The 206,467-nt window shown below is 49.0% G+C and overlaps 14 protein-coding genes and 3 long non-coding RNA genes across 159 annotated transcripts; 10 read left to right on the top strand and 7 right to left on the bottom strand.

Moving 5' to 3' along the window:
* Positions 1 to 11,083: 11,083 nt before the first annotated feature.
* On the bottom strand, positions 11,084 to 14,210 carry LOC145543263 (uncharacterized). The gene is made up of 3 exons (XR_014080601.1): positions 14,105 to 14,210; positions 13,239 to 13,483; positions 11,084 to 12,557 (listed from the first exon to the last, which is right to left on the bottom strand). It is a non-coding gene; the product is annotated as an uncharacterized LOC145543263 (long non-coding RNA).
* Positions 14,211 to 14,284: 74 nt separating this feature from the next.
* DNPEP (aspartyl aminopeptidase) lies at positions 14,285 to 34,427 on the top strand. Of its 6 annotated transcripts, none has more exons than XM_081584254.1 (16): positions 14,285 to 14,433; positions 24,164 to 24,211; positions 25,057 to 25,150; positions 25,237 to 25,325; positions 25,421 to 25,534; positions 25,711 to 25,836; positions 26,060 to 26,190; positions 26,499 to 26,574; positions 26,686 to 26,793; positions 27,784 to 27,861; positions 28,806 to 28,889; positions 29,577 to 29,737; positions 30,129 to 30,168; positions 30,293 to 30,394; positions 33,755 to 33,922; positions 34,289 to 34,427. In XM_081584254.1, exons 1-16 carry the CDS (start codon positions 14,374 to 14,376, stop codon positions 34,337 to 34,339), a joined length of 1,530 nt encoding a protein of 509 aa, XP_081440380.1. In that variant the 5' UTR covers positions 14,285 to 14,373; the 3' UTR covers positions 34,340 to 34,427. The 6 variants fall into 6 exon arrangements, with proteins under 6 accessions (XP_081440380.1, XP_081440384.1, XP_081440383.1 ...); XM_081584258.1 differs by having other exon boundaries at positions 24,005 to 24,211; XM_081584257.1 differs by lacking the exon at positions 26,686 to 26,793.
* A 28,300-nt stretch (positions 34,428 to 62,727) lies between these two features.
* RESP18 (regulated endocrine specific protein 18) lies at positions 62,728 to 68,222 on the top strand. The gene is made up of 6 exons (XM_081584252.1): positions 62,728 to 62,843; positions 64,783 to 64,887; positions 65,895 to 66,027; positions 66,257 to 66,296; positions 66,418 to 66,507; positions 68,067 to 68,222. Exons 1-6 carry the CDS (start codon positions 62,738 to 62,740, stop codon positions 68,115 to 68,117), a joined length of 525 nt encoding a protein of 174 aa, XP_081440378.1. The 5' UTR covers positions 62,728 to 62,737; the 3' UTR covers positions 68,118 to 68,222.
* A 12,962-nt stretch (positions 68,223 to 81,184) lies between these two features.
* PTPRN (protein tyrosine phosphatase receptor type N) lies at positions 81,185 to 100,145 on the top strand. Of its 2 annotated transcripts, XM_081584250.1 has the most exons (23): positions 81,185 to 81,362; positions 82,793 to 82,843; positions 83,104 to 83,217; positions 85,892 to 85,988; positions 86,918 to 87,179; positions 87,262 to 87,616; positions 88,040 to 88,171; positions 88,921 to 88,955; positions 89,635 to 89,909; positions 90,123 to 90,209; positions 90,518 to 90,597; positions 90,792 to 90,856; positions 91,508 to 91,726; positions 92,151 to 92,351; positions 92,452 to 92,599; positions 92,751 to 92,824; positions 93,034 to 93,111; positions 93,234 to 93,353; positions 94,600 to 94,766; positions 98,193 to 98,246; positions 98,915 to 98,979; positions 99,201 to 99,274; positions 99,497 to 100,145. In XM_081584250.1, exons 1-23 carry the CDS (start codon positions 81,248 to 81,250, stop codon positions 99,566 to 99,568), a joined length of 2,940 nt encoding a protein of 979 aa, XP_081440376.1. In that variant the 5' UTR covers positions 81,185 to 81,247; the 3' UTR covers positions 99,569 to 100,145. The 2 variants fall into 2 exon arrangements, with proteins under 2 accessions (XP_081440376.1, XP_081440377.1); XM_081584251.1 differs by lacking the exon at positions 90,123 to 90,209.
* Positions 100,146 to 102,047: 1,902 nt separating this feature from the next.
* On the bottom strand, positions 102,048 to 109,502 carry DNAJB2 (DnaJ heat shock protein family (Hsp40) member B2). Of its 21 annotated transcripts, none has more exons than XR_014080596.1 (11): positions 109,461 to 109,502; positions 108,933 to 109,034; positions 108,146 to 108,255; positions 107,028 to 107,081; positions 106,716 to 106,838; positions 105,736 to 105,828; positions 105,427 to 105,529; positions 105,164 to 105,234; positions 104,104 to 104,310; positions 103,213 to 103,387; positions 102,048 to 103,004 (listed from the first exon to the last, which is right to left on the bottom strand). XR_014080596.1 is itself a non-coding variant. In XM_081584239.1 (11 exons), exons 2-10 carry the CDS (start codon positions 108,995 to 108,997, stop codon positions 103,219 to 103,221), a joined length of 849 nt encoding a protein of 282 aa, XP_081440365.1. In that variant the 5' UTR covers positions 108,998 to 109,034; positions 109,461 to 109,502; the 3' UTR covers positions 102,048 to 103,004; positions 103,213 to 103,218. The 21 variants fall into 21 exon arrangements, 16 of the variants coding, with proteins under 16 accessions (XP_081440365.1, XP_081440364.1, XP_081440366.1 ...); XR_014080595.1 differs by lacking the exon at positions 109,461 to 109,502 and adding an exon at positions 109,274 to 109,396; XR_014080597.1 differs by lacking the exon at positions 109,461 to 109,502 and adding an exon at positions 109,344 to 109,396.
* Positions 109,030 to 114,044, top strand: LOC145543258 (uncharacterized). Its single transcript, XR_014080600.1, has 4 exons — positions 109,030 to 109,788; positions 110,244 to 110,472; positions 112,985 to 113,158; positions 113,882 to 114,044. It is a non-coding gene; the product is annotated as an uncharacterized LOC145543258 (long non-coding RNA).
* Positions 114,045 to 116,458: 2,414 nt separating this feature from the next.
* LOC145543255 (tubulin alpha-1D chain) lies at positions 116,459 to 131,981 on the bottom strand. Of its 3 annotated transcripts, XM_081584218.1 has the most exons (5): positions 131,701 to 131,981; positions 131,143 to 131,231; positions 118,685 to 118,907; positions 118,229 to 118,377; positions 116,459 to 117,485 (listed from the first exon to the last, which is right to left on the bottom strand). In XM_081584218.1, exons 1-5 carry the CDS (start codon positions 131,804 to 131,806, stop codon positions 116,502 to 116,504), a joined length of 1,551 nt encoding a protein of 516 aa, XP_081440344.1. In that variant the 5' UTR covers positions 131,807 to 131,981; the 3' UTR covers positions 116,459 to 116,501. The 3 variants fall into 3 exon arrangements, with proteins under 3 accessions (XP_081440344.1, XP_081440345.1, XP_081440346.1); XM_081584219.1 differs by lacking the exons at positions 131,143 to 131,231; positions 131,701 to 131,981 and adding an exon at positions 122,373 to 122,471; XM_081584220.1 differs by lacking the exons at positions 131,143 to 131,231; positions 131,701 to 131,981 and having other exon boundaries at positions 118,685 to 119,024.
* LOC145543256 (tubulin alpha-4A chain) lies at positions 131,924 to 136,512 on the top strand. Of its 10 annotated transcripts, none has more exons than XM_081584226.1 (6): positions 131,924 to 132,070; positions 132,469 to 132,554; positions 134,209 to 134,459; positions 134,546 to 134,768; positions 135,074 to 135,222; positions 135,468 to 136,512. In XM_081584226.1, the coding sequence occupies exons 4-6, from the start codon at positions 134,588 to 134,590 to the stop codon at positions 136,437 to 136,439; spliced, it is 1,302 nt and encodes a 433-aa protein (XP_081440352.1). In that variant the 5' UTR covers positions 131,924 to 132,070; positions 132,469 to 132,554; positions 134,209 to 134,459; positions 134,546 to 134,587; the 3' UTR covers positions 136,440 to 136,512. The 10 variants fall into 10 exon arrangements, with proteins under 10 accessions (XP_081440352.1, XP_081440351.1, XP_081440357.1 ...); XM_081584225.1 differs by having other exon boundaries at positions 132,424 to 132,554; XM_081584231.1 differs by lacking the exon at positions 134,209 to 134,459.
* A 1,431-nt stretch (positions 136,513 to 137,943) lies between these two features.
* Positions 137,944 to 141,303, bottom strand: STK16 (serine/threonine kinase 16). Of its 9 annotated transcripts, none has more exons than XM_081584203.1 (8): positions 141,263 to 141,303; positions 140,716 to 140,905; positions 139,953 to 140,240; positions 139,570 to 139,703; positions 139,279 to 139,399; positions 139,058 to 139,153; positions 138,539 to 138,660; positions 137,944 to 138,431 (listed from the first exon to the last, which is right to left on the bottom strand). In XM_081584203.1, the coding sequence occupies exons 3-8, from the start codon at positions 140,214 to 140,216 to the stop codon at positions 138,293 to 138,295; spliced, it is 876 nt and encodes a 291-aa protein (XP_081440329.1). In that variant the 5' UTR covers positions 140,217 to 140,240; positions 140,716 to 140,905; positions 141,263 to 141,303; the 3' UTR covers positions 137,944 to 138,292. The 9 variants fall into 9 exon arrangements, with proteins under 9 accessions (XP_081440329.1, XP_081440327.1, XP_081440328.1 ...); XM_081584201.1 differs by having other exon boundaries at positions 139,953 to 140,172; XM_081584202.1 differs by having other exon boundaries at positions 141,113 to 141,284.
* A 63-nt stretch (positions 141,304 to 141,366) lies between these two features.
* GLB1L (galactosidase beta 1 like) lies at positions 141,367 to 149,638 on the top strand. 6 transcript variants are annotated; one of them, XM_081584197.1, is made up of 18 exons: positions 141,367 to 141,556; positions 142,433 to 142,736; positions 142,936 to 143,062; positions 143,242 to 143,408; positions 143,659 to 143,809; positions 143,969 to 144,029; positions 146,184 to 146,278; positions 146,377 to 146,551; positions 146,633 to 146,691; positions 146,795 to 146,916; positions 147,027 to 147,067; positions 147,267 to 147,385; positions 147,700 to 147,774; positions 147,874 to 147,963; positions 148,078 to 148,191; positions 148,472 to 148,603; positions 148,828 to 149,043; positions 149,212 to 149,638. In XM_081584197.1, the coding sequence occupies exons 3-18, from the start codon at positions 142,994 to 142,996 to the stop codon at positions 149,467 to 149,469; spliced, it is 1,944 nt and encodes a 647-aa protein (XP_081440323.1). In that variant the 5' UTR covers positions 141,367 to 141,556; positions 142,433 to 142,736; positions 142,936 to 142,993; the 3' UTR covers positions 149,470 to 149,638. The 6 variants fall into 6 exon arrangements, with proteins under 6 accessions (XP_081440323.1, XP_081440320.1, XP_081440324.1 ...); XM_081584194.1 differs by having other exon boundaries at positions 147,685 to 147,774; XM_081584198.1 differs by having other exon boundaries at positions 141,367 to 141,693; positions 142,359 to 142,736.
* On the bottom strand, positions 149,579 to 156,139 carry ANKZF1 (ankyrin repeat and zinc finger peptidyl tRNA hydrolase 1). Of its 14 annotated transcripts, none has more exons than XR_014080592.1 (14): positions 155,834 to 156,139; positions 155,521 to 155,699; positions 154,341 to 154,453; positions 154,023 to 154,125; positions 153,707 to 153,900; positions 153,199 to 153,311; positions 152,958 to 153,105; positions 152,453 to 152,681; positions 152,126 to 152,272; positions 150,959 to 151,411; positions 150,668 to 150,779; positions 150,368 to 150,535; positions 150,141 to 150,232; positions 149,579 to 149,917 (listed from the first exon to the last, which is right to left on the bottom strand). XR_014080592.1 is itself a non-coding variant. In XM_081584192.1 (14 exons), the coding sequence occupies exons 2-14, from the start codon at positions 155,666 to 155,668 to the stop codon at positions 149,794 to 149,796; spliced, it is 2,163 nt and encodes a 720-aa protein (XP_081440318.1). In that variant the 5' UTR covers positions 155,669 to 155,699; positions 155,813 to 156,139; the 3' UTR covers positions 149,579 to 149,793. The 14 variants fall into 14 exon arrangements, 11 of the variants coding, with proteins under 11 accessions (XP_081440318.1, XP_081440310.1, XP_081440315.1 ...); XR_014080591.1 differs by having other exon boundaries at positions 155,521 to 155,696; XM_081584192.1 differs by having other exon boundaries at positions 150,940 to 151,411; positions 155,813 to 156,139.
* Positions 156,140 to 156,307: 168 nt separating this feature from the next.
* Positions 156,308 to 165,798, top strand: ATG9A (autophagy related 9A). Of its 46 annotated transcripts, none has more exons than XR_014080584.1 (17): positions 156,308 to 156,436; positions 157,479 to 157,533; positions 157,940 to 158,071; positions 158,197 to 158,240; positions 158,764 to 158,828; positions 159,587 to 159,748; positions 159,931 to 160,072; positions 160,298 to 161,046; positions 161,127 to 161,280; positions 161,390 to 161,569; positions 161,964 to 162,212; positions 162,416 to 162,594; positions 162,701 to 162,818; positions 163,804 to 164,026; positions 164,229 to 164,374; positions 164,659 to 164,856; positions 165,427 to 165,798. XR_014080584.1 is itself a non-coding variant. In XM_081584172.1 (16 exons), the coding sequence occupies exons 6-16, from the start codon at positions 159,663 to 159,665 to the stop codon at positions 164,662 to 164,664; spliced, it is 2,232 nt and encodes a 743-aa protein (XP_081440298.1). In that variant the 5' UTR covers positions 156,308 to 156,436; positions 157,479 to 157,533; positions 157,940 to 158,071; positions 158,197 to 158,240; positions 158,764 to 158,828; positions 159,591 to 159,662; the 3' UTR covers positions 164,665 to 165,798. The 46 variants fall into 46 exon arrangements, 32 of the variants coding, with proteins under 32 accessions (XP_081440298.1, XP_081440283.1, XP_081440306.1 ...); XR_014080577.1 differs by having other exon boundaries at positions 157,476 to 157,533; XR_014080587.1 differs by having other exon boundaries at positions 157,476 to 157,533; positions 158,197 to 158,249; positions 158,782 to 158,828.
* Positions 165,799 to 166,128: 330 nt separating this feature from the next.
* Positions 166,129 to 173,903, top strand: ABCB6 (ATP binding cassette subfamily B member 6 (LAN blood group)). 2 transcript variants are annotated; one of them, XM_081584145.1, is made up of 19 exons: positions 166,129 to 167,002; positions 167,300 to 167,437; positions 167,684 to 167,870; positions 168,066 to 168,167; positions 168,334 to 168,517; positions 169,348 to 169,469; positions 169,979 to 170,088; positions 170,273 to 170,338; positions 170,510 to 170,635; positions 170,777 to 170,853; positions 170,942 to 171,005; positions 171,116 to 171,201; positions 171,415 to 171,472; positions 172,043 to 172,147; positions 172,573 to 172,747; positions 172,890 to 173,002; positions 173,212 to 173,306; positions 173,378 to 173,446; positions 173,627 to 173,903. In XM_081584145.1, exons 1-19 carry the CDS (start codon positions 166,454 to 166,456, stop codon positions 173,733 to 173,735), a joined length of 2,535 nt encoding a protein of 844 aa, XP_081440271.1. In that variant the 5' UTR covers positions 166,129 to 166,453; the 3' UTR covers positions 173,736 to 173,903. The 2 variants fall into 2 exon arrangements, with proteins under 2 accessions (XP_081440271.1, XP_081440272.1); XM_081584146.1 differs by lacking the exon at positions 167,300 to 167,437 and having other exon boundaries at positions 166,129 to 167,031; positions 167,710 to 167,870.
* Positions 173,904 to 174,012: 109 nt separating this feature from the next.
* ZFAND2B (zinc finger AN1-type containing 2B) lies at positions 174,013 to 176,875 on the bottom strand. Of its 8 annotated transcripts, none has more exons than XM_081584211.1 (10): positions 176,836 to 176,875; positions 176,637 to 176,713; positions 176,293 to 176,387; positions 175,921 to 176,052; positions 175,640 to 175,791; positions 175,318 to 175,413; positions 175,182 to 175,242; positions 175,029 to 175,096; positions 174,641 to 174,713; positions 174,013 to 174,410 (listed from the first exon to the last, which is right to left on the bottom strand). In XM_081584211.1, exons 2-10 carry the CDS (start codon positions 176,689 to 176,691, stop codon positions 174,366 to 174,368), a joined length of 777 nt encoding a protein of 258 aa, XP_081440337.1. In that variant the 5' UTR covers positions 176,692 to 176,713; positions 176,836 to 176,875; the 3' UTR covers positions 174,013 to 174,365. The 8 variants fall into 8 exon arrangements, with proteins under 8 accessions (XP_081440337.1, XP_081440335.1, XP_081440342.1 ...); XM_081584209.1 differs by having other exon boundaries at positions 174,013 to 174,306; XM_081584216.1 differs by having other exon boundaries at positions 176,649 to 176,713.
* Positions 176,876 to 176,897: 22 nt separating this feature from the next.
* Positions 176,898 to 186,698, top strand: LOC145543254 (uncharacterized). The gene is made up of 2 exons (XR_014080594.1): positions 176,898 to 177,037; positions 186,339 to 186,698. It is a non-coding gene; the product is annotated as an uncharacterized LOC145543254 (long non-coding RNA).
* A 7,926-nt stretch (positions 186,699 to 194,624) lies between these two features.
* RETREG2 (reticulophagy regulator family member 2) lies at positions 194,625 to 200,233 on the bottom strand. 7 transcript variants are annotated; one of them, XM_081584118.1, is made up of 9 exons: positions 199,858 to 200,233; positions 199,461 to 199,567; positions 198,357 to 198,387; positions 197,860 to 197,995; positions 197,369 to 197,453; positions 196,937 to 197,080; positions 196,687 to 196,781; positions 196,379 to 196,514; positions 194,625 to 196,123 (listed from the first exon to the last, which is right to left on the bottom strand). In XM_081584118.1, exons 1-9 carry the CDS (start codon positions 200,130 to 200,132, stop codon positions 195,501 to 195,503), a joined length of 1,632 nt encoding a protein of 543 aa, XP_081440244.1. In that variant the 5' UTR covers positions 200,133 to 200,233; the 3' UTR covers positions 194,625 to 195,500. The 7 variants fall into 7 exon arrangements, with proteins under 7 accessions (XP_081440244.1, XP_081440246.1, XP_081440249.1 ...); XM_081584120.1 differs by having other exon boundaries at positions 196,690 to 196,781; XM_081584123.1 differs by having other exon boundaries at positions 197,860 to 197,907.
* Positions 200,234 to 200,306: 73 nt separating this feature from the next.
* Positions 200,307 to 205,959, top strand: CNPPD1 (cyclin Pas1/PHO80 domain containing 1). Of its 21 annotated transcripts, none has more exons than XM_081584135.1 (10): positions 200,307 to 200,365; positions 201,176 to 201,391; positions 201,638 to 201,725; positions 202,187 to 202,295; positions 202,841 to 202,922; positions 203,085 to 203,205; positions 203,291 to 203,419; positions 203,992 to 204,053; positions 204,417 to 204,534; positions 204,754 to 205,959. In XM_081584135.1, the coding sequence occupies exons 3-10, from the start codon at positions 201,657 to 201,659 to the stop codon at positions 205,297 to 205,299; spliced, it is 1,236 nt and encodes a 411-aa protein (XP_081440261.1). In that variant the 5' UTR covers positions 200,307 to 200,365; positions 201,176 to 201,391; positions 201,638 to 201,656; the 3' UTR covers positions 205,300 to 205,959. The 21 variants fall into 21 exon arrangements, with proteins under 21 accessions (XP_081440261.1, XP_081440255.1, XP_081440262.1 ...); XM_081584129.1 differs by having other exon boundaries at positions 201,176 to 201,396; XM_081584136.1 differs by having other exon boundaries at positions 201,176 to 201,399.
* The last annotated feature ends 508 nt before the right edge of the window (positions 205,960 to 206,467 follow it).

The raw sequence follows: 206,467 nt of genomic DNA, 5'->3' as shown, positions 1-206,467 counted from the left end.
GGAAGGAATGTCCAGAGGCAATTGTTTCTTCCTGATATCACCAAGGGGGAGGTTGAGTTGGGGGGCCCAGCTGGAACGGTGGCGTCAGGATTATCCCTGAGACTCATCCCCCGCCACCCCGGCCTCCCCCCTGCACTGGCCCCCCTGGCCCCGGCTCAGCCAGCAATTGACCCCTCTCATCTGCCACCCTCCGCATCTCACCGGTTTAAGACCTCCAGGTCTCCCTCTCCCACCTCTCTCCACCTTTCACCCCTAGACCCTCTCTTGGGACCCCTCCTTCATGGCACCCCCACCCCAGCTCTTATAAATTCCTCCCACACCTCCTCCTCGTTACCCCCACACCCCTGACCTAGCTCCTTCTCTGGGGAGGCCCCACAGGCTGGCTCCAACCCCCTCCTGCCCCACGCTCCTTTTACAGACATGGATCGCTGTGGGTTTTCTGCCAAAGTAGGAGAAGTCTGAGGCTGATCTCACCTCCTCCCGGCTCTCGGCTCTCTCGACTTCCACAAAATAGGCTGCCTTGCAGGCTGGGGAGGAGGCAGCGGTGGGGACAGGGAGGCTGAGCCGCAAGGGGAGGAGCTAGTAGATTGGAGGTGAAAGTGTTTTGTAGACTCTGAGCATCCGGTAGATTTCAGGTGTTATTTGAATCAGTAAGAGGTTTGAGGCGAGGAGGATGGAGACTGAAGTCAGGTTGAAAGAAGAGGATGGGGCTTTGCTAGCATGAAGGGAAGGTCCCCAGGAAGGCATCCTGGTGCCCTGGCTGCAGCATATGGCTGGGAGTTTAGGAGGCCAGAGTCCTGACCAGCCCCAGATAAGCTGTGTGACCTTGGACTGGTTGCATCTCCTCTCTGGGTTGCAGTTTCTCCTTGCTTAAAATGAAATACCCTGGACGTCCCTCCTTATTCTGACCCCCAAAAGAGGACGGAGAGAGGCCCTTTCTTATGAAAAGGTGCTTCCCTGGGCTGCCTCCTCTGAAGCCTTTTTGCTCAGACAGACTCCTATCAAGCCAAATCCAGACATTGGCGCCTGCCTAGAATAGACCCAACCCCACCATGTGTTGATGAGAGGTGGCTACACCTGCCAGCAGAAATGGAATCAGCCTCCTCCATACACACATGTTCTCCCTCCCCACAGGTTCCTCCTGCCTGCCAGGCCTCCCCTCCTCTGTCTCTGCTGGCTCCATCTTCACTGAGTGAGCGCCTGGTCCTGCCCAACAAAACAGACACAGCCCCCACCTCCTCATGGATTCCTGGCATCTCAGTTGTCCTGGTACATTGCTCCCACCACCACATCCAGCCACCTCCCCACAGATCCCAGCCATCTGGGGAGATACCCCTAAATTCTCCAAGTCCCCTCAGTCCTGAGCCATTTCCCAAAGAGGCAGGGGAGCCCTCTCTTCCCAACACAAATATGCACCGTCCCCTCAGCTGAAACCCAAGAAGAATGAGAGAAAACTCTCCTTGATCAGACTAGGCTTTATCAGGGTGGAGGAGGGGCAGGGGTGTGAGAACTGAGGTGGGAAAGTGTCAGGGTGAGTTGGGAGCAGCTGAGCTGGTGTAGGGTGGCACCCAGCCCTGCTCCAACCTCCGTGAAAGGAGATTTCATGGGTTTCTCTACCTACCTACCGACTCACACCCTAGAGAGTCGCTCAAGGCCTAACTCTAACCTGTCTGCTGAAATATAAGTTCCTTCTTTCTTAGACCTTAACCCAGATAGAGAACTAGAGCTTCCTTTCTTCCCTGGGATTCTCTGCCATTCTTAGTGCCATCACTCAGCCCTCTCTTCTGCCTGATTTATCCCCATTCCTTTTATCTTTCTTCATAGGCTTTTTTTGGTTTCAACCCCTCCAGTTTGGTCATATCCCTGCCGTTCTGGGCGCTTTCCAGGTTTCCTACATCCCTCTGAGGCGGTGGAGTGCTTTAAACAGAGCCTGAGCAGGCTGGCAATGACCTCACGGGGCCACTATGCACAGTTGCTATCTATAGCCTTATAGGATCATCCTCCTCTTCCTCCAGCCAGCTGAGTCACAGTCAGCTTGGGTTCTACTCAGACCCCAGGGTCTTCTCTGCCACTCCAGACCACAGCCCATTACAGCACCCTGAGATGTTCTCACTGCTGGGTCAGATGCTTAGTCTCCAAATTTTCCAAATACACAATGAAAGTGAGTCTTGGGTTCCAGAAAAGGGCCATTTAAAAAAATCAACTAGTTAATTGGGGGAGGGGTGCATTGCACGAGGCATGCAGGATTAGTTCCCTGACTGGGCATCGAACCTGAGCCCCTTGACTGGAAATGCAGAGTCTTAACCACTGGACCACCAGAGAAGTCCCAGAAGATACCCATTCTTGAAACTTCAGTGTTTTTATAGCCCCAGATAGAAATCTTCTCACACCTGTCCAGACAGCCAGCCAATGGCCTAAGTTCCATTCAACTTTGCAGGGGTATGGGACAAAGGGAGGAATTTGGGGAGCAGCTCCTGGGCCACTGCCTGGGTTCAAATTGGATCTACAACTCTTGGGTGAGTTGCTTCACCCCTCTGAGCCTGTTTCCTCATCTGTAAAATGATTATAATAGCATAGGGTTTGGGAAAAACTGAAAGAGAAATGCTCAAACTACCACACAATTCCACTCATCTCACATGCTAGTAAAGTAATGCTCAAAATTCTCCAAGCCAGGCTTCAGCAATACGTGAACCATGAACTTCCACATGTTCAAGCTGTTTTAGAAAAGGCAGAGGAACCAGAGATCAAATTGCCAATATCCGCTGGATCATCGAAAAAGCAAGAGAGTTCCAGAAAAACATCTATTTCTGCTTTATTGACTATGCCAAAGCCTTTGACTGTGTGGATCACAATAAACTGTGGAAAATTCTGAAAGAGATGGGAATACCAGACCATCTGACCTGTCTCTTGAGAAACCTGTATGCAGGTCAGGAAGCAACAGTTAGAACTGGACATGGAACAACAGACTGGTTCCAAATAGGAAAAGGAGTACATCAAGGCTGTATATTGTCACCCTGCTCATTTAACTTATATGCAGAGTACATCATGAGAAACACTGGGCTGGAGGAAACACAAGCTGGAATCAAGATTGCCAGGAGAAATATCAATAACCTCAGATATGCGGATGACACCACCCTTATGGCAGAAAGTGAAGAAGAACTAAAGATCCTCTTGATGAAGGTAAAAGAGGAGAGTGAAAAAGTTGGCTTAAAGCTCAACGTTCAGAAAACTAAGATCATGGCATCTGGTCCCATCACTTCATGGGAAATAGATGGGGCAACAGTGGAAACAGTGTCAGACTTTATTTTTTGGGGCTCCAAAATCACTGCTGATGGTGATTGCAGCCATGAAATTAAAAGACGCTTACTCCTTGGAAGGAAGGTTATGGCCAACCTAGATAGCATATTTAAAAGCAGAGACATTACTTTGCCAACAAAAGTCCGTCTAGTCAAGGCTATGGTTTTTCCAGTGGTCGTGTATGGATGTGAGAGTTGGACGGTGAAGAAAGCTGAGCGCCGCAGAATTGATGCTTTTGAACTGTGGTGTTGGAGAAGACTCTTAAGAGTCCCTTGGACTGCAAGGAGATCCAATCAATCCATCCTAAAAGAGATCAATCCTGGGTGTTCATTGGAAGATCTGATGTTGAAGCTGAAACTCCAATACTTTGGCCACCTCATGAGAAGGGTTGACTCATTGGAAAAGACCCTAATGCTGGGTAGGATTGGGGGCGGGAGGAGAAGGGGACGACAGAGGATGAGATGGTTGGATGGCATCACCGACTCGATGGACATGGGTTTGGGTAGACTCCGGGAGTTGGTGATAGACAGAGAGGCCTGGCGTGCTGCAATTCATGGGGTCGCAAAGAGTCAGACACGACTGAGTGACTGAACTGAACTGAAAGAGAAATGGACTGTAAAGCACTTAGCACTTAGCCTAGCACACAGTGAGTGTTCAGTAAGTGCCAGCCATTACTAATATTTTATCCCGTTTGGACCGATAGGAAATTGATTTCTGGAGGTCCAGGTCTAGCTTGAGTTCTTGCTTCAGGACAGCAGGTAGAGGCCAAGATTCATAGCCAAGACTGCCTAACTCCAAAGCTCTCTATCACAGGCTATGCTGCCTCTGATAATAGCATAGCTACCACTTGCTGAGGGCTTCCCATGTGGTTCAGTGGTAAAGAATCTACCTGTCAATGCAGGAGACTCAGGTTTGATCCCTGACTCAAGAAGATTTCCTAGAGGAGAAAAGGGTAACTTGCTCCAATATTCTTCCCTGGAAAATTCCACGGACAGAGGAGCCTAGTGGGCTACAGTCCATAGGGTTCCAAAGAGTCAAAACAGGACTGAACAACTGCGCACACACCACTTATTGAGCACCTACTGTATACTTCAGAGGAATATGATGGAGTAGAAGGACGTGCACGCATCTTCTCCTGTGAGAACTCCAAAATTACAACTCGCTGCTGAACAACCATCGACAGGAGAATGTTGGATCCCACCAAACAAAGATACCCCATGCCCAAGGGCAAAGGAGACCCCACGGAGACTGAGCCAGAACTGTGTTTGAGTGTCTCCTGCGGAGGTTTGGGTCAGCAGTGGCCTGTCACAGGGACAGGGGCTCTGGGTGCAACAGATCTGGGTATGGCATAAGCTCTCTTGGAGGAGGTCACCATTAACTCTGCTATAGAGCCACCAGAGCTTACACAGGACTGGGGAAACAGACTCTCTGAGGGCACGAACAAAACCTTGTGTGCACCAGGACCCAGGAGAAAGGAGCAGTGACCCCAAAAGAGACTGATCCAGACTTGCCTGTGAGTGTCCAGGAGTCTCCGGCAGATGCGTGGGTGGGCAGTGGCCTGCTGTGGGGTCGGGGGCACGCAGTGCAGCAGCGCATGCATGGGACATTTTGAAGGAGGTCGCCATTATCTTCATTACCTCCACCATAGTTTGGCCTCAGGTCAAACAACATGGAGGGAACACAGCCCCGTCCATCAACAGAAAATTGGATTAAAGATTTACTGAACTGTGGTGTTGGAGAAGACTCTTGAGAGTCCCTTGGACTGCAAAGAGATTCAACCAATCAATCCTATAGGAAATCAGTCCTGACTATTCATTGGAAGGACTGATGCTGAAGCTGAAGTTTCAATATCTTGGCCACCTGATGTGAAGAACTGACTCATTGGAAAAGACCTTGATGCTGGGAAAGATTGAAGGCAGGAGAAGAACGGGAAGACAGAGGATGAGATGGTTGAATGGCATCACTGATTCAATGGACATGAGTTTGAGTAAGTTCCAGGAGTTGGTGATGGACAGGGAAGCCTGGCATGCTGCAGTCCATGGGGTTGCAAAGAGTTAGACACGACTGAGCGACTGAACTGAACTGAACTGATCATTGCCCCAACCATCAGAACAAGGTCCAGTTTACCCCTCAGTCAGTCTCTCCCATCAGGAATTTTCCATAAGCTTCTTATCCTTACCCATCACAGGGCCAACAGAATGAAAACCACAATCACAGAAAGCTAATCAAACTGATCACATGGACCACAGCCTTGTCTAACTCAATGAAACTATGAGCCATGCCACGTAGGCCCACCCAAGACAGACGGGTCAGGTGGAGAGTTCCGACAAAATGTGGTCCACTGGAGAAGGGAATGGCAGACCACTTCAGTATTCTTGCCTTGAGAACCCCATGAACAGTATGAAAAGGCAAAAAGATAGGACACTGAAAGATGAACTCCCCAGGTCGGTAGGTGCCCAATATGCTACAGGAGATCAGTGGAGAACTAACTCCAGAAAGAATGAAGAGATAGAACCAAAGCAAAAACAACACCCAGTTGTGGATGTGACTGGTGATGGAAGTAAAATCGACGCTGTAAAGAACAATATTGCATAGGAACCTGGAACGTTAGGTCCATGAATCAAAGCAAATTGGAAGTGGTCAAACAGGAGATGGCAAGAGTGAACATCGACATTTTAGAAATCAGTGAGCTAAAATGGACTGGAATGTGTGAATTTAACTCAGATGACCCTTATATCTACTACTGTGGGCAAGACTCCCTTAGAAGAAATGGAGTAGCCATCATAGTCAACAAAAGAGTCTGAAATGCAGTACTTGGATGCAATGTCAAAAACGACAGAATGATCTCTGTTCATTTCCAAAGCAAACCTTTCAATATCACAGTAATCCAAGTCTATGCCCTGACCTGTAATGCTGAAGAAGCTGAAGTTGAATGATTCTATGAAGACCTACAAGATCTTCTAGAACTAACACCCAAAAAAGTTGTCCTTTTTATTATAGGGGACCGGAACGCAAAAGTAGGAAGTCAAGAGATACCTGGAGTAACAGGCAAATTTGGCCTTGGAGTACAAAACGAAGGAGGTCAAAAGCTAACACAGTTTTGCCAAGAGAACAGACTGGTCATAGCAAACACCCTCTTCCAACAACACAAGAGAAAAATCTACACATGGACATCACCAGATGGTTAATAACAAAATCAGATTGATTACATTATTTGCAGCCAAAGATGGAGAAGCTCTATCTATACAGTCAGCAAAAACAAGACCAGGAGCTGACTGTGGCTCAGATCGTGAACTCCTTATTGCCAAAGTCAGACTTAAATTGAAGAAAGTAGGGAAAACCACTAGACCATTCAGGTATGACCTAAATCAAATCCCTTACAACTGTACGGTGGAAGTGACGAATAGATTCAAGGGATTAGATCTGATAGATAGAGTGCCTGAAGAACTATGGACGGAGGTTCGTGACACTGTACAGGAGATAGTGATCAAGACCATTCCCAAGAAAAAGAAACGCAAAAAGGCAAAATGGTTGTCTGAGGAGACTTTACAAATAGCCGTGAAAAGAAGAGAAGCTAAAGGCAAAGGAGGAAAGGAAAGATACACCCATTTGAATGCAGAGTTCCAAAGAATAGCATGGAGAGATAAGAAAGCCTTCCTCAGCGATCAATGCAAAGAAATAGAGGAAAACAATAGAATGGGAAAGACTAGAGATCTCTTCAAGAAAATCAGAGATACCAAGGGAACTTTCATGCAAAGATGGGCACAATAAAGGACAGAAATGGTATGGACTTAACAGAAGCAGAAGATATTAAGAAGAGGTGGCAAGAATACACAGAAGAACTATACAAAAAAGATCTTCATGACCTAGATAACCACGATGGTGTGATCACTCACCTAGAGCCAGACATCCTGAAATGCAAAGTCAAGTGGGCCTTAGGAAGCATCACTGTGAACAAAGTTAGTGGAGGTGATGGAATTCCAGTTGAGCTATTTCAAATCCTGAAAGATGATGCTGTGAAAATGCTGCACTCAATATGCCAGCAAATTTGGAAAACTCAGCAGTGGCCACAGGACTGGCAAAGGTCAGTTTTCATCCCAATCCCAAAGAAATGCAATGCTAAAAAAAATGCTCAATGCTAAAAAAAATGCTCAAACTACTGCACAATTGCACTCATCTCACACACTAGCCAAATAACGCTCAAAATTCTCCAAGCCAGGCTTCAACAGTATGTGAACCATGAACTTCCAGATATTCAAGCTGAATTTAGAAAAGGCAGAGGAACCACAGATCAAAGTGCCAACATCCATTGGATCATTGAAAAAACACGAGAGTTTCAGAAAAACATCTACTTCTGCTTTATTGACTATGCCAAAGTCTTTGATTGTGTGGATCATAACAAACTGTGGAAAATTCTTAAAGAGATGGGAATACCAGACCACCTGACCTGCCTCTTGAGATATCTGCATGCAGGTCAAGAAGCAACAGTTAGAACTGGACATGAAACAACAGACTGGTTCCAGATCAGGAAAGGAGTACGTCAAGGCTGTATATTGTCACCCTGCTTATTTAACTTATATGCAAAGTACATCATGCGAAATTCCAGGCTGAATGAAGCACAAGCTGGAATCAATATTGCCGGGAGAAATATCAATAACCTCAGATATGCAGATGACACCACCCTTATGGCAGAAAGTGAAGAAGAACTAAAGAGCCTCTTGATGAAAGTGAAAGAGGAGAGTGAAAAAGTTGGCTTAAAACTCAACATTCAGAACACTAAGATCATGGCATCCGGTCCTATCACTTCACGGCAAATCGATGGGGAAATAATGGAAACAGTGAGAGACTTTATTTTTGGGGGCTCCAAAATCACCACAGATGGTGACTGCAGCCATGAAATTAAAAGACGCTTGTTCCTCAGAAGAAAAGCTATGACCAACCTAGACAGCATATTAAAAAGCAGAGACATTACTTTACCAACTAGTCAAAGGTATGGTTTTTCCAGTAGTCATGTATGGATATGAGAGTTGGACTATAAAGCAAGCTGAGCACCGAAGAATTGATGCTTTTGAACTGTGGTGTTGGAGAAGACTCTTGAGAGTCCCTTGGACTGCAAGGAGATCCAACCAGTCAATCTTAAAGGAAATCAGTCCTGAATATTCACTGGAAGGACTGATGCTGAAGCTGAAACTCCAATACTTTGGCCACCTGAGGCAAAGACCTGAATCACTGGAAAAGACCCTGATGCTGGGAAAGATTGAAGGTGGGAGGAGAAGGGGATGACAGAGGATGAGATGGTTGAATGGCGTCACCAACTTGATGGACATGAGTTTGAGTAAGCTCCGGGAGTTGGTGATGGACAGGGAAGCCTGGTGTGTTGCAGTCCATGAGGTCACAAAGAGCTGGACATGAATGAGCAACTGAACTGAACTGAACTGTATACTTGGCTTGGTATTCTGGATACCAGCTATGTAAAATCACTATCTCTAATCTTCATGACACTGGGAAGTAACTATTAACCTCATTTTGCAGTTATAGACATTATGCTCAGAGAGGTTGGGTTAGTTCTCTAAGGTTGCACAGGAAGTAAAAACAAAGTCTGGATTTGAACTAAGGTTCAAATCTTAGCCCATGGTTCCTAGAAACCCAGCTCATTTCTCTGTGTGGTCACTAAGGCCTTGCCATAAACCGAGTTGGCAGGCTCAGCTCTAGGTCCTTCCCCTTTTAACTTGGCCCTAGCTAGGGATCTCCACTGAAAAGTCCCTTGTCAAGTGGACAAGTCTCTCTCGACATTCTGCCCTGCTCCTCTCCCCAACCCCACTGCCCTCAGACAGGGGGCTGGGCTTGGAAAGAGCAGCAGAGGACTCTGGCCTTCATCCCACAGGAGTGGGGGGGGGGGTGGCACTAAAGATTTCCTATCTGGGAAATATAGGGGCCACTCTGCCCTGTGCCACCCTGAGGCCGATCAGGCACTGGGGCTCCCCCACAGGCTGGAGAGGCTCCCCTGAGTGCACCCTGGCCCCAGACTGCCCCCCACTGGCCTGGGAGGAGGTTTGGCACAACAGCACCCACAATTCTCTCCGACAGGCTGCCTGGAAGACTGGGACTGGGGGCTGGGCTTGGTCTTGTGTCCTCAAAGTTCTAAAGAAAGTCTGGGGTCCACTGTCAGCTGCTGGGGATTCCCACTGCCCGGGCTCTCAGGGCACGCATTCACTCTGCTTCCCAATTTTAAAGGTCCTGAGAGATACAATTTGTTGAAAACAGAGCACTACAATTTTTTTTCTCCCCAACCAGCAGTGGTCAGAAATCTACCTCCCTTACTGTCCCAAAGAGCCCTCCCCGTTGCCCCCTCCCCATCTACCCTGGAAAAGAAGGGCCATCACCCCCTCCCCCACTCCCCACCTCACCCCCTCCGCCCTTCTCCAGGCTCCGCAGCCACCCTGGGTACCAGAATAGACCACTGACCACCTGCCCTGGGGGCTAGGAGGGGCCACAGGCGGTGCTGCCACTCAGGCAGGAGCAGGGGATGGAAAAGGTGGGGGCGAGGACGGCAGGAGGGCGCTCCGGGGGCCCCAGGCCATTTCCAGCTGCTTCTCTGTGGAGTGCAACGGGTTCCCCACCAACTCCGGACAGGCAACCTATGCCCGCTACTTGCCAGCCAGACAAGCTGGAATCGCTAGAAGCCCTCTTAGCTCAGGCTGTTTCCGCCCCCGACCCCCTCCCCCACCCCATCCCCCAGACCCTCCGCCCTCCCTCCCCTTCTCAGCTCGTCCTCCCTCCCCTCCAGATCACTCCTCTTTCTCGCCCCGCCTCCTCGACCTCTAGGTCTGCGTCCACATCCCCCAGGGGCTCAGCCGGCCAACTCGCTCCCGGGTTCTCGGGTCTCTGCCCCTCCCCTCCCCCAGCTCCATCAAAGTGAGAAGGCCCTGGCTCGGTGATCCCACATTCCAGCCTTACTGGGGTCAAGAGGGCTTCCGGCCCGATGTGGGATCCCTGCCCCCACCCCGAGCTCCCGGCAGCCTCTCCCGGTTGTCCAGCCGCTGGCCCTTCTCAGCTCCCTTCTCCGACACCTCCCCCAGCCCCAAGCCCAATTTAGCTTCTTTAATCTTCCCTGTAATCCAATCCGACCGTTTCCTGAGCACACGCCGGACTTCCCAAACTGTTAGTCCCTGGAGACGGGTGGGGTGGGGGCAGGGCGGCTCAGCTCGTCCCTGCAAGGGGGCATCCCCGTCCTGGCCCCATCCCAGGCACTCCTGCTGTACCCCTCTTCTTTTCCCCACCCTTAGGAGGCCCCAGGGAGCTCTGGCTGTTCAAGCCTCGCCATCTGGCCTCCGTAGCCCAGGCCTGAGACGATCCTGACTGCTGACCGCCTGTTTTCCCCAGCTAGTCGGAGCTTTCGCTTGGTGCTAATTCCCTCGGCCTGAAACACGCTCCCCTCTACAGGGCACTTCCTGGGAAACTCTTACTCTCTCCTCTCTCAAGGGCCAGCTCCAGCCTGGTTTCCCAAATTCATTCCGGAGACTGCCTGGGCCGCTGATTCAAGGTCTGTCTGGAACCAGCCATATGGCCCTGGGCAGGTTGCTTCCCTCTCCAGATCTCCATTTCCTCATCTGTAAATGGGGATCATAATAGTGCATCCCTCACAGAGTGGCTATGAGTTACTTGACACAAGGTGGTTAGAACAGTTCCCAGTGAATGGTAAGTGCTGTTTAAGTGTTTGACGAAAATATCTTTAACTGCCTTGTATTACAATGACTTCATTTCCTCCAAGTTAAGACATCATAAATTGTGAAACACTTCATTTAATAACATCATTTCCAGCGGAAAAAAGGAACAATACCATGTAAAATGTACAAAGTATCTGTAAGCCAACTTCCAACTTCATGTATGTGTAAATTGTTCAGTGACAATATTTGTGTAGCAGACTCTCTGCTTCTGTCCAGTCTCCTTTTCAGCTTCATGTATATTCATTGTTTATGATGGGTGTCCAAGGGCTTGGGTTCAAGTTCGTATTCCCAAATTGCGTTTAGCTAGGGGGTTTTAGGTAACTTCTTTGGCTCCTTTAAGCCTCGATTTTTACTAAATAGCTAATTAACAATAATCGTAGTGAATATTAAACGAGATAATATATGTTTAAGGCGTTGAGGCCCTCATTGGATATTCAACCAGGAGAGCTAGCATTATTGTGATGATTTTAAAACGTTTGTTGAATCTGGGCTCCCCAAAGACTCGAGGCGGACAACTGCTATTTCAAGGTCGTAGTGCCCTCCGGTGGCCGTGTGGAAAAACTGCAGGCTTCGGGTGTGCTTGAGGAGTCCTTCCTTTGCTGGTTCAGGAACTAACTCAAGCCAGCCTTACCTCTAGATCAGGCTTATTCAGCCCTCCCTGATTTCTTCTCATTATCTTTCCTTTTACAGAGGCCTTAAGAGACTAGGAGCAGAGCTTTATCCCAGGAATGTTACAGCCTGGACAGACACTGTCTCTCAAAGCTTGGGGGCCCAAGGCCTGTGGCAGGGAGGTAGGGTGGTGGAGAGCATCCGTTCTTCTCTGACCTGGACACGTGGGATCTGGCTGCCCACATCCAAAACTCTAACAGAGAACAAGTGTGCCCCTTCCAACTATCTACTTCTGTTCTGTGACAGATGAGTGTTTTATCTTTCCTTCCTCCCTCACCCTCTCCCCACTCCCCGCCTTGTTTTCTTCCTTCCTTCCTTCCTTCATCCATCGATATTTATTGAACACTGGCTGTGTAGCAAGCCCCACATCCTAGGTGCTGGGGGTTAAAAAGATCAATCTTAACAGAGACACAAACACAGCCACCAAGAGTTGTTCACAATGTCCCAGACACCACACGCAGAGTTAATCCTTGCATTTGAGTGTTTATGGCTTCTCTGTGTGGCTGAGTGGGAGGGGAAACACAGGAACATCAGGTCCAGGCTGCCTGATTTCCTCTGATGAAATGTGTCCACAGTGGAAGTTTTGTGTGGCCAGATTTGAGGGCTGACTTCCTCCTCCCAGGCCACACTGCTTCCCATAGCAAACACTGACCACACTCCCAGCTCCACCAGCATGGGGATACCCGAGCTCCCTTACCTTCCCCCATCACTGCCCTTTTCCCCAGGGCTGGGAGTCAGCCAATACTTAGCATCTAAGCCCAGCTCACAGGCCAGCTCCCCATTGTCCAGGATGGAGAGGAAGGACCCTTCTGGAGTCACTGTGTCGGAGGGTGGCTGGAGGTACCGCCATGTTCTTGGAAGATGCTAGGAACGGAAGGAAGAGAGGGGTCAGTGATGTGTGCGTTGTTCGTGGGCCTCTGTTGCCTCCTTGAGCTGCCATCCTTCCTCCTTCATGATTAAACTGCTCAAATGTCTTCCCACACCCACCCTCAGTGTCCTGTTGCTTGCTCCTTATTGTTGCATTTCCTTATTGTTGCATTTCCTCAGAATTCTTCTCAATTCTAGTAGCACAGGGCGCTGGTCTCTAGCTGGGTCCCCTGAACTCCTAGACCAGTGCCGTCCACAGAAATGTAACGGGAGCCACATGTGTCATTTCAAATGTTCTAGCACATCTTAAAATGGTAAAAGAAACCAGTGAGGTTAATTTTGATAATATATTTAACCCAGTGTATCCAAAACATTGGGCTTCCCAGATGGTGCAGTGGTAAAGAATCTACCTGCCAATGCAGGAGATGCGGGTTGGATCCCTGGGTCAGGAAGATCCCCTGGAGGAGGAAATAGCAACCCATCCCAATATTCTTGCCTAGAAAATTCCATAGACAGAGGAGTCTGGCGGGCTACAGTCCACGGGGTCATAAAGAGTCGGACACAACTAAGCATGCACATACATCCAAAACATTATTTCAAACATGTAAGCAGTGGTCAAAAATTGAGATATATATTTTGTCATAATACAATGTATACATTATTTTACAGGTATAGCACCTCTCAATTCGGACTGGCCACATTTCAAGGTGCTCAGGTGGCTGGTGGCTAGTGTCTTGCAGTTGGTTCTAGAACCTTCATCCACTTCTTGGCATACACTCTTTTCACTCGGTGTGGCTCATCATCTCATTTCCATGTGTCATGTCTCCCGAGCGAGATTCGAAGCCTCCTGGGTCAGAATCCTCACTTTTTCATCCCTATATCTCCCGTGGCTCCTTAAAGCTATGCACCACACTTGCGAGGCCCTGCAAGCATGTTTGTTGATGGGAGTGAGCGCTGGGAATTGATTTTTGTGGTTTCGTTATGGCTGTAAATGGTGTATTATAGATTGCCTCTATAGATGCACCCTGCTGCAATATTAGCAGAAACAAGCAGCCTGGTTGTCAGCACAGATGGGGGCCTGGGGCAGATGGGGCTCGCTGACTCAGGCAGGGGAAATCCTGCCAGACCACATACCATTTTTCTGTCTTCAGGGCCTGTCATTGCTTGCCACCGTGTGTGCTCCTCCCAACAACCCCATCTCCTTTAGATCTCAGATAGAGCCCTTGTCAGGGAACATTACACAAAGGATGTGTCTCCGGCATCCTCCTATGGGGCTGGGAGCTCCTCTGGGCAGGAAAAGAGTTTTATTCAAATGGACAAGAGCCTGACCTGCAACAGATGCCACAAAACATGCTTGTCGAGTGAATAAATGAATGGATGGCTGGAGCCAGCCAAACCTCTCATTCACATACTCTTGTACCCAGAAAAATCTTTGAGTGCTTACTATGTGTCAGTAGACACTAAGGACTCAGCCTGAACAAAGTGGATGTGGGCTGTGCCCTCCTGGAGCTCACATTCTGCAGGTAGCGGGATTGGATACAGACCTATGGAGCCCCCTGGAATACAGGACAGCCTCCCCAGGTCAAGGGTTATCCTTTAGACCCTGGGCCACAGTAGGCTACCCCCTGAAGCCCAGGTGCTGTGAGGCCCTTCCTATTTCAGATTGCATTGATGATGTCATAATGGGCCCTGTGGGATGGACTGAGGACCCTGCAGGTTGGAGCAGAGCCGCCAAGGCTGGGGAAGGAGCTAGTGTTGTCTATTCGACCTCTGACAGACCTGGCTTCAGCTCTGGAGGAGGCAGCAGACGACCATGGCACTCAGCCTCTCTGCCACATCCATTCCCAACAACTGGCTCCCAGGCTACCCTGAGGTAACCAGGCCTGTGTTCTAGGGCTGTCTTGGTGGGAACGCCCCAGCCAGTGCAGAGCGCCAAGCTGTGAGCCATGAACTGCCCCGGGGGATAAAAAGATAACCAGGACTTCGGGCAGGGACCCTCAAGTTGCTGACACACTAGACCTTGAGCAGCGGCTTACTGGAACATAATCACTGTCCTCTTGGCTAACTTGGGCACAGCAGTGTGCTAAGTGGTGATGGAAATACTCCAGTCCAGTGGTTAGGACTCCGCACTTTCACTGCTGAGGGTGTGGGTTCAATCCCTGGTTGGGAAACTAAGGTCCCAAAAGCTTCATAGCATGGCCAAAAAAAATGGCAATAACTCCATACAGCCCGATATGGTTCCCTGGCTTCTCCCATGTCATCCCTGAGCATTGCACTGTGCTCAAGGGCTGCCCTTGACACTCTTGGCTTGGAGAATCTAGTGTTTCTCAGAATGGTCTAAAGATAGAATTATTTGCAGCATAGTTAAAAATGCACATCACCAGGCCTTTGTGTAAATCTTCCAAAGCAGAATTTTCAAGGGTAGGGCTCAAGAATCTGCATTTTAAAAAACTCAGTAATTCTTATCTTAAGCACTGTCCTAGGATGGAAATACCTACCAGAGTCCCCTAGTCCCACATCTGACTGACCAGGATTGGCTAGTTTCTCTGTCCAGAGATGGATGTCGGCTTTTCATATCGTATTACTGATGAAAAGCCATGATTCAGAGGCTACTGGCGGCCAGCCGTCGCTTGGAAGGAATCAGCGGCCACTGAGAACAGAATTCTCTGTCTTTTCAACTCATCTATAAAATGCTTACCTGAGCAGACACTGTTTAAAGGCCATTAAAATACCAGACACAGAATAAGCCAGTCCCTGGGACTTTATAGACATATTTACTCAAACCCAAGTGCTTGCAAAGAGTAAATAATAGGGAACCAAAATGAGCAGCACCCCTAGAAATACGAACTGAAAGTAAACAGCCCTGTTCACTAAAATAAACAGGACAAATCCAGCAAGGATTAAATGACCTCTAGTCAGAGAGTCTCAGAGCCAGCAACGCTTGCTCCATCTTGGCTCCTAGAAGAAGGGGAGCTAAGGGCCTGTCCCCGCCACCTGGGGGCATCAGCTGGGGCAGCGGGGGGGGGGGGGGGGCAGGGTGGGACATTAGGAGGTCAGGGCCAGGTCTCCAAGGGCAGACAGTAGTCTTGGGGATGTGAGTGCTTTCCAGAACTCCCTGGCAGCCTGCCACAGGGCCTGAAACCTCCAAGATTAAAGGCCTCTGGTAAAATGTACATTTTCTGGAGGTATAGCACCTTAAGTCACTACTATTTGTAGTTTATTCAGTAATTTCCCAAACATTTGTTTAGCACTTACTGTGTTTCAGGCCCTGTACCAGTCACTAAAGATATCAAGGTGAGTAAGGCATAAACCTGTTCTCAAGTTGCTCACAGTTTAATATGAGAGATAAGACTGAGGAAATAATAATAGCTAACTTTTTCTTGGGCTTCCTAGTTGGTGCTAGTGTTAAAGAACTTGCCTGCTAATGCAGGAGACATAAAAGATGAGAGTTCGATCCCCAGGTCGGGAAGATTCCCAGAGGAGGGCATGGTGACCCACTCCAGTATTCTACAGTCCATAGGGTCACAAAGAGTCGGACACAACTGAAGCGACTTAGCATTTACGCAACTTTTTCTTAATTTAATCTTTTTTTTAATTGAAGTATAATTAATTTACAATCCTATGTTAGTTTCAGGTTAGTTTCAGGGTCACAAAGAGTGGGACAGGATGAGCGACTTTCACTTTCACTTTCCCCCATTTTACAGATGAGGAAATTGAGGTTCAACATCTGTTGATGTTGGTATGATGATAAATGTTTAACAGCTTGCTTTCTGGAGGAAAAAACAAAGCGCTGATTTGTAGGATGTGCCAATCACCATAGTGTGGATACTCCCAGGCCAGTCTCAAGCCACCAGCCTGCTGTCACTGAATGTGGGGTTGGAAGGGGTGGGAGCGTGAGCTGCCTCCAGCTGCTGCTGCTGCTAAGTCGCTTGAGTCATGTCCGCCATAGACGGAACAGCACTGCAAATGGCCAACCGACAGAGGAGCCAGAACTTGAACCTAGGGGTGTCTGATCCTGAGCCCTCACACATAACCACTTTGTTATACTGTCACTAACTACACAAGGTCACTGACATTTGAGAGGGAAACACCTCAAGACCGTTGTGAAGTTCTGGTTTTACAGTGCCCCATAAAACTCCCAAGGTTAATAAGCAGCACTTCCCTGTATCTCTTTGTTTTAATCACCAACAGAAACAGTTGGTTTTCGTTGGAGGGTCATGAAAAAAAAACTATTTATCTTGAAATAATTACACATTCACAGAAATAGTCAGAGAGGCCTCATGTACCCTTCACCAGATATCCCCCAGTGGTTCCACGTTACACGACTACAATACAATACCACAACCGGCCCAATGACGTTGGTGAAGTGTGTGTGTATAGTTCTATGTCATGTTATCAAAGATTACCAGATATACCAAATACAAATACAGGACACTCAGTTAAAAATTTGTTTTTGGTGTACGTATGAAAATGCAAGTGTTAGTTGCTCGATTGTGTCCACATGGACTGTAGCCCATCAGGCTCCTCTGTCCATGGAATTCTCCAGGCAAGAATACTGGAGTGGGTTGCCATGCCCCTCTCCAGCGGATCTTCCCAGGGATGAACCCAGCTCTCCTAAATTACAAGCAGATTCTTTACCGTCTGAGCCACCAGGGAATCCCATGCACTATTTGGGACACACTTAGATTAAGAAGTTATCCTTTGTTTATCTGAAATTCAAACTTCACTGGGTGTCCTGTATTACAACAGGTATCTCTCTAACTTTATCACATGTGTAATCATGCAACCACTATCTTAATCAAGGTGTGGAACCATTCCACCACCATCAAGTTGTTCCCTCTGGTGCTCTTTGAGAGTCACGCCCATCCCTTTCTCTACCTTCCCTGGCCCTTGGCAACCACTTCTCTGTTCTCCAAGTCTATAATTTTGTCATTTTCTTTGCTTAGCGTAATGCCTGTGAGAGCCATCCAAGTAGCTGTGGTTAGCGGTAGTTTGTTCCTTTTTATTGCTGGGGATTATTCTATGAGGACCATTTCTTGTTATTACTTTTTGGCTGCACTGGGTCTTAGTTGCGGGCTGTGGGTGCTTCATTGGGGTGCGCAGGCTTACTCTAGCTGTGGCTCAAGGACTTCTCCTTGTGGTGGGATGAGAGGCACTTCTCACAAATAACAAAAACTTTATTCTCCAACAGTCCAGTGGTTAAGGGGCTTTCCAGGTGGTGCAGTTAGTAAAGAATCCACCGGCCATTGCAGGAGATGCAAAAGACGAGGGTTTGATCCCTGGGTCAGGAAGATTCCCTGGAGAAGGGAATGGCTACCCACTCCAGTATCTTTGCCTGGGAAATGCCATGGACATAGGAGCCTGGCGGGCTATAGTTCATGTGGTTGCAAAAGTGTTGGACGCAACTGAGCGACTAAATAACAATAATTAGAAGACTGCAGAATATTTTCTCACATGGCTATGTAAGAATTTTGCCAGTCATTTGTAGTTGGACACTTAAGTTATTTCAGATGTTCACTATTCTGAATGACACTATACTGAAAAAGCAGTTTACCTCTGAATTTGTGTACCTCCATTTCAATCCTGAAATGTTAAGAATTGAGTTGCTGTATCACAGGATAGAGTCCCTGGTGGCTTAGACAGTAAAGAATCTGCCCGAGAAGGAAAAAAAGAAAAAAACAAACAAACAAAACAAACAAACAAAAAAAACCACAAAACAAAAACAAAAAAACAAACAAAAAAAGAATCTGCCCAAAATGCAGGAGGCCTGAGTTAGATCCCCAGGTCAGGACAATCCCCTGGAGAAGGGCATGGCAACCCACACCAGTATTCTTGCCTGGAGAATTCCATGGACAGAGGAGCCTGGCAGGCTACAGTCCATGGGGTTGAAGAGAGTCCGACGTGACTGACCATGCACACGGTTAACAATATCCAGTGGTTAAGACTTCACACTTTCACTCCTGGCACCCAGGTTCAATCCCTGGTCAGGGAACTAATCCCACAAGCCACACAGTGCAGAGAAAAAAAATTAATTCACCTAATATTCATTACTCATCTACTATGTGCCAGGTACAGACATGAGGCATGGGGAGCTGGCTGAGTCAGTCAGGGTTTTCGCTAGACAAGTAAGCAAACCTAGAGTGAGCCAAGAACTGGAGGCGTGTGCAAGGGAGTGATTACAATGATGGAGCAGATGAGTAATACTGAGTTGGAGGGGAGTGAAGAGGAGGGGAATGAGGAACAGAGAAGAGGTAGGATCAATAGTTTTTAGCTCTTGTGCGGGTGAGAAATTAATAGAGTTGAGTACATTTTTCTGAAGGTTTTCCTGTCTCAGTCCCAATTTATTTTTTGTATAAAATATCAGTATCAAAAGACAGCAATTTCCATATCAGAGTGTAATACAGCTTTAGGGGGGCATTTTTTTATTTTTAAAAATATTTATTTATTTATTACACTGTGCCAGGTCTTAGTCGCACCGTGTGGAACCTTCAGTCTTTGTTGTGGCATGCAGGATCTTTAGTTGGGACCTGGGAACTCTTAATTGGGACATGTGAGATCTAGTTCCCTGATCAGGGATCGAATCCAGGCCCCTTGCATTGAGAGTGCAGAGTCTTGACCACTGGCTCACCAGGGAAGCCCCAAGTGGGGCTTTTTTAAACTGAAAGCTGTAGGGTTAAACCCTAACCAACAAATGCTTACCAACTCAATCAGGGTGCAGAAGATAACAAAAATTTAGTCACAAGAGTACTCAAAGATTATTTTGCCACCTGTTACTTTTTAGTTTCAGTTTTAGTTTTTTTTTTTTAACTTTTTCTTATTTACTTTTTAAAAGCTTTACTATGTACATACATAGAAAAAAATTCAAAAAGTGCAAAAGGATTTATAGGAATCCTTTTTATAGGATAAAGGAAGTGTCCCTCTACCCTCAACTCTCAGCTATCACTTTTCTCCTTCCCAAAGTCAGTTACCATTTTTTGTGTTTCCTGACATGTATTAAACACATAAGAATATGTAGTCGTATATTTATACACGTGAATGACAGCATACCATAACTGCTATTCTGCACCACTTGTTTTTTCACTTAATAATATATTTTGGAAATTGTACCTGTACAGGCACTTCATTCTTTTTAACTAAATAAAATGCTTTTTCAAACCTCCCTCCTGAAACCTTGGTTGAAAATTATAATCTTGCCTGAACAACTCTCCTCCAGGCACTCTGGGATTTGTAGTTCTTATACAGCTGGATCTTGCTCGGAAAATAGGACTTGAGCAGAAAACACGTGTTGGAAACTTAAGTGCCCGTCCAACAACAACGTAAGAGAACAAATTGTACCGTGTTATGCAAGACCCAGAAGTGAATTATTTACTTAGTTAAAACAACCGAGATATCTACCAGCTATGAGATACCCAGGGATGTCTTAGCATCAGGAAATCCAGATCTTCTGATTCAGCTTCTCACTGCATCCATTTTAGCAGACAGGGCAGGACACACACACACACACACACACTCACTCTAAATGCCTTCTTCTCCCTACAGCATTGCTTTGGTCTTCTCTATCCCAAATGCATTCTGTGACAAATTACTACTTAGGAACCATCTTTAATAAACTGATCAGAAAGGACACATGTATCAAATCAACTCACACTGAAATGTGTAACAGATTGCTGTGTTAACACACAGGCATTTGCACTTTAATAGTTGTTCAACCCAAAAGATAAATAATAAATGGTAGCATTGTAAACACCAGATAAGGGCTGATAGGGAAGATTTTCTTGAGGAGGCTGAAGGCAAGAATGATTCTCAGAGACATTTTTTGGATAGATGAGGTCCCTTCTTGACTCTTCACTTCACACTCAATGCTATTTCCTTATCCAGAGATGGCCACTCTCCTTCCAAACACATTGCCATGAATTTACATACATATTTATATAAAATCTAGAAATTTAGTTCATTGGGTGAGTTTTACCAAAATATTCTTGTCCTGTAAACATTATTCTGGAAATTGCTCTTTTCCTCCCTCAACCGTATATTTGGCACTTTTTTTCCTATCACGATACATACAGACTGACCTCACATTATTTCTTAGTGCCACATGGTACTCTGAAACATTGTGTCTCAAACTTTAATGTGAATACAAATCATCTAGGGGTCTCGTTAACATGCAGCTCTGATTTGGTAAGCCCTGAGATTCTGAATTTCTGAAAAGTTCCCAGGTCAACCAATCACACCTTGCAGAACAGAGGTGTAGAGTATGGGTGAAGTGGTGTGTTAGAATCAGCTTGGCCCAGCTCATAAGAACTGACCGTCAAATTTCTAGGAATTTTGTGATCCTATTGTTAAACACAGCAATCATTAAAAATGAAATTATATAAACTTACAACCAAATAAATTATATTAAAACAGAGGTTATAAATACTCAAAAATCATCACTTTCTTAATTATTTTATTACAAATCTATGTTCCTGAGGTTATTTGTGTCTATTTGCATCCATTTGGTAGAAATCTACACAATGGTTTGCTTTTCCGAATTCCTTCTCAACTCCACTTTCAGTTTATGTTGGCAGTCCAGAATCAGCCATAGGAAGTGTTTATACCACAGAAATTGGGTAGAAAGACATACATGACCCCAGGCTTTCTCCTGCATTTGATATTACCAACCTTTTTCATTTTGGCTAATCTGACAAATCAAAAATGCTATCTCACTTTTAACGTGCATTTCCCTGGCTACTTGAGATTGGGTCACACAGATACTCGTTCCTAGTAATTTAACAGTTTCTCTTGTGCTGGTAAATAGGACCTTTTTATGATTCTATTTTCTGGTTGATTATTGTACAAGAAAGCCGATGATTTTTCAAATCAGGCCACCCCTTCTTCCAGTTCTAACAGTTTATTGTCTTGGTAATTATGAAAGTGAAAATGGAAGTTGCTCAGTCCTGTCTGACTTTTGCAACCCCATACAGTCCATGGAATTCTCCAGGCCAGAACACTGGAGTGGGTAGCCATTTCCTTCTCCAGGGGATCTTCCCAACCCAGGGATCAAACCAAGATCCTCCCGTGTTGCAGACGGATTCTTTACCAGCTGAGTCACGAGGGAAGCCCTTGGTAATTATATAACCTACAAATAGGGACAGATTGTGCTTTTACATATAAAATTGTTTTCTGGCACTGTCTCTGACTATGGATCCACATTGATTACCAGTGATAACAGCTCATCAGCTTCTGATTTGAACAGGGATACTTCTATATTTCCCCACTAATGTCTGCTATAGATTTCTGGAAAACAGCCTTTATCCTTTCTCTTTTCATTTCTTAAGAGGATTTTGGTTTTGTTTTTTGGTGGTTCTTTTTTTTTTTTTTGGCAGTGCTTGAACCTTCACTCTTGGTGGTGAAAGTGTGGAGTCCTAACCACTGGACCGCTAGGGAATTCCCAGGTCTTGTTTTTATTAAGACTGGATGTTCAATTTTTCACTTTTTAAGTTTTGCATTTTATTGATATGTGAATTGCTCACATTAATTTTTTAAAAAACAAATGATACATTTTGTTTGAATTGTTTCATTTATTTATTTTTATTCAAGTATAGTTGATTTGCAATTGTCGTGAACAAGCACTCTTTTTTGTGATCAGAACATTAAAGAGTTTTGAGCTAAGTCTCTCTCCCTTACCCTGTTTGTATCCCTGTTTTTGGTCTTGTCTGTCCTTGAATGTGTTCCTTCACCAGTAGCCAGCCTCTGGCTCCTCAGAGAGCAAGAATGTTCTCTTCATGTCCCACTCAGCAGTGAATCTTTTCCAGGGAATGATGGGGGAATACCATGTATTTAACCCATCAGCTAGTGTGTATATTCCTGAATGGGCTTAGTCGCTCTGTTGGGTCTGACTCTTTGCAACCCCATGGACTGTAGCCCGCCAGGCTCCTCTGTCCATGGGGATTCTCCAGGCAAGAATACTGGAGTGGGTTGCCATGCCCTGCTCCAGGGGAATCTTCCCAACCCAGGAATTGAACCACGGTCTCCTGCATTGCTAGTGGATTCTTTACCCGCTGAGCTACCAGGGAAGCCCATATTCCTGAAAACGACATTGCAATATCTATTCCTTTGAATTGAGGGTCGCAGGATCTTTCCAACTACTCCTCACTCCCTTGACATTCCTACTCCAGTACATAAACAGCAGATTGCTCCATCAACCTGTAATCCCTGGAATGTTTATAACACCCCTGGTAATTGGCCCCTGTGTTGAACTTAGGGGCCACCAAGAGTCCTGATCAGAATCAATGGCTAGGCAAGCACCTGGGTTTTTTTTTTTTTAATATTAACTATACTCAATAAAAATTGGAGTATAGTTTACAATGTTGTGTTACTTTCTGCTGTACAGAAAAGTGAATCAGTTATACATAGACATATATACACTCCTTTTTAAGATTTTCCCATATAGATCATTACAGAGTACTGAGTAGAGTTCCTTGTGCTATACAGTAGGTTCTTATTATCTATTTTATACACAGTAGTGTTTATATGTCAGTCCCAGTCTCCAAACTTATCCCTCCCCTCCTTCCCCCTTGGGAACCATAAGTTTGTTTTCTACATTTGTGACTCTAGTTCTGTTTTGTAAGTAAGGTGACTTGTAGCATATTTTTAGATTCCACATATAAGGGATATCATATATTTGTCTTTCTCTGTCTTACCTCACTCAGTATGACAATCTCTGGGTCCATCCTTTTCATTGCAAATGGCATTATATTATTGGTTTTTTTATGACTGGGTAATATTCCATTGTATATATGTACCACATCTTCTTTATCCATTTTGTTTATCCATCGATGGACATTTAGGTAGCATCCATGTCCCAGCTATTGGAAATAGGGCTGCAGTGAACATTGGGATGCATGTAATCTTTTTCCTCTCTCTCTCTTTTAAAATACTGATTTGGCTGTGCCGGGTCTTAGTTGTGGCACATGGAATCTTTTTGTTGCTGAGCAGTGGCCCAGGCTTAGTTGTCTGCAACATGTGGTATCTTAGTTCTGGACCAGGGATCAAACCCACATCCACTGCATTGGAAGGCGGAGTCTTAACCACTGAAGCACCAGAGAAGTCTCACGTATCTTTTGAAATATGATTTTCTCCAGATATATGCCCAGGAGTGGGATTGCTGGGCATACACCATGGATCATACGTTAGCTGTACTTTTAGTTTTCTAAGGAACCTCCATACTGTTCTCTCTAGTGGATAGACCAATTTACATTCCCACCAACAGTGTAAGAGGATTCCCTTTTATCCACACCCTCTCCAGCATTGATTGTAGATTTTAAAATGATGGCCATTATGACCAAATGTGTTCCTGGGTTTTAAAAATTGTACTTACCACTCCTGACATAGGAATATTGGAATTGCCTCCAAGAATATATGGAGTTTGTCTTTTTCTGTCCTTTTTTTTTTTTTCTTCACAGCTGCTTTCGAGATCTAGTTCCCTGACCAGGGACAGTAAAGATATAAAGTTGAAAGGGCAATGAAGATTAAACTACCTAGCGCATTAAGCTTTATTATAAAGCTAAAACTTATCATCAACGCTCCATGAACATTAACCATGTTGCTTTTATTATCACCAGAGTGCCTGTGGAGAAAGAGAGCACTCTGTACTACACCCAGGTGACCAGGTGAGCTGGCGGAGGCGTTTTCTCCTGGACTCCCTAACTTGGGGGTGGGGGGAAAGAACCGGGGCAGGCGGCTCCAGGCTGTCCTAGCACCTCCGGGTCGGCAGAGGGCGTCCGCCACCCCCGTGGAAGGGGCGGAGGACGGGGCGGGGCGAACCGCAGGGCCGGGGCGGGGCTATAGCGGCGGGAGTCGGGGCGGGCTGTGAGCAGGGGCCGGGCACCGGGACGCAGGCCCACGCGTAATGCCATGCAGGTAAGGCGGCCTCTGTTTGTCCCGGACGAACTTCGATCCTAGACCAGGCCAGGTGCCCGCTCGGGTCCAAGCTCAGCAGCGCGCTTGCTGACGTGGGGGGGCTCCCCCCGACCCTAAACGAAACCGAAAGTCTGATCCCAAGTGACTTTACCTTCCCGGGTTGTTCAGGGGTGAGACCCAGGTGGGGTGTTTCCTAGGGGACAGGGCTTTGGTTCCGGGGTAGGGTCGCGCACGTGGTGTACGGGCTGGCTCAGAGTTCGGGGCCTCTGATTGCGAGCTCCGAGTTTGGGAATTGACTGGGATATCCAGCTGGTCGGTCACGTGGGGATGGACTTGGTGGGGCCGGACTGAAACTCGGATTAGGGGGCGGGCCGTCTGGGACCAGCTGGGCCAGGAGCGCAGCAGGAGGGTTGTGATACTTGCCGGTGGGTTGGAGCCCGGCCTTCTGCGTCTCTTGGTGTGGGGAAAGGGGCGGAAGCCGAGGTCTGAGCCTGCGAGCCCTCACTTGGTGGGGATTGGCTGGGGGAGTTCCCGACGCCGAGATGGGTCAGGGGTCCTAGACCTCGTAGGCGTCTGAGCGCCCCCCGTCCCCTAGGTGGCCATGAGCAGCAGGGCCCGCAAAGAGGCGGTGCAGGCCGCAGCCCGGGAACTGCTCAAGTTCGTCAACCGGAGCCCTTCTCCTTTCCACGGTGAGTGACCCGGGCAGGGGGCGAGTAGGGAGCCGGTGTGCCTCCTCCCGGCTTCCATCAACCGTGAGAGGATTCTTTCCCTACAGCGGTGGCCGAGTGCCGCAGCCGCCTCCTCCAGGCCGGCTTCCATGAACTCAAGGAGACCGAGAGCTGGGATATCAAGCCGGAGAGCAAGGTACTGGGGGGGGGGGGGGCGCGGAGAGGTAGGAACCTGGACTGGGGCTCGAAGTCCTGTGCTCTGGCTAATCCAGCTCTAACCCCCCACCCCAGTACTTCCTGACCAGGAACTCCTCCACCATCATCGCATTTGCTGTGGGGGGCCAGTACGTTCCTGGCAATGGTTTCAGCCTCATTGGGGCCCACACGGACAGCCCCTGCCTCCGGGTAAGGAAGTGGGGCTGCCTGGGAGAGGGGAGGCATCAGGGGGTGTGCAGAGAAGACGACTTGTCAGCTCCTTCCTCCACACTTGGGGCCCTTCTGTGTCACATTACTCATCCTCTCAGCGCCAAATCATGCCGCCTGGCCTTTTCTGAATTCTTGTTCCCCACTGTCCCACTCAGGTGAAACGGCGCTCTCGCCGCAGCCAGGTGGGCTTCCAGCAGGTTGGTGTGGAAACCTATGGTGGTGGGATCTGGAGCACCTGGTTTGACCGTGACCTGACCTTGGCTGGACGTGTCATTGTCAAGGTGGGGCCTAGGGTTGGATCTGGGAGGCCCTGAGCTTCAGCTGCCTGAAGGCTGACTGTCACCTCCCTTCAGGGAACCTGCGGAGAGCCCTTCAGGGAAGGGGGGAAGGGGCAGCCTGGGTCAGAGGACCACCTTGGTTAGTCTGGGCGAAGTGGGGGATTTAACCAGCTGCGGATGCAGGGCCCCCCCCCCCCCTGGGCTGACTCTGCCTGTTTGGCCACAGTGCCCTACCTCAGGCCGGCTGGAGCAGCGGCTGGTGCACGTGGACAGACCCATTCTTCGCATCCCACACCTCGCCATCCATCTGCAAAGAAATATAAATGAGAACTTTGGGCCCAACATGGAGATGCACTTGTGAGACGGGGGTGAAGGCAGTGGTGACCTGGAGCTGGGGAGGGTGTGGCAAGGGTGATTGAGGGGGGCCCTGCTGGGATCTGGGAGTCCACTCCCTAACGGTGGCCACGGTCAGGTTCTACCCCAGGGACCCAGCGGATGTCCAGGGGCCCTGAGAGCTCTGCCTTGCGGAGAGGGAGCTGGGAATTGAGGGACCAGAGCAGTTCCCCATCAGGGGATGCCTGAGCGCAGGGTCCTGATGCAGGGTATCCCACCTGGCTGTGGCCTCCAGCTCTCCCCCCATGCCCCCTTTATGTATCTCCCTGCAGGGTCCCCATTCTTGCAACATCCATCCAGGAGGAGCTGGAGAAGGGGACTCCTGAGCCAGGCCCCCTCAATGCTGCAGTAAGAGCCACCTGCTCGTGGGGAGGGGTGCGCAGGGGGGAAGAGACTGGTTCCTGGAGAAGGGAGAGAGCGGGGAGTGGACCCTCCTCTCAGCAGCCCCCCGCCCTGCAGGATGAGCGGCACCACTCGGTCCTCATGTCCCTTCTCTGCGCCCATCTGGGGCTGAGCCCCGAGGACATCTTGGAGATGGAGCTGTGTCTCGCCGACACTCAGCCCGCGGTGAGGAACTCATGGCTGGGGACCCTGGGATCCCAGTCTCCCCCTGAAGCCCTCATCACCTCTGCCAGTCCTCCAATTATGCTCATCCCTGTTTTCCCTCATAGCTCAGTTGGTAAAGAATCTGCCTGCAATGCAGGAGACCCCGGTTCGATTCCTGGGTCGGAAAAATGTGCTGGAGGAAGGGATCAGCTACCCACTCCAGTATTCTTGGGCTTCCCTTGTGGCTCAGCTGGTAAAGAATCTGCCTGAAATGCTGGAGACCTGGGTTGGGAGGATCCCCAGGAAAAGGGAATGGCTACCCACTCCAGTATTCTCGCCTGGAGACTTGCAAAGAGTCGGACACGACTGAGCAGCTTTCATTTTCACTTCACTGTTTTCCCAGTAGATACCACCCCACTCTGCTTCCAGGGCAGTGGTTCTCAAAAACGGCAGGTTTCCCACGCCAGGTCTGCCTACTCGGGCTGTCTGCGGTGGGGGCGTAAGCTTTCCACAACTTCCCGAGGAGTTTCCACTACTGGGGTCTCTGTCCACTTTAACCTGTGCTGGCTCCAAACCTCTGAGGACAGGAGGCCTGGACATGCCCCTCCCTCCTTTCCTGGAGCCTGTCCCAGTTGCTGACCGTAGGAAATGGCCGTGTCTTTGGATGCTCGCCCATGTCTGAACATGTGCTAAGTTTCTATTTCTTGCCTAGTCTTCTCTGTTTAGTTCCTTGGCTTTCTTCTTTCCTTGTTTGGTCTCTCCCTTGTCCTGTCCCATAGGAACTGGTCAGGAACCGCAGGCCTGCACCCTCCTGTCCCTCAGCTCTAGCCTGGCCCTCCTCTGTCCTCCACTCAGCTTTGCACAGTGGGCTGAGTGCTCTAGGCCAGAGGCTGGGAGAGGTTGGGCAAGGAACCAAGGAGACGTGTTCAAGCGCAGCCCCTAGGGAGTAAGGAGAAGAGGCTGAGTCCCGGGGAGGGGATGAAGATCAGGATGACTGTCCTGTCTTTCTAGGTCCTGGGTGGTGCCTACGAGGAATTCATCTTTGCCCCTCGGCTGGACAACCTGCACAGCTGCTTCTGTGCCCTGCAGGTGAGGAGCTGGGGTACTCCCAGAAGCACGGGGCGGGAGGACCGCCTCGAGTCCTGTGGGTCATGAGAAGACCCCTGATGTGGGTGGACCATGGGGAGAGACCTAAATGCTGCAGCCTCAGTGTTGTTCCTTTGGGCCCCATCTCTGCACTGGCTGGGCCGGGGAGGATGAGGTTGGCAGAAGGCCGAGAGGTTGTTCAGAGCCTTACAGAGTCATGTCCTGCTTCTCCTTTAAGTTAAGTTCTGCTTTAAAGGAAAGACCCTAGCATCCTGTATAGCAGTATCATCCTCCTCCTCTAGCCTTCCCCCTGCAAGCCCTGGCTTAAGCCCACCCAGCTGCCTTTGAGCCTTGGCATCTCATTGCATGGTTGCATTGATATTCCCCACCTTCTTTCTACCCTGGTCACTTCCCCCTCTTCCTCACCTCTCACCCCTGCTCCTCCATCTGTCCTTTCTGTACTCTTTTTTGCGCCCTGTCCTGTTCTCAGAGAGGCTTTGAGCTGTAACTGAGACCAGAGCCAGACCTGGGACTCACAGCCACTTGCGCCGCCAGCCAGCCAGTCACATCACCTCAATGGAGTCACAGTCACCTCTTTGGACCTCAGTGTCATTGCCGAGACCAACTAGTTGACGTGACCTGTGCGGTCCTTTTGACTTGCCAGGATTCTCAGCTTTTCCCCTCCGTCTTACGCACCCTCCTGCCTTTTGTGTGGGAAGGCATGTGCGGGAGGAGGGGGCTTTTCCCCCATCTCATCGAAAAGACCCCCCACATGTCCTCCCACCCGGCAGCGCCCTGAGAGATGCAGGCCGGTGACCGCTGGAGCCCCCTTCACTCCAGCCGTGATGGTGGGAGGCGGGCGAGCAAGTGAGCCTCCCAGGTGTTGGTGGGCTGAGTTACAGAGGGAGGAGTGGGGAGGGTGATGCTTTTGTCCCCTCCCCAAACAGGCCTTGATCGATTCCTGCTCAGCCCCTGCCTCCCTGGCCACGGATCCCCACGTGCGCATGATCGCCCTCTACGACAATGAAGAGGTGCGTGGGAAGCTCTGGGGAGGGTCTCCTCTGGGGAGTCTTGTGCTGCCAGTGGCGTCCAGCAGCTGCCACGGGCCAGGGCTCTTCTGGAGGCTCCAGGGATGAGCCAGACAACTGCCTGTGCTTCCTCAGCTCTCGGTGTCCCCTCTGGCTCAGCTTGTACCTGCTTCTAGTGTGACGACACCTCCCACATCTCTGGGTGCCACGTGGTGAGCTCCTGGAGGACAGGGACTCTGCCCCTTCACACTAGCAGCTCCAGGGCCCGGCACAGGCTGAGTCCTCACCCTGCGTGCTTGGGTTAGGGTACCAACCGAGATGCCTGCACAACTACACAGCTTCCTGTAACCACAGAGGTCAGGGTTAGCAGCTCCTGTCACATGCACCAAAGGAGACTGACCAGGGAGATGGGGCACCTGGGCTCAACCCTAGATGGTCAGGGGAGAAGGAAGGCCAGCCAGGAATGGAAGTGGGCTGGACAGTTCTCTTTCTGCCCCGGAGATGGCCAAGCATTAGATGGTGGCCCCAGCTTACCATCAGCTTTTCGGTGGTATAGCGTTGGGGAAGTGGCTGATAACAGTCCGCATTCCCACTGACTGATTCAGTGAGGGCAGTGGACCCCCCTCTTCCTGGCCTCCAGCTCCAGCCCCCCAGACCAGACTCCCAGAGCCGGGTCTCTGTCGTCACCAGGTGGGGTCAGAGAGCGCGCAGGGCGCACAGTCACTGCTGACGGAGCTGGTGCTGCGGCGGATCTCGGCTTCGCCCCAGCACCTGACGGCCTTCGAGGAAGCCATCCCCAAGTCCTACATGATCAGCGCAGACATGGCCCATGCCGTGCACCCCAACTACCTGTGAGTCTCCTGCACCGGGCACACAGGCCTCATATAGCCAGAGACTGGAGCGTGACCTGCCTTCAGGCTCAGCTCTGGGCTTGGAGCTCCGCCTCTCCCCTTCCCCGTCCTCCTCATTCTGCCAGGAGGTTCCGTGGGGACTTCCTTTTGACTGCTCTGTAGCCTGACTTGGTCAAAGTCACGTCATGCCTAACCTATCCAAATAGGCTCTGTCTACAGACTTATTTCCACCCCCGTTGCAAGAGGCTGCCTGGAGCCCAGTGTTTAGCTTGACTCTGAGGTCCTGTAGGCTGGGTGGGAAAGAATGCTATATTAGTGATGTCTGCTGTGAGCAAGTGTGGGTATTGACAGCTGCTGTTGGCCTTCCCCGGCCCTTCTCTGTCTCTTACAGGGACAAGCATGAGGAGAACCACAGGCCCTTATTCCACAAGGTGAGGCGCTCCTGCTTCTCCTCCGGTATCTGGAGGCCTGGCTGGTTCCAGGCCCCGTCCTGTTCCCTCTGAACCTGTCAGGCATCTCTGCCTCCCTCTTGACTCCTGGTTTCCCTCTCCCCAGGGCCCTGTGATCAAGGTGAACAGCAAGCAACGCTACGCCTCGAATGCGGTTTCAGAGGCCCTGATCCGAGAGGTGGCCAACAATGTCGGGGTGCCCCTGCAGGTGAGGGTGGACCCTGCCTGGGAAGGTGGGGTGGGGGGCACAGACAGATGGTCCCCCAGTAAGGGGGGCCTGGTAGACAGTCTTTAGTGGAGGAGGGTCCTAGTCGAATGAGGAGAGGTGGGGTTGGATATAGGCAGAGCCAGGAACAGTTCTGGTTCTGACAGGACACTAGCCCGGTGACCCTGAACTCGTCTCCTAATTTCCCTTGATTTTGTTTCCACTCCTGGAAAATGGGATTAAAGGTGCAGTGTCCTCGTGGCACATAGAGAGTTAGTCCTACCGCTTTCCCACCGGGCACCTCCAGCTCCCCTGTGTCTCTCTTACATGCCCAGGGGGCTTCCGTGAGAGAAGTTCAGGGCCAGGAAACCTGGAACTCATTGTTATTCTTGCCTTGGCAACGACCCATCTAGTCAGAGAGAGAGGGAGGGAGGGAGAAATATGCAATGATTAAGATCTATGTTAGGATAATGTATGTTTCATGGGCTGGAGCCCAGGGTGGTCCGGTGATAGACATAGCAGGGAGGTCCTGATAAGTCAGGACCTGGCATCCTGAACTCCAGCCTAGGGCTCTCTCTGCCCCTATAGCTTCCCCCACCTCACATTGTAGAACTGAGTTGTTCCATTCTCAGTAAGGCCTCTCTGAGGAGGTGACATTTGAGCTGAGACCTGAGCGTTGAGAATGAGGCAGCTATGAGCAAATAGCATCCCTGCCCAAAGGTGAGCATTAGTCACTCAGTCGTGTCCGAGTCTTTGTGACCCCATGGACTATAGCCCGCCAGGCTCCGCTGTCCATGGAATTCTCCAGGCAAGAATACTGGAGTGGCTTGCCATTTCCTTCTCCAGGGGATCTCCCTGACCCAGGGATTGAACCAGAGTCTCCTGCATTGCAGGCAAATTCTTTACTGTCTGAGCCACCAGGGAAGCCCCAAGGCAAAAGCCCCCAGTGGGCAGGAGTGATCTTGGTCCACTAGGAACAGCCAGAGCCGCAGAGGCAGAGCCAGGCTGAGAGCAGGAGGGGGAGGAGACAGTCTTGCTGGGCCTCCTAGGCAGGAAGGGTGTTTAGATCTTCTTCTAAGGCAGTAGGAGGACATTGGGGGATTTCTCTTTAACAACTTACAGCAGAAGCAGGGCATGTGTGCTTTAGAAAATATAAATGGAAATGAGAAAATAAAACATTAATCCTGAGAGATTTGTATGTACTCTTCCTGATTTTTTTCTGTGTATATAGTTAATACACGTTTTGTTAAAAAAAAAATGAAATCATCTTGGATATATCTTTTGTTTCCTCTTTTCACTCAGTATTCTCCATCTTTCTATTTCAGAAAATTTTAGTTTCAGTAAATTTATGTCTCATTTCATACACAGATCGTTTTCAGTTATCCCCAAAACATTCTTTACAGTTTGTCCCACTTTGGTTTCCAGTTCAGGACCATGTGTTATATCTGGTTGTTTATCTAGCACAGCTGCCCCACCTACTTTTGTTGTTGTTATGGTTCTCTTTTAAGTAACATTGACTTATTGAAGAAACCGGGCTCATCATCCCATGTGATGTCTTCTTCCTTTTTGGATTTTCCTGATTGCTTCCTCATGGTGTCGTTGAGTTTAAGCCTCTAGCCTGTGTATATCCTGTAATCTAGAATTCATATCTAAAGGCTTGATGGATTCAGGTTAAACCTTTTTGGCCAGAAGACATCGTGACAGGTGTGTCCTTCATGTTGCATCATCCACATACTATGTGGGTGATTCACCCTTAGTGATGATAAGATTGATCAGCAGACTGGGAGGACATGGAGGTATTTCTCCTTTGACTGGACAGTAACCTGTACAAGTGATGAGCTTCCCATCAATCAGACAAGTGCTGAGTTTTAACACCAATTGATAATCCTTGCCTAAATCCATAATTTCATTAGTGTTTACTGAAAAAATGCCCTCCTCCATTTTTTCTTATTCCTTTTACATTTATTTTAGCTATCATTCTTCTGTGAAGTAGAACTTTCTCCCATCCAGTAGGGCCATGTGATTATTGTGAAGTATGGTTGCTCCTGGAAAGTCAAGACAAATACTTACTGTTCCCTTAATTTTATTTTATTATTTTTTTATTTTTTTACTTTACAATATTGTATTGGTTTTGCCATACGTTGACATGAATCCGCCATGGGTGTACATGTGTTCCCCAACTGTTCCCTTTAATAACCAGTTTTCAAGGTGAAGTGTTTTAATGGCTGCCTCAAATGCTAACAAATAAGAGATTCTCTTTTTGATGATCATTATATATTTAGAATCATAGATTTTTGTTGGTTCAGTGTGGATCTGGTCCACATAGTCGTGTCATTTCATGTTCAAATTGTCATGACTTTGACCAGCGGGAGTCCTTTCCACATAACTCCTGTGTTCTTTGTCATGACTCTGGGAAGTTGTCTTGCTTTTTGGCCCAACAGGAAATTGCAGGCTCATCTTGTTCATTTCTCTCCCCAGACTTGGTGGCTTTTGATGGATATTGATGTTAGAGGCTAGTCTAGCATCATGAGTGTTGATTGTTATTGTGGGGGTCGGGGGAGGAATGCTTTGGGGTCATTTCTTAGGACATATCTGGAGAAGGAAATGGCAACCCACTCCAGTACTCTTGCCTGGAAAATTCCATGGACAGAGGAGCCTGGTAGGCTATACAGTCCATGGGGTCACAAAGAGTCGGACACGACTGAGCAACTTCACTTTCACTTTCGCTTAGGACATAGCTAGGAAAAAGTATACATATTTAAAAAATCGTGAGTTAATACTGTGATTCTCATTTTTTAAAAAAGAGCAGTTACTACTTACTTTATTTGGTTTTGTAATTCTCTTTTATGTGGAAAATCTTGATGTATTATGATCTTCATAATTATGATCTTCGTATTATGATCTTATTTCCTTTTGTTTACCAGAATACAAATCAAATAGTTTAAAACTGCCCATAGCCATATTTTTAAAACCACTAAGATTATTGAGTGATTCTTCTTTGTGTGTGGGTGGGGAGGCATGCATGTTACGAAGCAAGGTGACATAAAGGATTCATATATATTTTCTAGTCCCCCTGCCCGCTGTGTGGGGAATGGATTGTGTGAAAGGGAGTATGAGGTTAGCTGGAACTGAGATGGTTGTAGTGCAGATGGGAAGAATGGGACCAGTTCAGAATATCCTGTCCTTTGGGCCTGCCTTAGTGTCAGCCTTGTGATTTTCCAACGGTCACATCCACTCTTTGGGGAGGTCGGAGTGGACGATGTACCAGACCCCTGTCAGCCCCGCAGTTCTAAGGTGACTTCCTCCTGGGTCTTAAGAAACAGGGGTTACATGTTGCTCATGAACAGCTCTTCCTCTCCGCAGGATCTCATGGTCCGGAATGACTCTCCCTGTGGCACCACCATTGGACCTATCTTGGCTTCTCGGCTAGGGCTGCGGGTGCTGGATTTAGGCAGCCCCCAGCTGGCCATGCACTCCATCCGGGAGACAGCCTGCACCACAGGAGTGCTACAGACCCTCACTCTCTTTAAGGTGATTCCAAACCCCCTCCCCCATCACTGTGGGAGCCAGGCTCCCTCCCCATCTGGTACCCGGATCAGTCCTGGGGCCCCATCACCAAGTGACCTGCCCGTGCGTGGGGCTGGTGGTCTTAGTGCTACCATGTAGGAAAAGAAGGGTCCCCCTTCTTCTCAAGGCTCAGGGGCCCTCATCAGCCCCCAGAGGATAGTAAAAGGTTGGAGAGGAGATTGGGGATGAGAAGACTTTGACAGCTGTCAAGTGTGGGTGAAGCAACTATGCCTTCCTCTCTTGCTGGGCCATGTTGGTGGACGGTGAGCGGTGGGGCACCCCCCACCTGGTCTCCACTAACCCCAAATCCCATGTTGCCTTCTCTTTTAGGGCTTCTTTGAGCTGTTCCCTTCTCTGAGCCGTAACCTCCTGGTAGACTGAGCCCTCTTGGAGAGACTTCTCTCTCACGTGAGAGGGGAAGTTCTCAGCTGAGCTGAAGCTGGATTATTAAAGTGGATTTTTCACTCAAGCTCATTCCATTATACTTATTTGGAAGTTGGAGGGGTGGGGGGTTCAGGCCTGGCTTAAACCTCTGAAAGCAGAACAGACGGGGAAGTTGGGGTACAAGTAGAGGAGGCAGCAGATCCTGGGAGAGCTCATGAAGACTGGATTTCAAGTCTCTTCTTTTTTCTTAAGCTCATGCCTGAGTGGATGGAGGTGGGTGAGTTCACAATGGAAAGGTCACGTCTTCTCCCATCCCCAGTCCTTCCATTCCCAGAATAGTTTGGGAGCCTGGCCTGACCCTCAGGTCTTAGTGCTCAGCATTAGATGCCCCCAGAGCCTCCCTGGGCGGCTGAGGCTATTCCCCTTTGCACCCATCCCTTTCCCACCTCTCCCAGGCACTGCCAGGAGAGGGACAGAGTCTGCGCTTCAGCATCGCCCTTCATCATCCACTTCACTTAGCAGCCACTGCTGTTACTTGATTGTTAACATGTGACCAAGAAACAATTATCACTGAAAAAAATCAAAATCGGAAAAGTCCACAAATCTGCTTGTAAACTCTTCTATCAAAATAACTGTGCTAACTGGTGTCTTTCCAACTTTTTGGTTACCAATGCAAAAGTTAATTTTTATATAAATACGACCATTTAGGTTTTAAAAAACAGTATGATGCATAAAACAATAATGATGCCTGTAGGATTTAAAATACGTATGATTAAACTGTATGACCACAATAGCATAAAACTCAGGAGAGAGAAACATGTTAAAGCATGCTTAAACTTAAGGTTAAGTGTCTTGCTATGTTCAGGAGGAGAGTGAAGGAATCAATTTAATACTATCCTTTGAAGTCAAGGATCAATATTGTAGTTTTTAGGAAAGACGCAAAGAGTTTGTAGCTTCTAGTAGGAGTTGGATTGCGTCCCCGAAAGATGCTGAAATGCTAAGCCCCAGGATCTGTCGATGTGATGTTATTTGGGAAAAGGATCCTGCTGATGATCAAGTTAAGATGAGATCATTATAGAGGTCCCTCATCCAACAGGACTGTGTCCTTATAAAAAGGGGAAATTGGACACACAGAAATGCATAGAGTGAAAGGGATGCAGAGACAGCGAGAGTGCCATGTGAAAATGGAGGGTCAGAGTGTTGCATGTACAAGCCAAGGCATGTCAGAGATGACCAGCAAACCACAGGAAACTAGGAAGAGGCACGAAAGGATTCCCCTACAGATTTCAGAGGGAACATGGCCCTGCCAAGACCTGGATTTCAGACTCCCAAGCCTCCAGACTGTAAGAGAACAGATTTCCATTGTGTTAAGCCAACCAGTTCATGGTACTTTGTTACAGCAGCCTGAGGAAACAAATGCAACTTCAAACTAATTGAGTGAGGAAAATAGGATAATAAAAAATAATCAGTCTATTCTGCAACTTCGCTTCAAATGGTTCAGCAAAACCATATTATGTATGTGTGTGTGTGTGCTATCAAATAGTAAAATAGGTTGGCTCTAAGTTAAAAAGCATTGACTCTTAAGTGGAGAGACTTGAGTGTTCATTGTACTATTTTTTTTTTCAAATTTTGTATGTTTGAACATTTTTATACTAAAAGTGTGGGGAAAATTTTTTAAAATTCAAAAGGAGAAATGAAAAAAGCAGTAGAAAGCATTTAAGATGGTAGACTGAAACCCAGTATCTCTACTTAAAACATTAATAAATTGACTAATTGTATCATATCTCAAAGTTCTTATTTAAAAAGACAAGTAGACTATTTTAGTCAAAATACAAAGATTGTCAGACTCAAAAAATTATAGCTGTTTACAAGAGACACAGCTAAAACAAAAGGATACAGAAGGTTGACAAAACCCTATGGGTTTGTCGGTTTTTGAATTCCACAATTTTCATACATGAAACCATACTCTTTTGTCCAAATTCTCAGATTTCTTTTTTAACTTGTTGCTTTTGATTAACAATTTGGGCTTTTGATTAATAAGATTTTTATTAACATAATATTCTTGAGATTTATCTATGTGATTGCATGTAGAAGTAGTCCTTTTTTTGCTGAATATTTTATATATACCATATTTTGCTGAATAATAAAATAATACACAACATTCAGCAAAATATACCATATACCATGGTTTCTTTCTTCATTTTCCTATTGATGGTATTTGAGTTGCTTCCAGTGTTTGGCTATGATGAAGAAAGCTCTTGCAAACATTCTTATGCAAGTATGTTTGTGGACAAATACTCATTACTCTTGGATATATACCTAGGAATAGAATTACAGGTTATAGGATAAGTGTATGCTTGTTTTATAAGAAACTTCTGAACTGTCTTACAAAGCGGCTATGCCATTTTACACACCCGCCAGGAAAGTTCGTTGCTGTACACCCTCACCAGCACTTGATAATGTCAGTCTCTTTAATTTTAGCCATTCTGTTAAGTGTGTAGTGGTAACTGATTGGATTTTAGTTTGCATTTTCCTGGTAAGTAATATTGAGCACGTTTTCACTGGCCATTTGGATAACCTCATGTGAAGTTGCTGTTCAAATATTTTGGCCATTTACATTGACTTGTTTGTCCTATTCTTATTGATTCATATATTGAATATACAGATGTACACTCAGAACTTAAATTTTGAATGTTTGTATGTTCCTATATAGAATCCAAGTCCTTTGTTGGGTTTGTGCATCAAAGATATTGTCACCCAGTGTGTAGCTAGTAGAAGCTATTGATTTTTAAAATATTTTTCAACTTTATTGTGGTATAATTTACACACAAGAAACTACCCATTTAAAGTATACAATTTTTTTGAAAACTATACAATTCAATGAATTTTCACAGATATATACACCTAGGAAAACATCTCCACAGTCAAGATACAGAACATTTCCATCACTCCCCCAAAAAGTTTCTTCTACCCATTGTGCAATCATTTACTCTTCATCGCTGGGCCCCAAGTGACCAGTGATCTGCTTTCTGTCACTATAGGTTGGTTTGCATTTTTTGGAATTTTTCATAAAAGGAATCATGCAGTACATGCTTTTTATGTCTGGTGTATAATCATCTGATAGTTTCTTCTTAGAACAATGTAGAGAATTATGCTGATGGATTTTCCTGATATCAAGCCATACTTATATTCCCAGAACAAGTCCCACTTGGTCATGTCATATTCTTTTTTAAGGGATCATTAATTATATTTGACAACACTTTATTTGGGATTTCAGCATGTATATTCATAAATAAGGTTGATTTGCAGGGTTTGTTGGTGTGTTAGGTTTAGCTATTAATGTTACTCTTGCTTGATAAAAATTTTTGTGATGTTTTTTTGGTCTTATTTATTTATGCACTAGTTTTTGTAAATTTTATGTTTTTAGAAGTTAGTCATGTTATCTAAGTGTTCACATTTATTTGCCCAGTTTAAAGCAATCTCATTACTATTTCCCCCCACCCTCTGGTTAATCATTTCCCCTTTAATTGCTCTCTTCTCTCTCCCCCCTCTCCTTTTTTTCTCCCTTTCTTCTTCCTCTTCCTTCTTTTTCTTGTGTTTGTTCATTCTCCTTTTTTTCTCTTAAGTTAGCCAGTAGTTTCCCAATAGAGTGGATTTTTTTCTAAGTACCAGCAGTTGTTTATATTTGTTAGTGCTTAAGTGTTGGTGATAAGCCCTGCCTGCTGTTGTATCACAATTACCAAGCCTCTCCCTGGATGAGACAGGCAGTGGTAGGCTGTCCTTTGCAGGCAGTGTTGATGAGAGGGATCACTCCCTAGTGTTGATGTGATAATGGGATTTCAGAACAGCAGAGACCAGGTGGCAGCACTTTACCACCCAAGTTTGTAGTACTTTCTGTCTCCTAATTAGGCTGTAAGCCAGAGTAATGACTTGTTTTTTGGTATTTTTGTTTTTTCCCTTTGGCTGCTTGGCCTGTGGACTCTTAGTTCCCTAACCAGAGATTGAACCTGTGTCCTCTGCATTGGAAGGTGGATCCTTAACCACTGGGCCACCAGGGAATTCCCCAGTAATGAGTATTTTTATTTTCTTCTTTCTGTTTAACTGCATGATTTTTGAGGGATGCACAGAGACATTTGGACTTAGGCAGCTGCTGATATCCTATGGGGACTGCCACTGTTACTTGTGATAATAAAATGTTGAATTAAATAGAGGACATTTGGAACCCTAGATCATTTTTTTAAAAATGAAATAAAAAATTGAAGGTCTTTGTAGAAGACACTGTGGGTAACCCACTTCTGTGTCTCACTTTTCCCATTTCAATGCATTTGGCCCCGCTTCCAACCACCAATATCTGTACTTCTTTACCTGCAGGCTTTCCTTTGCTGCTTAACTAGTTTTCCACTCACATGGCAGTTGGAAATGCCAGGGAACTAATACAGTCTACCCCAGAGCAGTTTAACCAGGAACTGGCAAGATTTTGTGTGTGGATACCCAGCTCCACATGTCCTGGGTAAAGTAACTCTGATGTGTGTGGTTTATACTGGCTCCCACAGTCTCTCCAGCAAAATTAAGCTCCAGAATGAAGCCTGATAACAAACCCCTTCATCAGCCAGCCTCCCTTCCTTGTTTCCCACCCCTCCCAATGTTCTCCTTCACCTCCCAAGTATACTTCTTGCCCTCAGATTCTTGTCTAGGGTCTGCTTCTGGGGAAACCCAAACTCAATTAGAATTCCTTTGAGATTGAGAATAAGACAATCTCCTATTCTGGGTTTTCCAGGTGCAGGTGGCGCTAGTGGTAAAGAATCTGCTGCCAATGCAGGAGACATAAGAGATGCAGATTAGATCCCTGCGTCTGGAAGATCCCCTGGAGGAGGAAATGGCAACCCATTCCAGTATTCTTGCCTGGAGAATCCCATGGACAGAGGAGCCTGGTGGGCTATGATTCATAGGGTCACAAAGAGTCAGACATGACTGAGGTGACTTAGCAGCAGCAGCCTACTATTCTATTTCTATTCCACACTGTACTGTAGATCCCTAGTGAGGTAATAAAGTGAGGAAAGTAATAAAAGATAGAAGGGCTGGAAAAGGAGGAGTAAACTTCCTTTCGATTTGATTTGTTATATAGAAAAATCCAAAAGCTCTATTATTTGAATTAGTAAGGGTTTATCAAGATAGCTGGCTGAACACTCAATATACAAAATCAATTCTATTTCTATGTAACAGTCATGAATGGTTAGAAAATGAAATTTTCAAAGGATTCCTTCTACAAAGCATACAAATCAAGAACCTATGAATAAACACAAAAATATGTGAGATCTCTACAGAGAAAATTAAATGAAAGTAGGTCCAAACAATTTGGAAGATATGTGTTATTTGTGGATGTGGAACTCAATTTTGTAAAAATATCAGTTATCTTCCAAATTGATACACAGATTCAAGGCAACCCTAATAAAACTGTCATGGGTTCTCCTCCTCCTCCTTGCTTTCCTTGTTCTTTTGTGTGAGTTGACAAGCTGATTCTATAGTATATATAATATACTATATGGAAACAGCAAGGGCTTTCCCAACAGCTCAGCCGGTAAAGAATCTGCCTGCAATGCAGGAGACGCAGGTTCAATGCCTGGGTTGGGAAGATCCCCTGGAGAAGGAAATGGCAATCCAATCTGGTATTCTTGCCTGAAAAATCCTATGGACAGAGGAGCCTGGCGGGCTACAGTCCAAACAGTCACAACGAGTTGGACACAACTGAGCAACTAAGCACACTATGGAAACAGCTAAGACATCTTTGAAGAAGATGGCTGCCTTACCAGTTATTGAAGCTTGTTGCAAAGCTGTAGTAATTAAGACAGTGTATTGTTGGTTCAATGACAGACTGACCAATAAAACTAAGAGAGATAATTGAATATCTTATATTTGATTTGTGATAAAAGTGACAATTCACATGAGTCTTTTCAATAAATTGTGCTGTGAAAATTGGATGTCCATGTGGAAAAATTAAATTGTAACCCTATCTCCCACAATACACAAAATCAATTGCAAGTAGGCATTACATCTAAATATAGATGGCAAAATAATAGAACTTTTAGAAAACATTCAGTTCAGTTCAGTTCAGTCAGTCAGTCACGTCTGACTCATTGTGACCCCATGGACTGCAGCATGCCAGGCTTCCCGGTCCATCACCAACTCCTGGAGCTTGCTCAAACTCACGGCCATTGATTCAGTGATGCCATCCAACCATCTCATCCTCTGTCATCCCCTTCTCCTGCCTTCAATATTTCCCAGCATCAGGGTCTTTTCTAATGAGTCAGTTCTTTACATCAGGTGGCCAAAGTATTGGAGTTTCAGCCTCAACATCAACCCTTCCAATGAATATTCAGGACTGATTTCCTTTAGGATGGACTGGTTGGATCTCCTTGTAGTCCAAGGGACTATCAAGAGGCTTCTCCAACACCACAGTTCAAAAGCATCAATTCTGCAGTGCTCAGCTTTCTTCATAGTCCAACTCTCACATCCATACATGACTACTGGAAAAACCATAGCCTTGACTAGACGGACCTATGTTGGCAGAGTAACATCTCTGCTTTTTAATGTGCTGTATAGTTTGGTCATAGCTTTTCTTCCAAGGAGCAAGTGTCTTTTAATTTCATGGCTGCAGTCACTATCTGCAGTGATTTTGGAGCCCAAGAAAACAGTCTCTCACTGTTTCCATTATTTCCCATCTATTTGCCATGAAGTGATGGGACGGATGCCATGATCTTAGTTTTCTGAATGTTGAGTTTTAAACCAGCTTTTTCACTCTCCTCTTTCAGGAGAATATCTTTACCACCTTGGTTAGGGGAAGGTTTAAACAGGATACAAAGAACACTAAGCAAAAAGAAAACATTGGCAACTTTTGCCTCGTTAAAATGAAGACATCATTAAGAGAGTTAGAAGACAAGTCGTGAAGTGAGACAGATATTTGAAACACATATAATTGACATAGAGCTCATATTCGGAGTATATAAAGACCTACAAGTAGGTAGGAAACATCAGACATCCAAAAGAAAAATGAGCAAACTACTTGAACAGGCATTTCATAAAAGAAGAGGAAATCCATTAATCGGCATTAAATACATGAAAACATGCTCTACTTCATAAGTCATCAGAGAAATATTAGATTAAGTAATGTGAAATGAACTGTGCTTGACCATTTTGACCTACAAAATGGCAATGTCGTTTGATTTAACCTAACACAAACTGAAACCAAGGTTAGACACCACTACACTCATTATAATACACTGAAATTGTTAAATCTGGCAATTCCAAGTGTTGGTGAGGCTGTGGAGCAATAGAAACTCTTGTCCAAGGTTAGTGGGAATGTAACTTCCCAACAGCTTAGGACACCAGCATTGTCCTCTCTGACCCAGCTATTCTACTCTAGGTGTACACCCTCAGTAAATGTATTTGCATGGGCACCAGGAGACATGTGCAAGAATGTTCATAGCAGCACTGTTCATGAGAGTCCCAAGCTGGGAATAACTCAAGGGCCCATAAACAGTACAACAGATTATAGGAGAGGTGTTAGTTTTGTAGGAGTTCAAACATATAAAATTTGAGGACCTTCTTTAAGTAGCATAACACAAAATTACAAATAAAATTTTAGTATGAAAGAAAATGTTTAATTAGAACAAGGATGAGCATTTAAGAAAGAGTTAACACCAATTCTCACAAACTCTCATAAAAAGTGAAAGAGAAGACACTGCCAGTGTAATCCTAACACCAAAGTCAGACAAAGATACCACATGAAAAGGGAAGAAAGTCATCCCCTATGAATGAGATGCTAAAATTCTTAACGAAACAGCAAACTGAATTCAGCAACAAGTAAAAGTACTATACACCATAACAAAGTGAGATTCATCCCAGGAATGCAAGCGTGGTTCAACTTATGAAAAGCAATCTAAGTAACACTATGTTAATAGAATTAAGGACAAAAACCACATGATCATCTCAACAGATGCAGAAAAAGAATTTCCTAAAAATCCAACATTCTTTCATGATAAAAACATTCAGCACCCAGAAGCAGAAGGGAACTTCCTCAACCTGATAAAGGGTGTCTTGAGAAATCCACAGATAACTTTATATTCAATGATGAAAGGCTGAAATCTTCCTTCCTAAGATCAGGCACAAGACAGGGGTGTCTTTTCTCCCCACTTTTAGTCAACATTGTTTTGGAGCTTCTATCCTGGGCAATTAGGCAAGAAAAAGATGTAAATGGAATGAGAAAATGTAATGTATTACTTTTGCAAATCACACATAAAGGTCTGATCATGTGAACACATAGCTGGGGCTTCTTCCAGAGCCTTGGAAAGGGTCGGTGAAGGTGAAGACTCCCAAAGCTGAAGCTTTGTTAGCCTCACAGTACATCCTACTCTGAATTGCAATGTAATGATATCACATAGTGGAAGGCAATGAAAATGAATACAATGTATATTTATTATACTCAATATAGTTATAGTCAACAATGTGGATGATTCTTTATAACATAATGTTGAAAAAAAGTCAGCACAAGATAATACATATTGTATTTAGTCAGTTGCATAGTGTCTCCACCCAAATTCATGCCTACCTGGAACCTTAGAATATGCCCTCTTTTGGAAATAGGGTCTTGCAGATATAATTAGTTAAGAATCTTGAGATAAAATTATCCTAGATTTAGGGTGGGCCTTCAATCCAATGCGTAGTGTCTTTATAAGAAAAGAGAGAGGTTTGAACACAGGAAGACACAGAGAAAAGGTCCAGGTGAAGACAGAGGCAGACATTGGAGTTATGCTTCTACAAGCCAAGGAATGCCAGGGGGGTCCCCAGAAGGTATAAAAGGAAAAAAAGGTTACTCCAGAGAGCCTTTGGAGGAAGCTCAGTCCTCCCAACACCTTGATTTCCTACTTGTGGCCTCTAGAACTGTGAGAGAATAAATTTCTGTTGTTTTAAGCCATCAAGATTGTGGTAATTTGTTTCAGTCACCACAGGAAGCTAATACACCTTAAAATTGTGTTTGCAAACACTACTCTTGAGAAATGTGTACTTATTTATGTTACATTACAGCAAAGATAAGGAAGGACGTTGTGCCCATAAAGTCAAGAGAGTGATTAACTTTGGGAGGAAGGAAAGAAGACACAGTTGTAATCTGGAAGGGACAAGATGTTTCTGGGGTTTTTGACAATGTTCTATTGCCTGGAGACTTTGACATGGTTATTCACACTCTAATAATCTATTGAGCTTCGCGTTTATATTTTACCCATTTTTCTTTATATGTACTTCCACAATCATAAAGTAAAATTTACTTAGAAGAGGGGGAAAAGCATAAAGTCCTCTAAACACAAAAGTTAGCATCAGAAACATTCTAAATTGAAAGAGGAGAGGAGCTGCTTCTAAGAAGAAGTGACGTGAAGTGAAAGTCACTCAGTCGTGTCCGACTCTTTGTGATCCCATGGATTCCATGGAATTCTCTAGGCCAGAACACTGGAATGGGTAGCCTTTCCCTTCTCCAGGGGATCTTCCCAACCCAGGGATCTCGAACCCAGGTCTCCTGCATTGCAGGCGGCTTCTTTACCAACTGAGCTATCAGGGAAGCCTGGATTATTAGAAGTAATGAAACGCCCTCTTTTTGCCTAATAAACCCGCGAAGCTCAAGATCAGCCCTGGACAGAGAAGAGAGGAGCTGGGCAATTAGGGTCAGGAAAACCTCCTTCCCCGGCTCTTCTCTCCTGGCTTCCCCCAGGGGGCGCTGCTCTCCACTGAACTCAGCTTGCAGGGACGGGAGCCAGCCCTTCCTTTGCTTCCCTAGGGCACCGCTTAGGGAAGACTGAAATGTTCAAACAAAATGAATCAGAAAGTAAGCCTTGGCAGAGGGATCCAAAGGCAGAGAGGACAGTGAATCTGCACACTCTGGAAGCGAGCGAGAGCCTGTTCTCCAGGCTCTGGATGCCTTCGGTCCATGTACTGTCTTAGGAGTAAAAGGCACGCCTCCCCTAGTGCCCCTCCTCCTGGCTCCTGCTTTCCTCCACACAGGTGATATTTCTCAGTTTGCACGTGTGTGCCAGCACACCTTTATACACACAAGTGCAACACATACATGTTCATACACACCTTCATATACCTACACGTGTGCATATGTCACACACATACATGAACATAACACATGCACAAGTATACACAAACACGGACATACGTATATGCATACAAATGCACATACACAAACATATGCACACATAGGCACAACGAATACTCATAGGCACACAATACACATACACAAATAAATACACATACCATTGTTGTTGTTCAGTCCCTAAGTCTTGTCCGACTCTTTGCAACTCCATGAACCGCAGCATGCCAAGCTCCTCTGTCCTTCACTGTCTCCTGGAGTTTGCTCAGACTCATGTCCATTGAGTTGGTGATGCCATCCAACCATCTCATCCTCTGTTGCCTCCTTATCCTCTTGCCCTCAATCTTTCCCAGCATCAGGGTCTTTTAAAATGAGTCAACTCTTTTCATCAGGTGGCCAAATTATTGGAGCTTCAGCATTAACATCAGTCCTTCCAACGAATATTCAGGGTTTATTTCCTTTAGGATTGACAGATTTGATCTCCTTGCTGTCTAAGGGACTCTCAAGAGTCTTCTCCAGCACCACAGTTTGAAAACATCAGTTCTTCAGGGCTCAGTCTTCTTTATGATCCAACTCTCACATATATACATGACTACTGGAAAAACTATAGCTTTGACTATATGGACCTTTGTCAGCAAAGTAATGTCTCTGCCTTTTAATATGCTGTCTAGGTTTGTCATAGCTTTTCTTCCAAGGAGCAAATAAGTGTCTTTTAAATTGTGGCTGCAGTCACTGTTCACAGTGATTTTGGAGTCAAAGAAAATAAAATCTGTCACTGTTTCCACTTTTCCCCCATCTATTTGCCATAAAACATGTCTAAATATACTCATCCATCCCCATACACACAAAACTTATATACGTATATATACACAAACCCACATATACACACAAACACACACAACCCCACACACAATCCTGCATGCACACATTGCACTTGGTACCCATCTTCCAAGGATCCTACTTCCTATTATTTGGGCCATTGTGCCCTCTTCTTCCACAATGTATTGGGGTTGGTCTGTGTGGCCAATAGAATGTGACAGAATGATAGTATGTGACTTCTGAGGCTAGGTTATAAAAACATAGTGGCTTCTGCCTGTTCCCTCTTTCTCAAGTCACTCCTAGAGGAAGGCAACTGCTGTGTTGTAAAGACACTCAAGCAGCCATATGGAGAGGCTGACATGGCTAGGAACTGAGGCCTCCTGCCAAAAGCCAGCACCAAGTTGCCTGCGGGTGAGTGAGCCCCATTGAGAGGGGAGCAGGCCCAGTCAGGCCTTCAGGTGAATATAGCCCTGGCTGACATCTTGACTATACTTTCATGAGAGACTCTGAGCCAGAAATACTCAGTTAATCTTCTCTCAGATTCTCAGTTCACAGAAACTGTGTGAGATAGGTGTTTATTGTCATAAGCTACTAAACTTTGAGGTGATTTTGTTACACAGTAATAGAGCAATAAATAGTGAATGCAAATAAATACACTGCACATATATTGGCATATCGTTGTTGTTCTTGTTCAGTTGCCCAGTTGTGTCCAACTCTTTGCGACTCCATGGACGGCAGCATGCCAGACTTCCCTGTCCCTCACCACCTCCTGAAGTTTGCTCACGTTCATGTTCATTGCATCAGTGAGGCCATCCAGCCGTCTCATCCTCTGATGCCCTCTTCTCTTTCTGCCTTCAATCTTTCCCAGCATTAGTGACTTTTCCAATGAATCATCTGTTTGCATCAGGTGACCAAAATACTGGAGCTTCAGCTTCAGTTCTTCCAGTGAATATTCAGAGTTGATCTCCCTTAAGATTGACTGGTTTGATCTCCTTGCTGTCCAAGGGACTCTCAGGAGTCTTCTCCAGCATCACAATTCGAAGGCATCAATTCTTTGGCGTTCTGCCTTCTTTATGGTCCAGCTCTCACAACCATACATGACCACTGGGAAGACCATAGCCTTGACTATATGGACCTTTGTCAGCAGAGTAATGTCTCTGCTTTTCAACTGTCTAGGTTTGTCATCGCTTTCCTGCCAAGAAGCAATCGTCTTTGATTTTATGGCTGCAGTCACCATGTGCAGTGATTTTAGAGCCCAAGAAGAAGAAATCTGTCACTACTTCCACCTTTTCTCCTTCTATTTGCCATGCAGCAAGGGGGTGGATGCCATGATCTTAGTTTTTTTAATATTTAGTTTTAAGCTGGCTCTTTTGCTCTCCTTCAGCCTCATCAAGAGGCTCTTTAGTTCCTCTTTGCTTTCTGCCACTGGAGTGGTATCATCTGCATGTCTGAGATTGTTGATGTTTCTCCCGCCTATCTTGACTCCAGCTTGGAACTCATCCAGGCTGGCATTTCTCATAATGTGCTCAGAGTGTAGGTTAAACAAACAGGATGACGGCAGACAGCCCTGATGTACTCCTTTCTCGATCTTGAACCAATCAGTTGTTCCATACAAAGTTCTAACTCTTGCTCCTTGACCGCATACAGGTTTCTCAGAAGACAGGTAAGATGGTCTTTCTTAGAGAGACGGGAATATCAGACCATGTTGGCACATACACATATACACAAATATCTTCTCCCACATACACACGAGTCTCCATAAACATAAAAACAGATAAACACACATGTGTATGGTACACACTGATACATATATACACACACACATGCTCCTCTGCTTTTTTTTTGGCTGCACTGGGTCTTCCTTGCTTTCCAGGGGCTCTTCTGTGTTATAGTGCTCAGGCTTCTCATCTCAGTGACTTCTCTTGTTGCAGAGCATGGGCTCTAGACTTGCAGGCTTCAGTAGTTGTGACTCGTGGGCTCTAGAGCACGGGCTCAGTAGTTGTGATGCATGGGCTTAATTGCTCCGTGGTATGTGGGATCTTCCTCGACCAGAGATCGAACCAGTGTCCCCTACATTGGCAGGCAGATTCTAAACCACTGGACCGCTAGGGAAGTCTCTGAGAAATCCCTCTTAAAGAGTCTTCGGGCTGTTCATCATCCAGATACCCTCCTAATTCTGATCCAACTCTGAGAAGCTGCCTCTTTTACAGGAGATCCCCATCAGACACGATCATGTCCTTGAAGGAAAACCCTGTTCCCTGACAAAGGGCGTGGTTTGGGTCTTGCAGACCTCAACACAATGGTAGTATCTCCTGCTGGAATATCCAAGAGGATACCAGTGGCCCATGTGTCACTCACTGCCTCTCAGCCAAACTGACCCACAGACAGGAAGCTCCTAGAAGCCTCCAAAGCTGAGGCCAGCCTCAGTCCAGCTTTGGTGCAGCTCATTCAGGGGCTCCTCTTCTCATCAGGGTGAAAGTGAAAATGTTAGTCACTTAGTTGTGTGTGACTCTTTGTGAGTCCTATGGACTGTGGCCCACCAGGCTCCTCTGTTCATGGAATTCTCCAAGCAAGAGGACTGAGTGGGTAGCCATTCCCTTCTCCAGGGGATCTTCCCCATCCAGGGATTGAACCTGAGTCTCCTGTGTTGCAGGCAGATACTTTACCATCTGACCTACCAGGGAAGGAGGCAGCCTCTGTTCTCCTGGATGAGCTTGGGTCTCTCACTGCTTCTCCCTGATGAGCTGTGAAGCTGAACTCCTGAGTTCTGCTCCTGATTCTCCACCACACCAGACCTGCCCTTCTTGGTTTCCAGTTTGTTCACCCACTAATGGGGCTTGGGCTGAGGTCTGAGAATCCCAGGGAGGGTGAAGCTGAAATGAAGCAGAAATCAATTCACCATGTATTCATGCAACAAAAGGCTGTTTTCACAGGGTCATTTCAATTCCTGTTCACAGTCACCTCCATGAGGTACCCAATGAACAGATGAGAACACTGAGGCAGAGAAGTTTCATAGGGGTCTCTGGACCCAAAGTATCTTTTCATTTATTCAACAAATATTACTGAACATTCATTCACTCAGGTAGGTAGACACTGAGGATGTACCAATGAAACAAACATGTCCTCTGCCCTCTTGGGATTTACCCTCTAGTGGAGACATAGAAAAAAACAAGGAAACAAAGGAATTAGTCATTATAAATAGTGATTAGTGTCTAAGGAAATGAAATAATGGATTATAGGGAGAAGCAATATTCAAGGGCTTCTCTGAGAAGGTGGGCTTTATATGGAAACAAAGAGGATGGAGGATGGGGAGGTCACTTGTGAGAAGAGCTCAGGTGTTCAAAGAATGGAGAGGAGGCTGATGAGGCTGGAACACAGAGAAGGAGAGGAGAGAAGAAGGCAAGGCTAGATCCTGCCAGTCTTGCAGGGGTTAGTGTTTATTGGAAAGTGTAGTGGAGGGCCATGGAGGAATATTAAACCTGGGAGTGACGAGCTTCAAGTCGAAGTTTAGAAAGCTCCCTTGGGGCTTATTAAGAGATTATAAGGAGGTAAGAGTATACTCACTGAGAACCTACAGTATATCAGACACTATTCTAGGCTCCTGCAACACACCGCAAGTTGTCAGTTACTCCAAGCAACCAGCTAGGATGCAAGTTCAGTAACAGGTTTTTAAAATTTAATTTAATTAATTAATTTGCTCGTTTACTTCTTTGCTCCGGCTCTTAGCTGTGGCACCTGGGATCTTCCTCCTTCACTGCCGACTGTGGGATCCTTACTTGCTGCACAGAAACTGTTTCCCGCAGGTGGGATCTAGTTCCCAACTCGGAGCCACCTCCAGATCAACCCCTCCCACACCTGGCCCAGGGTTTCAGTACTGGTGACAGCAGGGACTGTGCCCCGGGATGCCTCCTTTACCTGTAAGCCCTAGGACCTCCACCTCAGAGGCCCAACTCCCCTCCCCAAGCCCCTTCTGTTGCCACTTTACGGTTCCCTCTCTTTCATTTTTAATTTTTTTTTTTTTTGGTAATTACCTTCAATCTATGTCAATGGGTACAAGCTTAGTTTACAGTGGCAAAGTTTCTTTTTAAAATCATTTTACTTAGATAAAAAAACATGATCAACTTAGAAAGCCAATAAGACAAGTTTGGGAAAAGTTGTTTTAAGCTATAATGCTTCCATTTTTTTAAACTAAATTTAAGGATGACTTGTAAATAATAACTTTATGGAGATATAATCTACCCATTTAAACAGTTTTAATATATTCATGGAGTTGTGCAACTGTCACTACAATCAATTTTGTAACATTTTCATCATCCCTTTCTTGAAGAAACCTGTAACTTTTAGCAGTTACTATCCATTCTCTTCTCTCAGCCCCCATTCTCCAGCCCTAGGCAACTACCAACTGACTTTCTATCTCTTTGGATTTGCTTATGCTGGATGTTTCATGTAAATGGAATCCTGCAATATGCAATCTGATGTGATTGGCTTTTTTTTTAAACTTAGCATAATGTTTTCAAGGTTCATCCATGTTGTAGCATGTGTCAGAACTTCACTTCTTTTTATTAATGAATAATATTCCATTATGGGATATACCCCATTTTATTTGTCCATTCATCAGTTAATGGACATTTGGGTTTCCATTTTTGGGTTATAATATGAATAATGCTGCTGTGAACATTCATGTAGAGGTTTCTGTGTGGACATAATGCTCTCATTTCTCTTGTCGGTGTACTTAGGAGCAGAATTGCTGGATTATATGGTAACTCTGTGTTTAACCTTTTGATGAAGTTCCGGACTGTTTTCCACAGCAGCTGCACGCCTTTACATTCCCATCAGTAGTGTATAAAGCTTCCAATTTCTCCATATCCTCACTGACACTTGTTTTATCTGTCTTTTTGCTTCTTGCCACCTGTTTGGGTGTGAAGTGGTATGTCATCATGGGTGTGATTTGCAGTTCCCTGATGCACACCTTTTCATGTGCATACAGCCATTTGAATATTTTCTTTGGAAAGATGGCTGTTCAGATTCTTTCCCTGTTTTAAAACTGGGTTGTCTTTTTATTGAGGTCTTCACCTTTCTGTATCAGTGTTAGGATCTGCTTGTGAACTGGAGAAGGAGAGAGAGTCAGGATAAAAAGGAAAAAAAATGCTTCTCCTCCACCCCACCTCATCTACCTGGACTGAAGAGGGTCTGTGTAGTAGAAAGCCCATGCCACACATTGTGTAGCTGGATGTACTGTGGCTTTGAGGAAAAGAACCTGGACTCACCAGTGCTACCTGTATGAAACCAGGTTCTATGTTTTTATTCTTCCAAGGATTCCAGAACTCTTTCCAGCTCTCCTCCCAGGAAGCAGCTTAATTTCTCCCCCTATCCCTACCCTGTTTTGTTTTTTTGTCTGTCTATTCAGTTTTTGTAGCCATCTGGGGCTCTGCTCATCTGTCCATCCACAGGTCCACAGGCAGTTTGTCCAAAGACTGCTCTTACCTGCAAGTCTGTGCCAAGGGTGAATGAGACCCAGAGGATGAAGAGGCAAAGGATGGATGTGAAGGGCAAGTGCAGATGGGGGGAGGGGGAGGCGATCTGGGAGTGACAGTGGAGAATGTGCTTCTCCTGTGCAACCGGGACTTTTGGAAGGCTTTTGACCAAGGTCCCTGCTGATACCATTCTTGTGCCCTTAGAGGGACAGAGCCAGGTGAATGCAGCTGGCCAGACCCCAACAAGAGGTCATCAACCTGACCGTCTAATACTGGCAAGGTGTGCCCCAGCAGCTGATGCCTCAAGGAGAGACTGGAAGAGCTGGAGGAGGGAGGCTGGGCTTGTTAGCTATAGGGGTAGGGAGGGAACTACCAGCTTGAGATTAAAAGCTCCTCTCCCAGGTTTCTCATCACACCCATCTCTGCAGCCTCACCTGCCCAGACCCTGGGCGAGACGGGGGTAGTGTTCTCCCAGCCTTCACAGGGCAGCTGTTCTTACTTCGACTTTACAGAAGCATGGTAGAGGCAACTAGAAGTCCCTGGAAGAGGCCTGCATCCATCTCCTTGGGACTAGCCCAGTCCTCAGTGCTGTCCAAGTGCTCCAGAGCCAGAAACCATGGGGCCTCCAGCTGGAACCTCTCCCCCCAACTATGCACATATCCTGGACTCAGAATTGGGGACTGGGCAGCTCTGAGTGTATAGCGAATAGAAAACATGAAAGATGGGCGTGGAGTTGGGGATGACCCTTCCTGGAAGCAGAGTTTCATGTTGCAGTGTTCAGAAGGGAGCTCTGCTTTGAGTCCGAATTACTACTACTGATAACCATCGTGTCTAGTGTGTAAGTAATGCTTAGTGTTTTCAAAGCACTGTTTACATCCTCAGCCTCATTTGCTTCTCACAGCATCACTATTCATTTGCCATGTGGTCACTTACTATGTGTCAAGCACTGTGCTAAGAAACTTAAATGCACTGCTTCCTGTCACTCTCTCAACAACCCTATGAGGTTAGTCATTTCATGGATGAGAAAACTGAAGCTGGGAAAGTTTAAGTTTGCCAGAATCACAGAACTATTCAATACTAAGAACAGAGACTCAAACACTGATGTGGACAGAAGGCAAACTCCTGTACCACAGCCAGTCTCCAGTGCCCTAAGGTCCCAATGCATTTTGGGGAAGATGGAAATTCTAATCACACTCTGGCTTCGGGGCTGGGCCCATCAGGACTATCCTAAGGGTCAACTCATTCCATCCTTCCACCATGATGTCACTCAAGATGTGAAGACTCAGAAGGTGGAGTGCCTGCCCAGCTCCTTGCCCCAGAGTCCGGCTCAAAGGATGAGCCGGCAGCCTTTCCCACCAAAACCACCAGGCTAAGGTGTGGGAAGGGCTGTGCTCTGTCTACACTGTACATGTCTGGTAGACAGAGCACTGGGAAGGGGATGAGGGTTAGGGCTGCAGGTAGGAGCTGTCAGAAATCCAGTGAATAGAATGAAGAGAAGGCTTGTCTGATTTCAGTCAGAGGCAACTCTGTGAGCCATTAGTGATGTTTGCACAGGGAGAGGTTGGGGAAACCTGGCACCCATTTGCTGTTGTTCCCTATGGTGAGGTTCACTCAGGAATTTTGAAATTCTTCATTTGAGCCTCCTGTCTTTTCCTCTGAGCTCTTTGACCATTTTATCTTCACCCTCGACTCCAGGTTTCCCTCCCCTCAGACCCCAGGGACCAGGGTGAACTGGGAGCAATATGAACTCGGAAGTGGTTTCAGATGGAGGTCCTGAACCAAGAGATGACCAACCCCACCCAAGGCCTCACTGCAGGTGAGGGCCTAACCTTGTCAGGAAGGTTGAGCCCACCAAGAGCCCATTTAAAGAGGGAGGCAGGGGGCAGGAGGGGGTGAATGTTGGTTGATTAGGAAAGACAGGACTCCACTGAGCCTGATGGAGAGCCTTCTGAAAGAGAGGGCCCGGAGGATGGGAAAGAATAGCACTTTCAATACAGACAGAGCCAACCCAGTCCTGGTTTTGCCGCTGCCAGCTGTGACCTGGGACCCATTGTCTAAGCTCTTCAAGTCCCTTCTTCAACAGCTGTGAAATGGGGATGATAGTAATGGCAACCCTCACAGAGGTGGCTGTGAGGATTAAAGACAATGTGTGAAAAATGCATAGATGGTGAAGGACAGGGAAGCCTGGCGTGCTGCAGTCCATACGGTCGCAAGGAGCCGGACATGACTAAGCAACTGAACCACAATGAAAAATGCCTGCCGGGTGGCCAGATTCTAAGGGAGATTCTTCCCCTCCCCACTAGAGGGCGCCCCGTGTTCTCTGTCTCTCACACACCTTCACACAGATTTCATCAACCGTGGGATGCTAGGGCTTTGGGCCCTCGTACAGCCCGGGGCTCTGTAAGATCAAGCAAAGGAACAGAGCTTAAAGCGCCTGCAGAAATCTACTTCAGAGCTTTCCTAAATTAAAAAATATATATACATACAGGTTCTGCATTTCTAAGAAAATCTTGAGTATGACGTGACCTTAATCCTCCTCTCATCCCTCCATCCATAAACGCTGAGTGAATATACCGGAAGTTTTGGTCCTTAAATGGGAGAGAAGTACCCAGAGCCCCTTGCATTCAGCCTCCCCGTTGCTCTCCTCTGTGGTGTGGAGAAAGTCCACTGAGCAAGGCTTTCCGACATCGCCCTGGGACCCTTGAGTTCTCTGGAGCCCAGATACCTGCCCATCTAGCAGGTACCCATCCATCTTCAGAGCTGAGAAACTGAGGGGGCAAGCATGGGGCAGGACCAGCCCAAGGCCCAGCCTTCCCCCGCACTGCCGCACCCTTCCTCGAAAAGACGTCTCAGTAGAGGTTGGGCTGCTTCACACCTCGGATATCTCCACACCAAGGACAGCCTGAGAAGGTTGACTTTGACTTAAATGACACACTTAAACAACTTAAATGACACAAGGAAACAGCCCTTGTGTGTATTGAAGGAATAGCACTTTCAGTAGAGGGTGGAGATTTGGAGGAAGAGTCCCTAAGCCAGGGAGAACTTCAAGTACAGTTGCCCTTAGGTTTGTGATGATGGTAGGGCACTTAGGGCAACAGCTTGACATGAGGCCCAGGACTACTCAGGGTTTATAACCTACAGTCAGCATTTGAGTTTTATTCACAATGCATGGGAAATCATCAGGGGATTCAAAGGAAAGGCATAGGAAAATACAAGCATTTTCTAAAGATACATTGATGCTGATGGAAAATAGATTATGAAACAGATAAGCGTAGGAACAAGTAGACCTGTTTGCGGCTAGTGAATTATCCAGGTGAAATCTATTGGTACCTTGGCAGCATTACTGGGCATCTCCTAGCTGGGCTCCATCTGGAGGCAGCCAGCACCTCAGAGGGGCTCTAGCCCCTCACCCTTTCCAAAGACACTGATCTCCATTGCTCTCACCATGGCAGCCGGGCCTCTTTAGCTTGGATTAGCTGTTGCACCTCATCAGTGGGACTGTGACTGACCCCATGGTGGATACTGGTCACCATGGTTCTATCAAGCTGGTAAACAAGGAGCTGCCAATCTCCTCTGGGCTCAGGGGATTGACCAGCCCTGTGTCTAATGGAAAATCCCCAAAAGGAAATGGGATTAGATATGAGGACAAGGGAAGGGCCTGCAGTCTGACAGACAGTTCCTGAGTCACTAGTCCTAGAGCTTATTCAGATCAAGACTACTATTGAGACTTGTTCTGAATTTGGTTGGGGGTAAGGTGGGCGAGGGAGGAAGTGGCAACACCTGCCTCATGGCATTCATTGAAAATCCCTAGTTTCTTCCCATTTTAGGATGTCTTTGAGCTGTTCCCTACTCTGAGTCACAACGTTGCAGCTGATTAAAGCCTCAGGGGAAGACTCCCACCCCCACACTTTCCCTGGTGCTTTCAACAAGCAGTCTCAGGCTGACCCAAATTTGAATTATTCGTGCTGATTTTCAAGCAAACTCTTTCTACAGGCTTCTCTGGAGGCAGGAGGTGGGGTTTAGAATTGACCAGAGTCTATGAGGTGAGAGAAGTGGGATCCGAACACAGAGGGCGTGGGGTATGGACAGCACAGCCCCTGTTTGCACTGAAGGCCTAGTTTCAGGTTGCTCCCTTCTCCCACAGACCATTTCTGAGGTGGGTAAAAGGCGAGGTAGAATAGTAGCTAGAATAGCCACCATCCCCACCCATGGCCCTCCTTTTGTGGAAGGAAACTCTTCCCTCTAGACCCCAAGAAACCACACAGAGAATAACACGGCCAAGCCTTTGCACATTCAACAGGTTGATACCTATGGCCAGTTTGCCCCTGGGAGCAGGGAGATCAGCCCAACCAAACTCCAGCTGTCCCATGCCTCGGGCTTTATAATTTCTCAAAGCACTTTCATACTCAGTTCATTCATTCGATCCTCACAAACGGGAGCACGCTGGAAAATATCAAGCCCATTGTTATACTCTGTTCAGGTCTATGCCAAAACACCATAAACTTGGTGGCTTACAAACAACAGAAATGTATTTCTCACAGTTCTAGAGGCTGTGAAGACTAAGCTTAAGGCACTGGCAGATCAGGTGACTGGTGAGGGCCTGCTTCCTGGTTCATAGATGGCTCCATCTTGCTATAACCTCACATAGTAGAAGGGCAAGGGCTCTCTCTAGGGTCTCTTTTATAAGGGCACTAATTCCATTCATGAGATCTCAACCCTCAGGACCTAATCACCTCCCAAAGGCCCCACTTCCAAATACTATCACCTTTGGGATTAGGATTTCAGACCATAGAACTCACCCACTTAAACAGCCCAGAGAAATTAAGAGACACTCCTCTGGTTGTTGTTGCTGTTGTTCAGTCACTTGGTCATGTCCAACTCTTTGTGACTCCATGTACTCCAGCACTCCAGGCTTCCTTGTCTTTCACTATCTCTCAGAGTTTGCTCCGGAGAAGGCAATGGCACCCCACTCCAGTACTCTTGCCTGGAAAATCCCATGGACGGAGGAGCCTGGTAGGCTACAGTCCATGGGGTCGCTAAGAGTCGGACACGACTGAGCGACTTCACTTTCACTTTTCCCTTTCATGCATTGGAGAAGGAAATGGCAACCCACTCCAGTATTCTTGCCTGAAGAATCCTAGGGACGGCGGAGCCTGGTGAGCTGCCATCTATGGGGTCACACAGAGTCAGACACGACTGAAGCGACTTAGCAGCAGCAGCAGCAGCAGCAGCAGCAGCAGAGTTTGCTCAAACTCATGTCCATTGAGTCGATGATGCCATCCAACCATCTCATCCTCTGTTGCCCCCTTCTCCTCTTGACCTCAATCTTTCCCAGCATCAGGGTCTTTTCCACTGAGTCGGCTTTGCATCATCAGGTGATCAAAGTATTGGAGGTTCAGCTTCAGCATCAGTCCTTCCAGTGAATATTCAGGGTTGATTTCCTTTAGGATTGATTGGTTTGATCTCCTTACAGTCCAAGGGACTCTCTGTAATACAGTCTTAAACATGCTGCCAACCATATCCTCTCCCCTTATCCTCACATTGAAGGACATGGCTAAACATAACCCTCAGCCTATTTCTCTATACCTAGTTCTTATTAACTAGGTTTACCCCAGTCACCCACCTGGCTTTTTCCCATCATATATTCATTGTGCCTGGCCACTGCAATGCATGGTTCCTGCCTCAAGGCAATTGAAGGCTAGTCAGGGAAGGGAGTTGTAGATACAACATATTCATACAATAGTTGTGTAGCTGACCCCATAGAAGCCCTATTTCCTGTCCCCTGGCCTATCTCTGTGCTCACATGTAGCTGCAGGTGGAGGGTGTCTGCATGTGTTGACAGCCTCCCACCTCAAGTCATGGGAGTCTTCTCATCTAGTGGATTTTCTGGAATGCCTGGGGAAGTTGCCTACCTATGCTCAAGACAGGCTTGAACTATTTGGGGATTAACACCCTCTGAGGCTGCCCTCAGCCAACTAAGGACTTAATTTAGTGGATAAATGTTCCAGTATATCCTTCCCTTGGTGGGAGTCGATCTGAAATAAGTTCTACACAGACCCTCAGGGGTCCCCAGCAAGGTTCACTCCAGTTGCTCACTGTGATGATTAATTTTCTGTGTCAATTTGACTGGGCTAAGGGATGCCCAGACAGCTAGGAAAACGTTATTTCTAAGTGTGCCTGTGAAAGGGTCTCTGGAAGAGATTAGAATTTGAAATCAGTAGATTGAGTAAAGAATACCAATGCAGGGGATTCAAGTTTGATTCCTGGTCAGGGAACTAAGATCCCACATGCCTTGAGACAACTAAGCCTGTGCCTGGCAACTAGAGAGTCCTAGTGTTGCAACTCCTCAGCCTGCACGCTCTAGAGCCCATGCCCTGCAACAAGAGAAGCCTGAGCACTGCAATGAAGACCCTGTACAGCCATAAAAAAGAGAAAAAGTAAGGAAGACCACCCATGCAGGTAGGCATCATCCAATTCATAGAGGATCTTAATAGAATAAAAAGATGGAGGAAGGGCACATTTTCTCTCTCTGCTTGAGCTACGATGTCCATTCTCTCCTGTCCCTGTATGTCATAGTAAAGAATACTAGTTCTTACACAAAGGGCAGAAGAAAACCACCAGAGGTTTTAAGGAAGTGGATAGAATGATGATGCAAAAAATTTAAAGACTATCCTAGCACTGTTGGAGAATGTACTGAGAGAGGGCAAGAGTAGAACAGATAGATCTGCTAGGAAGTATTGTTTCAGCTCAAGGGATACTCTGGAGGCTTGGACTGGGCAACTGCACAAGGCTGAGCACCTCCAGCTGGCCGTGAACTCTACCCAGAGGAGCTTGAGCCTCAGAGGGAATCCAGACCCACATACTCAGCAAGGGAACAGCTTCTGACTCCTGTCACCATGGCAACTGTGCTTCCTTCGCCCAGATCGGTTGCTAGGGTAACACATCAGCACTGAGTGACTGAGCCCCACGATAAGAACTGGTTACCATGGTGTAAAGTCTGCAAACAAGAATCTTCTGTTCCCCAGGTGAGGGTCCTTGACTGGCTCTAAAACAAAGGGAAAATCAAGGGGCTGGAGAGAAGATCAAACACAGGAGCCAAGGTGAGGCCAGTCTGTGGGGCAGGTGCTGACTCGCTGTGCCCCAGGACTTGAGCAAATCAGGACTGTTATTAGAGCCTGTTCTTTATTGAGGAAGAATTTACGTTTTAGAGGGGGAGTGATATAGCATATCACATCAATTTGTGTGATATACACACAAATTGAGAATCCCATGTTTCCTACCATTTTAGGGTTTCTTTGAACTATTTCCTTTTCTGAGCAAAACTCTGCAGCTAATTGAAGCATTTCTGTCCATCCCCCCCCTTGCCATCTACAGGGGCAGTTCTAGGACAGCCTGTTTTTAAAATTTTTAAGTCATATGAAGCATGTTCTCAGGCCACATTGAAATTAAAAAGTAAATAAATAGCCAAAAAGCCTTTAAAAATCCCCAACAGCAGCATCTTTTGAAATAATCCATGGGTCTAAGAAGTCACAAGAAAAATTAGAAAACATTAATCATTGATAGTCAAAACATGAAAAACTAATGCTTAGAGGGAAATGTATAGATTTACATGCCTTTATTGCAAAGAAGAAAACATTTAAATCAATGATCTAAGCTACCAACTCAAGAAGTTAGGAAACAAAAAGTGAAATAAAAAGATAGAAGGAAATAATAATAAAGAATGAGTATCAATAAAATGGGCAAACCACAGAGAAAAAGCAATAAGACCAAGAGTCAATTCTTTAAAATGATCAATAATATCTATCTCCAGCTACACTGATGAAGAAAAAGAAAAATACAAAGTATCAAAATCAGGAATTTAAAAAGTAAAATCACTTCAAATTTCTAGTTATTTAAAGGATAATAAAGACATATGAATATCTTTATGCTAACAAATATGATAGATTAAATGTTGTGAATAAATTTCTTGAAAAATTCAAGTTTCCAAAAGAGACATGAAAAGAAATAGAATATCTGAATAGCTAAAGAAATTGAAATTGTAATAAAACTTACAAAGAAATTACAAGTCCATACACTCAGAAAAATAATATCAATCGTACAGAAACTCCGCTGGAGAGGGTGTGGAGAAGCCTCCTACACTGTTGGTGGGAATGTAAATTGGAACAGCCACTGTGGAGAACAGTATGGAGGTTCCTTAAAAAATTAAAAATAGAGTTACCATGCATGCATGCATGTTAAGTTGCTTTATTCATGTCTGACTCTGCAACCTTATGGGCTGTAGCCTGCCAGGCTCTTCTGTCCATGGGATTCTCCAGGCAAGAACACTGGAGTGAGTTGCTGTGTCCTCCTACAGGGGATCTTCCCGACCCAGGGATTGAACCTGCATCTCTTAAATCTACTGCATTAGCAGGCAGATTTTTTACCATTAGCACCACCTGGGAAGCTCAGAGCTATTATATGACCCTGCAGTTCCATTCCTGGGCATATATCCAGAAGAAAACATGATCCAAAATGATACACGCATCCCAGTGTTCATTGCAGCACTGTTTCCAATAACCAAGACATGGAAGCAACCTAAATGTCTATTGGCAGAGGAATGGATAAAGAAGAGGTGGTACATATATACAATAGACTATTAGTCATAAAAAACGAATGAAATAATGCCATTTGCAGCAACATGGATAGACTTAGAGATTGTCATACTGAGTGAAGTAAGTCAGACAGAGAAGGAGAAATATTGTATGACATCTCTTATATGTGGAATCTAAAAAGAAATGATACAAATGTACTTACTTAAAAAACAGACTCACAAACTTGGAAAACAAACATGGTTGCCAGGGGGAAGAGTTGTGGGGGAGGGATAGTTAGGGAGTTTGGGGTGGACATATACACACTGCTATATTTAAAATGAATAACCAGCAAGGACCTACTGTATAATACATGGAATTCTGCTTAATGTTACATGGCAGCCTGAACAGGAGGGGAGTTTAGGGGAGAATGGATACATGTATATGTACGGCTGAGTCCTTTCTCTGTTCACCTGAAACTGTCACAACATTGTTAATCGGCTATACCCCAATACAAAATTCAAAGAATAAAATAAATTGTATCCAGATCATGTCATCTGTCAATAAAGATAGTTTAAATTTTTTCTTTCAAAAAAGTCATACCAAAACTCTTTCAGAGCATAACAAAAGAGAGAATGCTTTCTGATTGATTTTACGTGGTCTGCCAAACACTTGGAAGAAAATATAGAAGAAAATCTTTGTGAGTTTGGGGTAGGCAAACATTTCCAAGAACAAAAAAAGCTTTAGCCATAAAAGATAAACTTAATAAATTGGATTTCCTCAAAATTAAAACATTTTGCTCTTCAAAAAAAAAAAGCACTATTAAAAAAATTAAAATGAAATGCTCAGAGTTGGAGAAAATATTCACAAACCATTCATCTGTTAAAGGAGTTGTATCTGGAAGTATTAGGGCTTCCCAGTTGTCTCTGTGATAAAGAATCTGCCTGCCAGTGCAGGATGATGCAGGAGACATGGGTTCGATCCCTGGGTTAGGAAGATGTCTCTGGAGAAAGAAATGGCAACACACTCCAATATTCTTGCCTGGAAAATTCCATGGGCAGAGGAGCCTTGTGGGCTACACAGTCCATGGGATTGCAGAGTCAGATGCGACTGAGCACACATGCATCTGAAAGTATTAGAGAATTGTGTTAATTAGGGAATAGTAAATATTTTTAGACATCGTGTTGATTTCCAAATGCTCGTGTAACAAATCATAGCTAATCAAACTTAGTGCCCCAGAACAAATTTGTTATCTTATAGTTCTGGAAGTCAGAAGTCTAAAGTTAAAATGTCTGGACTTCCTGGTGGTCCAGTTGTTAAGATTCTGCCTGCCAATGCAGGGGACACCAGTTTGATCCTTGGTCTGGGAAGATTCCGCATGCCACGGGGCAATGAAGCCCATGTGCCACAACTACTGAAGTCCACGTGCCTAGAGCCAATGCTCTACAACAAGAGAAGCTACCACTATGAGAAACCTGAGGACTGCAACGAGAAAGTAACCCCCACTCTCTGCAACTAGGGAAAGTAAACAAGAAGTAATCAAGACCCAGCAGAGCCAAAAATAAATAACTAAAATATTTTTAAAGATAAAATAAATAAAATGTCAGCAGGACTCTGCTCCTTCTGGAGGTTTAAAGGGAGAAAACACATTCTTACCTTTTCAGCTTCTAGAGGCTGTTTGCATTCCTTGGCTTGTGGCCCTTTCCTTGAATCACTTCAACCTCTAGCTTCCATGTTATATCTTCCACTACTGACTCTAACCCTCCTGGTTCTCTCTGTGAAGACCTTTGTGATGATGTTGCACACACTCAGAAAATCCAGGAAATTCTCCCCATTTGAAGCAAACCACCTTCTAAGGCTAATCACACCTGCAAAGTCCCTTTTTCTACATAAAGAAACATGTTCACCATTTCAGGGATTCAGACATGGACATCTTTGGGGCTCATTATTCAGCCTACCAGAAGTATCAGAATGATATTGTGGTTATGTAGAAAAATATCATTAATTCTAAAAGATGTATATTGAATTATTTAGGAATGAAATGTCATGGTGTCTGTAAATTACTCTTAAACACTTCAGCAAGGAAAAGAAGCAATTGTGACAAAATCTTAATAACTGTTAAGTCTGGGAGATAGCATATTTAAAAGCAGAGACATTACTTTGCCAACAAAAGTCCGTCTAGTTAAGGCTATGGTTTTTCCAGTGGTCATGTATGGATGTGAGAGTTGGACGGTGAAGAAAGCTGAGCGCCGCAGAATTGATGCTTTTGAACTGTGGTGTTGGAGAAGACTCTTGAGAGTCCATTGGACTGCAAGGAGATCCAATCAATCCATCCTAAAAGAGATCAATCCTGGGTGTTCATTGGAAGGACTAATGTTGAAGCTGAAACTCCAATACTTTGGCCACCTCATGCAAAGAGTTGACTCATTGGAAAAGACCCTAATGCTGGGTAGGACTGGGGGCAGGAGGAGAAGGGGACGACAGAGGATGAGATGGTTGGATGGCATCACCAACTCGATGGACATGGGTTTGGGTAGACTCCGGGAGTTGGTGATGGACAGAGAGGCCTGGCGTGCTGCGATTCATGTGGTCACAAAGAGTCGGACACGACTGAGCGACTGAACTGAACTGAACTGGGTGATAAGAATATTCATGTTTCATGTTTATTCATTTGAGTTTTCCCATTTTTAATATTTGAAAACTTTCATAATAAAATTTTAAGCTTAATGAAAAAGATATTCAAATGTCTAGAGCTTAGGAAGCTCACACATTAGCCTGTAACTAAGAAAGTGTGGAAGTTATGGTTCAGTTAGTTACCTCAGTAGTTAGTGATTGCAATAGCTCTATTAAAATGAGTACAGTGGTTTGAACCAGGACGATGGCAGTGGATGTGGGGAAGATAGTTTTGCATATATTTAGCAGGTCAAACCCATGATGGTTGGAGATTTTGAGGTAGGTAAAGGTGAAGTAAGTATCAGGGAAATCAAAACAGACTAGATTCACTGAATGCCAGCTATCCAGTTGCTGTACATATTTAATCCTCACAACAAATCTATGAGGCAGGTGCATTTCACACCAGCATTTTACATGCAAGCCTTCTCTCCAGCCTTGGGACTGGGAATAGAGGCAGTAGTCCTTGGGATCTGTTTTATTAAGAGAGGAGTGGGCTCCTAGGAGTAGGTTTGGGTGGCTGTGGGGCCGGTAGAAGTAGGGGCTGGGTAGGCGTAGGCAGCGGCAGGGCCCGCCAGCGATTGGCCCAGCTGCCAAGGGAGGGTTGTGCAGATTCAGTCTGGCTAGCCAGCGGGTGGGAATCAACAGCCCTGCGCAGTCCCTCCGGCAGCTGTCTGCCATCTCTTCGACTTCGGTGGGGAACCAGCGCACCAAGCCCGGGAGGATGCAGCGCCCGCTGTGGCCTGGGGGCTTCCGGGGGCTCTGGCTGCTCGTCTGCTTCCTTCTGCTGAACAGCCGCCTGGGGGGCTGCAGCGACGTTAGTGGTCACGGTCAGGAGGAAACCTACGGGGGTGGGCGGGGTGCGGGCAGGGCCAGAGAGCGGTTCTGAGTGAAGTGGGTCTGGGGATCTCAAGGTTAGGAACTTCGGAGGAAAACAATGTATTGAGGAGTAAGAAAAGAAAAGTGCGCGGAAGGACACGCAGGCTTGGGATGGGGCTCGGTGTATGGGATCTGACCCTAAGAGAAGCCGACTCAGGGGAAGACTGGGGATTAGGAAGAAGGACGGAAAAACACAGGGGCACAGGAAAGTAAAACCGGCATGTGCGGCCACAGGAGAAACATGACTTGCCGAGGAGCGGGGGAAGAGATGCCTATGGCTCAGGGATAGTCAGGGGCCAGGATCTCTGGACAGTAGGAGCAGGGGCCGCGGGTATCTGGGCCCAGGGAGAAGACTGTGCCGAGGGATGAACCAAGGCTTCTTTGTAAGCCCCTGGAGCCTGGTGTTTGCGATCCAGTTTCCGGTAAGAATGGGAGGACTAAGCTGGAGTAAAAGAGGATGAGGCAGAAAAATCCATCTTCTCCCTCCCCCTTCACTGCGCCATTCGGGTAGACCATCGGTGACTCACATTTGAGCAGCCAGAGACCGACTGCGCAGACTCGAGGATTCCAGCGCCCGGAGCTTGGGGCGGACGCCGCAAACTCCTAGGCTGGCGCCAGCTCTTCTCGCCCGATTCATGAGTTTAGAGGCCAGTGAGGAGGACTCGCGAAAACCTGTAGGAGGAGGCCAGGGGGCGTGGGGGTGGAAAGATGGTAGGACCCTCAAGCTTCTTAGGGAAGCCTAGTTCTCTTTACAGCACAGAGCCTCCTCCATGCAAAGGCTTTGGCCACCGCTCAGCACCGCGGACAGCGCCAGGTGCCCCTGAAGGTCTGACTGAGGGTGTCCGGGTCACCACTTTTCCTGCCAGTTCTGGGAACGCTGCCCCTGAGAACGATCTCTCCTTCCAGAAGCTGTTTTTCTTCTCAATATGACGTTTTCCTCCTTCCCAAAGCCAGGGAAATGATAATAGGATCCATTTAAATGGGGAGGAGAATTTCCTTTCCATAATGACTCAGGGTAATTCCACCATCGGAAACAAACAAACAACTCCCCCCCCCCCCAAAAAAAAACCCAAAGAAACAAGCAAACAAACAAACAAAAAAAAAGACTCCAACCCTACCCCATCTACTTGGAATGAGAAAAGTGTGTACAGCATTAGGGATTATCTTCGCTCCTTATCCTTCCTTTATGCCCAGTTGGGTAAATTTTAGCTTTCAGGAAAGGATCCAGACACTCAAAACCTATGCATACCAATACTTTCTTCCTCTAAAGATTTCAGGACTCCTCTCCAGTCCTTGTGCGTGTGTGCTCATGCGTGCTCACACACTCAGTCGTGTCCAACTCTTTGCGACCCCATGAATTATAGCCCACCAGGCTCCTCTGTCCATGGAATTGTGCAGGCAAGAATACTGGAGTGGGTTGCCATTTCCTCCTCCAGGGGGTCTTCCTGACCCAGGGATGGAGTGATTCTTTACCACTGAGCCATCCTTCAGTCCCCTTCAATCCCCTCCAGGCTTTAAAGCCTTCCCTGAATGCAATTCCCCTGCTTTCCATGCCCTACCTGTTCACCTGATTATCCATTCTATGTGTGGGGCTTTCTGAGTATCTGTTTACCTCACCCTCCATGGACTGCTCTTTGCCTGTAAGCTTGACTCTTATTTGGTACCAAAAGTAAATGAAGTGCAGAGGTTAACAAACAGGGAAGATTGTGATGGGTGGAGGGAAAAATGAAAAGGAGGAGGACTTGAGAGGAGGAGAGACTCAGGTGAGGAGGACAGGGACAATTGAACCTGAATCACAGGGGTGATAATGGAAGGAAGCTGCTTTTCTTCAACTGGAATTTGGAAGGCTTCTAGTCAAGCTCCTTTCTCACACCACGTTTTTGCCCTCAGATGGTCAGAGCCAAGTGGGAGTGGGGCAGCTCTGGCCCCTCCCAGGATTTACCACCCCGGTCTTCAAGCACTTGCAAGTTTTACTCCAGCAGATTATGCCATATGGTGAGTAAGAGCTAGATATGAAAGGCTGGGGGTTTGTCATATACAGAGGTATAGTGAGGGGCTTTTGATCTGAGAACAGACTTTCTTCCCCTAATGTCTCTACTTGACTCTTTCTTTCATGTTCACCTCATGGAGAATGGGGAGAAACCAGAATGGGAATGGACCTGGAAGGGCCCAACAGAGGCTTCTAGAAGAAGCACCTAGAAGAGGACAGCATCTAAGTCCTTGGGACTAGCCCCAACCCCAGGCACTAGCAGATTTTTTCCAGAACCAGGAATCCTTAAGTTCTCAGCCAGGAAAACACACACACACACTTCAGCCTCTGAGTAGGAAGCATAACAAATTGTATGACAAATACAAAAGAGGAAGGAAGGGAGTGGGGAGTCCTTTGAAGACAGATGGTTGACCCTGACCCTTTCTTAGAGGAGAGTTTCATGAATGAGGGAAGAGTCAGATAGGAAATTTGGCCAGAATTCATATTACTACTACCACTACTGATGTCTAATGTGTGTATAATGCCTTAGAGCAGTCATTCTCAAAGTGCATCCTCAGACCAGTAGCATCAGCATCACCAGGAAACTTGCTCAAAAAGTTAATTCATGACCTTCACCCCATACCTCCTGAATCAGGAACTCTGGAAGGGAAGAACAGCAATCTGTGCTTTAACAAGCCTTGCAGAAGATTCTGATGTACCCTGAAGTTTGGGAATCACGCACTGCCTTAGAGTTTTCACAGCACTCTTCACATCCCTAATCTCATTCAATCCTCACAATAGTGTCAAATGAGTCAGCGAAAAGAGTACAGTCCTAATCCGAATGGAATATTTATTACACGCCAGGCACTGTGCTAAGCAACTTTTATGTGCCATCTCATTTAATTCTCTCCACAAATTGTGATCCTTTGTCTTACCTTGAGGGAAAGAGGGAGTGTTTACTTTACTCTGACCCCTGGAGTGTGCCAGTCAGAGCATCCCAGGTGTTAATTCACCACATCCTTTCACCCTGCAGGTTTGTTCTGGAAGGATGACATGACCCAGGATGTGATGACCCAGAAGATGGGTCACACCAGCAAATTCCATCCTGAGGATCCATGTGTGAGGAGTGGGCCAGCAGCCTTCCCCACCAAAACCATGGGGGTGAGGTGTGTGAAGCTTATGGTCAGCCCATGCTCTCTAGTGGAGAGATGAGCAGGGAGGGAATGGGTGTTCAAACTGCAGGAAAGAGCTGCCAGGAGTACTCTGTGAGTGATTCAGAGGTCCTGTCTGGGATCTGCAGGAGAAAACTCCATGAGCCATTAGTGACACCTGCAAAGGCAGAAGAGAGGGGTTCTAGCAAGCCTAGGTCCCATTTGTCATCTTCATCTCTTCTAGGGGCAAGCAAGAGGAGAAACTTCGACTCCTGTTCCCCAAGGTGAGACTCATGTGTCTTCTTAAGACTTCTAAAGCCCTGACTTTGAGTCCTATCTCTTTTTCTCTGGGGCTCTGACACCCTTTTCTGCCTCCTTCTTGACTCCTGGCTTCCATCCTCACAGAGCCCAGTGGTCAAGGTGAACAAGGATCAATGCTTTACCTCCAAAGTGGTTTCAAAGGCTCTGAAACGTGAGGCGGCCAACCCAGTCAAGGTGAGGGGCTCTCACTTTTTCTGGGGAGGTTGGAATCACCAAGGACATGTTTAAATGAGGGAGGCGAAGTAGAGAATGGGTATTGGGCTGTGAAAAGAGAAGCTGAAGAAAATATCTCTCCCAGTTGAAGGGTACCCCCACTTTCCTGCCTTTCTCAGACTACTTGTGAGCATCCATGTAAGAGATTGGGGGCATGATGCAGGTTCTGGGCATCTCTAAGGATGCAATCATCTATACAATCATGCATCGGCATTGAGTTTACAGTAGACATAGGAAACTGCAGTTTTCAATATTGAGTAAAAGGTCCTCCTTTTCTCTACACACTCACTTGTATAAAGGAAGTGATAGCAAAGCTTCTCTGTATGAACAGGAAAGAAAGTCCAGAAGCCTTCAGCAATGTCTGACTTTGCTCTACTTTGTACCCTGGGCAAGTCACCTGGGCAAGGCTCTGGGTTACCTCCTTAGGAGGCTTGAACTCTTCAGAATCCAGGGTGAAAACACCTGTCTAGCCCTCCCACCTATCTTTACTTTTGAGACTTTGGGGCCTAGGCTGGCCCAGCAACTTACTCAGGGCTGCATAGGATGTTCTCAGCAGACCCAAGATTGGACCCAGGTCTCCTGATTCTTAATCCTTTCCATTGCACAGCTCCTGTCCTTCCTTCTGCTCAGACACTGCAGAGGGGGTGGGTCTGCCCCAGACATCAGACTTCCCCACATTGACAAAAGTCTTTTTGTTTTTTTGGACTAAGACCTAACTTACAAGAAGGTGGTAGCCAACAGAAGATATAAAGGAAGGGCCTCCCAGGAAGAGAACAACACAGTGAAAATGTCTGGAGACAAGGATACTATGGCACATCTGAGGAACAGATGGGAAAGTCAGTGGTAGAAGATTAGGTTGGAGAAATAGGTCCAGCGTTGACCACATAGTGGCTCATAGATCTTGGTGAAAGTTTGGATTTTATTCCAAGTGTAGTGGCAAGTAGACTGGGAGATTCTGAGGAGGGGGATGTCATAATGTGGTATGATATTAAAAGGCCACTCTAGTGATATCGTAGACGGATTATAAGGAGAGTGAGAATGAACACAGAGAGGCCTGTAAGGAGCCAATAAACCTGGTCTAGGGGAGACGAGGGTGCTGGCTGTGGAGCTGGCTCTCCAGAGGCAGTATGCACCTCTGGGGGTTTCTAGCCCCTCATGCTCTCCTAGGGAACTGCTTCCCACTCATAGGATGGCAGCTGGGCATCCAAAGCCTAGATTGATTGCTGGGTCCACATACCCAGAGGTGAGTGACAGATCCACCTTGAAGAACGGTTTGGAGAGCTTTTGTGAAAGCAAATAAGGCACTGCTGTTCTTCTCTAGCCCAAGCCCAAGGGAAAATCATGGGACAAGAGCTTTATGAAATCTGTGTGGGAGTAAAGGTGACAGGCCCTCAATCGATGGGCTGAGTCACTGCGCGCTGATTCAAATCAGGCTGTTATAGAGGCATCTGGGGGAGGAGTAGGTGAGAGAGGGGCCACCTCCCCATGTACTGATTCTGATCCTTTGTTTCTGGTTTCAGGGCTTCTTTGAGTCACCCCCAACTGTGGGCCACAACCTTGTTGCCGACTGAGAACCCATGTGAAGCCTCTTTGCTCCAATGCCCTCCCCATTGCCCTCCAGAGGGGCAGTTCCAGGATGATCAAAACCTGGGTCAATAAAGTGACTTTGATGTGAACACTCTGTGACTTTCCTTGAGGCAGGATGGGTCAGGTTTGGATGTGAGAGAGGTGGGACCAGAACAGTGATTGGGGTGAGGAGAGCACAGCTCCCCAGTGCTGCTGGAGAGCGCTTCAGTTTGTTTTCCTTCCAGTGACCATTCCTGAAGTGGGGATAGTAAGGGTGGGACCACAGCTGGAATGGCAGCTTTCTTTACGCATATCCAGCCATGCTGTGGGATCCAGTTGCTCATCCTTCCATGTCATTGGAAAAGACCCTGATGCTGAAAGAGATTGAAGGCAGGAGGAGAAGGGGCTGACAGAGGTTGGGATGTTTGGATGGCATCACCAACCTGAATGGGCTTGGACTCGGCTGTTTTATGAGGGTCTCTACCTCCAGTATTATAGCCCCTGCCAGGGCTGCCTCACTCTTCATGCTCCCAAAAATCAACACACAGGTGCTACAATCAAAGTGTACACACATTAGATGATATTTTGCTGACACTTTACAGTTTGCTCCTGGTAGCTTGTTGTTGTTCAGTTGCTCAGTCATGTCTGACTCTTTTCGACCCCATGGACTGCAGCACCCCAGTCTTCCCTGTCCATCACCAACTCCCAGAGCTTGCTCAAACTCATGTATATCGAGTTGGTGATACCATCCAACCGTCTCAACCTCTGTCGGTCCCTTCTCCTCCTATCTTCAATCTTTCCCAGCATCAGGGTCTTTTCCAATGAGTTGGCTCTTCACATCAGGTGGTCAAAGTTTTGGAGCTTCAGCCTCAGCATCAGTCCCTCCAAGGAATATTCATGATTGATTTTCTTTAGGATTGACTGGTTGGATCTCCTTGCAGTCCAAGGGACTCTCAAGAGTCTTCTCCAACACCACAGTTCAAAAGCATCAATTCTTTGGTGCTCAGCCTTCTTTATGGTCCAGCTCTCACATCCATACATGACCACTGGAAAAACCATAGCTTTGACTAGATGGACCTTTGTCTGCAAAGTAATGGTAGCTTAAAAATCTTACAAGGGAGAGAGTGATCTGATCGTTCATACTCAGCCCAGTCAAACACCAGAAGGTCCTATTTGCAAAGCTTTATACTTTCAAGGTACTCTCAAACTCATTTGACATTCCCTGATGTAAGCACATGGGCAGATAACAAGATTTTGTTCCTCTTAAGAACTGGGATTTGGCCACACATCTCATCCAATTAAGCAACCCAGAGAAGTTAAGTGACTAGTTCTTGATGGCACAGAGTCATGGTCATGCTGCTATTTTTTCCCTCTCGCCTCTACTTGGTGTGTTCAGGAAATGTTTCTAAACCCAACACAAGACCAATCACATTCATTTGTACCTAGTTCTCATTAAACTGGGCAACTCCCGCCACATACCCACATATCCCCCTTATTCATTCCCTTTTTCTTTCTAAGAAGGAAAATGGGGAGAAAAAGATGGGTAATTTTTAAAAGGAAGGTAAGTTTAGTTCTTATTGCAGAGGAGCAGGTTATATGATTTGGAAGATATAATTTGATAGAAAATAGGAAGCCACTGAAGGTCTGTTGAGCAAGGGAGTGACACCGTGAAAGCTGAGCTTAAGAAGAACAATCTCACATTTCTGTGTAAGGATGGACTAGAGATTGGGAAAGGAGTGGAAACATGCCAGAAAGACTGCTGAAATAGTGTGGCATGCCACACAAGGACCTGAATTTGAATCAAAGAGGACATATAAGAGAGATAGCTTGAAGGATAAATTCATAAGCCTTGGCAACTCTTATGGGTTGAATTCTGTCCCCCCTAAAACTCATATGTTGAAGTACTAATCTCTTGTACCTCAGAACATGATGTTATTTGAAAATAAGAATGTTACAGGTGTAAGTAATTTAAGATGAGATCATTAGGGTGGACCCTAGTCCAGTATGACCAGCTTCCTTACAAAAAAGGAAATTGGAGACAAACATGCATAGAGGGGAGATGACATGAAGAGATACAGGGAGAAGATGGCCACCAAAAGCCAAAGAGAGGGGCCCTGAATAGATCCTTATGGCCCAAGAAGGAACCAACTCTCATAACATGTTGATTCTAGACTTCTAGCCTCCAGAATTATGAGACAATAAATTTCTATCATTTAAGTCCCCAGTTTGTGGCACTTTGTTTCAGCAGCCATAGGAAACTAATTCAAGTGATTTTGTTTTTGTTAGAGATATTCTGTCTCAGTGAATAATGGACATCTGGTTGGTTGTTCAGGGAAGAAAAATGGATGTTCTCTTAAAGCTTAAAGCTAAAAGCCTACTCAAGGACATCAAAACAGCAATTCTCTCCTACATCATTACCTTTCCCCTGTATGCCTGATTATGTTCATTGACATATAAGTATACTACAATATCTCCTTTGTTCAGTTCAGTTCAGTTGTTCAGTTGTGACCAACTCTTTGCGACCCCATGGACTGCAGCACCCCAGGCTTCCCTGTCCTTCACAGATTTCTGGAGCTTGCTCAGACTCATGTCCATCGAGTCAGTGATGCCACCCAACCATCTCATCCTCTGCCATCCCTTTTCCTCCTGCCTTCAATCTTTCTCAGCATCAGGGTCTTTTCCAATGAGTCGGTTCTTCACATCAGGTGGCCAAAGTAGTAGAGCTTCAGCATCAGTCCTTCTAATGAATATTCAAGACTCATCTCCTTTAGAAATGATTAGTTTGATCTTCTTTCAGTCCAAGGGACTCTCAAGAGTCTTCTCCAACACCTCAGCTCAAAAGCATCAATTCTTTGGCACTCAGCTTTCTTTATAGTCCAGCTCTCACATCCATACATGACTACTGGAAAAACCATAGCTTTGACTAGATGGAAAAGCTATCGTTTGACTAGATGGAAAAGCTTTGACTTTGTCGGCAAAATAATGTCTCTGCTTTTAATATGCTGTCTAGGCTGGTCTCAGCTTTTCTTCCAAGGAGCAAGCGTCTTTTAATTTCATGGCTGCAGTCACCATCTGCAGTGATTTTGGAGATCAAGAAGATAAAGTCTGTCATTCTTTCCTTGTATCCCCATCTATTTGCCATGAAGTGATAGGACTAGATGCCATGATCTTAGTTTTTTGAATGTTGAGTTTTAAGCCAGCTTTTACACTCTCTTCTTTCACTTTTGTCAAGAGGCTCTTTAGATCCTCTTCACTTTCTGCCATAAGGGTGGTGTCATCTTCATATCTGCGGTTATTGATATTTTTCCCACAATCTTGATTCCAGCTTGTGCTTCATCCAGTCTGGCATTTCTCATGATGTACTCTGCATATAAGTTAAATAAGCAAGGTGACAATGTACAACCTTGACCAACTCTTTTCCCAATTTGGAACCAGTCTGTTGTTCCGTGTCTGGTTCTAACTGTTGCTTCTTGACCTGCATACAGATTCATCAGGAGGCAGGTAACGTAGTCTGGTATTCCTATCTCTTTAAGAATATTCCACAGTTTGTTGTGATCTACACAGTCAAAGACTCTAGCGTAGTCAGTGAAGCAGAAGTAGATATTTTTCTGGAATTCTCTTGCTTTTTTTATGATCCAACAGATGTTGGCAATATCTCCTAGATTTTTTTTTTCTCAATTTCTGCTTCTTCTGGTAATGGTTCACTAGGTAATTCACACTATCCGACCTGTTGACAACAATTTGTCTTAATCTGGTTCCTCCTCAAATCGAAGCCTGAAGTAGGGCTTAGCTGGGGATCATGTAGATCAGGATTAGATTTCGAGATGAAGAGTGAGAGAATGCTAAGGGTGAAATGTGGGGACTCTCTTAGGCATCAAGTACAGTGCACCTCAGAACTGTCATCTGAGATGCAGAAAAGGAGAGTATTTATCCAATGGGCCCATCCTCCATTAGATCAAACGTTGCACTATAAGACACTAACCTCCTCATACATTTAGGTTTTTCTTGCATGAGAATGTCTGAGCAGATTCCCATGGATACCTAAAGCTGTGGTAGCAGAGAGGACCCAGGCCAAAAACAAAAGATCTGCACTGTTTCTGGCAGTGGGTCAGGTGGTATCAGCTTACATCTGTATGTAGGTGGTGACTGCAATGATGGCTAGAGTTAAAAGGTAACCCAGGAGGATGCAAAATGGAGCAATAAATGGTGTTTGATATACCTTAAAAGCTGACTGGAAAAATATCCAAAATCTTCTTAAAAGCATTAAGAAACTAGCAAAAGACTGAAAAGTGATAAACTTGGGTCAAGATCTAGGGAAGGAACAGAATCCAGAGGTGGTAAACCCAATGTTCACAGTTGCTTTGGACTGGGGAAATTCTGCATTCTAAGAAGCAGACAAAAAGCTGATTTTGATAGCCTGTGGAGCTAGATGAGTAGGTGTCTGTGTCCAAGCCCCTGAAAGGAAGAACTCGAGTGAACTGCTCTCTGTTTTGATCTGGAACCAAGAAGCAAACTTTAGGAATAAGAAGAAAATGAAGTCAATCTACCCTTACTCAGATTGCAGCATGCATTAAGGTTAAGGCTATACCAGATTACTAGTGCTTTTAGGCACCTATAGAAGTAAATTAAACCCCCCTAAGACAAGATCTTTTAGAACTAACACCCCAAAAAATGTCTTTTTCATTATAGGGGATTGGAATGCAAAAGTAGGAAGTCAAGAAATACCTGAAGTAACAGGCAAATTCGGCCTTGGAGTACAGAATGAAGCAGGGCAAAGGCTAATAGAGTTTTGCCAAGAGAACGCACTGGTTATAGCAAACACCCTATTCCAACAACACAAGAGAAGACTCTATACATGGACATCACCAGATGGTCAACACCAAAATCAGGTTGATTATATTCTTTGCAGCCAAAGATGGAGAAGCTCTATCTATAAATTCAGCAAAAACAAGACTGGGAGCTGACTGTGGCTCAGATCATGAACTCCTTATTGCCAAATTCAGACTTAAATTGAAGAAAGTGTGGGAAATCACTAGACCATTCAGGTATGACCTAAGTCAAATTCCTTATGATTAAACAGTGGAAGTGACAAATAGATTTAAGGGACTAGATCTGATAGACAGAGTGCCTGAAGAACTATGGATGGAGGTTCATGACATTGTACAGGAGACAGGGATCAAGACCATCCCCATGGAAAAGAAATGTAAAAAAGCAAAATGGCTGTTTGAGGAGGCCTTACAAATAGCTGTGAAAAGAAGAGAAGTGAAAAGCAAAGGAGAAAAGGAAAGATACCCATTTGAGTGCAGAGTTCCAAAGAACAGCAAGGAGAGATAAGAAAGCTTTCCTCAGTGATCAGTGCAAAGAAATAGAGGAAAACAATAGAATAGGAAATACTAGAGATCTCATCAAGAAAATTAGAGATACCAAGGGAACATTTCATGCAAAGATAGGCTCAATAAAGGACAGAAATGGTATGGACCTAACAGAAGAAGATATTAAGAAGAGGTGGCAAGAATACACAGAACTATACAAAAAGATGTTCATGACCCAGATAATCACGATGGTGTGATCACTCACCTAGAGCCAGACATCCTGGGATATGAAGTCAAGTGGGCCTTAGGAAGTACTTCTATGAACAAAGCTAGTGGAGGTGATGGAATTCCAGTTGAGCTATTTCAAATCCTGAAAGATGATGCTGTGAAAGTGCTACACTCAATATTCCAGCAAATTTGGAAAACTCAGCAGTGGCCACATGACTGGAAAAGGTCAGTTTTCATTCCAATCCCAAAGAAAGGCAATGCCAAAGAATGCTCACACTACCACACAAGTGCACTCATCTCACACGCTAGTAAAGTAACGCTCAAAATTCTTCAAGCCAGGCTTCAGCAATACATGAACCATGAACTTCCAGATGTTCAAGCTGGTTTTAGAAAAGGCAGAGGAACCAGAGATCAAATTGCCAACATTCGCCGGATCATCAAAAAGAGAGTTCCAGAAAAACGTCTATTTCTGCTTTATTGACTATGCCAAAGCCTTTGACTGTGTGGATCACAATAAACTGTGGAAAATTCTGAAAGAAATGGGAATACCAGACCACCGGACCTGCCTCTTAAGAAACCTGTATGCAGATCAGGAAGCAACAGTTAGAACTAGACATGGAAAAACAGACTGGTTCCAAATAGGAAAAGGAGTATGCAAAGGCTGTATATTGTCACCGTGCTTATTTAACTTATATGCAGAGTACATCATGAGAAACACTGGGCTGGATGAAGCACAAGCTGGAATCAAGATTGCCAGGAGAAATACCAATAACCTCAGATATGCTGATGACACCACTCTTATGGCAAAAAGTGAAGAAGAACTAAAGAGATTCTTGATGAAAGTGAAAGAGGAGAGTGAAAAAGTTGGCTTAAAGCTCAACATTCAGAAAACTAAGATCATGGCATCCGGTCCCATCACTTCATGGCAGATAGATGGGGAAACAGTGGAAACAGTGGCTGACTTTATTTTTGGGGCTCCAAAATCACTGCAGATGGTGATTGCAGCAATGAAATTAAAAGATGCTTACTCCTTGGAAGGAAAGTTATGACCAACTTAGACAGCATATTAAAAAGCAGAGACATTACTTTGCCAACAAAGGCTTTATCTAGTCAAGGCTATGGTTTTTCCGGTAGTCATGTATGGATGTGAGAGTTGGACTATAAAGAAAGCTGAGCACTGAAGAATTGATGCTTTTAAACTGTGGTGTTGGAGAAGACTCTTAAGAGACCCTTGAACTTCAAGGAGATCCAACCAATCTATCCTAAAGGAAATCAGTCCTGGGTGTTCATTGGAAGGACTGATGTTGAAGCTGAAACTCCAATATTTTGGTCACCTGATACAAAGAGCTGACTCATTTGAAAAGACCCTGATATTGGAAGATTGAAGGCAGGAGGAGAAGGGGATGACAGAGGATGAGATGGTTGGATGGCATCATCGACTCAATGGACCTGAGTTTGGATAAACTCCAGGAGCTGGTGATGGACAGGGAAGCCTGGCGTGCTGCAATTCATGGGGTCGCAAAGAGTCGGACACGACTGAGCAACTGAACTGAACTGAACTGAAGACTTTAAACTATTTCTACAAATAATTTTTCAAATACCATACTCTGCATGATAGATAGGGCTTCCCTGATGGCTCAGTGCTGAAGAATCCACCTGCAATGCAGGAGATACAGGTTCAATCCCTGGGTTGGGAAGATTACCTGGAAGAGGACATGACAACCCACTCCAGTGTTCTTACCTGGAAAATCTCAAGGACAGAGGAATCTGGCGGGCTGCAGTCCATGGGGTCGCAATGAGTTGGACACAAATGAAGTGACTTAGCATGGCCCAGCACAATAGATAACAGAAACAGACCCACTGCAATCCAGTGATTCCAAAGCAAAGCAACTGCGCCTTACCATGTTTAAGCGTATAAATGTCAAATTGTAATTTTTGACAAGGATCTAGAAATCACAGAAAGTAATATGGAAGATTTTTTTTAAAGAATCAAACAAAATACATGAGGCAAAAGCTGATAGAGCTGAGAGGATAAATAGAAAAATTAACTTTCATAATTGAAGACCTCAACACTCCTCTGTCAGAAATTGATAGATCAAGCAAGCAGAAGACCAATACGGATATAGATGACCTGAACAGAACAATTATTTGATTTGATCTAATTAACATTTTGCCAAAGGAAATGGCAATCCACTCCAGTATTCTTGCCTGGGAAATTCCAAGTCCATGGGGTTTCAAAGAGTTGGACATGGCTGAGTGACTACCACTTTCACTCTAACATTTAGAATATACCATCCAACAGCAGCAGAATACACATTCTTCTCAAGCTCATGTGGACTGTTCATCAAGACAGACCACTATAAAACACACCTTAACAAATTTAAAAGACTAGAAATCATAAGATACATTCTTAGACCACAATGAAGTTAAACTAGAAATCAGTAACAGGAAGATAGCTAGAAAATCCCCAAATATCTGGAAAACACATTTCTAGACAATCCATGGGCCAAAGAAGAAATCTGAAGAAAAATTTTAAAATATTTTGAAATAAACAAAAATGAAAATGTAATTTATCACAATTTGTGGCATGAAGTGAAAGCAGTACTTAGAAGGAAATTTATAGCATTGCATGCATACAGTAGAAAATAAGAATGATCTAAAATCAATAAATTAAGTTCACACTTTAGGAAACTAGAGAAAGAAAAGCAATTTAAGTTTAAAGCAAGCAGGAGAAAACAAATAATAAAAATTAGAGCAGAAATCAAAAATAATTGAAAACAGGAACATAATAAACAGAAATCAATAAAACTCAAAATTGGTACTTTGAAAACAAAGAGAATCAAATAAAAATTCTAAAACTTAAAAATATGAGAACCAATATTTTAAGTTAATTGAATAGATATAATAACAGATTAGAGACAGCTGAAACAGAACTGGTGTACCAGAAGATAGATCACAAGAAATTTGGTCCTTCCCTCCAAAAAATACAAAGAGGCAAAGGGTGGAAAATGCAGAAAGAAAGGGTAAGAAACAAAGAGGATTCAGTGAAGAGGTCCATTATTCATTTACTTGAAATCCCAGAAAGAGAAGAGAGAGAATATTACATAAGCAATATTTTAAAAGATTATGGCTGAAAAAGTTCCAGAATTGCTGAAAGATATCAACCCACTGATTCTAGATTACTAACAAATCTCAAGCAAACTATTGAAAACTAAAACTAAAGCAAAAAATATGATGAAACTGCAGGAAGCAAAGACAAAGGAAAAAAAATTTTAAAGCAGCTGCGAATTTGGTGGAGAAGAAGATTACTTTCAACAGAGCAACATTTAGTCTGATAATTGACTCTAAGACAGCAGTGATAAAAGCCAGAAGACAGAGAAATGATATCTTAAGTGTGTTGAAACAAAATAACAGTAATCCTAGAATTCTATAACTAGCAAAACTATCCTTCAAAAGGAAAGAGTTCCACTTCTGTCTGGGTTGCAGGAAACTCAAAAGATAAAGACTCTCATTCTAACAACAAGAAGATGGCTGGTTTAACCACAGAATCATTTTTTCTTGAGCACATCACAGGAAATGTCTGGTGAACACAATAAGACTTCTAGGGTGCTGGAAACGTTCAATTTCTTGACCTGGATTACATGGGTGTTCATTTCATGATGATTTATTGAGCTGTTCATTTTTGCTTTATGCATTTTTCTGTTTTTTATGTTTCACAATTAACAAAGTTTTTAAAAAGGAAATAAATGGAGTGAAGTGAGAAAGATGGCAGGAGCAATTGTGGACGGTGTAGAGAAGACTTTCCTGAGTATATTTTATTATGTGAGTTTGATCTTTAAACAATGCAAATATTTTACATATTCAAAAAATAAAAGTATATAAAAATAAAAAGCAAATCCTAATACTGAAAACAAACAAACCAAATTATATATCAGATTGGTAAAAAATGACTAAACAAACAAAAGAATTATTTCAAATGACTTTACAACACAGTATTTTGATGGCATAACCCTAGGGGTTATAAGGACAAAATAAACTATCCAAAGTCTTTGGTATATTCACTGTCTTATTAGGAGAGTAATATTTATATTATTTGCAAATTATTGTGTGCATATTATAGGATCAAACATATAAATGATTTTGTTAGTGCTTTGGAAACCAAATTTTTTAGTATAATAAAGAGATACAGGTATAAAATTAAGAGTTCAGTAAAAATCATAGCTAAATTTTAATTGAAAACATTAGTGTGTGTGAGGTGTATGTGTATGTGTGAGTGTTCTTTATATCCCAAGTCTATGCACTGAAAGGACCTAGAAGCAACATCAATCACCCAGTAGTCATTATGACCTCTAGGGCCCAGATTGTGGTCCCTAAAATCAGTTTTTACTAAAAGCTACCAAGTCTCTGGAGGAATGGCTGCTTCCATGTCTAAGGCAAGGATTAAAAAAGATTAACACATGTTGGAATAATACAAAGCAAGGAAAGGAGTTTTAAGTGATTAATGGGATGTTTCAAAAGGAAACAAGAGCCAGTTTAAAAAGCCTTTCACGTACTTACTTCAGGACAATTTTTATATTACTGGGATTGACTGATACACATTGAATATATAAAAATCCATACTTCCATAGTAATGCTCAAACAAGAAAAGTGATAACAAATATGTTTAGAAACTTATTTGCCACTCTTGACAGTAACTATTATACCAACTCATTACTCTACAAATGAATAGTTAAAGAGAAGAAACTACCTTTCCAGTCAGAATTCTGAATTCTTCTTTATGAAATAACATCAGCTAAAGGAAATAAAATCAGTTAAAAGAATGATAGAAAATCACCATTTTAGTCAAGGATCATCAATGAATGGGAAAACCATTAAGTGAAAAGTTGATGGGGAACTAGATATTCTCACAGTGCCAAAATATCTTTCAATGGATTGCATCCATACTGGTAACAAGAGGAAAATGTATCTTTACCACAGAGATCTGGCTGTCTCTACCTTAAATCAGTGATCAATTTTAGCATCACTAATAGTGAGACAGCCAGACACTACGCACTTCCTGAAATAATGCAGTTGGAATCAAAGAGCATCATTTGTGAATTTTTTGTTTTAATACATTTTTACCTGATCCAATCAAGACTTAACTCCTATTTTTCAGGAAATACAAGGGATACACAGTATACATACAGGGAAAATATAGGGAAACATATCATGAGGAAACAGACAAATCCAGAAGGTGAGGAGTTAGAAAACCTGACCCAATCTCTTCCACAAGAAACTGTCAAAAATGGGGGGGGCGGGGTTGTGAGGAAAGCACTCTTTATGCTAATTTAAAAAGAATTAAGAAATATAACCAAATGCAGTGGTGGTCTTTGACTGCTATTTTTAACAAAATAGTGGAAAAAAGGGCATTTTTGGAAACAGTTTGAGACATTTGAATATGAACTGAGTATGAAATGCTATTCAGAAATTATTGTAAATTTTGTTAGGTCATAATGGCAACTTGGTGGTGTGGGAAAATATCCTTATTTCTTGGAGATGCATGTTGAAACATTTAGAAAGGAACTTGGGCTTCCCTGTAGCTCAGCTGGTAAAGAATCCACCTGCAATGCAGGAGACCCCGGTTTGATTCCTGGGTTAGGAAGATCCCCTGGAAGAAAAATAGGCTACCCACTCCAGTGTTGTTGGGCTTCCCCGGTGGTTCAGGTAGTAAAGAATCCACCTGCAATGTGGGAGAGACCTGGGTTCAATCCCTGGGTCAGGAAGATCCCCTGGAGGAGGGCATGACAACCCACTCCAGTGTTTTTGCCTGTAGAATCCCATGGTCAGAAAAGCCTGGCAGGCTACAGTCCATGGAGTCACAAAAGAGTCGGACACAACTGCTAGGCAATGAGTATATGAGTACTTACTATGCACCACTATCTTTTTTATCTTTTTATCTTTTTTGTATTTTGAAAAAGTTTTACTGAAAAGCAAGAGAGTAAAGTGATCAATTTTGAACTTTAGAAAGCTCACTTCCAAGCTTATTGGGTAACAAGAATGGAAGCAAAAGTCTAGTTAGATGATTACTGCAATAGTCATGAAAGAGCACAGTGGTTGGGGTTAGGACCGTGAGCATAGAGAGAAGTGGGCTGATGGGAGATATTTTTTTTCAGGCAGAAACCATAAGATTTTGATAGACCAGCCATGGAAGGGGGTGAAAGAAAGGTGAGTCGAGGCTAACAACAAAAACACCAGTACCTATCCAGTACAATGGCTGTTCTAAGTGAGCCACGTGAGTTTAATTCTCTGTCTTCACAACCACCTGGTACTACTGGCGCCTTCATTTCACAGATCAGGAAACTTGGGAGTAGAGAGGTTAAACATCTTGCCCAAACTTATACCCCTAGTAGGTGGCATTTCTAAAACTGGAATCCAAGCACATATGTGTAACCATTCCTGCTCTTAAGGATGACAGTCAGTCAGTTCAGTTGCTCAGTCGTGTCTCACTCTTTGTGGCCCCATGGACTGCAGTATGCCAGGCTTCCCTGTTCATCACCAACTCCCGGAGCACACTCAAACTCATGTCCATCACGTCGGTGGTGCCATCCAACCATCTCATCCTCTGTTGTCCCCTTCTCCTCCTGCCTTCAATCTTTCCCAGCATCAGTGTCTTTTCCAGTGAGTCAGTTCATTGCATCAGGTGGCCAAAGTACTGGAGTTTCAGCTTCAGCATCAGTCCTTCCAATGAATATTCATAACTGATTTCCTTTAAGATTGACTGGTTGGATCTCCTTGCAGTCCAAGGGACTCTCAAGAGTCTTCTCCAACACCACAGTTCAAAAGCATCAATCCTTCAGTGCTCAGCTTTTTTTATAGTCCAACTCTTACATCCATACATGACTACTGGAAAAGCCATAGCTTTGACTAGACGGACCTTTGTTGGTCAAGTAATGTCTCTGCCTTTTAATATGCTGTCTAGGGTGGTCATAGCTTTTCTTCCAAGGAGCAAACGTCTTTTAATTTCATGGCTACAGTCACCATCTGCAGTGATTTTGGAGCCCCCCAAAATAGTCTCTCACTGTTTCCATTTTTTCTGCATCCATTTGCCATGGGACCGGATGCCATGATCTTAGTGACAAAAGAATCATTAATTGAGATGCGGAAGAGGACACATTCTATTCACTTTTATGCTCCACATCTTAAGGTTTATATACCTGATTCACTTATCCTTCCTGGCCCCCACCCAACGAGAACCCTTCTCGCCAACCCTGAGACTGGGTAATAGAGGCGGTGGCCCTTGGGGAGAAGAATATGTCAAGTTGCGGCCAAGTGAGAATTCTAGAGAGGCACCTACTGTTGAGTGTAGGAGGACTGGGGTGAGTAGGAGCCCCACGAAGACTGCGCTTTTACGCCACGAATGACGCAAATCGACGCCAGAGCCGGGGGTGGGGATGTCGTCACCAGCCGCCTGGGGTTGGCAGAGTTGCGGCGAGAGGGGCGTGTAGACCCCGCCTCTGTGGGTGGGTAGTGGCAGGCCCCGCCTCGGCCCCGCTGGCAGGCTCTGGCCGGCGTAGCTGCGGCTCTGGCTGCCGGGCTGGAGAGCCGAGCCGGGAAGGATGCGGCTCCGGGGGCGGCCCGGGGGTCCCGGGGGATCGGGGGGTCTCCGGGTGCTCCTCTGTCTGCTGTTGCTGGGCAGCCGCCCGGGAGGCTGCAACGCCATTAGTGCCCACGGTCAGGAGGAAATGGGGGGTGGGGGAGGGTGCCGATAGCAGAACTCGGTGGGGTGTGCTGAGGGGTGGAGGGGAGGGAATGGGAAGTATCACGAAGGTCGGAACCTCGGCTGGAAGGTGTGTGTGGAGTGGGGTAGGGGTGAGCGGAGAGAGAAGAGGAGTCTGCGAGGAAAGGGGCGTAGGCCTGGAGGTGGGGCTGGGAACCCCGGGGCGGGACCTAAGAGAAGAGGGCTCAGGGCAAGTTTGGGATTTGGGGAGAAGGAATGGGGGTGCGTGTGGACAGAGGGACCTAGAGACGGGATACAAGAGAAGGAAGTGTCCCCGAGGCTCCAAAAAGTGGCGGCGCTGAGAGGTGGAGGAGGGGAGGGAAGGAGAGAGAACCCTGATTTCCAGACAGTAGAAGTCGGGCCCACGAGCTCCGGGGTCCCAGATTTCCGTAGAGGATCAGGCTGAGGGAGGGGCCAGGGTTTCTCTTTTAGCCTGGAGGGGCTGATCGCTGTAATCTGATCTCCGATAAGAAGCGGACGTCTGGGGAAGGGGGCCAAAGAGGGTGAAGAGGGAGGGGTCGTCTCCCGCCCCCTCCCCACAGCCAGGCCTGGTGCTGACTCACATCTGAGCGGACGGATTCAGTCAACGCTGACTCATGGGCAGGGGGAGGGTGGGGGCCGGGGGCGCGTGGGGGAAGGGGCGCAAGCTCGCAGTCTGACGCCCTCCTTCCCCATCGGGCTTGGAGGCCAGGGCAAGGTACTTCCTGTGGCGCTGCGGGTTGGTTAGGGTGGAAGATGAAGGCTGGAATGGCGGAGAGGTCAGGTCCTTCGAAGGCTCCTCACCCTGTCGCCCTTCCCTCCCTCATAACTGCTTCCAGGCAAACCCTCAGAGGCGCCGGGCTCAGAGCTTCAGCACCGCGAACAGCGCCAACAGCGCTAGGTCCACGGGCTTATAGGGACAGTGTGGGGAGCACTGCCTTAGAGCCATCCCACCCTTTCCCATGAAAAGCGGAAATGTGCTAGGGTTCCCATCTCTTCTGAGTACCAGGCCATCATAAGATACTTTTGGAGATATGGGAAGGAAAGTCCCTTTTCCCTCTGATTTTGGACATAAACCACCCCACAGTAATTCTCTCAGAGTAGAAGTTTATGATTCGCCACCATCACCACCCCCATGCACTTGAAGGGCTTCTTCTCCCCATTACTTAGTTAAACAAACTGAGGCTTTTAGGGAAAGAATCCAAAGTTGCAGATCTTTGAAATCCAAAGCCAGATCCCCCTCTTAAGAAGAGGAGGCCTCTGCCCTCCTCTCCTCCCAGCTTAAAGCCTTCCTTAGAATGAAAGACTGGATCCCATCTGCTTTCCCCTTCCCTAGCCTGTTCATCCATCTGACCACTGTATGCATGGGGGTATCTGAGCCTCTCTGCTCACCTGTTCTCTACAGGCTGTCTGTTTGACCGCAGACTCTGCTCTCACCTTGAAGTCTGTATTCAGGGTGAGTGAAACCAGACATAGGATTTACAAGTCGGGGTGGAGGGGGGAGGTTACACAATGAGAAAGTAGTGTGTGTGGGGGGGGTGGGGAGGTGCCTGGAAGTCAGAAGGGGAATTGCACTTAGAGAGAAGGGAGGATGACCTGGAGGAACAAAGCCCTCTGAAGCCAAGAGAGGAGGTAGACAGAGCTGTCTATTTGCAACCTGGACTTTGGAAGGCCTCTTGTTCAAGCCCCCTGCTGACACCACTTTTGTGTTCTTAGATGGCTTGTTTGGACAGTGCCAGGTGGGAGTGGGGCAAGCCCGGCCCCTTTTGCAAGTCACATCCCCAGTTCTTCAACGCTTACAAGGTGTGCTCCGGCAGCTCATGTCCCAAGGTGAGGTCTAGATGCACTGGAGGAGAGAGGCTGTAACTTGGTTGGATGAGATGGGGAAGGGAGGGACCATCTGACTCCAGGTTTTCTCTCATGGAACATTCCTATCACACCCACTGTGGAGCCTCACCTTCCCAGACCTAACTGGAGACAGGAGTGGGGGTGGAACTCTAGAGATAGGCTGTTCACACTTAGACTCTCTGGAGGAATCCAGAAGAGGCTTCTAGAAGAAGCCACTGGAAGAGGCCAGCATTCATCTCTTTGAGATCAACCCATTCTCTGGAACTGACTAAGTATTCCAGAGCTGTGAATCCTGGGGTCTTCAGCCAGGAGAACACCCAACTCATTCAATTCATTCAGTCAACCAATATTTATTGTGTACTTCTATGTGGCGAACACAGTTTTAGGTGCTTGGGATTTATCGAGGGGTGAAATGAAGATCTCTGCCTACTGGGGTTTATATTCAGGAGATGAAGGCAGGGACTACATTACATAAATTAGAAAACATTAGTATGTTAGAAGGGGATAAGGGCCATGGAAAGAAACAATTACAGCAGGATAAAGGGATCAGAAATGGTGAGGTAGGAGGCCATAGTATTAAAATGAGTGGTCAAGATAGATCTTATTGAGGCTATGAAATTTGAATAAATACATCAAGGAGGTGGGGATGTTTTCCAGAAGATTATCTTAGGAAAGAGTGTTTTTGTTGGCCAAGGATCTAGAACAAAAGCCCTAAGATAAGAGCATGAGTTTGAGGAACACCATGGAAAACACCTCTACAGAAGGTGTAGAAGAGTGATGGAGAGGCAGAGCAGAAGATGCAGTCAGGTAGGTAATGATGTTCTAAGATGTTATGGAGAATGTGTGGACACTGACTATACTCTGAGTAAAAGAGGAAACCATCACAAGGTTTGAGCATGGGGGTGCTTGATATCACTTCTGATTTAAAAGGCTCACTCTTGCTGCTGTGTTGAGAATAGGGTGTAGGGAATCAATGGTACAAACAGAAACAGTAAACATTAAAATATTAACTATGCAGAAGGATCAACTTAGGGAAGAGGGGGCTCAGTTTTGATTTTACTGTCCACTCAATTAGAATGGAAAGTTGAGTATATAAGATTGGGTTTTGAAAGAGAGAGAGAAGTCTGAAGTAGAGATATAAATTTGGAATTCTTTGGCATATAGATGGTAATTAAACCCATGAGGTGGATAAAATAGTCAAAGGTTTGAGTCAACATGAAGAAAAACTCCAAAAAATTCTATTAAGAGGACCAGGAGAAGGAGTGGAATCAACAAGGGAAGCTGAGAAGGGGGAGCCAGTGGGGTAAAAGGAGAAATAAGAGTGTTTGGTGTCCTAGAAGCTAAGTGAGAGTGTATCAAGCAAGGGGGAAGGAGTGATCAACAGTCAAATGAAGGTGGTAGCTTAAGTAAGACGAGATCTGAGAACTGACCCTAGATTTAGATATGCAGAAGCCACTGGTGATCTTGATGACAGCAGTTTTAGTAGAATAGTTGGGGGAAAAGTCCTGAATAAAGTGGGTAAGAGGGAATGGAAGGAAAGGAATTGGATACAGCCAGCAGAGATAACACTTTCAAAGAGTCTTGCTACAAATAAATGGGGTGACAGTTGGAGGGGAATGTGGGATCAAGCAGTATTTTTATTACAAGATGGGAGAAATTGCATTGTGTTTGTATGTGAATGGGAATAATTCAGTAGACAACAGGAGAAAATGATGATATAGGAAAAGGGGGAGGATTGTGGGGAAGATGTTCTTGAGTAGGTAACAGGGGATGAAATCTAGTGCCCAAGTGGAGAACTGGTCTTTTATAGAAACACAGATAGTTCATTTAATGTTAATAGGCAAAAAGGCAGGTATTGATCCCATGATATGAGTTAAGAGCAGTACAAGTATTAATCCAGAAGCAAGGAAAAAGGAATGGGGAGTGGTGGGACTGTAGAGTGGGAGGTTATCCTTTTAGAATAGATGACTGACTTTTCCTGCAAGCAGAGTTCATGGAGGGAAATGGTCAAACAGGAGATCTGCCTTCAGGATAAGATGATGTTGATGAAGGCTTAAAACATGTGTATAATGCTTTGGAGGTTTCCAAGCATTTTCAAGTCCCTGATTGCATTTAATCTTTACTACAGACCCATAAAGTATGTTATTCCCACTTAAACCACCACCACCACCACAAATAAAGAAAACTAAGGTTCAGGATCAATCAAAACAGGATGAATAATAATATTGATGATGATAATAATAGCATTTGTTGAAAAGTCATGATGTGTCAGGTACTATTCTAAGCATTTTATATTGTGTTTTAATTATCACAACAATTTTAGGAGGTATAAACCCCCATTTTTCAGATGAGAGCCCTAAGGCTCAGAGAGGTTCAGCTAAGGACATATAGTTAGTAAGTGGCAGAGGATTTAAACCCAGTCTCACCGGAGGCAATCTCACTTCCAGATCTGTACCTGGGTAGAAGGGAGGAAAGGACAACTCAGATCACCCACCAGGTCTCTGGACCCCCTCCACTGCTCCTCTGCTCTGTCCAGTTCAGTATGCTGCGGGGTAGAGGGTGCAGTTTTGATCTGCGCTGGTCCCTGTTACTGAGCCCTCCGGCTGTCCCAAGCCTGAGGGACAACCTCCATCTCACTCTTTTCTCTCCCTGGAAGGACTGTCCTGGCATGATGACCTCACCCAGTACGTGATCTCCCAGGAGATGGAGCGTATTCCCAGGCTTCGCCCCCAAGAGCCTCATTCAAGGGACAGGTAGGCATCATTTGTCATCAGCTCTTGCATGGCAAGGCTGGTGCATCTGTGGCCCTCCTGATGGAGAGAGAAAAGTAGGTACAGAGACCAGCAGGCTGGGGCATGGGAGAAAGAGGCTCTGGAGTGGTCGTTTGATATGCTCACATGCCCAACATGAGCTGAGCTCATCCCTGGGGATCTAGTGAAACAAGGGCATTCAAAACTAGGGGATTTTTTTTTTTTTTTTTTTGCCGGATAAAGTCTTTTCTTAAAATTTTTATCATAACGTAGTTGATTCACAATGTTAAAGACTGTTTTGAAACATTTGGACATTTGGTATTTTAAGAGAAGCATCAAAGCAGTCATCATGGAACAGATTAGAATTTTGTCAGACTGAGGCTGTTTAATGTTCAGTTTTATACTACATGGTAGGAGGTACCATCTTATTTTTGTTGTTAGGGGCTCTGAAGGCATCATTCAGGCCCTGTAAAGCAAAAGAGGGGACAATGTAAAGTAAATGAGGGCTTGGGGCTCAGAGGATGATACCAGGTGAAGAAGGCAGACTGGGGTAGGGCGGGGCACAGCATTGAATTTTTGGATGTATACTTGGGGACATGCATACAGGGGCAATGGGGCAAGTTGCAGCCACAGTTCATCTAGAGCAGTTCCCAGCTGCCTTCCCCTGCTCCCCACTCTCCCCTTTTCTGTCCTTAGCCTCATGCTTCATCAGCTCTGCTGCTGTGTTTCAGGGACCCAGGCACGCTTACCAGGGAGGCAATGACCTCTACCCAGGAGTAGCCCTCTGGCCCTTCTCCATGCTACTCTTTCCTCTCTTGAGAGATCAGGTTTAATTTAGGCTAAGCCTGCCTGGCCCCCAGCATCTCTGCCTCATAGATTCTCTACACTGTTGCCCCACACAACCAACACAGACACTTTGCTTTCCTCCTCAGATCTGGCTTGGTGCCCAGGAGACCTGGTCCCGCTGGGGAGCTGCTTTTACAGGGCATCCCCACTGGCTCCGCCCCAGCTCCGCAGCATCGGCTTCCTCGACCTTCAGTAGGCGGGGGCGGAGCTGGGGCGGGCTCCCCCCTGTCCCCTTTGCAGGCTGAGCTGCTGCCTCCTCTCTTGGAGCATCTCCTGCTGCCCCCACAGCCCCCGCATCCTGCCCTGAGTTATGAACCTGCCCTGCTGCAGCCCTACCTGTTCCATCAGGTGAGCCCTAGACACTGGCCCCCTCCCAACCCCAATCCCCATGCTGACATCTGCTCTTATCCCAATCTCTGGTTTCCCACAGTTTGGCTCCCGTGATGGCTCCCAGGGCTCAGAGAGCTCCCCAGGAATGGTCAGTGTTGACCCCCTGCCCAAGGCTGAAGCCCCTGCCTTCCTCAGCCAAACTGCCTCCAAGGGCATGTTTGGGGCTCACCCTGGCCACTCCTATGGGGACCCTCCAGGGCCTCCACCTGCTCAGCTTTTCCAGGAGTCAGAGCTGTTCTACCTGGCCCAGGAATCACAAGTGCCCAGCAGGGCCAGGGCACCAAGGCTGCCAGAGCCAGGGGGCAGCAGCCGGGCAGGGGACTCCTCGGAGGGCTATGAGGAGGAAGGACTAGAGGGTCGTGGGGAGAAGCCTCCTGCCCCAGCAGAGCAGCCAGGTAACTGCGGCCTCAGCATCCACTCCATGCCTGTGGGGCTGCTTTCTGGGGGGCAGAGTTGGTGGGGTCTGTCCTGACTATGCATGCACTTGTTAATTTGTCCTTAAAGTCATCTGTATACTCAACTAATGCCTACTGACTGCCTGCTCTCTGCCAGGCATAGGTAGGCACTGGGGATACAGTAGGGGGTGGAGCTGACATGCCTTCTCCAGCTAGGGAATCGAGGAGTCCCTACTGGGCCTGAAGTTTGGTCTTGGCACCTAAAGGGCTTTCCCCCAAAGTGTGGACACAGACGAGAAGGGGAGGGCATCAGTGTCCTTGTGTTTGAGACGTTCCTAAATATGGGGTCCCTGTCCACCCACAAAGTCATCCCATAAGTTCATCCCGGCACCAGTCCTGAGCTCCGTGTCTGGCTCCCAGCAGATGTGACTCTGAAGAGAGTGGCCGCTGTGCTGGCGGGCTATGGCGTAGAGCTGCGTCAGCTGACCCCAGAGCAGCTCTCTACTCTCTCAACCCTGCTGCAACTGCTACCCAAGGGTGCTGGACGAAATCTGGGTGAGTGTCGGGGCAGAGAGACTGCCAGCCCCAGGGAGGCCTCTTGCCCCACTTCTCAAGGCCGCAAGAAACAGTCTAGAGGGAAAGGGCCAAGCTCAGGGGAGGGGGTTGGTTTGAGACATGGAGTCATTGACAGCCATGGTCAGGAAGCAAGGGGTGAGGTGGTAAGCTGAGGAGTTAGAGCAGGAAAAGACTGGGAGATGGAAGTAATGGGAAAAGAAGCCAATTAGGATGTGAGCTGGGGATCTGGAGGCACCGGGAAGGCTAGGCAGAAGATGCTGAGGACCTAAGGCAGCCGTGGCCATTGCCAAGAAGCCAATGATTGACAGGTAAGAGAGGACTGAGCAAAGAACAGCTTTGAGGGATGTGGCCAAAAACAGGGAGGAATCCACCTGTCAATGCAGGAGAAACAAAAGAAGTGGGTTCAATCCCTGGGTCAGGAAGATACCCTGGAGAAGGGCATGGAAACCCAGTCCAGTATTCTTGCTTGGAGAATCCCATGGACAGAGGAGCCTGGTAGGCTACAGTCCCTGCGGTCACAAAGAGTTAGATACGACTGAGGGACTAACACACACAGAGGCATGAAGCCATGCTTAGGATGAACCCAACAACAGCCTTGGTTACTGACTGCAGGGAGAGCTCATAGCAGATGTCACAGACTCAGAGCTACCAGCCCTTTCTCCTACCTGCGATGTGTGGACCTTGGCCTTGGCCCTTTGCCCAGAGTCTTGTTTTTCCTGTCTCTACAGGAGGGGTTGTAAACGTTGGAGCTGACATCAAGAAAGTGAGTTTGCTTGACCTGTAAGGGACCCTGACCCGTAAGGCAGCAAATGCCCTTGGCTTGAATCCACATCTCAGGCTCAGGACCCAGAATCTGTATTCTCCGACCCATCAACAGAGGCCCAGAGGCTGCATGTCATTGTTTAAAGTCTCACCTCAGGCTGAAGGCATAGCTGGGACCAGAAGCGAGAATTCTTGATTCATTGCTTTTTTCACTACAGTAGTGTCAGACCACACTCTTGAAATGAGATATTTAGGCGAAGGCAGGGACGGGAGCAGGCAGGCTCCTGACCGCCCTACAGCTTGAGGTGCTCTGTCTGTTTCACATGTTGGATTTCTAAGATTGTGTGGCTAAACAAAAGTCGAAAAAGCACTGGCTGTCTGTTCATCTTCTCCCCTAACTCCAGCTTTCCTCACTCTGGAGTTTCTCCCCACTCCAACCCCATCCTGTCGATTATTACTTATCATGAATAGTCACTCATTCAGCCCTTTATTCATTCATTCATCCACTTGGCTCACTTTCCTGGATGCCCTCTCGGTGCCCAATGCTGACCTGAGCCTGGGGATAGAAAGAGAAACAAGTCATAAGCACCCCTATGGGAGCTCAGGGTCCAGATTGTAGACCCCCTCTCCCTAACCCCTTCACTGTTAGAGACCCTGCCTCTATCCTCTCTTCTAAACAGACAATGGAAGAGCAGGTTCAGGGCGTAGACCCAGTGGAGCCTCCGCCCCCAATGCCCTCCCTGCCTGGATCCCCCACTGGCAGTTCCACCTCCAATAAAGCCCAGAAGGAGCTGAGCGCCGGATCCTCTGAGCCCCCCAAAGCTGCCGGCCCTCCCGCCACACCGGTTCTGGTAGAGAAGAAAAGCCCGCTGGGCCAGAGCCAGCCCACCGCGGTAGGGCAGCCCTCCGCTCGGCCATCAGCAGAGGAATACGGCTACATTGTCACCGACCAGAAGTAAGGGCTCCCGCATGGGGCAGCCTCTTGGTCCCTTGGGGGTTGGGCTGTCCTGCCTGGCTGGCAGCAGAGAGCAGAAGTGCAGATGTGAAGTAGATGGGGCAAGGGGTGCTGCTCTGTACCCCTGGATGTCTCAGCACCCTTGGAGGGTGTTTCAGGAAAATGGCCAAGAGGGTCCCCACTTTCCTTCCTCTACCGGCTCCGCAACTCCAGGCCCCTGAGTCTAGCTGCAGGAGTGAGGCTGCTGGAGATCCTGGCTGAGCACGTGCACATGTCCTCGGGCAGCTTCATCAACATCAGGTGGGGCTCTATCTGGCTGGGGCGGCAGGTAGCTTGAAGGGGGTGGGGCCTGGGGGGCTCAGGGGAAGAGGGGGAGACAAACTCCTGGTAAGGGGCCGAGGTCAGGTCACAGATGTTTCCAGCTGCATTGAAGGTACAGCCACACTTTGCCCTTCTGCTGGCCTGTCCAGTATCTTCCCTCCTGAAACACCCCTGTATGGCATGTGTTTCGGCCCCATCCTCTAATAGGGAGGGGGCCAGAGCGGATCTCTCATTTTGAATATGGGATCTGTGATGGGTGAGGCAGTAACATACCTCCTATTCGGCAGTGTCGTGGGACCAGCCCTTACCTTCCGCATCCGGCACAATGAACAGAACCTGTCTTTGGCCGATGTGACCCAGCAAGCTGGTAAATACTTCTTGGTCCCAGCTCTAGTTGTATAGACCCAGACTGGTGGCTGATGCTCTCCTTGAAATAGTCCCAGACCCAGGAATATTCCCAGACCCGGGCCATGTGGGCCCGGCCTGCCACGGGGCATTGCATGGCATGGGGTGGAGACCATATGGGGGCTGGAGAGGATCTGACCTCCGTCCTCCCTGCAGGGTTGGTGAAGTCTGAACTGGAAGCACAGACAGGGCTCCAGATCTTGCAGACAGGAGTGGGACAGGTATGAGATAACTGAAGAATCAGTCAAAGTCCCCGCTGGCTGATGCTGCCCACCAGAAATGAGGGCAGTCTTGGCAGAACAGGAGCTGAAATACACCAGCTTTGCTGAAGCAGCCCTCCCCCATGCAGTTTTCTTTCTGACCAGCAGATGGCCCCAGTGGCTCCGGCTCCCTGCAGGATCAGCCTTCTATAGGCAGCCAACTCACCTGGAAGAACTACCTGAGATGGCCCTAGCCGTCCATAGATGTACTAGAGCAAAGTCTCAAATTCCAAGGGAAAACATTACGCAGAAAGGACTTTGAACTCAAAATATGCTTCTATTATGCATCCAACACTGATACCTCATGTTCTACTATTTGACTCCCTGGGTCTCTATACTTCTCTACATCCATTTTTAAATGCAAAAACACCTAGGGAGAGTCACCCACTAAGTCTCTGGCAGTACAATGTGGTTGAGTTGGTCCCATGGGAATTGAGAAAGAAAGATCTTGGGTCTATGGGAGTCCCTCTGCCTGTACCACCATGCCCCTGCCTCTCAGCTTTTCCCCAGGAGATATCCTAGCAGGGAGTGGGGTGTGGGACAGGGATGAGGAGCAGCTCCTAAGTCTCCCCACCACCATTGCCCTCCTTGATTCTAACCTTGTTCCCACAGAGGGAGGAGGCAGCCGCCGTCCTTCCCCGGCCGGTCCACAGCACTTCTCCCATGCAGTCCGTGCTCCTTACTCTGGTGGCCCTGGCAGGTGTGGCTGGGCTGCTCGTGGCCCTGGCAGTGGCTCTGTGTGTGCGGCAGCATGCACGACAGCGGGACAAGGAGCGCCTGGCCGCCCTGGGACCCGAGGGGGCCCATGGTGACACTACCTTTGAGTACCAGGTGTGCAGCCCCAGAAGCTTGTTGATGAGAGGGAATGGAAGGGGCTCAGGAGTCTGGGTCTCATGTAAGATGAGGGCAGGGAGTTGGACATCCAGGCAGGGGCTGGAGAAGCCCCAGCGGGTGTGTCGTGGGGGCATTTTGAATGGATGGGAATTGAGAACAGGTGGTTCCTGAAGTTCTCCCCAATACCACCATTCAGGGGGTTCCGGATTCTGCTCTGTAATATCTGAGGTTGTCATGGGCTGCACCCAAGCAGGACAGCCCTGGAAAGAATGAGACCCAGGGCAGAAGACCCACCCCAGAGGAGACGGGTTTCATTCAAAAGCAATCCAGGACCATTCTAAGGATTCTGTTGAATTGAGTCCAGGACTCTGTTGAAAAGGCTTCAGGAGAACTTAGACCCTGCCCTGTCCTTCTTCTGCAGGATCTATGCCGCCAGCACATGGCCACAAAGTCCCTGTTCAACCGGGCAGAGGGTCCGCCCGAGCCTTCTCGGGTGAGCAGCGTGTCCTCACAATTTAGCGATGCCGCCCAGGCCAGCCCCAGCTCCCACAGCAGCACCCCGTCCTGGTGTGAGGAGCCTGCCCAAGCCAACATGGACATCTCCACGGGACACATGATTCTGGTCAGGATGGGGTGTGGGCCCAGAGGTGGGGAGGGGACCGGATAGTGGGAGGGGCAGGGCTGGCAGTGGGGGCCAGTGCCAGGCTGTGATGTCCCTGCAGGCCTACATGGAGGACCACCTGCGGAACAGGGACCGCCTGGCCAAGGAGTGGCAGGCCCTGTGTGCCTACCAGGCAGAGCCCAACACCTGTGCCACCGCCCAGGGCGAGGGCAACATCAAAAAGAACCGCCACCCTGACTTCCTACCCTGTGAGTGAGTCCTGCTGGCCCAGCCCTCTGTCTGCTGGGAGTCCGGAGGGCTTGGTGTAGGGGCTGGGCTCCTGGTTCAGGCTGAGTGGCAGAGGTGCCAGGACCCCAATGACCAGAGGGGTTTCTGGGATGGGGTGTGGGGTCTGTGCAGATGACCATGCTCGCATCAAGCTGAAGGTGGAGAGCAGCCCTTCTCGGAGCGATTACATCAACGCCAGCCCCATTGTGAGTGGCTCCCATCTCCTCCCCCATTTTCATCCTGCCCCCATAGACTCCATTTCCCACCCCCCAAGGCCCTGGAATTGTGGGCCTGATATCCGGCATGGAAATGGGAGTTCTGAGGCTCCCCTAGACCCTAGCCTGCTCCCTTTGACCAGACCTCTCCATAATTGCATTTCCTATTCTGTTTCATGATGTATTTTCCCTGCCCCCAGATTGAGCACGACCCTCGGATGCCAGCCTACATAGCCACACAGGGCCCGCTATCGCATACCATTGCAGACTTCTGGCAGGTGGGCTTTTGGAGGGAAGGCATCTCTAGGGACCGGGAGCCCTTGTGGGCAGCCAAGGCCAACCTGGTCCCAGGGAGGTTAGAATGGAGCTTACCTGGGAGCTAGACATCATCTGTCCCTAGATGGTGTGGGAGAGTGGCTGCACCGTCATTGTCATGCTGACCCCGCTGGTGGAGGATGGTGTCAAGCAATGTGACCGCTACTGGCCGGACGAGGGTTCCTCCCTCTACCACGTATATGAGGTCAGCAGAACCCCACGGCCAGGAGACAATGGGGGTGGGGAAAGTGGAAGGTGTGCCATTCATACATGTGCAACTGTATGTGTATATAAACATCCATGTCTTACACCATATTCACACACTCTGTGCTGTGTTTACTTGCTCAGTCGTGTCCAACTCTTTGAGACCCCATGGACTGTAGCCCACCAGGTTCCTCTGTCTGTGGGGATTCTCCAAGCAAGAATACTGGAGTGGGTTGCCATGCCCTTCTCCAGGGGATCTTCCCAAACCAGGGATTAAACCCAGGTGTCCCGCATTGCAGGTGGATTCTTTACCATCTGAGCCACCAGGAAAGCATTCACATACATACATGTATGCATATACATGTGTGTATGTGTGTGTCCAGTTTAGGGCTGAAAAGCACTTGTAGGGGCCTATGATGAAAGGTACAGATATAAAACTATAAAACCACTGAAACTAAGGTAAGAAGCTAAGAGCCAGGAGTACAGTTTTGAGACAGGGAAGATAAGTATACTCAAAGACCAAGACTTGGTCCTACTTTTATTGAGTCTAGTTTAGATCTGAGTTTCCTGGAGGCCAAAGCAAAGAAAGAAATGCCGCCAATCACATATGTTGCTTATGAAAAATAGAAAAAAACTGGGGGGTCTGGGCAGAGACAAAGTAGAGGAAGGAGAAACATTCCTGACCAATGGGAAATAACTGCCCCCCCCCCATAAAACAAGAGACCTTATTTGCACAACAGAAGCTTCTTATCCCTAAATGAGCTCTGGATAACAAATTTTCAGCATTAGATGAGCACGCAATACTTTTTCTTTTTTTTTTTCAAATTTTAAAAATTGGTCCTGCTTGGGGTTAAAGAAAAAAATCAAATGAAAATACAGAATTTTATCAAAGTTTATGGTGTGTATGTAGCACAGACACTTTGCTAGTCTCTGCGCAAAAGAGGAAGGAGAAACTGATTTCAGGAAGCACACAGAACTTCCCGGAGGGTCCAATGGTTAAGAATCCGAGTTGCCACTGCAGGGGGGGCGGGTTCCATCCCTAGTCGGGGAGCTAAGATCCAGCTGTGCGGCCAAAAAGACTAGTTGTGTCTAGATGGAAAAGCCACCCGTTGTCCTGAGCAGTCCATAAGTGACACAGACGGCTAGGGTTCTTGGGGACAATTGGGTGAGCTCCCCGACTGGCCTGGGAGGCCGGGAGGATTTGGAGAGGCCCTGCCGCGCTCAGGCCTGCGCCCCCACCCTCGCAGGTGAACCTGGTGTCGGAGCACATCTGGTGCGAGGACTTCCTGGTGCGGAGCTTCTACCTGAAGAACGTGCAGACCCAGGAGACACGCACGCTCACGCAGTTCCACTTCCTCAGCTGGCCGGCAGAGGGCACCCCGGCCTCCACCCGGCCCCTCCTGGACTTCCGCAGGTGAGCGAGCACCCGGGGGCGATGGGGCGACCCGAGGAAGGCTCCCAGAAGCCCGGGAGAGAGCAGCCCAGGAGCAAGGGGGCCGGGAGCCCGGCTCTGGCGCCTCCCCGCAGCCCATCAGCTCCTCCTGGGGCTCCAGGTCAGGAGAAGCAGGCCCTCTCGCTCGACCTGGCGCTTCAGCTTCTGGTCCGCTGGTGCCCCCTTCTAGACACCCCCAAACCAGGACTGACTCTGAGCTCCTGGCGTCCCCTTCCGGACACCACCCCCCAAACCAGGACTGACGCTCTGTCTCGCTGTGCCCATCCGTCCACTGCTGTGGTCCAGTTCCTGACTGCTCGCTCTCTCTCTGCTGGCTGGCTGCCTCTTCCCTCTCTCTTGCCCTCTTTTTCTATCTCTCGCCCTTTCTCCATAACCTTCTTCTCCCTACCCCGCCCCGCCCCCCATACCAAGAAGGGCTCGCAGTATTTCTGGCTCCCTCCCTCTCTCCCCTCCCTCTCCTTGGTCCTTGCTGTCTATTTCCTCCTGTCCTGTGTTTCCTGGTGTCCAGTCTGTATGTCTGCTGTCCCCTTGCTTTCTCTCACTCCCCCCGCCTTCCCCCTTCTTTACCCTCTGTGTCTCTTTGCCTCTATTTTTATTTCTTTCCCTCTTTCCCTCCCTTCCTTCTCACTTTTCTCTCCCCCACTCTCCCTCTCCCCCTCAGCTCTCTCTCCATCATTTTGTCTCGCAGTCTGTCTCCCTCCCCCACTCCATCCACATTTCCCGCCTCTGCACCTCTCCCGGTTCCATCTCTCAGCTGTTTCCTCCACCTCCCTCCCATCTCTGTCTATTTACTCTGCCTCTCTTTGTGTCTGTCTCCCCCTCCCCCCTCTCTCTTTCTCTACTGTCTCTGTCTCTCCCTTGCTCTGTCTGTCTTCCCTCTCTGTCTCCTCCCTCTTCTCTCTCTCTCACGGCTGCCAGCGTCATTTTTGTGATCTGCAGCTAGTATTCTCACTCCAGTTGCATAGTCACAAAAGTGATCACTGGCAGGTGTGGCCGCTGCATGGATGGGACATGAGGACGTGTGGCCCAAGGACCACCCTCAAGGGCGCTGGGAGAGCTGGGGGCTGGGGAGACTCAGGGAAGGGACAAATACTATCAAAGGGAGTGGGGGAGGATCTCTGGACTCTTGGGGACTCATGGAACCAGGTGAGGGCTGGGACAGGAAACCAACAGGGGGACTTGCCCTATTCAGATGCTGAAACCATGTCCAGGCCTCCAGAGTCCCCTGCCTTCCATCCACAGATAGGTAGCTGAGAAGCCTGCTGCCATGGCAGGGACCGCACCCACACTGCAACTTCCTCCTGCTTCTCTGCCCCTTGCCAGGCCGATCTGAGGTCTCTAGGTGCTGGGCAGAAAGCAGAGGTACAGAACTGGGGTGGGAACCTGGGGGTAGTTTCTGAGCCTCAGGACAATGGTTTCTAACTGGGGTCCATGCAGCCTGAGGTACAGGCTTGAAGGTACCATCAAGGGTATCAGGGGTATTTTCTGTTTTCCATATTTAAAAATCTTTTTAAAATGAGTGCATGCACCTATTTTAAGGCTGCACAGGTAAGCGAAAGGTTATATTTCTTTGCTTCAGGCTGGAATTATGTAAACTCAATTAGCATTAGACACCCAGAACAAATTAATTGCTGCTTAATAAATACTGTTTGGTGAAGGTCCATCAGAGGGAAGGCAAAATAAATTTTTAAGTCTTAGAAAATGACTCTGATCAAGTTCCTTGACCTCCATCTGTTTTCTTACCTGTTAAATGAGATTGATGACCCATACCTTAAGGGATTGTTACAAAAGTCAATATCATGAAATTATATTATATATCAATATCAATATCTATCAATATCTATCAATATATGATATATATATTATATATCAGTATCTATAAAATCTACTTTAAGTGGCAGGCACATAGCAAAAGTAAAAGTGAAAGTCGCTCAGTCGTGTCTGATTCTTTGTGACCCCCTGGACTATACAGTTCATGGGATTCTCCAGGCCAGAATACTGGAGTGGGTAGCCTTTCCCTTCTCCAAGAGATCTTCCCAACTTAGGGATAGAATCCAGTCTCCTGCATTGCAGGTGGATTCTTTACCAACTGAGCCACCAGGGAAGCCCCAAAATACTGGCGTAGGTAGCCTATCCCTTCTCCAAGTGGCTCTTCCTGACCCAGGAATTGAACCGGGGTCTCCTGCATTGCAGGTGGATTCTTTACCAGCTGAGCTACCAGGAAAGCCCCAGCACATAGCAAAGGCTCTGTTAATTCTAAGTACTATTTGTTGTCATTATTATTAACTGATTGGGAGCCACGGTGACTTCTGTTCAACCCCAGCCCTGATCTACCAGCTGATACGCTAAGGAATCATGTGGACTCCTAGAAAACCATTCAAAGTCACCTGGCCCCAGCAAGTTTGGGGTTACCAGACTGGGGGACCACTAAGTTCCAAGCTCCTCTGAAATGCTCTAATAACCCCTCAGAAGGTTATCCCTCGCCCTTGTCCTTTGGGAGTATCAGGAGTCTGCAAGTGACTCTCAAATCAGGAATGTCATAAGGAACAAGGGCAGGTTAGACTGGGCCACAAGAGAGGGAGAACCCACCTGCTCTTTGCTGAGCTGTGGTCCAAGCAGCAGAGTCTGAGGTCCAGGTGGACCCACAGTCTGAATATGACCCAATCACAGAGCACTTGTGCTGGGGTAAGACTTATTCAGGGAGACAGTGGGCAGCAGCATGTTCAGAGTTGAGGGATTGTCATCCCCTCGCCAGAGGAACTCTGCGCCCAGGGCTACAACCAGACCCCACTGCTGGTGAGGACCACAAGGAGCCTGGGTGGGGAGGGGAACACCCAGGGGCAGAGCAATAGTGTGCTCTGACACCCTTGAAGTCACCAGAACACCTATCCTCCCTGAACTTCGGGCAGGGGAGACTGTTAATATTATGATGTATTATCTTTAATAGTGCCATCATTTAATGAGCACCTACTGTGTGCCAGATTTAGCATTTAGTCCTTTACATGGGTTATCTCATAATCCATGTAGTAAGAACCCTAAGAAGGAGGTTACTATTACTATCATCCCCATTTTACAGGTAAGAAAACTGAGGCTTGAAAGGTTTTTATTGGTTGATCTGATTTATTAGGTTTTATTTGATAAATCAGAACAACTGATTTATCAGTTGTTCCAGGTGCATAGCCTAGGCCCATAGTGACAAGGCAAGCCCAGTGCCCCCCACACCATCTCTGGTTCTTGACCTCCAGTCCCAATTCCTCCGTCCAGCCCTCTTCCCTCCTCGGCCCTGAACAGGTGGGGAGAAAAGGAAAACAGGCCCACAGGTGTGTGTCTCAGTTCCCCTTTCCCTCTGCTGGTGCCCCCTGGCCTCACGCCCATTTCTTGTTGCAGGAAGGTGAACAAGTGCTACCGGGGCCGCTCCTGCCCCATCATCGTGCACTGCAGGTACGTACGGGGTTGGAGGGGGGTGGGGGGGATGGATGGGGGCAGGCCAGGCCCAAGCCAGAGGGTCTTGAAGGGGGCACATTCCTGGTTCCCACCCCCTCTCTGGTCCTGCTGTCTGTATGCATCTCCCAAGCATGCTGCTTGCCTGTCCCCTTGATACCAGCAAACAACAGCCCATGGGCCAAATTCATCATATCATCTATTTTCTTAATGGCCCATGAGCTAAGAATGATGTTCCCATTTTTAAGTAGTTGAAGGAAAAAAAAAAGAACACACAACAGAGGCTATATGTGGCCCACAAAGTTGAAAATATTTACCATCTTGCCATTTACATAAGACGTTGGCTGAAGGAAAGCCTGGCCAGTGGCTGGAAATGGCTATTCCCATTCCCTCTCACTGCCTCCACCTCAGGGTGGAGCCAGGGCTCTCCTTTTCAGTTGGCTCACTGCCCAAGAGACACCCCATGAGTCACAGGCTCCTCACTCAAGGCCCAATTCCCAGGACCCAGGAGCTATGACCCCGTCCCTCGTCCTCAGCTCACTCATGCCCTCCAACCCCCAGCTGACCCTAACGGTTCCACCAGTGTCCCCACCCCAAGCCTCCATGTCCCCTCCCCTCCCCCTTCCTGTTGGGTCCCCAGCTCAGCCTGTCACCATCTCTTCCTGCAGTGATGGTGCAGGGAGGACGGGCACCTACATCCTCATCGACATGGTACTGAATCGCATGGCAAAAGGTGAGGCCCCTCCCCACCACGCCCCCAGCCCAGCCCCAGATTAGAGTCTCCCTAGCCCCTGGGGTCACAGGAGTTCGTGGAGGGCAGGTTGCCACACTGGATAAAGACGGCTTTATCCAGTCCTCTGAGCCTCCCATCCCAAGATGCCCTAGGCTTTCTGGGTCCTACCCTCCTCTGGACATCCTCTGAGCATCTCTCTGTCCCCACACCCCTCCCCCCAGGAGTGAAGGAGATTGACATCGCTGCCACCCTGGAGCATGTCCGTGACCAGCGGCCTGGCCTTGTTCGCTCTAAGGTGACTGTTTCTCTCTGCACCCACCCTAGCCACGATCCTTCCCCAGGAAAAGTGGCAGTGGCCTGCCTCTCCTGCCTGCCTCCAAATCTCCCCCAGGAGGGCTGCCTCCTCCTTCCCCAAGTGACTGCCTCAGACCGCCCCCCCCCAGCCCTTCCCCGCCAATCCCAGGGCAGGAGCAGAGGCCGGCCTCTCCATGACCCTCCTCCCTCTACCCTTCCCCAGGACCAGTTTGAGTTTGCCCTGACAGCTGTGGCAGAAGAGGTAAATGCCATCCTCAAGGCCTTGCCCCAGTGAGACCCCTGGGGCCCCTTGGTGGGCAGCCCAGCCTCCACTCTCTCCTTGCCTGTGTGAGCATCTATCTGTGCACTAGCTCTCACCGCCACACCCACCACCTCGGCCCCTCCTGGGCGTGTCCAGCCCTTCCAAGAGAAGCATGTAAGGAAGGGGAAGCCAGAGGGGGCATACAGGAGCCCGGGTGTCCCCTGGGGGAGCTGGCAGCCGGTCAGAAGGAGAAGAAAGTCATGGGCACCAAATTCTACCCACAATCTCCTCCTGCCCAAGTTCCCTGACCCCCATTTCCCGCCACTCTGGATGCTCCCAATATGTCTGTGTGGACACCCTCTGCCCTCCAGTGTGGCTAGAACAGGGCAGAGGGGCCACCATGCCCAGATCTTCCTGCTCCCCTAGCCCCTGCTGCCCGCCGTCCTGCCTCCATGACCCACACTGTGGCCCTTGCCCCTCCTGCCCTCTCCCCTCACCCTTCCACCCCGTGCCACTCAACTCGCTCCCCCTGGCACAAGAGAACATTTCTGGAAAAATCTACTTTTGTATCAATGTGAATAAAGTTAGTGTGTCGTGTGTGCAGCTGCAACCCAGACCTCCTACGCATTTCTCTGCTCTGCTTCCAGGCTTCAGCCCCGGCCTCAGCCTGAAGCGGGCCCTGCTGCGTTTTGCAGGAGATGCAGACAATTATGGGAGAGCCAGGCGGTAGAGTCAGGCTCTCCAAGGCTTGCATGGGAGCAGATGACAATCAGGCAGTAGTTTTTTATGCTGTACTTCCTACATGTCTGATAGTCTCCAAGGTGCTTGACAACCATTAACCAGTTTAATCTTCAGGACACACTACCAATTATTAGCCCCATTTTACAGATGGAGAGACTGCACAGAACTACTTGCCTGAGGTACCACAACTAGTTAAGTGATGGAGTTGGGATTCCAACACAGGCACGCTTGGCCTCTTTGCTGCATCTCCTCTTAGTTCTAGGGCAGCAGCTTCGCACCCTTCAGCCTCAGGAATAATATACGTCATGCGGTACGGAGGTTAGGACTAAACTCCGAGGTGATACAGGCCGAGTGCTCACCACACTTTAAGCAGAAGTAGCTAAACTCTGGTAACGACTCACAGACCAGGCCTGTGAGATGTCACAACATTTATTCACCTGGGGGCAAAGGGCACTTTTTCCCCATTCCCTCAGGATGCCCCCACCCTGTATGGCCTCAGAGGAGACTCCATCCATGTGTAATGTGATGTCCTTGGACAACAGTGGTACACATAGAAATGGGGCAAAAACAGCCTTGAGCCTGGAGCTGCTCAGGAATTAATTAGGGCCATCTCACCTTGCCAAGGCTCAGAAAGTGAAAGTGTTGGTCACTCAGTCCTTTCTAACTCTTCACGACCCCATGGACTGTAGCCCACCAGGCTTCTCTGTTCATGGAATTTTCCAGGCAAGAATACTGGAGTGGGTTGCCATTTCCTTCTCCAGGGTATCTTCCTGACCCAGGGATCAAACCCGTGTCTCCTGCATTGCAGGCAAGATTCTTCACCGTCTGAGCCTCCAGGGAAGCCCAAGGCTCAGGCCCCCACATGAAAGATGGACGAGTACCACCTGTCCTGCTCAGAGAGCGAAGGGACAGTGAGTGGACCTCTGGCCCCCCACCCCTCACCTGTGCTCTGCTGCAGCTCAACACCACTGTTGGTCATCTCAAAGGCTGGAAGTGGGCAGAAACTTCCAACAGATTCTCTCTCTCTCTTAAGACAGAGGCTTGAAATTCCTTTTAGGGCATGCTGCTTCCTTGTTTTGAGGAAAATACAATATAGGTTCTTTGGCCATCGAGGATGAAGCCCAATGCTTACCCCTGAATGGAAGAGAGAGTTGGAGGCGAACCACACTGCCCTGCATGAGGATGGAAAAGTGCTTGTCCCATGGCTGGGAGGGCATCTCTGCAGGTGTCTGGAGAGACAGGATGGGGGAGGTACCTAGTTTTCACCTCCCTGGGCCCTGGACTCTGTGTGGGGCAGACTTACGCCACTCTGTGTGAGAGAGGCAGTCTTCTGACACTGGATGCTAGTCATAAGCTAAGAGGACCTGTGGAGGGGGTGCTCAGTCTCTGGGCCTCGGGAGGAGGTTTTTAGAGGTGTTTCACCATGTGTTCCTGGCTTTCTGTTGGCCTCAGCTTTCAGTCCAGTCAGATCTGGTCCTAGCTGTGCTTGCAGACCCTGAAGTAGTTGGGTGGTGGGGTCCTGCGTTCGGAGAACAATAGCTGCCTATGAAAGCCCGCTGTGGGGCCCCCAGAGGTGAGGCATGTGAGTATGGCCTGGGATTCCACACCATATTAGGGGAGGGCCGCCTGGTCAAAGAGGGGACTTCTGCTGTTAGCTGGGAAGGCTAGCGATCTCTGGATGCCTGAGAAATAAAGGGAGGTGTGTCACCCGCTGGCCCCACAGGGTTGGCCGGTGGGACGGAAGCACACAGGACACAGCACACCATCAAGCTCTCGAAACTCAGCTTTATTGACCTCCAGTGTTTCCCTCTTGGTCTGAGCTCAGCCCAGCTGGCTTTGATAGGTCACTGAGACTCAAAGGCACAGGGGCTGGCAACACCCTGGCTCCACCACTTCCCTCCCCAGCCACCGGGCTCCCCAGGGAGGGAGGAGGAGAGGCAGCTTCTGTGGTGTTGGAGAGAAAGAATGGGCAGCGGGGTCAGAGGCCAAAGGAGCTATACAAGCAGCAGCATGCCTGGAGCACCCATCACACGCTGATTCCAGCCACACACACACACACACACACACACACACACACACACACTCACACACACCCCAGAGCGCTAGGGTGGCCTTCCACCTTCCAAGCTCTCACCAGCCCATGCCTGTCAGCCCTCTTGAGACCACGCCCTGCTCAGCCAATCCGCCCTGGCTCATTCTCAGACCCCAGGACTGCCCACAGGAAAAGAACCTCTCCCAGATGCCTCGGGGCCTTGATTTGTACACTCTAACCCCAGCACTAGCAAGAGGTATCAGGGGAAACGAGGCTCAGACCATTCCCCCTTCATCCACATTCTTGCCACCCCTGCCAGGGACAAATCAAATGACAAGATGTCCCCATCTCACGACGGGTTAACAGGGTGACCAGAGCTGGAACTACATATCCCAAGATGCACAGCTCCGTTAACTGCACACCACTTCCCCCAAGCATGATCTAACAGAAAGGAAGCGAGGTGCATTGCATTCTGGGACTTGTAGTCCCAAGGAGACAGCACCAAACACCCTGGGAAGCATTTACAGGCTAAGCCTACCTCCCACCCGGCCCCCGCCCACTGCCCAGGCCCGGCTCTATGCTCAGCACAGGTGAGGGAGAGGGATGGAGGGTCCCCTCCCAGTGCACAGGGTTGGGCGCTGTCCTGTTGGAACTGTGCAGCAACTCTGGGTCCTGGACATCCAGCTCAGAACACATCTGGGGAGAGAGCAGGGGTGGGGTGACAGGAGAGAGGATCAGCCGCAAGCTGTGGAGGGCAGAGCTAAGCATGCAGCCCTGGGCTAGCCCTGTGGCCTCTCCCTGAGCCCTGATGCATGGTGCGGGAGGACGGGCTGTGGTCCCTCCTAGGCCTCCCTCCTGGGGCACCCTGGCCCTATCCCCCCTCTCCAGGGTTAGCCGGCCTCACCTCTGGCTAGTCCGGAGGCTGGGGGCAGGCTGAGGCAGCAAGAGGAAGGGAGGAGGAGTAGGCTCCGGTTCTGAATCTGGACGGGCCGAGAGGCTCCCGCCCCACCCAGCTAGCCTCCCCGGAAGACCTTATGGCCCTGCGGGCCACAGCATCTTCCTCGCCACAAAGAGGCCTTCTGGGGAAAAGGAAGAAGGGAGACCCAGCCAGGCAGGAGGCAGTGAAAGCAAGCGATGTAGCCCGCGGGGAATTGCAGAGAGAAGAGTGTGAGGGAGGAGAAGCAGCATCAGGAGGGAAGCAACAGAGACATCAGAGCTCAACACTGCGCGCGGAAACCGGGGTGGGGGTGTCAACAGCCGACCAGGAGAGCTGTGGCTGCCCACTCTGGCTCAGAGAACCTCAGGCCAAGTCCTCCTTCCTTGACATCATTCAGCAACACAGGTGGCAGAAGGCCTGGGTGTGAAAGGCCCGACCCAAGCCACTAATGCCCCTTAGAAACTTCCCGTCTAATAAGAATTAAGTTCATTCTGGCTCCTCAGGCCCTCCCGCTGCCCTGAGGTCCCCCCACCCTGGACTTCACCAGGGACCTATCAGCCGTGGGCTGAGCACAGCAAATCCACGCTGGAGGGAGAGGTGGACCTGGGGGAGCACCGAGGTGGAGAGGGGCTCCTGCAACTCAGGCCATGCCCTTCTCTGACCAGGACTCCCGGTCCCCCTGAATCGGGTGGGCTGGGCCTGGTGATCAGAGGATGAGGCAGCGAGCGTCCTTCTCCTCCGGAGAGGGGCTGGGTTTGGTTGTATCACCCCTTGCACCCTCATGGGGCTCCCGCACGCCTGGATTGTGGTTCTGGGCCTCGGGCTGCCCCTGCCGTCGTCGCTGTGCCCCCCGCCCACCTGCCGGTTTCTTCCCAGCTGCCTCCATCTCTGACAGGCTGTAGGCCATGGCAAGCTGCAGGTCCTCGTCCTCCTCAGAGAGGCTGCCATCGGGAGGTCGTGACACAGGGGTCTGCCGGACCTGCGTGGCCCCTGACCTGGAGGTGACAAACTGCTGCTGCTCACGACGGCTCAGCTCCAAACCCAGGGCCAGGTCATCTGGGATACCTGCAGGAGTCACGGCCCCCATGAGGCCCTTTGATCCAGGCCGCAGGAAGCCTGCCAGGCGGCCTCATACACTCTGGCCACTCTCAGCCCCTCTTTTGGAAGTGGGGGTGCATGCATTTTGAAACCTAGCATGGTTATGAGTATGGCCAGTTATTCAGCTTCAGCAGGTACAAGCTGTCTCTTTGGGCAAATTACTCAACCTCCCTAAGCCTCCCTTTCCTCACTCATAAAATGGGAATGACAAGAGTGCCTACAATGTCAAATGGTTCCAGTGATTAAATAAGATAGCTTGCGAGGTGCCCTTATTAGCACACAGAGCTCCCAGAGTCAGCGGGCACCAAAGGGTAGCCATGGTGACCATCCTGTACCATGTGGCATTGTGGGAAGAAGAGGTCAGCCCCAGGAACCCTGCAACCTGTAGTTTCATTCCTGGCTTCACCCTTCACTAAGTAGGCCAAAGCCTCAGGCCTGGGGCTACCCAGGAGTTAGAACCATCTAGCTATGCTGAGGCTCTGTTTCTGCAAATGAAAAGTAGGGCGAGTGCAAACTGCCCTGCTTTCCCCTGGTTCTTGTAAGAATATTGAGGATATGGTGGTGTGTGTGCAAAGGCTTTAAAAATAGTCACGTGCTCTGCAAACTCCAGGCATCCCAACTCATGACAATGGTGACTCGTGGGCCCTCTGAGAGCCCACGATTCTGCATCCGGCGCCCCCCACCTTTCCCCAGATCACCATCTCCGATCCTGCCAGTCTGGCCTCCCTGGCCCAGGGGAGTTCAGAGAGGAGTAGGTTGGGGAGAGGGCTCTGGGGCCTCGGGCTTCCTGCCAGGGACCGGTGACTGGGCCCTTCCTCACCATTGATTGTGACGGACTTCAGCTGCCCATCCTCCTCCACTTCTACCCGCTCCTGCCCGTTCTCCATGATCCTGTGGGAGACAGACAGCACGGTTCACTGGGCAGGCAGGCCTGAATCCTGCGGGAGTCTGTCCGGGCTCCACGCTGCATTGGACAGGACGGACTGCGCTCTGCCCTCAGGGAGCTGCCTCTCGAGTCGTCTGCAGCTCCCCCACCTCCACTTCACCCTCCAGCCGCAGCATGGTCCCAGAAGAAGCCCTCACCTGCGAGTGGTGATGCGGCGTCCTTGGACAAAGGTGGTGGACGTAGAGACGGAGCGAAAAGCACCAGCCCCAGGACTGAAGGAGAAAGACGAGGAGGAGAAATCTGGCATCGGGACAAGGAGGGTGGGGGAGGAGGGGGCATTAGACAGAGGCTGCACCCGGCAGGCAGGCTGCGCTCACAAAGGGCCGGGAACCTCTGTGAGGCAGGGCTCTGGAGACGTGAGAGAGAAGGTGTGGGAGGACAACAAGCTGAGGTGAGGGGCTCCAGGACTCCAAATGCTTGCAAGCATGGGAAAGAATGGCACTTACCAGAGTGCCCAGGGAAGGAGGAAGAGAAGGTGAAGAAAGGGCCCGAGTGTCGGGAACCCCGGTTCTGAAGCTCTGAGAAGGGGCCCAGGTCATCTGCAATGAGTAAGCAGATGAACCATCATCTGGTGAAAAGATCCCCCCCCGCCCCCCAGAATGTGTAAACCCTGCTCTTTTTTTAACATTTTATTTGTTTGTCTGCACTGGGTATAAGTTATGGCATGTGGGATCTAGTTCCCTGACCAGGGATTGAACCCTAGTCCCCTGCATTGGGAGCATGTAGTCTTAGCCATTGGACTACCAAAGAAGACCCTGAACTCTGCTTAATCTTAAGTCATAAAATAGAAGCTGCTAAGAAACTGGGTACATTTCAGCTTGGACAGATTTATAAATCAAATTCCTTTTTAGTATTGTATATGAAAAAGTTCCCTGGTCAATTGTGGCCACCGTAAATAAAAGAGGGGGGGGGCGAAGGAACACCTCCTTCAGTTTTAGGCATAAGCCTGGTGTGATGCCAGGCAGACACAGCTACAAGTCTTCGCTCTGTCATCTGCTGTGTGACTCTAAGCAAGTTATTTGAATGTGCCTCAGTTCTCTCATCTCTAAGTGGGGATAAAGTTATCTATCTCCCAGGGTTCATTTAACCATTCAAATAGGTAGCGTCTGTTGTTGTTTGCAATGGCATTATCACTGTCCCATGATGTTCTGAGTCTTGCTTTCATGGCTGTCACTGTGGAGGTTTAACAATGAATTACTGTTATCATTTACGTAAGGCGAGTCTCTAAAGTGTCACTATAGGGTCACGCGGGTTCTGGCATGTGTGAGGTTCTGTCCCAGTGCTCACTTGGATCCACCCCCACAAAGTCTTCTGTCTGTGGAATTCTGTTTCCCCCTCAGCCTCCTGCCTAAGGGCCTCCTGGCTGATGGAGGGCAGGCCTGGAGGGAGAACTCCAGATCCTCAGACGCCCACCAAGTCCACTCACCAAAGAGCTCTGCAAAAGGGTCTCCGCTCCCGAAGAACTCCCGGAAGACCTCCTCTGGGCTGCGGAAGGTGAAGGTGAAGCCAGGCCCACCACTACCAGCTTCCGCGCGAGACGGGCCGGTTCCTGGAGGAAAGGCAGGATGGGGAGAGGGCTTAGGGCAGGCACCCTGCCCTGAGTGAGGGGACCTCACCCGAGGCTAGGAGACTCCAGGAGCCTGGAGAGCAGAGTGAGAGCAAGAATCCACTGCAGGAGACTGGCCTCCCTGCCCCTCCCTGACCCACTTCTGTCCCGGGGTGTCCCCGCTCCACCTACCTGCCCCAGTCAGCCCTTCCCGGCCATAGAGGTCGTAGATCTCACGCTTATGCTCTGAAAAGAGAGACTGGATCATTTCTCCCTCCCTCTGGGATGACGCCACCCCCCCTCTTCCAGGCTAGGCCCCTCTGAAGACTGTCCAGGGACTGACACTTGGGGGGCAGGAGGGTGAACAGGGGACATGAACACGGCCATGGTTTTAGTAGCAGCTCAGCCCTTCACACAGGGGATCCTTCCCGTCTGTAAAATGGACACAATAACAGCACCGACCTCATAGCTGCAAGGATTAAATGAGATAATCCACCTAAACTGCCTAGCACAGTCCCTGATACTCAGTGCTTCATAAATGTTAACTAATGATTACTGTGTTATCATTGATCAGGGCTTTAGCCTAAATGTCACAGAGAGACCTTCCGTGACTACCTAACAAAAGTTGGTGCCTGTGATTCCCTATTCCCTATCACATTACCCTATTATTCCTTTAGAATAACCTTGTCTCTGCGTTTACTTGGTTAATGTCCATCTTCCCTGACCAGACTGTGACAAACCCATCAGGACAAGGACATAGCCTGTTTGTCCTTCATTGTTCCTCTGCCCAACAAGAGCATCATACCTTAAGCACTCAGCGAATATTTTTTGAATTAATGAATGAAAGACCTAGAGTCATATTCCTTGAGCAAGTTACCTCACTTCTCTTAGCCTCAGTTTTCTTGCCTGAAAAACGGGATGATAAATCCTGTCTTGAAGAATGGTTATGAAGACTCGCGGAGATTACATCCCCTAAGGCCTGGCTCAGAGGAGGCTCAGCATACCTTGGTTCCCTGTCTTGCTTCCTTCCCCCTGTCAGGACCTATGCCTCAACTACCAGACCCTGGGGAACAGACACTGAGACGGGATCAGGGGAAGAATAAAAGGGTGCTTGGCACTCAGTAGGTGCTTCTCTGAATTGAAACAAAGACTTCCAGAGTCCCTGTGAGAGAGGAGCACTTAATTGCCAGGTTGAAAGAGGCATGGAGGCGACGAAGGTGGTGGCAGCGTGGCTTTGGGAAGCAATGTGATGGGCATGAAGTGGGAATGACAGGTGCTGGCCTGCCCTGACCCCTGACCCTGGCCCTTACTGTCAGACAGCACTTCATACGCCTCGGCCACCTCCTTGAACTTCTTCTCAGCAAACTCTTTATTATCTGGGTTCTTGTCTGGGTGCCACTGTAATGCCTTCTTCCGATACCTGCAGGAAGTGGGTTCAGAGGGGAGGGTCAGGGGACAAAGGCAGGCACTTCCCACCAGGGAACACAATGACTCATTCCCTGTTAGCCCACCATAGCCCTTCCATCACTCAGATCCGGGTCAGTCCCAGCTGCTAGGGCTGCCTCTGCAGCAGTGTTTTAATGGAGTCCCTCTCTCTCCCCTCTGCAGCCAGTGCTAGGACTACATACTTGTATCAGCAGATGATAACCTGAGGGTGAGAAAGTCCCAGCCCTAACCCCTCCCTGGGGCTAGCTTGGTTTGGGGTTGCAAAGGACGGTAGGTACATGTGTCCATGGAGGGTACGGGTGCCGCTGGTCCCTCCTGGTCTCAGTGCTTGAGCATGTCTGCACTGCATGCTCAGAAAGCCCGCACTTAAGAGGCTGGGGGATGGGTAGGAGTGAAGACTGAGGGAAAGGATGGGAGAGTGCACTGGAAAAAGAGCCCACACTGCAGCTCGTGAACAGAACTCGCTACACATTTTCCCCTACTCATCCAGGGGTTTCCTTCCTCCCTACAGGGGGTTACTCTCTGAGGAAGCCTCCCACCCCACCTCAGTCCTTTCTAAGGGCCTGGCTCTCTCCGCACTGCCTCTGAAGGGCCCCGGGGTGGTGGTGGGGTGGGGTGAGTGGCTTTCTGAGGCACGGCGGAGGCACTTACGCCTTTTTGATGTCATCAGCGGACGCACTTCGCGGTACGTCTAGGATCTCGTAGTAGGATGCCATGGCAACTCGTTAGTCGTCAGGCGGGTCTCCTTGGGGGCTGCGGGGTAGAGAAGGTAGAGTCAGACCCGAAAGAACCGAGAGCCCCTCCCTGGGGCTGGAGACCCCCGCAGGGGGAGGCGGAGCCCGCTGGCTCTCCTCGCGGCCGGTGACTAGACTCCCTTATCGGCCCTGGCAGGCGGGTGCCACCGGCTATCTCGGGACCCAGAGCCGGGGCGCCCTATCGCAGACCGCAAACGCCAAGGGCCCCCCAATCTGACCGGGGCCCCCCGCCCGCACCTCCTCCGCCTGGAGTCCCTGGCCTCCTGCAGTGCCCCGCCCCTGCCCCCCTCCGGGAACCGTCTGGCACCGGCTGCCCGGCTCGCGGCTGCTGCGTAGGACGCGGCCGGCCCAGCTGTGCGCGCAAGCGTGCGTCAGCGGCACAGAAACTACTAGAGACCCAGAGGAGGCCGGCTCAGCCTGTCACCTGGGGGGTGGACTGGGGGGGCGTGCTGCTGCAGGGGCTGCCGGGAGATGGAGGCGGAGCCGGCTATTTTGGGCTTGCACCAGGACAACGTCATCCCCAGATGGGACCTGGGAGACAGCGGCAGGTTCTATTCAAGCGTGACGCATTCGCCAACAAACAAGCCGCCCAGCCCCTGGCCCCTCTGTGGCCTTCCTACAGACAGGCTCTGTGACCCGGGGAAAATCGCCGCCTCAAGGGCTCACAGACTCCCCTCGGGGCCTAAATCCTCCCCTTTCTTCAGATCCCTTCTCCAGCCCCATCGTCACAGGAGGCCGCCTGATTTCCCTGAGTAGGTCAGACTTGCCTCTCATAGCTGTTCTTGGCCTCTTTCCTCACATTGGTCAGAAAAACAGATTAGCATTTATTTGTTTATTTGACTGACATTCACTTCCCCTACTAGGGTGTCAATTTCGGAGGGCAGAGATTATGTCTTTTTTTTTTTTTCTCAGAGTATTAAGGACAGTTAGTGGGGTTCAAAAATAATCCGTTGGATGATTAAATAATGAACAGATGGGAACATGTTGTTAACAGTTTTGACACATTGGGGGGGGGGGGGGAGAAAGAGAGGAAATTGCCCAGATTCGAGGTTTTTCTTTCCAAACTGATCCTGAGTAGACCTCTTCCACTTTAAAGTGATTTCTAGCCCATGGCCTCATGGGAAATTGAGAGAGCCTTCTAGAACTGGCTTCCACTTGCTATCCAGGCCAATCCACAAACATTAATTGAGCATCTTCTATATTGTAGATGCTGCCAGGATGTAAAAAGAAGGCTGTGGCCCAGTCCCTAACTTCACAGAGCTCCAACCTAAGATACCAGCCCAGCAGCATAGATCACTGGGAAACCCCAAGGCTTTGGAAACAGACAGACATGGGTTTGCAACTTGGTGCTACTGTGTGACAGGAAAACCTCTGAGGACTTGGTTTTTTCTCCCTAAATACAGGCAATGCCTTCGGCTCTTTGAAAGTCAAATGAGGTATAGTGAATAGGTGGTGCAAGTGGGAAAGAATCCGCCTTCAAATGAAGGAGACACAAGAGATGCAGGTTTGATCCCTGGGTTGGGAAGATCCTCTGGAGTAGGAAATGGCAACCCACTCCAGTATTCTTGCCTGGAAAATTCCATAGACAGAGGAGCTGGCAGGTTATAGTCCATGGGGTCGCAAAGAATCAGACACGACTAAGCACACAGCACAGGCTCTTAGTACAAAAACTCCGGCATCATGACAGGCTGAACAATAATGGTTATGTGAATCCAGTATTTTAGGCTGGGTGACCCAGAAATGCTTTCATCAAAGAGAAGGGCTTGAGCCAGACATGAAAGCAGATCCTAGAGTGCATTTGTCCGGTTTTCCTGGCTGCTCACAGTCTCTGAGCCTCCTACCTACCTACACCTGGTGAATTCCCACTGTGTAGGCTTTGATGGGAAGCAGGCCACTACCTGCCACAAAACCCGACACTTGCTCTCCCAGACTCCCTGGCTCCAAGGGTGCAGGCAAAGCCAGACATTCTGCCAGTCGGGAGGGCCAACTGGGACTCGTGAATCTGGAACAAGTCACAGAGAAGCAGGGGCAGTTGAGAATTCATTTCTACAGCAGTGGCAGCAGAGCCAGCAGTGGCCTCTGGTGTCTGGAGGAGGGAATGTCAACCTCAATGCCTGGGTGGGAGGAGGCCTCTCTGCAGTGAATGGAGGGGACAGGGGTCTTTTAGGCAGTCTGTCCCGTGCCTTGACCTTGACTGTGGTACGGACTGCCCAACTTCCCTTGATGCCTACCTGTTTGCAGAGTCTTGTTTGGAAGCCCTTGTATCGATTCTGTATACTACCCAGTATCTCTCAAGTTATGTGTGTGGGTGTGGAGGGGATACAGGGGTGGAACTGGGGGGACGATTTCCTTTTCTTTTTTTATTTTGCCAGAGTTTCTGCTGTTCCCAGTCTTGACTGACCTTGATAAAAGAGGAAGGGATCAATTAGGTTCAGTCAATTCAGTCACTCAGTCATGTCCGATTCTTTGCGACCCCATGGACTGCAGCATGCCAGGCTTCCCTGTCCGTCACCGACTCCCAGAGCTTGCTCAAACTCAAGTCCATTGAGTCAGTGATGCCATCCAACCATCTCATCCTCTGTCATCCCCTTCTCCTCCTGCCTTCAGTCTTTCCCAGCATCAGGGTCTTTTCCAGTGAGTCAGTTCTTCACATCAGGTGGCCCATGTATTGGAGTTTCAGCTTCAGCATCAGTCCTTCCAGTGAATGTTCAGGACTGATTTCCTTTAGAATTGACTGGTTTGATCTCCTTGCAGTCCAATGGACTCTCAAGAGTCTCCTCCACAGTTCAAAAGCATCAATTCTTCGGCGCTAAGCTTTCTTTATAATCCAGCTCTCACATCCATACATAACTACTGGAAAAACCATAGTTTTGAGTAGATGGACCTTTGTTGGCAAAGTAATGTCTCTGCTTTTTAACATGCTGTCTAGGTTTGTCATAACTTTTCTTGATTAGTTTAGGTCACTCCAGACTTTTGTCTAGCACTTACCAAGTATGTGGTATTATGTTAAGACTAGGAATATAAAGACATTTAAGTTTCAGTCCCTGTACTGAAGGAGATGAAAACCTTGTTGGGGCACAGACAAATGACAGCTGAGGGAAATTATGTGGAACACATCTAGCAAGCAAAGGGTTAATTTCCTTTGTTCACAAAGAATTCCAACAAACTTATGAGCAAAGATGAGCAATGTAATTTTTAAATGGGCAAAGGGCACAGGAAAGACAGTTCACAGAAGAGAAAGTACTGGCTTTTAAATATGAAAAACTGTTCAGTCTCATCATAGTAAGAGAATTATAAAGGAAAGCTGAAAGAAAATACTTTCACTTCTCAGATGATTGGTGCAGATCAAAAAGTGTATGTTATGTGGGCAAGGCTGTGAGCACAGGTGGTCTCATACATTGGTAGTGGGAGGGGTAATTTGGATGTAACTTTTAAAGAGAGCAATATGAGGTATATATCAAAATTAAAGGTGTGTGCCCTTTGACCCAAGAATGCCAATTATAGTAATCTGTAGTTGTACATATATGCAAAAAAGTATGTGCAAGTGTTGCAGCATTCTTTTCAATAGCAAAGAATTAAAATAACCTAAATACTACACCATTAATAGCAGACTGGTTAACTAAGCAATGATACAATGCACTATGGAATACTATATTGTCACCAAAAAGAATGAGGCATATCTATGTGTAATGCTATGTTATTAAGTGAAAAAACAAGATGTAGAGCAAAGTATATTTAAATGTGTGCACACATTAGTATACATTAGTGTGCACACTTCAGCAGTCTGGAAGAAAATACTATAATAACAAAAAACATGAACAATGATGGCCAAGAGGGGAGCAAATTTACAAACATTTGCTGTTTGTAAATCTCTTTGGTACCTTTTGAATTCTGAAGTGTGTGTACATAATAACTGGTCAAATACACATGTAATCTTTTAAAATCTAGTTGGGGAAATGGGATATCAGAAAGAAGCTTAGTGCTACGCTACAAGGCGGTCCATGCCAAGTATCAAATGAGCGGTGGAGACAGAAGAGAGAGACTCTAGAGGAAGGAGAGGTCTCAGAGCTGGACTGGTTCTGGGTGACTGTGACCTAAACTGGAAGGAATGGCAACAGTGAGGTAAGCAGGGGGAGGGAGGCTAGAAGGGAATGCAGCTTTGGAGGCAGGCATGTTCCTGACACATCAGAGGCGAGGGAGGAAATGTATTGGGTGGAATCCAAAGTTGGGGCTCTGTCTCTTGTGTCTGCCTGCAGGAAGTAATTGTACCCTGGCTTTAGAAGCCTGGGGAATGAAAGCATTCCCCTGCACTGAGGGAGTCCTCAGGAGCCTGGCTGGATGGGCGCTCCCAGCTACCGCATGGAGATCTGGGTTGCCACCTCCCACACCCACACCCACACCCAGTCCAACCTAAGCCTGCCAGGGCTTGCCCACAGAGTTACTAACTAGGAGGCCTCACCGTATCCAAGAGGTGGTGGTCCTCCAACTGCCCAGAGTGGGCTGGCTGGTACAGACATCAGGAGGGGAGCCTGGCCACCTCTGTGGATGCCCAGCCATGTTGGCAGGTGAAGACCTCACATTTCTCAGGGCCTTCCCTCACCTATTGGAGGTCAGCTGTGGGGAGCTTTTGAAGCCTGGCCCCGGAGACGCCTTGGCCCTTGTTCAGCCCCAGAAGCTGGGTCCCTCCACTGGCCCCCCCGCGCCCGCTCCCACAGTGCCTGAGCAGGGGAATGTCAAGTGTCACCCCCTCCCTGCCTTCGAGGCAACTGAGTCACCGTCTAGGCACTGGAGACCCTGCAGGTCTAAACGAGGTGACGTCTGGAGGGGTGCCCCAAACTATTGCAGGTGGGAGGAGAGAACACCACGGAAGAGGAGGCAGCAGTTTTGGCCAGACTGACCCGGGTTTCAATCCCGACTCCTCCACTTCCTCGCTGAGTAGCCTTGTGCAAGTCACGTGACTTCTCCAAGCCTCCGTCACCACATCTATAAAAGAGGCATTTCTTAAACAGACTTGAGAATCTAATATGTGTTAGGCAGCATTCTGGATCCTGAGAGAAAAATAGGCCTTGTTCCCACGGACCTTCCAGTCCAGTGGGTACAATAATTATATTTACCTCGAGATTAAAGAAGGTAGTATTGGGTATCCCCTGGTGATCCCGTGGTTAGAATTCCATGCTTCTACTGCAGGGCCACAGGTTCGATCCCTGGTCAGGGAACTAAGATCCCGTAAACTTTGAGGGACGGCCAATAAAAATTCATTAATTAAAAAAATCAAGAAGATAGTATGAATGTAGGGCCTAGAATATAGTAGGTGCTCAATAAACAACAGCAATTTTTCTGGGGTTTTAAAAGTTCTTCAAATAACCCCTCTTCCTTCCCCACGTTTGAATCCAGTTGATAGAAAGACACAGGATAGACATTTGAAATTCAGCCCTTTTAGAGGAGAAAAAAAAAAATCAATAAAAACAGGTTGGAGGATATAGCTGAGCTAGCTATTCAGCCAAAATGGGTTTCAAAATAATTAAATGATTCTCCGAAGCCCATCGCACAAGTATACACACAATTGCAGGCCTCTGTCTTCCCAGGACAGAGCTTACTTGTCAGCTGAAATCCTTAGAGAGGCATTGAGAATCCTTTCTGTCTCTGAGCAAATCATTGCAAAATAGAGAGAGGAAACTGTTGGGCTGGGTGTGCCTGTTTTCTCCTCTAAACTCACCACTGTGGTGCCGCCACTCCATTCGCTAATTACAAAATAATTATTGAGACAAGAGACAAGAGTGACAGGGACAGGTGAGGGGGACCATATGGGGAAGGGGAGGAGTCACTCCCTTTCCAGTTTTCCCCGACTGGCCTCCTGGGCTAGGCCCAGGTGCAGGTGTGTGGAGGTAAGTGTTTTATTCACCTCGTTCTTCTGAGAATCATCCACCTTTCCTGCCCTGCTTTGTATCTCACAGGCTGCACCCCCTTTTCCCTAGGTCCTCTCTTACCAACTAGTGTCTGTCTCGGTTCAGCCAGCGGGAACCACTGGCTGGAGATTGAGGATGTAAGGAAAGGCGAAGCCAGTTTATTTCTCCTTCTCTCAAAATCAGAAAGTAACTCAGGTGATGCTGTGTCTCCTGCGTGGCTCTGGTATAGTATAGTGTTATTTGCTCAGTCATGTCCTACTCTTTGCAACCCCATGGATTGTAGCCCTCCAGGCTCCTCTGTTCATGGAATTCTCCAGGCAAGAATACTGGAGTGGGTATCCATTCCCTTCTCCAGGGGATCTTCCTGACCCAGGGATCAAACCCATGTCTCCTGCATTGCAGGTGGATTCTTTACCATCTAAGCCCACCAGGGAAGACCCTGACAAACACCCCTCCCTCTTCCCCCCTCCTGCTCCCTCTGGGTAGCTCTGCTGTGGCTCCAGCTCTCACCTGGTGATCTCGGCTCCAAAGCTCTGGCATCACCATCTCATACCTTGGCTCTTCCAGCCCTGAGAGTGATAACAGCTTCCTGGCTTTGCTGACTTTGGGGTTTCCTTGCCAGCATCCAAACCTGGGAAAGGGAGGCTGCAGGGAGGACAGTGCCAAGGACAACACTGGGCACTGCATCTCTGGGGCTGGAGTTGGGGGTGGGGATTGCCCTAGTTCTAGACCTTCACTGGTCAAACCATCCCTCCAGCCCAGAAGGCGTTACAGAAAATCTACACACAAGGATTTTAGGGCAGCCATCCGGTTGGAAGTTGTGCTTGTGGCATAGGTTTGAAGACAAGTCATTTGTGTTTATCGAAAAGTGATGAGTGTGATAGTGATTTCAGGGGGGTAGGCTCCCTCTTGGCCCCCAGCCATTGCTCCACGGCTACTGCCGCTATGCCACCATTCTGCCTTAATGCCAGCTTCCAGGACCCTCTACCTCTCTTCACTCAAACTTTCTGCCTGAAGAGAACAGGAAGGGTGCTGGTGAGCACCAGCTCTATCAGACACCATGTCAAATCCCCTGGCCTCAACTAGGTTCTTGTTGCAGCCCTGTGGATCAGACCAGCTTCACAACTTCATAGCGCCTTGCTTCCTGCCCCCAGGGCTTCCCTGTTGACACTGAAGCCCAAGTGTGTGCAACCTGGAAGTACAGGCAAGTTAATGTTTGATGCAGGGAAGACGAGAATGGAGCCAGTGTAGAAATTCCCCACCCTCACCTCATCTCCTGCCCAATCTCCCAAGGAATGGTTCTAAGATGCCATTTATCCTGCTACATCCTCTCCAGGATGAATTCTCCCTCCTTCTCTGCTTTACCCACCTCAGCTCTCATTCTGCTCCCTGGAATGAAATCTGAAGTCAGATCTGCTTTCTGGGGAACCCAGGCTAAGATACTAGCCTTCTTATCTCTTATGAAGGAACCCACCCCCAGTGGTTTTCCCAAGAGAGAAAAACATTTGGGAGACAATGAGGTCACCGCACTTTATTTAGGACAGACACAAAGGATGCTGCTAGTATTCGTCCCCCTCCTCCTCTTCTCCTTCCCCCTCCACACTATCCATGCCCACCTCCTCGTAATCCTTCTCCAGGGCAGCCATATCCTCCCGGGCCTCGGAGAACTCACCCTCCTCCATGCCCTCGCCCACGTACCAGTGCACAAACGCCCTCTTGGCATACATCAGGTCGAACTTGTGGTCCAGGCGGGCCCAGGCCTCAGCGATGGCGGTCGTGTTGCTCAGCATGCACACGGCACGCTGCACCTTGGCCAGATCTCCCCCAGGCACCACAGTGGGGGGCTGGTAGTTGATACCAACCTTGAAGCCTGTGGGGCACCAGTCCACGAACTGGATGGTACGCTTGGTCTTGATGGTAGCGATGGCGGCGTTGACGTCCTTAGGTACCACGTCTCCACGGTACAGCAGGCAGCAGGCCATGTACTTGCCGTGGCGGGGATCACACTTCACCATCTGGTTGGCAGGCTCGAAGCAGGCGTTGGTGATCTCTGCCACCGACAGCTGCTCGTGGTAGGCCTTCTCTGCAGAGATGACTGGTGCATAGGTGGCCAGGGGGAAGTGGATGCGAGGGTAGGGCACCAGGTTGGTCTGGAACTCGGTCAGGTCCACGTTGAGGGCGCCGTCAAAGCGCAGAGAGGCTGTGATGGAGGAGACGATTTGGCCGATGAGGCGGTTGAGGTTGGTGTAAGTTGGGCGCTCGATGTCCAGGTTGCGGCGACAGATGTCATAGATGGCCTCGTTGTCCACCATGAAGGCACAGTCTGAGTGCTCCAGGGTGGTGTGGGTGGTCAGGATGGAGTTGTAGGGCTCGACCACAGCCGTGGACACCTGGGGTGCTGGGTAGATGGAGAACTCCAGCTTGGATTTCTTGCCATAGTCAACAGAGAGCCGCTCCATCAGCAGTGAGGTGAAGCCAGAGCCAGTGCCCCCTCCAAAGCTGTGGAAGATGAGGAACCCTTGGAGTCCTGTGCACTGGTCAGCCTAGAGCAAAGAGAAACACGGGATCTGAAGCACTGCTGACCAACAGCAAAGAACCAGCTTTTGCTGTTTGCGATTTCCCCAAAAGTTTCATAAAATCCTTGGAAGACTTTTCCAAGGGCAAAAAATAGGCTCTGATATGGCGGTCCCACTCTCCTCTCCTTGCCCCTCTTCCTCTCTCAAACCTCCCGAGACCTTCCACAGACATTTCTCTTGACTCTTGTGCCAACGGTCATTTATTATCATAACTTGCCAATCCCACCTGGTTTCCTACCCATGCCCCCCTCCCAATCTAACTTCCAATATCTCTGGAGGGCTTCTTTACTGAGATCAACAACCCAGAAACCTGGTCCACATCCTTGCTGGAGGCCCAAGTTGATCAGAGAGGCTTGGGCCGGTGTTGTTTGGATCCCTGTTTTTCACAGGGCCTTCTGTCCACATCACTACAATACAGGTTGACAATCTGGGACTGCTATGGGCATTCATAGCTTGGCCAGGCAACCTATCGACTGGTGGCCACTCTGCACAGCATCAGGCCAGTTACCGTAGGAGATAAAGGGGACACCCAGCTCTGGGCTGGAACCCACCCTCTGCCTCGCCTCCTCACTAGTCCTGATCTTGTGTGTTTAATTCTTGTCTGGGAGACTCTCCCAAGGATGGAAGCTGCCCTTCCTCATCTGGCCTCCAGATCACTTCATGACAAGAATGCAAATTCCCACTTCCCCAGCCCTCAGCTCTTCTCTTACCAGCTTCCGAATCCGGTCCAGCACCAGGTCAATGAGCTCTTTTCCAATGGTGTAGTGGCCTCTGGCATAGTTATTGGCAGCATCCTCTTTGCCAGTGATGAGCTGCTCTGGATGGAAGAGCTGGCGGTACGTGCCCGTCCGAACTTCATCTGCAATGGACAGAATTTTAGGTGCCCCTCCCCCTGCAGCCTGGCTCCCAGAGCCCCAGGGTACACGGAAGGGGTGGGGTCACCAGGCCCATTCAGGCTGTTGCTATTGCTCTTGGCTTTAAGGGTACATCAATAAAAAGGAAGGGAATGTGGGGTGACCTTGAGATTCTGGAGCTGAGTGATAGCAGATCTGGAGTTCTGATTGGCTGCAGCAACTGGGAACCGCAACTCCAGGGCTCTCCAGTTATGGAGAAGAACTTGCTGGGGTACCTGGGACAAGGCGTGACAGGGCCTGATCATCACTCACCGATCACAGTGGGCTCCAGATCCACAAACACCGCCCGGGGCACATGTTTTCCGGCCCCAGTTTCACTAAAGAAGGTGTTGAAGGAGTCGTCCCCTCCCCCGATGGTCTTGTCACTGGGCATCTGCCCATCTGGTTGGATCCCATGTTCCAAGCAGTAGAGCTCCCAGCAGGCATTGCCAATCTGCACACCGGCCTGCCCCACGTGGACTGAGATGCACTCACGCTGAGTGGGCAAAGGGCAGAGAGAAGGGTATCATGCCTGGACATGATTCCTGCCTTCCTTCCTTGAGTGGTTCTCCAGCTTAGAGCAGAAGTTCCTAGACTTTGCTCTCTGTGCCCCATCTCCCGGGGGGTGTGGGGTGGGGATAAAACCCTCAGGGGAAGCAGAAGATGTGACCATTTCTAAGTATAGAGTCCTGCTCAGTGACTAAGCACCTTAAGGAACATTGAGGGGCTCAGATGAGTCTGCCAGAGCAAGATAGTCAACCCACTCACATCCAGAAAGAAAGTAGAGTCCATTAATAAGGAAAGCAAGAACGAAGTGAGGTTTCAAGGCTCAGAGACAAGGATGAGGTTTGTAAGAGCAGAAAGAACTCTGGATTCACTTTACAGTTAGAAATGCCAGTGATGAAGGGGAACGTGGGCCTGGAATGGATGTGTGTATGCTGTTCTTTCCTCTTGGGTGTGTGTGGTTCTGGAGTGAAGAGAGTCTGGAAGGAAAGTTCTTCCTCACATGGTTCAAGGCTGGTGGTCAAAGAACTTTTGCCCCTGAAGCAGAACTGGGGTAACCTGCTTGGTCCTAGAAAAGAGAAATGTCTCTGCTCTGGGGAGCCCCATGAGCATCAGAGAGACTTGACTCACTTGCTTCATCTTGTATCAAGCCTCCATTATGTGCCTGACGTTGTGCAGATACTGGAAATTCATAAGACTTAACACCTGGTCCCTGTGCTTAAGAAGCTCACCGTCTAGGAAAAGGAGACTTTCATATGAAAAGATATGTGACAGTGTGGGAAGTGGGATCCCAGAGTGTTTCTCCCTGCTCCCCTTGAGAAGTGTTTGTGGCAGACCTTAAAAACAAAACGAGGGAATTCCCTGGCCATCCGGTAATTAGGACTCTGTACTTTCACTGATGAGGGTCAGAGTCCAGTCCATGGTGGGAACTAAGATCCTGCCAGTCCCATTGTATGGCCATAAAAAAAAAAAAAAAAACAGAAAACTCAAGCACATCCACCAAATTTCCCCAAGCTTTAAGGCTTAATCATGTGGCAGTTGTGGAGATATGAGAATTCTCAAACTGCTGCTAGAAGCCCAAAGTGATGCATCTGTCTTGGAAAGTGATTTGGCAATATCAGAAAAGCTGAAGATGCTCTTTCTCTAGAGAAATTCTCACACAGGTACACAAGAAAACAGGTGCAGGAACAGTCACAGCACCATAGCGACGGAAGCCAATTAGAAGGCCCTCAACAGGAGAAAATGGATAAAGAATGATTCAGAAGTGGGCGTGGGTGAATACAAGAAAGAATCTTACCCCCAAAAATTCTTACCAGAGAAAAAGAAAAGCAAATTAAGAGGAATCATGGCGTGATACTATTTATGTAAATCTTCAACTTGTATGCATCATTTACAGATACATTTTTATTTGCTATATATTCTTGGAATGTGTTACAAAAATAAAAAAAAACGAAATATTAACACCCAATTTGGAATAATGATTTTGTTTTGTAGAGGAGGGAAGTGAATGCAGTCAGAGGATTCTATTGCTTAAGCTGGGTAGCAGGTGTTCATCATATTATCCTTTATACCTTTTTGCATATCTGAAATATTTCAGAATATTCTTCTTTTGAAAGAAGATGCTTTCTCCACAAATTTAACACTTCTCTGACTTTGTAAATATGACACAAGGGCCTTAACTTCTTGTGATTTTTTTTTGGATGACTGGGATTAATACAGAAACCATCTGTATCCCAGCCCCATTACTTCCCCACTTGCCTCAAGCAAGAGTCTTCAATACTCTGAGGGCATCTTCCCTGAGAAATGACAATAATAAGAGCCCCCCTCCCAGAATTACTCTGCAGATGAAAGAATGCAAGTTGCCTGGCTCACTGCACAGCACAGACTAGGGCGGGCCATATTTCTATTGGATCCTCTTATCCATTCCCCCATCACCCAACCCCGGGGGTCATAGTAAGAGAAAGTCATGGGGACTTCCCTGGTGGCTTAGTGGTGAAGAATCTGCCTGCCAGTGCAGGAGACACAGGTTCGATCCCTGATCTGGGAAGATCCCACATGCTGCAGAGCAATTCAGCCCGTGTGCCACAACTACTGAGCCTGTGCTCTAGAGCCCAGGAACCGCAACTATTGAGCCCTCGACCTGCAACTACTGAAGCATGAGCACCCTAGAGCCTGTGCTCTGCAACAAGAGAAGCTACTATGACAAGAAGCCCGCACCCCGCGACTAGAGAGTAGCCCTCACTTGCCACAACCAGAAAAGCTTGCAGAGCAACAAAGACCCAGCACAGACAAAAATAAAGAAAGAAATAAAAATTTAAAAAGAGAGAAAATAATGAATTAAGCTGGGCGGGGTTCAGGGACAAAGGACTCCAGAAATCCCCAGGTCCATGAGAGAGGGCTGACTCAGCTCACCAATCACCCAGCAGGGCTGATACCTGCTGGTGTATCTCAGAGCCTGCCCAGGTCTCATGCACAGAGCCAGACACTGACCTGGCCCCCACAACTGAGGCCCCACGCAAGGTGTGTCTGACGTGGAGATTGCCTGAGACTCTGGAAACAATGCCTCTCGCTCTGGGTGTGGGCACAGAACCCAGGCCCTGGAGTCACACAGACGGCCTCAAACCCCTATCCCTCTGGGACCGTGGACAGAGTTGCTTCAAGGCAGCTGCTCCCATTGCCTTTCCTTGTCAGTGAAAATAGTATAATTTCATACTCTGCAGTCTTTGTCATTCGGGTGCTTAGTTCCATGTGTTAAGCATTGATTAGGTGCCAGGCACTGTGCTAAGCGCTTCACACACTATCTCATTTAATCTTCATAACAGCCCCCTTAGGTTGGTATTTTTATTACCCTATTTTACTGACTCTCAGAGGAGTCAAACAACTTGCTCAAGGTCATGAGCAAAACCAGGAATATTCAGAGAAGGGACAGCCTGGCTCCAACCACACTTCTAACTGCTCTTCTGTCCCAGCTGGGGGGCAGGTTTGAGTAAAAGATATCAAATAAGCCCCACCCCACCCCCACAGCACCCTCCTACCCCCTCTTTCTCTCCCCCCTGGTACATAGCTGAAATGAGGAGTCAGATCAAGGCACAGGGAAAGGACAGGCAAGAAGGATGGGTCCTTACAGTGGGAGCTGGAACCAGAGGCCAGCAGGGGCCCAGGTTTACAGGAAATTGCCTGCACTTTCTACTTGTGTCCTGCTCAACCCACTCTCCCTACCCCTAAATTCAAAGCCCTTCTGCAGCTGCTCAGGCTCTTACCCAGGTCCTAGTGACCATCACCTGTCCCTCTCCACCCCCTGAACAGGCCCCCACATACTAGCACATTTGGGGGGGCCACACTCCCATCTGCAAGTCTCTTTCCCTCTCCCCTACCTCACCTGCCTCCACACTGTAGCCCATGAACCCCTGGACACAAGGGACCCTCATTTGCATCCTCAGCCCCCACCTCTGCTTACCATGCTGCCTGGCTGGGACTAGCTGGGGTTGTCTGTCTGTCTGCTGCAAGACGGAAGGTGGGGACAGGTCTGTGAGGGACACAGAGTCTGCTGGCCTCCTTATACTCTCTGGTCTGCTCTCAGTGGGGGGGAATGTTGTTAGAAACAGCCCCAGGAGGGCAGGTCTGTTGACTTGGTTACCGGGCAGCAGACAGGCGCTGGGCCTGGGCCCAGGCAGGGGAGGAGGTACCTGCAGAGGAGGGGCCCACTGGTAGCCCCACACAGGTATCCAGGTCTCTGGGTACATGGTGTCTGTTGCTCAGTCACACAACCCCTGGTGCTTCAGCCTGGCCATCACAGGTGGGAGAGGATTTAGAAATTAAGCCGTCTGAGCTTCAGCACCACCTCCCACCCCTCCCAACCCCCCAGGACTGGTTAGGACTGGAAGAGGAGTGGGCGGGGCTAAGAAAAGTCTGCAGTGGATCAGAAATAATGAGTTACCTAGGGCAGGAGATCAACTTGGGGCTTTCTGGGTGGAAACTCAGAATATTAGAGAACAGCAGAAACTAGAGCTCAAGTTAGCCCCATCTCCAGGAGATGTAAGAGACATGAGTTTTATCCCCAGGTCAGGGAGATCCCCTGGGGAAGGAAATGGCAACCCACTCCAGTATTCTTGCCTGGAAAATCCCATGGACAGTCGAGCCTGGTGGGCTATGGTCCATAGGGTCACAAAGAGTCAGACATGATTGAAATGACTTAGCACACACTTAACTTCTTTTGCCTCAGTTTTCTCATCTGTAGACTGAGGAAATGTAGTATACTGTGAGATTAAACAAAATACATATGCTTAGTCCAGAACTGGCTGTTGTCCACGGCAAGACAAGATACTGAGCCGGGTTTCAAGGCTATTCCTAACAGTCTCTCCCTGTTGTAATGCAAGTCTTTGCTTGTCTAGTCTGGCCTTATTTCCCCACAGAAGAAGTCACCATATGGCCTGGGACAAAATTATGAAGTAAAAATGTTACCCTTTCCCATTTGTATCCTGCTTTGTTGTTCTCAAGGCAGCCTCAACCCCCCACTCCCCACGCCTTTATCTCCTTTGAGTCCCTCAACAACTTTGTGTGAGATAGGCAAGGGAAGAAAAGGAAATTGCTGCTTCTTGGCATGAGGGAGTTAATTAGTGGCAGAATTACGGTTCCTCTGGGACTTAGGGTCTGTGCCTCTCCCATTTCCACATGGCAGAGTTTTCGATGTCCCTCATCCTCTCCTGTATTTTTATGTTAAATTCCGTGGTCAGTGGTGATCATTCCCTTACATACACCTCAACTCCTTTGTCTCCCTCTAGCTTCAGTTTCCTTGACTGACCAAACCACAGCTCTGGTTAAATCCATTCGTTCACCAATTCTGCCTGCAATGACCCGCTAAACAGTGGCTGTAGAAAACCCCAGAACCATATTGACTGAATTGACTTCAAATGCATGACCACTAACTTAAATTGATCCCTAATGCTGCCTGGAAACCACGTTGCCTCTCTCCAGTCATGCTTCCAGCCAGTGCTGTGACCAGGAATAGGAATGTCAGATTTAGCAAATATAAGAATCTTGTCTATTAATAGCAACCCTCTCCAGGAAGTAGTTTCTAATGTGACTCTTCAGTCAGTATGGCAAATAATGAAAGAATTATCTTGAGGGTGGGGTTTTTTCAGAGCCCTTCTCATCCTAGTATACCAGGGTGTGACCCAGAATATTAAGATGGTTAACCTTGGTTTGGGCCATGAACTGAGGTCTTCTCTCTTGTGCCTGGAACTAAAAGGCCAAGATCCCTGGAGAGAAGACACAACCAACCAACACTTCAAAGGTGAGGAAGCCCAGTCTACACTGGGTTGATCCACGAAGCCATAGACCTCTGGAATTATTATCCAGATGGAAGGATTTGGGGCCCACTGGGCCCCAAAGTTTCCTGCTAGCATTCCAACTTCTCCCAACTGGTCTTTGAAGTTAGGCATCTCAAAGTCAACCTTGACAACACTAATTCTGCAAAGAAAATTCTCTTCAAGGCAGGCAGGAGGAGGGGTCTTATATAAAACAAGAGACTCAGTTTTGTTTTTTTTCTTAATACGGACCATTTTTTATAGTCTTATTTAATTTGTTACAATATTGCTTCTTTTTTATGTTTTGTGTTTTTGGCCATGAGGCATATGGGACTTTAGTTCCTGGATCAGGGATTGAACCCACATCCCCTGCATTGGAAGCCGAAGTCTTAACCACTGGACCACCAGGGAAGTCCTGAGATTTTTTTTTAAGAGCATGTAATGTATCTAAGTTATAAAATGAGAGGTAATCAATATTCTTCATTCCTTGAACAGTGTTTATTGTCTGCTGTGTGCCAAGCACTGTTGCCAGAGATACAGAGGTAGTAAACAAAAAGAGTCTGTGCTTTCAAGGAGTTTGTATTTTTATGGGAAGACATAATAACTAAACAAACAAGAGAATTTCAGATAGCAATGAACACTTGAAGAAAACAAAACAGATAATGGCACAGAAAGAGATGGGGTGGGGGGAGAGTAGGAGAGGGGGCTGCTACTGAGAAGAAGCCACTCTCCAGGAAGGTGATGTTTGAAATTAATAAGGAGTGGGCCACACCAAGATCTGAATTGTAGTGCTCCAGGCAGAGAGAATAGCAAGTGCAAAGGAGCAAGTCTGGTGTATATAAGGAAATGGATGGAGAAAGTTCACAGAGGCAAAGGGACCTGGGAAGGAGAATGGCTTTAAAAAAAAATTATTTACTTATTTGGCTGCACTAGGTCTTAGTTGAAGCCCGCAGGATCTTTAGCTGCAGCATGCAAACTCAGGTGTTGTGTGTGGGATCTAGTTCCCTGACCAGGGATGGAACCTGGGCCTCCCGCATTAGGAGCTTGGAGTTTTAGCTAGTGGACTACCAGGGAAGACCTGAGAATGGCTTTTATTACAAGTGTGATGGGGGTAGGGGCGTTAAACAAGCCTCATGGCCCACTTCATGTTTTATTTTAGAGAGAGTATTGCAGCTGCTGTGTGGCGAGTACATTATAGAGGTTCAAGAGTGGGAGCAGGAAGCTTTGAGGAGACCACGGCTAATATCCAGAAATGAGGGGATGGTAGCTTGGGCTAAACTGGGGGTGGGGGAAGTAGCTGAGTTAAAGTGATAGGACATGCTAATCTGGACTGTGCAGACCTACCCAATAGCCTTACCTGACCCCTGCCCCCATGTCTTCTTTGCTGGTGTGGTCCTGATTTTGTATAATTTTTCACCCTTCCACTTGATCAAGGAAGATGGCCTTTCTCTAGACCTAAGGGTAAGTATTGGTTAGTCCAAACCATTCATGGTAGTTCCAGTCCCCCCTTCCAATGACTAGTTTAGGCCTGAGGTCAGTAAGATACAATGGAAAGTCTGCTGGGGTGCTTTAAGGAAAGGTTTTTCTCTCTGATAAAAAGAGATGTGGGAGGAAACCGCCCCCCCTTTCCTGCCTTAGGATGGTGTCATATGAGGGCATGATACTTGGAGCTGTGGTAGTCATCCTGTGATCAGGAGAGAAGACGTCACCAGGCCATTGAGGATGCCAGAGCAGAAAGCTGGAAATACTGGACTTATAGGTGACATCACTGAACCAATCCTGGAACCACCCTCCATTCAGATTTCTTGTGGGATAATAATACACGCATTGTTTAAGCTGCTGGTAGCTAGGCCTTCCATGATTTGAAGCTAAAACATTCTAATTAATAAAAGAGGGGAGGAAGAGAATGAAAGAGGAATGCAGAACAGTCCTCCGTTTTTACCTAAGGACTTGAGAGGAAGGCAGTATTATTCACTCAGACTCAGGGCTTCCCTTGTGGCTCAGCTGGTAAAGAATCTGCCTACAGTGCAGGAGACCTGGGTTCGATCCCTGGGTTGGGAAGACCCCCTGGAGAAGGGAAAGACTACCCATGCCAGTATTCTGGCCTAGAGAATTCCATGGAGCGGTATAGACACGACTGAGTGGCTTTCACTTTCGGGAGCCTAGGACAGAAGCAGGTTTGGCAGGGAGTGTGATGAGAGTCCTACTTTGAGTGTGTTGTGTTGAGATGTTGAAGGGGCTTTCAAGGTATTATATCAAGAAAGCAAACAGTCATGTGACTCTGAAGCTCAGAGGAGAGGTCCAAAATGGAGGAGTACCTTTGAGAGCCATCAACATATAGGTGATACAGCTTTCTTTTTATTCTATTCTTGCACTGCAGCTTGGGATGTTTATACTCTAGCTATTCTTTTTTGAGTAACCCTAGATAAGTTACAATTGCTTTTAATTACAGACATTTAAAAATACATCCCACAGTAGAGATAACATAATAAAATCCCATATACTCATCACCCACCTTCAACTATTGCTCCTTCAGGGAGAAAAAGCACATTTAAAGCCTGGGAATGAGCTATGAGGAACACCCTTTAGAGGTAAGCCATCAAAGAGCACCGAGAAGGAGTGGCTAGGACAAAAACCAGGAGTGGAAGTGTAATCAAAGCCAAGAAGGAAGTACTTCAACTATGAAACACTATAAAGGAAGGATCAGTTATGTCACATACTGCTAAGAGGCTGAGAAAGATGAAGAGAGAGGCATGACCTCTGGTTTGGCAAGATGGAGATCACTGGTGACCTTAGCAAGCACATCTCAGTGGAGCATGTGAACCAAGCCAGCGTGGACAGCAGGGAGGAGAGAAGACATGGAGCTAAGATGGTGCTGTGAGGAGGAGGACAGCTAGTAGATGCTCCAACTGGAAAAAAAAAAAAAATGGATGTGTGGTAAGGCTCAGCTCCACCTCTCCTAGATGGAATCCATGGAGACATTTTAAACCTTGATGGGGACTTTCCTGGTGGTCCAGTGGCTAAGACTTTGAGCTTCCACTGTAAGGGCTCAGGTTTGATCCCTGGTCAGGGAATTAAGCTTCCACGTGCCATGTGGCACAGCCAAAAGCAAGCAAAGAACTTTGATGACCTTGCCACATGGCTTCAAGATGGAGGTGAGACTCTGAGAAGGAGTTAAGAAAGGTGGAGATAACAGTAGGCATGGTGAAGAGGGAGAGCGATCCAAAGAGAGAGTTGACACCCACGTTGGGTGAGTGGACTAAATAATACCTCGTCAGAAAGACTGAAAAAGTGTTTGGCATTGTCTTCTAGATTCTATGTGAATGTCCAGGAGTTTTCTGTTTGGTAATATGGACTATTACCTGCACACCTACGAAGAGCTTATGGCCCTTATTCAGGGGATCTGTCTATATCCTGAGAAAATACATAGACAGTCATGCCTGTATGTGCATGAGTATGCATGTTCAGACACACATGCCCAACCAGATGCGGACTCTATATTCCACCAACATGTCTTGGGCATGTCTCCCTGCACCCTTGTCTTCTCCATTTTCCCTGCCAGGAAGCCTGCTTGGGGCTGTGAACTCGTTGCTGCAGGAGCCAGGCTAATATAAATGTGTGATGTGGGTTGAGCATGTGATGTTAAATGGCAGTGGGCACTGGTCTTCTGTGTCAGGGAGACATGGAGTAATGAGGGCTGGGTGAACTGGAGCAGCTTGTTGCCCATCCTAAGAAGGTAGCCATCACCTAGCTACATTTGTTGCTGCACAGCCATCACCCAGCTACATTTGTTGCCGCACTGGTTTCCTATCCAGGCTGTAACAAATTACTGCAAACTTAGTAGCTTAAAACAACACAAATGTATTTATTATCTCACGTTCTGGAGATCAAAAGTCCAAAATAAATCTTATGGGGAATGCAATATTATGATTTATAAGAAAAAAATGTGGCTACTCAGATGACCAAAATGTATTTCTTATATATTATTTGCTCTTTGTCCATTCTTTTTGGCTCACAGTTCCCAAAACCCTGAGAATTCCCTAAGTGTTGAGAGTGATCAAGGTGTCTTGCTATGTTAATGAGGTGACTTTTGGACCCACTAAAGATGGGGGCTGCTTGCCAGTGGAGCCAACTGAGCAATTACAGGTTTAGAAATTTCAGTCCCATCACACCCTTCTGACCTCCTGAGAGGGGTGGGTAGCTGGAGATTGAGTTTAATCACCAATGGTCAGTGGTTTAATCAACCGTGTTTATGTAATGAAGCCTTCATCAAAACTCAAAAGGATGGGGTTTGGAGACCTTCCAGGGTGGTGAACACATGGAGATGCTGGGAGAGTAGAGCACCTGGAGATGCTATGGATGCTCATGTCCTTTTACCATACATTGCCCTCTGCATCCCTTCTATCTGACTGCTCCTGGCTTATATCCTTGTATAATAAACCAATGATCTGGTAGGTAAAACGTTTCTCTGAATCCTATGAGCCTCTCTAGCAAATTAGTTGAACCCAAGAAAGAGGTAATGGTAAGCTCTAATCTGCAGCCCATCAGTCAGGACAAATAACCACATGGACTTGTGGTTGGTATCCAGAGTTGGAGGGGGTTGTTGTAATTTCCAGTTTGTAGCTGGTGGGTCAGAAGCGTATGTAACAACTGGGACTTGTGACTGGCATCTGAAGCAGGGAATGGGGGGACAGTTTTGTAGGATCAAACCTTTAACCTGTGGAACCTGATCCTATCTCCAGGCAGAAAGTGCAGAATTGAGCTGTATTCAAACCCCTTGCTGGTGTCTGAGAATTGCTTGGTGGTGTGTGGGGAAGCCCCCTCTCCCACCATTGGAATTGGAAACCTATTTATGGATAAATTCAAGGCATTGGCATGGTTGCCTTCCTTCTAAAGACTTTAGAGGAAAATATGTCCCTTGCCTTTTCCGTCTTCTAGAGGCTGTCCACATTCCTTCACCATGGCCTCCTTCCATCTTGAGAGCCTTCACTCTGACCTCTCCCCTTCCCTGACTCTGACTCTCCTGCTTCCTTCTTCCATTTAGAAGGACCCTTCTATTTCTCTTTGTAAATGTCACATTCCACTTGAAAATAGGTGGGTTATTTTCAAGTATCTTTTGATATTAATTTCTAACATGATTCTACAGTGAAAAGAGGAGAGATTCTGTGTGATTTCAATACCTTTAGACGGTGAAAGTTTTGCACCTTGTTTTATGCCCCTGGATGTGTTCCAGTGTCTTCTAGTTTACAGTCTACGGGAACTTGAACAGAATTTGTATTCTACTGCTGTGTGAAAATTGTATAAATCTTAATTATGTTGAATTGGTTCAGAGTGCTTTTCAGGTCTACTAGATCCTTCTACTCTATAGAAGAGAATTGTTAATTTTTGAGAAAATGGTATTGTATTCATTGTATTATATTAATTTTTGAGAGTTTGATATTGAAAGCCCAACTAAAAATCTTAATTTATCTACTTTTTAAAAATAACTGTAATGTACAGTGGAACTATATGTAACCTTGTTCTGTATTTTCTAAGTCTCCTGTTAATGTGCTATCATACTTTCATAATTAAAAGAAATTCTTTTAATTAAAAAAAGGACTTGTGATTACACTGGGCCCACCCAGAAAATCCAAAATCTCCCCATCTCAAGACCTTTACCTTAATCACATTCACACCTTCTTTAGCCATGGAAGGTAACATAGTCACAGATTCCAGGGACTAGGATGTGGACATCTTGGGGGGAGTGCTATTTTGCCTATCACAGTTGCTAAATGGGAATGCGGGTCTAGAATAGCCGTGTCTTGCAATTTGTTTCACGATAAGCTAGAATCTGGATTTTTACATGATTGAAACAGTTAACCTAGCAGGCCTGAGACAGCTATCCTTGGAAAGCCTGCTTGCAAGGCTGTCCCTCAGCTGGCATCTGAGAGCTTGGCTCTTCGAGTGCTCCCAGTCAACAGCTGATTGATCAGGATGGTTTGTTGTGCCTGGACAGTGTGCGTAAACGATGTGATTTATGTGGAACACCCGTTTTTCTTCTGAGTCTGGAATTTTGGCACGTGCAAGGCAGAGGTGCCTCTGTGAACAGCCCCCACTAAAAACCCGAGTGCTGAGTCTCTAATGGGCTTTCTTGGGCAAAAACACTGCAGGGGAATGTTGCTCCATTTTCATGTAGGAAGACGAGTACATTGTGTAAGCCCTTATGGGAGGGAGAGGACATGGATTCCTTCAGATTCCTGTTGTGTCTTTTCTCCTTATTATCCAGCTGTGTATTGTTCTTGCATCACTGTAATAAACCCTAGCTGTGAGTACAAGTTTATGTTGAGTCCTGTGAGTCTGTCTAGTAAGTCTCCTAACATAGGGGTGGTCTTTGGCGATGCCCCATACAGAAAAAGTTCCTATTTTTTTTTCATATTCTAAACGCAATAGGGGTTAACACTGTGGGGGCAGAAGAAACATTTCAGAGAGGGAATTTGTATTCCAGGCTGCTAATTTGAAACTTCTGGCTTCTTAAGAGTTTTACCTTAATTTCAGTCCCATCTCTATAGTGAAACAATTCATCTGACACACATTTAGCAAATATTACCATATGCCAAGTGCCATACTAGGAACTGGGGAACACAAAAGTGAATTAAGACACAGTCTTTTCCTTCAGCAAGTTCACTGTCTAATAAGATGGACATATGCATGAATAACCGCAGCATGAGGTGCTACATGCACTAAAATAAATGAACAAAATGTTCTAAGAGTCCAGGCAGCTGGATACATAGTGCTTTGCTGTGTACGTATGCATCCTCCAGTTCATCTGATCCTCACAATCCAAAGTTATTATCCAAGTTTTACAGAAAAAGAAGCTGAACCTGAAGAACAAATAGGTTTTGGGTTTTGCCTAAGATAGCACAAGTCTCTTAAAATACTCACTCTGCGGGGTTGGGCTGCACAAGGAAAACAGAGGGCCAGGGAAGGTCTGAACGAGGCCACATGTTCTGTAGTCACCAACGCTTCTTGTTCTGTAGAGACCATGACCCCATTTCCCAAAGCAACCTCATTATGTGCCCTTCCCAGGTTTCTTTTCTATGAATGAGTCTTGTTCTCCCAACCATATATATGGTTAGTCTACTGGGAAAAGAGACCTTGTCATATTTCACGGTGTTTCTTTCCATGCCTTGCTAAAGAAGTGGTATCAGTTAGCTATTTTGTTGGTAGAAAGTTGCCATTGCTAGTTATTTTATCCTGCTGTGTTATATCGTCAGGCAGCCTTGGCCCTAGGAAACACTATGATAGGAGAGACAGGTGAATCTTTTCCCAGGAGACAGGATGTACTAACAGGCACGTAGGGCACTTTTGATGATTTCTGCAGTGAAGAGAGACAGGTAGAAAATGTAAGGCATGCAAGGGAAAGAAGAAGTAGGTTGAAAAGCCCATTCTTGTGAGACATGAGAATGAAAAGTAGAAAGAAGGAATAGCTTTAGCTGAGACCTCTGCCTGAGCTCCGAGGTGAGATGCAGGTAGCAGATCCTGCCCATGGCTTAGGGACAGAAGAGGATGGGAAAGTCAAAACCAGCCTTGACATCAGAATCTCCATTTTCTTTTTTCCTCTTCAGAGTCAACAAACATTATAACACCTCACAATGCTTTCTGGGGGTGGGATTGTTATTTCCTTTCACCGGTGAAGATGCCAAGAACTCAGTGAGGTTAAGTCACTTGCCCAAGGTCACATAGGGTAGTCAGGATGTGAATCCTAGAAGCTCCGGCCGTTCTGGCTGCAGGAAAGCGGGCAGGTGGCTATGGCGAGGGCTGGCTAATAGTGACGGTGCTGATGACGGGGCCACTGACCAGAGGGCAGCTGGTAAGCCGCGACAGATTCCGGGGGTCGGCCCTCGCAGACAGACTGTGGGGTTCGGCTCTGCGGAGCAACCTAAGGGATCGGCAACCTGGGGCTCAGACTGTGCAGCTCCTGGTCCTCGGCCGCCCGCGGGCGTTGGCGAAGGCCAGCCGTCCCGGCCGGGGACCAGCAGGCCTCGTGCAATTGCAAGCCATTCCTGGGGGACGGGCCAGAGCCAGGCAGTTGGCCGGAGCCTCCAGAGAGGCGGGGCGGGGAGGGCACCGGCGAAGGCTGGCTGCAGCCACTCCAGAAAAACAGCCTCTACAGCACCCGGCCTAAGTCAGAACACCTTAGCAACAGGCGCCCCCACGACGCAGGTGCAGGAGAGACACGTCCTGGCACCACGCCTTGCGTCCCAACAGCGGAACTCGGGAGCTCCGAGTGTCGGCGCAAAGCCGGGAGAGAAGGGTTTAAGCTCGGGTCGCTACTGCTCACTCACGCGGGACAGGTGAGGGACTCTGGCACGCCCCGGGGAGGGGACTCGCCCTGGCCCCACCCCTCCGGGCCGCCTACCTTTCGGGGGCGTGGCGTCTGGCCGCCCCGCTCCTAGTGGGCGGGCGGAGCACGCGGGCCCGCCCCCCGCATATAAGAACGGTGCGGCACTGCAGCTAGCGCAGTTCTCACTGAGACCCGTCACCCGGACTCTACGTGAGACCCACCGCCCGGACTCACCATGGTGAGTGCGGCCCCGCCGACATCGCGCCCGTCCCCTAAGTTCTCTTCTTCGGGGAACCTCCTTCTAGGGCTGCTCGGGGCCCTCTATCCGGAGTTTCAGGTCTCGAGGTGTTGGGGGGGGTTGCCTTCCCCCCACCCCCTCCCAGTGACTTTGGCTGGGCCACGTTGTCCACTTTCGGATGCTGGGGAGGGTAGTGGAGCAGGGTAGGAATCTTCAGTAGCAGAGAGGAGTCCTGTTATCCCCTCCTGCTCCACCAAGTATTTGTGTGCTAACCCTCTTGAGGGGAGTCAGGCGGTCCCGCGGCCCGTCCTTTACGCGGTCGAGGGAGACCCCGCTTGGCTGCCCTGCGCCGCTAGCCTCCCCCTCACTCCCAGGTCCTTGGAACTGACCAAACACGTGCTTGGTGCAAGAAGGTGGGAAGGGGGTCAGATCACTTGGTTCAGCATCCCCCTTTGCTCTGACTGTGGGCGCATCCATTCTACCCACAGCACCCTCCCCGTGACTCAGCACCCCTCTTTTGATCCTGGAGGGGTGATGAGAATGGGGTTCGGCCTAGTGAGGCGAGCCAGAATCTCTCTAGCCAGAGTCCGCGTGCACGGACGGGCAGAGACAGCTGGCGCTAAGCGAGAGCGCGGGCCGAGGCCAGGTTGGGGGGAGGGGAAAGAGGTGTGTGTAGGGGGTGGTATTTATAGCCCAGGGACCGGGGCCGAAATCCAATCCTCGCTTTCCACTGGGATGGACCTGGAAAGAATCTAGAAGGGGCGAATACGGGGCCAGAGCGCAGGATGGCGCTCACCCCGCCCAGGACAAGGCAGGTTACCTTCGAGGCCTCACCGCAGGTTCCGCTTCCTTTTCTGGGTGTTTGCAAACCGTCACCCCGCCATTTCGGTGTTGAAAAGGGAAGCCGCGCCGGCCCTGCTCTGCACCACTTTGGCTCTTTAGAGGTTTATTCCAGACTGGCAGGGATGAGCCTAGGGCAGCGAGTGCCCCAGTGCCCACCACCCTTACTGCCGGCGCCTGCCGTTTTTTACTCTCTGCAGTTTCCGTGAGGGCGCTGCAGTGGATGAACGTGGTGAACATACTCAGGGTGTGGGGGTAGAGGTGGGGAGAGCAGCCAGATGGGATTGATCCCCAGAACCAGATGGCATTTAAAGGTGGTGAGGGCCAGGGCATCCTGCTGGCCAGCGTGGTCAGTTGATGCCCGACTGGAAGGCCAAGACACCTCTACAGTTCGCAAGAATGAAAGGGCGAGAGGGTTATATGATATTCTAGTTGTTCATCCTCAAAGCAAAGAATTAATCAAGGGCAGACCTCTAGCTATAAATTCGTAGCTCTGGAAAACCTTGTGTCCCTTAGGCTCTTGAGAAGCTGATCTGTGGGAGTAGGGATTGGAAACAGCTGAAAAAATCACTTGTCCTTGTCTCAGTGACTGCAGTGTCTGCCTGTCTCATATGCACTTGACCTCTCTGCCCTGCCTGAGTGTCCTGTGAATGTGGCAGGGTCATATGGAACCACAGCTCTTACTTGACAAGGTCCCCATGGAGAAGTAAGCTGAGGGAACTGGCCTGCCCTACCGGGTGCCTCCAGTTGGGAAGTCCTATACAGGAGAGCCTGGGCAGGATGCCAGCCTCTTTGACCTCTGCTCAGGCCCTTTTGCCAACTGAGTCATTCTAACTGGTAGGTGATAGGGTGGGAGAGAGGCTCATGAGGTAAGGACTTATGTATGTGGGGCTTATGCCATGTCCCCTGTCTTTACCCTTCAGCGTGAATGCATCTCAGTCCATGTGGGGCAGGCAGGTGTCCAGATGGGCAATGCCTGCTGGGAGCTCTACTGTCTGGAACATGGAATTCAGCCGGATGGACAGATGCCCAGTGACAAGACCATCGGTGGAGGGGATGACTCCTTCACCACCTTCTTCTGTGAAACTGGTGCCGGAAAGCATGTGCCCCGAGCAGTTTTTGTGGATTTGGAGCCTACCGTGATTGGTGAGCAGAGGAAGAGAGGGTGGAATTAAGGGGCTGGAAAGTGACTCTAAGCTTCTCTCTGGAGAGAGGATGTCTAGACCTGGCTTTCCTTGCCCTGAAAACCCCTTGCCCTGCTGGAAGCTAAAGAAGGGAGGCTGATCGCAGACTGGCCTGGGCAGCAGGTCTGGGTTTGTCTCACACACTGACTGCTATCTCAGGCTGGCAGGAGGATGAATGCTTCCACATATCTGAGCACAGAGAGGGAGGTCTGTGCTGAGCACAGCCTTGTGGTTTCTGCCCTAACGATGTGGTGTATGCCTTTTCAGATGAGATCCGAAATGGCCCATACCGGCAACTCTTCCACCCCGAACAGCTCATCACTGGGAAAGAGGATGCCGCTAACAACTATGCTCGTGGTCACTACACCATTGGCAAGGAAATCATTGACCCAGTACTGGACCGGATCCGCAAGCTGGTGAGAATTGGGGGTAGAAGGAAGGAAGCTTTTTGAAATGATGCTAATGGTCAGAAACATTTTTTTCCAAATCCATTTCATGGAGTCATCTCCAATTGTACATGTCCCAGAGCATGCTGCAGCTGTGGGATACTCATTAGTCTGCCTTAACACCTGAGAAATTTTAGGCTTTTGTGAAGCCAGAACATAAGAGATCCTCAGGCCCTTTCCCTACCCACACTGCTCTTTTCCTTCTTGCCTTTCAGTCTGATCAGTGCACAGGACTTCAGGGCTTCCTGGTGTTCCACAGCTTTGGAGGGGGCACCGGCTCTGGCTTCACCTCACTGCTGATGGAGCGGCTCTCTGTTGACTATGGCAAGAAATCCAAGCTGGAGTTCTCCATCTACCCAGCACCCCAGGTGTCCACGGCCGTGGTCGAGCCCTACAACTCCATCCTGACCACCCACACCACCCTGGAGCACTCAGACTGTGCCTTCATGGTGGACAACGAGGCCATCTATGACATCTGTCGCCGCAACCTGGACATCGAGCGCCCAACTTACACCAACCTCAACCGCCTCATCAGCCAAATCGTCTCCTCCATCACAGCCTCTCTGCGCTTTGACGGCGCCCTCAACGTGGACCTGACCGAGTTCCAGACCAACCTGGTGCCCTACCCTCGCATCCACTTCCCCCTGGCCACCTATGCACCAGTCATCTCTGCAGAGAAGGCCTACCACGAGCAGCTGTCGGTGGCAGAGATCACCAACGCCTGCTTCGAGCCTGCCAACCAGATGGTGAAGTGTGACCCCCGCCACGGCAAGTACATGGCCTGCTGCCTGCTGTACCGTGGAGACGTGGTGCCCAAGGACGTCAACGCTGCCATTGCTGCCATCAAGACCAAGCGCAGTATTCAGTTCGTGGACTGGTGCCCCACGGGCTTCAAGGTTGGTATCAACTACCAGCCCCCCACTGTGGTGCCTGGGGGAGATCTGGCCAAGGTGCAGCGTGCCGTGTGCATGCTGAGCAACACGACCGCCATCGCTGAGGCCTGGGCCCGTCTGGACCACAAGTTCGACCTGATGTATGCCAAGAGGGCGTTTGTGCACTGGTACGTGGGCGAGGGCATGGAGGAGGGTGAGTTCTCCGAGGCCCGGGAGGATATGGCTGCCCTGGAGAAGGATTATGAGGAAGTGGGCATCGACTCCTATGAGGACGAGGATGAGGGAGAAGAATAGAACCGCTGCCTGGAGCCCACTTACTATGTTTATTGCAAAATCCTTTCGAAATAAACAGTCTCCTTGCACGGTTTCTCGTCCCCTCTGTGAGTGCTTGAGCTTTGCTGCCTTCCCCTTTTGTGCTGCTGCTGCTGCTGTTTCTGCTGCCGCCCTCACTATGTGCTGCTCATGACTTTTTCCTTCCGTGGCTGAAGGTTAGACCTGCCAAGGGGCCCTTGCCAGGCCCGGGAAACATGACCCCATGTGTCATCCTAGGAGTCCCCAGGATAGGGGGGAGATGAGGACCGGATCTTGGACCTGTCCAACATGAGCTGTTCAAGGATCTGAGGCTTCACTTCCTTTCCAAGTAGGAGTTTAAGCCCAGCAGTTTCTGTGTTTGAGAGTTAAGACTGCTACCCTATTCTTCCTGCTGCTCTGCATTCACCGACACTGGAAGCAAAGCTTGGCCCAGACACCTCTGTGTGTTTTAAGGGCTTGAGAGTGGGGCTGAGCAGGCCCAGAGTTCCTGGGCATGGAGCCTAGTCATAAGCTTGGGGGCTGGGAGGGAACAAGGGAGAGCTCCTAGAGTTGTTTGTGTCACTGCACCTCCCAGCAGCTTTGCAAAGCTTACTTTTGGTCTTGCTGTTTTGCTGGGGCCTAGGGTTGTGCCATTAAAAGTCAGGTCATCTCCCCTCTGTTTGTGCTTTCTTTCTGGCCTCAGCTTCTGTGCTAGCTGGTGGGAGCCTCCTGCCAGGGCCCTGGGGAAAACTTCAAGTTTGCTAATAGGCACCCCAGGACCCACACTGACGTCAGCAGTTGGGGGGTGGGCACAGCTGGGGGGGAAGAAGCGTCAATCTCAGGAGCAGGAGATGCCAACCCTGCCCTTCCCTCCCCACCCTGGTGATTCAGGGACGCAGTGCCCTTCCTGAAGGAACAGGTTTCCAGCCCAGCAAAGGCAGGGCCCGTTTACTCAGCAGAGGCAGGAAGTGGCTGCTGGATACTGCCACACCACACAGGCCCCATTAATCATTAACCATGTGTGAACCAGAACCATCTGGGAGAGATTCTGGGCTAAAATGTCCACCACTTCCACTCCCCTTGCCCCCAGGCAGAGGCTGGAAACCAGTTGTGTGGTTGTCCCGAAGCTTCCTCAGGTGTCTCCACCCAGAAGCCCTGCCTGGAAAACCAGCTGGGCTGCTCTGACTAAGCTACCCAGCCATGAGAATGAAGAAAGAATGAGGTGAGGGTGCTTTAAGGGGGCCCTTGGCCCAGTTCTTGGCATAGAAACCAGCTCAGGCCAGAGAACTTTGAAGTTTTTGACTAAGACAAGCTAGGAGAAGAAGTGCCCACCGCCCCCCACCAGCCAGATCTAAGGTAGGGACACCCGCCTCCGAATGTGGAAGGATGGTCATGCCACTCCTGAGGCTTCGCCAGTCCCTCTTCTCTCCAGGCTGTCCCTCAGAAAAGGCAGCCAGCCTTTGGGCACCCTGCACCTCCTCTCACTCCAGGAACAACGAGACAAAGATCACATCAAGCTGCTTTCACTTTATTCTTCTATTTTATACATTCTCCTGCCCCCAGATTTGGAGGCAGATCATGATCCTGCTCAGAGCTTTGACTATATTCTATCAGTTCCCCTCTCCCCATCTCCCACCCTCCCCCACCCCAAACCAGGCAGGCCCCCAGTCCAGTTACTGCTCTTGGGGGTGAGAGAGCAGAATTAGAGACAGAAGACCGAGCGAACTGTCCCAGCACCCAGCTTCTCCCAGTGACAAGGGCGTGGTCCTGGACTGAATGGATGGAGATTCTACTGAGGGAGGGCGGCTCCTTGCCAAGGAACAGGGGCCACCTTCTCAACGTGGCCACCGGTTTGTTCAGATGTGGGTAGTGTGCTCGTCCCGAGCCGGGGGCTGCAGCACCTCCAACTGACTCAGGAGCAGAGGAATGTGAGGGCGCTGCTGGGGGTCCACGGTCATCATTGAGGTCAGCAGCTGCCGCAAGGTTGAAGAATACCTGCAGAAGGAGGAGGGGACGGTGAGGAGGGCGGCCGCCCCTTGTGCTCTGACCCCTGCAAAAGGAAAGGAGGAGCCTGAAGTCCTCCTGCTCCTTTCAGAGCTCACCTGGGGCTCTGCGGGATGCTGAGTTGGTTCTGCACTGCAAGGGCCACGCTGTCACCCTTCTGGAACACCATGTCATAAGGGCCTTCCCCAAACATCATGGCATATAGCACACAGCCTAGGGACTGAGCATAACTTGTTATTCCTTGGAAGGGGACCAATGGAGTCATCTCGCTCTGTTTCATTCTGTAGTGAAAGGATACTACAGTACGCCGACTTCAGTCACGTGACACCACAAGGACCCCAGAGAAACTGCCAGTTAGCTGGAGGCCTCTGCGTCTTGTGCCTCCAGCCCTGACATTTAGTTATACTCATCCTGCTCAAAGGGCAAGATTATACCACTTCCTGAGCAACTGAGTACAGTGTCAGTGACAGTTCCTAGGAAGGAAGTTGAGGGGGGATGGGGACATACATGCTTCCTGGGGCCCCATGCACTGGAAACCAACGACTTGCTCCTCCAGTTCACAGCAGGTACAGAGCAGCACTCCTCCCCGCCCACATTCCCACCCACACGCTCCTCACCCAGACATCAGTCCGCTCATCGATGACACAGTGGCTCTGCACGGAAAAGAGCTCCGGGGCCCGGTAGGAGATGGTGCACCGCTGGGCGGCCCAGTCCTGGAACAGTGGCCCCAGAGCTCAGAAGCGGGGCACAGATTTTGGTCATGTGACCAAACTGGGCCATGCACCAGAAGGGGTTGAGGATGGGGAAGAGATAGGCAAAGGACTCTGGAGACTCTTACCTGGAGGGCCAGAGCCTGGCGGGAGCCCTCCACGTAGATGCTTGCTTGATTCATGGACCCCAAGTCCATTAGAACCGGCTGCCCCTCATCGCCAAGCAAGATATTGGTGGGTTTCACGTCCCTGCAGGGAAGTAGAAATGACCCATGAGCATCCCTGAACCAGAAGGCCGGGATCCTAGGGGGGCAAAAGAATCATGGGGACTGTTCCTGGAAAGGAGCACAGAGATCTCTCATTTCTCTTGATGAGGCTCTTCCTTTCTGTCCAGCAAGTACATGGAGCCACCCACTGACCTGTGGGCATAACCCTTGGCGTGAATAGCCTCAAGGCCTCTGCAGATACCCAGCAGCAGCCGAATGATTTGCTCTTCAGTCAAGAAGTTGCCTTTGTCCTTCAGCTTTTCTATCTCATTCCACAGCGTACCTCTCTGCAAAACAAGTTTCCCTGCAGTTGATGTTTTTAGCCTCCACTCCCTGAGCCTGATTCTTTCCTTATGTCAGAGTCTATAGCGATTTCACCACACACCCTACAGCCCCAGGTGGGCTCCTGAAACCCCAAATCTGAAATGGTCAAACCAGAACATGACCTCTGCTTCCTAATGTGCTTGACTGCTCACACAGCCCTTGGCACACATGGCTCTGTTGCAACCCCCTCCATAGCCAGGAGACTTTCTGACCTTGAAGAAGGGTAGCAGCAGCCAGGCCTCATGTTTAGTGCCTCGCTCTCTCAGACAATAAGCCACGAGGCGAAGGATGTTGGGGTGATGGAAGAGGCGATGCATGTCTGCTTCTCGTTGGGCTTCCTCCCGGTCCTGCTGCTCATGACACAGGATTCGCTTCAGGGCGTAGAACTGTCCATCATGTAACCCCTCCACTAGGTCCACAAAGCTGAACCCACTGTGGGCCAAAGGGGTCATTGAAGGACCAAGGTCATCTCCCATACTGCTGGGATCCAGAGGAATTCCCTGGGGAGAAGTGCGGGGGAGGGGGGGTGTCTTTCCCATTTACTAGCAACCCTCCCAAGGTGTGACTCTAAAAAGAAGTCTGAAGATTATTAACGTAGAGCAAGGACACAGTCACTTTCTAGGTCCTATGGTCTTAATGCAGGGCTTCAATAAATATTAAATAAGCAAGAGCCAACCTTTATCAAGTGCTATGAATTAGGCAGTAGGGGAGACACTTGATACGCATTATCTCATTTAGTCTTCACAGACCTGCCATTGAAGCATAATTAGCTCCAATAAGCAGATAAAGCAACTAGGGCTAATCAAGGCCATACATGGTGAATCCAGGAAGCCTGGTTCCATAATCCACTTTCTTGACCACCAAGGAACTGGGCTCTGTCCGGTGAATTAGAGGCTTTGTGCCCCTACCCTGTGCTGACTGCTGTCCTTCAAACACCACAACTCTTGGGACTAAATGATTTCCAAAACAACTCACCCCTCCCCCAGTTTATGGATGAAGAGGTAGCGCTTATGGTCAATGGTGACAGTTCCCCGAGAGCAGATGCAAAGCGCGTGGCCCATAGTGTCTCAGTCATCCTCCTCAAGGACAGTCTGAAGCTGCCAAAGGGTTCGTCCAAGTCGAGTGGTCTCTTTCAGGCAAGTTGCTGGGGCTCCAACAGATCATGCTAGAAGGAAAAGAATGGCAGGTCATGGGCGGGGCACAATCCAGAAGACCCCCTAAAGGGCCAACGTGTAGCGCTCAGGCCCAGGTCTCCGAGCCTAGAGAAAATAAGCCCTGGCAACGCCCGCGCCAAGAAGGCTGGGGTCAGGTGCCTTAAAAAGCCCCAGGCCCTGCGGCGACTCCCAGGCTACTTCTTCCAACACCGTCTCACCTTCAGGCCGCCCCCCACTCGCACGCCCCATTGGGCTGCAGAGACAGGGCACGGGGTAGTTCCAGGGAGAAGTGCGAGGTCCGGCCCCACCACTTGCAGAGCCCACTCCGGGTCTCGGTCAGGGTGGGCCAGCCAGGACACGGCACTCACCCGGCTTTAGCTGGAGGGAAGCAGCAGGGACCGGAAGCAGTGGTTACGTCATCAGTCAGCGCCGGTGTAACCGCCCTCAGTATCCTAGCAACCGCTGAGCACTCGGACGATGTGGAGGCGTGGAGCTCAGAGGCCGGGGGCGGGTTAGGCCTGGGGGAGGACGGGTCCCAGGACCCGGGTGAGGGTTCCACACCTGGCCTGCAGTGGGGGTCAAGACGCAGGCACCTACGTCAAAGGGGAGCAAAGCCGGGCTCGGCCCGAGGCCCCCAGGACCTCCATCTCCCAATGCCAGAGGTAGGAGGCGTCATACCTCCCGCGCACTGAGTGGCCGACTGCGGTCCAGCCCGGAGGTGGATGCTCAGAGGGGGCGGGTGCTGGCAGCCTGGACCCGTTTGCAGCTCTGATCAGTACAACCTTGGGAGCTCTGGCCTGTATCCTATTACCGTAGTCTCGGTAGTTGAGAGCTCAGGCTCTTGAACTAGACTAGGGTCTGAATCTTAATAGCCCATTAGCTGTGTCACCTGGACAAGTTACTTAGCCTCTAGGAACCTCACTTTCCCTAACTGTAAAATAGGTGTAAGAGTCAGTTCAGTTCAGTTCAGTCGTTCAATCGTGTCCGACTCTTTGCGACCCCATGAACCGCAGCACGCCAGGCCTTCCTGTCCATCACCAACTCCCGGAGCCCACCCAAACCCATGTCCATCGAGTCGGTGATGCCACCTAACCATCTCATCCTCTGTCGTACCTAAAGTTAAATGCATGAACTCTGAGGCCAGACTGCCTCACTCAAATCCCAGCTCTACTAAACTAGTTATGTGACCTTGTTAACAGGCTAATATTTCTATCTCTCAATCACCTCATCAGTAAAATGGAGATTATTATCTACTTCACGGAGTTGTTCGAAGATTAAATGAGAGGTGAAATGCTTAGTATGGTGTTTGATGCATAGCCCTGAGTAGTGTTCATACGCAGAAATAACAATAGTAACTATTATTATTGTTCTGGTCTTCACATCCTAGGCTTGGGACTGTGAAGGCAGTGAGTGATGGAAATTCACAAATTCCCAAACCTTGGAACCTTGACGTCTCTTGCCCAGGCAGGGATAAATTGGAAAGGGGCGCACATCCAAAGACGATAGGATGGCCTAGATGGTCTCTTTTGTTGAAACAGGACAGGATTCTCTAGGAAGAAGATGCCTCTTGTAACCTGATCCTCACCCCGACTCCCATTCCCCTTTCATATACTGAGAAGATATCCTCCGGTTTCCCTTGGGTCTGAACCTGGATCTGACATTCATCTGGATTTAACGTGCTGTGTACTGGACCCTGTGATAGCAGCAGAGGACTCAGGATGGACAAGGCTCTCCCCATCCTCAGGGGGCTCAATGTAGCAGAGAACTACTTCTCAATCCTGAATGTGCTCAGAGCACCCGGAAATCTTGTTAAAATACAAATTTTGATTCTACAGGTCTGAGGTAGGGTCTGAGACTCTGCATTTCTAACAAGCTCCCAGGTAATGCTGCTGAAGCTGGTTCATGAACCAGTAGAAAGATGTAGAGGATTTTACAAACTAGTAGAGTAAGGGGCAGATGCAGGCTGGAGACGAAGTCCAGGCTAATCGCCTGGCAATTAGCGGTGGTCTCCGCCCACTTGCTCGCTGAGGTTCTCTCCCAGGAATCCGCCACCTGACGGTCGGACCACCGTCTCTGACTGGAAGAGCCCCGAAGGCGCCATGGCTCCCAAGAAACCTCTCTGCCTTCCCTCCCTGCTGCTCCTGCTCCTGACGCTGCTGCTGCCCCAGGTAGGATGAGAGGATCGAACCAGCTGCTGGGTGCTGTGAGACAGGGTCAGATCTGGCAGAGGAGAGAGTGAAAGTGAAAACAACAAAATACTGGGAAGGGCTAGTTCCATCTCCTCTGCTCTTGGCAGACGCTGACCCCGGACTCCAGCCCCCTGTGAGCACGGTCTCTCCCCTTACAGGCAGACACTCGGTCGTTCGTAGTGGATCGGGATCATAACAGATTCCTCCTGGACGGGGCCCCGTTCCGCTACGTGTCTGGCAGCCTGCACTACTTTCGGGTACCGCGGGTGCTTTGGGCAGACCGGCTTTTCAAGATGCGAATGAGTGGCCTCAACGTAGTACAGTTGTAAGAAGTGCTCATGAGAGCCATTGAAGGGTGGGATTCACTCCTCCTACCACATCCTTAAGACAGGGATCAGGACAGGAAGACTGGCTGGGTATGAGGATTGTAGCTCCAGGGCTTCCCTGCCAAGGGTGGGAAAGGGGAGGGCCAGGACCTCCTTCCCACAGCTTCCTGGAGATTCCTGCAGGCCTGATCCCCTTGGCTTCCTTGGCTTCTCCCTGCCTTGGGCCCTGTTAACCTCTTCCTTTTTCAGTTATGTGCCCTGGAACTACCATGAGCCAGAGCCTGGGGTCTATAACTTTAATGGCAGCCGTGACCTCTTTGCATTTCTGAAAGAGGCAACTTTAGCGAACCTGTTAGTCATACTGAGACCAGGACCTTACATCTGTGCAGAGTGGGAGATGGTGAGTTAGTTGGAGAAGGGATAGAAGCAAAGCTTCCCATGTGCCCCTACTCTAGGGCCACTTCCATCACTACCCTCAACTCCCTCCCTTCTTACCTACCCTATTCCACTCTCAGACAACAAAGCCCACTCACTTTTTCGTTGTCTTTGTCTGTCTCAGGGGGGTCTCCCAGCCTGGTTGCTTCGGAAACCTAAAATTCATCTGAGAACCTCAAATCCAGGTGGGTAGAGAAAAAAGACTGGACTCAGAAAAAAAGCAAACAACAACAAAATGGGTCATTTGGGTACCCAACACAGAGATCATTCATTCAAATATTTACTGTTTTAATCATGCCCAGCAGGATGCTGGGAACTGGGGGACCAGACAGACTCAGTGTGGAAGACACGTTAATTAAAAAAAAAAACAAAACACCAAAACTTCTATAACATTATTTAAAAAATAATACACAAGAAAATGGACAAGGAGTTGAGATAGTGAATAACAGGGCCTCTTTTAGGTAGGAAAGCCAGAAAAGACTTTTCTGAGATGACATATCAGTTACTCTAGGAAAGGGAAATCACTGGTCATATGAAGAGTGAAGTCAGAATGACCAGGTAGACGGAATGATGTACTTTTCTGGGGGGAGGGCTGTGCTGTGAGTCTTATGGGATCATGGTTCAGACGAGGGATTGAACCTGGCTCCTTGGCAATGGAAGCTCGGAGTCCTAACTACTAGACCACAGGGAATTCCCAGGTATGGTGTGTTTTAAGGCCCAGAGGTAGGACAGAACACTGGCATGAGTGAGGCCAGCATGGCTGGAGCACAGCGGGTAAGGGAGAGTAGTATGAGAAATTGGAGCTATATAGTGAGTGTTAATGCAGGACCTTTCAGACCATTGTAAGGGGTTTGCCTTTTATTATAAGCACAGTAGAAAGTCATTGAAAGAATTTAACCAGAATTATCTGATTTGTTTTCAGATTACATTAGCCCGGATGTGGAAAATGGATTGAGGGGAGCAAGGGTAGGGGTGGAGAAACTTAACTGGGAGACTATGATTGTAGTTGAGGAGAGAGAGATGGCTCCTGGTTGTGGTAGTGGTGGAAATGCAAAGAGGGCAGAGATGAGCTATAGGTTGGAGATAAAGGTCAACAGGACTCAAATGACAGATCTTGATGAGAAAGGGAGTAGTGGCAGGGGGGTGGGAGGACAGTGTGGGTAGGATGAGGAAAGAATCAAGTATCCAGCCAGTCAAGATGGTGGTACCATTTACTGACTTAGGGAAGACAGAGAAGACTAGGGGTGGCAAAAGATCAACATTTGGGGGAAAAACAATAGTTCTGGTCATGTTAAATTTTTATCACTCAAGGGATGCGATTTAATGTATGCTTGGATTAAAGGAGGCAGTGCCACCTGGCCTTCCTTTATAAAGAACACAAAATGTAAAGGAATTAAATGTTTTAATATAAAGATAGCCTCTAAAATGTCTTTCATTGACTCCACCTTTGAGAGTCCGCTATCTGCTAGGCATTGTCCTCAATGACAGGGATGCAGCCAATGAACCTGACAAGGTTCCTGCTCACTAGTAGGGGAGACCAACAGGAAACAATTACAGACACAAATGCTTAACTTTAATTTCTTAAGCACTTGAAAAGGGAGTATAAGGTGATGTGAGAGTGTAACAGGGAGAATCTACCCTCATCTAGGATATCAGAGGTTTTCTTGGGGAAGTGAAATGTAAGTTGAGACCTGAAGCCTGAGTTGGAGTTGCCTAGGTAAGGAGGCAGAGGTCATGTATGAAGACCCTGAGGGTGAGTCAACAAAAATCACCAACAGGAGTTGAGAATTGAAGGCATGCCACCTCATATAATGATCTTTCATTTGCTGACTTAAATCTCCTGGACTGGCAGTTCCATCAGGGTGCAGGTCAGATATTCTACAATTTTGTGAATTCCCATGCTACTTCATACCAGAGTCTGGTGGGAGCCTGTAACCCCTAGAGTCCATGGGGTCACAAAGAATCTGACGTGACCGAGCACACAGGCACACACTGTGTGCACGCTACTTCATAACGGTCTCAAGTATATATTATATATGATTACATAATAGCGCCATGTGATGTGTTTTAACATTTTTTTCTGACATTTAAAAAATGAATTCTCAAGAAACACTGCTTTGTTTCCTACGCTCAGATTTCATTGCCATGCAAATATATAAATGCTTAGGGTTCAGTTTCCTCTGACAAGTCACTGCTTCCCAGATGGAGTTATGGACAAGTGGGATGATACAGTGCTTCCCCGAGTTCAGGCGGCACTCGAGATGCTAGCACTGATGCTAGGGGTGGGGGCCGAGGAGGTGGCAGTGCCCTAAGGAGCAGAGCACTGCCCCTTCCTTTAGACTTCCTTGCCGCAGTGGACTCCTGGTTCAAGGTCTTGCTGCCCAGGATATATCCATGGCTCTACCACAATGGGGGCAACATCATTAGCATTCAGGTACCAGTGGAAAGTTGACTGGGCCAGGGGAAGGAGGGGCCAGTGCCCTTAATTTTTCCACCTCAGAGCTGACCTCCACTTTTCCTTTCCCCTGGCAGGTGGAGAATGAATACGGCAGCTACAGAGCCTGTGACGTGAGCTACATGAGGCACCTAGCTGGGCTCTTCCGTGCGCTGCTTGGAGACAAGATCTTGCTCTTCACCACAGATGGGCCTGAAGGACTCAAATGTGGCTCCCTCCAGGGACTCTATACCACTGTAGATTTTGGCCCAGGTCTCCCAAGCAAGGGTTCAGAATGAAGTCTGGGGAAGGGGCACCTGTTTCATGTTGCTTACATTTGCCTCCTTTCTGCAGCTGACAACATGACCAAGATTTTTGGCCTGCTTCGGAAGTATGAACCCCACGGGCCCCTGGTGAGGAGCGAGAGGGGAGGCCAATCAAAGCAAGAGGCAGCATGGGGAATGGGTGTCGCTCAGCTCCCATCTTGCTCACAGCTCCTTTCACTTCACGCTCTAGGTGAACTCTGAGTACTACACAGGCTGGCTGGATTACTGGGGCCAGAACCACTCCACTCGCTCTGTTCCAGCAGTAACAAAAGGACTAGAGAAAATGCTCAAGTTGGGAGCCAGTGTGAACATGTAACTGGAGGCACTGGGGCCAACATGAAATCTGTAACTGGGTGTTGGGGATGAAGGTTAAGATTCAACGGGTCAGCTTCTACCTTTCCCCCCACTCTCCCCCACTTCAGGTACATGTTCCACGGAGGTACCAACTTTGGATACTGGAATGGTGAGTCTAGACAGTCTCTGGGGTGGAGGCAGGGAGGCAGCAAGGAATTAAGAGTCTGAAGGCTGCGTGGATTAGGCTGTCTAGAACCTGGATATGGCTACCACCACCCCTTCTGAGAGCAAAATTCTGTGCATGAATTTCTTTGCTTAGTGCCTATCATCTGAAAGATGCATTAAATTAATTAAATTGGTTTGACTAGGTGCTGATGAGAAGGGACGCTTTCTTCCAATTACTACCAGCTATGACTACGATGCACCCATATCCGAAGCAGGGGACCCCACACCCAAGCTTTTTGCTATTCGAAATGTCATCAGCAAGGTGCCCTACCACTTCATTAAGCGCCAAAGGCTTTTACTAATTTGGGGGGGGGTGCCCAAATTGTTCGTAAAGGGGTCCCCTAAGTCAGTGATTGTTGTCTGGATCACAAAACCCTCTGAGCAGCCTATCACAGCATTTCTCACTTACTCAGATGGAACTCCCTGGGGAGATACAAATACATACAATATTACAGAATCTTCATGACCCCTGAAGCCCTTCCCTGGACCCGTGGGGTTAAGAACCTTGCACTAGGGTCTTGGAATAGGGTTTCTTTGTGTGCTTTTCCTATGGCTCCTGAGAGAATTTGGGCTCAGTTCCAGGAAGTTCCCTTGGGACCTTTACCTCCCCCCAGCCCCAAGATGACGCTTGGACCTTTGACCCTACACCTGGTAAGCTCCTCCCCATTATTCTCTGATTCCGCCCAGCCTGTCCTGCCCTCTATTCTGAAAGTTCCCTAGTATTCTGATACTTTACTCTTATTCTTATAGGATGGGAATCTGCTGGATTTCTTAGACTTCCTATGCCCCCAAGGGCCCATCCATTCAATCTTGCCAATGACCTTTGAGGCTGTCAACCAGGTAAAGCATAATCCACCAACAGCTATACCAAAGGTCCTCTCAGTTATGCATCTTCCCCACAGTATCCTTTCTTGTCTCTCAGCATATCTTATTTACTCATTCTTCCACACCTAGGTCCATGGCTATATGTTGTATCGGACCTATCTGACCCAAACTATTTCTGAGCCAACACAACTCTGGGTGCCAAACAATGGAGTCCATGACCGTGCCTATGTAATGGTGAATGGGGTGAGAACCTAATTCCAGGCTACCTCGTGAGCCCATTTCCTTTCCTCTCCAGCAAAGTTTCCGGTATCTACCTTTTCCCATTGCCTGCTCATATTTGCAGAGGATAAGCTGGGATGAGGAAGATTTTGACAAGGGATAAGGTTCCAGAAGGGACGGGTAACTGACAGAAGGGCTACGTTCTCTTTGCCCTCTAAATAACAGTGTCCTAATGTGGCTTCCTGGGTGGTGGCCACGAGCTAGAAGCTGAGCGGCTCCCTTTCACAGATACTCTCATCCACAGGTATTTCAGGGTGTTTTGGAACGAAACATGAAACATGACCTATTTTTGATGGGGAAAATAGGAGCCAAACTGGATGTCCTGCTGGAGAACATGGGCAGGCTCAGTTTTGGGTCTAACAGCAGTGACTTCAAGGTGAGCTCGCTTTGCCCACTCCCTCACCCCCATACTCTTCTTGACTGAACTCCCTAGAAAAGATAAGGGCCTAAAGGAAGAGCTACAGCCTTAGGGCTTAGAGAGCAAAGCAGCAGCTGGTGGGGGATCTGGACATGGCCACTAGTTGCATCCCAGGGCTTAAGTAGCAGTAGTCTGGCCTTAGAACTTAGTGAATGATAAATTTTCATTTGCCTTCTTCACAGGGCCTGTTACAGCCACCAATTCTGGGACAGACAATCCTTACCCAGTGGCTGATGTTCCCCTTGAAAGTTGATAATCTTGTCAAATGGTGGTTTCCCATCCAGCTGCTGAAAAGCTCGCATCCTCCGAACCCCTCCGGCCCCACCTTCTACTCTACCACCTTCCCAATTTTAAACTCAGGCGGGGACACATTTCTGTTTCTACCTGGATGGACAAAGGTATTGCTGATGGTGGGGGTGGGGTGAGGGGTAGAGTGGTAAGAGGGGAAAACCATGGAAGAAGGGAGAGCACAAATTATTCCTCTGATTAGGAACCCCCCCACCCCCCCACAAGGGGATAATTCTACCCCTCTGAGAGCTGATCCTTTCTTTTCCTCTACTCCCCAGGGCCAAGTCTGGATCAATGGGTTTAACTTGGGCCGCTACTGGACAACGCGGGGACCACAGCAGACCCTCTACGTGCCAAGACCCCTGCTGTTTCCTAGGGGAGCCCACAACAGAATCACATTGCTGGAGCTAGAAAACGTGCCTCCTCAGCCCCAAATCCAGTTCCTGGATAGGCCCATCCTCAACAGCACCAAGCACAGGACGTACATCTATTCCCTCTCAAGTGCCTCTGAACCAATGGAGTTAAGTGGGCACTGAAAGAAAGGTAACCCTTGGACCTGGGACAAACGCAGTGGGCAGGATCCCTTCGTGCTAGCCATGGTAACCATAAGGAAACAAAGGCCACAGGCCTGAATGGAAGTACGAGTGCAGTTTCCTTACCAAACTTTATTGTGATTAAAGTTCCAGAGACAGTACCAGCTCCACACACCTCTGTGGCCCTGTCTTTGCCCTGGTTCCTGAATGTCCTTCACCCTAATCTTCCAAATACTCTCTGGTTTCATGGGGGAAGAAGAAGTCTAAGGCTAGTGGGAATGTGCCCTCTCAGGGCCTAGCACTGGCCCCAGGTGGAGCTGTAAGAGATCAGGAAGAGGGCTTCCCAGCCCGACAGCGATGATCCCGGAGGCAGCTTGTGGAGCAGAAAGAGAAGTCAAGGTAGTGAAAAGGAACAAGGCCTTGGAGTGACATCCCACAACTCCAGCAGCGTCTGAATAAGAGGGAGAAAATGGCTGGAGAGGAATCCCAGAAACATTCCAGTCCAAGCCTTCCCTACCCACCCTCCTGTCACTTCTGTTTTTATTCTAGAGGTTCCCAGAACATCTCAAATCCCCTCAACAGCCTTTCTGAACAGAGCGGGCACTTGCTCTACCTGTCCAGAATGGCCCCGCCCACATCACAGCCCACCCCCCATACCTGCCCCCTCCACATACGGAACATTGCTGACGGTGACGGCAGGGTTGGGGGTCTGAGGGCTGGGGGCTCCCAACTGGGCAGCTAGTCGGCGCTCTGCAGCCAGAGCTCTCTGAGGGGAAGAGAAGCTGTGTTAAGCACAAGGACTCAGTGGTGGAGAGTGTGTCCAAGAAGTGACGGCTGCACACCAGGGAAGGGATCAGACCTCTGGAAGTGTTGCTGTGGAAGGAAGAACCCCCAGCCTCACCTTCTCCCGGTCACTGAGGGCAGCAAATCGCTGCTGCTCTTCTTGCTCCTGCTTCTTCTGCTCCTGCCGCTTCCGCTGCTGTTCTTCCCGGTGCCGCCGGGCTGCCTTCTGCTCCCTTCTCCGAGTGGCCTGCCGTGCCTCCATTTCTGCTGTTAGTGGCCCCGGCACCTGGAGGATTTCCGGGAAAGCATAAGGTAAAGATCTGTACAAACTATCCTTGATAAGACTGGAGGAGAGTAGAAAAGATCTAGCCAGCATCTCTGATGCCTTCCCACTCTGCTGCTTCCTTCTTCAGCTGACCTGAGCTTTGCTGTAATCATAAGCATCTGGATTCTTCTCCATGAACCTCCGGAACTCATTGCGTGTCGATCTGTCAGCTGCAAGTGTATACGGTGGCCGAGCTCGGGAATCCCTAGGTGCGAAAACCCCCAAAACAGGTTCAGTTTGCCTGCTGCACCTCCCAACGTCGCCCAAGCAGACCAAGGGAAACACTGTCAAGTAGCCAAGGCCAAGAATAGCATCCAGATCATCCTCTGTACCCTAGCGGGGATAGGCATGAGGACCTCACTTACTGCACAGTGGGGTCCGCACCTGCCTCCAGCAGCAGGCGAACCACTGAGCCTCTCCCAGCTGCGGCTGCCGCGTGCAGGAGAGTGAAGCCACCGGAGCCCAAGGGGGCACTGAGCAGAGGCAGAACTCCAGGGTCTAGGGGGCTGGCAGTGAGCTGGTCCTTCAGCATCCCCACATCTCCAGCTCGGCAAGCAGCTAGAAGCACATCCCAGAGCTCGGGCTGACCGGGGGACGCAGCCTCATCCCAGGGAAGCCCCAAAGGGGCTGACCCTGAAAGGGCCTCATCTTCCTCTGGTTGCTGGGAAAGAGTCATTTGTGCCCCAGACTCCAGGTCTTGCTTTCTGTCCCTCTTATTCCTTTTTCTCCTCCTTTGCTTGGGAAATACCTCAAACTCACGAAGATCCAGCGTTCCCAGTGTCACCTCTACTAGCTCCAACTCTACCTGGGAGCCATCCTCTCCCTCTGACTCTGATCCTAGGGAAAAAAAGTTGCTATGTTAGATCCATCTAAGGATTAAGCAGAGGGTAGAAGGGTGTGGGCTGCCCCAGATACCTAAGAATGTACACAGAGAGATAATCCAGATCACTTGAAATAAAATTGTATTTTGTCACCCAAGATAAAGTAGCATATCAAGAGCTGAAGCCATTAGTATCATGTGAAGAAATGAGGCTCACAGCCCCAATAAGGGCAGGCCCAGAAGCTATTCAGTGATGGGAGTCCCTGGACAGTCCCATGCCAGCCTTAGGGTAGTCAGAACAGAGGAGCACAGAGCAGTTGACAACCATGCAGGCAATAGTCTGCAGCATGGGAAGCAACCCCTAGCTCCAAACCAGTGCATCCAAGAAGGCAAGTAAATTATGTTAAGATCCACACAACACATGTCCAAGCATCGACTTCATGCTAAGACTTTTCTAAGAACTGGAGATACATCAATGAACAAAAGAGATGATAGGCGATTTGGAAAAATCACAAAACATATTTCAATAATTGCTACCACATACTGAACAGATGTGTGTGTATGTGTGGGAGGTGGGGCACGGGGGGGGGCGGTGGGCGGTGGCAGGAGTATGTAAAGGCTTACCTATAAAGAGGGAAGTGGGTAAAGTTATGACAGTAGGGGATTTACCACTGCATTTCTAAGACAGACCCCCAGAGAGAGACCTGACAATTGCCGGATGGTGTGCATACCCTGTTTGGGAGCTTCCTCGTTGTGCCCGAGTGCTTCATTTTCATCACTGGGGACCTTTTTTTCTTCCTCGATAGCCTTCCTTTCTCTCACTCTCTTCCGGTGTGTCTGAGGTAAATCCAATCTGCCTGTCTTCCGGGGGTCTTCTCCTGCCATAAAACAAAAGATGGTTTTAAATTTAGCTGAGGAGAAGCCAGCTCCAGTTTCTGTCAATGAAAATGTCATCAGACTGCAGTCTGAGGGCTAGAAAACCATCTGGATGCACGAATGAGAACCCGAGGCTTGGGTGGAACATTTAGGGAGTATGGGGATCTAGAAAGAAAGCTCACCATGGACGTATAGCGTGGTCAGCTTATGGAGTACACGGTGTAGCTCTTGGAAGGTGGGTCTTCGGGTAGCGAGGGGGATATCCCAAAGTCGGGGATCTCCCCGGCGCAGGGGAGCCTCACGGCCCCCGAAGAACAAGGACCGGCCAGAGCGGGGGGCACGCAGCAGTATTGTCCCAGCCTCTTCCAGTGCCTTAGCCCAGTCTGGCCCTGCCAGCAGGTCACGAACCTCCTGGAGAAGACTAACTCAGCTCTGTAATTCTTCACTTGCTACTTTTAAACCTCCAACCAAAAACTGACCCACAGATGATGTACAGATGACGTGTAGGGAATGAGGGGTAGAGAATGAGAGGATTAAGACTCCTGGGCATCCACCCCATTCTACCTTCACCTACCCAGAAAGAACAAAGACAGGACGCAGAAGCCAGCCTCCCTGCTGTACCATTTAATCAGTCGAGAGGAGAGAAGTGGGGATTAGAGGCGCACCAGACCTGGACACATAACTTACCTTATAGAGTGCGGCTTCATTGTAGCGCCTTAGACTGGCCCCAGCAGAGTAAGCAGCTGCACCCTGGGCATCCCGAAGCCCCTGGGCTGTGCCCCGCTTGGCCCGCACTGTATAGCGGTGAAAGGTCTTGTGTGTCAACACTTCTCGTCTGTAGACAGCACAGACTCAGTACTGGAAATCAGATGGTACTCCCAGACTAACAGGATCCATCCCATCCTTGCCCCATACAGCACCCTCTCACCCTTGGAAAATGGCACCAGCAAAGTGCCCAGCAGCAGCCATGAGCACCACACAGTCCCTGGGACCTCTACTCTGCAGGTTCTGAAGCAGCAGTTCTGGTTCTTCAAGGGGCACCTGGAGACACAGGAGCAGCACAAACATCTCTGTGGCACTTACTGGGAGTAAGAAACAAGTGCCAGTGCTACATGCTTCATAGGCACCATCTCTGTTGATACAACAGCCCCATGCCTGTCTCCATTTTATAAATAAGAAAACTGGAGGCTTGCAGAGGTAGTCAAGATCAAGTAGGAGAACCACAATTCCAGCCTAGATCCATCTATTTCCAAACTGAATTCCACTATACTTGACCCTTCTAAGATTCAGGCCAGTTCAAGACTGTGCCGTCAAGTGTGACACCCACCCCGAACAGGAAGGAAGGGAAGAAGTAAGAAATGGACTGTGCTGAGGGGAAATCTAGGCTGAGTGTACAAAAGGCTGGGGCTGACCACACAATGTGTGCTGGCACTTGCCTGGCGAGGGCCTAGGACACAGCGATAGGCATAAAGAAACTGGCCCTGGGCATTTTGGAAAAGAACCCGATGGGGGTGGAAGCCTCGGGGTCTCGTAGGCTTCTCAAAGTCAGCCCTCTCCTCATCCAGTATCTGCAGGTCCTCCTCACTGTCTGAGTCTGAGTCTTCTGATCCTGAGATGCTGGAAAGATCACCTGAGAACAACGAAAGATACGAAAGCTTGGTGCTCCATCTTTGATCTTTCCTCAAGCTCCTCAACAAGGATCTTTCTCCATCCCCATGACTGATTCGCACATGCTCTTCCACCAGTCATCACCTGTGGAGCTCTGCTTTTCAAAGTCCAGGGCAGACAGGAGAGGCTTGTCCTTGAGACGCTGCTTTAGGTTAAACCGATGCCAGTCAAGCTTGTAATGTTCCCTCTGGTACGAGGCAAAGGGGGAAGAACAATGTGGAAATATGCCTGACCTAGCCTTTTATGGTACCCGAGACCTAAAAAAGAACTCCACGAAGTATGACCAGGTAATACTAACTTACGTAGTTAAAATGTAGACCTTCATTAAAGACAAATTTCTACCTCTTTTCCCCAACCATGACATTTTTGCTTCCACGTTTAGCTCCGCACATGGTCTTTTACCTGTTCCTGGTGGTTCTGGAAGACCTGGTCACAGGTTGAACAAAACAACTTCTCTGAAATATCCAGAGGACCCTGGAGTGGTCTTCTTTCTGGGCTTATTCGCTCCTCTGAACCTAAATAAGGGGAGGGTAAACAGAGGTAGAAAAGGGCCCAAATCCACACTATCTAGGATTACATTCAGTGTCTGATATACAAAGCAGAAGATACAAATGAGAGAGATGGCATGTCATTGCCTTCAAGGAATTTAACAATCTAGTAATCCTGAAATAAATGACACAGCAATCACTTTATACAATAAATGTGCTTCTGAAAAGATGTGCATAGGATGAATATAAACACTGTATGTAAATTAACAGGGATTGTTTAGAGGAATCCTGAAAGTCAAAGTGTTAGTCGCTCAGTCCTGTCTAACTCTTTGCAACCGCATGGACTGTAGCCCACCAGGCTCCTCTGTCCATGAAATTCTCCAGGCAAGGACACTGAAGAGGGTTGCCATGCCCCTCTCCAGATCTTCCCAACCCAGGGTTCGTACCTGGGTCTCCCACACTGCAGGCAGATTCTTTACCATCTGAGCCACCAGTGAATGGTTTCTGGTAAGGTTAAGATTATTTCTAAACTGTGCAAATAACTCGCCCAATACCATCTTTTTAGCGTATATTTCCAATTACAGTGTGCAGTTGGTTTTTTAAAAAAAGTATAAGAAAACAGTCAAACTAAAGTAGTATGAAACCAACAGTAAGTTGTTCTATATTCAGCAAGAAGGAATGATTTGATTGGAATAGTTAAATTTGAATGATATCAAGGAATGGTGAAGTGTTTTTGCAGGCAGTGGTGTTAATGGGATGAGGCATAAGCAATGGCAAGAGATTTGCTTGGAGACAATTCAGGGGCCTGTTCTAGAAATCCAGAAATAGGGTGAAATTTTTTTTTTTAATCAGAAAACATGTACAAATGTTGCCTTAAATTCATAACAGTTAAGAAAAATATACACAAACTTCAGCGTAAAAGTAAAAAACAAACACTCTGCAGTTGTGAGCTGATAAATTTTATCCAGTGGAAGATGTCAACAAGAGCTCCTAAGCTGGGAAACACCAATAAGAATGTGTTCCCTGGAGGAGCAATAAGTTCCAAAGTGTCCTGTCACATCTCTCACGGGTCCACCCCACATCTTCCCAGATACCTGGACAGGAGGTCTGCAGAGACTGGGCCAAAGCCTCCTCGGGAAAGTGGCTCACCAGGCGCAGGCCCTGAAGGACCGGAGCATCCGCGCTTAGGTCAAACAGGGAGACTGACACAGGAGCCTTGGCTGCAGCTGGAGCCGGCGACATGGCTGAGCAGAAATTTACTTAGAAGCAGCTGCTGGAGCATAAAGGTGGTTAAGAAACAGAGCTTCCCAAAGCAAGGTTCTATGCCGCGTCCCCAGCCAGCGTGACTTCGTTTCTCCCACTCCATAAGGCACCACAGCCACTCACCCAGGTACCACAGCCACTCACCCAGGTACCAGGGGTGGGCCCAAGGTTAATACGTGATCCCAGCCCGCTTTCTCAAATCCCCAGTCTCGGACCACACAAGAGTGAAATGGGCGTAAATTCAGCAACCAAATCGACTCCAGCAGAGTTAAAATCACCGAGGTCCCTTAATCAACTTCTCCCCGTTACCCGTGCGGTGAGTTCCAGCAGTGACTACACCGCGTAGACTCGCCCCCGCCCGCAGAAGCTGCATTTAAGGTCAGAAGGAGCGGAGAGGCACGGGAAGTCTACAGTTCCAAGCCCGGATTTTTGCAACACCGTAACAAACTCGTCACTACGGCGTAGCGAAGAGGACAAAAGGCGTTGCCTGCATCTGAGCCCCGCCCCACGTAGAGAGCACAATTGGTTCCCTGACTTCCAGGGCCCGCCTTTAGCCTTTAGTCCCGCCCCGGACGCCGAGCATTGGCCGTCGTGTCTCCTCCCCCACGTTCATTGGCCAGGCTAACTGCGGGTGACAGTGAGTGGCAGACGCCGGGCCTAGCGCTCCCGGTCGGGCCGAGCCCAGTGGAACCGACGAAGCCCCTTGAATCACCCGGGTCACCGTTCCTGAGGTGAAAAGCGAGCCCGGTAATCGAAATCTCACGACCCGTGTCGGGCTTGGCCGGGTATGCCCGCGGAGTCCTAAGCGGATTTGCGGCGGGTAACAGGGGAAGGGGCACCGCGGGCGGGGCGGAGGCGCGCGGCCAGAATGTTTTGATAGCGGGGGCGCGCGGACGGGGGCGCGCGTGAGCGGCGGGGCCGCGCGCAGGATTGTCCGCTGTTGGGAGCCGAGCCCTTGGCCTGGGGCCGGGCGGTCTGGGGGCGCGCTGGGCTCGGGTCGTGGCAGCTGGGTGTAGGAAGGCAACCCAGCTCAGCTGGGGGTATCGGCTGTCGGACTGGCTCGATTCTTCCAACGTCCGCAGGAACCCCTGAGCCCAGGCCCGGCTGACAGGGGCTCTATGGGCCCTGGGTCTACACTGACCCAGTGAGTGGTGAGTTCCCTGAGGGCTTGGTCAGCTTCTTAGGACCCAGGGCTCTCACTAACCCGGGGAATCCCACTGGGGCCAGGCTGGGCAGTGCTCCACAGCTTCAGGGTCTGCACTGACTGGGTGAATGCAACCTAGATCATGCCTGTCTCCAGGACCAAGGGAACCCACAGTTGAGCCAGGATCTGGGTCTACACGACCCAGTCAGGATATCTCATCTAGGAACTTTGCCTGCCCGCTGGGTGTGTTTGCTAGGGAAGCAAGGCCAGGTCCTTTTTAAGAGAGACTGTCTTCTTGGGTTTTGGGTTTGGGACTTTGCGGACCCCGAAAGGTCCACCTAATTCCGGAGGCTGAGGTGGAGCATGGAGAAACAGTCCAGCCCTGTACAGACTCAGTCTCCACAGGTTCATTAAGCCACAGCATGGGACCCTAGAGTTGAATGAGTGGCCTCATATAGTACAACCAGAGGAAGTGTGCATAGCCTTAGGCTAGGAGGGGTGCCTCTTTCCCACTGTAGCCTCCCTGCCCCTTGCTTGGCTTCCCCTGAACGGGGGTGGGAGGGATGGGGGGGGCAGTGGTAGGGTTGGGTTTATTTCTATTCCCACTCCCCACTCTCTGGGGCCTGACACCTTCTCCTCCAGCAGCTGCAGAGCCAGGGCATCGAGGGCTGGAGTGGAGCTGACACTGTCCATGGAGCTGGTAGGGCCATGTGCTTATCTCAAACCTCTGTTTACAAAGTGCTTCCAAACTGCTAGTCTCTTGGGAGACCAGGGTTTCTCTAGGAGGGGAGTGGGAGGGTCCCTTCTCTCCATTGAATAGAAGATGAAACAGACCCTGCAACCCCCTCACAAAGGGGCAGAGTCTGTCTTCAGGCCAGCAAGGCCTCAGTAGACACTCAGTAAAGGCTACGGGAATGACTGACCTCATTGGTCAGTGAGGGCTTCCCAAGCCCTGAGCATGTTGCTCTCCTTGGGTTACTACTCTTCCTTTGCCTTTGGAGACCTAGCCCAAGGATTCTTTCTCATTCATTTCTGTTCTAGTAGGCAGGGAAGAAGATGAAGGCAGAAGGTCTGAACCTGGGTCTCTCTTTTCTCTGTACCCACAGGTGGACAGGGTGGACAGGGGGTGGTGGTGATGGCGCAGTTTGACACTGAATACCAGCGCCTAGAGGCCTCCTACAGCGATTCACCCCCTGGAGAGGAGGACCTGTTGGTGCATGTCCCTGAGGGGAGCAAGTGTGAGTTCTTGGACATGATAGCCAGAACTGAGACTTGGGGGGCGGAGAATTAGTGGAGGGACGCTGAGGGAGCAAGGGGCTTCCATTTCTTCGGGGCTCTGACATCTCTGCTCTTGTACCCACAGCACCTTGGCACCACATCGAAAACCTTGACCTCTTCTTCTCTCGAATATCCTTTGTGTCTCTGTGTTGGAGCTCTTGAACCTTCAGCCCCTCTCTAAGCCAGGCCCCCTGAGGGGAAAAACTTGATGTGGGTTTGGCTCTAATCCCTCAAAGGAGAGTGGAGTGCACCTTGAGCCTAAATAGAAGCCAGGGAAATAATGACAGTTATAAATAATGATATCCCACGTCTATTAAGAGCTACGTGTTGCACTTTGTAGTATTAATTTATAAGGAACCTCTCTGAGGGTGATTCTGTTGATGTTATGCTAATAATCATAACAATTAATGTCTTTTAACTTTGTGTCAGTTCTGTGTTAAATACTTTACATGCACTATCTCAGACCTAACAATCCTATAAGACAGGTGCTATTATACCACTACAGACAGAAGCTTAGAGAGGTTAAGTAACTTGGCCAAAGTTCACACGGCTCGAAAGTCAAGAGAGCCAGGACTTCATCTCAGATACATGACACCAAAGTCTGTGCTCTTAACTGCTGTCTCTACGGACCACTTTTTCTTAACAATTACACGTTTATAATCTACACCAGAAGAATGGTTTCACTTGTATGCTCATCGGGGAGATCTTTGAGCTCATGTAAGTACAAGGGACGGATGGTGCAGTAAAGGAACACATCACAGTGTTTCCTGTCTCTGAGCTCAACTCCTGGCCCAAACTGCCAAGGCAACTAGGTGCAAGGCTCCAAACTGCAAACCTTTACAGTTTAAGGCTGGGTGTGGCACCAGGTTTTACAGCTTTATCTTTTTTAATCACCCTTATAAGGAAGGCTTTCCAAGTCCTGTCTCTTCCACAAAGAGAAGTCGGACTCATCAGAGCTCCAGTGGAATGAGCATGGTTCAGTCAGGAGGTATCAGGTGCCAGACGCTTACTTGAGAAAAATGTCTCTGTTCTGCCTTGGATGTACCTTAGACCCACTGCTGAGTAGAGGGCCTTCTGGGAGGAAGGAGCCATATGGCTTTGCCAAAGAGTAAAGGGGTAGAAAACCTGCCCTCCCTAAGGAAAGAATTCAAATCTGCAAAGGGGTTCTACAATCTCAACAGGAAATCAGGGACTGGGGACCAGAGACCACAGTCTAAGACCTTTGAAAGAGTGAGTGGTAGCAGAGATTACCATGAGATAGAAAAACAGGCTGATTCTGTGGTGCCTGAAGCTAAGAGCCAAAAATAGGTGCTGCCTTGGGTCTCTGGGGGCCAAGCAGTAGAGAGAGGCCCTCCATTTCCCCAGAGGCTGCTCCCTAGTCTTGGTCTGCCACTTGCAGACTCTCACTTTTTCCTGGTTATTTCACTGGTGTCTCTCTGACTCTCAGACCGCACCCCCTCTGCCCAACTCCCCAGGCAGTTCCTCTTTGTGGTTGCCTTCACCACCTTCCTGGTCAGCTGTGTGGACTACGACATCCTATTCGCCAACAAGATGGTGAACCACAGTCTTCACCCAACCGAGCCCGTCAAGGTCACTCTGCCAGATGCCTTTCTGCCTGCCCAAGTCTGTAGTGCCAGGTAAGCACTGCAGGTCAGAGGGCACTAGAGCCTGTAGGTTCAGCTAGCAGGCAGGGAATGGGGTGTGAGGCAGTAACATTCCCCAGAACATAGGCTCAGCCTCTCTGAATCCTTCAGGACAGCAGCATTTCTGCCCAGAGGCCTCAGGCCACTCTTCCTCCCCTTCACTGTTCCCCCACCAGGATTCAGGAAAATGGCTCCCTTATCACCATCCTGGTCATCGCTGGTGTCTTCTGGGTCCACCGGCTCATCAAGTTCATCTATAACATTTGCTGCTACTGGGAGATCCACTCCTTCTACCTGCATGCTCTGCGCATCCCCATGGTGAGACTGGGAAGTTGGGCAGTTAGCACCACAGTCCAGGATGTCTTCCACAGCCTGGGAAGGGTTGGGTATATTCCTGGGCATCAGGCAACCTCCTCCATCCTTGGTAGGTCAGGCAGGGTCTGCTTGAAGGCTCCCAAGGACCGCTGAGCTTCACAGCTCATGGAGGGCAAGGGGCTGAGGCAACCACTCCGCCTTCCATCCCCTGTCTCTTCCCCACCTCAGTCGGCGCTTCCATACTGCACATGGCAAGAAGTGCAGGCCCGGATTGTGCAGACCCAGAAGGAGCACCAGATCTGCATCCACAAGCGTGAGTTGACAGAGCTGGACATCTACCACCGCATCCTCCGGTTCCAGAACTACATGGTGGCACTGGTGAACAAGTCCCTCCTGCCCCTGCGCTTCCGCCTGCCCGGTCTTGGGGAGGTCGTCTTCTTCACCCGGGGCCTCAAGTACAACTTTGAGCTGATCCTCTTCTGGGGACCTGGCTCTCTCTTTCTCAACGAATGGAGCCTCAAGTCTGAGTACAAACGTGGGGGGCAACGGCTGGAGCTGGCCCAGCGCCTCAGCAACCGCATCCTGTGGATCGGCATTGCCAACTTCCTGCTGTGCCCCCTCATCCTCATCTGGCAGATCCTCTACGCCTTCTTCAGTTATGCTGAGGTGCTCAAGCGGGAGCCGGGCGCCCTGGGTGCGCGTTGCTGGTCGCTCTACGGCCGCTGCTACCTCCGCCACTTCAACGAGCTGGAGCACGAGCTGCAATCCCGCCTCAACCGAGGCTATAAGCCCGCGTCCAAGTACATGAATTGCTTCTTGTCACCGCTGCTGACACTGCTGGCCAAGAACTGCGCCTTCTTCGCTGGCTCCATCCTGGCCGTGCTTATTGCCCTCACCATCTATGATGAAGACGTGCTGGCTGTGGAACACGTCCTCACCACCGTCACACTCCTGGGGGTCACTGTGACCGTGTGCAGGTGGGCCAGGGCAAGGGGGAGTAGGCTGACTGTCATTTCCGGGAAGGGCTTCCATCTCACCACGGCCCTGATCCCACCAGGTCCTTTATCCCGGACCAGCACATGGTGTTCTGCCCTGAGCAGCTGCTCCGCGTGATCCTCGCTCACATCCACTACATGCCTGACCACTGGCAGGGTAATGCCCACCGCTCGCAGACCCGGGACGAGTTTGCCCAGCTCTTCCAGTACAAGGCAGTGAGTGGAGTTGGAGTCAGGGCCTGCTAGAGACTGGGTGACAGCTCGGTGCCGAGGGCTGGTCTCCCTCCTGCTCTCTTGTGACCTCAATCCCTTTCTTCCTCTCTAGGTGTTCATCCTGGAGGAGTTACTGAGCCCCATCGTCACACCTCTCATCCTCATCTTCTGCCTGCGCCCGCGGGCCCTGGAGATTATAGACTTCTTCCGCAATTTCACTGTGGAGGTTGTCGGTGTTGGAGACACCTGCTCCTTCGCTCAGATGGATGTTCGCCAGCATGGGCATCCCCAGGTATTAGGAAAGGAGGGGGGCAGTTGGCCAGAGGCGATGCTGGCCTATACATCCTGGGGCAAACTGCAAAAAGATACCCCTTCTGAGCCAATGAATCACAAAGTGGCAGCCCTGCACCAGGGCACACATTGCTTTGTAAACAGGACCCTGGACTGGATTATAGCCTTTAACTTGCACCCTTGGCCAAGCTCCCCCGAGAAAGGCACAAACGAAGCAGCTAGCCCAGTATGTGGCTACTGGTAGAGTGGCCACTCGGGCCCCTGGATGAGATACAGCAGTGCATTGTGGTCTCTGTCCTCCAGGGGCAAGGCCTCCCCTCCCCCCACTGCAGGAAAGGTACCAAAAGGGCTTCTGTAAGGGGCCAGTCCTGCTCACTGCAGCCTCCCTTGTGCAGTGGCTGTCCGGTGGGCAGACGGAGGCCTCAGTGTACCAGCAGGCCGAAGATGGGAAGACGGAGTTGTCACTCATGCACTTTGCCATCACCAACCCCGGCTGGCAGCCACCACGTGAGAGCACGGCCTTCCTAGGTTTCCTCAAGGAGCAAGTTCAGCGGGACGGAGCAGCTGCTGGCCTTGCCCAAGGGGGTCTGCTCCCAGAAAATGCCCTCTTTACGTCCATCCAGTCCTTACAATCTGAGTCTGAGGTGCGTTCCTAGGGACTGGGAGATGATGGGCAGAATGGATGCCAGGAGCTGGGACTTGAGGGTGTGGGGCAGAAGGGTCCACCCTGTTGGTTTCCTTCTCTCTGTTCATTCAGTCTGTGCCACTGGGTCCTAATGTGCAGAGTCCTAGGGGACCCAGAGGCCTCCCTGTGCCCTGAGAATTCTACTACCCCTTTTATTCACAGCCACTGAGCCTTATTGCAAATGTGGTAGCTGGCTCATCCTGCCGGGGCCCCCCACTGCCTAGAGACCTGCAGGGCTCCAGGCACAGGGCTGAAGTCGCCTCTGCTCTGCGCTCCTTCTCGCCTCTGCAGCCTGGTCAGGCTCCCACAGGCCGGGCTCCCAGCACCATGACAGGCTCTGGGTGAGTAGCAGTGGGCCGTGAGGGGAGGGTGTGGCAGTAACCCCAAGCAGTTTGTGCGGGTCTCAGAAATGTTGATGACTGCTGTCTGTGCTGGTGGGGGGGACAGGGTGGATGCCAGGACAGCCAGCTCCGGGAGCAGCGTGTGGGAAGGCCAACTGCAGAGCCTGGTGCTGTCAGAATATGCATCCACTGAGATGAGCCTACATGCCCTCTACATGCACCAGGTGAGTGGGCAGGAAGGGGCAGGGTTGTAGAACCAAGGTGGCAGCTGAAAATAGAATAGAAGGTTTTAGACGTGGAGAAGCAAGACATGGGCTCGAATCCCTTCTCTGCCATTTACCTGCTCTGCAATTTCCATTCCCGCATATTTCCTCTTCTATCCTTTTCAGCCAAGCTTACTTTCACCCAGGGCTTTTCCACACTTGTGGTTTCTCCCACTAAGAATCCACTTCCCTGACATATCCACATGGCTCCCTCCTTCTCATTCAGGTCTGCTCTTTCCCACCCTATGAGACCATCTCCGGCCACCCTGAGTAAAATATTCCCTTGCCTACCCTCCTGAATTTTCCAGTTCTGTTTTTCTCTCCATAGCATTTAGCATCATCTGACACTGTATTTTTTCCTTATTTGTTTATTGTCTATCTCCCCCCACCCCATCCAAGTATATAAGTCCTAGGGAGTTGGAGTTTTTGTCTATTTTGTTTACTGCTGTATCCCCAGCACCTAAAAGAGCTCCTGGCACTTAGATTCACAAACAATTTATTCTGGAATCAAATGACTGGGGAAGATGAGAGCCGTTACAATCCATGCACAGGCTTGTTCCAGGAATCTGCTGAGAATTTAACTTGTAAAACATCACATGTATGTTACATGTTATTAACATGACAGGTACTCCGGGTGAGTGGTTCTAGATGAGGCGATATAAATCAGAACTGGCCAATACCATGGTGGAGGGTAACTATTTCAGATATTCTTCTGTCCCCAACTGCTTCCCTTGTGGCTCAGCGGGTGAAGAATCCACCTGCAATGGGGGAGACTTTGGTTCGATCCCTGGGTTGGAAAGAGCCCCTGGAGAAGGAAAAGGCTACCCACTCCGGTATCCTGGCCTGGAGAATTCCACAGACTGTACAGTCCATGGGGTCGCAGAGTCGGACACGACTGAGCGACTTCCACTTTCTGTCTCCAACTAACGAATTCCCCACTTCTCAGCTCCACAAGCAGCAGGCCCAGGCTGAACCTGAGCGGCATGTGTGGCACCGCCGAGAGAGTGATGAGAGTGGGGAGAGTGCTCCTGAAGAGGGGGGAGAGGGGGCCCGGGCTGCCCAGCCCATCCCCCGCTCTGCCAGCTATCCCTGTGCTGTACCTCGGCCTGGAGCTCCTGAGACCACTGCCCTGCAAGGGGGCTTCCAGAGGCGCTACGGAGGCATCACAGGTATGCATTGGGGGTACAGAGGACACAGAGCCTTCAGGGAAGAGTGGTCCTTCTGGGGCCTCTAGGGGAGGAAAGAGGTCAGAGGGGCCAGACCCAAGGAGACTAGTCCCTCCCCGGTGCCTCCAACTCCCTCAGCAGCCCCAGAGCCTGTCTCCTCATTCCTGTCTATGTGCAAACTAAGAGTACTCACTTGTGTCTGCAGATCCTGGCACAGTGCCCCGGGCTCCCTCTCACTTCTCTCGGCTGCCCCTGGGAGGATGGGCTGAAGATGGGCAGTCAGCATCAAGGCACCCAGAGCCTGTGCCTGAAGAGGGCTCAGAGGATGAGCTCCCCCCTCAGGTGCACAAGGTAAGGGCTCCAAGACCCGAAATTGACAGCCAGAAGTAGCAACTTCCAGGCTGAGGTCAAGCTTCTCATGTGAAGGGAGGTAGCCTCCTGTGCAGAGACACTGCAACTTCTCCTCCAAAGTAGACTTCCTTCTCTCCCCTCACCAACTGTGAAACCTAGGACTTGATTTTTCCTTTGCTTACCTGCCCCCGAATCAAATTTTGCTTTTCCTTTATCTCCAGGCTTCTGTTGTGTAAGCAGATTGCTGAAGACCATCTCCATCACCAACCCATTTCTCTCCACAGGTATAGACGAGGTGGAGGAGGGTCCCTATGCCTCAGGATGGAGGCCATCATTGCCCTGCCATCCCGGAGGAGGGTCCCTGTGCCCCAGGATGGAGGCCATCGCTGCCCTGCCATCCCATTCGTCTGTCATGGAGGGCTCCCGAGTGCTGCCTGGCTCCACGCGTGTGGTGTTTGTGTGTCCGTGCCTGGCCAAGGGAGGTGCCAATGCTGGGCTCGCCACAGCCCCAGGAGAGAGACGGGGGGCCTAGGAAACAGGGCACACGGGACTCTAGCCTCATCCCCAGGACCCCCCTTGGCTCAGAGTGTGGTGCTAGAAACTGGTCCCCAGCCCAGCCCCAGTACTGCCACCTTTGCACCCACCCCTGCAAGTCTCCAGAGGACTGTCCACCCCAGAAGCTGCCAAGCAGGGAGAACGTGTGCCAACTGTGGAGTGAGGAGGTTGGGTCTGGACCCTCAACCTCTGCAGCCCCCTTCCCCACCCCCGAACAGATGAGCAGCTCAGGCTGTGGCCCTTACCTCACCCCCAGTTCTCTCCCAGTGCTGCAGCCTGCTCACCTCTCCCCTGCTTCCTGCACATACATTACTGGCATGTTTGCCACTTGCTCCCGTTCTGTTCCCTAGCTCCCCTTCTGTTCAGCTTTTGCTTTGTGTTGGTGTGGAGGCTTTAGCTCCCAGCTTCCCTCATGCTATCTTTTGACACTAAGAAGGAAGGTTTCTAAACTGTGGAGCAGGGATGGAAAATCTTTGTTGTCCTCTCCAACTTTTTAGGATGGGCCCCTGGGAGACTTGAGGCCTTCCTGGCCCCCATTGCTGCTTATTGTACCCCGTACCACCTGCACATGGGATGGAAAGGGCTAGAGTGTGACCTCGGCTGTCTGTCTCCCAGCAAGAGCGCTCTGGCCTGCATCCCGCTGTCCCGAGAGGGGGATGAAGGGGCGACAGGATGACTTCGCCCTCGGCTTTGGGCTGCTGCATTGCATGCTGGGACCCAACTCCTTTCCCTCCCCCCGCCCCCTTCCCCCAGCTCGGGTCCGCTGCGGGTGAGCGGTTGAACTACGCAGCCGAACTTACAGCGGAATGGGGTGGGGGACCGTGTACAGCTTGACAACCTTTAATAAAGAAGGGACTGACTAGGTTGGGGCTTGTTGTCCGGAGCGGCTAATGTGAACCACCCAGGTGGCTGGGGGCTGGGTGTCCGCCCCGTGAGAAAGCTGGTCTATGCGATCACTTGGATATACCGACCTAGCGGGCGAGCAGAAGGGCAGCTTCCCGAGCCACGGTTCCTCGGAGGTCAAGGACTCCGGCAGGACGTGCGGTCGGATTTCCCGCCCTGAGCACGTGACCGTGCCGGCTCCGCCCGTCTATTTTGCCCTTCCTTGCGTGCGCCATTTCCCCCTCCCCGCCCCTTCGGAGACTCTCGGCCAATGGGGACCTGGGTAGGGGCCAGGGGCGGCCCCGGTGGGCGGGGCTGCTGCAGAAGGGAGCCGCCGGAGTCGGACATTTAACACTCCAGTGGGCCAGGACCCGGCCGGAGGGTCACCTGCCGCGAGTAGCGGGCGAACGGCGGAGACCGCGTACGTGCCCGGCGTGAGTGCGTGGCGGCGGCGCGTGCGCAAAGTGAGTGGGTGGTGTGGCCGGGTCCACGTGTGATCCTGCCCGGCGACCCCCGCGGCTCAGCGCCCAGAGGATCCATGATCCGAGATACTCGGGATTCCGCGCCCCGCCCCGAGCGGCCGCCGCTTCAGTTCTCCCCTCCCTTAGTCCCCGCAGTCTCGGTCGGTGGCCACGCATTGCCATGGTGACTGTGGGCAACTACTGTGAGGCCGAAGGACCTGCGGGTCCGGTCTGGGCGAAGGGTGGGCTCAGCCCCTGCTTCTTCTTCACGCTCGTGCCCTCGACGCTGATGGGCCTGGGGGCTCTGGCCTTGGTGCCGGCTTTTCCCTGCAGACGTCCGGAGCGGCCTGGTGGCGCCGACAGGGTGTCTTGGGCGGCCGGCCCTCGCGTCGCTCCCTACGTGCTGCAGCTGCTTCTGGCCACACTTCAGGTAGCGCTGCCCCTAGCCGGCCTCGTTGGCCGGGTGGGCACTGCCCAGGGTGCTCCACTACCAGGCTACCTTTTCCTGGCTTCTGTACTGGGGACTGTGGCCAGCGCCTGTGGTCTGGCGATGCTCGTGACAGAACGGAGCCAGGCACTGCAGAAGCTAGCAGTGGGCGTCTGGATCAAGTTCAGGCACAGCCCGGGTCTCCTGCTCCTCTGGACTGTGTCTTTTGCAGCCGAGAATTTGGCCCTGGTGTCTTGGAACAACCCACAATGGTGGTGGGCAAGGGCGAACTTGAGCCAGCAGGTGAGGGACCTCGTGGGGGGAGGGGAAGAGTGGTGTGTCTGCTCACATTGCTTCCACGCTTTTCAAATGCCTTTAAGAAAGGGAAGAAAGGAGGGGCCAGTGCTGCTGGGAGCTGATAGCCTGCTGGTGGGGAGTGGCGGTGCTGAGTCACTGTGGATTTTTTTAGAGCCTATTAGATGCTGGGCCCCTGAAGAGGACCTGGGTGTGTGTACTACCCCAGTGCCCAGCCCTGTTACAAGTAGTGAAAATGGGACTTTGGTCCTCAGTGATAGTCTCCCTGCCTATGTTTAATTCTAGGTTCAGTTTAGCCTGTGGGTGCTGCGGTATGTGGTCTCTGGAGGGCTTTTTGTCCTGGGGCTCTGGGCCCCTGGACTTCGACCGCAGTCTCACACCTTGCGGGTCAATGAAGAGGATCAAGATGTAGAGAGGAGCCAGGTACACCTCAATTTCTAAAACTTAGGGTCTATCGTAATTCCATTCCCCATCATCATTTCTAGTCACCATAATAACTCACTTCTTCCCTAAATCTAAATCCCTGTTAGCCTTTCTGAGCCCATGAGGGGTCACGTGTGGGTCCAAGTTACCTGGGAGCTATAATCCCATACGTTTTCCTTAGGGGGTTTCTGGCTGATGCCATTTTGATTTCTGAGCTCCCCTCCCCTACATGTTTTGCCATCCTAGGTTCCATCAACAGAGGGGCCACCGAGGTCTACCTGGCGAGACCTAGGCAGGAAGCTCCGCCTACTGAGTGGCTACCTGTGGCCTCGGGGGAGTCCAGCTCTGCAGTTTGTTGTGCTCATCTGCCTGGGGCTCATGGGATTGGAGCGGGGACTGAATGTGTTGGTCCCCATCTTCTATAGGGACATAGGTGAGGGGGAGAAGAAGGGGGTCAGCTTAGCACTCTGGTCCTTTATTGGCCTGGATGTGGCAGAGACTAGCCCAGGGAAGTGTGACAGAGTTGGGAACTGGGTGGTCAGTAGAGGCTGTGGCTGATGCCTGGGGCAGTTTCTCCCAAAGAGAGTGCTAGGGTCTCTGAGTGGGCTTGGACTCGTTTTCTCCATAGTGAACTTGCTGACCCAGAAGGCACCTTGGAACTCCCTGGTCTGGACGGTCATCATCTATGTCTTCCTCAAGTTCCTCCAGGGGGGTGGCACTGGCAGTACAGGTATGAGGGATCTGCTTTCACCCTGGTTGGTATTGGCCGCTGCCCCTCCTCTCACAGACGTCCCTCCCCTAGGCCCCTTGGTGCTCTCAGACCTTTCACATCTTGCTGCTGGGCTGACGTCATTGGGCCACTCAGCCCTACCGAGGCCTCCCCTGGCTCCCCACAGGCTTCGTGACCAACTTGCGCACGTTCCTATGGATCCGGGTGCAGCAGTTCACCTCGAGGCAGGTGGAACTGCGCCTCTTCTCCCATCTGCACGAGCTTTCATTGCGCTGGCACCTGGGGCGCCGCACGGGGGAGGTGCTGCGGATCGTGGACCGGGGCACGTCCAGTGTCACGGGGCTGCTCAGGTGCCATGCCAATGGAAAGGAATTGCGGGAGGGGAGGGCTGGGGAAACGGGTGGAGGGGCTGTCAGGACAACCCACCCAGCTGGAGGAGTTGCCTCTGTGTCCTCTTTGGGTTTTTTTCTCAAATTATAAAATTAATATACACATGCCCTCATAATTCCAATAAAGCAGACAGAGCAAATCTCTCTTGAATTCCACTCACTAGAGGTTCCCATTCTGTTTAGTATGTAGAGTTCTGCTTTTTTGCATTTTTTTACATATGTACATGTAGAACTAGTAGGTATTGTGGAGGTGTTTCCTAAAACAGATGGTATCACGATATAGGCGTCATTTCTTAGAATGGCTTTATTATCAAAATGTTAGGGAGATGTATTCTTATCCGAGCTTCCCTGGTGGCTAAGTGGTAAAGAATCTGCCTTCCAAGCAGGAGACGCAGGTTCAATCTCTGGGTTGGGAAGATCCCCTGGAGAAGGAAATGGCAACCCACTCCAGTATTCTTGCCTGGAGAATTCCATGGACAGAGGAGCCTGGCGTGCTACAGTCCACAGGGTTGCAAAGAGTCAGACACAACTTAGTGATTAAACAACAACATTCTCATTTATACGTAAAGATCTTTCTCATGCATTACAATTAATCCAAAGCATTCTATAGTTTGGGCATGCTATGGTTTATTTAGCCATAATAAGGTAAGGGGCATTGATTCTTAAGGGGCATTTAGCGTGATTCTAGCCTGTTGCTATGGAAAACAAAACACTCTGTCAAAATCCTCCTAGGTAGATTTGCTGGCTCTGAGCCTGTAAACTATGCTTCATTGCTTGACTTTGCCTCTTAGCTACATAGTATTCAACATCATCCCCACGCTGGCTGACATCATCATTGGCATCGTCTACTTCAGCATGTTCTTCAACGCTTGGTTTGGCCTCATTGTGTTCCTGTGCATGAGTTTTTACCTTGGTGAGTGATGAGAGATGGCTTGGTGAAACCATCTCCCTGAACCATTTACGGAGTGCCTTGAACGTGAGCCCTGCCCCAACTCAGATGGCCCAGCTTTGAGAGGCTGTAGATTATTGGGCTCCAGTAGGCTCCTGCTGCTCCCCAGTGTGATGGGTGAGCATCCTCTGTCAAAGAAACCCCAGCTCTCCCTAGGGAAGGACATCCTGGTCACTTTAGAGTCCCGCTATGGAACCTCAAGTCAAGGAGGAACTTCATGTGATAGGATGCAGCTTGCCTCCACTGGTTCACCATAACTGTTTTCACACAAGCTTTATGCAGACTGTGGTGATGTCTTGGACACAGCCCCTTCCCTCAGGGAGCTTAAGACTCCCTCCCTTGGGAATCTGGGTCCCTGGGTTATAGCACAGGATTAGTGTACACGTGAGCAGCAGCAGACATACACATGGTCTCTGCTGCTGGGAGTGACTTGCTCTCTTCTCCTCCCTCTCCCTTCTCCTGTCACTCTCGAGCCCTGACCATCGTGGTCACTGAGTGGAGAACAAAGTTTCGACGGGCTATGAACATGCAGGAGAATGCTACCAGGGCCCGGGCTGTGGACTCTTTGCTAAACTTTGAGACGGTAATGGAGACCTCGGTGGCAGTGTTGTGAGGTTTGGAGATGTAGAGGAGTGTGTCTGGGGCCGTTTGGGCTGACAAGGAGCTGGGGGTATGTGAAGTGTGCTGCTTACAATCAGGGAGGAGGGATGGGGAATGGAGCTGAAAGCTGTGGCCATGTGAAACAGCACTGGTTTGAAATTCATCAGGTGAAGTATTACAACGCAGAGAATTATGAAGTGGAACGCTATCGTGAGGCCATCATCAAATATCAGGTGAGGATGCTGGTTTGAGGCTTACTGAGAGCAAGAGCCGGGACTTGTGGAATCACCAGGTCTGAGAGAAGTAGAATTTGGGCTGTGAGATTGATGTGCCTAGGCCTAGGTTGGGAATTGGTGACTGTCAACATGTGTATGACACACCTTCCTTGTTTGTCTTTGCCCAAGGGTTTAGAGTGGAAGTCAAATGCTTCACTGGTTCTACTAAATCAGACCCAGAACATGGTGATTGGACTTGGGCTCCTCGCCGGCTCCCTGCTTTGTGCCTACTTTGTCACTGAGCAGAAGCTACAGGTGAGGGAATTGTCCTGGGCCTGGGGACTTTGTCTAGGCCATCAGGTTCATGGGTGGGAAGTAGGTAGGGGGGTAGCTAGTGGGCATGGTGACAGCCCACCAGCCTCCTGTGACTCTGTCCTCATCCCTGGATGTCCACAGGTCGGGGACTTTGTGCTGTTTGGCACCTACATCATCCAGCTGTACATGCCTCTCAATTGGTTTGGCACCTACTACAGGTAACTTGATGCCAGCCCTCACCTATCCAGGGTGCACTGTTATCTCCCCAGCTCCCAAGAGGAGCTCCAACCAGCCCTCTTCTTGCAGGATGATTCAGACCAACTTCATCGACATGGAGAACATGTTTGACCTGCTGAAAGAGAAGACAGAAGTGAGTGAGGAGAGAGGAGTGGGTTTGTAGGGAGTGGGAGCTGGCATGGTGTTCCTTGTGTCTGGAGGATACCAAGCCTGTAATGGCACACAATGGTGGCACTCTCCCAGGTGAAGGACCTTCCCAGCGCAGGGCCCCTTCGCTTTCAGAGGGGTCAGATTGAGTTTGAAAACGTGCACTTCAGTTATACTGATGGGTAAGCTCCTCCCCTTCCACTGTCCCGCAGCCCCTTTTTCCCGTGTCCGTTTACACACTGCTCCTCCCCTTGCCCTTCCCCCTGCTTCTCAGCCCACCACCATCTGGGAAGATAGCCTGAGCGAGAGGTGGCAGGGCCCAGTAGTAGCTCTAGTGGTGGAGGGGACCCTGGCAGTATAGCTGGCCTGCCGACCATGCTCACCCTTCCTTGCAGGCGGGAGACCCTGCAGGATGTGTCCTTCACCGTGATGCCTGGACAGACACTGGCCCTGGTGAGAGGAGACCCAGCCAGCTGACCCAGACTCCTTGAGCTTCCCTTATTCCAGTGCCCGTGGTAGCTGGGGATCCAGGCTGTGGAATCAGAGCACCCTGTCATATTGGGTCACAGGACTGAATGTGGCAGCCTCCATGGACATTGGTGGCCTCTTGGAGAGAAAGCCTTAAAAGCCGATGGGCCTGAGAATGTTTTTCCTTCCTTTAAAAAAAAAAATTTTTTTTTTTGGTTGTGGTGGGTCTTAATTGCTGTGTGAAGGCTTTCTCTAGTTGCCGCGAGCAGGAGCTACTCTGTTGCAGTGCACAGGGTTCTCACTGTGGTGGCTTCTCCTGTTACAGAGCACTGGCTTCAGGCACATGGGCTTCAGGAGCTGCAGCACGCAGGCTCAATAGTTATGGCTCTCGGGCTCTAAAGTATAAGCTCAGTAGTTGTGGTGCATGGGCTGAGGTGCTCCGAGACATGTGGAATCTTCCCAGACCAGGGAGCAAACCCATGTGCCCAGGTGGGCAGATTCTTACCCACTGCACCACCAGGGAAGTCCTTTCTCCCTCTGTTTTTCATGCAACAGGTGGGCCCATCGGGAGCAGGGAAGAGCACAGTTTTGCGTTTGCTTTTTCGCTTCTTTGACATCAGCTCCGGCTGCATCCGAATAGATGGGCAGGATATTTCACAGGTAAGCATGCTCGGGAGAAGACTGTAATTTAGGGGCCCGTATGTGAAAGAACGGTGGGTGCTGGGCATCCAGGGAGTAGAGAAAGAGCTGTCACCCCTGCAAAAAGCTGGGTCAGGAGACCTCAGCCTTTCTAGCAGCACATGGTCTGTATAAGGAAAGTAGTCACAGGAGTGATTCCTAGGATGCCGTATGAGGCACAAAGATCTGCAGCCATCCAGGGCAGCAGGGAGAGAAAATGAGTTTTCTGTCAATGGGGAAACAGAGTCAGAAAGATTAAGTGATTTGCCCACACAGCTGGGGTCTGGGGAGGTGAAGGCAGGACTCTCACGCAGAGCCTCTCATCCCATATGCTTCCCACTTGCCCATCCTACCTTCCAGGCCTGGAGGGATCTCACAGGCCAGAGTATATGGTCTTTTGGCCCCAGGTGACCCAGGCCTCTCTCCGGTCTCACATTGGAGTCGTGCCCCAGGACACTGTCCTCTTCAATGACACCATTGCCAACAATATCCGCTACGGCCGCATCACAGCTGGGAATGACGAGGTGAAGGCTGCGGCTCAGGCTGCAGGCATCCACGACACCATCATGGCTTTCCCTGAAGGTGAGTCTCCCCTTCAGGGTCTCCCCCGCCCAGTTCAGGCCCATTACTGCCTCTGACCTCCATTCTACCCCATCCTTGCCCATCTGGTCACAGAAACCAAGTGTAGTACATGTGACTTGAGAGAGGTGGGCAACTTCCACAGGGTATGATACGCAGGTGGGCGAGCGGGGACTGAAGCTGAGTGGTGGGGAGAAACAGCGTGTCGCCATCGCTCGCACCCTTCTCAAGGCTCCAAACATTGTTCTGCTGGACGAGGTGAGGCCCTGAGATGCCTCCCCCCCCCACTTCCTCCCCGAGCCGGTGCCCAGCCATTCCTGCTGAGCACCATTCTTCATGTAGGAGAGCTAGCACGAATGCATGTTTCACAAAAACACTTTACAGTTTAGGCCTCGGCCAGCCACTTGCATCCTCCTCCCACCAGGGATCTGGTGGGAGGGACAGTTTCACCCAATCCTTCTCTATAGGCAACGTCTGCATTGGATACCCATAATGAGCGGGCCATCCAGGCTTCTCTGGCCAAAGTTTGTGCCAACCGCACCACCATCGTGGTGGCACACAGGTATGGGACGGGCAGCAGGTGGGGGGGCCCCCTCGGGTGTTGTGGTGGGTGACTGACCTCTGACCTCTCAGGCTCTCCACGGTGGTCGGTGCTGACCAGATCCTCGTCATCAAGGATGGCCGCATTGTGGAGCGAGGACGGTAAGGGACACAGCATGATAAACAGGGAAGGGCCTCTGAAGTGGGGGCCCCAAGGAAAGGTCGTGGAATCCCAGGGGTTTCTGGAAGGATCTCCCCCACCAGTTCCTTGTCATCTTAGACTGGTGGCAAGGACTCTTGGGGTGCAAGTAACAGTTGGTTGGGACTTCCTCCTTGCCCCAGGCACGAGGCTCTGTTGTCCCGAGGTGGGGTGTATGCTGACATGTGGCAGCTACAGCAGCAGGGACAAGAAGAAGTCTCTGAAGACACCAAGCCCCAGACTAAGGCATGATGACAAAAGTTGTGGCCACTTCCTTCCGGAAGGATAACTCCGAGGGAAATACTGTATCCCTCTTCCCTGCCATGTTTCATCCTGGTCTTGGTGCTAGCTACAGTGATGGAATGGGGCCTTTCTGAAGAGCACTTGTCGGGGAAATAAAAGTGTGGACTGTTAGGATCACTATGACTTTGTGTTGTGGGAACTATAGCAGGCCTCCACTGCAGTTCAGGTGAGCATTCGTGACGGGACTCTTCTGTTTTGGATTGGAAAGGAGAAAGAAACACACCACTTTGGTGTCTTATAGACTGCCCATCCTTTATTGTTTCTAGCCCCCCTCCCTGCCCCCTATACATGGAGGGGAGCCCCAGTATACGGGGGATGACAAGATGCGGGGGGGGCCAAGTGGGGCCTGGCCAGGGAGCAGGTCAGAGCGGCTCACTCCCATGCAGCTGGAGCGGCCAGCAGAGCCCTCTGTAGGCTCAGCTCCACATGCTGTTTCTCCAGATACTCCCTGGAGGTGGCCTCCATGTCACTCCTCCTCATCTTCACACTGGCTGCTCCAGGCCTCCTCTCCCTGTGGACCCTAGAGGTGCGAGGGCCACAGTCTTCCTCAGCTGAGCCTCCCTCCCCAAGCCCAGGGCCCTAGCACAGGTTGCAGTTGGATGGCTTCAAGCTGCGGCTTTGAGCCTGGAGCAAGGCAGGGGGGAAGGAGAGGAAGACAAGGTACGATGTCAAGAAAATGAGGGACAGTCCTTACTGCAGAGCTCAGCATGGGCTGGAGTCATAAGGAAAACAAAAGGATAAACACCACCGTAAACTCTGCCACTTGCAAGAACACCCTCCCTGCCTTCCCCCGCTACCCCGCAAACTCCTTACTTACTCCCAGCACAGGGCCCATCTCTACGCCGTCCTCATACCTGCTGCTGTCGGTATTCTGCCTCACTGGCCGATAGTGCTTGTGCTAAAGCTAAGTCTTCTTCTTCCTGAGAACTGGGAGGGAGGAACAGCTTAAGTTGGTATCTAAAATGTGAGCATCTCATCTGTTAGGCATCACTGTGCTGAGCCCTTCTAAGTATTGTTTCAATTTTCACATGTAGGTTTTTACAGGGTGTTGGTATTGTCCTCATTTTATTGAACATATTAAGACCCTAATGGATCAAAGAACTTGTCCAAGGTCACATAGTTCAAAAACTTAATTTTGAGCCCAAGTTCCTATTATCCTGCGATGGATGACAGCAGTCCCACCTCCCTCCCTCCAAACTGAGCCCTCACCCATGTCCCACCCTTTTACCAGTGAGTAGGTACCTTGGGACCTGGGGTTTGGTTTCTGCCAGGGACAGTTCCAGGGCTCGTTGCAGAGCCTCATCCTCACTCTGCAAAAGGAAAAATAAGACAAGGTGCCTTGGACTTCACTCTCTGTGGGTCTGCTTCTGTCCATCCAACCTCTGCCCCACTCACCAAGCCACTTTGCAAAGTAATCACTGGAGGGGCTGTCCCGGTTGGAGACTGAGTTGTGGCTCTATGGCAGATATTTAAGAGACTCAGGTCAGAGATGCGAAGGGAAAAAAGGGAGAGGGGAAACAGGCAGGCCTACCTGCTGGCAGAGGAAGACGAAGGCAAGGTCTGGTTCGGGCTGGGGTTGGTCTTTGTAGAAGAAGCCAAGCTTTGTGCTCTGGAGACGGCAGCCAGTCTGTAGGAAGAGACACTCTGGGCACGCCTCCAGGCACCTTCGGCTTACATGTTCCTCCCACCCCTGACCCAGGAAGTCAGGAGGGGACCTCCTCCAAAAGATATGGAAAACATGCACTTGAAAGAAAAGACTCCCTAGCCAAAGGAGACAGGGTGAAGCTTCCCAACTGTTACGACAAAGGTTCATTCAGGTCCCAAAGGCAAGTAGAGAACTTGGTTGCAATTACCCTGCCCTACTGGTGGGGTGGCCCTCCCCAGAGCAATCATGGTCCAGTGGGTGACGGTGCTTGATGCAGAAATTTCGGCCACAGCGGTCGCAGGTCAGTTTCATCATTTCCCGCCGCCGGCAGCCAGCATGTTCACACTTATTGGTGAAGATCTGAGGTGGAGTAGGAAGGATTGTCTCTGCTGAGATCTCTGCTCCCTTTTCAACCCTGTCCTAACAGCTGTGCAGAGTTCCAAGTGTTTGTAGTCACAGGTGACCATGGTTGATCCCTCTAACACTTACCTTACGTTTTTGTTGAGCTGGATCTGAGCGACAGTGTCGGTCAATGTGCTCCCCGACAGCACGGTCAGGGGACTCCCCTCTGGCCACAGGAACAGGCACGTTACACAGCGGGCATACAGGCACCTGGATATCCTATAGTTAGGGAGCAAGGGTCGGTCTGTGGCCTACTCCCAGTCCAGCCAGATCTCTGGTCCTGAGAGAATCCCCCTGAAAGAACCTGGACATGCCCTCCATAAACGCAAAAGGAAATAATGTTCCCAGCACTGAGCCTCAAGAAGACGATAAAGGAGGAGAAAAGTGAGGCAGAGGGGTTCCGGAGATTTTGCACGCGTCCTCCACCCGCCCCCTTTCACCCTCAGACCGCCCCCTCACCTTTTGGTAAGCAGATCCACAGTGATGCTGGGCGTAGGCTACATGGTCTGCGCAGAAGATGCCCGAGCAGGCATCGCACTTGAGCGGTAGAAAATCTGCAGGAAGTGGGTCCGAGTGCAGGTCCAGCGGGACCTCGACGTCCCCGCTCACTTAAGTCTTCCACTCAGGCGCAGGAAAATGCTGCGCACTAGGAACTAACTGGACCCTGGCCCTACTCCACCATCTCCTAAGCCACGCCCCAAGCTCGAGCCCCGCCCTCCTCGGGCCCTCCCAGCCCAGGAGCCCGCCACTCCGCCCGGCCCCGCCTCCCGCGTGCTCCGCCCCTCACCCCTTCACCGGCTTACCCAAGCGCTTACAGCTCGGTTCGGAACAGTGAGCCCCAAGGTCCGGAAACTCCATCACCGCGCCAGACGGGGGCCTGCTGGGAGAGGACGCGATGCTGAGCTCCTCGAGGGCTCCAGCTCTGGGTCCAAATCGCGACCCCGTACTCTGAGGGGAACTCCTCGTCCCGCCCCTTCCTCCCCCCGACCCAGCCCGCTCTACCGGAGCGTCAGCGCCTCCGGGACCGCAGTTCTCACTCCTCCCTTGGCGCGCGCGGGCGCGCTGACGTCATCCAGCAGGGCGGGCACGTCCCGCGCAGTCGGCGGGGGCGGGGCGCGTCCCGGAAGAGCAGAGGCGCGCCACTGCTGTTTTGCCAGGCGTCCGGGAGCTGGATGGTGTCTCCTGAGCTACCAGTTGGCCGCGGGTGGGTTGGAGACCCTGGTCGCGGGCCTAGGTCCACGAAGGCGTTAGGACTGGCGAGGGCAAGGAGAGATTACATCTTCGAGGCTGGGGTGGTATGGGGTCTTTCACAATTGGATCCTTCGCCTGCTTCGCACTCTGCACCCTCCCCCAGCCATTTCGTTCACAGTCGCTGCTATACCTACTCTACGAACTGAAAACACCCGTGTTTCTGTGAAATACACATTTCTCTTCAGAGCCGTATTTCCTCCATGTTTGGTTTCGCTGTCCTTTGGTAAGACTTCTCTGACCCTCCTCAGTTTGAGCCCAGTGCATCTCTTCTGGTTTCCCCTCGTCCTTTTCTAGCAGCACCCTATCACCTTATTGTAATCATGTCTTCTCTCACTCCCTCACTGCCCCCTTCCCACGTAAATATAGTGATAAGAAGAACCACGTCTGCCTTGCCTTGAGTTAGGCCCAGCACCCAGTGCACTGCCTGGAACTGTGTGTTTTCAGACCTTAAAGTGAATCACCTGCTTTAAAATGCGGATTCCTGAGCTCCCTCCCCCTCTCCACCCTGGGGCCTCTGATTCAGTAGGAAGCACAGGAGAGAATTCGGACAGATAATCCATCTACTACAATTTGAAAAACACATGCCTGGAATATTCTGAATGCTTACTTAATATTTCTTGAATGAAGCTAGAGAGTCGTTGGATTGGTGTCCTGCTTGACCCTAGGGAGCCCCAGGTTGAGACTTCCATTTCAACACATTTTCTCACATGCCTCTCTGGCCCTTCATGCATGGGCTTGGTTGCCTTGTCTTCCCATAAATTTGGGCATGGAGCCAAGTAAACAGATGAAATACTTAGAGTTTAACATGTCCTCCAAAATGGAGAGAGAACCAGCTACACTGGGAATGAGACAGCTTTCTTCTGTTCTCCCTCTCTCCCTCCAGCTTTTGGTTTTGTTTCCCTCTATGTCTGCTTCTTACATCCTTACAGCTCTGCTGCTGCTGCTGCTGCTGCTAAGTCACTTCAGTCGTGTCTGACTCTGTGTGACCCCATAGACGGCAGCCCACCAGGCTCCCCCATCCCTGGGATTCTCCAGGCAAGAACACTGGAGTGGGTTGCCATTTCCTTCTCCAATGCATGAAAGTGAAAAGTGAAAGTGAAGTCACTCAATTGTGTCAGACTGTTAGCGACCCCATGGACTGCAGCCTACCAAGCTTCTCTGTCCATGGGATTTTCCAGACAAGAGTACTGGAGTGGGTTGCCATTGCCTTCTCCATTACAGCTCTAAGGCTACTGGAAATTAAAACCATTTTTTCCTGGTTCCTCAAGCAGAAGGCCTAATTTCAGCTCCAACTGTGCCCAGTTGCCATGACTTGGATCATCTGCCAAGCCCTGACCTGTGGCCCAGGGGTCAGGGTATGTGATGTTCTGATGGGCCCCACCTGAGTCTCATGTTTGAGGGAAGAGAGTCAGCGCCACTAAAGTGAAAATTACCAAACTGGCTTGGACAATCCTAGAAAACCCAAAAGAGTCCATTCAATTCCTTCCTTCATTTAATAATATACTGAGTGTCCTCCCATGTGCTTGTCACTGGATGACATATGCAAAGACTAGCAAGTACTAGGCAAGATGGCAGTGCATTTCAGGTGCACCCATTCTGGAGTTGACAAGGCAAAACCTGAACGGTGAGTAGATGTTGGCTAGGTGAAGGCCAAGGGAGAAAGGAAAAAGGTGTAAGTAGGTGCTATTTCAAGCAGAGGAATCAGCAGGGACTAAGACCTGGAGATAAGAGAGAACAAGATCCTTTAGATGAGCTTTTAAAAAACTGATAGCATCAGGATCTTAGAGTGTAAGAAACAGCTTGGCAGGAGATAAAGCTGGAGAGTTAGCAGGGGTCAAATCTCCTCAGATCATGGAAGCCACATTAGTTATTGAGAATTTTAACATAAACATCAGCTTCCCTTGTGACGCAGTGGTAAAAAAAAATCTGTCTGCAATATGGCAGATTCAGGTTTGGCCATTATATCTACTACTGTGGGCAAGAATCCCTTAGAAGAAATGGAGTAGCCATCATGGTCAACAAAAGAGTCCAAAATGCAGTACTTGGATGCAATCTCAAAAACGACAGAATGATCTCTGTTCGTTTCCAAGGCAAACCATTCAATATCATGGTAATCCAAGTCTATGCCCCGACCAGTAACGCCAAAGAAGCTGAAGTTGAACTGTTCTATGAAGACCTACAAGACCTTCTAGAACTAACACCCAAAAAAGATGTCCTTTTCATTATAGGGGACTGGAACGCAAAAGTAGGAAGTCAAGAAACACCTGGCGTAACAGGCAAGTTTGGCCTTGGAGTACAGAATGAAGCAGGGCAAAGGCTAATAGAGTTTTGCCACGAGAACGCACTGGTATTAGCAAACACCCTATTCCAACAACACAAGAGAAGACTCTACACGTGGACATCACCAGATGGTCAACACCGAAATCAGATTGATTATATTCTTTGCAGCCAAAGATGGAGAAGCTCTATACAGTCAGCAAAAACAAGACCAGGAGCAGACTGTGGCTCAGATCATGAACTGCTTATTGCCAAATTCAGACTTAAATTGAAGAAAGTAGGGAAAACCACTAGACCATTCAGGTATGACCTAGATCAAATCACTTATGAGTATACAGTGGAAGTGACAAATAGATTTAAGGGACTAGACCTGATAGACAGAGTGCCTGATGAACTATGGACAGAGGTTCGTGACATTGTACAGGAGACAGGGATCAAGACAATCCCCATGGAAAAGAAATGCAAAAAAGCAAGATGGCTGTCTGAGGAGGCCTTACAGATAGCTGGGAAGAGAAGAGAAGCAAAAAGCAAAGGAGAAAAGAAAAGATATTCCCATCTCAATGCAGAGTTCCAAAGAATAGCAAGGAGAGATAAGAAAGCCTTCCTCAGCGATCAGTGCAAACAAATAGAGGAAAACAACAGATTGGGAAAGACTAGAGACCTCTTCAAGAAAATTAGAGATACCAAAGGAACATTTCATGCAAAGATAGGCTCGATAAAGGACAGAAATGGTATGGACCTAACAGAAGCAGAAGATATTAAGAAGAGGTGGCAAGAATACACAGAAGAACTGTACAAAAAAGATCTTCATGACCCAGATGATCACGATGGTGTGATCACTCACCTAGAGCCAGACATCCTGGAATGTGAAGTCAAGTGGGCCTTAGAAAGCATCACTACGAACAAAGCTAGTGGAGGTGATGGAATTCCAGTTGAGCTATTTCAAATCCTCAAAGATGATGCTGTGAAAATACTGCACTCAATATGCCAGCAAATTTGGAAAACTCAGCAGTGGCCACAGGACTGGAAAAGGTCAGTTTTCGTTCCAATCCCAAAGAAAGGCAATGCCAAAGAATGCTCAAACTACCGCACAATTGCACTCATCTCACATGCTAGTAAAGTAATACTCAAAATTCTCCAAGCCAGGCTTCAGCAATACGTGAACTGTGAACTTCCAGATGTTCAAGCTGGTTTTAGAAAAGGCAGAGGAACCAGAGATCAAATTGCCAATATCCGCTGGATCATCGAAAAAGCAAGAGAGTTCCAGAAAAACATCTATTTCTGCTTTATTGACTATGCCAAAGCCTTTGACTGTGTGGATCACAATAAACTGTGGAAAATTCTGAAAGTGATGGGAATACCAGACCATCTGACCTGTCTCTTGAGAAACCTGTATGCAGGTCAGGAAGCAACAGTTAGAACTGGACGTGGAACAACAGACTGGTTCCAAATAGGAAAAGGAGTACGTCAAGGCTGTATATTGTCACCCTGCTTATTTAACTTATATGCAGAGTACATCATGAGAAACGCTGGGCTGGAAGAAACACAAGCTGGAATCAAGATTGCCGGGAGAAATATCAATAACCTCAGATATGCAGATGACACCACCCTTATAGCAGAAAGTGAAGAAGAACTAAAGGGCCTCTTGATGAAGGTGAAGGAGGAGAGTGAAAAAGTTGGCTTAAAGCTCAACGTTCAGAAAACTAAGATTATGGCATCTGGTCCCATCACTCCATGGGAAATAGATGGGGAAACAGTGGAAACAGTGTCAGACTTTACTTTTTTGGGCCCCAGAATCACTGCTGATGGTGACTGCAGCCATGAAATTAAAAGACGCTTACTCCTTGGAAGGAAGGTTATGGCCAACCTAGATAGCATGTTTAAAAGCAGAGACATTACTTTGCCAACAAAAGTCTGTCTAGTCAAGGCTACGGTTTTTCCAGTGGTCATGTATGGATGTGAGAGTTGGACGGTGAAGAAACCTGAGCGCCGCAGAATTGATGCTTTTGAACTGTGATGTTGGAGAAGACTCTTGAGAGTCCCTTGGACTGCAAGGAGATCCAATCAATCCATCCTAAAAGAGATCAATCCTGGGTGTTCATTGGAAGGTCTGATGTTGAAGCTGAAGCTCCAATACTTTGGCCACCTCATGCGAAGAGTTGACTCATTGGAAAAGACCCTAATGCTGGGTAGGATTGGGGGCGGGAGGAGAAGGGGACGACAGAGGATGAGATGGTTGGATGGCATCACCGACTCGATGAACATGGGTTTGGGTGGACTCCGGGAGTTGGTGATGGACATAGAGGCCTGGCGTGCTGCAATTCATGGGGTCGCAGAGAGTCAGACACGACTGAGCGACTGAACTGAACTGAACTGGAATATCCCCTAGAGAAGGAAATTTCAACCCACTCCAGTATTCTTCCCTGGAAAATCCCATGGACAGAGGAGCCTGGCGGGCTACAGTCCTTGTGGTCGCAAGAACTGAACAACAAAAAATGAGGAACTATAGACAGCTTTAAGAAGGAGGGTAATATGATCAGATTTGTATTTTGGGAAAATCACTCTGGCTTCAGAGTGGAGAACAGATTGGTAGAAGGGAGGCTAAGCTGAAGGCTGTTGGTATAATAGAAGCAAGAGATAATGATGGCCTGAACTAGGTGGGGATGATGCTTAGAATTAATGAAAGCTCAGTATAGAAGTTAGATGTGAGATAGATATTTTAAAATAAGTAACTTTCAGGACTTCCCTGTGGTCCAGTGGTTAAGGCTTTGTCTTCCAATGTAGAGGGTGTGGGTTCAATCCCTGGTCGGGAAGCTAAGCTCCCATATGTCTTAGGGCCATAAAAGTCGAAACTTAAAGCAGAAACAATATTGTAACAAATTCAATAAAGCCTTTAAAAATGGTCCACATCAAAAATGTTTAAGTAGCTTTCCAATGTATCAATGAGAGGATAAAATGATTAAAAAAAAAAAAAAGAACTCCTTGGACTTTCCTGGTGGCATAGTAGATAAGAATCTGCCAGCCAGTGCAGGGGACATGGGTTCAATCCCTCCTCTGGGAAGATTCCACATGCCACAGGGCAACTAATTCTAAGCGCCATAAGTACTGAGCCCATGCTCTAGAGCCCATGAGCCGCAACTATTGAGCCCTCACCTGGAGCCCGTGCTCCACAACAAGAGAAGCCACCACAAGGAGAAGCCTGCGCACCACAGCAAAGAGTAGCCCCCACTTGCCGCAACTAGAGAAAGCCCGTGCAAAGCAACGAAGACCCACCACAACCAAAAATAAATAAATAAATGATCATAAAAAAGAAAAAAAAAATTTGGCCACACCACACGAATTAAAGGATCTTAGTGCCCCAACCAGGGATTGAACCCCAGCCCTAGACAGTGAGAGCAAGTCTTTCAGGGAAATTCTGGCAGCTTCCTCCTCAATCCATCCTCACCCCTGGGGTAGGCTCTGAGCAGCAGTGTTTCTGCCAAAGATGATTGGTGGGAGTGGTCATCTGACCCACACTGGGTATCTGAGTTTGTGTTCCCCAAAAGCATAACCTGAAACAAGGATTTTGATGCAGATAATTCATGTAGGAGGTAATCCTAGCCAGAGTAAGAGAGTAGGGAAGAGGGAGACAGGGAAGGAAGGAAAACCAATGAAGAGTTATTGAACTGGTTACTACTGTGGTTCCCAGTTCCACTGGGAACCCTAGGAGAAGGCATATAAAATATGCCTCAGAATCATCCTTCTAAAGGACAGAAGGCTGGGCTGACTCCTGTCTTCAAGTTGAAGGTTTCTTCTAGGAGGTGATAACTCCCCCATGTCCACCTGGCACAGTGAACCTGTACCTATGTGCAAGCTGATTGAGGTACGAGGGATTTGGGGGAAATCCTGGAGGCAGAAATACTGAATCTGGCTTGGCTTGGAAGTGGGAAGCCATCAGGACTCATAGGAGCTGTCCACAGTGACATCTGAAGTCCAAGATGTACCCAGCAGGCAGGGCACCAGGAGCACCTGCTATATTTGGCCAATCAGATTCCTTCCTGGGAATTTGGAATCAAGCCCAGAAGAATCAGTATTCATAAAGCCAGTGGATCTGTAGCATATAAGCTATGGGCTTGCCATTTGCCATACTACCATACTGTCATACTGACTGAGGGATAGAGAGGGATTGTTATCTACCATCCTCTGACTGATGGGACACAGTCCCATAAAAAGAGACTGATCTTGTAGCTTACACACAGGGTTTTAAGTCATATCGTTACCTTACTCTTGCCTCCCCCCAAAGTCTACACTGCCCAACAAAACTATGGCTAACTGCCATTATTGTATTAGTTTCACATTGTCCCTTTTAAGATGGTTATAAGTTATCTCCTTAGATTCAGGATATTTCTCAAGGCACTATCACACTCTGGTCACACCATGAAGTCAGGCTGTTGATGTATGGGAGACGATATGGGTATGCACCTGTCATGGGGATTCAACTTTCAGCCTAGGCCCCTTAGAAAGGACAGTTGTTCAAGAGCTTGTTGTTTGTGAGTTCCAAGACTCCAAATCTGTGAAATCCAGCAACAGTTCTGATAGATACAAGCATATGAAATTGCTAAGACTTGACTATTTTTTTTATTTGCCAAAACAACAATTATGTATGGTTTAATCTATTAATAAGCAGCACATGTCACAGGCAAGAATTATTTTTCCTCTGACTTCCTATCTAATCCTCACCCTCCTGGGTTTTGGAGCCCAGATAAGAAGACAAACAAGCACTGTGAGAGTATGATGTACAGTCTAGAGACTTCCTGGCGATTCAGCAATTAAGACACTGTGCTTCCAGTGCAGTGGGTGCGGTTTTGATCCTTGGACAGGGAACTAAGATCTCACATGCTGCCCAGTGCGGTCAAAAAAAAATAAGTCCACACTCCTTACAATCAGATGTGTCAAATGCCTGTGTACCTTCAGTTCAGTCACTCAGTCGTGTCTGACTCTTTGTGACCCCATGGACTGCAGCACGCCAGGCTTCCCTGTCCATCACCAACTCCCGGAGCTTGCTCAAACTCGTGTCCATCGAGTTGGCGATGCCATCCAACCATCACATCCTCTGTCATCCCCTTTTCTTCCTGTCTTCTATCTTTCCCAACATCAGGGTCTTTTCCAATGAGTCAGCTCTTCACATCAGGTAGCCAAAGTATTGGGGCTTCAGCTTCAGCATCAGTCCCTCCAATGAATATTCAGGACTGATTTCCTTTAGGATTGATTGATTTGATCTCCTTGCAGTCCAAGGGACTCTCAAGAGTCTTCTCCAACACCACAGTTCAAAAGCATCAATTCTTTGGCAGTCAGCTTTCTTTATGGTCCATATGTGACTACTGGAAAAACCATAGCTTTGACTAGATGGACTTTAGTTGGCAAAGGAATGTCTCTGCTTTTTAATAAGTCTGTGTACCTTAGCACTTCAAAACTTGCACTGTTTTCTGCTAACAATGTATAAAGAGAGCATATTGGTTAGGATATAGGTTAAGCTGCCATAACAGGGACTCAAAAATAGTGGCATAAACAAGAAAGAAATTTAATTTCTTCCTTATGTAATTATACAGGGCTGGCTGGTATGACAGCACCTGTCAGGGACTTGGACACCTCCTATTTTGTTGCATCACCATCCCTAAGGTGTTGCCTTTGTCTACGTGGTCCCAAATGAGTCCTTGTTCTAGGCAGCAGAAAGAGGGAGAAGAAAAAGAAGGCATCTCCTCCGTCCTCTCCCTGCCCCCCATCCCCCACCATTCAAAGGTATGACCCTGATTTTGCCTACATCATTTCTGTGACCCTAGTATAGCCCAGGACTTAGTCACATGATCATAGTTAGCTCCAGAGAGACTGGGAAAGGTAGTCTTTAGGTGGGTGACCATGTTCCCAGATAAAATTTCAATTATGTCAGTGAAGGAGAACGGATATTTGGGGAACAACTAGTGTCAAAAAGGGGGAAAAAAAGGGTGACTTTTATGATATTTGAGCCATCCTGAGCTTGAAGTAATGAAGCAGGTAGTGAAACATAGGTATACGATAGCCAGAAGGCATTTCTCTCAGCCCAGGGGGTTTGAGGAGGAGAGCAACAAGACCAAGCACTGCTCGGTCAGTCTTCAGTTGTAGGCTACTCAACCAAGAAGTCATTCCCCAGCTCCCTCCTTGAGGACAAAACTCTTGATTTTAATCATCCTTTTCCAAGCAGTTGTGTTTCGCATGGGTCCCTTTCCTGCTTCCATGAGGAGTCTTAAATGGTCTAAGTCAATATTTTTCAAACTTTTAAACCATTGCTCACAGTAAGAATTACATTTTATAACCTAACACACACACACACCTAATACTTGATGTTATTGTGCTTGATACACTTTGATATTCTGTTATATTTCATTCTTAAAAAATTTTAGTTGCCAAACACTACATTGATTTCCATCTACCATCCCATTAAGGGGCTGTATAACCTTCAGTTTGGAAAAAAAAAAACAACAACACAACTTTTCTAAGCCAGCAAAACTTCCCCTTTGTTGAGGCATGTAAAACAATTTGTGTCTGGAAGAAAAAATTATCCCAAACTTTAGAGAAGAAAAAAACTGATTATTCTTTTTAAAATATACTTCTAGAGTTTTCCTAATAAGCCAACTTAACCTTTACCTGATACCTTAAGAATATAACTGTTGTCACAGTATATTTGATTAAGAATCCACTACTGATAAAAGCACAGAGTTGACACTTCTGTAACATTAACCTGTAGAAACTGATAAGTTGTTGTTCTTGTATAGCCTTGAAGAAACATTAACCTGAAAAGTGTTATATTTTAGCCCTGTGGAATGTTAATCAGTTTTGTACCTCACGTAATAATTTTGTTCATTTATTGATATGTATACATTTCTTTCTTTTTTTTTTCTTTTTTTTTGTATACATTTCTTATCGGAAAACACTCAGAATTAACTTTTTGTATTCTTTATCAGCTCCCTCATTAATGATTTAAATGAAACCTTTATATGTGCTTACAATCTATTTGGATGAAAATTTGTTTCTGCTCTGGACATTACCTGTGACATCTAGCACTCAGGCAGCTGTTTTATGACCATGAGTGGAGCCAAGCGGAGAGGACAAGCCAACATGCTGAAGATGGATGAGAAGAAAGATGGGAAAGTTCCAGGGTCACTGATAATTTAACCAGCCTGGGGGTATTACTTGTGGCCTCTTGTTATGTAAGAGAGTAAATGTCCCTATTAGCAACATTTTCTACATTTTGCAACCCAAAGCTCCCTTGGTGATACACCTGTTGTAGCAGCTCATCTTAATAAAAATGAACATTTGAGTCACCCAGTTGGAATTTTTGCCATGTATTGGCAACATATATTGGTAGCTGTGATGGTAGTAGTGGAATGATCACTGAGCTTCCCAATCAAATTTAGACAGCCTCCCCTCACAGCTCTGGAAAGACTCCTGATACAGCGACATCACATTCTGTGGACTCATAGTTAGTTTAGTTGTTTTTAATTTTAAATTACTGCCAGGGCTTTACAAATACTTTTAATATAAAGCTATCTGATTTTTAAGAAAGTATTTATTTATTTTTGGCTATGTTGTGAAGGTTTTTCTCTAGTTGTGGCGAGAGGGTAGCAGCTCTCTAGTTGTAGTGCAGGGGCTTCTCACTGCTGTGACTTCTCTTGTTGCAGAGCACAGGCTCTAGGTGTCGAAGCTTCAGTAGTTGTGGCTCCTCCAGGATGGAGAGCACAGGCTCAATAGTAGAGGTATATGGGCTTTAATTGTTCTGTGACATGTGTGATCTTCCAAGATCAGGGATTGAACCCGTGTTTCCTGCATTGACAAGGAGATTCTTTATCACTGAGCCACCAGAGAAGCCCTAGCTGTCTGATTTTAAATATTTTTAAAATTTCTTTATCTATTTATTTTATTATTTTTGGCTGTGCTGGGTCTTGGTTTGTGTGTGGCGGCTTTATCTAGTTGCAGAGATCAGGCTCTAGAACCGGGCTCAGTAGTTGTAGTACACAGGCTTAGTTGCTCCATGGCATGTGGGAGCCTCCCAGACCAGGGATCGAACAAATGTCCCCTGCGTTGGCAGGCGAATTCTTAACCCCTGGACCACCAAAAGCAAAAGTATTTAGTTGTTCAGTCGAGTGTGACTCTTTGCAACTCCATGGACTGTAGCCCACTAGGCTCCTCTGTCCATGGAATTCTCCAGGCAAGAAAATAGAATGGGTAGCCATTTCCTTCTCCAGAGGATCTTTCTGAGCTAGGGAGCAAACCTGGGTCTCCTGCATTACAGGCAGATTCTTTACCATCAGAACCACCGGGAAAGGCCTTATTTTTTTTCATGTTAAAATGTAATCATTTGGTTTTAAGAATTTTATTTATTCATTTTTTCCCCCTCTACACTCATGACTTTAGAGTTGTTGGCTTTCAATTTTTGAAACCTTATTTGGAAAAGACCTCAGCTGGTAAAGAATCCGCCTGCAATGCAGGAGACCTGGGTTCAATCCCTGGGTTGGGAAGATCCCCTGGAAGGGAATGGCTACCCACTCCAATATTCTGACTTGGAGAATTCCATGGACTGTATAGTCCATGGGGTCGCAAAGAGTCAGATACGACTGAGCGACTTTCACTTCACAAGGAGAAACACTGCCTCTCTCCCTTCTCCTACTCCACAAATGCTCAGATAGCCAAAAGCTTAGAGAACACTAAAAGTAAATTCTTTGCAGCTCTGTCTTGAGCATGAGCTAGAGTGTTTTAACTGCCAGAGACCCCAGAGACCACAAGAGAGAATGAAGCCCTCAGTTTCTTTTTTCTCAGGCAAGACTTTTCCTGACTGATGGGTTATAGTCCAGATTAAGCTATTCATGCCAATCAGCAGCCTAGGAGTTTCCCGAGATTTGAAAGGATGATGAACCGACCAAAGCCACCACCTCCCTACATAGTGTGGATGTAGGTTCCTTGTGTCCTGAATAAAGGAATAAGGAGGAACAGTGAGAAATCCAATGACACTTTCAACATTGAAAGGGCTGTGTCAAAAGATATCAATTAGCAATTGAGCATTGCTTCAGTCGTTCCTCTTGTAGATAAACAAAGCACATGCAGACTTGCTAAGCAGCTTTGTGCTTCAGCTGAGCTGCAGCCTCCCACAGGCACAGCAGGAACCGGCTCCTCTGCAAATCAGCAGGTGGAGCCGTGGCCAGACACTTCCTATATCAGCTTCAGCAGGTTTAAAGCAGACAAGGTCAAAGTGAAGATGTCAGTAAGGATGTCTCGGGCCCAAATCTACTTGAATGTTAGTTTAATGGTTTTCTCTTTAGTGGTTTTCCACCTCCTCAGCTGACTCTTTAGCGAGCTTCCCCAGTGGCTCAGTAGTAAAGAATCTGCCTGCAATGCAGGAGCCACAGGAGACGTAGGTCAGGAGTATCCTCTGGAGAAGGAAATGGCACCCTGCTCCAGTATTCTTCTTGGAAAATCCCATGAACAGAGGAGCCTGGCGGGCTACATGTAGTCCATAGGGTCACAAAGAGTCAAACATGACTTAGTAGCTAAACAATAACAGTTGACTCTTAGAGAAACAGTGCATACTGAAAGGGAAAGAAAAACCATTTTTCTGACTGTCCTGTCCTACTATTACTCATCTCTTAGTTTATTTAATCCCCCAAGAAAGCCTTTTGAAGTGCATATTATGCATTCCCATTTTGTAGATAAAACTGAGATTGGGAGAGATGAAGTCATTGGCTTATGGAGATGGGCTTTGAACTCAGGATTGGGCATAGCCTTAAGTTCCATGTTCTTTCATTGTACAACACTGCCTCTCCCACATCGACTCTGTAACCTCCTCAGTAACTGAAAAGAAGATCTTAAGTTTTCTCAGAGTGTGGAAAATTCCAAATCTCTCAATGGGTTATCAATAATCAAACACCCTTTCAGCGCAAGTGAAGTGTGTTAGTTGCTCAGTTGTGTCCAACTGTTTCTGACCCCACAGACTATAGCCTGCCAGGAATGGAACCCAGGGCCCCTGTGTCGGGAGCTCGGAGTCTTAGCCACTGAACCACCAAGGAAGTCCCGGAAGGCAGATTCTTAACCACCAGACCACTGGGGAAGTCCCTATATTAATTTTAACAGTATCTGGTTCCTAATACACTTGTTTAAAGTGTCTTTGAACTAGAACAATTATTCTTCCAATAAAATTGACATCTTTTGATTCCTCTTGAAGTCTGTGGGATTCAACAATGCTTTATAAACAAACCTTTGTGTGTTCAAAATTTTAACATGGCTATACCTCATTTATAAATCATTCAGAATTCAGATTTCTTTTTCCAATGTTGAAAGAATATTTCTACCTCAACTAAAATTCTATTTTGGTACTTTTAAGATACGAGGATATGTGAGAATAACAAAATGCTGAAAACCAGTATTTTAATCACAACCAGCTATGCAACTTTGGGCAAGCCATTTTACCACTATGCCTCAATTTCCTCATCTATAAAATGGGGGTAGGGTGGATGGTTCCTACAGAAAGCAGGATGGTGAAGATTACAAAAAGGATACATAAACTTAACATATGTGTATTTTTTATATCCTGTATATAATATATTGTTACAAATTTGTTCATTTATTTGTTCATTATTTTTATAATATGTAGCTTGTTGGCCCAAATACTTGAATATAATTTCCAGATCAGTTTGGTGTAATTGTTTTAAAATATGTCCACAAGGGAATTCCTTGGCAGTCCAGTGGTTAGGACTCAGTGCTTTCACTGCCGTGACCTAGATTCAGTCCCTGATCAGGGAACTAAGATCCTACAATCAGCATGGCCAAAAAAAAAAGTCCACATTTTTTTCTACTTTTCCCTTAAAGAGCATGAGCTGGACTCAGTAACTTGCTTCTAACGTATATAGTGTGGTGGAAGTGATAGATAGAGCATGACTTTTGACACTAGGTCATAAAAAGCACTATGGCTTTCTTCTTGCTCTCCTGGACCATTTGCTCTAGCGAAGGAAGCTATCATGTTGTGATGACACTCAAACAACATGTGCTATGCTGTTCTTAGTTGCTCAGTCATGTCCGACTCTTTGCGACCCCATGGACCATACATAGCCTGCCAGACTCCTCTATCCATGGGGATTCTCAGGCAAGAATACTGGAGTGGGTAGCCTATCCCTTCTCCAGGGGGTCTTCCCAACCCAGGAATCAAACCAGGATCTCCTGCATTGCAGGCGAATTCTTTACCAGCTGAGCTACCAGGGAAGCCCCCAAGCAACCAGGTTAGCATGATGAGGGAAAGGTTAGTATAATAAGGAACTGAAGCCTCTTGTCAACAGCAAGTATCGTGGGAGCTATCCATCCACATACACATACACCTATATGTGCCATACACTGTGCTCATATGAAGATTCTATGTGATTTTTGGAAAAACAGCAGTATACTGAGTGAGCATTATACAGGTGTGCTGTGGGGGGATGATGTGGGACATAGGAAACCTTCAAAAATGGGGTGTGGTCTGAAGTACGTCTTAAAGACAAGTGTTTAGCAAGTGAAGGATGAGAGGTGGGAGTGTAGAGCAGGGGTGGAGGAGGGCAGTGCAGCTGAATGGAGGAAAGGATAATCTTTTGAGGGTTTGGTGATGTAAAGAGCAAGACAAGGCAGATCTCAGAAGGCTTCTTAGCGGTATTAGGAAGCTTGAATGATAACCTTGTAGGAGAGCCTTGATTACTATTAAACAGCAGAAAGATTATCTAATTTGTATTTTTCAATTATTTAGCCACATTGTTGGGCATAAATTTTGGTAGGAGACAAGAATGTGGTCAGAGAAACTGTTGAGATTTGGAGGGTGTGAATCAGGGCTGTGGCAGGGAGCGAATCAAGAAATAATTAGGACATCAATTTAGCAGCAACTCGGGATTGACTGGGTATGGGATGAGAGAGAAGTAGGTCTTTAGAGTTAGTGGTGAAAACAAGCATGATAAAAAGCACAGAAAAAGCCTATCTGTGTAGGGAAGTCAGGGGGTGGAAGGTGAGGGGAAAGAGCACGTGTTCAGTTTTTGGTATGTTGAGCAGAAGTGCCCATGGGACATTCAAATGGAGATGCCTAGCCAAAAGTTCTGGGAAAGGAGCTAAGATTTAGAAGTCATCAGCATATAAGTGGAAACTAAATGGGTGAACATGTGAAACTGTCCAGGCAGAGTGCAAAGAAAAAGTGAACCAGGGATAGACTCAGTGAAAAACCAAAACTTAAGGGATTTGGAGGAGGAAGTCCATGAGACTTCAGACACTAAAAGCAAAACAACATGGTGATATACTGTCCTTGCATGATGGAAAATTCTTACACTCTCTGTCCTTGATCTTTGTACTTCTAAAGATCATTTAAATCTGTTTTGCAGTATCCCCTGAACAGAGAAACAAATTCTGCCTACGTGATTATTTTTTTAATTTATTTTTTATTAAAGGATAATTGCTTTACAGAATTTTGCTGTTTTCTGTCAAACCTCAACATGAATCAGCCATAGGTATACATACATCCCCTCCCTTTTGAAACTCCCTCCCATCTCCCTTCCCACCCCACCCCTCTAGGTTGATACAGAGCCACTGTTTGAGTTTCCTGAGCCAGACAGCAAATTCCCTTTGGCTATCTATTTTACATATGGTAATGTAAGTTTCCATGTTACTCTTTCCATACATCTCACCCTCTCCTCCCCTCCCCCCATGTCGATAAGTCTGTTCTCTATGTCTGTTTCTCCACTGTTGCCCTGTAAATAAATTCTTCAGTACCATTTTTCTGGATTCTGTATATATGTGTTAGAATATTATCTTTCCCTTTCTGATTCACTTCACTCTGTATAATAGGTTCTAGATTCATCCACCTCATTAGAACTGACTCAAATGCATTCATTTTTATGACTGAATAATATTCCATTGTGTGTATATACCACACCTTCTTTATCCATTCATCTGTCAATGGACCTACCTACACGATTATTAATAAAACTCTTCTCAAAGATTTTCTATCCTCAGAAGTCCTACAGATAACCCTGCAAAGTTTGATAGCCACTGAAGCGACTTAATTTTGCATTCCCTTCTTGACTTAAACATTCTCTGTTCCTTCACAATTCTCCATGTGCTCCATGTGATGGTATTTTCAGCGTTTATTTCTGGTGATTCTCTTCTGGGCACTCTTCAATTTGTCAGTTTGTTCACAAGCATAGCAAGGCACCCTATGGAAGTATTCTAATTTGTGCACAGTACACCTTAGGTGTTATATTCTTCCCAGTAATACAGCCTAAAATTAAGTTTATGAGCAGCAACATTATACTATTAGCTGTTAGAACACATAAAATGCACTGCCCTCCCCTGCAAACATAAACATGTAACCAACCCTTCTTTCCCTAGCCTGTACTTCTAGCTTTTTGTTTAGCCTAACTGTAGGTTTCATATTTCTGCTTAATTTTTCTTTCGTTCATATGAAAAGCTTTCTTCTTGTCCCTTTCATCATGAGGCAGGAAATGGCCAGAACACCTGGTAGTGAAAAACTGTAGACAAACATATAACAGCCATCAGATCAGGGCAAGTGTCAAGAATGGACTCTCATGGAACTCCAAATATTTGGTTAATGTTCTGATCCAACTACAGGCTTCTGGCTCTGTCTTCAAACTGCAAGTTAAACAAGGAAGTAAAGGTGGGGCCCGTGGCAGCCATTGTTTTTTGGATTTTCTTTTTTCCTGAATTGTCTTTTTGATGATTAGAACTGTTTGCCCATTCTCTTCAGACATTTCTAGATGATTACAAGTTCATGTTCCTCCAACAGCGAGATAGGGAGGACCCTTGAAACCCTGAAAGCCTTTCAGGCAAATGTGAAACACATGGGAGGAAAAAATTCTCACACACTTAGAAGAGATGCAGCACAGAAGTCAACCTCAAGGAGCCAGGCAGCATTGCCAGATCAAGCTTCCAGCTGAATGGAGGCCAAGGCTGTGAACTCATGAAAAAGGCCATCTGTCCAGTCCTGGGCTCTCCTCTGAATTCTATTCTTCCCCAAAGAGCAAGGACTGCTAAGAGACCAGTCTTTGTGAAGCTGAGATAAGCAGACTGCTCCTCTATCATTCCCACATCCTTGAGCATCTTCCCATCTGGGCCCTATTGATGCACAGGGTGACTGCTGTCCATCAGGGTGACTATTCTAGGGTGACTGCTGGAGCCAGACTGCCTGGATCCGGACTCTGGCTCCATCGAGAACTAAGGCTGTGGCTTTGTGAAAGGTAACTTCTATAAAATAACAGTATCTTATCTCAGGGTCCTGATGGAAAAACATGAGTTAGTATAGATCACCTAGGGGAGTGCTGAGTAGGAATATTGCATTGTTAGTGTAGACACTGTTTCTTTCATGTTCCTGGGCTTGGAGTCAGTCTTGTGTCTTTCTTTTTGGCTGTGCTCTGTTGCATGTGGGATCTTAGTTCCAGGACTAGGGATGTAACCCTCACCTGCTGTAGTGGAAGCGTAGTCTTAACCACCAGATTGCCAGGAAAGTTTTTTAATATTATTTTATTGACCGATGGCTGCACTGGGTCTTTGTTGCTGCGCACGAGCTTTCTCTAGTTGTGGCGAGTGCAGGCTCCTCTCCAGTTGTGATGCACAGGATTCTCTTGTGGAGCACAGGCTCTGGGTGAGAAGGCTTCAGCAGTTGTGGTGCAGGGGCTCAGTAGGTGAAGATCAAATGCTCAGTAGTTTTGGCGCATGGGCATAGTTGCCCTGCGGCATGTTGGATCTTCCCAGACTAGCGGTCAAACCAGTGTTCCCTGCATTGGAAGATTCTTAACCACTGGATCATGAGGGAAGCCCCTTGGAATCAATTTTAATACAGGTGTAAGTCCTGCTTGTTTGCTTCTATCAGGAGCGACAAATGGGGATTGAGGGAGTTAACTGTCAGTACATAGATGGGTAAGGACTTCTTAAGTGTTAAGCTTGTGGGCAACACTAGAAAACAACTGTTGTGGTGCACAGTGGTCTCAAATTCTGATTGGGAAGCTGAAGCAGTTTCCTCCTGCCCATACTCATTTGCACATGCTAAACCTTACTAAACATATCACAGAGAACTAGGCTAAGGGTAGGTTAGGGCTGTCAGGGTAATCCTTGCTTCTGGCCTTGTTTTGCACCAAAGTAAATAAAACAGGCAGGAGCAGAACAGGGGACAAGGCAGTAGGGGGCAGAGCACAGAGTGAGGGAGACAGAGCTCACAGTGAGGCAGGCAGCAGCAGTTCTAGCCATCAACACTTTTATTTTTCCAGTCAACACCTGCACAGATGTTACTGTCCATTTCCTGACCCCAGTAGGGGGTCCCATCACACTTGGACCATGGCCCAGAGAAACAGATCTCTTTACTCCTCCCTAAGGTAAGAAAGCCCCTCGCCCCACAAGACAGAGGTCCTGCTCACTACCACAGCGCTGGCTTATGTGCTGTGGGAACCCTGTTCTCATCCTGTATAGGGAAGGGCCAGGATGAATGAGGGCAAGGGTGCAGTGGAGGTTCCACGGGCTACAGTGACTTAAGTGCATTAACTACTGACCCGACCCACCACCCCAGGTTTCATCTGTACCTCCCAGACGGGAGCCTCCCTAAAGCTTAGCTGGGGCCTGTTGGGGAGGAAGAGCTGGTAAAGAGTGGGGATTGAGCTGCTAAGGACAGGACACAGCAGGGAAGTAAAGCAGAGGGGCTGGGATAGGAAAGAAAAATGATAAAGTGCCTGAACTAAACAACCGAGTGGGACACGAGGACAGAGCAGCACAGGTCCCTGAGGAAAGGAGGAAAAAGAAAAGGACAGACCGTCAGGGCTTGGGGAATTGTGGAATGAGACTAGAGATGAGGCAGGGAGGCAAGTGGGAAGGACTCCCCTAGCCCTGTTCATAACCACTAAACCCAAATGTAAAATTATTTACAAACTTAAAACAAATCCCAGGTACTGTACCAGGCCTGGGACGGCAGGCAGGCAGGCAGGCAGGTGGAGGGTGGACTGGCTCCATCTGATAGCCAGCTTCCCCACATATTGCTCCTCCCCAGGATGGCAGGGAAAGGAGCCAACAGTGACATCCCTAGCCAGGAAGCCCTACTGTGCCTGCAACTCCTTCCCCCAGGCTTATGGCTCTGCCACGGCCTGAGCCTCCTGGTCTGACTGTACCAGAGATGGGGTGTCGGGCCCCAGGGGTGGAGGGGGTGGAGCGTCAGGGGGCTCTGGGCATGTCTCTGGACCCAACCCCAGCTCTGCATTCAGCTGCTCCAGCTCCCCCTGATCCAGCAACTCGAAGTCCTCAGTGGTGAGTGCCTCTTCTTCCTCAGGGGCAGGCAGGGGCTGGGGTGAGTCCTGGGGCAGAGACAGGAGTACGGAGGGGGAGGGGACTGGGTCACTTTCCGCAAGGCCAAGTAGGGGCGACAGGGTGCTGGGAGGAGTGGTGAGGTCACCACTCACTGCCTCCGGGCTCAGTGTCTCCGCTGGTCCTCCAGGGGAGAGCATCACTCCATCTGTGGGAGACCCTGCCCCATTGAAGTGCGTGTTCACAAAGTGAAGGGGGGATGAGAGCCGAAGCAAGGTTTCCTTGGATGCCACATCTTCTTCCTCCTCCAAGTCCAGGTCTTGTCGTGAGAGGGCCTGAGGGGGGCCCAGCAGGTCTTCGGGAGGGGCCAGGTCTGTCTCCTCTCCCTCCCCTAGCTCCCTACTAAGGGCCTCCTCTGGCTCACTTGGCAGGCTCTGCTGGTCCAAATCTGTGCAGAAAACAAAGGGCCAGGAATGGGCCTGCTGTTCTGAGTAGCTGCAACGGGCCACTCAGTTCAAGGATGAGAACTCAGGACATAGGATGCTAGGCCAGGCCTTAGGTGTTAAGGTCTTTCAGGAACTTGATGTACAACTAGAGGATGAGCTCCCCAAAGAAAACATTTATGGGGGCAACCACCAGAGAGCACAGCCAGCATCCCATGACAGGAACAGGAAGATCAGGAGGGACAAAGGACTTCCCATACCCTCTGATACGTCAGTTAGTTGTGGAGTGGTTGCCCGGGAGACAGAGAAGCCACCGCTTTCCAAAATAGAAGCCTCCTCATCTGACAGCTCTGAGTCTGTAATGGCCAAAGCCAGTGCTGTTTTCTTCACATCCACCTGCAGGGGAACCACGATAAACACAACAGACAAAGGGGTGAGAGAGCCCATTTCCAGGAGCATCCCTGCCCTGCCACCGACTCCAATCCCCTTGAGAGGTGGCTGCTCTAAAGCAGATTCTCCCCCAGCCTTCTACTCGATAGCCCGTCGCCCCTGGACCCCTGGACCTCACCACTGGGGAGAAGCCAGCCAGTTCTGCCTCGCTCTCACTCTCTGTCTCCGCCAGTGGCTCATCACCTCCGGGCGGTGCATTCTTCCCCTGCCGCTCTGGAGGACAACAGCAGGGCAGTGACCAAGCAGGAACGGAGGTGGGGGACAAACATAGCCACAGGTCTGGAGAGTATCTAAATCCCAGGGCATTTCACAAGCTTCAAACCAAGGTCCTCCCTGCCTTCCCCTCCTGGGTCATGGGATCCCCTTACTCCTCTTGTCGTGTTTGTGATGCAGGGCATCAGCTTCTGCCTTCATGCTGTAGTCCAGCTGCATGAGGAGGGGCTCCAGGCGCGTGTACATCCTCTGGATCAGTTCATGATACACCACCAGGGGCCATAGCAGGATACTCAGCACTGAGGGTCAGAGAGTCTACTCAGAGCTCCCTATGCCTATTACCTAAGAGCCCTCATTCAACTGATGCCTAAACAGAAAAGGCTGAAGGAGACAAAGTCCCTTCCTGAGGCTGTGCCAACTTCTTCCCACATCCACTGCCCTCCTCCCACTAATCCCACAGCATCCTCCTGAAGATCTCTGTAAATGAGTAACTGGGCAAAGAAAATGCAACAACCTTCCTTGGGTCAGACCAAGAAAAGAAGACAAAGAAAGGGCTTTGGAAAGGGCAGGGGCCAGATGCTACTCACAGACAATGTAGGAAATCATAATCCCTGGCACATAGTGTCCCAGCACAGCCAGCACAGCACAGCCAGAGCAGACACGAGCACAGAACTGCAGAGAAGAGCACAGGGTCTAAAAACAGGAGACTGAGGTATGTGCTCCACTTATCCGGGGAAAAAAATATTATTGCTCCACTGGTGGAGGGAAGGGTATGTCCTCTAAGAACGTGGTGATCCAGTTTAGTCAAGAGGATGCCCAGGATCATCGATTCAGGAAGTTTGCAACTGACATAGCCAAATACCTATAATTCAAACTTGATCTCTCTTGGCAAGAAATAAGTGTCAGGACACCAAAAGCTTACTCCGCCTCTTGTATTAGGCTACTAGCAGTAAATTTTGCCTCAAGGCCCCAGGCCTTACCCTTCATCTCCAGTCAAGGAGTTCGAGTCACTCCTCCCCATCCCCACCTCCACTTCTCCACAGGGTAGAGCACTGTTGTGTGATGAGGGGGAGGTTACCTGAGCTGGATTCTGCCTCTTGTACTGCAGCAGCTCCTGCAGATGAATCTGGAAGGTGAGCCAGCTCTCAGCCAGGTATCTGCACAACTCGGGCACACTCAGCAGGTGCGGCCGGGCGCCTGACCCCGCACCCTCACTGGGGAGACATGATATGACCCCTGGAGGCCTCAGACACCAGCTTCCTAGGCACTCAAATCCCTCTGAGAATGCCCATGAGCTCTGTAGTCTAAGGAAGTGGACAACCCTGCCTCCCAAAGGGAGGCTGTCTGGGTCCTGGGAAACAAAGCCCGGGGCTCCCAACCCTTTGCCCTGAAAACAGCAGGCACACAAACACCTACACAAAAACCCGGGACCAAGCTTGCTACAGTGCATTCACTATGCTGGGGGCTGTGCCTGCAGAAACTCCGTATTGCTCTGCACCGTGGTGGTGACACTGGTACCAGAGCAAGACAGGGTTTGGACATTTGTCTGTTCTTCAAGGGGTGGTCTGCACTCACCTGTCAGAGTGTGGCTCCTCTGGGGATGATGCTATAGAGAGGGAAGGGAGACAAGTTACTGAGGGGCAGAGCTCTGGGAAACGCTCCCCAAGCCAGAAACGTTGCCCTTCCTCTGCAGTCCCAAACTGCTTTCTTCAAATGCCATTTGCAGGAAGTATTACATTGTTACGTTGTTTGTATGTCTCCTTCCTCAGGCTTTACCCTTTTCAACAGTAGGAACCCCATCTTATTCACATTCACATGTACCTACACTCCAAACAGCTCACACACAACCTGGCACCGGTTCTCTAAACTATCTATTAAATAAACATGTGGACAAGAAAACCCTGGTAAGAACTAATACTCCTACCATATGTGAAGCCCTACCATAGCATATGAAGTGTTTTTATAAATTTAAGAATATCCTCCTCCTTATGAAACTGGAAATGGAGTGATTTTTATAAGGTCACATACAGGGTAAACGGGAAGCAGGCAATGGAACCCAGGCAATCTGGATGCGGAGTCCACAATCTTAACTACTACTGCTGCTGCTGCTGCTGCTGCTGCTGCGTTGCTTCAGTCGTGCCCAACTCTGTGCGACCCCATAGACGGCAGCCCACCAGGCTCCGCCGTCCCTGGGATTCTCCAGGCAGGAACACTGGAGTGGGCTGCCGTTTCCTTCTCCAATGCATGAAAGTGAAAAGTGAAAGTGAAGTCGCTCAGTCGTGTCCGACTCTTTGCGACCCCATGGACTAAGCCTACCAGGCTCTTCCATCCATGGGATTTTCCAGGCAAGAATACTGGAGTGGGGTGCGATTGCCTTCTACTACACACAATAAAGACTGAAGTCAGAAGGAGAAGAGGGCGGCAGAGGATGAGATGGTTAGATAGCATCACCACTCAATGGATAAGAATCAGACACGATTTAGCGACTGAACAACCACACACAATAACATGAATTTTGAGAAACAGGAAATTTATTTCCCATCTGGGGAAGTAAGCAGTCGTGCTTTGGGAGGCAGGTGGCCTGCGGTACATGCGTCTCACTATTCAACCCAAGCTGGGTGGGTCAGGCACAAAACAAGTGCTCACTGGGGCTTGCTGAATGAATCAAGTCACACTTACCAGAGATGTCAGGGAGGAAGCGAGGCTGCCACAAATCCAGCAGAAAATAGGCCAAAAGTGAGATGCTGAGTAGGAAGAAGGGCCGTAAGGAGGACGAAGACAGCAACCTTAGGGAGAGACAGGCACCTCAGCGGTGAGCGGGTGACAGAGGCTCCTACACCCATCGCGAAAGGCGGAAAAGCGCCCACTGATGGGGGAATGGGAACCTCCAGGCCTAATCCGACACCCGAAGACAGAGGAACGGGGCAACCCAGGCTGACGACGATCTTTAAACACCAGGAGGTGGACCAGCCCTCCAGGACAAGCGTCTTCCCCAGAAAGGGGAATGGTACTCCGGGCTCGCCCGCCCCCGCTCTCCCGCGCTGCCCGGCCCCGCCCCCTCCTCCGCGGCCGTTACCAGAAGAGGCCGTTGAGCGCGGCCGCCGTGACTAGGCTATGCAGCGGCTTCTCCCACACCAGCAGCCGCTGCGCTGCGGCCAACACCGCCTCCCAGCCGCGGAGCCGCAGCCACAGCGTCGTGGCGAGGCGTCCCACCGCCTCGGCCGTGGCCGCCTCCTCCTCCGCCTCGCCGGTGGCCTCACCCATGCCCAGGCTCAGGCCCAGGCCCAGGCTCAGGCCCAGCCCCGGGCCCCCACCAGTGCCGGTGTTGCCACCGCCACCGCCACTCGCCATAGCCCCGCCGCAGCCGCCGCCCGAGCCCGCGAGGAGCCAGGGCTGCGCGGCCGCCGCCTGGGGCGCGTCAGGCGGAAGGGGGCGCACACCGCAGCGAGAGGGCCGCCCAGGCCGCGGATGGGCGTCACGTGACGGCGGAGAGACGAGCCCGGCACGTGATGTGCCCAAACCGCCGGGATAGGGTGACCGGCGCCTGCGCGCAGGGGGTTGCCGGTGACCCTGCTCCTACGCAGGTGTGTGTTTTTGCGGCGCCGGGCGGTGTCTGCCTCTTCCTGACAGAGGGTCTGTAAGTCCGCTTTTGCCCACACCATCCAATTTTCTTCCCCCTGTGTGGGGAGGGCGGCTAGGCAGGCCGGTCCTGTCCTGGATTCCTGGTGTGAGGCGGCCCGAAGTGGCAGGAAGTCAGCTTCCAGATGGCCCCGTGGGATCTTTCTGCTCTGGTTAGGGCGGTGGCCGTCCCTTTACTCAACCCTTGACGTACTGGTCCTCCTAGTTCCCTCTCCTCAGCAAATAAACAAACACCAGCGCGTGACTCAATCGACTCAGAAACAGCTTCAGCTACACAGAAAAGTTGTTTCTGTCTCAACTTTCTGTAAATTCTCCCGCCTTCACGCATCGGAACTCCTTCCAATCCCTTAAGCGAGATACTGGGGACTCGAAGTCTAAAACCCTGTTTAGGTGCTGTTTACTCTTGGCGGGGGAGGGGGGGCGTTAACACCATTTCTTGAGGCTTCCAACGTAACAAGCGTGTTGTTACATGTTCCCTTGAGAACGTTTAATCTCTGCAGCAATACTACAAAATATATAGCCAACAATCAGTGCCCTTGCTACTTTGTACACAACTCACCAGCTAAAAGTTGTGTACTCCTGATTTTATTTTTTAAATTTATATTGTTCTGTGTGTGCATACATCTCCCCTTTAAAAGAAAACAATTGCGAGCAACTCCCTGTCCCGCGTCTTTGTTTTATTTACGTTTATATCTACACCGGCACGATAAGGTCAGCCGGGCTCGCTCGCCCTCAAGTGTTCCACGGTTCCCTAGGAATCGTCCTGATTTCTCAGACACGCTGGGGCTCAGCGATATCAGGAATTCTAGCCCAGCTCCTTCCCAGCTGTCGAAGCCGGCGGCTCGGCCCAGCTGGCGGCAGGAAGTGCCCGGTGCTGATTTCGCCCGCGACGCCCTGAGGCTTGTAAACACCCGGCAGACGCGCGGCGCGGCAAAGGCACAGCACGCGCCTCGAAGCCAGGACTCCTCTCGGTCAGGTTGTGCGCCCAAGGCCCCATAGCTCCACGCCCCGAGTCCGGAGCCCAGAACCCGGAGCCCCGCCCGGAGCGGAACAGGAAGAGGCTCTGCTGCCCGGCCCCGCCTGCCGCGGCCGGCGCGAGGGGAGGGGGCTGCACCGGCAAGGGCGGCGGCCGGCGTGAGGGAGGCCGGCGGACAGGTGGGCAGGCGGGCAGGGACGGCTCCGCGGCGCCTTTAGAACTCGTTCCCTTCCCTTCGTAGGGCAGTGGCTGGCGGCGCGATGGACCTGGCTGGGCTCCTGCTGGACGAAGAAGGCACCTTCTCCCTCACCGGCTTCCAGGACTTCACGGTGAGCACGCTGCCCCCCGCCTCCCTAGCCTCCCAGCGCTTGGAGCCGTGACCGCGGGCGCTCCCTCCGCGCCCCCCACCGGAGCGCGAGCGGAGCCGCGAACTCGCCTGATGGCTCTGCCGGGGAACTAGGCGGTAGCCGCTCGACCCGTGCCTACTCGAGGCCCTGGCTCCTTGGGCCCATGGGGAGAGCCGCGGGGTACAGGAATGGGGTAGGAGGTAACCAGCCCGGCCCCTTCTTGGAGAACTTCTCCTCCAGAGCCCTTGGTGAGGAGGACTCCACCCCCTGTGGACATAGTGCCACTAGCAAACAATCCAGAGAATGCGGGGCTGGGTGGGGCATGGGCCCCACTAGCCGTGAGGCAGGCCTACCGCCCCGTAGCCCCCTTCCAGCCAGGGCCAGGATCTCCATCATACCCTTCCCTGCCCTTCACCCTCCACCCCACTCCTGCCCTGTTTCAGTTCCTCCCAGGACACCAGAAGCTGAGTGCCCGGATCCGAAGGAGACTCTACTATGGCTGGGACTGGGAAACTGACTGTACCCTGGAGGAGCTCTCCAGCCCCGTGGCAGGTTAGACAGTGTTGTGCGACCGGACAAGTGAGAAGCCTGAAAGTGGGGTTGTCAGCCGTCATCAAAATGACTCTAGGTGTAGCCTGTGAACTACACTGTCTCTTGGTATCTAGCATGTTTGACAGGTGTAAGGACTAGGTTTGTATTTCATTTTTTACTTAAATCCAGATGAGTAGGAAATATTGCTGCCTTACAAATCTATGTTATTCTTGATCTATATACTAGAAACTTTAAGTTTTCCAAGCATACTTATCTTATATTTCCCCAATCAACAAGGCATGTTTATCTTCTCAAATGAGGTAGAGTGAAGGATGCATCTAGGTAATTGCAAGTGACAGGGAAATAAGCCTTCCTGCTGGAAGGAGCTGGAATTCATATTTGGAATAGGCCTTTTGTTTCAGTGTGGGAGAATTGGATCTCGGCTTTGTTGCTGTGGTCCTGTCTCCAAGACCTCAGAGAATGTAGGTCTGGGTCTTCTGCTGATAGCAGTGGGCACAGCCGTGGGGGAGTTGTTTGCTCACTCTGTTATCCCTCTGCCTCTGCAGATATTGCTGTGGAACTGCTCCAGAAGGCAGCCCCCAGTCCTATTCGCCGGCTCCAGAAGAAATATGTAGCCCACGTGTCCCGGTGAGTCTGCAGTTGAGAGGTACAGAGTGAGTGTGTTTGGGCTCTAGAGAGAGGGAAACAGTTATCTCTAAAGAGAACTTGTAAAGATACAGGGATGAGCATCATAAGTTACAAGAGCTGAAAAATCCTTGCATTTAATTCCTAATCCTTTCTGATACCCAGAGAGGCTTGCATCTCTCCGTGTGCTATGATGCTGGCTCTGGTATACATTGAGCGGCTCCGGCATAGAAACCCAGACTACCTACAGCACGTGTCATCCTCTGACTTGTTCCTGATCTCCATGGTAAGATGCCCCCTTCCCTTCATCTCCCTGGTAAGCCAGGAGCCAGGTGTGAGCTCTACTGATATCTCCTCTGGTTCCTCTGCAGATGGTGGCCAGTAAGTACCTCTATGACGAAGGGGAGGAGGAAGAGGTCTTCAATGATGAATGGGGAGCTGCTGGGGGTGTGGCCGTGCCCACTCTCAATGCCCTGGAGAGGGGCTTCCTGAGTGCCATGGTGAATAGCTCTTCTCTCGCTTGCTCTGTTTTCCTGACCTGTTTTTATGTTCTTTTCATCCTTTGTTTTTTATCTCCCAGCTTCCTATGGTCTCTTCATTTATCTTTCTATTTGTCCTGTTTATGTCTTCCCTTATTAGCATCTTCCTCTCTAGGTTTTCTGGAATAAGCACAGTCTTTGGAGGTTCCTGGCGTGGTGAAGCCAGAAGTGGAGACCTCCCACTGTCAGTCCTCCAGGTCCCAAAGAGTACACTCTGAGCCAGAGCTTATCTTACTGGGCTCTGGGTATTTGCTTCCAGACTTTGCCTTTCCCTAGATTCTGGCCTTCCTATGGGCATGAACCACTCTCAGGATTATTTTTTTCCTCTTGCTTTTAATGGAGGGTGCAATGTGAAACCAGATATGTGGTGATTAAATAAGTTAATACATAAAAGCTTTTGGAACAGTATCTGGCACACGGTAAGAGCCAAGTGTTACCTGTAGTGGAGGTTGTAGTTGCTGCTGTGGGTCTGGTTATTAATTGACTGTGGCTCATGTCCAAGTCCGGTTGGATGCTCTTCTCTTTACCCACAGGATTGGCGGCTGTACACTGATCCTCGGGAAATCTTTGAGGTGCTGAGCTGGCTGGAGGGCTGGTAGGTTCTAGGAATTGGGAAGAGGGACTTGAGGATTTGGAGGCTGAGGCCTAAGCCATAGGAGCTAAACAGAGGTGAGGGTCTGTGTAACTGGGGGGGAGAAAACAAGAATCGCCCAAGGTCATGGTTCCCAAACGAGTCTGCTGTCCTCTGTGTAATCACCTCTGGAAGAGTGGGAGAAGCTTATTTAAAATACAGATCTTGGTCTCACCCTCATCTTTGGAATCAACGGGTAGCCTAGGAGCCTGTACATTTAACAAGTTCCCCGGTGTTCCCTGGTGGGTCCCCAGGGGAATGAGGGTGCCGATGGGCCAGCTGCAGGAAGATTGCAGACCCTCTCTGTCTTTTCTCCTATCCCTGCAGCGTGGCTGAGCAGCAGGGGCGCCGACGGGGCTGGTACACCTACACAGACCTGTGTGTGCTGCTAGAACAGCCTGCCTGGCAACTGGCGCTGGGCTCCCTCTGCCAGAGGCTGGCAAAGGTGAGGCGGGTCAGGAAGCAGAGGGAGCTTGAGCTGGCTGATGATGTAAAGCAAATACAGAATGGCTCAGGAGATGGGGTTTGGAAGTAGATGGTGACCGAGAGCTCTAAATTGAGTCCACTTGTCCAGAGATAAGGGGTGGGTGTGTTAAAGACAGTTAGAAGAGGGTTCAGGGGAAGGGGATTTGGGCACTGACCTTTCTTAACCCCTCTCCCCCAGCTGTCCTGCCTGTTGGCTATGGCATATGTGAGCAGCGTGGCCCTGGCTGTGGCATCGATGGCTGTAATACACCAGTCCTTAGGGCTGTCCTGCATCCCCCCACCTAGCCCCCCAGACCTTGGACTGGCCTCCAGGTGCCTTTTGGAACCCTGCATATCTTCTCCCATGCCACAGTGCCTACCATCTCCTGCTAATGTCTCCGGCTGCCTGGAAGGCGATGTAGCGCTGCGTTCACTGTGGGGCAGTCTGCTAGCCTCGCTGACTCCCCCACGGTTGCCTCCTCCAGACCCTCCTGCTCCCCCCACTCTTCTTCACAGCTGCCCCCTTTGCCAGAAGCTCCAGAAGGACTCCCCAACCTGCCGTGCCTGCCACCACCTCAACCGTACCGTCCCCACGGGGCCCCCCAGTCCTTGGTCCCACTCCCATGGCCTGGCTCCCCCCTGGCCTTGGAGCCCAATGCCCCCTCTGCTCCCACAGCCCCAGCAATGTTCCCTTTTCAGCATCATGGAACTGGCCCGCCTGAAGTCTTTCATTTTCCCAGGCTAGGTAGGGTTCTGAGGAATGTGTTAAGAGGATTTGGGAGTCCCTGAGAACCTGGAGGGGCAAAGCTTGATCTGGGTCCTCGGCTGGTCTCCTGTCCTCCTGGGTGATGGAGCTTAAGGGGGTCGTGTGGCAGAAGGACTGAAGGTCACTTGCTCTTCTGTTCTTCAGTGGCTGACTGCCTGGCCAGGGCAGTGGTGGTTCCAGGGAAAGCCTCAGCTCAGTGACCAGGGGTGTGTCACGGGTAGACAGGGGCAAGGCCCCTGTCTCTCCATGTCCCCTGGGCTCTTCTAGACTTTTGCTTTTGAGTTTCCTAGGATAGGGTGAGGGAGGGAGGAAACATTGACCAGGGTCTGTTTGATGTCCCTGAGGTAGGAGAAGCAGGGACTGACAGGGCCACCCGTGATGGGAGTTGCTGAGGGAAGGCGGGAGAGGGGGGAACCTCCCAAACCTGTGCCAAGTCTAGAAGAACCAGAGGCTGCTGGGACCTTCTCCCCGGCCCTTTTGTCTTCCAACATTCTCTTCTTAGTCTCCCGCTCCTGGGCTTCCCTCTGTTCCCGTTCCTCTCCTGAGTGTTCTCTTCACGGGCCTCTCTGGCCATTGCTTTATATCTGAATTTTTCACACTTTTGTAGAACTAAGGTTTCAATAAACAGTTTTAGTTGCATGGCCTGGACTCTTCCTTCTGTAGCAGCCCTCAAAGAACTCTCCTCCCCAGATCTTCCTTCTCAGCCTCCCTACTCCTTGATCCTGTCATCCTGCCGCTCATTCTCTGTGAGCCCCATTCCAGAACGTCCTTCTTGTTCGATGGTTATAGGATCTCATATCAAGCTGCTCCCTCGTTCCTGCTCCCAGCACCCTGGGGCCCCTAACACTCCTCAACTCTGGTGTGGTGGGGCACAGATGGTGACTGTGCCATGCCTAGGGGTAGCCCTGTCTGTCACAAGTTCTGAGTGAGCGCCATCTTTGTGGATCCCAAGGCCCATCTCATGGAGAGAGTATCCAGCAGAGCCCCATGAGCTTCTTGAGGGCAAGCTCAAGGACACTTTGTCTCCTAACTTCCTTTCTGGGCTGACAAATGGTGGTAATTAGCATAAGGGCTTCCGTGGTGGCTCAGTGGGTAAAGAATCCGCCTGCAATGCAGGAGACCCTGATTCAGTCCCTGGGTTGGGAGG

Source organism: Giraffa tippelskirchi, chromosome 3, assembly GCF_054371585.1.
Source record: "Giraffa tippelskirchi isolate mGirTip1 chromosome 3, T2T-mGirTip1v1.2.pri, whole genome shotgun sequence".
In the NCBI taxonomy this organism is placed as follows: Eukaryota; Metazoa; Chordata; class Mammalia; order Artiodactyla; family Giraffidae; genus Giraffa; species Giraffa tippelskirchi.
The sequence above is the reverse complement of the archived record's forward strand: the minus strand, read 5'-3'. Positions and strand labels throughout refer to the sequence as shown.

Bases quoted from the DNA above. Each gene is read 5' to 3' on its own strand.
- DNPEP (XM_081584253.1), top strand. The intron at 26,575-26,685 runs GTAAGAGCCACC...CCCGCCCTGCAG, and splicing joins CAGGCCCCCTCAATGCTGCA to GATGAGCGGCACCACTCGGT. The intron at 28,890-29,576 runs GTGCGTGGGAAG...TGTCGTCACCAG, and splicing joins CCCTCTACGACAATGAAGAG to GTGGGGTCAGAGAGCGCGCA.
- RESP18 (XM_081584252.1), top strand. From the start codon at position 62,738: ATGCAGCGCCCGCTGTGGCCTGGGGGCTTCCGGGGGCTCTGGCTGCTC. The intron at 66,028-66,256 runs GTGTGTGAAGCT...CATCTCTTCTAG, and splicing joins ACCAAAACCATGGGGGTGAG to GGGCAAGCAAGAGGAGAAAC. The intron at 66,297-66,417 runs GTGAGACTCATG...CCATCCTCACAG, and splicing joins TTCGACTCCTGTTCCCCAAG to AGCCCAGTGGTCAAGGTGAA.
- PTPRN (XM_081584250.1), top strand. From the start codon at position 81,248: ATGCGGCTCCGGGGGCGGCCCGGGGGTCCCGGGGGATCGGGGGGTCTC. The intron at 83,218-85,891 runs GTGAGGTCTAGA...TCTCCCTGGAAG, and splicing joins CCGGCAGCTCATGTCCCAAG to GACTGTCCTGGCATGATGAC. The intron at 98,247-98,914 runs GTACGTACGGGG...CTCTTCCTGCAG, and splicing joins CCCATCATCGTGCACTGCAG to TGATGGTGCAGGGAGGACGG.
- DNAJB2 (XM_081584233.1), bottom strand. From the start codon at position 108,997: ATGGCATCCTACTACGAGATCCTAGACGTACCGCGAAGTGCGTCCGCT. The intron at 105,235-105,426 runs GTGAGGGCTTCT...TGTCTCCCACAG, and splicing joins CGCCGCATCACCACTCGCAG to GATCATGGAGAACGGGCAGG. The intron at 104,311-105,163 runs GTGAGGAAGGGC...TGACTCCTGCAG, and splicing joins GAAGTCCGTCACAATCAATG to GTATCCCAGATGACCTGGCC.
- LOC145543255 (XM_081584218.1), bottom strand. From the start codon at position 131,806: ATGGAGATTCTGATGTCAAGGCTGGTTTTGACTTTCCCATCCTCTTCT. The intron at 131,232-131,700 runs GTCTCAGCTAAA...TGGTCTCTACAG, and splicing joins ACCTCGGAGCTCAGGCAGAG to AACAAGAAGCGTTGGTGACT. The intron at 118,908-131,142 runs GTGAGTATTTTA...TTGCCCACTCAG, and splicing joins GTGCAGCCCAACCCCGCAGA to CGTGAGTGCATCTCAGTCCA.
- LOC145543256 (XM_081584221.1), top strand. The intron at 134,769-135,073 runs GTGAGCAGAGGA...ATGCCTTTTCAG, and splicing joins TTTGGAGCCTACCGTGATTG to ATGAGATCCGAAATGGCCCA. The intron at 135,223-135,467 runs GTGAGAATTGGG...CTTGCCTTTCAG, and splicing joins TGGACCGGATCCGCAAGCTG to TCTGATCAGTGCACAGGACT.
- STK16 (XM_081584201.1), bottom strand. From the start codon at position 140,801: ATGGGCCACGCGCTTTGCATCTGCTCTCGGGGAACTGTCACCATTGAC. The intron at 139,704-139,952 runs GTCAGAAAGTCT...CTTGTTTTGCAG, and splicing joins TGCTGCTACCCTTCTTCAAG to AGAGGTACGCTGTGGAATGA. The intron at 139,154-139,278 runs GTAAGAGTCTCC...CCACTGTTCCAG, and splicing joins GCCAGGCTCTGGCCCTCCAG to GACTGGGCCGCCCAGCGGTG.
- GLB1L (XM_081584193.1), top strand. From the start codon at position 142,994: ATGGCTCCCAAGAAACCTCTCTGCCTTCCCTCCCTGCTGCTCCTGCTC. The intron at 143,409-143,658 runs GTAAGAAGTGCT...TTCCTTTTTCAG, and splicing joins GGCCTCAACGTAGTACAGTT to TTATGTGCCCTGGAACTACC. The intron at 147,386-147,684 runs GTGCCCTACCAC...ATGGCTCCTGAG, and splicing joins TTCGAAATGTCATCAGCAAG to AGAATTTGGGCTCAGTTCCA.
- ANKZF1 (XM_081584184.1), bottom strand. From the start codon at position 155,668: ATGTCGCCGGCTCCAGCTGCAGCCAAGGCTCCTGTGTCAGTCTCCCTG. The intron at 154,454-155,520 runs GTATCTGGGAAG...CCCCTTATTTAG, and splicing joins TCTGCAGACCTCCTGTCCAG to GTTCAGAGGAGCGAATAAGC. The intron at 150,536-150,667 runs GTCAGCTGAAGA...GAAATCCTCCAG, and splicing joins ATGATTACAGCAAAGCTCAG to GTGCCGGGGCCACTAACAGC.
- ATG9A (XM_081584157.1), top strand. From the start codon at position 157,969: ATGGCGCAGTTTGACACTGAATACCAGCGCCTAGAGGCCTCCTACAGC. The intron at 161,047-161,126 runs GTGGGCCAGGGC...TGATCCCACCAG, and splicing joins GTCACTGTGACCGTGTGCAG to GTCCTTTATCCCGGACCAGC. The intron at 164,027-164,228 runs GTATGCATTGGG...TTGTGTCTGCAG, and splicing joins GCGCTACGGAGGCATCACAG to ATCCTGGCACAGTGCCCCGG.
- ABCB6 (XM_081584145.1), top strand. From the start codon at position 166,454: ATGGTGACTGTGGGCAACTACTGTGAGGCCGAAGGACCTGCGGGTCCG. The intron at 171,202-171,414 runs GTAAGCTCCTCC...CCTTCCTTGCAG, and splicing joins CACTTCAGTTATACTGATGG to GCGGGAGACCCTGCAGGATG. The intron at 173,447-173,626 runs GTAAGGGACACA...TCCTTGCCCCAG, and splicing joins CGCATTGTGGAGCGAGGACG to GCACGAGGCTCTGTTGTCCC.
- ZFAND2B (XM_081584209.1), bottom strand. From the start codon at position 176,691: ATGGAGTTTCCGGACCTTGGGGCTCACTGTTCCGAACCGAGCTGTAAG. The intron at 175,097-175,181 runs GTGAGTGGGGCA...TTCCTTTTGCAG, and splicing joins TTACTTTGCAAAGTGGCTTG to AGTGAGGATGAGGCTCTGCA. The intron at 174,714-175,028 runs GTACCTACTCAC...CCTCCCTCCCAG, and splicing joins ACCAAACCCCAGGTCCCAAG to TTCTCAGGAAGAAGAAGACT.
- RETREG2 (XM_081584117.1), bottom strand. From the start codon at position 200,132: ATGGCGAGTGGCGGTGGCGGTGGCAACACCGGCACTGGTGGGGGCCCG. The intron at 198,026-199,456 runs GTGTGACTTGAT...CTGGTGTCTGAG, and splicing joins CTCCCTGACATCTCTGGTAA to GCCTCCAGGGGTCATATCAT. The intron at 197,454-197,859 runs GTAACCTCCCCC...TCTTCTCTGCAG, and splicing joins AGAGGCAGAATCCAGCTCAG to TTCTGTGCTCGTGTCTGCTC.
- CNPPD1 (XM_081584130.1), top strand. From the start codon at position 201,657: ATGGACCTGGCTGGGCTCCTGCTGGACGAAGAAGGCACCTTCTCCCTC. The intron at 202,296-202,840 runs GTTAGACAGTGT...CTGCCTCTGCAG, and splicing joins GCTCTCCAGCCCCGTGGCAG to ATATTGCTGTGGAACTGCTC. The intron at 204,535-204,753 runs GTGAGGCGGGTC...CCTCTCCCCCAG, and splicing joins TCTGCCAGAGGCTGGCAAAG to CTGTCCTGCCTGTTGGCTAT.